Source organism: Anomaloglossus baeobatrachus, chromosome 9 (assembly GCF_048569485.1).
Source record: "Anomaloglossus baeobatrachus isolate aAnoBae1 chromosome 9, aAnoBae1.hap1, whole genome shotgun sequence".
NCBI lineage: Eukaryota > Metazoa > Chordata > Amphibia > Anura > Aromobatidae > Anomaloglossus > Anomaloglossus baeobatrachus.
The window spans coordinates 64,818,078-65,099,464 of record NC_134361.1 but is presented as its reverse complement, the minus strand read 5'-3'; the positions used below and the strand labels follow the sequence as shown (position 1 = coordinate 65,099,464).

The following is a 281,387-nucleotide window of genomic DNA, read 5'->3' as shown; positions in this document are numbered from 1 at the left end:
AACAGATGCATAAATCTTACAAACCAACAAGTTATGTTGCTCAGTTAAATTTTAATACATTTTCAACATAAAAGTTGTGGGTCAATTATTATTCAACCCCTAGGTTTAATATTTTGTGGAATAACCCTTGTTTGCAATTACAGCTAATAATTGTCTTTTATAAGACCTGATCAGGCCGGCACAGGTCTCTGGAGTTATCTTGGCCCACTCCTCCATGCAGATCTTCTCCAAGTTATCTAGGTTCTTGGGTGTCTCATGTGGACTTTAATCTTGAGCTTCTTCCACAAGTTTTCAATTGGGGTTAAGGTCAGGAGACTGACTAGGCCACTGCAACACCTTGATTTTTTCCCTCTTGAACCAGGCCTTGGTTTTCTTGGCTGTGTGCTTTGGGTCGTTGTCTTGTTGGAAGATGAAATGACGACCCATCTTAAGATCCTTGATGGAGGAGCGGAGGTTCTTGGCCAAAATCTCCAGGTAGGCCGTGCTATCAATCTTCCATGGATGCGGACCAGATGGCCAGGCCCCTTGGCTGAGAAACAGCCCCACAGCATGATGCCGCCACCACCATGCTTGACTGTAGGGATGGTATTCTTGGGGGTCGTATGCAGTGCCATCCAGTCCTCCAAACGTCACGTGTGTGGTTGGCACCAAAGATCTCGATCTTGGTCTCATCAGACCAGAGAACCTTGAACCAATCTGTCTCAGAGTCCTCCAAGTGATCATGAGCAAACTGTAGAGAGCCTTGACATGACGCTTTGAAAGTAAAGGTACCTTACGGGCTCGTCTGGAACGGAGGCCATTGCGGTGGAGTACGTTACTTATGTTATTGACTGAAACCAATGTCCCCACTGCCATGAGATCTTCCCGGAGCTCCTTCCTTGTTGTCCTTGGGGTTAGCCTTGACTCTTCGGACAAGCCTGGCCTCGGCATGGGAGGAAACTTTCAAAGGCTGTCCAGGCCGTGGAAGGCTAACAGTAGTTCCATAAGCCTTCTACTTCTGGATGATGCTCCCAACAGTGGAGACAGGTAGGCCCAACTCCTTGGAAAGGGTTTTGTACCCCTTGCCAGCCTTGTGACCCTCCACGGTCTTGTCTCTGATGGCCTTGGAATGCTCCTTTGTCTTTCCCATGTTGACCAAGTACGAGTGCTGTTCACAAGTTTGGGGAGGGTCTTAGTCAGAAAAGGCTGGAAAAAGAGATAATTAATCCAAACATGTGAAGCTCATTGTTCTTTGTGCCTGAAATACTTCTTAATACTTTAGGGGAACCAAACAGAATTCTGGTGGTTTGAGGGGGTTGAATAATAAATGACCCTCTGAATAAACTTTTCACAATTTAAAAAAAAAAAATAAAAAAAGAAATAACATTCTTTTTTGCTGCAGTGCATTTCACACTTCCAGGCTGATCTACAGTCCAAATGTCACATTGCCAAGTTAATTCCGAATGTGTAAACCAGCTAAATCTGCAGGGGTTGAATACTACTTGTAGGCACTGTATGTGTGTGTATGTGTGTACTATTTTTATAGGTAATCCTCCTTACTTTGCTTATCCAGGAACAATGTATATTGCTGACCTATGAAAAACAATTGAATCAATTTATCAATTTTTTATTTTATTTTTCAGATTGTTAAAATGGTAAAAAATACTAAAGGAAACCCAATCACATTATCTGTGGGAGATGGAGCGAATGATGTCAGCATGATCCTGGAAGCACACGTCGGGATCGGTACGCCATAACTGTATCTATAGCTGCCAGTTGTGAGCTGTAAAATAAAAATAAATTATAAAAGATATATATCCTCCCAAAAATGTGGACGAAAATGAGGGGTGTGTCTTTAAATCCGACTGTAGCTTACCGGAGGTGAATTGGCGGGGAGCTGTCTGTGCATGCGGGGAGCCTTTCTGTTCTGGGCGGCCTCTGTGTGGGTGGGTGGGCGGGCGGGGGTCTGCTGGCTGCCACTCTTTGCGGCCGGGTGGCTTTGTAGATTGTGGTGGCTGTGTGGCGGTTGTCCTAGTCTGTCCGTGGTCCCTGGCTTTAAATGATGGCACCAGAGTCACCGCGTGCATAAGTGGAGCTCTTGGATGAGAGCTCCATCTGCGCACGTGTCGCTCCGGGCACCATTTCTTTGAAGCCCGGACTGCAGACAGACTAGGACACTCGCCGCATCGGCCCTGCTCCACCACACAACCACCGCAGCTTCCGCTGCCACCTAGCTGACCCGCTGCCTGCTGTGAACCCTGCTCCACCACCACTGCCGCCCCCCTCCGGTAAGAAAGAAACCAGCGAAGTATAAGGCGGACCCCCTTTTTTATCTCTAAAATTTGGGGTGTGTCTTATAAAGCGAAAAGTGTGTGTGTGTGTGTTGTTTGTGTGTGTGTGTGTGTGTATATGTGGGGGGATAAAAATTTAACATGTGAACAGAGCCTGTAATCCTTAGTTTCCGGAAAAGTCATGGGGTGCAGCAGTCTCCCCCACACACACTGAGTGAGGTAGAGGATCTACAGAGAGCCCTATCTGTAAGGGATCAGTTCTGCTGCTGTAAGGCAATATTTCAAGTCAGATTTCAAGGCAGAAAATGTACATTGTGGTGGTGTAGCAGCCTATTATTGCAGATTTACAGAGCGGCAGCCGTTCTGATTAAAGAATAGAAGCCATCCTCACTCCAGGAATCCTCTTGGTGCTCCAGCAATCTCCACCAGACTACAAGAGAGGATGGACTTTTTACAAGGAGGATCCGGGACACGCCGGTTGGAGCAATGCAGCTTCTCAATGCGTTTCTAGGCTTTCCAGCCTCTTCTATTTTCCTGAGGAAGAGCTTGAAATGCGTTGAAACCGATGTGTCGTGGATCCTGCTTATAGAATTCAGATCTAGCGCGTTGTCTCCTTCCGTTGTGTAAGGGTCTGTGATTACGCACATTCTATTTTGCTAATTAGTTGGACAATTTTTATTTTTTTTTTTCCCCTCTAAACCCTATTAACGTTTAATTAAATCATCATTTTTCTCCAGGTATTAAAGGAAAAGAAGGTCGCCAAGCAGCGAGAAACAGCGACTACGCTGTGCCAAAATTCAAGCACTTGAAAAAGCTTCTTTTAGCTCACGGCCATTTGTACTACGTCAGGATAGCGCACCTTGTACAGTATTTCTTTTATAAGGTAAGCGCTTCGTTATACCATGACCCAAGGAAAACCAAAGCTTCTCAATCCCGGAGAAGCGTAGATCGTCCACGGTGCAGGATTCTTCCACAGGAAATCAATTTTAATCACGCATGCTTCATTAGGTCGGTCATTGGTAATGAGCAAAGTAAGTTTTCCAGAAAGTTGCTGGAGTTTGCTGAATCTGCATTTGTCTGGTAGTGTCTGTACCCTCATCAGTCTTGGATAGCTGCAACATCTCATCTGTGCTCCTGAAGAGATGGTGCATTCCCCAAGTGACCACAATAAGGAGGATTCCTGTGTCTTACAGACAAGAAGCAGATTTTTAAAGACAACCAAGCACCAGGATTATCCTATATAAACTAAAGCCAGTGCTATGCGGGTGCCATCATGCTGATTCTATACATACCTTTAGTTGTGAGATCGGATGTATACTTTTTGAAATGCATGCAAGTTTATGAAATATACTTTTAGTTGATTGATTGCCGCTACAGAATATCTAATAAGTGGGTCGGGTTTTGTTAACCCTTTCCCCCGTCCCTCCTCTCCCCCTCCCTCGTCCTTCCTCCTCCTCCCCCCCCCCATCCTTCCTCCTCCCCCCCCCCCTCGTCCTTCCTCCCCCTCCTACCTCCTCCTCCTACCTCCTCCTTCCTCCTCCTCCTCCTTCCTCCTCCTCCTCCTTCCTCCTTCCTCCTTCCTCCTCCTTCCTCCTCCTTCTTCCTCCTCCTTCCTCCTCCTCCTCCTCCTCCTCCTCCTCCTCCTCCTCCTCCTCCTCCTTCCTCCTCCTTCCTCCTTCCTCCTCCTCCTCCTTCCTCCTCCTCCTCCTTCCTCCTCCTCCTCCTTCCTCTTCCTCCTTCCTCCTTCCTCCTTCCTCCTCCTCCTTCCTCCTCCTCCTTCCTCCTCCCCCCCTCCTCCTTCCTCCTCCTCCCCCCCCCTCGTCCTTCCTCCTCCTCCCCCCCCTCGTCCTTCCTCCTCCTCCCCTCGTCCTTCCTCCTCCTCCCCCCCTCCTCATCCTTCCTCCTCCTCCCCCCCTCGTCCTTCCTCCTCCTCCCCCCCCTCGTCCTTCCTCCTCCTCCCCCCTTGTCCTTCCTCCTCCTCCCCCCCTCGTCCTTCCTCCTCCTCCCCCCTTGTCCTTCCTCCTCCTCCCCCTCGTCCTTCCTCCTCCTCCCCCCCCCTCGTCCTTCCTCGTCCTCCCCCTCGTCCTTCCTCCTCCTCTTCCCCCTCGTCGTCCTTCCTCCTCCCCCCCTTCGTCCTTCTCCTCCTCTTCCCCCTCGTCGTCCCCCCCCCCCCCCCCTTGTCGTCCTTCCTCCTCCTCCCCTCCCTCGTCGTCCTTCCTCCTCCTCCCCTCGCTCGTCGTCCTTCCTCCTCCCCTCCCTCGTCGTCCTTCCTCCTCCTCCCCCCCCCCCCTCGTCGTCCTTTCTCCTCCCACCCCCGTCCTTCCTCTCCCAGTGATAAGTCATGGGGAGGAAGGACAGACAGGGGTGGGAATAACTAGCAAAACCCGCCCACTTATTAGATATTCTGCAGCTTCTATCAATCATGTAACACTGTTTCACAAACTTTACTTGCCTGTATTTCAGAAAGTGTACATCTGATATCACAACTAAAGGTATGTATAGAATCAGCATGATAGCACCAGTATAGCACTGGCTTTAGTTTATATAGGAAAATCCTGATGGTTGATCCTCTTTAAGCAGTCATTCCTATAGACTAGCACCAGTCCTATAAAATAATTCCTGCTTTTTACTCCTCTCTTTGCAGAACCTGTGTTTCATCCTGCCACAGTTTTTATACCAGTTCTTTTGTGGGTTTTCACAACAGGTAAGCACTAATATTATATAGAAGAATCTCTGTTAAGATGACCGGTCACAGAGACTAAAGTGCCGAGATTTCGCTCCATTGTATTCTCTCTGTCTCCTTGAGAATTCTGATTTTAATTTTTCTTAATCCGGCCTATGATGCCATAGGATATTTTTCATTTAGTGCTAAATGTTATGCTTTTTACTAAGGGAGTGTTACTCATTAATTATGCAGAGGAGCCTAAAGGCACACCCCTGAGGAATCTTCTAGGCACCACCCACTTGCTACAGACCATAAAAATTAGCTGTATATAAAAAAAAGCCCATATAATATATTTAATATATTTATTCATTTATATAGCTCTATTAATTCCACAGCGCTTTTACATACATCAGCAATACTGTCCCCATTGGGGCTCACAATCTAAGGTCCCTATCAGTATATTTTTGAATTGTAAATGAATATCTAGGGAACTGTATGGCAGATACAAAACTAAAGAAAACAATACTTGAGGGAGGAGAGAGAATAAAATAAGAGCAAAGTTTGGTCACTTGTGACCCGGTGACAGGTCCTTTTTAACACCCCAAAAAATTCTGAGTTACACCCACTTGGTAAAGACCATAAAAAGTAACACTGAATTAAAGGCCCATATTTCAGGAACTATATGGCGACTTAAAAAAAAACAAAGTGTAATACTCAATAAAAGCAGGACCTGGCAAGTTTTGAGCTGGTGACGGGTCCGCTTTAAGAAGAGTGTAAGAACCAACGAAGACGCAGCGTGGCAGCCGGGTGTGGTGATGGTGACAGGGCGTGCCGGGAGAGATTTGTATAGGTTGGGATTTGCTTTGATTTGTGCGTTGTCTGCAGCATTCATGTACTTATCCGAGGATTGTAAGACCTCACCTTAGATGTTTACAGCTACGAGGCAAGGAGGAATAAATGTGGAGTGGACGTTCCGGCTCTCTCATTTCCAATAAAATGGCACAGGAAAATAAGTTGTGTCTAGAAACCTTTTCTCCGAGAACACTAAAGTACAAGCTCCTCAAGTCGTAAAACAGCCTTTTCTCATGTGGCATCATACCTCCCTGTAATACATGCTTGTTGTCAGCTCTATGTATCCAGAATGCTGCTGCCTACACCATTTCTAGTGTAATTAGCACAGCTTCATTCCTGTAGCGATTTCCCTTCTACAGCTCATAAAGGATCGTGTGTTTTTCTGATCTAAAACCTTACAGTGCATATACACTGCAAGGTTATCGTGCACAAGAGTTTCATGATAATCTTTCTTTGTAAACAGGCTGCCGGTCACCAGATAAATAAGCAAAACGTATTCATCGGATGAAATGATCTTTTGTGCACAGCGAGAGATTGTTCTCGACAGTGCACTGTCCTGTGTGAGATGAACTCACGCTGTCGAGAACAATCTCTTACAGATCACTCAGTGCGCATCGTTTACTTTGGTCTGCCTTTGTAGGTATTTAAATACCCACTAATTGGGAAACATTTGCCAATCGGCGTAAAAATCTAATAATAATTTCAATATTTTCCCCACATGCTCCTCCTGATCTGCTGTATACAATCTCTCCCCCCCCCCTCTCCCTTTAAATATTGGGGGACTAGTGACAAAATGAAGAAAAACCTAAAAACTGTATTACTACTAATTCTAGCAGTGATCGGACAAGGACTCATTCTGTTTTCCAACATTTGCCATTGAGGGCCTGTTGGGCTACACTTCTACACAAAGGGTCATTTACCGAAATCAGTGGGTTTGGGTGTCTTCAGTATAAAATGTATGGCAGTCTCCATTACATTCTGGCTTAAGCCTGCTTTACACGTTGCAATTTCGCATATGATATCGTATGCGATCGTAACCGCCCCCATCGTATGTGTGGCACATTCAATTTGTTGAACGTGCCGCACATTCGAGTAACCCCCGTCACACGTACTTACCTTCCATACGACCTCGCTGTGGGCGGCGAACGTCCACTTCCTGGAGTGGGAGGGACGTTCGACGTCACATCGACGTCACGCGGCAGCCGGCCAATAAAAGCGGAGGGGCGGAGCTGAGCGGGACGTAGACATCCCGCGCACCTCCTTCCTTCCGCATTGTGGGCCGGGAGTCGCAGGACGCAGGTAAGATCTGTTCATCGTTCCCGGGGTGTCACACGCTGCAATGTGCGCTACCCCGGGTACGATGAACAATCTGCTGTGCAATTCTAGAGAAAGGTACGATGTGCGTGCGATGAACGTTTTACCGTTCAATCGCAATCGCACGTACCTGTCACACACTGCAATGTACCTTACGATGCCGGATGTGTGTCACAATGTGTCGGCGGGGTCACGTCGTAAGTAAGATACATTGCAGCGTGTAAAGCGGGCTTTAGGCCGCTTTACATGCAGCGGCATCGCTAACGAGATGTCGTTGGGGTCATGGAATTCGTGATGCACATCCGGTCTCGTTAGCGACGTCGTTGCGTGTGAAACGCACGAACGACTGTTAACGATCAAAATTACTCACTTGATCGTTGACACGTCGTCCATTTCCCAAATATCGTTGCAGGACGCAGGTTGTTTGTTGTTCCTGAGGCAGCACACATCGCTACGTGTGACACCGCAGGAACGAGGAACATCCCCGTACCTGCGTCCTCCGGCAACGAGGTGGGCGTGTCTTTCCTTCAGCTGCTCTCCGCCCCTCCGCTTCTATTGGCCACCTGCCGTGTGACGTCGCTGTGACGCCGCACGAACCGCCCCCTTAGAAAGGAAGCGGTTCGCCGGTCACAGCGACGTCGTTAGGAAGGTAAGTATGTGTGACGGGGACTAACGATATTGTGCGCCACGGGCAGCGATTTGCCCGTGATGCACAAACGACGGGGGCGGGTACGCTCGCTAGCGAGATCGCAGCGTGTAAAGCGGCCTCTAGGCCGCTCACATCAGCGGCATTTTTCCGTAAAGCCGGATCCGTTACAAATGTGTTTCAGCTCCATTCATTTCTAATGGAATCTCAGCAAGATGCGGTCACATGCGGTTGCGTGCGTCATACACAACCGCATCTTGCTGCGATTCCATTGTAAATGAATGGAACTGAAACGCATTTACAACGGATCTGGCTTTGTGGCAAAATACCGCTGATGTGAGCGACACCTAATGCATCTTCCTGGAAGTTGCACATTTTGGTTCAAGAAGCTATTGGGAAATAATCGCACAATATATCACTGCTGGAAGCTTTACTTAGAATACGGAGGAACTAAAACAATGTTTTGTGTTTTCTTTGTTGCAGCCACTTTATGATGCTGCATATTTGACCATGTACAACATCTGCTTTACCTCTCTACCCATCCTGGCTTACAGTCTGTTAGAACAACACATCGGCGTTGAAGCGCTAATAGCAAATCCTAAGTTATATATGTAAGTATAACCCATCACCTGGATAACTCTCACCAATGTTCACACTGAGCATAATGCTCCTAACACTACATTAATATGGTTGATTTGGAGCATTGTCTTAGAGAAATCATAGGGACCCCTGCCACCAGTACCCCCCTAAGACAGGGGTCTCAAACTCAGCCGGGTGTATGGGCCGCATATAGAAAAAAAAAATGAGGGGGGCCGCATTATTTGCAGGACAAAGTGAACATTTTTAATGAATCCATGTTTTTTTTTCTATACATCTTGGATCACTTTTGTAAACATTTTTCTCTTGTTTATTATAACAAACGTGCACTTTTTTTGTTAAGTTTATATACAGAAAAGCATTTTTAATGTAAATAAAAAAAGTCATGCTTTAGGATTTTTTTTTTTTTACATTTTATCACCTTCTTGTAATTGTTTTACAATTAGCAGCATCATATAGTAATCTTAGCCAAAATCTTGTAGTAATGTGCCCATCCGTGTGCCCTGTAGTAAGGTGCTCATCCTTGTGGTATTGTGCCCAGTAGTATAGTGCCCATCCTTGTGCCCTGTAGTATTGTGCCCATTAATATTGTTCCAATCCTTGTAGTATTGTGCTCTGTAGTATTCTGCCAATTCCCGTAGTATTGTGGCCATCCCTGTAGTATTGTGGCCATCCCTGTAGTATTGTGGCCATCCCTGTAGTATTCAGCCCATCCCTGTAGTATTGTGGCCATCCCTGTAGTATTGTGGCCATCCCTGTAGTATTGTGGCCATCCCTGTAGTATTGTGGCCATCCCTGTAGTATTTTGCCCATCCCTGTAGTATTGTGGCCATCCCTGTAGTATTGTGGCCATCCCTGTAGTATTGTGGCCATCCCTGTAGTATTGTGGCCATCCCTGTAGTATTGTGGCCATCCCTGTAGTATTGTGGCCATCCCTGTAGTATTGTGGCCATCCCTGTAGTATTGGGGCCATCCCTGTAGTATTGTGGCCATCCCTGTAGTATTGTGGCCATCCCTGTAGTATTGTGGCCATCCCTGTAGTATTGTGGCCATCCCTGTAGTATTGTGGCCATCCCTGTAGTATTGTGGCCATCCCTGTAGTATTGTGGCCATCCCTGTAGTATTGTGGCCATCCCTGTAGTATTGTGGCCATCCCTGTAGTATTGTGGCCATCCCTGTAGTATTGTGGCCATCCCTGTAGTATTGTGGCCATCCCTGTAGTATTGTGGCCATCCCTGTAGTATTGTGGCCATCCCTGTAGTATTGTGGCCATCCCTGTAGTATTGTGGCCATCCCTGTAGTATTGTGGCCATCCCTGTAGTATTGTGGCCATCCCTGTAGTATTGTGGCCATCCCTGTAGTATTGTGGCCATCCCTGTAGTATTGTGGCCATCCCTGTAGTATTGTGGCCATCCCTGTAGTATTGTGGCCATCCCTGTAGTATTGTGGCCATCCCTGTAGTATTGTGGCCATCCCTGTAGTATTGTGGCCATCCCTGTAGTATTGTGGCCATCCCTGTAGTATTGTGGCCATCCCTGTAGTATTGTGGCCATCCCTGTAGTATTGTGGCCATCCCTGTAGTATTGTGGCCATCCCTGTAGTATTGTGGCCATCCCTGTAGTATTTTGCCCATCCCTGTAGTATTTTGCCCATCCCTGTAGTATTTTGCCCATCCCTGTAGTATTTTGCCCATCCCTGTAGTATTTTGCCCATCCCTGTAGTATTCTGCCCACCCTTGTAGTATTGTGGCCATCCCTGTAGTATTCTGCCCACCCTTGTAGTATTCAGCCCACCCTTGTAGTATTGTGGCCATCCCTGTAGTATTGTGGCCATCCCTGTAGTATTCTGCCCATCCTTTAGTAATACGCAAACAAAAAAAAAAAATCTCCTCACCTTTCCTCCGTTCCCTGTGTGCCCACGATCAGTACTTGCAGAGTTTTGGATGCAGCATGCTTCAGCTGCGTCCAAAACCCTGCTATGTACGGTAAAAGCACAGTGGGCATGGGATTTCTAAAAACCCCATGCCCACTGTGCGTGTACGGCCCGCAGTGAAAACGGAACTGCGGTGTGGCTTCCAGAGGCCGCAGCATGTGAATTTATGCTGCGGCATCTGAAGCGTCCTCCCTAGGCAGAGCACAGCGAGGAGACCGCAGCGGCCCGAACCCGTGATCGCAGGCACGGGTAGCTGCGGTCTCCTAAGGAGTAGACTTGCGGCCCCGCCGATCAGGATGCGCTGTGTCCAGCACGCAGCAGGTCCTGATCTTGAGCACATACCTTACCTGCTTGTCGCGGCCCGTGACGATCGCGGCTCTGTGCTGAGGGTCGGCGCCGGCAAGAACTTCACTGCATTTGAATCCATTTGCGGTGCAGCGCAGAGGAGCTGTGCCTGGACCAATGGCTGCTGCCTGCCAATCAGATGCAAGGAAGTGACGTCGCTGTATAACGTCACCTCCTTGCATCTGATTGGCAGGCAGCAGCAGCAACTGGGATAGAACTGACAGCTCCTTGCGCGGCACCACAGATGGATTCAAATGCAGTAAAGTTCCTGCCGGCGCCGACCCTCAGCATAGAGACGCGATTTGTCACTGGGTCTGCGGGCCGCAACAAACAGCCTCAGGGGCCGCATGCGGGCCGCGTGTTTGAGACCCCTGCCCTAAGATCACATTTTATCTTCCGTCCATCTTCTGCGGAGTAGACCTTTCCGAGAGGCTGCAGAGAAAATAGGACTTTACATGAAACCTGTAGAAGTGAATGTCGGTAAAATGTAGATTATCATCAGTCATCAAGAGTTTAGTTTTTTGTTTTTGATTTGTTTTTTTTTATTGCAAGTAAGGCCGCTTTCACTGGTCTCGATGGGGCATCCGTCCAAACCACCCCTTCCCCCTCGCAAAACGGGTTTTGGGCGCATGTGCCGACGGGGCCATTGGCTATAATGGAGCAGACTGAGTCAGCGTGTGCTCTGTCTTGCACCATTTTCGGGTATATATGTTTTCTGCAGGCGGACACCCGAACGTAGTCTACTACATCTAGGTGTCCATCTTTAGAAAACGTATATGCCCGAAATTGGTGCATGACAGAGCACACGCTACCGGAGTCTGCTCCATTATAGTCAATGGCCCAGTTGGCGCATGCGTCCAAAACCTGTTTTGCGAGGGAGAGGGGGGTTTGGACGGATGCCCCGACAGGACCAGTGAACGTAGATAGAAACGCAATGTGAAAGGGGCCTAACATAAAATAGAATAGTAAAGTGCTTGCTTGAGGCTTTGTGAACACAGAGTCTTTTTGAAGAGTTTTCAGAACAGAAACTGAGCAGAACCTCCAAGTTTCTGGGGGGGGAGAGGGGATGTGAAGAGCTTCCACTGAGTTTCAACTCCAAAATCTACTTTTCACACATTCTTAGACTATGTTCACGCGAGACTTTTTGTTGAGTTTTTGAAGCAGAAACTTTAACTTTTGAGATTTAGAGAGTTTCCGATCAGATCCTGCTTCAAACATTGGTTGTAAAATGTCACATGTTCATAGTACGGAGAAGAATAGAACAATCTTCTGTAGTATGGGCGCGTCTGTGCCTTTCTAGGCTCTTATAGCCGTCCTATGTGTAACGCTGATTTTGTATCCTTTGCAGGAGAATATCTGATAACGCAATGCTGCAGTGGTTGCCTTTCCTGTACTGGACCGCATTGGGAGCCTTTGAAGGACTAGTATTTTTCTTCGGGGTTTATTTCTTGTTCCAGAATCCCTCATTGGAAGGCAATGGTCAGGTATAGCACATTTCAGCTACAATATGTGCATAATGCAGATAATCATGAACAGGCATCAATTTTTATTTTTTTTTTTTTATTTATATTTTTTTTTAAATATTTTTTTAAATATTTTTTTTAATTCTTTATGAAAAAATCTTGCAATTATTCACACTGTCCACTGGGTCTGTTTTAGACTCCAACTTTTTGTCCTTTTAATAAAAACTTCACAGAATATTCCTTTTCATTATATTTCTGCCTATAATGACCGATAGAATAAAAAAATATATATACCTTAAGAACAAAGGGATTGAAACTGCACAACTTCAATGATAAAAACTGATTTTTTTTATTTTCATGGCAAAGTTAAAAATACAAATTAATTTACTAATCAATTTCACAGCGTGCCTATCTATCCAAACAAGGACGCCAAACTACCGATGACAATTTGTTAAATTACCCCTAAATACTGTTAGTAATATATGTAAGTGACTTAACTAGATGCAAAATTATAAATAATTTTAAAAAACTTCAATAAAGTCAATAAATATAAAATAACTAGTATCATTATCCATTTTATAAAGTCACTATATATTACCCTCTCAAAATCACTAACAATAACCAGTGTGTGATTGTGTTGTATTCAAAAATGTTTTTAAATAATATACTATACTAAATTACTTCATATTAATATACATATTATATGGGAATAAATAACACTGGAATAAATTATTGCACTTTTTACATATTTTATTTAGGGGCTAGATGACACGGGAATCAATATTGCACTTCTTACACATGTATGAGGTATCTCCATAAATATCTAAGAACCTGTGTTCCAATTAATCTACCAGATAGAAAATACATATTAACTTCTCTATACCTGTAAAAACCGGTGTTTGTGTGCCTCTCACTCTGACGCGCGTTTTGTACGTCACTTCATCAGGGAGCGGTATAATGACTGATAATGCGCAGCTGATAACACAGGCTTCATCATTCATAATATGCGATGTCACAGATGACCCCTCTCCTCCTTCACAATGACCATTACACAGGTTCATTAGATGCTTGAATATAAAAGATAGAGTTGGGGGATGACCATTGTGTCTGTGTACATGTGTTGTTTCCTAAAACAATAAAGAGACGAAGTCTTTAAAAAAAAAAAAAAAACAGTGGACAGGGTGTAAAATTCTTCAGATTGTATAAAAAATAAAATTCTATGTTAATGAAAAAAAAAATAGCAAAAAAATGGCAAAAATATTAAAAGAAAAATACATTTAACCAAAAAAACTTGATTATATCCTGGGTGGGGCGACCATGGGTTGGGCCTTTCTCCGCACAGCCTAAAAATGCTCAATTGGCTTGAGATCTGGAATTTTAAGGGTCATGTCATCACTTTGAAGTCTTTATTTTTCTCAGGTCATTAGTGACAAATCTTTGCCATGTGGTCGAGACAGTATCTTGATGGATTCGACACATTTGCTGACACTATACTAGAGCTTTACCATACTTTTATTACAAACCATGAACTGTGGTCTATGTAAAGCTGTTTTTTTGGGTCTTACCTTAACTTTTTTTTCTCTAAATAATGACTTGTGATATTGTGATCTTTCAGGTATTTGGAAACTGGTCTTTTGGGACAATTGTGTTCACTACATTAGTGTTTACAGTCACATTAAAGGTAAGGACGTGGTGTGGTGGGGTGTTGTTGTGGGCAGATGGTGCATGTCGTGGTATAGAAGTGATTTGCAGGCTTCCGTTTCTCTTTATCACAGAGAACACAAATGTTGGGGTTTAAGTGCATGAAAGCAGTAACTTGCCTTCCTATTACTTTATATACTACTAGAAGGTGGCCCGATTCTACGCATCGGGTATTCTAGAATTTACGTATTGTGTAGTTTATGTATGATTTTTGTTTTATATATATATATATGTAGATGTTGTTGTGTGTAGTTACCAAGTGTTTGTGTAGGGGCTGTACATGTTCTGGGTGTTGTCTGGGTGTGATGGGGGGTGAGAGCAGTGTTGTTTGTGTGTTGCGTTGTTTGTGGAGCGCTGTGTGTGTAGCGTTGTGTGTGTGTGTTGCGCGGTTTGTTTGTGTGTGGTGTGTTTTGGGGGGAGGTATGTTTTGTGCAATGTGTGTGTTGTGCGGTATGTGCGTATATTTGTGTGTGCAGCGTTGTCTGTGTGTGGGTGTCTGTGTAGGGCAGTTGTTTGTGGTTCCCAGTGTGTGTGTGTGTGGTGTGTTGTGCAGTGCGCGCGCGCGCGTGTGTGTGTGTGTGTGTTGGGGGGAGGTGTGCACTTCCCATCGTGCTCCATCCCCCATGCAGCGCACTCCCCATCGTGCTCCATCCCCCATGCAGCGCACTCCCTATCATGCTCCATCTCCCATCCTGCGCACTCCCAAACGTGCTCCATCCGCCATGCTGCGCACTCCGAAACGTGCTCCATCCGCCATGCTGCGCACTCCCAAACGTGCTCCATCCGCCATGCTGCGCATTCCCAAACGCGCGCCATCCGCCATGCTGCGCACTCCCCATCGTGCTCCATCCCCCATGCTGCGCACTCCCAAACGTGCTCCATCCGCCATGCTGCGCACTCCCCATCGTGCTCCATCTCCCATGCTGCGCACTCCCAAACGTGCTCCATCCGCCATGCTGCGCACTCCCCATCGTGCTCCATCCCCCATGCAGCGCACTCCCCATCGTGCTCCATCCCCTATGCTGCGCACCCCCCATCGTGCTCCATCTCCTATGCTGCGCACTCCCAAACGTGCTCCATCCGCTATGCTGCGCACTCCCAAACGTGGTCCATCCGCCATGCTGCGCACTCCCAAACGTGCTCCATCCGCCATACTCCGCACTCCCCATCGTGCTGAATCCCCCATGCTGCGCACTCCCAAACGTGCTCCATCCCCCATGCTGCGCACTCCCAAACGTGCTCCATCCGCCATGCTGCGCACTCCCAAACGTGCTCCATCCGCCATGCTGCGCACTCCCAAACGTGCTCCATCCGCCATGCTGCGCACTCCCAAACGTGCTCCATCCGCCATGCTGCGCACTCCCAAACGTGCTCCATCCGCCATGCTGCGCACTCCCAAACGTGCTCCATCCGCCATGCTGCGCACTCCCAAACGTGCTCCATCCGCCATGCTGCGCACTCCCAAACGTGCTCCATCCGCCATGCTGCGCACTCCCAAACGTGCTCCATCCGCCATGCTGCGCACTTCCAAACGTGCTCCATCCGCCATGCTGTGCACTCCTAAACGTGCTCCATCTGCCATGCTGCGCCAGCATCAGCCTCTCTACCCGCAGCATCAGCCTCTCTGCCCGCAGCATCAGCCTCTCTGTCCCCAGCATCAGCCTCTCTGTCCCCAGCATCAGCCTCTCTGTCCCCAGCATCAGCCTCTCTGTCCCCAGCATCAGCCTCTCTGTCCCCAGCATCAGCCTCTCTGTCCCCAGCATCAGCCTCTCTGTCCCCAGCATCAGCCTCTCTGTCACCAGCATCAGCCTCTCTGTCCCCAGCATCAGCCTCTCTGTCCCCAGCATCAGCCTCTCTGTCCCCAGCATCAGCCTCTCTGTCCCCAGCATCAGCCTCTCTGTCCCCAGCATCAGCCTCTCTGTCCCCAGCATCAGCCTCTCTGTCCCCAGCATCAGCCTCTCTGTCCCCAGCATCAGCCTCTCTGTCCCCAGCATCAGCCTCTCTGTCCCCAGCATCAGCCTCTCTGTCCCCAGCATCAGCCTCTCTGTCCCCAGCATCAGCCTCTCTGTCCCCAGCATCAGCCTCTCTGTCCCCAGCATCAGCCTCTCTGTCCCCAGCATCAGCCTCTCTGTCCCCAGCATCAGCCTCTCTGTCCCCAGCATCAGCCTCTCTGTCCCCAGCATCAGCCTCTCTGTCCCCAGCATCAGCCTCTCTGTCCCCAGCATCAGCCTCTCTGTCCCCAGCATCAGCCTCTCTGTCCCCAGCATCAGCCTCTCTGTCCCCAGCATCAGCCTCTCTGTCCCCAGCATCAGCCTCTCTGTCCCCAGCATCAGCCTCTCTGTCCCCAGCATCAGCCTCTCTGTCCCCAGCATCAGCCTCTCTGTCCCCAGCATCAGCCTCTCTGTCCCCAGCATCAGCCTCTCTGTCCCCAGCATCAGCCTCTCTGTCCCCAGCATCAGCCTCTCTGTCCCCAGCATCAGCCTCTCTGTCCCCAGCATCAGCCTCTCTGTCCCCAGCATCAGCCTCTCTGTCCCCAGCATCAGCCTCTCTGTCCCCAGCATCAGCCTCTCTGTCCCCAGCATCAGCCTCTCTGTCCCCAGCATCAGCCTCTCTGTCCCCAGCATCAGCCTCTCTGTCCCCAGCATCAGCCTCTCTTCTCCCAGCATCAGCCTCTCTTCTCCCAGCATCAGCCTCTCTCATCCCAGCATCAGCCTCTCTCATCCCAGCATCAGCCTCTCTGTCCCCAGCATCAGCCTCTCTGTCCCCAGCATCAGCCTCTCTGTCCCCAGCATCAGCCTCTCTGTCCCCAGCATCAGCCTCTCTGTCCCCAGCATCAGCCTCTCTGTCCCCAGGATCAGCCTCTCTCCTCCCAGCCTCCGTCCAGCCTTCCCCAAGATCAGCCTCTCTGCTCCCAGCCTCCTCCAGCATCAGCCTCCCTCTCCCAGCCTTCCCCAGGATCAGCCTCTCTCCTCCCAGCCTCCGTCCAGCCTTCCCCAAGATCAGCCTCTCTGCTCCCAGCCTCCTCCAGCATCAGCCCCCCTCTCCCAGCCTTCCCCAGGATCAGCCTCTCTCCTCCCAGCCTCCGTCCAGCCTTCCCCAAGATCAGCCTCTCTGCTCCCAGCCTCCTCCAGCACGCCGTGCTCCTCTGGCGACACTCACACACACGATCGCATCCACTCACACACACCCGATCCCGACACTCACACACCCGATCCCGACACTCACACACACGATCGCATCCACTCACACACACGATCGCATCCACTCACACACACGATCGCATCCACTCACACACACGATCGCATCCACTCACACACACGATCGCATCCACTCACACACACCTGATCCCGACACTCACACACACCCGATCGCATACACTCACACACACAGACACTGACGATATCGCACATACGCGCTCACAGTCACAACATCCGGAGATACCACATGCCTCTGGCCATGTGATCCTCCGTCAGGTCCTGGAAGGTCACAACAGCACAGTATCGAGGCCGAGAAGCAAGGGATATCGCCGGATGCTGTGAGTGTGTGGATGCGATGTGAGGTGTGTGTGAGGTGTGTGTGAGGTGTGTGTGAGGTGTGTGTGAGGTGTGTGTGAGGTGTGTGTGAGGTGTGTGTGAGGTGTGTGTGAGGTGTGTGTGAGGTGTGTGTGAGGTGTGTGTGAGGTGTGTGTGAGGTGTGTGTGAGGTGTGTGTGAGGTGTGTGTGAGGTGTGTGTGAGGTGTGTGTGAGGTGTGTGTGAGGTGTGTGTGAGGTGTGTGTGAGGTGTGTGTGAGGTGTGTGTGAGGTGTGTGTGAGGTGTGTGTGAGGTGTGTGTGAGGTGTGTGTGAGGTGTGTGTGAGGTGTGTGTGAGGTGTGTGTGAGGGTGAGTGTGAGGGTGAGTGTGAGGGTGAGTGTGAGGGTGAGTGTGAGTGTGAGTGTGAGGGTGAGGGTGAGGGTGAGTGTGAGGGTGAGTGTGAGGGTGAGTGTGAGGGTGAGTGTGAGGGTGAGTGTGAGGGTGAGTGTGAGGGTGAGTGTGAGGGTGAGTGTGAGGGTGAGTGTGAGGGTGAGTGTGAGGGTGAGTGTGAGGGTGAGTGTGAGGGTGAGTGTGAGGGTGAGTGTGAGGGTGAGTGTGAGGGTGAGTGTGAGCTGATGTGTGTGTATCTTCCGCCGCTACAGGACCTCGATGCGCTTGTAACTATGCCAACGTATCCCGTCCCCCGCTCGCACGGGAGCCCACACCACTCCCGTGCGAGCGGGGGATGGGGGATGGGGGGGGGGAGTACAGTACTCACCCCCCTTAACAGCCGTGTCAGTTCGGGGAATGCGCGGAGAGGGGGGGGGGGGGGGAGTACAGTACTCACCTCCGTGACAGTGACAGCCCTGTCAGTTCGGGGAATGCGCGGGGGGAGGTGGGCGGGGCCAGAGCTAACGTGCGTTGCGTGAGGGGGGCGGGGCGTGGCCGAATTGCCAATGCCTGCAGGGTGCCGGGGCGAGAGCCCAATCTGTGGGGGGGGCGGAGGCTGGGCGAGCGGCTGGCCAATCCATGTGGGGGCGCAGCCTGGGCGAGCGGCCAATCGGTGTGGGGGGGCGGGGCCATGGCGAGCCCAGCGGCCAATCAGCTTTGTGTCACCGTAAGGACACTGTCACCGGAAGGACACAATTTTGAAGCATGACAGACAGACAGACAGACAGAATAAGGCAATTATATATATAGATTTAAAATATTTCAAACCATTTTTTACTGATCTATGATTTTTAAGTGTCCTATACCCTTTACAGCTCGCATTAGATACTCGATACTGGACATGGATGAATCATTTGGTCATATGGGGCTCTTTGGCTTTTTACGTTATCTTCTCAATATTTTGGGGAGGAATCATTTGGTAAGTTTCTCACAAAAACGTTTGTTTATTAAAAAAAAATTAAATACAAGTAGAAATTGGTAAAATTATTGTCAGATACATATACCACTGTCAGAAGCACTTGCGTATTTGTAGGTATACACTTGACATGTCCAGCCTGATGGTGTAACTCCACAGGCACTATAGTATTGCCGTTATAACCCCACAGGCACTATTGTATTGCCGGTGTCACCCCACAGGCACTATTGTATTGCCGGTTTCACCCCACAGGCACTATTGTATTGCCGGTGTCACCCCACAGGCACTATTGTATTGCCGGTGTAACCCCACAGGCACAACTGTATTGCCGGTGTAATCCCATAGGCACTATTGTATTGCTGGTGTAAGCCCACAGGCACAATTGTATTGCCGGTGTAATCCCATAGGCACTATTGTATTTCTGGTGTAAGCCCACAGGCACTATTGCATTGCCGCTGTAAGCCCACGGGCACTATTGTATTGCTGCTGTAAGCCCACGGGCACTATTGTATTGCTGCTGTAAGCCCACGGGCACTATTGTATTGCTGCTGTAAGCCCACGGGCACTATTGTATTGCTGGTGCATCCCCACAGGCACTAGTGTATTGCCGCCGTACCCCCCCCCACCCCTCGGCACAATAGTATTGCAGCTGGGTTCAGTCTGAATTAGATGAGATGCCCCTGTAGGATAACCACTGCCCCTTTTTCTTGTTCAGGCTCATGGATGCATTATAGAACACCCCCTATATAGTTAAGCACAGAGCGGCTGCAGTTGGCAGCTTCTGTTGTATTGGTCTTGGTTTCAGTATGTGTCACATTTTGCCTAGTACTTTTAAAGGGTTTTTCTCATCACAAATCAATAAAATTGCAAAGTGCTTGTAAGAACAAATAACTTTACAAATTATTTGTTTTTCTAAGTCCTCTCCATTCTGCTTCCTCGAGTGGCCAGCCTTTTAAGCCAGGAGCACAGCGCTTACAAGCTTTTTCCGATAGCGCTTGTAAGTGCTGCTCTGAAGCATGCCAGGTCCGGCAAGCTGCAGTACTGTGCTCCTTCAATGCTGCAGAGACAAAGTTGTATCATTTAGAAGCACAATATGGACCTTCTGTGAAACCATACCGCTAAATCAGGCAAAAAACTAGGAGGCTCGGGAGCGGGGTGCTCCTGAAGATCAATGAAGAGAAAACTCCTTTAATTCGGCAACTTGTATAACAACTTTAAAGAAACCTTATCCAAATCCGATTTGTGCCCGGGGTTGGAGCATTCATGTATTTGCCGCTTGTCCCGATTCCTCCATAATCTCGCAGGCTGATTGTGAACGTTCTTGCTATCTCCTAATCTGCTCGTGCATTAATCTCCACTGTCGGGATCTCTTCTAGGCCGTTCCTCAGACAGCAGCGAATGTACTTTGTGTTTTCTCACATGCTGACATCGGTGTCGGTCTGGCTGGCCATAATCCTGCTGATTTTTATAAGCCTTTATCCAGAAATATTGCTGATCACTCTACGAAATGTTAGGCGTGCGGGCCAAAAGGTAAGAGAAGCCGAATCTCTGGTAGATTTTGTTGAACACTCACGTGGGTGGAAAAAGCCAAATTAAGGTCTATAAAATTGTCATCTGATGGGAATATTCTAACTTTTGGTCACAAATACAGACTTTTTGCAGTTTTGTTAGAAATTTTGACTTTTTTTTTTTTTTTTGCCTTTCTGTTGGGAAATGTCACAAATATTTGCCAATCAATAATGGCCGATCTGATAGCGGCTTTTTATCAGATTGACGTTGACCCCTGACTGCTTCAGTTCTTTGATCTATTATTTGACCTCAGTTTCACCAGCTCACAAGGAAAGCTCCTCACCTGTGGTCCAAACCCATGGGCTGGATATACTGCGTATTGTACAATATGGTTCTACTGTAGGTGGCGGACAGAGACTCAGAAGTACACGGTGATGGGATGGGATATTATATACATTCTCCTTGAACGTCCGTTGCAGCTAGATGTTGGGGAATTTTACGAATGATTATGTTGTTACACCGGGTCTACGGAGAGACATAAAGGGAGTCAATTATCATATCTGACCTCAACATTGCAAGCAGAACTTAAGATACTAAGGAAAGACGTGGAAACATACCCATGTCTACCACAACTAATAGTGAGTTGATACACACGGCACTTCTAGGGTGGTCCTCAATTAAGGTTCAAAACCATCTCAAGTAGATGTAGAAACTTGGCACTCCAGATCGATGTGAGTAGTGGTTTTTATTGTGAAGAACTTGTAGGGCCAGCACAAGCAGTGCCACATAGACAGCGGTGGACACCACGTCATACCCAGTTACGCTGCTTGCCACGCTACTATACTGTCTGAGGACCCTCTGCATGTATACTGATGAAGGTCTTTTGACCAAAACGTCTGTGCTTGTGCTGGTCCTACAAGTTCTTCACAATAAACACGACCATTCACCTTGATCTTGAGTGCCAAGTTTCTACATCTACCATTACTAATAGCACATTCCTTTTATCTAACACACAAGGCAAATGGTTCCTTAAGTGGCGGCTGGCTGTTACTTCAACAGTGAAGTGTCCTTTGTTAGGCCTCCTTCACATGTCCGTATTCCCGGTATGAGTTCTCTGTTTTTTTGTTTTTTTTTTCATGGAAACCACATGTGCCCATTTTAACCTATGGTGATCTTCACATGTCCGTGTGAACCACACAGAGGTATGACCATCTTTATCCAGCAGCACGGATGACAAGGGGCAATACAAGTCTTTGGGTCCGTGAAAAACACGTACAGACCATGGATGGCTTCAATGTGCTCTACGTGTTTCACATTGCAGAGTTCTGAGAAGCTATTCTTTCTGTATCTATTCCCGGACGATACGGCTGGCACACAGATTGAGAATACTGATGGCACTAGTACTGGGGTTTTTTTCGTGTACATGTTTTATACGCACGTGTGAATGAGGCCTTACCAGACACACACCTTTTCGAATAGTCTCCAAATTAACATCTCCTGTGTCATCCAAAATGTTCTCCTGCAGACCTTGAATCTTTCTCAGAATAGAAGGGCTTATGAGGAGCCACGGTTCTTGGTGCAGGATGATTTATGAATTATGGAACACCCGGTAGACCTCCCCGGAGTCCTCCTGAGTTCTCCTGTATCATCCAAAATCTTCTGTAGACCTTGAACCTTCAGCATAATGGAAGGGCTTAGGCTAGGTTCACATTTCCGTCAATTTGTATCAGTCACAATCCGCAGCTCTGGTAAACAACTGAATCCGTTTGTCGGATTCCGTTGTTCCCATATACTTGTATGAGCGGCGGAGTGTGACTGATGAGTCGTTGCATCCTCCGCCCGACTGATCAGTCGTGGAACGACTGACCGTCGGGCGGCAGGAACGCAGCATGTAGCGTTTTTTGAGGAGCGGAATCCTTTTGATTTCGCTGCGCATGCTCTCTCTCGGCGGGTGAACGTTTAGCTGATCACCCGGCAGCCGCCTTCTGTGAGCGATCAGCTGATCACCCGGCAGCCGGCTAATGACAGCGATCAGCTGATCACGCGGTGGCCGCCTTCTGTGAGCGATCAGCTGATCACGCGGTGGCCGCCTTCTGTGAGCGATCAGCTGATCACCCGGTGGCCGCCTTCTGTGAGCGATCAGCTGATCACCCGGCGGCCGGCTAATGACAGCGATCAGCTGATCACGCGGTGGCCGCCTTCTGTGAGCGATCAGCTGATCACCCGGCAGCCGGCTAATGACAGCGATCAGCTGATCACGCGGTGGCCGCCTTCTGTGAGCGATCAGCTGATCACCCGGCGGCCGGCTAATGACAGCGATCAGCTGATCACCCGGTGGCTGGCTAAAGCGATCAGCTGATCACCCGGTGGCTGGCTAATGAGAGCGATCAGCTGATCACCCGGCGGCCGGCTAATGAGAGCGATCAGCTGATCACCCGGCGGCCGGCTAATGAGAGCGATCAGCTGATCACCCGGCGGCCGGCTAATGAGAGCGATCAGCTGATCACCCGGTGGCCGGCTAATGAGAGCGATCAGCTGATCACCCGGTGGCCGGCTAATGAGAGCGATCAGCTGATCACCCGGCGGCCGGCTAATGAGAGCGATCAGCTGATCACCCGGCGGCCGGCTAATGAGAGCGATCAGCTGATCACCCGGCGGCCGCCTAATGAGAGCGATCAGCTGATCACCCGGCGGCCGCCTAATGAGAGCGATCAGCTGATCACCCGGTGGCCGGCTAATGACTGCGATCAGCTGATCACCCGGTGGCCGGCTAATGACTGCGATCAGCTGATCACCTGGCGGCCGGCTAATGAGAGCGATCAGCTGATCACCCGGCGGCCGGCTAATGAGAGCGAGCAGCTGATCACCCGGCGGCCGGCTAATGAGAGCGATCAGCTGATCGCTTTCATTAGCCGGCTGCCGGGAGATCATCTGTTCGCTTTCATTAGCCGGCTGCCGGGAGATCATCTGTTCGCTCTCAAAAGCCGGAGGCCGGGTGATCATCTGTTCGCTCTCAAAAGCCGGTGGCCGGGTGATCAGCTGATCGCTCTCAAAAGCCGGCTGCCGGGTGATCAGCTGATCGCTCTCTCTGTCACTTGTTTTATAACGGATTCTGCTTTCTCTTCCAATACTTGTCATCCGTTGTACAAAGCCTCAGTCACAAGCCTTAAGTAACGCATGTGACTGAGGCAATACAACGGAAATGTGGACCTAGCCTTAGAAGGGTTGTCGTTCTTGACACAGGATGTTTCATGAATTCTGGAACACCCAGTGAACACCCCAGGAGTGCTTTGCTTAAGATGCTGCATTTAGTCAAGATAGCAGTTAAGGGAGAGGAGAAAAATGATTGATTTCCTTTCCCAGTGGTTCAGACCTCAGATCTAGCATTTATCAACGACTAGTGCATATTCCGTGCTGCCACCTACATGTTACGTGCTGGGCTGACTTTATAGTGGACCAGACTTTGCAATTAAAGGAATCCATAACTAACCAGCTTGACTAATATAATTTCTTCAGCACTGGTGTCCTGTCACTTTAAGCCACTATCTGTGCTCTAAAGGCATATGTGCTCTGTTCTGTGCTTTCCTTGCTTGTCCCCTCTGTGTGATTAATTTATTGATTGTTTTCCTCTCATCTTGTCTTCCTCTTACTGACCCTGCTTCTCTCCCTGTCCCCCCTGTCTCTGCTTTTGGACCAGGTAACAAAACACTTGCCTTCCTCAGGAACGTCCACTATCTTCATGCTTTCTCAAACCTCCAGTACTCACAGTTTCCCTTGGAGTGATTAAGGTGAATTTGCTTACTACTTTCATGTTTCCAAATTATTGACTAATCTTTTCTTTACAGAAGTTTGTGCTTAATTTCTTTAACTCAATAACACTTAGTTGCTCTTACGAGTAAAGCAACATATTTTGATTTATTTATTTTTTTAGGAACTGCATTTTTATTTTATAAGTGTTTTTACATATTACTTATATTTTTTTTTTTACTAAGCTTAAAACTTATGGAGGCCTTTAACATAAGAAAAAAACATTATTATTTTTATTGTTATATTATTATTTATTATTATTATTATTTATTATTATTAATAATATTATTATAATATTTTTTTATCATTATTTTATTACTATTATTATTTTTTATTAGTTTGTTATATTTATTATTATTATTATTTTAATTTTTTGTTAAATTAAGTTGCAGAAAGTTTTAGGATTAGTTTGTGACCTGCTCCTACCTTGAGACTTTTCTCACTCGGATGTGCACCTCCCAGTAATACATGCTGGACTTGAGCCCTGGGCATTCGGGATGCTGCTCACTTCACTAGCTCTTCTGGACTAACACAGCTTCATTCCTGTGCTGCTTCCTTTTTCTACAGCTCATTAGAGATTTTTTTTTTCTCCCTTTTGCTGGCAAACATTGATGCTGAGTGCAGGACAAGTAAAGGGGGGAAATGACAGTCTGATTCACAACCAGTGATGCCCAAGATCTCATGCAGATTGTTGTGTGTGCTTGCTCCCTAATTGCTCTCTGATACTGTGCATCCTGTGTGATCTGCCCACATGTAAGAATTGGGTACATTATTCCCTGTCCACACTGTGATACATAGTTTACGCCATCTTCTCCCTTCTGCTATCTGTAACATTGAAAGAAGGGAGCGAGAGAGCAGAAAGAATAGATACAGACAAGAGCAGTGGGCTGTCTGATCTATGTTTAAAAAAAAACTGACTGAACTCCTCGACCCGACGTGTGAACAGGCGCATAACTGAACATGACATAAAATACAAAAAGACAGTTTACACTCGGATAATGCTAAAGTATGGAAACCATGAATATGTGAACATGGACCTGCATTACTGCTAAGGAAAATCTGAGAAAAATGAATATATTGGTAAAAAGCGATTTGGTGTATGTCAGTTGTGCATAACACCAACAACTATTTTTCTGTTTATAGTTACGAGGTATACCTTTTATGTTCCTCCATTTCACAGTGTTGGTAAATTCAGTAGTTGTTTCTACAATGCGATGGCTAGAGCGTTCTCATTAGAGCCGGCCCGAACACATTATTTGTATACACATTCTTACATGTTTATGCTCATTATATTCGTTTAGCCTTTCAAATCATACTTAATATTAAATTAGTAGTGTACTGCCAGGCTGATAAAAATAAGGTTAAACCATGCTCCCTGTCACTCCTCCTCCCTATTGTTGATCACACGATTGTGTAGATGCTGGGGATCACATGGATGTCTTGTGCAGAATGCGCTTTCCTATGTACATATCTACCTGTATGATAGAATAAGTGCCTCTAATTTGGAAGCGCTGTTATTTTTTTACTGCTTACAGGGAACCTGTCATGTAAAATAAAAGTTAATCTGCAAGTTAATAGTGTTGTGATGCCTTGCAGCCACCACACTGAGGCACGGAGAGCCCCACTGCCACAAGGAAATGATTAATATTTCCACCGGCTGCTTTGGGCTTTCAGTTAAAGGAGCATGGTCGGCACAGTTTGAGTCTCTGCTCAGTGCATAGTGAGCGTCAGCTTTAACCACACCCCTGCACGGACTGAAAGCCTCCTCTGCATGGATGCACTCCATTGCACTGAACCGTTTTCATCTCCAACCCTTTTTCCCTGTGAGCGCAATGAGAGGGAAGGCAGAATAAGAACATGGAGAAGATGATGGTTACACAATTGCACTGTTTTTAATTAATTTATTGAATATTTTCCTTTATTTATGTTTAATTATGACTATTAAGCAATAGTTTAGTCTTTTATTACATTTGGTTTAGAGACAAGTTTAAGAGTGAATATCAATTCTTTCTTCATTCTGGCCCTAGGAGTTTAGTGAGCAGTTTTATTTATTGCCAGCATTCCCTGTATGAACAAACATACAGAGGTAGCTGTCAGTTACTGGTTAGGACCGCCCACTGGACTACTGAGCGTAGAATGAACAAGGATTTAACTGAATACAATTTTTAATTTAAAAAAAAAAGTTATGCTGAATCTTTTTTCTACACAACTATATCTCAATCTGTTCCTCGCCACATGGTCTATAACTGTTTAAAGCACCAATCTAGCATTAGATTATGCTATATAGAAGACCTATACAACTGACACAACATTTTAGGCACTGGAACTAACAAACCATTAGCCATGACATTGTTTTATGCCAGATTTTCTAATTTTTGCAAAAAATATTTACTCTTATTTTATTTTTTTTCACTTTTTATCTAATTCTGGTTATTGTGACAGTTTTTGTCTAGTGGAAAGCTTTTGCTCCAGATTGTTTATATATAAATGTCGTATGCTTTGGAGCGATTTTGAAGAATACATTTGATTGGATACCTCCATTTAAAGGGAACCTGTCACTAGATTTGGTGACAATAAGCTGCGGCCACTACTAGTGGGTTCTTATATATAGCATTCTAACATGCTGTATATAAGAGCCCAGGCCGCTGTATAGAACATAAAAAATACTTTATAATACTCACCTGGAAGGTCGCTCCGTTGAAGACTGGTCGAATCGGCGTCTCTGGGACCGGCGCCTCATCTTGATCTTCCTTCTTCTGAAGCCATCGTGCATGACGCGTCCTACATCATACACACTCGCCGGCATTAAGGTCCTGCGCAGGCGCATTGTGCTCTGCCCTACTCAGGGCAGATCAAAGTATTGTAGTGCGCCTGCGCGGGACCTCAATGCCGGCGAGTGTGTATGATGTAGGACGCGTCATGCACGCCGGCTTCAGAAGAAGGAAGACCAAGATGTCCGAAAGAGGAGGCACCAGTCCCGGAAAACGGAGACACCGATTCGACCAGTCTGCAACGGAGCGACATTCTAGGTGAGTATTATCAAGTGTTTTTTATGTTCTACACAGCGGCCTGGGCTCTTATATACAGCATGTTAGAATGCTGTATATAAGGGCTCAGTGGTGGTGGCCGCAGCTTATAGGCCCCAAATGTTTTAAGAAGTTCCCTTTTAAGAATTTCTTTTGATGGAGCTCTTTTAGTGTATAATTGTTTAATGAAACATAAGCATCATCCATAAAGCCATTAAAATATTATAATTTTACAGTCTATCCATCATGTTCATTCTTTATTTTTTATTTTGTTTGTATCATTGTTTTAGAGAAAAATGTGCACCAAAACAGTTGTTTCAGAGTCTACCCGATCGACTGTAAGACCTCTACTTTTACGAACGTTCTCAGATGAGTCTAATGTACTATAAGAGGTACAAACCACCATAATCCAAATTATATCATGAAACCAATCAGCCCTAATCTGCTTCTGGCTAACTGATTGATGCTTAATTTTGGGATTGTGGTACAGCTGCTGAATATTCACACAGAAGAATAAGATCAGTTCTGTTTGTTGGCATAATTGGAACAGATGGGCCCTTTTTATTGCTGTAAAAGCTTTCTCATTTTTTTTTTTTAGTCCCAAAATGTATTCAGATTTATGTAAAATGACATATAATACATTGGCAAACTGTCCAGATTCAGTTATTTGGCTCCCGTCGGTTTTCCACCTGAACCAGAATTGTCCAATCAATACCTAGAACCCTCCAGAATTTTAGTAAAAAAAATATTTAAAATTTGAATTTTAAAAACGGATTCCAATTATGTAAATAAACTGACATTTGACTTATTTTACTGTAGAAAAGCTAAATGAAAGCTATGATTATATCCTTATAAAAATATGGTGGCATATGGCTTATTTGTGATTTTATCAGTAAGCAAAGATATAATACCGCTTCTTGTTAATAGTGGCATCTGTTAATCATAAATAGCGTTATTTGCTCCTGGTCTAGTATCTTATCCAGTATCTTATGCCAGAGAAATACACATTTTTTTCTTATATGTAAATGAGCTGTTAAAGGGAACCTGTCACCGGATGTTTATAATACTCGCCTAACGGTCGGTGCGCAGCAGACTGGTCGGGTGGGCGTCTGTTCTCCAGGTCTGCGCCTCCTCTTTTGCCAAATTTGTCCTCCTTTTGAAACTAGTGTGGATGACGCGTTCTACATCATCTACACTAGCCGACATTGATATCCTGCGCAGGCGCACTATAATCCTTTGATCTGCCCTACTCAGAGCAGATCAAAGTGCGCCTGCGCGGGACACCCAACCGGCCAGTCTTCTCAGCACCGACAGTTAGCTGAGTATTATAAACATCTGGTGACAGGTTCCCTTTAAGATCTATGGGCCGGACATAGATCTCCCTGAGAATCTGCCACCGGAGCGGATTGTACATGAAAGGAGGTGTTACCAGTGTGAGACATGTAATGACTGACTGACAGTTATAATAAAAATGATTGAAAAAAATGTGGCCACAGCCAAGTAAATATGTAATATGAGTAGTTAGATGTTTTATGAGGGTACTAATCAAGGTACTTTGCAAAGAAGAATGAGTATGAGAAATGGTGCAAAGTTAACACAAGATGCACACCCAAATATATAAACTTATAATCACACCGCTCTACAGTGAGATCAGAGCTGTACAGCAGGAGTGAACTTTGTCTCATTACAAATATTTGCAGCAGCACTTGCCCTCTCATTGTCCTCTGCTTCAGAGCTGTGCCTGATTATAACCAGTACAGTTATTGCAGAGAAATCCACAAGTTTCTTTTGTAAATGAGCTGTTCCTGCCTATGGGCCAGACACTGATCTGTATGAGAATCTGCCTCAAGAGAGGGACGTTACCAGTGTGATGGCCGCTGCCTGCCCTCCTGATCTCACTGCAGAGCTGTGTGTGATTACAATGGACACATCAGCAGGTTCCTCTCAGCTTCAGCCTCCATCTCGCAGGCAGACAGGGTGGCAATATTATTGCAATAAGCAGAGCTGTGAGAGCTGCAGCAAATGTGTTTGTAAGAAGGCAAAGTTCAGTTCTACAGCTCGGGAGGGTTGATCCTGCTAACCTATTCTGAGGAGGGCAGACTTGGAATCTAAGTACCAGTTGTGACACCTGGTGCATGGAATGGGCAGAGGGTTTTTACCAGCTGCTGCGTGCAGGACCTGCATTCTGCTGCTTTTTAAAGGGAATCTGTCACCACTTTGACCCATTTAAACTGTTAATATTGGCATACAGTTAATAGAGTGCTGAAAATAATCAGACCTGTATGCCTCTTATCAGATGCCTTTTTGTAGAAAACATCTTTAATCGCTTTATGTAAATTTTAATTCTTCTAGGCTACGGGGCGGATGTTGCTCAGAAGATAGCGCTGCCTCCTTGCTTCATTAGCATTGGTTTCGCCTTCCACCAGCCTCACAGTATCCGTGTGATGTCTAGTTCTTGTCCTGAAATTCTGCGCATGCATACTTGAGCTTCTGAAGTTCCACTGTAGTGTTCTGGCTTCCTATGGGAAATGGCTTTATGTTTCTTCTGTGCAGGCACCGGAGAGTCACTGCTACATTCTCTCCAGTCATACAGTGCCTGCGCATTTCAGTTCCTGACTTGCAACTGTAGTGTTCTGTCCTCCTATGGGAAATGGCGCCGGAGAATCACTGCTACTTCCTCTCCAGTCATACGATGCCTGCGCATTTCATTTTCTGACTTGCAACTGTAGTGTTCTGTCCTCCTATGGGAAATGGCGCTGGAGAATCACTGCTACTTCCTCTCCAGTCATACGATGCCTGCGCATTTCATTTCCTGACTTGCAACTGTAGTGTCCTGCCCTCCTATGGGCATTGGCTTCATGTTTCTTTTGCACAGGCGCCGGAGAGTGACTGCTACTTCCACTCCAGTGATATGGCGCTTGCGCAAAAGAAACATTAATCCTCTGCCACATAGGAGGGCAGAACACTACAGTTCAACATTGGAAATGAAAGTTCTCAGGTGCGGGATTTAAGGACAAGAACTAGAGTCATAGGGATACTGTGACACTGATGGCAGGCAAAACTAATTCTAATGAAGCAAGGAGGCAGCGCGATCTTCCGGGCAGCATCCAACCCTTTACATGGAAGAACTAAGATGATTTTTCAACAAGAAGGCATCAGCCATGAGACATGCCGGTATGGGGTTTTATTTATCACTCTTATTACCCGAATGCCCATATTAATAGTTTAAACAGGTCAAAGTGGTAACAGATTCCCAAGACTAAAATAATAAAATAGATAACTGTGAGGCAAATCCCGGGATATGAAGATGAATTATGACTCCAGTAATAATCCCTCATCACTCCCTGGCAGTGCCCCCTCCCTTCTTGTTCTCAGTGTTCCACTTACACCTCCATGGCCATGTCCTGTGATATGGAGATGAGGTGGTGTGGGAACAATGGACACAGGATGACTCCCTGCCGTCACCCTGTAGTGGGAGCTGCTAGCTAGTTAGCAAGGCATGGAAATAGCCAGACAGAACGACTCCAGTAAAAAATGGTTCATATCTCGCAAGCCATATTTCCGATAAATATGGCAACCATAAAAATGGTGTCTCTGCATGCGGACGATGCCGGCACACCCTTTTTATGGGAGCAGGACATTGGGAAATGCCCCAGGCGTGATATCAGCCAATGGGGAACTGGCAGACAGGTCATGAGTCCCCTCGTTCTGTAGCTAAATTCATAACTGTCACAATGAGAGCATTGGCGTCCGCCTACGACGCTCCCAGGCAAAGTTATGGCCCATATTCCATGTTGGGATATTGTCCATAACTCAAGCCAGGGGTGGAGCAGTGCTCCCTGTGAGGTCACGAAGGTAGGAGGGGACCTGGACTTGCCCAGGTTGATAACCCTACTTCGGCCATTTTCCAGGGTTCTTTCGCTGGGGGTCACGTGCAGGAAACATCTGCGGGAGTTCCTAGAAACCTGGTCTACAGCGCCCCCCTGTGGCCAGACGCACAAGGTAACTGATTGAATTGCATACCTGTTGTAAACCATGCTTTATCTGTAACTGTACTCTGACATAACTGTATATTCTGTAGATTCCCTATTGTATATATTGTAGTTCTAGTGTGCTTTAGGCTGATTAAATTATATAATTAATCTTGGGCTGTTCTGTTATCTCGATCTTGAATCCCACGTCTGTGTGTTCGGCTAATAGTTACCGTGAAGCGGTTGGTGGCAGCGAGTTTGTGCCAAGGATTATTGTGGGGAGGCCAGTGAGATTCGGGGAGATTTTATATATTCCGCCCGCGGAGGTCGGGGGAATATATACCCTACTCTCACCGGGGACCCTTCAATAATCGGCATAAGTAGTATAGCGGCCTCCTTGCTTATCGTCGGGCAATTCCATAATTGGCCTGACTATAAGAGGGGCGCTAGAGAGCGCATCACGTGCTCTGTCTGTCGGTCGGGAGGTATAAAGGAGGGGTGACCCCCCACTTGTTACACCCCGATTGTGACGTACTGGTAGCCAGCGCGGGGGATTTCTGAGTGACCCCCCCGGTGGTTTGTGACATATTGGTGGCATAGCGGTGGGATCGAGATAATAGTGTGTGTGAGTGTGAGACCCATACTCCCAGACACTAAAGACTGCCTGCAGCAGCTGTGGCTGCTGGGGTCTTCAGACTAGCTCAACACTAGAGTGTCAGAGTGCAGATACTGTAAGGTGTGTGGAGGCATCAGGTGTCAGTTCTGTGTCAGTGACCAAAAGTCTGCAAGAATGGCTGATGGCACCAGGAGCAGAGCTATGCAACTGGCCAATGCTAAGGCAGGAGCCGAAGAGAGGGAGGACGGTGCTGTGGACAGCAATGAGGAGGTTGCCCACGAGTCCTCCAGGAGCTCGACGCCAGAAAACCGTTCTGCCGAGGACATTGCGCAACCTGGCACTGCTGGACAAGATGAGGAGGAGCTCACCCAAGGTTCCTCAACGAGCCAGATGCCAGCCCTCCGCTCTGAAAGGGACAGTGAATCGCCTAGCTCTGCAGCGTGCCGCAGATCACCACGTGCCATTCCACCGAGCCTGGGAGGCTCGGATAGCCTTCTTCAAATGGCTATGGCCCTTCTCCAGGCTGGAGACCAGAAGGGCTACAAGGAACTCCTGGCAGAGCGCAGGGCAGAGCGGCAGGCAGCGCGTGACGCTGAGGCTGCGGAGCGGCACGCAGAGCGTGAGGCTGCGGAGCGAGAGCGGCAGGCAGCGCGTGAAGAGCGAGAGCGACAGGCAGACCGTGACTACCAGCTGCAGCTAGCTCAGCTCCGGCCCTCATCAGCCACACGTGACCTTCGAGACACCAAACTTCCAAAGGTCCGTGTTGAGGACTTCCCAGTGCTGGAGAAGGATGGAGACTTGGACTCTTTCTTGACTGCTTTTGAACGGACTTGCCTGCAGCACCATCTGGACAAGGACCAGTGGGCCAAATACCTGACCCCCCGTTTAAGGGGTAAGGCCCTGGATATCCTTGGGGACTTGCCTGCTGAGGCAGATCAGGGCTACGACACCATCAAGCGGGCCCTGATCCAACAGTACAACCTCACTCCAGAGTCCTACCGCAAGAAGTTCCGGAGCCTACAGAAGGGACCAAAGGACTCCTGGGCTGACCACCGGCGGGCACTTGCCCGAGCTGCCGACCACTGGACCCAAGGCCTGCAGCTTTCCACCGGACCGGAGATCCTGGACTTGTTCATCACGGAGCAACTCTTGTGGAACTGCCCTGAGGATCTCCGCCAGTTCATCCGAGACCAGAAGCCAAAGGGGTCCACGGCTACAGCTGCCCTTGCCGATGACTACACCAACAACCGGGCCCCTGAGGCCAGGAGAGCGGCCACCAGCAGCACCTGGAGAGGGGGTAAGATGAATTCTGCGACTGCCCCACCTGCCCCTAGACTGCAGGGGGTGTCCCCCTCAACTCCCCTCTCCAGGCCCGTGGCGGAACCAAGACGGTGCCACCAGTGCAACCTACCTGGACACTTCAAGGCCATGTGCCCTCAGCGTCCCAAGGCCCCGGCTCCGTCCCCGTCCCAAGGGCCGCCCAAGGTGTATTGTGTGGGTGGGGGTGGTGGTAGGTCCCTGGACAGCTTCCAACCTGTCACCGTCGGCCGGTCTGTGACCATAGGACTGCGAGACAGCGCCTCGGAGGTGACTCTGGTGCGGCCTGAGATGGTGTCCCCCCAAGACTTGATCCCTGGAAAAACCCTCGCTGTCTCCGGGATTGGAGGCACTGACCCGGCGCTGCCTGTTGCTGACATTTATGTGGACTGGGGCGCAGGGCGAGGGGTGAGGGAGGTGGGGGTAACTGATCGGATCCCTGCAAACGTGCTACTTGGGACAGATTTGGGGCAGATAACCTCCCAGTTCGGGCCCCAACCAAGGGCTGAACCTTCAGCCAGTACTGACATGACTCCTGACAATGTTAATGTGTTATCTATGAATGATGTAAGGGAGGAGGGAGTGAACTCTGATATTTCTGCTTGCACAGACACCATAGACACACACGCAGCTGCAGCTGTGACAGGAGGGGAGGGGGTCAGAGAAAGGTGTGACAATGCCTCTACAAGTAACCAGCCTGTGAGCTGGGATCTGTTGCCCTCTGCAGGGATAAGCAGAGAGCAGGGTGCTGCAGGGGGAGGACCAGTGTGTGGGGTGGGGGCTACCACAGCAAATGTGGGGTCCCCAGAGATTTCACAGCGGGGTTCTGTTGCTGCAGGGGGGGAACAGGCAGGTGAGATTGGGGCCGGTCCAGGAGCGGAAGTGCTCCCAGGTAAGATCTCGGTGCATGGTTCCCCCACAACCGGGGTGTCAGGAAGCCAGGTAGGTCTGCCTGAACCGGCGACTTGGTCAGGAACGGAGGAGGAGCAGGCACGACCCACGGTCGCAGCGGCTGTGGCCGCTGTCACCCGCAGTGGGAGTGCTGGAAGCCAAGGGGCCTCCCGGAGGTCCGATAGCTCTTCCCCTTCTGACCAAGTGGCAGCCGAGTCAGGTGGAGGCCAGGACACAGGTCCCGGGGTACTGACCGAAGATGTGACAGTCTCGTCGATTCTGGCCACATCTAGTCAGGGGTTTCAGGCAGCGTTAGAAGCTGACGACAGCCTGAAAGCTCTTAAGGAGCAGGCGGCCCAGCCTCCCTCGGACTCGGACCCGGAGCGAGTGGTCTGGGACCAAGGACGGCTGTACCGGGCCACGGTCCAGCAGGGTTCACCGGAGGCGTGGCCCAGGGACCGACAGTTGGTGGTACCCTATCCGTTCCGGACGGAGTTGTTGCGGATCGCACATGAGATTCCGATGGCCGGACACCTAGGGATCGCTAAGACCAAGGCCAGGTTAAACCAGCATTTCTACTGGCCAAAAATGGGGGCCGATGTGGCTGCCTACTGCCGTTCGTGTGAAACCTGTCAGAGAGTGGGGAAGGCGGGGCCACGCCCCAAAGCCCCACTAGTATCTCTGCCAATCATCGATGAGCCTTTCAGGAGGGTGGCTGTGGATCTGGTCGGCCCGCTGGCCATCCCCAGCAGCTCCGGGAAACGCTTCATACTGACGGTAGTGGACTATGCCACCCGATACCCAGAAGCAGTGGCCTTGTCGTCCATTCGGGCTGACAAGGTGGCCACCGCATTGCTGGAGATTTTCTCCCGAGTGGGTTTTCCCCAGGAAATGCTCACTGACCGGGGGACCCAATTCATGTCCCAGCTGATGGAGGCCCTCTGTAAGCAAGTCCAGGTGCGACATCTGGTGGCCAGCCCGTACCATCCACAGACTAATGGCCTGTGCGAGCGGTTCAATGGCACCTTAAAGCAGATGCTTAAGATGTTGGTCGACTCCCATGGGCGTGACTGGGAGCGGTATCTCCCACACCTGTTATTTGCTTACCGGGAGGTTCCACAGGCCTCAACAGGATTCTCACCGTTTGAGCTCCTGTACGGGCGACGTGTGCGGGGCCCCCTGGCTCTGGTGAAAGAGGCTTGGGAAGGGGATTTGGCCACCCCTGGAGTGTCGGTTATCGAGTATGTCATGCGCTTCCGGGACAAAATGCAGGCCTTGACGCAACTGGTACACGACAATATGGCTCAAGCCCAGGCCGATCAGAAGCGTTGGTACGACCAGAACGCTTGTGAGAGGACCTACCAAGTGGGTCAAGAGGTGTGGGTACTGGTCCCCGTACCACAGGACAAGCTTCAGGCAGCCTGGGAAGGCCCATACCTCGTGTACCAGCAGCTCAACCCTGTGACGTACCTGGTCACCCTGGACCCTGCCCGTGGAAGGCGGAAGCCCTTCCATGTGAACATGATGAAGGCACATCATGAGCGGGAGGCATGTGCGCTCCCCGTGTGCAACCTGCCCGAGGAGGGAGAAGCGGAAACCCTCTTGGATATGCTAGCCCAGGTTAGGGCAGGCGGATCCATTGAGGATGTGGAGGTTGGCCACCAGCTCTTGGAGGACCAACGGTCCCAGCTGTGGGCCACCCTACACCCCTTCCGGGGGTTGTTTACCAACCAGCCCGGAAGGACTGACTTGGCTGTCCATCACGTGGACACTGGGGATCATCCCCCGATCCGGCGTTCAGCATATCGGGTCTCCCTGGAGGTGCAGCAACACATGCGCCAGGAGATTGACGAGATGCTGAAGCTGGGGGTGATCCAGGCATCCAACAGCGCTTGGGCCTCGCCTGTAGTCCTCGTCCCTAAGAAGGACCGAACCACTCGGTTCTGCGTGGACTACAGGGGGCTCAATGCGGTCACGGTCGCCGATGCGTACCCAATGCCACGCATCGATGACCTGCTCGATCAGTTGGCCGGGGCTCAGTACCTGACCATCATGGATCTGAGCCGGGGATATTGGCAGATCCCCCTGACTCGCAAGGCCAGGGAACGCTCTGCCTTTATTACCCCATTTGGACTGTACGAGTCCACGGTGATGCCATTCGGGATGAGGAATGCCCCTGCCACTTTCCAGCGGATGGTCAACACCCTGCTCAAGGGACTTGAAGGGTACGCGGCCGCGTACCTGGATGACATTGCCGTCTTCAGTCCCACCTGGGAGGACCACCTAGAGCATCTAGCACAGGTGCTCAGGCGGATCCACCGGGCAGGTTTGACCATCAAGCCGGGAAAGTGTCAGCTGGCCATGAGCGAGGTCCAGTACCTCGGTCACCGGGTAGGCGGGAGAACACTGAAGCCCGAGCCTGAGAAAGTGGAAGCCATCGCATCCTGGCCCACCCCCAGGACCAAGAAGCAGGTGATGTCCTTCTTGGGGACCGCTGGGTACTATAGGAGGTTTGTTCCATGCTATAGTAGCCTGGCAAAGCCCTTGACGGACCTCACCAAGAAGAAGCTGCCCTCTGCAGTCGATTGGACAATGGACTGCGAGACAGCCTTCCGGGCCCTAAAGGACGCCCTGTCCAGCCCGCCCGTGCTACAGGCAGCCGACTTCACGCGGCCGTTTGTAGTACAGACCGACGCCAGTGACTTCGGCCTCGGTGCGGTGCTCAGCCAGGTGGACTCTGCGAGCCAAGAGCACCCAGTCTTGTACCTGAGCAGGAAGCTGTTACCAAGGGAAGTTGCCTATTCCACGATGGAGAAGGAGTGCCTGGCCATAGTGTGGGCCCTGCAGCGTCTGCAACCCTATCTATACGGGCGCCACTTCATCGTGGAGACGGACCACAATCCCCTCAGCTGGTTGCACACCGTCTCTGGGACGAATGGGCGATTGTTGCGATGGAGCCTTGCGCTCCAGCAATACAACTTCACCATTCGCCACAAAAGGGGCCGTGACCACGGTAACGCAGACGGGCTGTCCCGACAAGGAGAGGTCGCGGACGGGCGCACGGGGGAACACCGGAGTGTGCTGCCCCCTAGCGCCCTCAAAAGGGGGGAGGTGTGAGGCAAATCCCGGGATATGAAGATGAATTATGACTCCAGTCATAATCCCTCATCACTCCCTGGCAGTGCCCCCTCCCTTCTTGTTCTCAGTGTTCCACTTACACCTCCATGGCCATGTCCTGTGATATGGAGATGAGGTGGTGTGGGAACAATGGACACAGGATGACTCCCTGCCGTCACCCTGTAGTGGGAGCTGCTAGCTAGTTAGCAAGGCATGGAAATAGCCAGACAGAACGACTCCAGTAAAAAATGGTTCATATCTCGCAAGCCATATTTCCGATAAATATGGCAACCATAAAAATGGTGTCTCTGCATGCGGACGATGCCGGCACACCCTTTTTATGGGAGCAGGACATTGGGAAATGCCCCAGGCGTGATATCAGCCAATGGGGAACTGGCAGACAGGTCATGAGTCCCCTCGTTCTGTAGCTAAATTCATAACTGTCACAATGAGAGCATTGGCGTCCGCCTACGACGCTCCCAGGCAAAGTTATGGCCCATATTCCATGTTGGGATATTGTCCATAACTCAAGCCAGGGGTGGAGCAGTGCTCCCTGTGAGGTCACGAAGGTAGGAGGGGACCTGGACTTGCCCAGGTTGATAACCCTACTTCGGCCATTTTCCAGGGTTCTTTCGCTGGGGGTCACGTGCAGGAAACATCTGCGGGAGTTCCTAGAAACCTGGTCTACAGCGCCCCCCTGTGGCCAGACGCACAAGGTAACTGATTGAATTGCATACCTGTTGTAAACCATGCTTTATCTGTAACTGTACTCTGACATAACTGTATATTCTGTAGATTCCCTATTGTATATAATGTAGTTCTAGTGTGCTTTAGGCTGATTAAATTATATAATTAATCTTGGGCTGTTCTGTTATCTCGATCTTGAATCCCACGTCTGTGTGTTCGGCTAATAGTTACCGTGAAGCGGTTGGTGGCAGCGAGTTTGTGCCAAGGATTATTGTGGGGAGGCCAGTGAGATTCGGGGAGATTTTATATATTCCGCCCGCGGAGGTCGGGGGAATATATACCCTACTCTCACCGGGGACCCTTCAATAATCGGCATAAGTAGTATAGCGGCCTCCTTGCTTATCGTCGGGCAATTCCATAATTGGCCTGACTATAAGAGGGGCGCTAGAGAGCGCATCACGTGCTCTGTCTGTCGGTCGGGAGGTATAAAGGAGGGGTGACCCCCCACTTGTTACACCCCGATTGTGACGTACTGGTAGCCAGCGCGGGGGATTTCTGAGTGACCCCCCCGGTGGTTTGTGACATAACCTATTAATATAGTCATATTAGCCCAGGAGTCTAGATCTTTCACTAGCAAATCATTGTGAGTTCTGGCCACCATGCTTCTAGTCCTGTATATTAGTCTATACAGCAACCGGGCTAATGGAAATATCAAAGTAAGTTATCTAGCTTACTAATTACAGGACATTGCTGGATTCACAGCCACACAGCTCAGAAATGCTTTATGATTAGTATTGAGCGGACCCTGATAGGCAAAATCCGGATCCACGCGGTTTGATCGCCAGATCCGAGTCCGACCCGGACGCGGGATTCCGGGTGCACGATCCGGATCAGTTTTTTTTTCGCGCTCTCTCGCGCGCTCTCTCTCGCGCGCGCTCTCTCTCGCTCCGGATTATTCACAGTCCGCTCAACTCTATTTATGATGCCTTCAGTGGTGGTGTTTGTGGTTTTGAGCAAGTGCTAAACAGAAAAAGAATAACACGAGCCATCAGCTTCTACTTATAGTGAAAATTAGTAATGGTGACTGCAGAGGGGGAAACTGGGGAAAAAGCATGACACAAGTCATATGAGAGACGCCATGAAGACTGAACGTGCGGGCCGAATACTTGCCAAATGGTGGAACCGCCGGGGATCAAACATTTATCACCTTTCCTGTAGTGAAGTGATAAACGTCTTTCGTGGAAAAACCCCTTTAAAAAAAAAAAATTCTAGTCTATTATTGTAAGAGTCAACATCAACGTAGTGTAGACTAGGATAGTAAAAAAGAACAACACCACAAACTTTCTCGTTGTAGAAAGGTCAAAGCTATGAGTAAGAGCAATAAAAGAAACATAACCAAATATAAAAGCAAACCAAACACCGAGGCCTATAAAGGTGCGTCCCACAATGAGAACGCCCAATATAATTCATATGGGCAGTGGGTTAGCAAGAAGAGGAGATGGATGAAAGAAACAAGGCTTGTTTGTATTCTAACTATGAGGACACATCTGTCTGTATACAAGATGTAGACACTAACAGTTGTTTGATGATCTGCAATATTGCTTTTTTTATGTTTTAGTTGCAGTTCAGTGATAAAAATAAGACTGCCTACGTGTGCATGGTTTTAAACGGCTAAATCTCTGCTGCATCAGTTTGTATAGAGGCGATTGTTACTTTATATTTTAGTATTTCATGGAAGCATCTATATAGCTAGCACTCGCCTAAGCAGATGAAGCTACAGATGGACTGTCCTCCAAACCGTGTGCACGCATCGCAATTGAGACATCTTAAAAGAGCAGTTTACAATAATCATCGCACTGTATACCAAAGACTGAGACATGTTTCACTTGGGGATCACTCAGTAGGATCAACCCTCAGTCTATATGGGCATGTAGGCCATAGGAAGCTGAACAAAATGATACCTTGATAACTGATCCGATATTTTATGCCAGAGATATCCACATTTTTCTTTTAGGTAAATGAGCTGCTAAGATCTATTGCCCGGACATAGATCTCCCCGGGAATCTTCCTCCAGAGCTGCTTAGCAATGAAAGGAGTTGTTACCAGTGAGAGACATGTAATGACTGACAGTTATACTCACACACAGCTCTACAGTGGGATCAGAGCTAAGAGTATTGCAGGAGTGAACTTTATCTCATTACAAACATTTGCAGCGGGACTTGTGCTCTTATAGTGCCTGATTATAACCAACACAGTACAGCAGAGTTGACCCTTGTCTCATTACAAACACAACAAGCACATTTGATGTCTTCTCACAGCGCTGTCATCTCTGTTTTACTGCCCTCCCCCCACAATGGCTGTCAGTGAGATGGAAGCTCAAGCAATGAGGAGACTGCAGGTGCAAATGTGTTTATAATGACAACTTCAGCTCTACTGTGTTTTGATCTCAGTGCAGAGCGGTGTGTCATTATGAGAGCAGATTGTCAGTCATTACATGTCTCACACTGGTCCCCTTTCATTTATAAAATAAGCTCTGCAGGCCGATTCTCAGGGAGATCAATAACCATCCAGAAGATCTTATCAACTCATTTACATATTAAAAAAAATGTGGATTTCTCTGGAATAAGACATCGATCGCAGATATCAAGGTATCATTTTATTCAGCTTCCTATGACCTACATGCCCATGTCGAAGTCCTAAATGGGCTGATTCTGCTGACAGATTCCCTTTTAACCCACAGAACTGTGCCTTCCTGAACAGATTATGAAGTTTACTGCTCATTTTCTAAATATTGTGACTTGATTGCACGTGATTGTAGCTTTAGACGCCCAAATTAGTGTCTGTCTCTTTAAGAATCTTAAAGGGAAACACTCATCAGAATATGACCAATTATTTAAATCCTGGTTTTGTTGTAAATTCAGTATTGGAGGGGGATGTTTTTATTATTTTTTTTATTTTATTTTTTCTTCATTTCACAAACTAAAAAATGGAAATTGTGCAAATTTCACGCTATATCTAATGAGCATGTGTAAATGTCATGCAGCGAGCGGGAGCAGCTTCAGCTGGGGCATAGATCCCTATTGTGATTGCTGGATCCGGTGTTTACCGGTCATTAAATGTTCATTTTCGGATGACTGTTTCCCTTCAACATTTTGGTTTGATCCTTTTACATGTTGATACCTGATTTGCCATTTTCTAAGGAAATAACCCTTGTAACCTGCCAGTCGTGCTATTCATTATTGTGTCCATGTCCCTTTAAAAGAGAAAGTATGTGTAGGATATATTCTATAGTAAACCAAACTTCACTTTATTCACCATTGATATCCGCTGTAGGAAAGACCATACAGAACAAGTCACAATAGTCGGGAACATACCAGTCATTTTCTCCGTGCCTGAAAGCTTTGCCCCTCTTTGACTTTAGTTTAGTATGTATGGAACTTTAAGTTGGCCGAACCTGGCCATATCGGTGTGAGGCGCCCCGTCTCCCCTGGCAGATCCAACCTGTATAAGTTTCAGCAGATGATCCTTTTTGTTTGGCATGGAGGAGTCTATCGGCGTCTCTCGGAGACCCCAGGATGGCTCATGCGAGCCTTTCTGTGTATAGGAGATCAGGACAGATGGCTCTCTGCCTAATGACTGTTCAACTCCCTACCATCCAATGTGTTTGGGGTCCTTCATGGAAACCTTTCTAAGACCTTGTGCGCACTAAACAGAATTTCCTGCAGTTTTGCTGCATGTTTCGCTGCAGAAAATGTTCATAACATCTCTGCAGTGATTCACCAGCAAATCCTATAGGAAAAAAAAAATGCTGTGCACACTAGGCGGATTTTGACAGCTGCATGTTTTGCTGCGGGATTCCCGCAGCAAAAGCAATTGCATGTCAATTCTTTTCCGCAGGTAGCTGCGGACTAGCTACTGGAGGAATGTCCAGTAATACCAGGCCTCTCCGCAGTTACCTGCACTGAACTCCAGAGCTGTCACCTGAGCTCCAGAGTGCAGCGTAAACTAAACTGCGAGCGCCAAGTGATTGATTCCCCGGCGATTTCAGTTTAGTTCAGGCCGGGCTGATCTCCGGAGCTCAGGTGACAGCTGTAGAGAGGCGGAGCTGCACTCCGGAGCTGTCACCTGAGCTCCGGAGATTAGCCCGGCCTGAACTAAACGGCAATCGCCGGGGAATCAGTCACTCGACGCTCGCAGTTCAGTCCAGGCTGCATTCAGGAGCTCTGAAGTTCAGTGCAGGTAACCACTGCCAGGCCTGGTATTACTGGAGATTCCTCCAGTAGCCAGTACGACGCTGGTTGCGACATTTCCGCAACAAATCCGCAGCAAAACGCAACATACCGCATGCGGATTTGGATGCGGATTTCCTTTTTCTAGTGCTCACAGGGCCTAAAGGGTTTCCTGCTGTAGTTTAAGAAAAAAAAAATGCTCTTTTCTCACCCTTCCCAGGTCCACCAATAAGTTTCCTCTGCTGCTCCTGGTGTGTTTTATTGTCTGCAGCACTAGCATCCCGTTGAGAGCGCTGCAGCAAATTGGTGAGCCTAGTGGCTTCTGCCATTTTCTTAAGCCGCTGGCCTCTTCCTGTTTTGCAGTCAGCATGTCGGCACTGCAAAAAAAAGGATACTAGAAGCAGTGGTGGAGACTGTGCTGGTCCTGGGGAGGTTGAGTAAAGTACAATTTTAGTTTGTTTGTTTTTTACAAACTACACCAGGAACAAGAGTTTTTTGTGAGTTGACCACACGCCCCATCCCGCCATCCGTATGGAAATGCCACTATAGCGTTGTCCATCTAGTGATAAGCAGTGGATCTGGGGGATGAGTTCTCACCCATCAGCTGTCTCCCAAATACCCGGAACAAAAGAACATTGTCTATACCTCATCCCATCTCCTTATGAATTGTAAACCATTGCATAAATACTAATTATTACGATTTGTATTTTTCAGAATTTACAGTTCCAGCTGCCTATGCTGATATCCTACAAAAATGTGGAGAACGGGTGCCTCTCTCGAATAAGGATGGAGGAGTACAAACTGAATCCTCTGCTGTCCTCTATTGACGTATATCAGTGATATACCTGGATACACTGTGCAAGGCCCCGATACCACTAATGACTAGGAGAGCTTCTCCTTTCTGATCTAAATATGTTACACATGAGATCAATACATGAAATCTTCTCAGCCAAGAACCCAAAAGGCCACGAAGAAGATGAGGACTCCACATTCTGATTCTCAAATATTCCCCTTGCTGCAATGACTTTGCAAGGGCTTGGATGTTCAGACGAAGCGTCCGGATGAATTACCTGCCTAAATCTCTTGGTGCATGTGCTCTATACAATACGGCCGCCTTTATGCAAAACATTGCACATCACTTGACATTTGAAGAAATGAATTGTGCATTTTTATATTCATGATAACATACATTTATACCTACCGTATACTGGCATATTATTGCACAGGGATCCTTCTCCATTCAGTTGTCCTTTTTATTTGTTTTTTTTTTCTCCATTCTTTATACAATTTATCATCTCTAATATTATTGTGTCGGGTTGTATTTACGGAAGATTAGGGAATTCCAAACCTGCCCCTTGAGCGTTAAACTAGGTGGATTGGCGTTACTGATGGCTTCCGGTTACATGAGCGACCGCTGACAAGGAGGCATCCTATACATGTACATCCATCTGTACCTAAATAGAAAAATAAACCATGCGGAAATCTGTTCCTCGCCTGTGCAGACATGAATGGGATTATTCCAGGGCAAGTAGACAGCTTCCAGTTAGCCATGAGGGTTGTTAACACTTCAAAGGGTTGTCCAGTAATGTGGCCGTACCCACCACGAATGGTCTGATCTCTGTGGCCGTACCCACCCCGAGTGGTCTGATCTCTGTGGCCATGCACACCGCGAATGATCTGATCTCTGTGGCCGTACCCACTGCGAATGATCTGATCTCTGTGGCCGTACCCACTGCGAATGATCTAATCTCTGTGGCCGTACCCACTGCGAATGATCTAATCTCTGTGGCCATACCCACTGCGAATGATCTAATCTCTGTGGCCGTACCCACTGCGAATGATCTAATCTCTGTGGCCGTACCCACTGCGAATGATCTAATCTCTGTGGCCATACCCACTGCGAATGATCTAATCTCTGTGGCCGTACCCACTGCGAATGATCTAATCTCTGTGGCCATACCCACTGCGAATGATCTAATCTCTGTGGCCGTACCCACTGCGAATGATCTAATCTCTGTGGCCGTACCCACTGCGAATGATCTGATCTCTCCAGCCGTACCCAGCCCGAATGATCTGATCTCTCTGGTCGTACCCATCGCGAATGATCTGATCTTTGTAGCAAAGCACACCGCAGATGTTTTGACCTCTGTGGCCATGCTCACCGCAGATGATTTGACCTCTGTGGCTGTACCCACCGCAAATGGTTTGATCTCTGTGATTGTACCCTCTGCGGTGATCTGATCTTGGTGGCTGTACCCACTGTAGTGATCTGATCTCTGCGGCCATACCCACAGCGGATTATCTGGTCCCTGTAGCTGTACCCATTGCAGTGATCTGATCTTTTTGGCCATACCCACCACGAATGATCTGATCTCTGTGGCCATGCACACTGCAAATGGTTTGATCTTTGTGGCTGTACCCACAGCGGATGATCTGGTCTCTGTGGCTGTATTCTCTACCGATGATCTGGTCTCTTTGGCCGTACTCACCACAAATGATCTGATCTCTGTGGCCGTCCGCACCTTGACATACCTACATAGGATGTGCGAGACCCGCTATTTTGCTGCAGGCACATACCTGAAAATTGCATTACTTGTCAACCCCATAATTGTACATCTGCAAAAGACTTCACAAATATGCAGACACCTTGAAGTAGAACGTCTACAGGCGGAGACCGACTTAAATATTTGCTTGTCTTTCTATCATTTTCACATTTTAAGTCTTATCCCATATTTCACTCTTAACACTTTTTTTGTTTTTGGTTTTTTTTTTCCCCACAAATTTGTTCTCATTTCCATCCTCACAGTAACCAAAAGCAGCAGTCTGCTAAGTTTCTTCGCAATGCACTGTGGTTTGCTGCAGTTTATACCAGAGTTAAGAAATGTTTTCATGAAAAAAGTATAAACTATTTATTAAAAAAGGTATATTTTTATATGGGAAATATGTCAAAATAGAGCAGCAGTAAACAGTAGTATTTATTAGACTCAGTTGGCGGTAGATCTGAGTTCGGTAGTCGTATTACACCAGGTGATTACACAAGAAACGCACAATGACGGTGTCTACAGAGGAGCTGTACGTCTTTACACTTATGAGTGTAATAATTTACCCATTTAAACCATTCCAGATTTTAATACTACGTGTAATATATTTTCAGGATTATATTGTTTTGTTTTTATTAAATGTAGCTTTTACATTTGCACACATTTTTTTGTTTTTTCCCTTTTATACATTAGAATTTCCCGAGTAAGTGCGATCGTTCTATTGTGGTATCTGATGTAAGTCTGACGTTTAAGTAAAGTGAATGTATTTGTAAGGACCGTTATTGAGAGGACACAAAGGTCATTAGTCAGAATTGAAATGTGTATGAACTAATGTATATTGACTTTTTTTCATGATTTAAGGGGAATCTGTCAGCAGTTTTTTGCGATTTACTATCTGAGTAGCATAATGTAAGAGCAGAGTGCCTGATTACAGTAATATGCCAATTGCTGTATACAATCAGTGTTTTATCAGCAGGAGATTATCACTGCAAGACTTGATGTTGAGTGCCAGGCATTCCAGCTAATCTGTGTAACCTCGCCTCCACCGCTGATTGGCAGCTTTCTGGCAATGTTGACCGTAAGCTGCCAATAAGGGGTGTGGGCGGGATTATAGAGGTCAGCATTCTGTGCATTGTTAAATCTACAGCAGATAAAACAATGATTTTATCAATATTGCACCAAGCAGTCCAATAAGTGACACATGCCTAGAATCAGGGTCTCTTCTCTGACTCCATAGCAGAAATGTGCTGATAGATTAATTTAAATGATTTGCGAATGTCTTCTACCACAGTATTAGTCCATTATGTTTTGTAACTTTTTTACCTTTTAATCTGAGTTACCATAAATTTGAGAAAAGAAATGGTAGTAAACTGAAGACATGCGCAAGACAATTGATGGTGCAATCACTTGCTTTATATTGGAAGATGGGACTACTCCGAGCCAGAATATACGGGCAGATTTCGCCCACAGCTTTAGTGTCTACGTATGGCTCCAGTTACCAAAGAGTGATGTCTGCAGCCGTATTCACCCCTGCGAATATCCTTCTGACGAAGGTGGGGGGAAGGAGTACGCGGATCTCAGACTTTGCTGATAAAGGTGACATTTGCACAGACTCCACAACATATATTGACTTGCTGTGGATCTGTCACATGCCCTTGTTACTTTACACTGCAAACCGTTTTCAGAGTGTGTGTATATAAGGTTTGTTAAAATCTCCTTCACTATGCTGCTACTGTACAATTCTATTGTGGAAAATCCGCATTTAACAGTTCAGAATATACCCTCTGTGTTTTTCTGTGCATCCCGGATATTCACTATCCAATATGTGTCAGCACAGAATGACCAAACCAAGCACTGGCACTTGGTGCATCAGGGTGGGGCCAAACATAAGTGCACCTTCCCACCTGCTTGTTTTCCCTCCTTTCTCCAGGCTCCCCTCTTTGATTGACAGCTCTGGCTTCATAGTCAGAGACTGGAGGAGATAGAGGAAAAACAAGCAGGTGGGAAGGTGCATTTATGTTTGGCCCCGCCCTGATGCACCAAGCTCCTGTGCTTAGTTTGAACAGTCATTCTGCGTTGACAGTCCCTTTAAAAGGAATCTGTTAGCAGATTTTTTCTGCCTCATCTAAGAGCAGCATGATGTAGGCAAAGAGATCTTGAGTTTAATAATGTATCACTTAGATTAGTGGGTGCAGCCGTTCTAACACAGTGAAAGATTTTAGATTTTGTATGTATCAGAGCTCTGTGAGCTGTCCCCGCCTACACCAGGCTTTCCGTGTACATTTCCATAGACAGAAGCTGCTAATCACAGAAGGGGGACGGAGTCTGACTACAGCTCATTAGCTGCTGAGACCCACTAATGATAAAGATAAGAGGCTTCTACTAAGGGGTACTTCTCACATGGTGAGATCGCTGCGGAGTCGCAGGTTTTGTGACGCAGCAGTGACCTCATTAGCGATCTCGCTGTGTGTGAGACTAAGCAGCGACCTGGCCCCTGCTGTGAGATCACTGCTCGTTACACTCTGTTCTGGTTCACTTTTGGTCGTCGGGCTTCCGCCGGGCAGCACGCATCGGTGTGTTTGACACCTTACCCAACGACCTCGTTTGCAACTCACGTAGTCGTGCATCTTCGTTGTTTCTCCGCCCTCTCTGTTCCGATTGGTGATCGCTACTGCGTTCGGATTGGCCGCTTCCATCCTCTGTTCTGGCTTGTAGATCGCAGTACATTTCAGAGGGCTGAATTTGCTTGTCCCGGATCGTGTGTAGCAGCAGATCGTAATACAGTCCATTCTGCATCGGGACTGTAGGATGGACAAGGAGAGGGATGGAAGCGCTATTATGTTGCCTTCTCTAAAGGCAAGGCCGCCCAGTCACAACGCAGTTACGATCACCAATCGGAGCAGAGGGGGCGCGGAAAAGGCAATATAGATGCACGCCTATGTTACTAATCAAGATTTGAATCGTGCTGTGTGACATGGTCCCAGCGACCGCCGTATTGTTGCTGCATCGTTGGGAAGATCTGACTGTTTGACAGCTCACTAGCGACCCTCTAGCGACGTACCAGCGATCCTGACCAGGTCGTATCGTGGTCGAAATCGCTGGTACGTCTTTTAGTGAGACGGTACTCTAACATTGCAGGTAAACAAAAACAGAATGAGAGATAAGCGACACATGGCTGAATTCTGTTTCTAACTCTTGCAGCATGCTGTCTTCAGGTTACATTGCAGAAACCTGCTGATAGTCCCTTTTAAGGTGAAAGCCTGCACAGGAATGGGACACATGCACAACACCCTGTCAAATCTGTTAACTCTATCCCTTCCCACACACGCCCTTCTACCCTCTTGTTAAGTCCACTTCTAGATTTGCCATATATCCAGAGCTTTAGTCCGGCTTCACTGATTTAGTTTACAGCTTTTAATAAGTCAATAAATCAAACGGATCCTTTTAGTAAGTGACAGGCCATGTGTAATTAGCTTGGATGCTCAGAGTCTGGGCTCTTCACAGACTTGGACGTTTTACAGTGATTTGGATACACCCAGTGGGAGTGTAATTGAAAGCTTTGTGATGACGAGGCTGATTGTGGTCACTTACAAGGACTAGTTTGGACTTAAGACAGGAACTGAAAAATAACGCAGAAATCAAATGGTCTTGTGGTATAATTAAAGGACTTCCCACCACTAGGGTCTCTATTAAAGGGGTATGCCAATAGTCATGATTCCATCCCAATATGTAGTAGGTGTAACAATAATAATTTTAGAAAATACCTCCAGTTAGAAATGTAGTTCAGTTCTCTTGATGAAGCCATGTCTCTTACCTAATGTGCAGGGCATTGCAGTTTAGGTATCCATGGTTACATCCGTAGCCATAGTTACCTAAGCTGTAATGCCCTGCACATGAGGTGAGAGACATGGCTTCATGAGGAGAACTATGCTAAATTTCTAATTGGAGATATTTTCTAATATTATTATACCTACTACATATTGGGAAAGGATCGTTGAGACGGGAATAACCCTTTTAATGCGGGCGTCACACGGTACAATATATCGGGCGATATGTCGTCGGGGTCACGTCATGAGTGACGCACATCCGGCATCGTATGACATATCGTACCGTGTGACCCCTCCGAACGGCTGTGAACGAGCAAAAATACTCACCTTATCGTTGCTCGACACGTCGTTCGTTTTCAAAATGTCGGTACTCCTGTGCTCCGGTTGTTCATCGTTCCCGAGGCTGCACACACCGCTCTGTGTGACACCCTGGGAACGACGAACACCGTTTACCTGCGTCCCGCTGGCAATGCGGAAGGAAGTAGGTGGGCGGGATGTTACATCTCGCTCATCTCCGCCCCTCCGCTTCTATTGGCTGGCCGCTGTGTGACGTCGCTGTGACGCCGATCGTCCCTCCCCCTTCAGGAAGAGTATGTTCGTTGCCCACAGCGACGTCATCCGGGAGGTAAGTACGTGTGATGGGGTGTAAACGGCTTTGTGCACCTCGGGCAACGAATTGCCCGTGATGCACAAACGACGGGGGCGGGTGCGATCGCTCGTGTGATCGCACAATAGATCGTACCGTGTGACGCTGCCCTTACATTAGGAGATTTAGCAGATCCCCGAGAATACAACCACACCAACTGATCAACTACTCAAAGTGTTAAAATGTCTTCTGGAAAGTCGTAGCCACCTATGCCTAGGTCCACAAGATGGGTCACATAATCATGTACTTCCCTGAAGCCTTCATCCCTAAAAAACCGCAACAAGAGCCCACAATTTCATCATTGATAGGGGTCATACTGGCTCTGTGATGGGCGTTATGTGCTGCTGACAGTTTCCTATTAGAAGCGTACCTCACTGCTGTGCCACACATTAGTAGAAAGCTCCAAAGGTGGTCATGTCCTTTTGACTTTGGACCCTGTAAGTAAAAAACAAAACACTTAAGCGCAATCTCGTTGACTCCACTTGTGAAAACTATATATTATGGTATTGATCTCTTAATATTTTTAGATGTACATTTTCCAAAGGTCTTATCTATTGCAGTGATTCCTTTCACTAATGACCTACATATAGTAGTCTGGTTACGGTGAATTATTTTTTTTAAGCTTGCCCATATTTTCAGCAATTCCTGCCAAACCTGTTAGTGCCAAGTGGGAAAGGGGCTGCCTGTTTTTTTTCACTTGCTATGCCAGCCCCCTTTTCTGTCATTTAGCTGCTGAACAGAATTGGAGGGGGCTGGTTTAGCCATTGAAATGAGCAACAAACCTTCGTTCTAGGATTAATGATTAGGTGACAATGACAATAGAGGAAATGTTCCCCTGTTCTGAGCATAAAGCCAAAAATGTAGAGTTTGAATCTGGGACTGAAGCGGCTTAACATTGGGCAGCACAGTGACTGAGTGGTTGGCCCTGTGTGCCGCCTCAGTGGTTGGCCCTGTGCGCCGCCTCAGTGGTTGGCCCTGTGCGCCGCCTCAGTGGTTGGCCCTGTGCGCCGCCTCTGTGGTTGGCCCTGTGCGCCGCCTCTGTGGTTGGCCCTGTGCGCCGCCTCTGTGGATGGCCCTGTGCGCCGCCTCTGTGGATGGCCCTGTGCGCCGCCTCTGTGGTTGGCCCTGTGCGCCGCCTCTGTGGTTGGCCCTGTGCGCCGCCTCTGTGGTTGGCCCTGTGCGCCGCCTCTGTGGTTGGCCCTGTGCGCCGCCTCTGTGGTTGGCCCTGTGCGCCGCCTCTGTGGTTGGCCCTGTGCGCCGCCTCTGTGGATGGCCCTGTGGGCCGCCTCTGTGGATGGCCCTGTGGGCCGCCTCTGTGGTTGGCCCTGTGCGCCGCCTCTGTGGATGGCCCTGTGGGCCGCCTCTGTGGATGGCCCTGTGGGCCGCCTCTGTGGATGGCCCTGTGGGCCGCCTCTGTGGATGGCCCTGTGGGCCGCCTCTGTGGATGGCCCTGTGGGCCGCCTCTGTGGATGGCCCTGTGCGCCGCCTCTGTGGATGGCCCTGTGCGCCGCCTCTGTGGTTGGCCCTGTTGCTTTGCAGTCCTGGGGTTCTGGGTTCAAATCTCTCCAAAAGGTAACATCTGCAAGGAGTTTGCATGTTCTCCTCATGTTGCATGCGTTTCCTCCAGATACTCTGGTTTCCTCCCACACACCAAAGTTACTGATGGAGAATATAGATTGTGAGCTCCAATGGGGACAGTGATAATGATGTATCAAAAATGCTGTGGAAATTAGTGTCACTATATAATTGAAAGGAAATAATAGAAACATTAATAGTATGATTTACTACTTTAAACAGTTATTATTTTTTTTTTTAACTGGACAACCCCATTAAGACTTTCTGGTGTAAACTCACAACACGTCAAAACAAAATCATACATTAGTATTTTTTTTTTTATTTTTTTAACTGTTCTGTCAATCATGCTTCTGTCTGCTGGAAATAACCACAAGAGAAGGTTGGTCTGAAATTGTAAATAATTTACAATAATCGGAGACCTGTTGGTGACTGTATGTTTGCATGTAGTCGTGTGTTGTATGTATGTCTATGTCTTTTATACAAAAAGCATTTGCAACTCTGTTCTCCTCCATGAATGACTCTTATTAAAACCAAGTATGTAATCCGAGTTTTGATTCCATTTCTTTCCATATCTGGAGTCGCGCAGCAATGTTATACAGACGTTATCACCAAGCATGTAGTCTGTCCACTAACAGATTATTCTCTGGCCTGATCAATTTGCATGGGGGTCAGGATATAAACTATTTACCTTGGTCACATTTGATAACTAGATCTGAATTATTATTTTTTTCTACTGAGCTGTATGTATAAACCATTCGTGCCATAGTATGTGTGTTTTGTTTTTTTAAATTGACCAAAATAACATTGAACTCTGAGTAATACCGTACTAAATATAGAAAAATTGTCATTTATACAATAAAATCAAGCCTAAGGTTGTAATAGATTGGGGTGGTGGCGTACCTGCCATTCTGGGCACTGGCGGACGTAGAAAAGGTCCCCTGTGCAAAACCACTATATGGGCCCTTTGCAGTCTAATAACTCTTTAAAATGCACAATTCCACCAATTTTGGAAGTAGAAATGCCCCCCCCCCCACCTCTTACCCAGGCGGCTGCACCAATGATATGTCCGCACCTGAACATAAATCCATATAGAATCATATGCTACAGCAAACGTCTCGCATATATGTCTCAACACTGGTTGACCCAAGCCTCCAAACCACCACCAAGTCTAGTTTATCTTGTGCTCACACCCAGATAGTGACTTCCCCAATTTGTTTTATACGTCAATCATCAGTTCATACGTCAATCAGTGTAGATGTTGCTACTAGTGATGAGTGTGCCGTTACGCGATTGTTCGTTGGGGTTCTCTGTGCAGATAGCGTACGGAGTATGATGGAAGTCCATGGGAAACAAGCATTTTTAAACTCCGATACTCGATCGAGTAAGGAGCAGTGGCAAGCACGTTCGCTCATTGCTTAGTCCCTACGCTTTGATCATATACAACCTACATGGTGTCGCCACCTTTCAATTATTCCTGATTGTGGTTTCCCTGAAAATAAGGCCTAGCATCCAAATTTTTCCAGATTTTGGGACTAAAGCCCCCGTGACGCATAGCGGATGTCATTAACGAGATCGCTGAAATGTCACAGGTTTTGTGACGCAACAGCAACCTCACTATGTGTGACACACAGCAGCGACCACCCCCCCCCCCTGCTGCGATATCGCCGATCGTACCTGAACGTCCTGGTTAATTTTTGGTCGTTGGTGTCCCGCTAGGCAGCATGCATCGCTGTGTTTTTGCTTTGTACTTTCAACGCCCGTCAGAATAGCTGCTGTGTGACAGGATCCCAACAATCGCCGTATCGCGGCTGCGTCGTTACTTAGAGCTGCCTGTTTGACCGCTCACTAGCAACCATGTAGCGACGTACCAGCAATCCTGACCAGGTCGTATCGTTGTCTGGATCGCTGGAACGTCGCTACGTGAAACGGGGTCCTTAGCTTCAAATATAAGCCCTACTATAAAAATAAGCCCTAGTTACAGTTCAGCAGAGTTCATATTGTTTATAATTTATTCAAGGCTATATATCATTAGTGAAATAGTTGCTTTTTTGTCTCTCAGAGGGGCATTAGTTTGATAGGAACCCAACAAAAAGAGGTCTCCTTGCCGTTGACTGTTGGTCTCACATAAAACTGGCCATTTTTGTGTGCTAAGTATCTTAATTTTTACATGTTTTTCATAGCAGTAATGCATGTCTATATTCCCATATTCATTGTTCCACATGTCTTGGCACTCTTTTCTTATCTTAGCACAGTCACTATCTTAGTATTGGTCATCATATCTTAGCCGTACAGAGTGCAATGGTCTCCGATTTGTTACTTTTTGATTTTTGTTCATGAATACTGGTAGATTGTTGTACATCGAAAAAGGAAAGATCTCAAGAAATTCATGATGGCATTAAGCTTGGAGAGTTTTGATGATCCACAATGTGACGTGATTATATTTGAATAAATGTTGTATTTTTTTTAATTTATTTTTCTTGTTCAAGCATAAATGTAAATTTTTGTTTATGGGCAAAAAAAAGAGACTTAAGACACTTTCCCATTTTTTGGAGAAACCACAGGTGCCACTTAGTTCCAGTCACAAAGAATTCTGCCCTCATACAAATGTGCCAGTCAGAGCCCTTATAATATTATACACTTTACCTTTCACGGTCCTGCATTACACTCCATACAATAGATATACCAGTCTCTTCCATGTGTCCATCACTGGAGAATTGGGTCAGAATGGATAATGATGCATCATTCTAGGATTACGTCATGAATTTGAGGCGGTCTCAACAAATCTTTGTTATATGGTTGGGTGGGCATGAGCCACACACGAGGCCCACAATGTGCATTTGGCACCTGAGTCACCTTCCAACCAACCTGCTGTTGTATCTGACCTACAGAGTAGAGTTTCCTTTTACCAAGAAGCAGTTTCACTCCGACAACATAGGTGGGTTTTGCCTGGGAAATTAACAAATCTTTGTTTTTGGAGGGGATATGGATGCAACTAGCAGATAAAGCTCTAATAGATGAACTTCCCATTAAACAACCAAGGTGAGATCACTAAGGTATGGGGGTTTTTTTTTGGAGGTGATGATCCTCAAAGTCCACAAGAGTCTGGACAATATCTCAAAATGTGAGTGGGAAGATGCTATTACACAGGACCCTTTCTTTGTAAAGATGGTGCCGGATGCTGATGGTCTTTGAAACACTTTTTATAGAAGCATTTTCAGACCATTAGGTCCAATCGGTTCCTTATGAATAAAACAGCCGTAACCCCCATATTCTCTAAACGTTCTCTGTTGTGTTTCCCATACACTCCGTGATATTTCAGCTTTTTGTAAAAGTCCAAAATATGCCACTCACCCCTGCTTTAATAACAGGAGGCTTCGGACACAAGTTGCCCCCCCCCTGCACATAATTCTAGGATAAGCCATCACTTTCTGACCTAGGGGATCCATCAGCCAGAGGCCCAACACTCCCACCATTCCAATTCTAAAAAGAGTGGCTACAGCGTTGCGTTCCTTTCACTAGATTGCTGTTGTGTTGATCATAATATCGGGTGACTGGGGTACCAGCTATAGTATCCTAGAACAGCCGGTGTCCCTGAGGGTTACAGGGTGGGGAAACCTGAATCAGGTGGAACAGTGCATCATTTTCAGGATGGGTTGCAATTAGTTATAAGCGAGCACTACCGTACTTGGGTATTCGGCACTCGTAACCAGCAGTTAATGCTCGGATTAGTGAGACGAGTAACGAGTATAATGGAAGTCAATGGGAAACTAAAGCATTTTTCCGGGAAATCTTCATGCAAAATTCTAGGGTTCCCCATTGCCTTCCATTATGCTCATCTACTCGTTGCTCCCATCTAAGCATCCAACTGCTCGTTAAAAGTGCCGAGCACCCAAGCATGGTAGTGCTCGCTCATCACTAGTTACGAGTACCGGGCACCCGAGCATGGTAGTGCTCGCTCATCACTAGTTACGAGTACCGGGCACCCGAGCATGGCAGTGCTCACTCATCACTAGTTACGAGTACCGGGCACCCGAGCATGGCAGTGCTCGCTCATCACTAGTTACGAGTACCGGGCACCCGAGCATGGTAGTGCTCACTCATCACTAGTTATGAGTACCGAGCATGGTAGTGCTCGCTTATCACTAGTTATGAGTACCGAGCATGGTAGTGCTCGCTTATCACTAGTTACAAGTACCGAGCACCTGAACATGGTAGTGCTCACTCATCACTAGTTGCGATCCAAATAGTCAGACCCTCAGTGTCCTAAAGATAGGGGTATACCGTGCTTTATATGAAGACCATAACCCTTTAAAGCCTCCTAAACACAATTTAGATACTAAATTAAAATATGTGACTTGAGACTACCAATGTATTGGGATACATTCTGACATTCATTACCATGACCCCTTAATATCCGAATTCTTGCATCTTGACTTGTGTAACTGCACAACCGACTGTTTGTGGATTACTCAGATAACCAGTAGAAGGAGGTCTTCACTTTTCTTACTTTCCCTCACATATAAAAAAAAATTAAGTGTTGGAAACCCAGTTCCTTCCCCAGCATGTGACCATAGATGTCATGTATTAATCCCATCAATTACATTGCAAGAAATTTGCATGGGTGTTACTGTGTGAACATGCCCTAAATAAAAAAGAAATGACCAATGATCTTAGTTTCTAAAGGCTTATGAACATCTCCGTTTTCAAAAATTGCTTGTTTTTATATTAAAAGCTAAAAGCATTGGATGTAAATTTATGATTTTGTAATGCTTGGGGGTTAAACTTGTCATTTTCTTGCAAGCTATTTTATATTGATGTTTATTGCAATAAAAATGCAAAGTTCATATTTTCTGGCTTTCGTCTTGTTTTTTCTTCTAAAATTCCAGCTCTACTCACTTTGCGTCTCACCTCTTCTCTTTAGTCTTCCTTTCAGCAAACGTGTTTTGCTACGTGGGATGTACATTAGGTGGGAACACTGATGTTCCTGAGCGACAACATCTTGTCTTTTGGTCTTGGGAACTGGTGGAAAGGATTTTAACGAAATAAGTAGTCGGCGAGACATGAGAGAAAAAAAATCCAAAATTCAAAGAAAAAATTGCATCCTTATTCGTTGTGTTGGATCCTTTAAAGTGAATAGGAATGATAGTTCCATACTGGCTTGACAGAGGCTGAAAGAACCTACTTTTGGCCTTTGGTGAATGGTCGTCTATGGTGGTGTTGCTGTATAGATCGGGAAAAGCTCCTACATAGGACAAAGTTCCACTTGTGAGTGACTGACTCGTGCGAGTCTCGCATCGATATCATCCGCCACGGCCGCACACTCTTCGGACAGGAGCCTCTCAGCTGCATGGAAATACATGCAGCCGACCCGCTCTTGTCTGGAGAGTGTGCGGCCATGCCGGGTGATACCGATGTGAGACTCGCACGAGTCATACACAAGTTGAACCATACCCTTATACTGTAGAAGTGTGCAGATAGGCTACACTTGGCCTTATGGAGATAAAGAATCGTTCCTATTGGACACTAAAGCACACATCATAGTGATAGTTATTCTTTTCCGCAGATTTCCAGCTTTGCTGTGTAGACTGAGACAAAACAGCATAGTCATTTCTTTGTAAAAAAAAAAAAAAATAAAATCCTTGCTTTGCTGTTAATAAAACTAAAATTTATAACACATTCTATTTTAATCTGAATGTCCAACTTTGGAGTCATTAGTTTGTTACAAAGTTGTAGTGACATGCTGCAACGAAACATTTCTGAAAACTCATACGTTTATAGTCTCGTGTCTGCCCTAGTTTAAAAAAAAAAAAAAAAAATTGCTTGGAAGTATAGCCCATAAAAGTAATAGAAGCTAAAGGCCGCTTTACACGCTGCGATATCGGTACCGATATCGCTAGCGTGCATTCCCGCCCCATCGGTTGTGCGACACGGGCAAATCGCTGCCCGTGTCGCACAACATCGCCCAGACCGGTCACACATACCTTCCCTGCGACGTCGCTGTGACCGGCGATCCGCCTCCTTTCTAAGGGGGCGGTTCGTTCAGCGTGTCAGCAGCGTCACTGAATCGCCGCCCAATAGAAGCGGAGGGGCGGAGATGAGCGGGATGTAACATCCCGCCCACCTCCTTCCTTCCGCATTGTGGCAGGGAGGCAGGTAAGGAGAGCTTCCTCATTCCTGCGGTGTCACACGGAGCGATGTGTGCTGCCGCAGGAACGAGGAACAACTCAGTTACTGCTGCAATAACGATAATTGAGAATGGACCCCCATGTCACCGATGAGCGATTTTGCACGTTTTTGTGACGATGCAAAATCGCTCATTGGTGTCACACGCAACTGCATCGCTAATGCGGCCGGATGTGCGTCACAAATTCCGTGACCCCGACGAGTTCACATTAGCGATGTCGTAGCGTGTAAAGCCCGCTTTAGACCTCAATTCATCATTGCCTTTGTGTCTGTTGTTTTTTTTTTGTCTCTTTTTGTGTTTTGCACTTTTTTTTTTTTTCTTTCTTAGTTTCCACCTAATTCATTATTCTATTTGCCTCCTCTTTGCAGTTTTATATGTGCTTGCCTGTATTTTTTGTTTTCTGCTTTGTGGGAAGATTCTAGGAATTCCAGATGGTTTTCACTGATTCGCGAATTGCGCCTTTTTAAAAATTTGCAAAATTTGGCATAAATTTACTGTCCTATCCAGGTGTATTTACAAGAACATCATAAATTTAGGCATTTTTGCAAATTTTTAGTTTTTATTTTTGCACCAAATTGCAACTTTTAGTGTCTAAAGCAGTTTAAATTGGGAAGGTCATTTTTTTTTTTTGTGGACTTTATGCTAAATTCTCGAATCACGTGCACCATTTTGATGAATTTGACGCCAAAAAACGGCAACTTATACTCCAAGACAAAAGTTAAGTGACTTAATCCCCCCCCACAAATGATGAATCGGGGGGGTTTGATTTATACATTTAAATGGACCTACAGTTAGGTCCAGAAATATTTGGACAGTGACACAAGTTTTGTTATTTTAGCTGTTTACAAAAACATGTTCAGAAATACAATTTTATATATATAATATGGGCTGAAAGTGCACACTCCCAGCTGCAATATGAGAGTTTTCACATCCAAATCGGAGAAAGGGTTTAGGAATCATAGCTCTGTAATGCATAGCCTCCTTTTTTAAGGGACCAAAAGTAATTGGACAAGGGACTCTAAGGGCTGCAATAAACTCTGAAGGTCTCTCCCTCATTAACCTGTAATCAATGAAGTAGTTAAAAGGTCTGGGGTTGATTACAGGTGTGTGGTTTTGCATTTGGAAGCTGTTGCTGTGACCAGACAACATGCGGTCTAAGGAACTCTCAATTGAGGTGAAGCAGAACATCCTGAGGCTGAAAAAAATCCATCAGAGAGATAGCAGACATGCTTGGAGTAGCAAAATCAACAGTCTGGTACATTCTGAGAAAAAAGGAATTGACTGGTGAGCTTGGGAACTCAAAAAGGCCTGGGCGTCCACGGATGACAACAGTGGTGGATGATCGCCGCATACTTTCTTTGGTGAAGAAGAACCCGTTCACAACATCAACTGAAGTCCAGAACACTCTCAGTGAAGTAGGTGTATCTGTCTCTAAGTCAACAGTAAAGAGAAGACTCCATGAAAGTAAATACAAAGGGTTCACATCAAGATGCAAACCATTCATCAATTCCAAAAATAGACAGGCCAGAGTTAAATTTGCTGAAAAACACCTCATGAAGCCAGCTCAGTTCTGGAAAAGTATTCTATGGACAGATGAGACAAAGATCAACCTGTACCAGAATGATGGGAAGAAGAAAGTTTGCAGAAGAAAGTGAACGGCACATGATCCAAGGCACATCACATCCTCTGTAAAACATGGTGGAGGCAACGTGATGGCATGGGCATGCATGGCTTTCAATGGCACTGGGTCACTTGTGTTTATTGATGACATAACAGCAGACAAGAGTAGCCGGATGAATTCTGAAGTGTACCGGGATATACTTTCAGCCCAGATTCAGCCAAATGCCGCAAAGTTGATCGGACGGCGCTTCATAGTACAGATGGACAATGACCCCAAGCATACAGCCAAAGCTACCCAGGAGTTCATGAGTGCAAAAAAGTGGAACATTCTGCAATGGCCAAGTCAATCACCAGATCTTAACCCAATTGAGCATGCATTTCACTTGCTCAAATCCAGACTTAAGACGGAAAGACCCACAAACAAGCAAGACCTGAAGGCTGAGGCTGTAAAGGCCTGGCAAAGCATTAAGGAGGAGGAAACCCAGCGTTTGGTGATGTCCATGGGTTCCAGACTTAAGGCAGTGATTGCCTCCAAAGGATTCGCAACAAGATATTGAAAATAAAAATATTTTGTTTGGGTTTGGTTTATTTGTCCAATTACTTTTGACCTCCTAAAATGTGGAGTGTTTGTAAAGAAATGTGTACAATTCCTACAATTTCTATCAGATATTTTTGTTCAAACCTTCAAATTAAACGTTACAATCTGCACTTGAATTCTGTTGTAGAGGTTTCATTTCAAATCCAATGTGGTGGCATGCAGAGCCCAACTCGCGAAAATTGTGTCACTGTCCAAATATTTCTGGACCTAACTGTATGTCCACGCAATGAATAAATATTACTCCACACTAAATAAACAAAATATACCGTGCTATGGCTAAAATAAAACCAAATATATAGGAGAAAATAAATCAGAAAAACATTTGTCTTCTTTATGAAAAAAAACCCAAAAAACTTCAAGCCAGCTTCTTGCCAGATTTCATTTGTGACTCGCTCCAAACTACTCCAGGACTCATTTACTGTCTTTGAACTATCTCCAGAACTGGAGGAAAACCTACTTAAGTGATTATTGAATTAGATAAATGTTACACTTTCCGTGTCACATCGAATTAATTGAATCTATTCGCAGTACTGCTTAATTAAAGAGGCACGACTAAATGTTACGTTTGATGCATCATATAAACAGCTTACACTCACAAGACAAAATAAAAAGGGCTATTTTTGGTTTCCGTAAGGATCATGTGTAATAAGAGTTTAGACTGTGCAGTAATATTTCCTGTATCCGTTTAATATTTATCAGTGTTGTCAACTGTACAAAGAGCTCTGAAGAGATGTATACGAGGGGCGATCCAAAAGTAATGATAATCTGTTATTTCTATTGCACACAGAAATTAAAATAAAATGTTTTCTTCTCTCTTAGGTACCCACTAGTCCAGGAAAAAAAATCACTTAAATAGGCCACGATTCCCGGGAGCTACATTCATTTGAATATGAACTGCCGAGGAGAGAACATAAAGATGGAAAAAAACGACAAGCACGGAACTCCACTTTCTGCTTCTACGTTGTCTCTTTATCGTTTTCTCTCGTCTGTCTCGTCTCTTACTCTCTCTTGCTCTCACTCTCTCGTGTTCTCTCTCGTGTTCTCTCTCGTGTTCTCTCTCGTGTTCTCTCTCGTGTTCTCTCTCGTGTTCTCTCTGGTTCTCTTGTTCTCTCTTTCGTGTTCTCTCTCTCGTGGTCTCTCTCTCTCGTGTTCTCTCTGGTTCTCTCATGTTCTCTCTCTCTCGTGTTCTCTCTGGTTCTCTCTCTCTCGTGTTCTCTCTGATTCTTCTCTCTCGTGTTCTCTCTGGTTCTCTCTCTCGTGTTCTGTCTCTCGTGTTCTCTCTCGTGTTTTCTCTTGTTCTCTGTCGTATTCTCTCTGGTTCTCTCGTGTTCTCTCTCTCATGTGCTCTCTCGTATTCTCTCTGGTTCTCTCTTTCTCGTGTTCTCTCTCTCATGTTCTCTCTGGTTCTCTCTCTCTCGTGTTCTCTCTGGTTCTCTCTCTCTCTCGTGTTCTCTCTGGTTCTCTCTCTTGTGTTCTCTCTCTCGTGTTCTCTCTCGTGTTCTCTCTCTCGTGTTCTCTCTCTCGTGTTCTCTCTCTCGCGTTTCTCTCTCTCTCTTGTGTTCTCTCTCTCTCGTGTTCTCTCTCTCTCGTGTTCTCTCTGGTTCTCTCTCGTGTTCTCTCTGGTTCTCTCATGTTCTCTCTCTCTCGTGTTCTCTCTGGTTCTCTCTCGTGTTCTCTCTGGTTCTCTCTCTCTCGTGTTCTCTCTGATTCTTCTCTCTCGTGTTCTCTCTGGTTCTCTCTCTCGTGTTCTCTCTCTCTCGTGTTCTCTCTCTCGTGTTTTCTCTTGTTCTCTGTCGTATTCTCTCTGGTTCTCTCTCGTGTTCTCTCTCTAATGTTCTCTCTCTCTCTTATTCTCTCTGGTTCTCTCTCTCTCGTGTTCTCTCTTGTTCTCTCTCGTGTTCTCTCTGGTTCTCTCTCTTGTGTTCTCTCTCTCGTTTCCTCTTGTGTTCTCTCTCTCGTTTCCTCTCGTGTTCTCTCTCTCTCTCTCTCTCTCTCTCGTGTTCTCTCTTTCTCGTGTTCTCTCTCTCTCGTGTTCTCTCTCTCGTGTTCTCTCTGGTTCTCTCTCTCTCGTGTTCTCTCTGGTTCTCTCTCTCTCGTGTTCTCTCTTGTTCTCTCTCTCGTGTTCTCTCTTGTTCTCTCTCTCGTGTTCTCTCTTGTTCTCTCTCTCGTGTTCTCTCTGGTTCTCTCTCTTGTGTTCTCTCTCTCGTTTCCTCTTGTGTTCTCTCTCTCGTTTCCTCTCGTGTTCTCTCTCTCTCGTGTTCTCTCTCGTGTTCTCTCTCTCGTGTTCTCTCTCTCTCTCTCGTGTTCTCTCTCTCTCTCATGTTCTCTCTGATTCTTCTCTCTCGTGTTCTCTCTGGTTCTCTCTCTCTCGTATTCTCTCTGGTTCTCTCTCTCTCGTATTCTCTCTGGTTCTCTCTCTCTCGTATTCTCTCTTGTTCTCTCTCTCGTGTTCTCTCTGGTTCTCTCTTGTTCTCTCTCGTGTTCTCTCTGGTTCTCTCTCGTGTTCTCTCTGGTTCTCTCTTGTGTTCTCTCTGGTTCTCTCTTGTGTTCTCTCTCTCGTTTCCTCTCGTGTTCTCTCTGGTTCTCTCTGTCGTGTTCTCTCGCGTGTTCTCTCTCTCGTGTTCTCTCTCTCGTTCTCTCTTGTTCTCTCTCGTTTTCTCTAGTGCTCTCTCTCTCTCGTGTTCTCTCTGGTTCTCTCTCTCTCGTGTTCTCTCTCGCTCTCTCTTGTTCTCTCTCTCTCTCTTGTTCTCTCTCTCTCTTGTTCTCTCTCTCTTGTTCTCTCTCTCTTGTTCTCTCTCTCTCGTGTTCTCTCTCTCTCTCTCGTGTTCTCTCTCTCTCGTGTTCTCTCTCTCTCGTGTTCTCTCTCTCTCGTGTTCTCTCTCTCTCGTGTTCTCTCTCTCGTGTTCTCTCTCTCTCTCGTGTTCTCTCTCTCTCTCGTGTTCTCTCTCTCTCTCGTGTTCTCTCTCTCTCTCTCTCGTGTTCTCTCTCTCTCTCGTGTTCTCTCTCTCGTGTTCTCTCTCTCTCGTGTTCTCTCTCTCTCGTGTTCTCTCTCTCTCTCGTGTTCTCTCTCTCTCTCGTGTTCTCTCTCTCTCTCGTGTTCTCTCTGGTTCTCTCTCGTGTTCTCTCTCTCGTGTTCTCTCGTGTTCTCTCTCTCTCTCGTGTTCTCTCTGCTTCTCTCTCGTGTTCTCTCTCTCGTGTTCTCTCGTGTTCTCTCTCTCTCTCGTGTTCTCTCTCTCGTGTTCTCTCTGCTTCTCTCTCGTGTTCTCTCTCTCGTGTTCTCTCGTGTTCTCTCTCTCTCTCGTGTTCTCTCTCTCGTGTTCTCGCTGGTTCTCTCTCGTGTTCTCTCTCTCGTGTTCTCTCTGGTTCTCTCTCGTGTTCTCTCTCTCGTGTTCTCTCTGGTTCTCTCTCGTGTTCTCTCTCTCGTGTTCTCTCTCTCGTGTTCTCTCTCTCGTGTTCTCTCGTGTTCTCTCTCTCTCTCGTGTTCTCTCTGGTTCTCTCTCTCTCTCGTGTTCTCTCTCTCGTGTTCTCTCTGGTTCTCTCTCATGTTCTCTCTCGTGTTCTCTCGTGTTCTCTCTCTCTCGTGTTCTCTCTCTCGTGTTCTCTCTGGTTCTCTCTCGTGTTCTCTCTGGTTCTCTCTCTGGTTCTCTCTCTGGTTCTCTCTCTCGTGTTCTCTCTCTCGTGTTCTCTCTCTCGTGTTCTCTCTCTCGTGTTCTCTCTCTCGTGTTCTCCCTCTCGTGTTCTCTCTCTCGTGTTCTCCCTCTCGTGTTCTCTCTCTCTCGTGTTTTCTCTTGTTCTCTCTCTCGTGTTCTCTCTCTCTCTGTCGTGTTCTCTCTGGTTCTCTGTCGTGTTCTCTCTCTCGTATGTGCAATCCAATTTATACTGACAATCACAGCATGCTTCAAATGATTTCTTATGTCGAATAGGTATGAAAAACCATGCTACTCGGCACTGTCCCATAGACTACAGTTAGAGTTCTATTGGATGAAAACATCAGATATCACTTGTCCGAGTGATATGCTCCACTGAGGGCAACCTTATTTTGAGAGTCTTCAAATCCTAATTGAAGTAAGAGTATATGAATTACAGCTCTTTAATATTAAGCTACCTTTTTTTCAAAGGAGCACACCACATCCTCTGCAAGGCCGGTTTCAGACGTCTGTGTTTCAGGCACGAGTGACATACGTTTTTAACACTAATGCCACACGTACCCATGTCATTCTATGGTGTTACTCACACAGCCGCGTTTTCACGTGGACCGTGTGACCCCGCGTGGCCCTGCACGCACGCACGCACACACAAACATGTCCATTTTTTTCGCCAGTAGCACGGGTGTCACACGGATCGCATAGTGATGTAATCTGTGTGACATCAGTGTGACACGTATCGGAGAAAACACGTGTCTTTGAAAAAAAAAAATAAAAAATGATTTTCCATACTTATCTCCAGTGCTGCAGTCTTTGGTGCTGCTGTCACTTGCTTCCGACCCCGCTCATTAGACTCATTGCATATGCACTGCACTGAGGAGCTGGAAGCAGCAGCAGCGCCAGGACGTCAGCGCCAAGATAGGTGAGTATCCAGCAGTGTGTGTGTGTGCATCCAAGGAATTCTCATGACACCCTAATGACACCCCAGTGACACCTGCGCTACTGCGGGTGTAGCGGCTGTCAATTCACGGGTTCATCAGAGTTCATTTTGAACTCTGATTAACCCATGATGGTGATGTCACTGCTTCGCCCGCACACACACTGATAAGGGCACCCCTGCGGTGACCTGTGCTGACCGTATGAGGTCCAAGTCACTGCAGAGAAGCACTCACACTGATAAGGGTACCCCTGCGGTGACCTGTACTGACCTTTATGAGGTCCAAGTCACTGCAGGGAAGCATACACAGCAGTGTGTGTGTGTGTGTGCGTGTGCGCGCCTGCAGGGACTGCTCTCACAAATAATGGGGAACTTCAGTTCTCCATTGAATGTGCCAGCAGCATGGGATGGACCATGGGAGGGACCCCCCTAATTGGCTTACGGTGGACCAGGATTAGGACTTTGACAGGGACATAAATTAGAAAAGAGGGTGTCTTGTCTTTCTTTATTGAATAATTTTCTCTTTTTAGGTCTTTTCAGGTTCGCTTTTGGGGAACGTTGTGGGACCTCACCATGGATTACAGAGGACCTTTTCTATTCTTTTTTTATTTTTAAAAATCAAATAAATTGTTGAATGAGGGCTAGAGGTTTTTTTTTGTTCAAATAAACTTTTTTATTCTCTTTTCAACTACTGGATTAGTAATGGTGGTGTCTGCTAGATGCCACCCATTACTAATAACGGTGCTTGATGCCAGCTTTCTATATCTATACTTTGTCAGGCTTTGCCCATCTTTTACACATTAAAAAAAACATTCATTTCAGAATCATGCATTTTTTTACCGGTACCAGTCACATGCATGCAAACACGGACGTCCAGGCCTTAGAATTTTCCCAATTTTGACCAATGTTTGAAAATGACTCATTGGTCCCAAAAAATGTATGAAATCAATCCAGCATCTAAATTGTAGTTAAATGGCCTCATTTTTGAATATTTTTCACCATTCTGCTAAGTAAGCAAGCTGCCACGCCCCAGGGCCTGCAGGGGAGCTGATCGGACCCGGGCGTCCGGTTCTCAGAGTCTGTCAGTGGTGGCCAGTGCCCAGTTCCGTGACCCTAGGGGCAGCTTGTAAAGGCGTTATATTTACAGAGGATAGATAGTTTTTAATGTCCGTGACACCACTTGCGGTATGCGGCAATGTGTAGAAGCCGCCGCTGCACAATATCTCCCCACTGGGGCTGATGGTATAGGGCAGCCTGGATGTTATCACTCTCCACAAGTAGAGCGGTGCCCCATGGGAGGATGTTGGTGGTTGTAGTAGTATGTTAGTTCGTAATGCAGGAATGCAGCAGTAATGGAGACCACACAGGGACTGAAGGTTAACCAGTTCTTTACTCACACACGTAGTAAGATGCAGCCTGGGGCTGGTTGCAGGGGTCCCAGGTTCCCATTGCCCACTGCTGGTCCTGTGGCTCCTTTCGCTCTGTCTCTGGCACCTCGTAATTGGGGGTCCCCGTGGCGTTAAGCTGTTTGGGGTCTCTCTCTGATTCTCGCTCTCCTGCTCCTGCTGGCCCGTTTGACAGGTGGCATGAACCAATGCAGGGCCAGACCTTCGTGTCGCTCCCTGGTTCCCTCTCTGCTACTGTGTCCCAGACACTCTGGTGGTGATGAATCATGAAAGTTCCTGTCACCTGCAGACTTGCTAGATGGGCCTGAAACTTCCACATGGCCTTGGGCTCTGTACCCTGCCGTGCCTTGGTCCCTGGAGTTCCTGTTACTCGACTCCCTGGCGACCACTCCTTATGCGCCAACTAAGACCACCTCAGGCCCTTGCAGTGGACCTGAGCCTCCACACATACATCTGTTCTCCACTCCTCCTTTCTACTCAAAACTGTTATTTTTAACTGACTCTTTGACCACTCCCCTCCCTAGGCTTCCAACTACCGGATTGGGCAGGTCCCAGCCAATGGACAGCGACCCCTCTAAACCCGTTGCTAACCTGTTGCCTCGGCTGGGAAGTTGACAATTTGAATGTCTGTTGTCGGTTGCCAGCACCGGATTTTGGGATGGGATTTTGTTGTTTCTTAGCAACACCTGACACCTTAGGGTGCAGGGTGCTGCAAAAATATTCCAAGAAAGTGGTGTTATGGCACTTATTATGGTAAAAATATCCTACAGTGTTACATCACAAGCAGATAACTGGGCAGGTACGCTCTACAGCGTGCGGAGCCCACTAAATCTTCCAGATCTCATCCGGTAACACAGGGGGAGATGATTTTATTAGGCTTACATTTTTTATGGCAATGGTTTCTTGGGTTTGTCTTCTGTGCTATAGTCGGCTGGCTGTGAGTAAGCTGAAGAACAATTACCTCTGGGTGGAGGTGATGCATGATGGCAATCTTCAGGGATAAATCTGCTAAAAATACATAATATGGGCTTGTAGGACGAACGTAACGCTGGAAGGAGCATGAGGCGTTATAGTCTACAACTGTCAAAATCAAAGTGCTTACAGTGACTGAATCCAAATTACCTCCTTATTATGGACGTGCCGGTAGCACTTAGCTCCTTGTGTCAGGTTATTACAGAGGGAGACAGACATATTTTTAACACTTTAATGCAGACAATACAGTTAGATGTAATTGTGACAATGGGGCTTAGTATTAACCATGACAGTATCATGTACAAACTAGGGCCTCCCGTGCTTTCAATGACTTTGTGGTGTACCTTAAAGGGAACCGGTCAGGTCCCCTATGCCCTCCAACCCAGCAGCATTGATACCTGTGTGCCCAAATTCCCTGCCTAACCAGCCCGGTATAAACCTATTCACTAATATAAATGTTTAAGAAAACAACTTGTAAACCTCACTTTTCCTATTCTACTTAGGACTTTGACTAATCACAGTTTCCCCAAACTAGTTGGCCTTCTTTCCATATTATCATGCCCCTGTGCCTATGATAACACGATTTCCAAAAGCCAGTGTCACCACCATGACCTGGAAATCCCGTGCATGCGCGCAGCTCATTTCGGCCCTTCAGTATGCCTTTGTAGCTGGGTGAACGCTTCCCGGCTTTATTAGATGCACTGCTTTTGATCAGAAGTCCAGAAGACATGTACGTGAGCCGTCTTCAGAATTTCCGGTCATTCGCAGTGCCCCTATTGAAGCCGGGAAGCGTACACCCTGCTTGTAAGGTGCACTGAACAGGCATGCGCGAGGTTTCCAGGAGTTGGCGGCGACGCAGCTCCTGGAACTAATGATATAACGAATACAATTATAATAGTACAGTTATAATAGTACAAAAAATTGGCCAACTGCTCTGGGGAACTAACACCCTAGTGACTAGTCACAGGCCTAATTAGCATAGGGACAGTGAGGTCTATAAGTAGTTTTTTTTAAAGCATTCATATTAGTGAATAGTGTTACAGAAATGGATAGGGAGGAAATGTGGGCATACAGTTTATAATACCTCTGGGTTGGAGGGCAGTGGGGGCCTGACCCTTTAACCATTATGCATATTTTACACTTTTACAAAACTGAAATTTACACTTCAAATCACAAAGTCTTGAAGGGGATGGAGCAATAATAACCATTGTTCTTTTAGTTTTCAAACTCTTTCCTTCATTGTTCAAAAAAAGAGACAATTTTTGAGGGCAAGTTAAGGGATGACGTAAATATACATTGCAGAGAATAATCTAACAGACAGCATGGATTCATGAAAGATAAGTCATGTCTAACCAACCTGTTGGGATTCTATGAGGGGGTAAGTGCAAACCTGGATATTGGTAATGCAGCTGATGTGTATTATCTGGAGTTTGCAAAGGCATTCGATACTGTACCACATAATAAACTTACACTGAACTGTAGAAGCAGGGACTAGGTGAAACTATAAGCAGATGGGTCAAGATTCGGCTAAAACATAGGAAACAAAGAGTAGACATAAATGGTATGTCCTGTAATTGGGCTATAGTCAGCAGTGGGGTGCCGCAGGGATCTGTGCTGGGATCGATCCCCTTTAATCTCTACTATCAATCCCATCCACAAGGTCATTGATAAAGTGCCAGTCTCTGCTGACGACACCAAACTATGTAGGATATTAAAAACTGACTTTTCCAGTACAATATTACAAAACGATTAGATAAGATATGTGTGTGGACATACACTTAGCAAATTAGGTTTAACCTTGATAAATGTAAAATAATGGATCTAGGACGGAGTAATCCTATTGTTGCATATACATTTATGGAAGTAAACTGGGACTACAGAACAGGAGACGGACTTGGAGATTCTGGTTACAAGTAACTGAGTAGTAGCACTCAATGTCAGGCAGCAGCTGCTGAAGCAAACAAGATTTTAGGGTGTATAAAAAATAATAAAATCCTGTGATCCCAATGTAATATTACCCCTCTATAAATCATTTGTAAAACCACATCTAGGATATGGGAACCAGTTTTGGGCTCCACATTTCAAAAAGGATATTCAGAAGTTCAATGGAAGGCAATTAGATTATTAAAAGGAATAAAAGGCCTCCCATATGATGAGAGGATAGAAAACTTTGGCTTGTTTAGTTTAGAATAAAGACGTCTAAGAGGAGATCTCATTTATATGTATAAATACATGTGTGGTCAATATAAAGGACTGGCACATGACTTATTCCTTCCAAAGACAATACTAAGTACCGGGGGCACTCACTGCGAGTGGAAGAAAAGCGATTCCGGCAGCTAAATAGGAAAGGGTTCTTTACAGTTAGAGCAGTCAGACTGTGGAATGCCCTACCTAATAATGTCAGACAGCATTTAAAAAAGTGCTGGATGATTTCCTCAGTGCATACAACGTTGAGGGTTATAGCTGGTTTAGTGGAAAAAAATATATATAATTGGTTGAGGAAGGTTGAACTAGATGAACCTAGGTCTTTTTTCAGCGTATTTAACTATGTGTGTGCGCGCTCTTAGGGGTACTTTGCACGCTGCGACATCGCTAGCCGATGATAGCGATGCCGAGCGCGATAGTCCCCGCCCCCGTCGCAGATGCGATATCTTGTGATAGCTGCTGTAGCGAACATTATCGCTACGGCAGCCTCACACTCACTTACCTGCCCTGCAACGTCGCTCTGGACGGCGACCCGCCTCCTTCCTAAGGGGACGGGTCATGCGGCGTCACAGTGACGTTACACGGCAGGCGGCCAATAGAAGTGGAGGGGCGGAGATGAGCGGGATGTAAACATCCCGCCCACCTCCTTCCTTCCACATTGCAGGTGGAGGCAGGTAAGGAGATGTTCCTCGCTCCTGCGGCTTCACACACAGCGATGTGTGCTGCCGCAGGAACGAGGAACAACATCATATCCCCTATTGGTGATATTATGAAAATGGCCGACACTACACAGATCACCGATTTATGACGCTTTTGCGATCGTTTATCGGTGCATCTAGGCTTTACACGTTGCGACGTCGTTACTGGCGCCGGATGTGCGTCACTTTCGATTTGACCCCGACGACATTGCAGTAGCCTTGTCGCAACGTGCAAAGTACCCCTTAGACAGGGATAGTGCACTCATGCTGGTGGTTTATTTTATCTTTCGGTAGTCATTGCTATTAGGCTAGGTTCACATTTCCTTTGTTTTGCATTAGTCACATGCGTTGCTTGACGCTTGTGACTGATGCGTTGTACAACGGATGACAAGAATTGGAATTAGAAAGTGCATTCCGTTATACAACGTGAGAGAGAGAACGATCAGCTGATCGCTCTCATTAGCCGGCCGCCGGGAGATCAGCTGATCGCTCTCATTAGCCGGCCGCCGGGAGATCAGCTGATCGCTCTCATTAGCCGGCCGCCGGGAGATCAGCTGATCGCTCTCATTAGCCGGCCGCCGGGAGATCAGCTGATCGCTCTCAAAAGCCGGCGGCCGGGAGATTAGTGGATCGCTCACAGAAGTCGGCGGCCGGGAGATCAGTGGATCGCTCACAGAAGCCGGCCGCCGGGAGATCAGCTGATCGCTCACAGAAGCCGGGGGCGATCAGCTGATCGTTTGGCCGCCAAGAGAGAGCATGCGCCGCGAAATCATAAGGCTTCCGCTGCTCAAAAAACGTTACATGCTGCGTTCCTGCCACCCGACAGTTAGTCGTTCCATGACTGATCAGTCGGGCGGAGGATGCAACGCAGGGGCATCAGTCACAATCCGCCGCTTATATAAGTCTATGGGAAACAACGGAATACGCCAAACGAATTGCATTGTTTATCAGAGCGGCGGATTGTGACTGATGCAAAACAACGGAAATGTGAACCTAGCCTTAGGCAACTTAGAAAGAGGAGTCAATAAACTAAATATGTGGGTGCATTTGTGCACCATGGTGTTTAGCCACACCAAGGGTGCACTCGGCAGTCATATTGGCATATTACAATAAAGATTTTTTTCAGACAGTGGAGGAAAAGATTTGAAAACTAAAAAAAAATCTATTGCTGTTCCATCCCCTACAAAACTATGTGGTTAGTATAAAACGTAAATTTGGTGTAAACAGAATCCCTTTAAGGCCTGAAACACACTTCCGTTAAAAACACGCACATGCCGCGAGACACGTATTTACCCTGCGTGTTGCGTGTGGTAAGTACGTGTCTCGGATACGTGCGGTCCACGTGTGTTCTACGTGTGCTAGCCGCGATAGCACACGTAGAACTGGTAATTTGCATACTCACGTGGTCCGTGGTGCTGATCTTCGGCTCCAGCCCTGCCGTCTCCCCGCTGCTGCTGCTGCTGCCAGGCAGTGAAGTGAATATTAAATGAGCATAATGAGCGGCGGTCGGCAGCAAGTGGCAGCAGCGGCAGAGACAGGAGGGCTGGAGAGGGTGAGTAAATTTTTTTTTTTTCTCTGACACGTGTGTTTTCTCCGGCGCGTGTCACACGGGACAGCATCCACACTACATCAGTGTGGTACGGGTGCGGGCCGTGTGACACCCGTGCTGCCGGAGAAAACGTGGACATGTCAGCGTGTAGAAAAACGCACACACGTACAAACGCACACGGACACACGTTCCGTGTGGTTTTACGTGTGTGTGCCTGGTACAATAGGGTAGCATTGCTGAACGTGTCTCCGTGCCGCCGGTATGTGCAAAAAATGGCAAACACGTACCGGCGGCACGGATGTGTGTCGGAGGCCTAAAGAAGACTTTCCAGGGTCTCCAGAAAATGTAACTTACTCCTGCTTTCCATTACAAAGTCGAATAGTTAATAAATGAGAAGAGGAGAGGTCGTCGTCACTACTAGTGATTACAATCAAATTAATGGAGTAACATATGACAATAAATATCACTGATCCTGAACCAGTGAAAACATAGTCACACATGGTGCTAAACTGAAAACCGCCAATAGCAATAATAGGAACAGAGGAAAAATTATGGCGCTCACGCCTTGGCTAAAAAATTATTCCTTTATTACATAATGGGAAGAGGGTTTTTCAAGACTATTTTTTAGGGGGGGTTTTTATGGGTCTCAGAACTTATAGGTAGGTAGTGGTAGTTGTTATGTACCTGTCTGTTTTGTCCGCCATCGACCTCTGTCTGCACAGGGTGGTTGCAGATGGCTCCTGCCGGCAATTCTGAGCTTTCCTGTGATGTCACATCGACAAGGCAGCGGCTTCTCTGCAGCTCTGCTCTATTGATGGGGCGTGACTGCCAATGACCTGCTGATTGACAGCCAGCTCCCCGGAGTCCCCTACGGGGATCCAGCTATCAGTCAACATGATGTTGGCAGTCATGCCCCATTGACAGAGCAAACCGGAAGAGGAAGGGCTGCTCTGTTGACATGGGGTCAAATGAAGCAGCAGGAGTGCTCTGTGCCACTGGGGGGCAGAATAGGCAGGTAAGTTAGCAACTACCACCACCTACCTGTTAGTTCTTAGCCCCATTAGAAAAAAAATCAAATATCCTGGATACCCCTTTTAAAATTTACCAATTCTTTCAGGTAACTTTTCAAAATAGGCTGCCATGTGTGTATAAGTGAGGAATCTTCACTTTGTTGATTTTTTGGTCCTGAGGAAGAGGTTCCATACCTCGAAACGCGTAGATCTATGGAATAAAATAATTATTAATCAACAATTTTACATCCTTTTTGGTGACTGTGCGGCGTTAACCCCTTCTCCTTTCCTGCTTTGAAGACTCGTCCACGTGGGGCTGCAGCAGCCGCCATTATTTGCATGCTATCTCTGTTGGTTATGACCCTCACAACCACATAAGGTGAGTGTATATCACTACACGTTGCCCTTTTATATATCTGGTAAGACCCTATCAGCACTTTTTTCCTAGTGTGTATAAGTGAGGAATGACACTGTCTGGCCATCATATGACTTTTACTCAACATTTTTCACGTATTCCCCTCTGCAGGCTTTATCTCTAAAATTCAATTGTCTCTGAGCTAGTGGGTGGTGACTAGCTGCTATGATGTCTCCCTTACACAGCACACACAAGAGATGGCTTCCTCCTTTCTATGTAGCACGGACAGAAGCAGCAGCATGAAGGAGAACTTAATACAGCAGTAGTGACCAGTGTGAGTCCAGCAGTACCTGCAGCAGCTCAGGGACAGATCTATTTCTAGGTGTCAATGCCTTTCCTTGGGCCTGACTCCCCCCCCCACCCTCCCCGAGCCATGGAATATATTAAGTGTAACCTGATACCTCATTGTGCTCGCAGTCCTCCTTGCTTTGCTCATGATGGATTTGAGCTACTTTTCAGAGTGAATGGTGAGTACAGGAGACTGGGGAAAAGTAAGAAGTGGCTCATAAGTGGAGAAAGAAGCAGATTTCTCTGATAAGATGTAGTGTAAAGGTTCTTTTATTCATCTGCATTATTGATTTTATGCAGTTTGTGGAAGCTGAATGCTCCCTCTAGTGGTGACTGTTGAAAAATGCTATCACTGTGTGTTATGAGTGATGGACCCCTTCCCACCATTTGATTAAACTGATCTCCAGTGTTAATAGTCAAGGAAAGACTAATCAATTATAATAACAGAATTCCTTTAATCTGGCATCAATGTCACCTGGAAAGTTCTGGGTTATCAGATTTTCTGGATTATCAAATGATAGAAGAAAAACAGTTATTAGTGCATAAGTTACACATTTTGTATGCATTATTAATCACTCACATTTTTGCAAGATCTCTTCTTGCACTCATAATAAAACCGCCTGTGCAGGTCACGTCATGGACGCACAGCTAGAAGGAAGAAATATTCCTTTAATTTGCACCACCACGCTAGGTTTGGTTAATCAGCACCTTATCTTTTTTTTTTTTACTTCATGTCATGATAATTTAAACATTTCTGGATTATCAGATGCCAGATTAAAGAAATATAACTTTATCTTGGAATTTAATACATGATACTTTTTGGATTAATCAAGCGGGTATGGACAATATTATACAGATGACCATTTTTGTTTTCACAAGGACAGAGTAAAAATCTGAGTGCACAATGGTGTTCCGTATTTCGGAAGAGACTCTAAAGATGCGCAAAAAAAAACTGGATCATGTATAGATCACCTGTACATTCTTAGTATAAGCAGCTTATGTGTGAGGTACTATTATGTTGGTGGAGAGACAGAGAGAGGCAGACAGACAGGGAAAGAGGCAGACAAGAAAGGAGACAGAGAGAGGCAGACAGAGAAAGAGACAGAGAGGGAGACAGGGATAGAGGCAGACAAGGACAGAGAGCGACAGAGACAGAGAGAAACAGGGAAAGAGACAGAGAGAGGAGAAAGAGGCAGAGAGAGGCAAACAGGGAAAGAACCCGAGAGAGGCAGATAGGGATAGAGGCAGACAAGGACAGAGACAGAGAGAAACAGACAGGGAAGGAGACAGAGAGAGGCAGACAGGGAAAGAGACAGAGAAATAGACAAAGAGGCAGACAGGGAAAGAGACAGACAGACAAGGAGAGACAGACAGGGAAAGAGACAGAGAGACACAGACATGGAAAGAGAGACAGAAACAAACAGACAAAGAGAGAGACAGACAGAGGTTGGGAGAGAGACAGTTACTATCCTCCCGGGCAACGCATGGTACTACAGCTAGTTATATATAAATATGTGTGTATATATAATATATATATATATATATAATATATATATATATATATATATATATATATATATATATATATTAGTCTTAACATATAAAGCTGTATTCTGTATTGTAAATGTTAATTATTGCTGCTGTATAAGAACGGATGGCGATACAGATGAAAAATCTTTTTTTTTTCTGGATGATAACCAGATGTTTTTGGGTTTTTTTTTGCTTTTTTGCACGCTTGTGTGAACTTAACCATATTGTCACAATTAACCCCATGTGTTGGTTCATCTGAACTATTAGATGCTGATGGAAAAAAAAATAATATTGAATTCTTCTCCCTTTAAGAAAAGCTGTGCTGCTGAGCCCCGGTGTATACGTATAATATATACGTATAATGCAGGACGGCGGTGGAGCAGCGTCGCGCGGTGTCACATTCCTGACTTTATATGTAAGGCAGCCCTGTGGTGTGTGCATTATTCCTGTTTATAGTGCCAGGGGCCCAGCTGATTGGATGTGACGGGGAAGTTAGCAGCAATTATAGTAGGTTCTGGGCAGGAAAAAACTACAGGGAGGGAGGAGTGAACTTGAGCTCTGGCTGCACACAGCTATCATTAACACTGATGTGATCAACTTGCGTGGACTCAGCTGCTGCTGCTGTCACATTCTGTGCTGGGGGGTTTGGGGACCAGGCGGATGTGCAGGGGCTTCGAAGGCTGGGGGGTTTGTGGGGGGAGACGTCTGGTTGGCACTGTGGATTCCTTTTTTCTTTCTCAGGCACTGACAGATCTGCAGTCTCACTGCACCTTACTGGATGAGATGCTCTGGGAGCTGGATTGTTGGATGCCCATCACTGACGTGTGGCCCTCGCTGATGCTCAGGTGATTTTCATTTGGGACCAGGTACTACAAGTGGTCTCCCTGGAAAGTTGTACTGGGATTTCTACCCATCTGTTACTATAAATCCCAGTTGGCGCCCATCCATGAGACATTGCAGTATGATATGGGGGCCCATCTACGCTGACCCAGCCCAACCTGGGGCCACTCTTCTTCCTCATTGACCTAGGATCGACATGGCATCTGTGGATACTGTCAGGATATCAGAGGTGGAAATGGAGAAGTATTACAGTCTTCAGCAGGCGGCTTCTCTTCTGTACACATTGCTGGAAAGTAAGTACATCCCTGACCTCCTTCCTTAATCGTTTTATCCTCCTGCAGTCCGGATATGGCATATACCATCCTGTATCTGAGCTTCCACGGTATAACTGCAGTGCTGCACACGACTCCTCCCTATCGGCAATGAAAGTTGTATCACTGGCATGATGGCTCATTGATGGGACATGAGGAGAAGCCCATACTTAAAGGGGTATAGACTGGCTCGGACTGGCCCACAGGATGACAGGAGAATTCCCCGGGGGGCCCTTTTTGCAGTAATTGGTCACCCACCACCTTATGAGTAGTAGTTGGCACAATACACTTGATTCTCTGTGTACCGTCAATGGCAGCATCTCATCATTTATTTATAAAGTTGCCCGGTTTATTATATGCTAATTTTGTGAATGTGGATAATGTTATATATGTATGTAGTTGAACAGTGGGCTACAAACTCATTGTCACAGGTGGGCCCTTGTCACCTCAGTCCAACACTGAAAAGTTAAGAATTGCAAGATTGGTTGGGGCAAACCACCAGGTCCTACAACCTCTCTAGACCCATCTCCTCAACTAGGAGGAGTTTGAATAGTGGGAATGAAGTTTCCCTTCATTAAAACGCTTTAGAATTGTTGCACCTTTGGTTCCATATTCCGCAGCACTGTACAGAGATTGTCACCATTCACACCAGTCCCTGTCTCCAGTGGGACTCACAATCTGCTTTACCCAGCCTGCTCCATGAAAATGGCTTTAAAATCCCTTAGATGGTTTAGTACACATAAATCATCTACCGTACTTTAATGGTTTATTCCCATCCTGTCCGCTCAGGAGCACACAGCTCCCCTGCCTACAGACTTCCTGCTTGATTGAGAAGCATAATCTTTGCGCTGCTGGTTAGGACTGTGCGTTCCTGATGCTGCTACACTGCGTGCAGAATTATTAGGCAAGTTGTATTTTAGAGGATTTTTTTTATTATTGATCAACAACTATGTTCTCAATAAACCCAAAAGACTCATAAATATCAAAGCTTAATATTTTTGGAAGTTGGAGTGGTTTTTTTTTTAGATTTGGCTGTCTTAGGAGGATATCTGTTTGTACAGGTAACTATTACTGTGCAGAATTATTAGGCAATTTAATAAAAACCAAATATATTCCCATCTCACTTGTTTATTTTCACCAGGTAAACCAATATAACTGCACAAAATTTAAAAATAAACATTTCTGACATGCAAAAACAAACCCAAATTAGTGACCAATATAGCCACCTTTCTTTATGATGACACTCAACAGCCTACCATCCATAGATTCTATCAGTTGCTTGATCTGACACTGTTCCGAGAGGTGTTCTGTTTTCCTCCCTGTAGATCTTACATTTTATGAGCAACCACAGGTTCTCTATGGGGTTCAGATCAGGTGAACAAGGGGGCCATGTCATTATTTTTTCATCTTTTAGACTCTTACTGGCCAGCCACGCTGTGGAGTAGTTGGATGCCTGTGATGGAGCATTGTCCTGCATGAAAATCATGTTTTTCTTGAACGATACCGACTTCTCCCTGTACCAGTGCTTGAAGACGTTGTCTTCCAGAAACTGGCAGTAGGTCTGGGAGTTGAGCTTCACTCCATGCTCAACCCGAAAAGGTCCCACAAGTTCATCTTTGATAATACCAGCCCATACCAGTACCCCACCTCCACCTTGCTGGCGTCTGAGTCGGAGTGGAGCTCTTCCTCCCTTTACTGATCCAGCCTCTGGGCCATCCATCTGGCCCATCAAGAGTCACTCTCATTTCATCAGTCCATAAAACCTTTGAAAAATCAGTCTTAAGATATTTCTTGGCCCAGTCTTGACGTTTTATCTTATGTTTCTTGTTCAGAGGTGGTGGTTTTTCAGCCTTCCTTACCTTGGCCATGTCCCTGAGTATGGCACACCTTGTGCTTTTTGATACTCCAGTAACGTTGCAGCGCTGAAATATGGCCAAACTGGTGGCAAATGGCATCTTGGCAGCTTCACACTTGATTTTCCTCAATTCATGGGCAGTTATTTTGCACCTTTTTTGCCCAACACGCTTCTTTTGACCCTGTTGGCTATTTGCCATGAAATGCTTGATTGTTTAGTGATCACGCTTCAAATGTTTGGCAATTTCAAAACTGCTGCATCCCTCTGCAAGACATCTCACAATTTTGGACTTTTCAGAGCCCGTCAAATCTCTCTTCTGACTCATTTTGCCAAAGGAAAGGAGGTTGCCTAATAATTAAGCACCCCTTATATAGGGTGTTGATGTCATTACACCACACCCCTCCTCACTACAGAGAGGCACATCACCTGATTTACTTAATTGGTAGTTGGCTCCCAAGCCTATACAGCTTGGAGTAGGACAACATGTATAAAAAGTATAATGTGATCAAAATGCTCATATGCCTAATAATTCTGCACACAGTGTAAATGTGGCAGCTTTACCTTTGCAGCATCGGAAAAGCAGTAGCAGTGCAACCTGCTGTAAACGGGAGCTAATGGCGAGCTCCAGACAGCAATTTTACCATCAATTTGCAAATTTAGCCATCTAGGAAGACGGGAATATTAATTTAAGGTACCTACACTACCTTTTTTTTCCCATAACCTACATGTCATGCAGATCAATGGGGTTCCTGGCTTGAGACCCCCAGTGATTGTTAAAAAAACAACTTCCTGCAGGCAGAAGTGAGGCCTTTATGGAGAAGCTGACCACTTCTGCCTGCTGAGTTTTCTTTTCTTTTGGTGGGTTCAGAACAGGAGCTGGTGTATGGGCTGAATGGAGAGTCTATGACACATGGTGACATTTGTACTATTTCCATTAATATCAGCCGATCTAAGCAGAAATATCATTACACTCTTAAAGCCAGTAGAGCGCAACCATGATCTCTCCCCAAATACTTGGATGACTCCTACTGAGGGTCATGTGAAATCCTCTCTTTATTGAACATTTTGAAGACTTTAGTTTTATTGAATTTTGACTTGAGGGGGATCTGTTACATTCCTCCGCACGGTTTATCGCTCTCTATAATTCTATGTTCTGGAATGCAGATATTGCCTGATGGAAACAGAAATGTCTCGTAAGACGTGAATGTGAACATACAAAGCTCCTCCACCGCTTGGCTGGTAGTATTCCGGGCAGTCCTAATATATCACAAAACCTGATATAATAAGAAGGTTAATGAGACAAGCCTGCTACCAGATAACCATTAGTACAGAACCTCACTGGACCTTATTGGGTAACACCAGAATAAGGAATCTGAAAGTTCAAAGAATGACCTTACATTCATGTGAAGAAATGTTCCATTTATCATGAAATATACTATTTTGTGCTGATTGTGTGTTCTTTAATTTCCAATACACACATAGATCTAGAGATTTCATTGATTTGTAGTAGTCCCTGATCCAGTGGACTGGTGGCTGTCCTGCTATGGTCACCATAGACGAAACTGAAAATCCAAATTCCGAGCCTAGCCATTGGGAGAGTGATACCCGGCCCCGCTCCACCCATTGTTAGCGAAGAAGTCATAGAGATTTAGATCACACCATAATGGTGCCTCTTGTAAATGAAACAGCATTTCATCTGAATTTTTTGGCCATGCTATTCCACAATTCATTGACCGATGTCTAATAGGTTATGATCTGGAATATTACTGCACGGTTTAAAGAAAAACTTGAGAAGAAGGTGATTGTACTCATCATCCATCCATGTGGCATTATTGGGATCAGTCAGTGTCTCAGAGAGATCCTGGTATATAAAAGCAGTTTTCCCTTTTATTAAATCTAATGTGCTGCCCCCGCGTCAGCAGCCAGAACTGCTCTGATCCGGATCCGCGGCGGCTCGAGGGGTCTCCGGACCCGGGAGGGGTCGTGCGGCCACTCGAAATAAAAAGGGGGTATTTACAGGGGGTTGTGTGTTGAAAGTTCGTGACGCCACCCACGGTGTGTGGTAAGGTGGAGTACCACCACTGCCGTTGGGAGCACCCGGTGGCGATGGGATGGCAGCCAGGCGTTTAACTCCTCCGTGGTAGGGGGGAATGCCCCGGGGCTCGGTGAAGCTGACAAAGGGATACCGTTGGGGAGGTAAGGGTCACTGCGTACTCACTCAGTCCAATGACGCTGACACGACAACTTGTAAACCAAAGTTCTGAGCACCGCTGCAGCAGGGAGGGAGCACGCCTAGATCCCGTGCCCGTTGGTGTTGCTTGTTAGCCTGTGACCTTTGCCTTGGCACCTTTCTACTAATTGGCCCCTGTAGTATAGAACTAGTCGGATACTGCTCACCCGTATGGCTAACGGAGTGAGCTTGCTCTCAGGGTTTACGCTTGGGATTTTCTGAACTGTGTATTGGGAAAGTCCTATCCCCCTCGTTGCGCTAGTACCCTGATTTTGGAAAGGGTGGAGAATGAATCTTGAAGGCTTCGTCCTCATCGGGTGAATTACCAGGACGCTTGAAGCTACTTCCCGGCCTAGGGTCCACGTACCCTGTCGTGCCTTGACCCCTGCCCGGAAATGGCACAAGGCCGCCGGCTGCCCTCCTCGGCAGTTCCGTGCCCCTTGTCACGATCCCCTGCGGCCGGGGTTCCAGCTCCTACCAGGCCCAGACCAACGTCTGCCACCTAGTATTCTCAAGGAGCCCTGCTCCCAACCTCCTCCAACGCTACACCTCTCTCAACTGTTTGCTCCTGACAATCCTGAACCTCCCTAACCAACCCCCCAAGTGGGCAGCCCTATTCCCTTCAGGCTACCCATTGGTGTGTCTGGTGGGTGTGGTGCAGAGTATTTCTAGGATTTCGATTAGCTTGTTCTTAGCAACACCAAAGGCCAGGGACCCGTAACCAAGGAGGATGTGGATACTGTGCAGAAGGGCAGATTGCACAATACCATGTGATGACCTGATAGGCCAGGGCGTCACACTAATATACTGTATAAAGCGGAGAGTATGTATATATGTATATATGTGTGTATGTCCGCTAAAGGAATCCGCACCATCGCATTTACAATCACCAAATTTTGCACAGCCGCCTCATTTGACTCAGGGAACGTCATAGACTATTTTGAAGGGAAATTTTAACCCCGTGCTTTACAGTTATTCGCCAAAAAAAGCTTACTCACTGTTTGGATGTGTGAGGTAATATATTGGCTGTTTTGACAGTTAATCTGGATATTTATCAAGTGTCCTATAGCAACCAATCACAGCTCTCCTATTTTGCTACAGGTCAAAAGGAGCTCTGATTGGTTGCTGTAGACAATGAAGGATATTCTGAGTATAAGGCAGCTGATGTGTCAGTTAATATGATTTAGGTGGTGAGAGGGGGAGTGGGACACGGAAAGTGGGGGAGGGAGTGGGAGACAAAAAGTGGGAGAGCGGTAGACAGGGAGTGGAGGAGAGAGAGAGACTTAGTTACTATCTCGGGCAACGCTGGGTACTACAACTAGTATTATATAAAACATATAAATAATGTCACAACTTTATAACTGGTGCGTTCTAGGGTCTGTATTACAGTTCTGACCCTCTGGTGTTCGGTTGCACCATACTGAGATCAATATTGATCCCTCAGGTTCTGTAGAAAAAAAGGCGGACTTGGCTGTTGTGGTCGTACAATGGACCTGAAAATTTGGGCAAAATGTAACATTAATACTACATATTGTGATATATTGAATAGAAAATATAAAGGGACGTCAGTGTTTTCAATAGGGAGTAACTGCTGCTGTCACAATTAATATTAATGTGAGATATATAAACATAGGAAATTACACTGGTAGTCACTTTACCAATGACTGATCCAATAACAGACCCTGTTTACGCCAAAGGGATTCTCATTTTTAAGCCCCGCTTAAGTATTCTGAATATTCATAGAGGGCTATGGTTGGAGAGTGGTTGTGAAAACTTGCAAGTTCCCAATTTACTTGTAATTAAACTTGTCCCCATTGTCTGTATATAGTCACAATATTGATTTTTATTGCCAAATACCAAAAAAAAACAATTTCATTAATTTCAATAATAAATAATTCATTAATTTCATTCAAATATATATATATATATATATATATATATATATATATATATATATATATATATATATATATATATATATAAAAATTATGATTTAAACATACAGATACAGTATAAACATGTGGGTGAGACAGGTGCAAAGAAATCAACTAAACAATTAAACATAAGGTAAAAGATATAGTAGCATATAACGCTACAAAATATTGGAAAGTATAAAATATGGATCACGTAAAGAGAATAATCCAACAATCACCCTCCAGACCTGGTGCATTTAACATACTTTCTCACCTGAGGAACCAATTGGAACAACTATCATTGACAGCAGTGATGGCGACACAAACCCAGTGCTTACAAGCTCTATGGTGCTGAGCTTGTAAGCACTGCACTGAAGCCTGGTTAGCTTCAATCCCATTGTAAATTTGTTGCTGTTGCTCATATAGCAGCTTCAGGAGCACACATCTTGAGCCAGTAGCCCAACTATGCTGCTAGAATAAATTGTCACTCAAGCAATAGCACACACCCCTTAAGCAAGTAGGAAGCTGAGAGCTTGGGAGCAGTGCACTCCTGAAGAAAAAAGCGCTCATTGTTAGCTCTTCATCCCGGCTAGCTTCACTTCAATTGCATATCCGTTACTGTTGCTCAGCTTCAGGAGCACACATTTTGAGCCAGTAGCTAACCATGCTGGTAGCCTAAATTGTCATTCAAGCAAGAGCACACACCACTTAAGCAAGTAGGAAGCTGAGAGCTTGGAAGCAGTGAGCTCCTGAAGAAAAGAAAAAATAACCATTTGATCTAGAGGGTATAAAGACTTTTATATAATAGATAAAATAGAGACCAGCTACGTAGTCATCCACTGTGGTGGACCCGGCATGTCCATTAATTAAGGGGGCTTTACACGCAGCGATATCGCTGGTGAAAGCACCTGCCCCCCTCATTTGTGCGTCACGGGCAAATCGCTGCCCGTGGCGCACAAAATCGTTTGGAGCAGTCACACGGACTTACCTGCCTAGCGACGTCGCTGTTGCAGGCGAACCGCCTCTTTTTTAAGGGGGCGGTTTGTGCGATGTCACAGCGGCGTCACTAAGCGGCCGCCCAATAGAAGCGGAGGGGTGGAGATGAGCGGCCGTAACATCCCACCCACCTCCTTCCTCATTGCCGGGTGCCGCAGGTAAGTTGTAGTTCGTCCTTCTCGAGGTGTCACACATAGCGATTTGTACTGCCTCAGGAACGACGAACAACCTGCGTCCTCAACAATCAACGATTATTTTAAAATGAACGAAGTGTCAATGATCAACGATAAGATGAGTATTTTTGATCGTTAACGGCCGTTCGTTGGTGTCACACGCAACGACGTCGCTAACGATGCCGGATGTGCGTCACAGAATCCGTAACCCTGACGATATATCGTTAGATATGTCGTTGCGTGTAACGGGGCCTTTACAGTGATCGCTGACTTATATTAGTGGGCTCTGTGTAATTCTTCATTTCCAACATGGTGGCGCTATATGGGCAGTGGACGCTTGCTTTCAGATTCCCCCACGCATTACAATTAATCACTGTCGGGGGCTCCCTGTGAGCAGCTTATAGTCAGGGGGACATTTTTAATATAAATTGCATTGTCTAAGGCAGATCCTGAGAAAGACATGATCGGAATGTGGCCGCTTTCTTGATATTTCACCATTACCACCCCTGTAGGGGGTACATTTTTCAACAGTGATTTCTGTTCTCGGCTTTTCATCCTGATGTTTTCTTGAAAACACTTCGCCCTTTAAGTGATGAGCTGCCGTTTGCTTACAGGAAATACCCATCAATACTAATGCTATAGAGTGGATGGCTTCAGAGCCGTACTATGGGTTGACGGGTCATTAATCTGCTGGCACAGGATTTTGGCAGAAGAAAACCTAACGCTTATCCCTGGAGAAAGTCATCGATATTCATCAGATGAAATATTCGAGTCTTTGCCTTTAACTTTAAATTGAGTTTATCAGTTATTGATTGACAGGGACATATTGTCACGAACCACCGGGGGGGTCACTCAGAAATCCCCCGCGCTGGCTACCAGTACGTCACAATCGGGGGGTAACAAGTGGGGGTCACCCCTCCTTTATACCTCCCGACCGACAGACAGAGCACGTGACGCGCTCTCTAGCGCCCCTCTTATAGTCAGGCCAATTATGGAATTGCCCGACAATAAGCAAGGAGGCCGCTATACTACTTATGCCGATTATTGAAGGGTCCCCGGTGAGAGTAGGGTATATATTCCCCCGACCTCCGCGGGCGGAATATATAAAACCTCCCCGAATCTCACTGGCCTCCCCACAATAATCCTTGGCACAAACTCGCTGCCACCAACCGCTTCACGGTAACTATTAGCCGAACACACAGACGTGGGATTCAAGATCGAGATAACAGAACAGCCCAAGATTAATTATATAATTTAATCAGCCTAAAGCCACACTAGAAAATACAATATATACAATAGGAGATCTACAGAATATACATATGTCAGAGTACAGTTACAGATAAAGCATGGTTTACAAACAGGCATACACAGTTCCAGCAGTTACCTTGTGGGTCTGGCCACAGGGGGGCGCTGTAGACCAGGTTTCCAGGATCTTTCCCACAGATGTTTCCTACACGTGACCCCCGGCGAAAGAACACTGGAAAATGGCCAAAGTAGGGTTATCAACCTGGGCAAATCCAGGTCCCCTCCTACCTTAGTGACCTCACAAGGAGCACTGCTCCACCCCTGGCTGGAGTTATGGACAATATCCACAACATGGAATATGGGCCATAACTTTGCCTGGGAGCGTCGTAGGCGGACGCCAACGCTCTCATTGTGACAGTTATGAATTTAGCTACAGAACGAGAGGACTCATGACTTGTCTACTAGTTCCCCATTGGCTGATATCACGCCTGGGGTACTTCCCAATGTCCTACTCCCATAAAAAAGGTGTGCCAGCATCGTCCGCATGCAGAGACACCATTTTTATGGTTGCCATATTTATCGGAAATATGGCTTGCGAGATATGAACCATATTTTACTGGAGTCGTTCTGTCTGGATACTTCCAAGCTTGCTAATTAGATAGCAGCCCCTACCACAGGGTCACGGCAGGGAGTCATCCTGTGTCCATTGTTCCCACATCATCTAATCTCCATATCACAGGAGATGGCCATGGGATGTGTTGCTGGGATGTGACACCTTCCAAGATGTTGGACATTGAGAACAAGAAGGGAGGGGGCACGGCCATGGAGTGATGAGAGCGATTATGACTGGAAATCATAATTCCTCTTCATATCCCAGGATTTGCCTCACACCTCCCCCCTTTTGAGGGCGCTAGGGGGCAGCACACTCCGGTGTTCCCCCGTGCGCCCGTCCGCGACCTCTCCTTGTCGGGACAGCCCGTCTGCGTTACCGTGGTCCCGGCCCCTTTTGTGGCGAATCGTGAAGTTGTATTGCTGGAGCGCAAGGCTCCATCGCAACAATCGCCCATTCGTCCCAGAGACGGTGTGCAACCAGCTGAGGGGATTGTGGTCCGTCTCCACGATGAAGTGGCGCCCGTATAGATAGGGTTGCAGACGCTGCAGGGCCCACACTATGGCCAGGCACTCCTTTTCCATCGTGGAATAGGCCACTTCCCTTGGTAACAGCTTCCTGCTCAGGTACAAGACTGGGTGCTCTTGGCTCGCAGAGTCCACCTGGCTGAGCACCGCACCGAGGCCGAAGTCACTGGCGTCGGTCTGTACTACAAACGGCCGCGTGAAGTCGGCTGCCTGTAGCATGGGCGGGCTGGACAGGGCGTCCTTTAGGGCCCGGAAGGCTGTCTCGCAGTCCATTGTCCAATCGACTGCAGAGGGCAGCTTCTTCTTGGTGAGGTCCGTCAAGGGCTTTGCCAGGCTACTATAGCATGGAACAAACCTCCTATAGTACCCAGCGGTCCCCAAGAAGGACATCACCTGCTTCTTGGTCCTGGGGGTGGGCCAGGACGCGATGGCCTCCACTTTCTCAGGCTCGGGCTTCAGTGTTCTCCCGCCTACCCGGTGACCGAGGCACTGGACCTCGCTCATGGCCAGCTGACACTTTCCCGGCTTGATGGTCAAACCTGCCTGGTGGATCCGCCTGAGCACCTGTGCTAGATGCTCTAGGTGATCTTCCCAGGTGGGACTGAAGACGGCAATGTCATCCAGGTACGCGGCCGCGTACCCTTCAAGTCCCTTGAGCAGGGTGTTGACCATCCGCTGGAAAGTGGCAGGGGCATTCCTCATCCCGAATGGCATCACCGTGGACTCGTACAGTCCAAATGGGGTAATAAAGGCAGAGCGTTCCCTGGCCTTGCGAGTCAGGGGGATCTGCCAATGTCCCCGGCTCAGATCCATGATGGTCAGGTACTGAGCCCCGGCCAACTGATCGAGCAGGTCATCGATGCGTGGCATTGGGTACGCATCGGCGACCGTGACAGCATTGAGCCCCCTGTAGTCCACGCAGAACCGAGTGGTTCGGTCCTTCTTAGGGACGAGGACTACAGGCGAGGCCCAAGCGCTGTTGGATGCCTGGATCACCCCCAGCTTCAGCATCTCGTCAATCTCCTGGCGCATGTGTTGCTGCACCTCCAGGGAGACCCGATATGCTGAACGCCGGATCGGGGGATGATCCCCAGTGTCCACGTGATGGACAGCCCAGTCAGTCCTTCCGGGCTGGTTGGTAAACAACCCCCGGAAGGGGTGTAGGGTGGCCCACAGCTGGGACCGTTGGTCCTCCAAGAGCTGGTGGCCAACCTCCACATCCTCAATGGATCCGCCTGCCCTAACCTGGGCTAGCATATCCAAGAGGGTTTCCGCTTCTCCCTCCTCGGGCAGGTTGCACACGGGGAGCGCACATGCCTCCCGCTCATGATGTGCCTTCATCATGTTCACATGGAAGGGCTTCCGCCTTCCACGGGCAGGGTCCAGGGTGACCAGGTACGTCACAGGGTTGAGCTGCTGGTACACGAGGTATGGGCCTTCCCAGGCTGCCTGAAGCTTGTCCTGTGGTACGGGGACCAGTACCCACACCTTTTGACCCACTTGGTAGGTCCTCTCACAAGCGTTCTGGTCGTACCAACGCTTCTGATCGGCCTGGGCTTGAGCCATATTGTCGTGTACCAGTTGCGTCACGGCCTGCATTTTGTCCCGGAAGCGCATGACATACTCGATAACCGACACTCCAGGGGTGGCCAAATCCCCTTCCCAAGCCTCTTTCACCAGAGCCAGGGGGCCCCGCACACGTCGCCCGTACAGGAGCTCAAACGGTGAGAATCCTGTTGAGGCCTGTGGAACCTCCCGGTAAGCAAATAACAGGTGTGGGAGATACCACTCCCAGTCACGCCCGTGGGAGTCGACCAACATCTTAAGCATCTGCTTTAGGGTGCCATTGAACCGCTCGCACAGGCCATTAGTCTGTGGATGGTACGGGCTGGCCACCAGATGTCGCACCTGGACTTGCTTACAGAGGGCCTCCATGAGCTGGGACATGAATTGGGTCCCCCGGTCAGTGAGCATTTCCTGGGGAAAACCCACTCGGGAGAAAATCTCCAGCAAGGCGGTGGCCACCTTGTCAGCCCGAATGGACGACAAGGCCACTGCTTCTGGGTACCGGGTGGCATAGTCCACTACCGTTAGTATGAAGCGTTTCCCGGAGCTACTGGGGATGGCCAGTGGGCCGACCAGATCCACAGCCACCCTCCTGAAAGGCTCATCGATGATGGGCAGAGATACCAGTGGGGCTTTGGGGTGTGGTCCCGCCTTCCCCACTCTCTGACAGGTTTCACACGAACGGCAGTAGGCAGCCACATCGGCCCCCATTTTTGGCCAGTAGAAATGCTGGTTTAACCTGGCCTTGGTCTTAGCGATCCCTAGGTGTCCGGCCATCGGAATCTCATGTGCGATCCGCAACAACTCCGTCCGGAACGGATAGGGTACCACTAACTGTCGGTCCCTGGGCCACGCCTCTGGTGAACCCTGCTGGACCGTGACCCGGTACAGCCGTCCTTGGTCCCAGACCACTCGCTCCGGGACCGAGTCCGAGGGAGGCTGTGCCGCCTGCTCCTTTAGAGCTTTCAGGCTGTCGTCAGCTTCTAACGCTGCCTGAAACCCCTGACTAGATGTGGCCAGAATCAACGAGACTGTCACATCTTCGGTCAGTACCCCGGGACCTGTGTCCTGGCCTCCACCTGACTCGGCTGCCACTTGGTCAGAAGGGGAAGAGCTATCGGACCTGCTGGAGGCCCCTTGGCTTCCAGCACTCCCACTGCGGGTGACAGCGGCCACAGCCGCTGCGACCGTGGGTCGTGCCTGCTCCTCCTCCGTTCCTGACCAAGTCGCCGGTTCAGGCAGACCTACCTGGCTTCCTGACACCCCGGTTGTGGGGGAACCATGTACCGAGATCTTACCTGGGAGCACTTCCGCTCCGGGACCGGCCCCAATCTCACCTGCCTGTTCCCCTCCTGCAGCAACAGAACCCCGCTGTGAAATCTCTGGGGACCCCACATTTGCTGTGGTAGCCCCCACCCCACACACTGGTCCTCCCCCTGCAGCACCCTGCTCTCTGCTTATCCCTGCAGAGGGCAACAGATCCCAGCTCACTGGCTGATCACTTGTAGAGGCATTGTCACACCTTTCTCTGACCCCCTCCCCTCCTGTCACAGCTGCAGCTGTGTGTGTGTCTATGCAAGCCGAAAAATCAGAGTTCACTCCCCCCTCTCTCACATCATTCATAGATAACACATTAACATTGTCCGGAGGCACGTCAGTACTGGCTGAAGGTTCAGCCCTTGGGGGGGGCCCAAACTGGGAGGTTATCTGCCCCAAATCTGTCCCAAGTAGCACGTTTGCGGGGATCCGATCAGTTACCCCCACCTCTCTCACCCCTCGCCCTGCGCCCCAGTCCACATAAATGCCAGCAACAGGCAGCGCCGGGTCAATGCCTCCAATCCCGGAGACAGCGAGGGTTTTTCCAGGTATCAAGTCTTGGGGGGACACCATCTCAGGCCGCACCAGAGTCACCTCCGAGGCGCTGTCTCGCAGTCCTATGGTCACAGACCGGCCGACGGTGACAGGTTGGAAGCTGTCCAGGGACCTACCACCACCCCCACCCACACAATACACCTTGGGCGGCCCTTGGGACGGGGACGGAGCCGGGGCCTTGGGACGCTGAGGGCACATGGCCTTGAAGTGTCCAGGTAGGTTGCACTGATGGCACCGTCTTGGTTCTGCCACGGGCCTGGAGAGGGGAGTTGAGGGGGTCACCCCCTGCAGTCTAGGGGCAGGTGGGGCAGTCGCAGAATTCATCTTACCCCCTCTCCAGGTGCTGCTGGTGGCTGCTCTCCTGGCCTCAGGAGCCCGATTGTTGGTGTAGTCATCGGCCAGGGCAGCTGTAGCCGTGGACCCCTTTGGCTTCTGGTCTCGGATGAACTGGCGGAGATCCTCAGGGCAGTTCCACAAGAGTTGCTCTGTGATGACCAAGTCTAGGATCTCTGGTCCGGTGGTAAGCTGCAGGCCTTGGGTCCAGTGGTCGGCAGCTCGGGCAAGTGCCCGCCGGTGGTCAGCCCAGGAGTCCTTTGGTCCCTTCTGCAGGGTCCGGAACTTCTTGCGGTAGGACTCCGGAGTGAGGTTGTACTGTTGGATCAGGGCCCGCTTGATGGTGTCGTAGCCCTGATCTGCCTCAGTAGGCAAGTCCCCAAGGATTTCCAGGGCCTTACCCCTTAAACGGGGGGTCAGGTATTTGGCCCACTGGTCCTTGTCCAGATGGTGCTGCAGGCAAGTCCGTTCAAAAGCAGTCAGGAAAGAGTCCAAGTCTCCATCCTTCTCCAGCACTGGGAAGTCCTCAACACGGACCTTTGGAAGTTTGGTGTCTTGAAGGTCACGTGTGGCTGATGAGGGCTGGAGCTTGGCTAGATGCAGCTGGTGGTCACGGTCTGCCTGTCGCTCTCGCTCTCGCTCTTCACGCGCTGCCTGCCGCTCTGCCCTGCGCTCTGCCAGGAGTTCCTTGTAGCCCTCCCGGTCTCCAGCCTGGAGTAGGGCCATAGCCATTTGAAGAAGGCTATCCGAGCCTCCCAGGCTCGGTGGAATGGCACGTGGTGATCTGCGGCCCGTTGCGGAGCCTGGTGATTCACTGTCCATTTCAGAGCGGAGGACTGGCATCTGGCTCGTTGAGGACCCTTGGGTGAGCTGCTCCTCATCTTGTCCATAATTGCCAGGTTGTGCGCTGTCCTCTGCAGAACGGTTCTCTGGCGTCGGGCTCCTGGAGGACTCGTGGTCAACCTCCTCATTGCTGTCCACAGCACCGTCCTCCCTCTCTTCGGCTCCTGCCTTAGCATTGGCCAGTTGCATAGCTCTGCTCCTGGTGCCATCAGCCATATTTGCAGACTTTGGTCACTGACACAGAACTGCCACCTGATGCCTCCACACACCTTACAGTATCTGCACTCTGACACTCTAGTGTTGGTCTGGTCTGAAGACCCCAGCGGCCACAGCTGCTGCAGGCAGTCTTTAGTGTCTGGGAGTATGGGTCTCACACTCACACACACTATTATCTCGATCCCACCGCTATGCCACCAATATGTCACGAACCACCGGGGGGGTCACTCAGAAATCCCCCGCGCTGGCTACCAGTACGTCACAATCGGGGGGTAACAAGTGGGGGTCACCCCTCCTTTATACCTCCCGACCGACAGACAGAGCACGTGACGCGCTCTCTAGCGCCCCTCTTATAGTCAGGCCAATTATGGAATTGCCCGACAATAAGCAAGGAGGCCGCTATACTACTTATGCCGATTATTGAAGGGTCCCCGGTGAGAGTAGGGTATATATTCCCCCGACCTCCGCGGGCGGAATATATAAAACCTCCCCGAATCTCACTGGCCTCCCCACAATAATCCTTGGCACAAACTCGCTGCCACCAACCGCTTCACGGTAACTATTAGCCGAACACACAGACGTGGGATTCAAGATCGAGATAACAGAACAGCCCAAGATTAATTATATAATTTAATCAGCCTAAAGCCACACTAGAAAATACAATATATACAATAGGAGATCTACAGAATATACATATGTCAGAGTACAGTTACAGATAAAGCATGGTTTACAAACAGGCATACACAGTTCCAGCAGTTACCTTGTGGGTCTGGCCACAGGGGGGCGCTGTAGACCAGGTTTCCAGGATCTTTCCCACAGATGTTTCCTACACGTGACCCCCGGCGAAAGAACACTGGAAAATGGCCAAAGTAGGGTTATCAACCTGGGCAAATCCAGGTCCCCTCCTACCTTAGTGACCTCACAAGGAGCACTGCTCCACCCCTGGCTGGAGTTATGGACAATATCCACAACATGGAATATGGGCCATAACTTTGCCTGGGAGCGTCGTAGGCGGACGCCAACGCTCTCATTGTGACAGTTATGAATTTAGCTACAGAACGAGAGGACTCATGACTTGTCTACTAGTTCCCCATTGGCTGATATCACGCCTGGGGTACTTCCCAATGTCCTACTCCCATAAAAAAGGTGTGCCAGCATCGTCCGCATGCAGAGACACCATTTTTATGGTTGCCATATTTATCGGAAATATGGCTTGCGAGATATGAACCATATTTTACTGGAGTCGTTCTGTCTGGATACTTCCAAGCTTGCTAATTAGATAGCAGCCCCTACCACAGGGTCACGGCAGGGAGTCATCCTGTGTCCATTGTTCCCACATCATCTAATCTCCATATCACAGGAGATGGCCATGGGATGTGTTGCTGGGATGTGACACCTTCCAAGATGTTGGACATTGAGAACAAGAAGGGAGGGGGCACGGCCATGGAGTGATGAGAGCGATTATGACTGGAAATCATAATTCCTCTTCATATCCCAGGATTTGCCTCACACATATTATAACTTTTCGGCATAATCTGACGATGGTCCGTCCTGTGACCTGCACCTCTCATCTTCTTTTCACAGTTTGTGATGTTAATAGGCTTTATATAGCGATTACATTGTATAGTGATCGGTCACGCTAACAATCCAATTTCCAAGCACTTGGAACTGGGACACTGTGACTGCCGAATTCACAAAAAATCTTATTATTGAGATCTATGACCTAAAATAGTGATGATCCAGACTTCCATCTATTACAATAAAGAGGATTTGGTGTCCTTACTTTTCAGCTAAAAAGAGAGCTCATGAGTCCAAGTGTATTTAGTCTCCAGCCTTAAAGAGGACATGTCATGTAAAAAAACGCTATTACCTGCAGATTTGGGGTTAAACTTCAGGAGAAAAGCGTTCTCACGCCATAGCTGGAAGAAAATTTATATTTATTCCTCACAACAGTCTTGGCTTTCAGTCATAGGTACGCGGCTGGCGTGGCTTCAGTCACTGCTCACTGCATTGTGAGCGACAGCTGTAGCCACTCCTCGAGATTGACTGACAGCCAGCTCTGCAGTGCATCAGTACAGAGGTGGCTGTCAGTCAGTGCTGGGCGTGGTTACATATGCCACTCACTGTACACTTGCTACTCACCTGTCCCAGGTCCGGGGCCTGCTCCCTTCACCTAAACACTCTTGTTCTCCACATTGGGCTTTGCAAGTAGCCCAGCGTGCTGTCATGTCATCTCCTATTTAAACCAATATAGAGCCTACCAAGACACACATCTCTGGTGTGGTATTAAGTCTTAGTTTAGCTGTGAATCTCGACCTGCTCAGTACCTGTTTGCAGTTTCCAGTTTCTCAGCTACCTGTCTATGGTCTCCAGGATGTATTTTGTCTGCCTGAAGTCTCCAGTATCTCAGCTACCTGTCTGCGGTCTACACAACGTGTCCTGCCTATGGTTTCCAGTATCTCCGCTACCAGTCTGCAGTGTTTAGGATGTCTTCTTCCTGCCTGCAGTTTCTAGTATCTCAGCTACCTGTCTGCAGTCTCCAGGATGCTTCCTGCCTATGGTTTCCAGTACTTCAGCTACCTGTCTGCAGTCTATAGGATGTCTTCTACCTGCCTGCATTTTCCAGTATCTCATCTATCTCTCTGCAGTCTCCAAGATATATTCTGTCTGCCTGCAGTCTCCAGTATCTCAGCTACCTGTCTGCAGTCTCCAGGACATTTCCTGCCTATGGTTTCCAGGATCTCTGCTACCAGTCTGCAGTCTTTAGGATGTCTTCTGCCTGCCTGCAGTTTCCAGTATCTCAGCTACCTGTCTGCAGTCTCCAGGACACTTCCTGCCTATGGTTTCCAGGATCTCTGCTACCAGTCTGCAGTCTTTAGGATGTCTTCTGCCTGCCTATGGTTTCCAGGATCTCAGCTACCTGTCTGCAGTCTCCAGGATGCTTCCTGCCTATGGTTTCCAGTACTTCAGCTACCTTTCTGCAGTCTATAGGATGTCTTCTGCCTGCCTGCATTTTCCAGTATCTCATCTATCTCTCTGCAGTCTCCAAGATATATTCTGCCTGCCTGCAGTTTCCAGTATCTCAGCTATCTGTCTGCAGTCTCTAGGACTCTAGGACGCTTCCTGCCTATGGTTTCCAGGATCCCAGCTACCTGTCCACAGTCTCCAGGACCTCATCTGCCTGCCTGCAGTTTCCAGTATCTCAACTACCTGTGGTCACCAAGGCATCTGTTGTGTTGATGGACTCTCTTTAAATTGGGTTAATGGCCAGGGTTATATCCAAAATAATTGCAGAGAACATTATATGTATATAACAGTAAGCTTTTCCATAAATTAGATGTTAATTGGCATAGAAAAGAATTAGAAAACCATGACCTCACAGATGAGGCACAGGCAATTAAAGGACTTCTGACTCACATCTATACTTGACATGAACTGGCATGTAATGTTGTGATCATTCATTTTCACCAAGCTACCTAACATGTATGATTTAAGCCAGGGCTAAAAATATTAGGTGTTCTGGTGCAGTGATGACAGCACCAATTTCAGCACTTATGCTCAATAACACAGTAATAAAACGGTAGTTTTTGTCTTGACTTGATTAGTAAATTGTGGCATTTACTGTATTTTTCGAACTATGAAAAACAATTTTTTTCCCCAAAATTTGGGAGGAAAGTGGGTGGTGCGTCTTATAGTCCAGATATATTTGACTTGCTTTGGGAGGGCGGTGGTGGTGGAATGGGTCACAGGGTCACCATTGCAGGAAGCCAGCGACTAGGGCGATCCGCGTGTTTGCTATTAAAAAAGATGAATACACCTCTAGCTAGGCACTGAAGCCGGTGCTGAGAGGGGGCGAGATTATGGATATGGGGAGCAGTGAATATTCATTTTCTTTAATAGCGGAGACGCGGATCACCCCAGCTGCCAGCTGACTGCAGTGACTAGGGTGATCTTGTGTCTACTATTAACAAAATGAATATTCACTGCTCCCCACACCCATAACCCTGAGCGTGGGCAGCAGTGAATATTCATTTTCGGATTCTCCAGCAGCTGATATTGGCGAGTATCTGGGGGTGCACGGCAGTGATGTCATGCACTGGGCGTTGCCTAAACACCAAAGTCAGCTGCTGGCATCAGAAAAGAACGCCGCGCATCGGGGGAGTGAATAGAGCATGAGTAGAATATTTTTTTTTTAATTTTTTTATATATATGTGCACCATAACAGGAGGCATATGTACAAGAATGGGCCCATGATGGGGGACATATATCCCAGGATTTGGGACATAGTGCATAATGACCACATCTTGTGAACTTGATCACAAAAGGGACATAGTTGTTTCTAATTTGCAACAATTGATGTTAGGGGGCATCCCTGGGGTCCTGGATGTTCTGTTAAAAGTCAAGATTTCGACACTGAAGGATTATAGCATTTTTTTTTCTACATGGCATTAAGAAATGAAGCCTCATTACAAATAGTTTAGTATTGCAGTAGCGCAACCATGTGTGATCTCATCATGTAGTCATCTTGATATCTGTCGCTTGCTTCTTACCAAAGGGCAGTTATAACTGCAGTTATATCACAGTACACATGGTCTATATTCCTGTATGTGTGTGTATGTGTGTGTGTGTATATATATATATATATATATATATATATATATATATATATATATATATATATATATATATATACACACACACAACAAGTTTGGGTCTGTAGACAATCTCATTGGGCGTAGGCCCGAGTTACTTTTTCACAGCTATAATTATAATGTTGACAGAGCATAAAAACTAGATTGTAATTTACTTTTAGGAGCTAAATAGTTGGATTTTTGCATGGCATGGGTAGGAGTATATGTGTCTTTAGTTGATTCCCAGTTTGCTCACATTATGCTGTGATTTACATTGTTAAAATGACCATTTATAGTCTTTGTTTTAGGCCCCTTTCTGTACCAATTCATTTTCTAAAGTCAATTTGTCTTCACATTTTTTAATACCAGCTGCATGTATTACTAAATTGGACCTGATGAGACTGATGTGCTTACTTTGAAAATCCATGTCACAATGACTGACTGAGACTTTATGTAAATGTAACTTACTCTTTGGCCATCTTGCCTGATTGACAGATTCTCAGTGTCCCTCCTTCCTGCTGAGATCTCACACTACTCAGTACAAACTGCAGCTGTGAGACAGGCTGGTTAGACAGAGAGTGTATAAACCTGGAATCATTAGCTAGACTTATTAATTGGCCATTTTAATATAATCAGAATTCTACAGCCATTGTGTCATGAATTTGGATGGAAGTACTCCTGTCTCTTCAGGTATAAAAGATCTATTTAATAATGTATACAGTTTGTATGGTGAAATTTGGAGAAACATTTCTTTAATATATTTTTAGTAGTAGTAGTAGCTGCAGGCATGCAGTAAGAATTAAAAAAAGTCAATCTTTGTCTATGAAGGGGATCTGGAGCTGTGTATTAGATCAGGACTCCCCCTTCTATGAATATATAACAAATTGGTTTTCTGGGATTTTCCAAAATTGAGGTTTAAGGGAATGTTAAAAAAAATAAAGAAAGAGCAAACACTCCTTGAACCCACCACAGCTCCAACTAGGGCCGGATCCAGGTTTTTGTCAGCCTAGGGTGAAAGAGTCACATTGGACCCCATGCACACACAGACACGCACATACACATACAGGCATACGTACATATACATATTTGAAGACAAATTCACAAAAATACATATAAACAGACATTTATATAGTCATATACACTGACATACATAGAAACACATCGTACATGCACACACAAACACGTTAGGTACTATTAATATAGGGAAGCCGGCAGCAGCCTCACCTCCCCGGTTGTCTCCTGTCCAGCTCCTACAGGGCACGTGGTTGTGCAGGGCGTGCTGCGTGATTCTGTCACTTTAACAGACATGGCAGCACAGTGTGGCCATGTTTGCTAGCAGTGACACTGCCAGGCCGGCACTGCGCTTTTAATTCTGTTTGTGTGCTGGCTCGGAAGCATCACTCCTAGCAGACATGGCCGCTCAGTGCACACTGAGACTGCTGTATATACATCACAGAAAACATGGGTGCTACAGTATATACATCAAAGGAGGGGTTGGGGGCAAATGCATCACAAAGGAAGCTGAGGAGCATAGACATCCCTGGGGGGGATAGACATCCCTGGGTGGGACAGACATCCCTGGGGGACATAGATGTGGCGCCCCTGAGGCTTCAGTCGCAACAGGGTATTGCACCTCACTTAAGGTGCGGTACTCATCCCAGGTATTGAGGAGGTCGGTGCTGGTTCCACATCCAAACATTCCATAAACACACAGCAGGTTGCCCTCCCCACTGGGAACCGGGCTAAGGGCGGGACTTAAGGTTGCCACTAAACACTGGCACTTCCACCCACTAGTGACAGGAACTCGGGGATGGGAGGAGCATCCACTAGGGTAGAAGGAGGAGGATACATTTACCCAGAGAGTCATGCCCTGACACAGGTTGGGGAAGGAAGCAAGGAGAGCTTACCGGTGGAAGCTGTGGGACACAGGAGTAAATACGGTCGCTGAGGGGAGAGCTTAGTTAATCCTTCAGGACCGGCACAGTTCAGGGTACGGAGCCCTAGGGTGGCGTATATTTCAAGTTACGCCACCAGAATCCCACGGACAGGGGGATTTTATGTCCCTCTGGCCACCACAAGATCCCGGAGCACAGTAGCAATATAGAGCCCGGAGTCGTGATCACGGTCAGGCCCCAAATGGACTCGCGCTGCCTGCAAACAGCACGGCAACTTTAACATCGAACAGGGGTCCCCAAGCACTTCAGGTCACTGGGATCCACACAAAAAATAGCGCAAGAAGGAAGGGCCCACAATTCACAACACCAGCGGTGACCTCCGGCTGGGGCCCATTATGGCAGAGACCGGCACTCCAAGGGTGACAACTGGACTGTAAGTAAAAGGCCATGTACCGCAACCACTGAGTCAGCCCTTCATTGCCGTCACCCCGCTCACCGGCGCCAACGGACACTACCGCCCCCATCATCCTCCCTGGGGCCTAGTTCTACCTGTAGGGAGCTGAACCATCTCGGCTACGACACCATCTGCCCCAGAGGACAGCACTCGCAGCGGCGGCTAATCCCTAATTGCATACCACAGGTGGCATTACGAGACAACTACTCCCAACATCCCCACCATCATCCCCATCCATTCATCCCTTTTATTGACACCTATGGGGTCACGAAACCAGGCAGGGCCACCCGTGACATCCCCTGACTAACCGGCCTGGTGATGAGTATTGCCGAAACCCCTTGGGGCCCGTCATAGACATTACTTGGGGCACTAAGGCAGGTGCCCACCATGCCTACCCCTCATCCCGGCCTTATATATACATTTACCTTTAAAAGCTAAGTACTTACTGTATGTATGCCCATTAAAGGAACTACTTGGACAACCCCCTTTCATTCCCTATGTACACTCACATAAAAAAGCTTATACTCACCTCTGGTGCCAGCGCGGTTTCAGTGATGTCGGAACTCTTGTTCCCGTGGCTCACGTGACATTGTTATGACACACAAGCCCCATGACCAATCAGCGCCGGCTTCCTTCTACTCGTCTTCGGATGGTTAGGTAATTAACAGGAAGTAAGCACTGTGGATGTCACTAATTTCCTAACCATCCAAAAGCAGAGAGAAGAAAGCCGGCGCTGATTGGTTGCGGGGCTCGTGTGTCATAACAATGTCACGTGGGCCATGGGGAACAAGAGCTCCGTCACCACTAAAAAGGTGTCGGCACTGGAGGGGAATATAGTTTTTTTTTATTTTTATTGGGGATGAGAGGGGATTGTCCAAGTCGTAGACAACCCCTTTAATAACTATAATGCAGAGTTCTCCTATGCACTATATGAGCTTTCTATGCTGAAACTAATGTAATTGTTAGTCACATTTCTTCTTACACAGCGTTAACCTATTACAAAGTAAGCGTGACTAATGGGCTTCTTACTGTGTTCAAGAAAGGTCATGTTCAGCAGTCGGTGACACTTTTCTCTACCACAATATAACTTAAGTATGTTTTTACATTTTTCATACTAAAATATAACCTTAAGTAATTTACCAATATATTTAAGATTGAATAACAATGAACTTCAGCAGCTACCACAAGGTATATTACATGTATATGGGCAGAATTATTGGGAAACCCCTTTAAATCATTGATATCAGGTATTCTATTATTCCCTGTTACAGTAGGACATTTCATTACAGAAAGCACACAGCTGTTTTATTCGACCATCAGGTCAAGGGGAGAGGCGTGAGGGAGGTGGGTACACACAATCCATCGGACGACGGCCGTTTCGCGTCTTTACAACCGACGCTTCGAAAGTGTCGGTTGTAAACATGCGAAACGGCCGTCGTCCGATAGATTGTGTGTACCCACCTCCCCCACGTCTCTCCCCCTGACCTGATGGTCGAATAAAACAGCTTTTTTTTACTGCATACTTGGTGAGTGTCTTCCGCATCTTCTTTATGGACTGTGTGGATCATTCCACTCTTACACACACATCGAGTCACAGTTTCATTCCGCTCTTACTAACTCTGCGTGAGTGATACTACTTCCGACCAGCCGGGGAAGTAACCACTGTGGAACGCAGGAGAACCTGATAGCGACGCAGGTGGCCGGTTTCTGGTAAGTGCAATTCTCCTGGGGTGTCTGCCTTCTTTTGGGGGTAAACTTAGCCGTGTTTCTCCAAAATTAAGCCCTAGTGCATTTTTCGGGGCAAAAAATAATATAAAACACTGTCTTATTTTTGGGTAAACACAGTAGATGGAAAAAAAATTGTAGAAAACCTTCCCAGAAGAGTGGAAGCTATTAAAGGTGGAAAGGGGGAATCAACTCCTTATTAATGCCTATAGACTTACAATAGGATGTCATAAGAGCTCGTATAGGTGCATTGAGTAGTTGTCTCTATACTTTTGCCCATATAATATTTTGAAAACTACAATATAAAATGTATACAGGCAGCTGAGAACTTTACCCTGATTCCTGACACTTGTTTCTCATCTCCTATGATTGAGTCACCTTGTATATATTAATTAATCATTGTCTTCATATAATTGGTTGTCTGTTTACAAACTAATTATTTTTGTGCGCGAGTCTATCAGCTTCATGATATCATCAGACTTTCCATTTATCATTGTTTATGTGGACTCTTTCACAATATGTTTTGTCTTCTGTGTACAACGTTTTCATGGAAATATTCACATTCAGATCCACAAAGGTTCACTGACCATGAACCAAAAATAAAAGTTCCTGACACTGCCCCGGCATTCAAAGGCTTTTATATACTGTTCTTTATAACTGTAGAGGTGGATATGTGTCAAGCTAGGTATGGGGAAATTCCAAGCGATTGGTGAAAAGGGAGGCAAGGGAAGAGGGAAACCTCCTCTTGCTCCCCTGACCACCCCTAGGTAGCTTGCGCACCTATGCACCGAGCGAGATACCTGGCCTGGCTGACCCTGAACTGGGCCCTAGGTAAGGACCGGAAGGGATGAGCGCTTAGTCAACCTCATTAATTTCTAAAGAACACACAGGGAACACACACAGGTGAAAGCAAACAAACCTATCTTCAAGATGACTTTGGGAGAGATACAGCAACAAACAACAATGTTTCTCCAGATGATTACAAGCCAACTGCTTGCACTCAAGACCATATCGAAATATAATTTTATCACCAGCAAATACCAAGGGGAAATGCAGGTATTTAAGGACACAAGGGGTAGTGATGAGGATCAGCTGAGGGATGATTATATCCACAGGGTCCTAAAAGGAAAAGGATAACCCAAAATAGAGAAGATACATAGGTCTCTATTTACACTACAGAAGGAAAAATAGAATGTCAGGGAGCAGTTTATGTAGCCATACGTACCGACCTTCTACAACTGGACACCATAGGTACTGTCTGTCAACCGTGACACACCTGTGATAATATTGTTCCCTAACATACTTTTTTTTAGGCATTTTGCCTTTAAAAGGAATCTATCACCTCCAAATATGCAATTTACTGGCAGATATGAACTTATATTTTCCCTGTAGCCACTCTCTTCCTATCAACGGGGCAGTGCAGGGAGCAGTTATATTCACCGCTCACTATACTGTGATCGTACTGTAATCACTCCCCGCACAGTGACTGAAAGCTTGTTCTGCGCGCACACACTGCAGAGCAGGCTGTCAATCAAAGTGCTGGGGGAGGGAGCTGTGACTGTAATAGCTCCATGCACCAACTTCTATGACGGGAAGCAAGAGGCTGCAAGGAAGCTATAACTGAAATGTCTCCCTGTGGGTGCACCGCCAATCACGATTTCAATGACATTTACCTGCAGATTATCTTTATACAGTATGTGCTGGTAAATAGTTTTAGGTGGTGACAAATTCCCTTTTAAGAACCAGGTTCAGAAGCTTTGCATTAACCTTTTTTTTGGATATTTTAATTGTTCCTGAACTTTGGTAAGGCCATAGCATTTTTATATGATTATGGTTTCTGTAGTTTAGGTAGATTATAGAGATTGTAATGCACTTTGCTGCCCCATGCATAATCCAGCATTTTTGGAAAGATGACTGTACATCTTCAAAAGTTCAAATTTAAGAATACCCAAACAAATTTAAGGTGAGGGGGCTCTTATAACAAAAATGAAAGTTGGCTCTTTAGACCTTTTACCACCTCATTCTTTCAATGATCTTTGGCTTCTCCCGCCTTTGTTTGCTAACATTGTAGAACCTGCACATGTTCTGAACTCCCGTTAAAATAAAGGATGTAGACAACCTGGTTTTCTTGACCAAAGGCTCTTCGAGGATCTCATACCAGCTGCATGGTCACCCTCTATTCCTCTTTATGAATGACAGACTTTGAGAAGACTTTTCTTGACTTTTTCCGATAGATACAACTTTCCCACCAAGGTGGAACACAGTCTTTAACACAGTAACTAACTTCCATAGTCAGCCAACACCTCCTCACGGTATAGATCAGCAGTCTGCCGAGGTTCAAAGGATGCGTCACCAAACTTAAGATGACTGCACCTTAAACTAGCTGCAGAGCTATACACTATCCTGGCTTCTTTAGGCATCTAGTGCTGCACACAGATGTCTCCTGGCAATCTGTACTGATGAAGGTCCGGTTGTGATCAAAACGTTTATTTTGGATTGCAAATACATTTCTAATAAATATTGAAAATTAACTTCATACCTTCGGAGTGCCAAGTGTAACGGCAGTCCGGGACCACAGACACAAAATGGTTAACCCGAACCGACTAGGGCAAGCCGCCCACTAAGCAAGATCCCGAGGTACCCTGAAACCCTTTAACCCCTATACAGGGATCTGGATTTACTGGAAGGTCCAGGAGTTTGCTGCTTATGGAAAGGTTGCAGTCCAGAGACTGGGATAATCGCCAGGCAGTGTCAAAACCAGGAAGTCAGCAAGGTACAAAAATCGGGAGGCATGAGGAATGTGCAGAAAACAGGCCGAGGTGAAAACCAAGATGTCATGTGAGGTACAGAATCAGCAGTCAGCAGGAATATCAGGAAAACAGGCCGAGGTGAAAACCAAGATGTCAGGTGAGGTACAGAATCAACAATCAGGAGGAACGTCAGGAAAACAGGCCAAGGTCAAAACCAAGATGTCAGGCGAGGTACAGAATTGGCAGGCAAGAGGAACGTCAGGAAAACAGGCCGAGGTCAAAACCAAGATGTTAGGTGAGGCAGAGAATCAGCAGGCAGGAGGAACGTCAGGAAAACAGGCCGAGGTCAAACAGGGGACAAAATAGCAAGGTGTACACAGTAGCAGCAAAAGTTGTAGCTCTAGCAAACACAGGGCTATATCCGGCAAAGAACAGCAGACCACTGAAGATATAAATAGGGTATAGTGCCTTCCAATTGCCTGGAGTAGAAGTTGATAACTTCAGCAGGAAGGCACACACCCCTACAGTCAGACAGTGGTACTGCAAGTCCCAGCCAGACCAGCCTGGTGCATGGACGGCGACTGCGCCCACCAGAGCTACTGGTACTGACTATTCCCCTATCACCAGCACCACCTGAAGTGGGAATACACCAACGTCTGGTGACCGGTGCAGAAGTCGCGGGAGCAGACTCTGCTGGAGATGTGACACCAAGTATTTCTGAACTTTACATTACGGGTTTCGACCCGACTTGTGCACCACCTACTGTACAAGTGCCACAGTTACTTTTTATTGACCATCGATGGGATGCGTCTATCTACCACCTCACACAAGTGATCCATGTGATCCTGACACCAATACTAAAGTTCTCCTAAAAGACAGGGCAAGTTCTCAGATGAGAAAATAAAAGTCCCAAGCTCCCGATTAGATATAAGTATTGTTCTCAGAACACCAGAACAATGGGACTCTCTCATCAATATTTTATTTTGCCTTTTGTGTTCTTGTAAAACTCATTAAAGTTAATGTCTGTAATAATTTAAGAGGAGATATGAACTAACAACTGGATAGGCGGGTATGTGGAGGACAAATATTGTGGTTGGGGTCTTTGAGTGTCTTTTGAAAAGCTTATGGAAACATCTGTCAGCCATGGTCGGACAAAAGACAACACCTGGTTCTTTGTCAGGCGTCAAGTGATTAAACCCAGAGCCCTCCCCATCTATCCTAGAAGCTTAATGGCTGTGGAAACTATTTCCACTGGAAATCAACACTTGTCATTGCATTTTCGATGGCCATAAAAAAAAAGCAGTAACCCCGGCTTCGTATAATCCTTCATGCAGATCTCACTGAACGGCATGGAAGCTGTTCCCTTATATAAGCAGTTTTGGTCCCTGGTGCTATTTTAGGATATTTTATTTATAAGCAGACATCTCAATATTTTCCAGGCAGCTACTATTGTGTTAGGTATTTTTAGATGTTATATATGGTTTTTAGGTTGGCAATATAAATAGGATATAACTCTCTAATTCTCACCTATATATTAGCTCCTTTGTTGCTTGGACTTACTGATTTAAACACTGTAGAATATGTTGGCACTATGTTAGCCAGCATAATAAATAAATTAAAGCCTCTGTCATGTTGTTGTTTATAGTGATGTAAGATGGTTTAGTAAATCTAGAGGGGAATAATGCACTCTAGATCCTCAAGAACCTAATCTAGTGGTCGATTACTGCAGGAACTGGCATCAAGGTCAAGACTGGTGTTCTCATGTGCGATTGCTTCAAACTCAGCAATATTTGTTGGTGACTTTACTTCAAGGAAACTGTCACGGGGTATGTAATGACGGGACAGTTGACCCTGGGTTTACGCTTAAACTTGAGTGCCTGCTCTGTTCCTTATCTCAGTGGTAGGTTTGATGGTAACCAGGTCCAAGCCCCCAGCATGACCCTAACTCCTGTCTGAGCCCTCATCTTACTCCATGTCTTCCACACCTTCGGGGTGGGCCAGAAAACACAAAGACAAAATGACACAGACAAGGGAGAACGGAAACTTGTATACACAGTATTCAAAACACACAGGAGAGACAATATGTGTACTGGGGAACAACAAAAAAGGGAGGAGAAATAACGCACAACAGGGGAACCCTCACATAACTCAGAAGCACAACATGGATAGCCATAATCAGGAAAATCACCAAGACCGGGATCGCTGAAGCTATCATAGGCACAAAAGGGAAGCCATGCATTAAATAAAGAGGAGACAGCTGTACAAGGCAATTAGCAACCTGAGCTCCTAGTTCCTGCTCACCAGTCTGCAAGAATTAACTCCTGCAGAGCTAAAGACCAGTGAACCTGAATCAGACGATGCCCGGCTCTGGCTGAACAATCCAGAAGTCTCAGGTTGCTTGTTAGACTGTGTGGTGTGAACACAATCTGACAACGCCATGCCAGCAGGTTTGTTCAAAGCCGAACATCGCATGGCACAAACCTGACAGCTGACACATGTTGCACAGACCACAGCAGCATGCAGCAGCCAAGAAGCATCGTGAACTGGCATTTTGGTCTACTTACTTGAGCCAAATGGTCCCTTTCCTGCTTTTAAATCTATGTTTTCTCTAAGGCGTTGGATTAAATCCGAGTTAAGCCTGCTTTACACGTTACAATTACACATGCGATCTCGTATGCGATCGCACATGCCCCCATCGTATGTGCGGCACGTTCAATTTGTTGCCCGTGTCGCACAAACGATTAAATCCCGTCACACGTACTTACTTTCCATATGACCTCGATGTGGGCGGCGAACATCCACTTCCTGTAGTGGGAGGGACGTTCGGCGTCACAGCGATGTCACACGGCAGCCGGCCAATAGAAGCGGAGGGGCGGAGATGAGCGGGACGTAGCATCCCACCCACCTCCTTCCTTCCGCATTGCAGGCGGGATGCAGGTAAGATGTTTTCATCGTTCCCGGGGTGTCACACACTGCGATGTGTGCTGCCTCAGGAACATTGAACAACTGGACATTCAATTTTTAGTAATTGAACGATGTGTATGCGATCAACGGTTTTTCGTTCAATCGCAATCGCACGTAGGTTTCACACACTACAATATCACTAACGATGCCGGATGTGCATCACTTAGGACGTGACCCCGCCGACACATCGTTAGATATATTGTAGCGTGTAAAGCCAGCTTAAGACATATTGGGTTCATACTAAGCAAAGAAAGGTGGCTGGTACTACTTATTGGTGCCAGTCGGTATATTTCAATTCCAGGGAATACTGTAAGCCACAACGACTTGTGAGTGTCATGGTGGTGCTCTGTAACAAAACGAAACAGTCCATAGGAGTCCAGGTATAGAAAAGAAGTTATGTCACTCACCAAATAATGAAAACTTCTTATCTTGTTGACATAAGCAAGATAAAAACAAGGAGGACATGCAACACTCAGTCTTATGGTTGTTTCGCATCTTCAGATACTTTGTCAAGGGGAAACCACCTAGCTGAAATGACATAGATGGACTCTGCTTTATGGTTTGGGCACAATGAATCTTCAGTAACGTTCCCTTTAAGCTAGAAATTGGCATAAATTATAGTGGAAATCTCAACCAGCTCGTCCTAAACCCAAAAATTGTTAATGGTTGTTTATAGATGTTGTTCCTCGTTCCTGCGGCAGCACACATCGCTGTGTGTGACACCGCAGGAGCGAGGAACCTCACCTTACCTGCGCCCCACTCGCAATGAGGAAGGAAGGAGGTGGGCGGGATGTTCGTCCCGCTCATTGCCGCCCCTCTGCTTTGATTGGCCGGCCGCTTAGTGACGTTGCGGTGACGTCGCCGTGACGTCGAATGCACCTCCCCCTTGAGGGAGGGATTGTTTGGCAGTCACAGCGATGCCGCTGACCAGGTAAGTGCGTGTGACGCTGCTGTAGCGATAATGTTCGCTGCGGCAGTGGTCACACGATATCGCTTGCACGATGGGGGCGGGTGCTTTTGCGTACGATATCGCCAGCAATTGCTAGAAATTTCGTAGCGTGTAAAGCCCGCTTTAGTAGGAGCACATTTCAGGTTGTGATGTATGGGCTGTGCAAGATATGGCAAATCTAATAGGAGAAGTGCACCAAATAATACACATTTTATGTGAACAGCTTCTGTGTATCGGGAACCTGACAGGTCCCCCGTCCCCTTCAAATCACCAGAATTGGTATATTCCTTTATAAATAATCTGCTTACCAAGCCCTTTATACTGAATGACTCATTGACAGATCTTTTTTTAAAAAAGGATTTTTAACTTTTTTTTTTAATATCCACACATCATTGCGCCTCTGAGGCTGGGTCTATGCTTCCCGGCTTCAGAGGAGTGTAAGGAGATGGACTTATTGATGCTTATTCCCCCTGAAGACAGCAATCGCATTATTGTCAAGTAATATAATGTGAATTATGTTCTGTCATTGTGGAAGTAGTGTGTCATGTGACTTGTGATATGTAGCGGTGCTTTATGTGCTGTGCTGACAGAAGGATCAGAGAAGGTTAAGTTTTGGGACTAGGCCATGGTGGGAGTGGCTATAATGCAGGGAAAGTGAATAGCCTTGTGCGGTTAATCAGATAGGGCCCAGTGTGTGACTAGAGCAAAACTAAGGTCTGGTTAGCCACATGATGTCGGTGTCCCTGCAGCTAGAGAAGACTGTAGCCCGGGATAGTGCGAGAAAGAGGTGACCAGACCATGAAGTGATCCAACACAGTCAGGTTAGCGGATTGACCATGAGAACGAGTGACGGAGTGAGACGGATCCTCAAATAGTGAACTTGGCACTCATATGCAGATTAATGATATTTCAAAATTCAAAGCTAAAAAAGCAATAACTTTTTGGTCTTTTAGACCTTCATCAGTGTGCGCTGTGCTTTATCTTATCAAGCTTCAGGATGGACGAGTGATATTATTGCAGACTGGTATCTACCAATGGAAAAGCTTCCTTTGTGGGTGTGATAACATGACTTACAAAAGCCAGAGTCATCGCCAATGTTATTAAAAGCTTGCGCATGCGTGTGGCTTTGTTGCCTCACATCATTGAGTTTTTGAAGTCGGGTGTATGCATCCTGGCTTCAGAGAGGCTCACTGCGCATGTCCAGAAGTCTTCAGAAGCTCAATGATGTGAGACAAAAGCATGCACATGCGCGAACTTTGTATAGCTCTGGTGAAGATGCCGGCTCTTGTAACTCATGTTATCACGCCCATAGGGGAGTGGTAACATGCTAGGTAGGCTGACTAGTCTGGGGTAACAACGCCCCACCCCATCAACTAGTCAAGGGGCTATTTGCATATCATATAAGGACTTAAGAAATACATTTTCTAAAGATCTGCTTATGTGCGCAATGTAGCAAAGGGACTGTAGCGGGCAGGGGACGGATCACAACCGGGGGGCCGCTCGAGGAACTCGGATCTGGGCAGTGGCTGTGGCTCGAGTGGCAGCCGGATCCGGGGCTCGCACATCTGTCCGTCGCCCACGAGTGAAAAGGGGATATTTACAGGGGAGATTATCTGACGCCACCCGTGGGTTGCGGTGATGGATGATGACACCGCCGCTGCCTAGATATGGGGGTGCCCGGGGCTGATGGAGCATGGCAGAAAGGTGGGATCCTTCCACAGGCAAGGGAGGTGTAGTCTCTGGGCCCAGGGCAATGTGAGGGCCGTCCGTCGCCCACGAGTGAAAAGGGGTTATTTACAGGGGATTTAGTCTTTGTCAGTGACGCCACCCGTGGGCTGCAGTGAGGGATGGTGACACCGCCGCTGCCTGGTGATGGGGCACCCGGGGCTGATGGAGCGGGGCAGCAAGGTGGGATCCCCTCCACGGGTAAGGGAGGTGTAGTCTCGGGGCCCAGGGCAATGTGAGGGGTTGCAGGGAGCAGTCTTTAGGAGGCAGGAAGTAGAGCACTTACAGTTAGTAGTCGTGGTGCTGGATGAGGCTGTATTGATGTGGAGGGTCAGTAAACCCAGATGGAAGAAATACTCATAGTCCAGTACTTAACCAGAAATTGCCTGTGTCCGTAGGCCTTTGGTGCGGGGGTGTTCGGATCCCACACCCGGTACAAGAAGCAGGGCCCTCTCTCTCCTGCACTCCAGCTGACAGTCACCTTTTCCTCCTCGGTTTCGGATGGAGGAAGTCCTTTCTCTGCACAAGTCCGGGTTCCCATGCACACTACCGGTGGGCCACTACCCTGCCCCGGTCCACCACGGGTTCCCATGAGCCTACTCTCCACTTCAGCTCCTAGAGCTCGGCTTTCACCTTTCTTCACTTCCCCAGCAGCCCAGGAGCTACAACCCCTATTTGCTCTCCTCTCACTCCCTTCACTGACTGACTCTCAACTCCTCCCCTCCTGCTCTTTTCAGTTGCTACACTGGGGGGAGGGTTTGGCTGCCTCACTGCACCGATGTGGGATTAGGTGGTACCAAGGAGGATTAACTCTGTGACTACCTGGTGTGCCAGGGCGTCACATTCCCCCTTGGTAAAACACAGCCCGTCCGCAGGCTGTCCGGACACTGACTGTTTATTTTACAGAAAACTAACGGGAAAAATGTGAAAGTTTAAAACATAAAACATCTCATCCCCCTAAGGGGAGGCACATCACTTTAAATGTTACAAAACTGTCCTTCCCGCCAGTCCATAAAACAACATTTTTACAACTGCTGCTGCTCCCAATACAGGGCACGGGTTCCATGCTCCGCCTCCTGCTCAGGAGCCAGGCCCACTCGGATGCCCTCAGCGCCGGCTACAACCGGCCTTGCTAGCTGCCGAGAGCGCCGACGCTCAGTGGCCTGCTCCTCCTCCTGTCGGCGGGTGCACTCCCGCTGTTCCACAGCCGGGACGGGGCATTTGGGAGCGGCTGGCGCTGCAGCAGGGGGAGATTTCAGGACAGGTGCTGCCGTCGTTGTGGCCGGGTGGACTGCCGGAGCCGACGTCATCTCTGTTGCGGCTGGGCGGACTGCCGGAGCCGACGTCATCTCTGTTGCGGCCGGGCGGAATGCCGGGGCAGACGTCATCTCTGTTGTGGCCGGGCGGACTACCGGCGCCAGGATGATGTCATCGGGTTGCAGCCTGATGTGACATCTTGCCGCTCTTGTGTCCAGGAACAGAATTTTGCAGAGTCCTGGCGTCCCTGCACTTTACAGTTCTGGTTACATGCTGCAGCTTGTCCGCCCGCCCCCCCCCCCTTGGTCTTTTGCGAGCACTCCCTCATGCGGCTGGCTAGTTTCGTTTTCAGCCTCAGGGTGTTGCTTCCTTCCAGCCGTGTTCCCAGGGGGCAGGGCTTCAACTTCGCGCCGTCTTCAGAGAAGAAGATGGTGCCGTTGTTTTGGCGCCAAAAATGGGCAAGATGGCGGCAGGTCAAAATTTTCAAACAGTTCACGGATTTCAGAACAAGGCTCACGGCATCTACTGATGGGGTAAGAATCCTGTTTGTGACGCCAAATTGTTGCGGGCAGGAAACAGATCACAACCGGGGGGCTGCTCGAGTGACGCTGGGGTCCGGTATCGTGTCTGGGGCTCGAGTGGCAGCCGGATCCGGGGCTCGAGCAGCCGTCCGTTGCCCACGAGTGAAAAGGGGTTATTTACATGGGATTTAATCTTTGTCAGTGACGCCACCCGTGGGTTGTGGTGAGGGATGGTGACACCGCCGCTGCCTGGTGATGGGGCGCCCGGGGCTGATGAAGCGGGACAGCAAGGTGGGATCCCCTCCACGGGTAAGGGAGGTGTAGTCTCGGGGCCCAGGGCAATGTGAGAGGTTGCAGGGAGCAGTCTTCTCTCACTCCCTTCTCTGACTGACTCTCAACTCCTCCCCTCCTGCTCTTTTCAGTTGCTACACTGGGGGGAGGGTGCGGCTGCCTCACTACACCGATGTGGGATCAGGTGGTACCAAGGAGAACTAACTCTTTCTGTGACTGGACTGTTGGGAAGGGAATTTAGATACAGGTACACACAGCTACTGGTGATTGTGGGGGCATGGGAAACCTTACACTGGAATATGCTTTAATGTCACAGAGTGAGTTGCAAGAAGAACATCATGGAGCCTTATTCAGAATAGCTAAGGTGAGGATGGAACGTTACCTTACCAGGGCCTCATATCTACATATCTACATTCCTGCTGCTGATCATGCACTGCACTGTGTTACCAGACTTTAATTTCCCCCCCACACAGGGGACGGGAAGGTTTACATTTAGTAATTAGTGATCAGAGGATAGCGACATGGAATCTAGAATAGAATTATTTGTTTTACCAAAGATATTTTTCTAGTATGGATTTAGCTTTCTGATTAGTTGAAGCCCATGGGTCATTTGATTATTATGGAGATCATTGCTTTTTTACAGTTATAATAAACGAGCTGTAGTACCCAGCATTGCCTGGGATAATAACTGTCTCTGTCTCTAACTCTCTGTCTGTCTCCCTCTCTCTGTCTGTCTCTCTATTTCTATCTCTGTCTCTCTGTCTGTCTCTTTCCCTGTCTGTCTCTTTCCCTGTCTGTCTGTCTCTTTCCCTTTCTGTATGTCTGTCTTTTTATGGGTCTGCCGCTATCCCTGTCTGTCTTTGTCTCTTTCCCTGTCTTTGTCTCTTTCCCTGTCTGTCTTTGTCTCATTCCCTGTCTGTCTTTGTCTCATTCCCAGTCTGTTTCTGTCTCTGTCTTTCTGTCTGTTTCCCTGTCTTTGTCTGTCTGTCTCTTTCCCTGTCTGCCTCTGCCTCTATGTCTCTTTCCCTTTCTGTCTTTTTGTGTCTTTCCCTGTCTGCCTCTTTTCCTGTCTGCCTATTTTTCTGACTCTCTTTCTTTGTCTGTCTGTTTCTTTCCCTGTCTGCTTCTGTCAGTCTTGGTGTCTTTCCCTGTCTATCTCTGTCTGTCTGTCTCTTTACCTGTCTGTCTCTGTTATTCACTCTCCCTGTCTGTCTCATTCCTGTCTGCCTCTGTCTGTCTCTTTCCATATCTGGCTCTGTCATTTTCCCAGTCTGCCTCTTTCTCTGTCTGTTTCTTTCCCTGTCTGCCTCTGTCTCTCTTTCCCGTTCTGTCTTTCTCTGTCTGTCTTTCTCTGTCTGTCTCTTTCTTACCCTCCACAGAAATCATATTACCTCACACATAAGATTCTTATCATAAGAATGTCCTTTGTTGCCTATAGCAACCAATCACAGCTCCTATTAATGACCTGTAAGTCCTAGCTCTATTGACTTTAATGTAAGCAGGTTTTTTGTCGAATAACAGTAAAGTGCGGGGGGGGAGGGGTAAATTTTCCCCTCAAAACATAGTCTATGATGTTCCCTAAGTCAAATGAAGCATCTGTGGAAAATGCTGTGCTTGTAAATGCCGCAGTGCGGATTCCTTTAGTGGACATACACACACACATACATACACATACACTCAGCTTTAATATTAGATTTATGTCACATAACTAAAGAATGGCTGGCCTTAGCCTTACCTGGACAAAACCCGTTCCCACCTCCCTTTTTCTGTACCTCTAGTTTTTCACCATCCTTTTCAATAATGATATACATTGTAGGTTTATTTTGAATAAATTGGCCGCAGCAGCCTTTATTAAATAAAAGTATCATCATATCTAGAACATAAAGAAAGGGTCTATGGAAGCCCAACCAATAAATCTTAGCGCCATTAGCTGTTCCTTTCTGCCCCACCTGCTTTCCACTTGCTGAAACCTCGGCTCTATAGGAACCCACTGAGTTTTTCCTTTCACTTATAAAAGGAAGGGGGGTAGGAGATTGACCACACCAAAACAGGTACCCTACTCTCTCTTTTCCATACCACCTATTGGCTTTCCAAAGACCCTGCCATGACATGAGGATAAAAACCAAGCCGCCATTAATACAAAAATACAAATGTAACTTTTTGTTTTTTACCAATTGTAGCCTCTTTAAGGGAAGGGCAGGTGGGACCGTGATCCACTAGCGAACTGATGCCCTCATGCTCGTGCTCCGCTATATACCCCTATTCCCTAACCAATCAGGTAAGACCAAGCCATTAGCCATTAAGGCACTCCCTTGACACCACCCCTACAGTTTGTAAGGGATCCCACCACCCAACCCACAAAACTCCATTTTAGGTTCAATTTCCCAACATCCCCAACTAACCATCATGATAACCAGGGCCTGGCAGGCATCTTAGTTATGCGGCCCTCCGTTTTAGCCATCTGAGGTTGCAGTTCGCAACCTTCTTTCCATAAAAATGTGAAATTATTGCAAGTTCTTTGTTCAAAATGTCTTACATCAGTTTAGGGATGCCTTTTGTTTGTGTAATAAAGTAAGCAGAGAAGAATTATTTAACTATATAGGCACCATCCACAAGATGAACAGATAAGGAGAGCAGGAGGGATAAGGGAACCCGTTGATGAGAGCTCAAGTGACCAAAGATGGTCCCCTATAGCCTTAAAATGGGTAATTATGGTTAAGAGTTTTCTTTTGGAAGGTGTTTATTTGGTTGTTGTATCAGTATTTTATTTATTTTTGTTTTTTTCTATGAATAACATGTCAATTTGTGCCTTATAAAAGATTAGGAAATTTCAATCTGGGAAAATCCCTAATACATTCAAGGTGGAAACCAAAAAGAAACTGCCTATATACAGTCATGGCCAAAAGTTTTGAGAATGCTACAAATATTAATTTTTACAAAGTCTGCTTAAGTTTTTCTAATGGCAATTTGCATATACTCCAGAATGTCATAAAGAGTGATCAGCTTAACAGCAATTACTTGCAAAGTCAATATTGGCTAAGAAAATGAACTTTAACCCCCAAAACACATTTCAGCATCATTGCATTCCTGCCTTAAATGGAGCAGCTAACATTGTTTTATTGATTGTTCCATTAACACAGGTGTGGGTGTTGATGAGGACAGGGCTGGCGATCAATCAGTCATGATTAAGTAAGAATGACACCACTGGACACTTTAAAAGAAGGCTGGTGCTTGGTATCATTGTTTCTGTTCAGTTAACCATGGTTATCTCTAAAGAAACACGTGCAGCCATCATTGCTCTGCACAAAAATGGCCTAACAGGGAAGAGCATCGCTGTGTATGAAGCCGCAGGAGCGAGGAACATCACCTTACCTGCCGCCGGCGGCTCTACGGAAGGAAGGAGGTGGGCGGGATGTTTACATCCTGCTCATCTCCGCCGCTATTGGCCGCCTGCCGTGTGACGTCGCTATGACGCCGCACGACCCGCCCCCTTAGGAAGGAGGTGGGTCGCCGGCCAGAGCGACAGTCGCAGGGAAGGTAAGTGCATGTGAAGCTGGCGTAGCGATAATTATCGCTACGCCAGCTATCACAAGATATCGTACCTGCGACAGGGGCGGGGAGTATCGCGTGCGACATCGCAGCATCGACTTGCGATGTCGCAACGTGCAAAGCCCGCCTAACTGAACTGTCAATATAACCTTTTGGTACTCATAATATGATTGCAATTATATTTCTGTATGTGATGTAAACATCAGACAAACACAATTAAAAACCAGAGGGCAACAGATCATGTGAAAATATAATTTTGGTGTCATTCTCAAAACTTTTGGCCATGACTGTACACTTTTTGTTAATACTATACTCATCAGCATGGCCAAAAAAGTACATCTGGAGCCTCACTAACATTGTTCATATAGTGCATTTATCACCTGCAGGCTGGATTAACACATACACATCAAGAAGGGGTGATCTGTAACAATACTATTTATCAGCATGCGTTGTCAGAAGAGCATACTGTGTGTGTGTGTGTGTGTGTATGACAGTACAGCCCCGCTAAAGTACCCGGCGGGCGGGAGGCACTAAAAGCCTAATAACTGTTTGATAATGTAGAACTTGGCACTCTTTTTAGAAAATGCGCTTGACAAAATGATGTATTGTTAGTTATATTCCCACAAGCAATGCATGATGTTTCGGTCACATTGACCTTCATCATATGTGCAATTGTTAAGAGAATGGGAATATCACATTGTGTAAGATCTGCCAGGGTTGTTATACAATGTGATGTGGCCACCAGTGATTCAAAGTCACATGCTAATAAAGTTCTGGTGGACCAAGCTTCCCTAGACAGTTACTAGGGGACCAGCCCAGGCGGCATGTGCCCCTCCGCCCCCTGCCAGTCAGAGACCACAACAGTCATATCCTTGCTAAAGGAGAACGCATTAAACAACTCAAGTCTATATAGGTTCTCCTCTCAAGGTTTTCTCTTTAATCTCCATAGACTCTCCTCTCAGGGGTTTCTTTACAGTCTCCTTTTTCAGGGGTCTCTTCCCTATACTCTTTCCTCAGAGGGCTCATTCATTCTCTATAGGCTTTCCTCTCATGGATCTCTACAATCTCCATAGACTCTCCTCTCAGAGATCTCTCTCAAGTTACTATAGTCTGTCATTCTCTAAAGTCCCTGTTAACTCTCCTCTAAGGAATCTTTATCCAATCTCTATAGACTCTTTTTCTCAGGACTCTCCACCCTCTATAGACTTTCCTTCCAGAGTTTTAAGTCTAGTGTCTTTAGACTCTTCTCTCCAGTCTATATATACTCTCTTATCATGGATATCTCTCTAGTCTATAAAGACTCTCCTCTCAGGGGTCTCTCTCCAGTCTCCATACATTCTACTATCAGGAGTCTCTCTCCAGTCTCTATATACACTCTTCTCATGGATATCTCTCTAGTCTATAAAGACTCTCCTCTCAGGGGTCTCTCTCCAGTCTCCATACATTCTACTATCAGGAGTCTCTCTCCAGTCTCTATATACTCTCTTATCATGGATATCTCTCTAGTCTATAAAGACTCTCCTCTCAGGGGTCTCTCTCCAGTCTCCATACATTCTACTATCAGGAGTCTCTCTCCAGTCTCTATATACTCTCTTATCATGGATATCTCTCTAGTCTATAAAGACTCTCCTCTCAGGGGTCTCTCTCCAGTCTCCATACATTCTACTATCAGGAGTCTCTCTCCAGTCTCTATATACACTCTTCTCATGGATATCTCTCTGGTATATAAAGACTCTCCTCTCAGGAGTCTCTCTCCAGTCTCTATATACTCTCTTCTCATGGATATCTCTCTGGTATATAAAGACTCTCCTTTCAGGGGTCTCTCTCCAGTCTCCATACATTCTACTATCAGGAGTCTCTCTCCAGTCTCTATATACTCTCTTCTCATGGATATCGCTCTAGTCTATAAAGACTCTCCTCTCAGGGGTCTCTTTCCAGATTCCTTACATTCTACTATCAGGGGTCTCTCGCCAGTCTCTTTAGACTCTCCTCTCAGTGGTCTTTCTATAGTCTCCATGGATTCTTCTTTCAGGGATCTCTTTCCAGTCTCAGACTCTAGACTCTCCTCTCAGGTGTCTCTTTCCAGTCTCCATGGATTCTACGTTCAGGGGTCTCTCTACAGTCTCTTTAGACTTTCCTCCTATTGGTCTATTTCCAGTCTCAATACACTCTCCTTTCAGAGGTCTTTCTCCAGTCTCTATAGTCTCTCTTCTCAGGGATGTTATTGTAGTGTTTCCTTTACAGTTATCTCAGCACCAGAGCTGTTCCCTGTCTTTTCTGACTGTTCACCCAGTAGCTGCACCCCCTGCATTCTAGATGTTTTAGATGTTTCCTTAGTGACCTCTGTATACTGTCTGTGCATGCTCAATACGATCTGTCACATGCACATCCAGCAACACATTCCCTATACATACAGTGAGGAAAATAAGTATTTGATCCTCTGACGATTTTGAAAGTTTTCCCACCTACAAAGACTTGAGAGGTCTGTCATTTTTATCATAGGTACACTTCAACTGTGACAGAATAAAAAAAATCCAGAAAATCACATTGTATGATACTTAAATAATTAATTTGCTTTTCATTGCATGAAATAAGTATTTTGTACCATAGGAAAACAGAACTTAATATTTGGTACAGAAACCTTTGTTTGCAATTACAAAGGTCACACATTTCCTGTAGTTCTTCACAAGGTATGCACACACTGCAGAAGGGATTTTGGTGACTCCTCCATACACATCTTCTCCAGATCTTTCAGGTTTCAGGGCTGTCACTGGGCAACAGTGAGTTTCAGATCCCTCCAAAGATTTTCTATCGGATTCACATCTGGACCTTGAAATGCTTCTTACGAAGACACTTGCTTTGGCTGTGTGTTTCGAGTCAGTGTCATGCTGGAAGACCCAGCCAAGACCCATCTTCAATGCTCTTACTGAGGGAAGGAGGTTTTTGGCAAAAAGCTTGTGATACATGACCCCATCCATCCTCCCTTCTATACAGTGCAGTCGTCCTGTCCCATTTGCAGAAAAGCACCCTCAAGTATGATGTTTCAACCCCCCCCCGTTCACAATAGAGTGTTCTTGAGTTTGTACTCATCCTTCTTCCTCCAAACACGGTGAGTGGAGTTGATACAAAAAAATTCTAATTTGGTTTCATCTGACCACGTGACATTCTCCCATGCCTCCTCTGGATCATCTAGATGGTCATTGGCAAACTTGAAAAAAGGCCTGGACATGTGCTGGCAAGAGCAGGAGGACCCTGCATGCCCTGCAATATTTTAATCCATGACGGCATAGCTTGTTACTAATGGTAATTTTTGAGACTGTGATCCCAGCTCTCTTCAGGTCATTAACCAAGTCCTCCCATGTAGTTTTGGGCTGCTTCCTGACCTTTATAAGAACCATCCTTACCCCACAAGGTGAGATCTTGCAAGGAACCTCAGACCGAGTAAGATTGACAATCATATTGTGTTTCTTCCATTTGCTAATAATTGCACCAACAGTTGTTGCCTTCTCATCAAACTGCTTGCCTATTGTCCTATGTCCCATCCCAGCCTTGTACACCTCAACAATTTTGTCCCCGGTGTCCTTAGACAGTTATTTCGTCTGCGCCATGGTGGAGAGGTTGGAAAGTGATCGATTGTGTGAACAGATGTCTTTTATACAGGTAACAAGTTCAAACAGGTGCACTTAATTCCGGTTAATGAGTGCAGTGTAGGAGAGCTTCTTAACCCCTTCAGCCCCCAGCCTGTTTTCACCTTAAAGACCCGGCCATTTTTTGCAATTTTGACCAGTGTCACTTTGACAGGTTATAACTCTGGAACACTTCAACGGATCCTGGCGATTCTGAGATTGTTTTTTCGTGACATATTGTACTTCATGTCAGTGGTAAATTTAGGCAGATATGTTTTGCGTTTATTTGTGAAAATTTCGGAAATTTGGCGAAAATTTTGAAAATTTTGCAATTTTCAAAATTTGAAATTTTATGCCCATAAATCTGAGAGATATGTCACACAAAAAAGTTACTAAATAACATTTCCCACATGTCTACTTTACACCAGCGCAATTTTTGAAAAAAAAAAATTCCGTTAGGAAGTTAGAAGGGTTCAAAGTTCATCACCAATTTCTCATTTTTCCAACAAAATTTACAAAAAAAAATTTTTTAGGTACCACATCACATTTGGAGTGATTTGAGAAACCTAGGCGACAGAAAATACCCAAAAGTGACCCAATTCTAAAATCTGCACCCCTCACTCTGCTCAAAACCACATCCAAGAAGTTTATTAACCCTTTAGGAGCTTCACAGCAACCAAAGCAATGTAGACGAAAAAATGAAAATTTTACTTTTTTAACACAAAAATGTTACTTTAGCCATAAAAATTAGTATTTTCACAAGGGTATCAGGAAAAATGCATCATAAAATGTATCGTGCATTTTCTCCTGAGTACGCAGATACCCCATATGTGGTGGAAATCAAATGTTTGGGCACACAGCAGGACTCGGAAGGCAAGGAGCGCCATTTGAATTTTTGAGTGCAAAATTAGCTGCACTCATTAGCGGACGCCATGTCGGGTTTGAAGACTCCCCGAGGTGCCTAAACAATGGAGCTCCCCCATATGTGACCCCATTTTGGAAACTAGAGCCCTCAAATATTTTTTCTAGATGTTTTATGTGCACTTTGAACCCCTGGGGGCTTCACAGAAGTTTATAACGTTGAGCCGTGAAAAGAAAAAAAATTTTTTTTACCACAAAACTGTTGCTTCAACCAGGTAGCTTTTTTTATCACAAGGGTATCAGGAAAAAATGCACCATAAAATGTATTGTGCATTTTCTCCTGAGTACGCAGATACCCCATATGTGGTGGAAATCAAATGTTTGGGCACATGGCAGGACTCGGAAGGCAAGGAGCGCCATTTCACAGCAAAATTGGTTGGAATTATTAGCGGACGCTATGTTGCGTTTGGAGACCCCCTGAAGTGCCTAAACAATGGAGCTCCCCCACAATTGACCCCATTTTGGAAACTAGACCCCTCATGGAATTTATCTAGCTGTTTAGGGAGCACTTTGAACCCCATGGAGGCTTCACAAACGTTTGTAATGTTGAGCCGTGAAAATATTTTATTTTTTTTACCACAAAATTGTTTTTTCAAACAGGTAGCTTTTTTTCCACAAGGGTATCAGGAAAAAAATGCACCATAAAATGTATTGTGCAATTTCTCCTGAGTACGACGATACCTCATATGTGGTGGAAATCAATTGTTTGGGCGTACGGCGGAACTCAGAAGAGAAGGAGCGCCATTTCACAGTAAAATTGATTGGAATTATTAGCAGACGCCATGTTTCATTTGGAGACCCCCTGAGGTGCCTAAACAATGGAGCTCCCCCACATGTGATCCCATTTTGGAAACTAGACACCCCCCCCCCATACAAAAAAAATTAGTTTGGCGAAATAAAAAATACAGACATCAGTAGAAAAAAAAAAAAAAATGAGCGCCTGCCAAGACCAGTGCCAAACGTGAGAGCAATGCACGAGTCTCGCATCGCATCATCCACTGCAGTCTGGAAGCGAGCAACTGCGCTGGATAATGCGATGCGAGAGGGCGGGGCGGCAGATGAGAAAGGGCGCAGCGGATGGAAGATGGGAAATGGCGCAGCGGATGGAGGAGCGGCAGAGGATGGGGGGGGGTGAGATGGGGATACCTACCTTACAGGATGGATCTAGGCAGCAGGATCACAGCAGACAGAAGAGGCAGCAGATGAAGGAGGCAACAGATCGAGGAGGGTGAGAGGGGGCAGTAGATGGAAAATGGGAGAGAGCAGGCAGCAGATCGGGGAGGGGGGCAGAGTCTGATGGGAGAGAGAGATGGCACATGTAGGGGAAGGGAGGGGGGCTTGCAGCACATGTAGGGGGAGGGAGGGGGGCTTGCAGCACATGTAGGGGAAGGGAGGGGGGCTTGCAGCACATGTAGGGGAAGGGAGGGGGGCTTGCAGCACATGTAGGGGGAGGGAGGGGGGCTTGCAGCACATGTAGGGGAAGGGAGGGGGGCTTGCAGCACATGTAGGGGGAGGGAGGGGGGCTTGCAGCACATGTAGGGGGAGGGAGGGGGGCTTGCAGCACATGTAGGGGGAGGGAGGGGGGCTTGCAGCACATGTAGGGGGAGGGGGGCTTGCAGCACATGTAGGGGGAGGGAGGGGGGCTTGCAGCACATGTAGGGGGAGGGAGGGGGGCTTGCAGCACATGTAGGGGGAGGGTGGCTGGCTTGCAGCACATGTAGGGGGAGGGTGGCTTGCAGCACATGTAGGGGGAGGGTGGCTTGCAGCACATGTGCTGCAAGCCAGCCACCCTTCCCCCACATGTGCTGCAAGCCAGCCAGCCACCCTCCCCCCACATGTGCTGCAAGCCAGCCAGCCACCCTCCCCCCACATGTGCTGCAAGCCAGCCACCCTCCCCCCACATGTGCTGCAAGCCAGCCACCCTCCCCCCACATGTGCTGCAAGCCAGCCACCCTCCCCCCACATGTGCTGCAAGCCAGCCACCCTCCCCCCACATGTGCTGCAAGCCAGCCACCCTCCCCCCACGTGGGGGGAGGGTGGCTTGCAGCACATGGAGGGATAGGTGGTGTGGCGATGGAGAAGGGGCAGCCGATGAAGGAGGCGGCGGCCGCCGCCGATCGGGGGCAGCAGCGGCTGAAAAAGGTGGGTGCGACGGCGGCGGGGACAGTGGCGAGCATGGCGGCGGGGACGGCGGTGGATCGGGAGCGGCGGCGGGGACGGCGGTGGATCGGGAGCATGGCGGCGGGGACGGCGGTGGATCGGGAGCGGCGGCGGAGACAGCGGTGCAGCGGGAGCATGGCGGCGGGGACGGCGGTGGATCGGGAGCGGCGGTGGAGACAGCGGTGCAGCGGGAGCATGGCGGCGGGGACGGCGGTGCAGCGGGAGCATGGCGACGGGGACGGCGGTGCAGCGGGAGCATGGCGGCGGGGACGGCGGTGCAGCGGGAGCATGGCGGCGGGTACGGCGGTGGATCGGGAGCGGCGGCGGAGACAGCGGTGCAGCGGGAGCATGGCGGCGGGGACGGCGGTGCAGCGGGAGCATGGCGGCGGGGACGGCGGTGCAGCGGGAGCATGACGGCGGTGGATCGGGAGCGGCGGCGGAGACAGCGGTGCAGCGGGAGCATGGCGGCGGGGACGGCGGTGGATCGGGAGCGGCGGCGGGGCGATCGGGGACAGGGGCGGGCGGCGGGGCGATCGGGGACAGGGGCGGGCGGCGGGGACAACAACTTACCGCTCTCCTCGGCTTCCAGGGACGGTCACAGGCCGCAGATCCACATTGATTGGAGAGAGCGGTCACAAGACCGGTCTCTCCAATCAGAGCTGGGGGCGGGTGAAGCATCGATCACCCAGCTCCAGCCAATGGCCAGTGCTACAGCAGCACTGATCAGGGCTGAATTTCAATGTTCCAGCCATTTTCAATGGCTGGAACATTACAGTGGCTGTAATTGGCTGAGCGGCGTTCGTCAGCCAATCACAGCCTCTGTAGGTTTGGGGAGGAGGCACCACCCCTCCTGAGGTCAGGCAGAGGTCCCCTCCTTCCCGAATCCACCGTTTAAGTAAATAAATTTCACTCCCCGGGGCTCCGGGACCGCGATTTCGCCAGGACGTACTGAGTACGTCATGGGTCCTTTAGCACCATGTCACCATGATGTACTCAGTACGTCCAAGGTCGTTAAGGGGTTAAAGAAGAAATAACAGGACTGTGAGAGCCAGAATTCTTGCTGGTTGGTCAATGATTAAATACTTATTTCATGCAATAAAATGAAAACTAATGATTAAAAACTAATATAATGGGATTTTCAGGATTTTTTTTTATTCTGTCTCTCACAGTTGAACTGTACCTATGATAAAAATTACAGACATCTCCATTAGAGTTGATCGAATCCGCCAAAATCCGGGAGCGGAGGATCACAGCGGATTGAAAAAAAAATCTGGATCCGCTCCAGATTCTGGTGCCCATATAAGTCTATGGGGACCAGAATCCGGAGATTAAAAATGGTGGTGGAAGGGATAGGGGGTAGGAGCGCACGCGGTGTACTCACCCAAGGCTGTGTAATGGCAGCAAACTCCTTCCGGGTCACGCTTTTCCCTTCCGGAGCCGACAATTCAATATTTATTGTTTTGCCCGCCCACCGGCGCGTGTAGTTGGTTGCAGTTAGAGACGCCCCCACCCTGAGTGGCAGCATGTCAGCTGACTGCAACCAATCACCGGTGGCAGGATGGCCGGTGAGCGGGGAAATCAGTGCAAGTGTCTGCAGGTCAGTATGGTGAATGGGCATTTATTTCAGAAACACATGCACGCTCCTGTCAGAAGTGTGTGTGGCTGTGCCGATCATGCACTTTCAGACCCCCCAAATTTTCATCCCCAGCCATGATAAAGCCGGCTGGGGGCTGGTATTTCAGCCCGCAGCTGCGCGGATCCGGACTTTTACAGTTCGGATCAGCCCTACTCTCCATTCTTTGTAGGTGGGAATACTTGCAATATCAGCAGTGTATCAAATACTTACTTTCCCCACTGACCATGCAACTTGTCACATATAGTACAACATAACACAAGATTCACATATGTTTGGGAAGAAAAGCAGATAGGCTACACACTACTTTGAGACATGAGAACTAGAAGCTCTGCTCTAATATTATAGCTGTCATATAAGCTCCTGCTATATGGCAATTGAAAAATACTTGATTTCAGTCTGGACATAAAGTAAAGTAGGTTTGGACCAGGGTTGGAATGCTCATCCGTACAATTTAATTGTTATGTTGGTCTGTGTTCACACTGGGCTGCTGTTGTCTTCCTTCTCAGCAGCTGGCTCCACCCCTGAGGAGCACACAGTGCACAAATTGCCCTATACAGTCTCCAATAGTCACTATAGAAGGCTTTATACTGTAATAAATGACCTGTTAAATAAAATGAATTGATTTCTGTATTTTTTGGGGTTTTTTTTCCCCCAGAGTGTTTCTTTTATTAGCAGAAATGTGATGTTTTATTAACATTGATCTATGGGTCAAGAAGCTGAGTGACCTCTGTACAGAAATTTGTAATATTAGACGGACAGAATATAATCAGAAGAGCTCTGCAAGTTGTAGTTAAATATACAGTATTTGTATAATTGTTAATTTTATGGAAACATCAATAACAATGTTTATGAAATATGCATTATATACAGTATATCACCCACCATTTGTGTAGGAAGGAATGATATTAATAGACTGCGCAAAGCTAATTTTATTACAAGGGCACAGTGTCAGCCAAAGATCGTGCAGTAATGACAAATTTATAGGCATTTTATTTGTCATACTAATCTAATGATGCCAGTCAGAGGAGAGACCAGAAATGTCGCAACAATAACTGGAAAATTGTCAACTAGGATCACTTAATAGCAAGACCTGAAAGGAGCTTAATACCAGCTGTATTTTGGTTGTTGTTGAAAAATATTTTTTTTTACTCTGCATTTGAGTAGCCATATTTTTTTTTAGGAGATTTTGTTTAACGCCAGGCAACTTTATTTTTTTATATATATTTTATATTTTTTTTAATATAAACAAAATGTCATTTCCTTTGTTAATTTTTTCACACATTTCCTTTTTCCGCTGAATGACTTTTTAATAATTCTCTAGGTTATTAGGAACCTGTGGATACCTAATAAGTATTTTTTTTTTATGTAATGTTTGCTCAAAAAAATGTATTTTGTAATTAATTTTCAATTTTTTAAATATTTTTGTGGTTGGGGGTGTTTTTTTGTTTATTATTTTTTTTTCTATAGTTTGAGATAGGCAAGTCATCTGGTGTCATACTGAAGTAAAAAACTCCCTAAATACTCAACATATGCACGTGGCCTAACACTGAGGTAACAAAATCTCCAAATACTCAGCGTATTCACGTGGCCTAACAAATACTGAGGTAAAAACCTCTATATATTGAACGTATGAACGTGGCCTAACAAATACTGAGGTAAAAATTCTCTAAATACTCAATGTATCCATGTGGCCTAACAAATACTGAGGTAAAAAGCTCTCTATATACTGAACATATGCACGTGGCCTAACAAATACTGAGGTAAAAACCTCTATATATTGAACGTATGAACATGGCCTAACAAATACTGAGGTAAAAATCTCTATATATTGAACGTATGAACGTGGCCTAACAAATACTGAGGTAAAAATTCTCTAAATACTCAATGTATCCATGTGGCCTAACAAATACTGAGGTAAAAAGCTCTCTATATACTGAACATATGCACGTGGCCTAACAAATACTGAGGTAAAAACCTCTATATATTGAACGTATGAACATGGCCTAACAAATACTGAGGTAAAAATCTCTATATATTGAACGTATGAATGTGGCCTAACAAATACTGAGGTAAAAAACTCTCTAAATACTCAACATATGCACTTGGCCTTATAAATACTGAGGTAAAAACTCTAAAAACTCAACGTATGCATGTGGCCTAACAAATACTGAAGTGAAAAAACTCAAAATACTCAACGTATGCACATTGCCTAACAAATACTGAGGTAAAAAAAACTTTCTAAATACTCAATGTGTACTCGTGGCCTAACAAATAGTGAGGTAAAAACTCTCCAAATTCTCAATATGTGCACTTGACCTAACAAATAATGAGGTAAAAAAACCTCTACAAATACTCAACGTATGCATGTGACCTAACAAAGGCCTCGGTTCCACTTGCACATAGCTTGTGAGAGCATTGGAATCGATATGCTAATGACCCTTGGCTCCCACTCTGCTGTGAGTGTGAGCCGAGGGTCATGCGACTGTGGTATGATCTTGCGATCATTAGTGATGAGCGAGTACTAAAAAGCTCGGGTGCTCGAGGCTCGGGCCGAGCATCCCAAGATACTCGTGTACTCGGCCCGAGCACCGAGCCCAATGTTATCCTATGGGAGACCCGAGTATTTTTGTGAAATGACCACCGGCAGCATGTAGAAACCATAAAACTGTAAATTAAAAAAAAAAACGTGCGTGTGTGTGTAAGCGTGCATATATATATACACGCGGAGTGGAGTGCGGGAGGGGCCGTAGCCGAGCGGGGAAGTGTCGGGCTAAAGGCACGGTCATGCTGTGAGGGCCGGCCAATCACTGCAATTCCACAAGTAACAGGGCTGTGGCATTGCGGTCTGCCAGCCAATCCCTGCATGAGGGCTGGCTCTCAAAAGAGCGCCAACATGAAGACCACGAGTACAGCACGAGTATCGCGAAATTACTCGGTACCCGCCGAGTAGCCCGAGTACAGTGATACTCGTGCGAGTACCGAGTAGTGACAAGCATACTCGCTCAACACTAGCGATCATATCACAGCTGCGGACAAAAGTGGGGGGGACTTTTTCCCTCTCCTGCGCTGCTTGCCTGGCTGTATATTGTACTGTACTCGGATGACATAAGGCCAAATACTGAGGTGTGCACGTGGCCTTACAAATACTGAAGTAAAACACTTACCAAATACTCAGCGTGTGCACATGGCCTGACAAATACTGAGGTATAAAACTCTCTAAATACTCAACATATGCACGGGGCCTTACAAATACTGAGGTAAAAAAGTTACCAAATACTCAACGTGTGCACGTGGTCTAAGTAAGACAAAGAGAAGACAGACATGTTTATATAGTTGCTGCAGACTTGGTGTCGCGGGCGGGGAGGAGGGTGTCAGCACACTACGCTCACCCCTTCTGCTCGGGTCCGGCGGTTGCTGCTCAGTGGTGGCTCGAGCTGTGGGCCGGATCCCGGGGGTTTCTCGAGCGGCACTCCTCGCCCGTGAGTGAAAGGGGGTTGTTGGGTGTGGGGATAGTTTATTGTCCGTGACGCCACCCACGGTTGTGGTGATTTCACCACCACTGCTCAATATGGGGATCCTGGGGATGGTGATGCGGAGCAGCCAGGTGTTGTGTTGCCCCTCCGTGGGTAGGGGTTGGTGATCCCGGGGCCCGGTGATGGCTTGGGAGGTGCAGGGCCTGGTGGGCGCAGGGACGCGGGGGCAGCGCTGTGCCTTGCGGCACTGTGGTACTCACTCAGCCTGAGACGTTGACACAGTTTTTACGGTAAACCTTTGTTTACTTGTTGGTTGCGATGGGTCCCCACCGGTAACCCGCTCCCCGGCTTCAAGCTGGACCGGGGGAGCTCTACTCTTTGCCCGCAGGCGCTGGCCCTGAGAAACTGGTGCCTTGGCGGTGGCGGTGTCTCTCCTACTCTGGTTGGGCTGTTGCCTTCAATCGGGACTTGGTTGTTGGGGGATCTACGTCCCCTTCACTGACGGATTTGGCAAATTCTGGCGACTCCTAGCCTTGCCGGGGTCCGAGAGGCCCCTGCCCTGGTGCTGACTGTCCTTCGGAACATTGCTCCAGACCGCCGGGCCACTACCCGTCCACGGTCCTTCCAGGAACTTCAAAACGGTCCCCCTCCAGACAGTCACCGCCGTTGCTGACCTTGCTGACCTGTCCTGCACACAGCTGGACTACTTCAGGCTTTTTCTCTGTCACCACTCTTGCTTTCCTCCTTTACCACTTTACTTCCTTCTACTTTCACTTCCTTAACTCATCTTAGCTGTTTACTCCTTCACTCCCCTAGCTTATCTGCCTGGTTTCTCCCGCCTCCAGAGCTGTGAACTCCTCGGTGGGCGGAGCCAACCGCCTGGCCCACCCCCTGGTGTGAATCATCAGCCTCTGGAGGAAGGCAACAAGGATTTTTGGTTAGCTTTGGTGTTCCTAACTGGGATGTAGGGTGTGGTGGTGTGTGACCTGTGTCCCCTGGCTTGCCCAGGGTGACACATTGGCACCAGCTCTATCTATCATCACAAGACAACGGGTAATCATGTGTTAAATGAACATTAATATCTAGTACAATCTACAAAGGGATGGTACATGGCACAGAGATTTTCTCCTTTAGGTGTTCTTTAACTTTCAAGAACTACCTTCAGGTTGTGTTTTTATATTGCTTTTTTTTTTTGCTGCATTTGCAATATTTCCAAAATCTTGGTAAAAACGTTGCATTTTTTTTCTGGGAATATGACAAAATGTAGCCACAACATGTGAACGCATCTTTACGCTTAATTTCCTTGTGTTTTTCTTTTAAAGCAACAGTCTCTGTTTTTGGGATAAACCCCATTGTCCTTCTTTACAGATTGTGTCTCTCTTATTCACTTTTAACCTGATGTTGACCACATAACCTAAATTTTATATGTATGGCTCGGGCTCAGGAGCTGCGCCCACACCATAATAGGCAGTTGCCCATGTTGTTACACAGCCAGCCCCTGAGTGTAAAAGCATTGGCCAGAGAGAGTCCTCCTGCTGGTGTGTAATTAGTTATATGCTGCTGTCAGTCATTGACAGCAGTATTTAAAGGGGTATTCCCATCTCCAAGAACCTATCTCAATATGTAGTTGGTGTAATAATAAGAATATTAGCAAATACCTCCAATTAGAAATGTAGTCTAGTTTTCCTGAAATAGCCATGTCACCTCATTGGCAGGCATGGTAGTAGTTTAAGTATCCACCACTAGTAACTATCTGTTCCTATATGCATGGCCATAATCTTGGATACCTGAGCTACTGTAATGCCCTTCACATGCGGTAAGTGACCACAGCTTTTCAGGAGAACTATACTACATTTCTAATTGGAGGTATTTGCTAATATAATTATTATTACTCCTACTACATACTGGGATAGGGTCTTGGAGATGGGAATACCCCTTTAAATTGTGTGATCGCCTCAGCCCTCAGTGAGGCAATCATGGGGAACTGATGGGTTGTCATTTGAGTCGCACGCCTCCTGAATTCTCTCTTCCTTCACTCCATCTTGATCCTGCTGTGAAGCTCAGCCGAAGGCTGAATTTCATAGGAGAACTGCAATTTCACTATATACTGTAATACCACATTATTGCAAGTTGAAGTCTCCTAAGGAAATTAAAAAATAAAGTAAATAAATAAAAAAAAGTTTTAAAATATGAAATAATATACGTTTATATTACCTTTTCTATCTGACATAAAGAAATAATAAAAAAAAACATTTCTAATTGATTTGTCCATAAAAGTCCAATATATCAAGATCTAAACTTCTTTTAACCATATATTAAATTGCGAAAAGGTTAAAAAGAGTCAAAATGCAAAACCAACTTGCAATTAAAAGAAATTAAAATGTTGCATGTGCACCAAAATAGTATAAAACATTATAATTTTAATTGGCAATAAACAACACTTCACACAGCATCATTGATGGAAAAATAAAAAATTACTGGTCTGAGAAAATGGAATCACAATCCAATTTTTTTTTACAAACTTCTGAATGTTTTTTGACTACTGAAATATAAAAAAAAAATATATATTTTATATTGCCGTACTCCTACTCATCTGAAGAATCATATACTCCAGTCATTTCTACCGTATAAAGAATTCCATAAAAAAACAACTAAAAACGATAAGCGGAATTGGGTTTTTTTTTCCATAATTTTTCCAAACTTTCTCCCCCATTTTTCAGTGCAATGCACAATAAATTAAATAGCATAATTCAAAACAAAACTTCAGCCCATTGTCGATGAACAAATAAAAATGTGATGGCTTTTGGATAAAGGGGAGAAGAAAATGAAGTTGCAAAAATTGATAATTTCCCAGTCGCAAAGGGGATAAGAAATAGAAACTCATTAATAAACTTTTAACATAAACAATTTACATACACTTTACTAGCCATCAGGAGACATTGAATTCTCTGTAGCTTACAACAAGATAACAGGAGACGGTAGAGCAATAAAACGTACTGATCCTGTTAGAGCTGCTGAAGCCCTATTTAAAGATAACATTAGTATTGTACTAGAAAATCACCTGACAGATTCCCTTTAAGATGCGCCAAATTCATAAAGTGACATGTGTATCCTGATGAATTGAACACATTGAACTCCAGCCATCTTTTCACTAAGACAAATAAATAAAATTCCAGTCTTTTTTATGCCAATTTTTCAAAAATTTACATAAGTTAAGACATGTTCATTCGACTTCCTACAAAATTACCATGTACTGTAAAACGTTGACTACTTTACATCATCATTTTATATATCATTTTTACTGTCTAAAAGAGGTTTTACATTTTTTGCATAAAAAAGAGGGTTATCACCCCTACTTTAGCGCTATAGTAGATTCTGTGCACGTGGACATGATTTAGTGATTTAGAATATTTTGCTTTTGATATAGTTTTACTTCCCATGCAAGGTTTTGTGGTCTCCACCATTGGCAAACACTAACTGCAGTGCACACCCGGGCTGCTTCACATGACTGGTAGTTATAGCTTTGATTTGCAGTGTAAACATGTACATAGGTGGGGATACAAGGTGTAATTATAATGCTGTCTGCAGTGTGAGTCTTCAATGTTGTGGGTATAATATTAATATTATTGCTGAATGTGTGGATATGCAATATTCTTTCTGGTCCTGGGCATCTTTACACTTTCTAGTGTGATTATTTCTATGACTTAAGTGGTTAAGGTGTGTTCTGGCCATCATATTCAAGGCAAAAAAAATGTATATGCCATCATCTCCTTTTCAATGTAATACATTTATGGTTTGGTCACTGCTTCATGTTAGATCAGTAGAGTTGAGCAAGTAGCTAACTATTCATGCTCGCTCGCTATACTCAGAATGAATACTGTCTACTACTCACGTACTCATTCCGAATAGCTTGTGCAATGCAAGTCAATGGGGAAAACTCGCAATGTAACGAGTAACCCAAATGCCGTACTATTTGTGAGAGTTGCGAATAGTACGGCATTTGGGTTACTCATTACTTTGCCAGTTTTTCTTGGTACTTCCTTGTACCTTGTGAGACACAAGATGACAGTCACATAAATGGTCATCCAAAGCCGACAGCCATTAAATGTGTTTGACCAGCTTTACACCATTTGATCTCATGATCAGATTGGTTACCTATTTTTGAATGGAGCCATGTGTTCATCAACATAGTCATAGAATAAGCACACAAATTTCCTAAAATACTCTTTATTACCTCTAAGCTTCTAATTATCATCATGTTCTTACTCCCATCATGAGTTGGTCCATTTCAAAAGTAATCAAGTCCCCCTTAATACCAACACACGTGTAGCCAGATCACTGCCTCCGACAAATTCATCACACTCATCTTCTGCTGCAGTCATCATTTTCATGACTGAATTGTGTCTATTCTTACTGACTTCTTGACTATTTTACATACAGGTGTAAGGTTTCGTTTAGATGTCTATTCGTGATGTATATGTGCCATCTGTGATTTTCAGGGATATAAGACTTGATATTATAGTCTATGATACTGTTCACAAGTTCATGTTTTTTGGGAGCTGTACATCATGAAGACATGTCCAATATCACCCATACAAGTTTATGGCCTGCATTCATAAAACCTTTCATATAAAAAAGAAATAGCATAAAAGATCTTAAACGTTGTACACTTTTGGCTAAACCTGGAGTTGCAACAAAATTTTGTGACTGTTGGTGTTTTCTCCCAACTTTAGTAAAATATGTAATATTGAGGTGGGATGAGGACGTGGTGTGGCATGACACCACAAATAGTCTGACTCCATAATGACCTGTGGTGTTGGCTACATCAGAAATCTATTTCCACCAGTCCATGAATGGTGGCATGGAGCAAGGAGGTGAACGCCACTTATCAGATGCTCTAGATTCATGACGTGGTGTCCACTTCTTCATGAATCAGAAGTGTCGTTCTTTACCATGCCTCCTCATCAAGACTGGTGATGAAACAACCGGTCTTGATGAATTGGGGTCCATGGGCCTGTGAAAATCATGTCATCCGTTGTCATTTGTTGCTGTCTATTTTTATCATTGGGTGAAAGCTCACCAATGAAATTTCCGAATAAGGGCTAAGGCCAGTATCAAACTTGTGAGTGCCTTGTGTGTAACTCGCGCGAGTCTCTCATTGCATCACCCGTCATGGCCGCACACTCTCCGGAAAGGAGAGTCTCAACTGCATAGAGATACATGCAACCGACCTACTCCTGTCGGGAGAGTGTGCAGCCGTGCCGGGTGATTCAATGAGAGCCTCGCACGAGTTACACACAAGACACTCGCAAGTATGACTCAGGCCTAACTCACATAATCAGGAGTAAACGGGTGACTGCCATCTACAAGTTCAACAAACACGTCTTCCGTAATTGAATGAAATGTAGACTACGCCACTTAAGATAAGTTGAGATCTTTACAACTTGACTCAGTCCTTATTGTCATTGAGCTAAACCCTTCCAATCAGTCATATGACACACATGTATATTGTGTCGTGCCTTGAAGTCTAAACATAACTCGAATCTTTCAAAGAACGTGACCTACTATCCCTTATGTGTTCAAGTAGAGCTTTCCCTTCCAAATATTCCTTCGTCTAGAATTAATTTTCTGTTTGACCTTGTTCCTTACTGCACCTCAATCGCACGTCTTGATGGAGTCAAGGATCAAAATTCCCAATACAAGTTTATTTGTCTGCAAAAACTACGGACAGCACCCAGATAACATCTGTGTGCAATCCATGTGCTGTTTGTGATGGGTACAAGATTTGTTGTTTTTTTTTATATTTTTTAGCATATGAGAAAATCACTGATGAAATACTGATGGTAAAATCCAATTTACCGACCAAATACTGATGAAAATCAAATCCAAAACACTGATGCAAATTGGTCCTTTTTTGCATAAAAGACAAATCACTGATATCTGATTGAGGCCTTACAGTTTTCCTGTCTTTACTAAATTCTTGTTTCCGCAGGGAATCAGTAAAATGTAAGTTTGTTCATGTTTCCTGGGAACTGAACCAAAAAGTCCCAGCTGATGTAACTTTACGTAGACTTGGAACCTTGGCCAACAAAATGTCTAAAAATGTGAATTTGACAGTAATAGCAGACTGGTCATAGGATGAATAATGCTGTACTTAGATGGATCTACAAATTAGTTTTATGTGGAAAGAATTTCAATAATTCTTAGTGACAAAAGTCAGAAAAATTATTTCTAACCCTTTTTTTCTTACATTTATATCCTTTGTGGAATGTAGCAAGATTTAACCCCTGATGCAGACATGAACTCTTTATAATATCATAGTGTAAGATCTTCACACCCGCTGCCTTTCCTTCTATGTGACAGAAACTTACTTCTGTAGGTTTTCATTCAGTCTTGGATACCGAATGTTACGGCTGATCCACCAAGCCCAAGGTACGGGTGAGCACATGGGCCATTGGCATCAGTGCCCAAGGCAGGTGAGGCACATGGGAAACCTGTTGTAGAAGCTCTGGAGACCAAAGGCAAACAGGAGACCAGGAAGCAGGTAGTAGAAGAACTGCAGACCGCAGGCAGTCAGGAGACAAGAAAGAAGATAGTGGAAACACTGGAGACCACAGGCAAGCAGTAGACAAGGAAGCAGGTAGTAGAAGAACTGCAGACCGCAGGCAGTCAGGAGACAAGAAAGAAAATAGTGGAAACACTGGAGACCACAGGCAAACAGTAGACAAGGAAGCAGGTAGTAGAAGAACTGGAGACCACAGGCAGACAGAAGTTAAGAAAGAAGATAGTAGAAACACTGGAGACCACAGGCAAACAGGAGACCAAGAAGATGGTAGTTGAAGAACTGAAGACCGCAGACAGGAGACAAGGAAAAATATAGTGGAAACACTGGAGACCACAGGCAAACAGGAGACCATGAAGCAGGGAGTAGAAGAACTGGAGACCGCAGGCAAACAGGAGACAAGGAAGAAGATAGTAGAAACACTACAGACCACAGGCAGACAGGAGACCAGGAAGCAGGTAGTAGAAGAACTGGAGACCGCAAGCAGACATGAGACAAGGAAGAAGATAGTAGAAACACTGGAGACCACAGGTAGACAGGAGACCAGTAATCAGGTAGTAGAAGAACTGGAGACCGCAGGCAGACAGGAGTTAAGCTAGACAAGGAAGAAGATAGTGGAAACACTGGAAACCACAGGCAAACAGGAGACCAAGAAGCAAGTAGTAGACGAACTGGAGACCACAGACAGATAGAAGTTAAGAAAGAAGATAGTAGAAACACTGGTGGGAAAACAGCGCAATACGTTTTTTATTTTCCTGCAGCGCTATCATTGAAAATTATCATTCCAAATTCTCTCTTAAATCAGTGATCTATCCATATAAGGCTAAGTTCACATTTCCACTAAAATGTATCAGTCTTAATCCGCTGCTATGGTAAACAACGCTATCCGTTTAGCAGATTCCGTTGTGTCCCATAGACTTGCATTAGTGGCGGATTGCGACTGATGACCCTGCGTTGCGTCCGCTGCTTCGCGGTCCGTCGTCTTTTGACTGACCGCTGGGCGGGGAGCAACGCAGAATGTAACGTTTTTCTGGCCGTCAAAATTGACGCACCACGCAGGAATCCGCCGCAGTCCGTCACGCTTGTATGTCTATGGTGCTGGATTCCGTCGTAATCCGTCTTACAACGGAATCCAGCGCTGGATTCCGTCATGCTTTACTGAGCATGCCCAGTATGTTTGGCACACCCACTGGGCTGTCCCAAACACAAACGGATCATGACTTATCCATCAAAAAACGGACGCATAGCGGATGCAACGGACGCAACAGATCAGTTTTTTCACAGGATTCCTGTGAAAGGAATCCTGTGAAAAACACATCCGTTGCATCAGTTGACAACTTAGAAACGACTGATCCGTTGCTGACTGACCTGACGGATTTAAAACAACGGAAGTGTGAACCTAGCCTAATGCACTTACATGCTGATTTCTTAGAGGTAGAAGGATTTTGTAGCTGCACCCTGCTTTGGCCATTAGGTGAAGGTCCTATGCATTTAGTAAAACTTTTTGAAAACTTTTGTTTTAAATAATCCTAAATTACAGCCCATATTCACTATAGATAAGAATCAGAATTCAGTAACATTTTCATGAAGCCTGCTCTATATTAATGAAACAGAAATTAAAGTCCTAGCGTTCACATAGTTTGACCTGATCTGTTAAACGACTGTATTAATGTGTCTTTTACAGAATCGGCAGCTCCCATCTGTGCAAAGGACATCGCTGATCAGTTGATGAAAGAATTTGCCTTTCTCTCAGGTAAGCGGAGCGCTCGTCTCTGTCCCGCTGAGTTATCTGGTAATTAAATCCTCAGTATGAACTTGCGGACTGTTTGGCAAAGTGATACCCTGCGTATTATCCTGTAGTCTGCAATGCCACGCAGGTGTACTTAATAAAACATTATGGGGATTTAGAACATATAAGGTTTCTGTGAAGAGATAATGAAGTCACAGACTATTTATGACTTCAGCAGTGATAAAAAATATTATTTTATATAAGTGTAGAAAGAGTAAAAATTCAGCAAGAGAACAGCGTATCTCTAGTCCCTAGTCACATGGACATCATGGTCTCCCATTGTACTGGTTCTGTAAAGCAAAGATTGGATCTGTTCAAATGTTGTAAAATGTGATTGACAATTAACACTCGATGGTGTTGGGGCGAGCAGTAGCAGGAGTGGACCCACTGAACCACAGGGGGACCTGGGCTTACCCTGACGTCACAGTGGCTTTAGTAAGGGACCACCGAGATGGATGCCAGGTACCACTCCCAGGGCAGTGTCCGGGAGTGTGGCAGCTGACCCTCAGGGCACTGATTGCAGGGACGGACACAGGTGCAGGAGCGTACAGTCTCTAGTGCAGCCAGGATAGCTGAGGTTGACAGGACAGCTGGAGCAGACTGGTATGGTGGGCACGACAAGAGGCAGACAGGTATGGGACTGTGGACATAGGTAGGTAACGGGACAGGAGCATAGGACCAGACAACTAGCTAGCGGATGGATAATACTGACTAAAGGCATTGTGCAGGCACCTTCCCTAGTAGGAGAATGCCTTAAATACTTTGTGCCTCTCAGCCATAGGCTGAGAGGCACTTCTGGGAAATGGCATACCGGCCCTTTAATGGTAGGGCAGGTGTGCGCTCCCTAAACTCATTCCCAGGGGACCTGTGTAGCATGCTCAGGCCGCAAAAGGAGTAGGCAGAGAAGCACATGGATGACCATGGGAGTGCGGGGGAGGATGCAGTCCGGATACTATGGTGAGCGAGTCAGCGTCCCTTCTTGGGAGAGGCAGGGTAGTGCAGGGACGTCGGTGCTACAAGAACTCCCATCCAAATAATGAAAGCTGAGAATGAGGGCCATTTCTTCATTTCCTATAGCATGTAGTGTTGCCCCATTCTTCAATTACTAGCATTGGAATCCTCATCTGCTAGACATTTATATACCAGATGGGACAACCTCTTTAATCTTTAATTTTTTTAAATTCTTTATTTTGAAGCCAAACTCGTAACAAGACAAAGTATCTCCTGCCCCACACGGAGCACCAGATAATATTACAGATATAACAATAATAAGTGTTCAAACAGTCAGCCCACATGAACTACCTCTTTAACCTTAAATGTGATTCTATGCAGGACTCCCGGAAAGATTAATGGGGTTAAAGTACCCATTTACAGTCAGTATGTACTCAGCGGTTACTGCAGCCGAATCAGCTGCTCCCCTAGGACTGAAAGCCTGAGGCTGCAGGGAGAAATAAAGTTAATTTTCTCCCATAAGCTGGGTTCTCAGTGCGGCAACCAATCAGCTTCTGAATGCTATTAAACTGCAGATTTAACCCATATCTGCAGGTGGGTAGCGTTTTTTAGATGACAAATTCCCTTTCATGCACGTAAAAATTAGTCAGCCAGCTTGCAGTCCAGCTGGGCGTTTCTTCAGTCTTCTCGGGTGACGTGCGTTTTCACTCTTGGTACTGGTCTAGTAGTCTCTGGCGCTGCTGAGCTGTGATTGTCAGTGTCAGGGAGGAGTGAAAGCAAAAGCATTCAGAGAAAATTCTGGAGAAAAGCCTAGTTGGACTGCAAACAGAGATTTCACATATTGTGCTCCAGAGGAAATACATGTGAATATCTCTGCAATGGAATGATGCAGTGCAAAATGGAAAAACAAATCAGGGAAGCCTAGGGCTTTTTACAATGTATTCAACTCAATTTTATTGAACAAGTGATAGATCTATTTAAAGCACAATATCATTGCTATCAGACAGCGTTGCCGAGTAAAATATGTCTGCATTGATAGAGCCTGTCTCTGATTCCTTCTGTCCATTATTGAAAAAGCACAAATTGGCTGACTGGTTCCCTATGAAGGGCGCTTGTTGTTTTAGATAACTTTTTAGAATAAGCATTAGTGTGTGCGCATGAGGAATAACAATATTTCTGGCCATTACATGACTTGCATCCGTTATTTTCCACCAATATTCCCCTCTGTAGGCTGTCTCTAATTTTCAGATCTCACTGAGATAATGAGTAGAAACTAGCTGCATTGATGTCACCTATACACATAACAGAGAGAAAGAAATAGAAGCAAGGAGAGGGAGAGGGGGGGAGAGGGAGAAACACAGAGGAGAGGGGGAAAGAATCAGGGGAGAAAGAGGGAGAGATACAGAGTAAGAGAGGGAGAGGTTAGAATGAGAGAGGAGAGGGGGAAAGAGAGAGGGAGAGGGTGAGAGACAATGTAAGAGATGGAGAAACAAAGAGGGGAGAGAGAGGGGGAAGAGAGAGGGAGAAGTGGAGAGACAAAGTAAGAGAGGGAGAAAGGGAGAAACCGAGAGAGAGGAGAGGGGGAATGGGACAAAGAGGGGGAAAGAGAGAGGGAGGGAAAAAGAGAGAGGGGGGGAGACAGGGTAAGAGAGGGAGAACCAGGGAGAGAGCAGAGAGAAAAGGGAAAGAGAGAGTGGGAAAGAGAGGGAGAGAGAGAAAGAGAGAGGGAGAGACAGCGGGAGAGAGGGAGAAACAGAGAGGAGAGGAGGAAAGAGCAAAGAGGGGGGAAGAGAGAGAGGTGGAGGAGACAGTGTAAAAGAGGTAGAAAGAGAGAGGGGGAAGAGAGAGAGTGGGAAAGAGAGAAGGGGAGAGAGAGAAAGACAAGGGGAAATACAGAGGGAAAGAGAGAGACGGAGAGCGAAAGAGGAAGCGTGGGAGAGAGGCAGAGAGAGAAATAGAGAGAGGGAGACAGAGACTGAGAGAGCTAAAGAGAGACACACAGAGAGAGAGAGAGAGAGAGACACACACAGAGAGAAAGACAGAAAGACACAGAGAGGGGAGAGACAGACAGACAGAGGGAGCTACACAGAAAGAGACAAGGAGAGAGAGACAAAGAGTAGAGTGACCCAGAGAGTAAGACAGAGAGAGAGATAGAGAGAGGAAAGAAGGGGAAGAGAGAGAGAGAGGGAGAAAGAGAGAGAGAAAGAGAGACAGAGAGAGAAAGAGAGAGAAGAAAGAGAGACAGAGAAAGAGAGAGAGAGGGAGAAAGAGAGAGAAGAAAGAGAGACAGAGAAAGAGAGAGAGAAGAAAGAGAGAGAAGAAAGAGAGACAGAGAAAGAGAAAGAAAACGAAAGGGGGAGAGAGACAGAGAGAGAGCGATAAAGAGTGATAGAATGGGAGACAGACAGAGAGAGACAGAAAGAGTTCTATTCTTTCTCTGAATCACAGAAACAGAAGCAGCAGCGGTGTGGAGAACATCATATAGTTGTGCTGAGCAGTGCCGCTATCATTCCAGCACTAATGGAAAGAGAAGACATTTGCAAGAGAGTCTTCTGCAAGATCTTGGTCTCTGCCTGTACCTCTCTGAGCTCCTTCTCTCTCTATACAATATAATAGGAGATTTTCCTTCTGAGATTTCTGTGAGTTCAGGAACTTCTTGACTTGACCAATATAGATTTGAGCTGTTTTTCAGAGTGGATGATGAGTTCAGAAGGCAGGTTTGAGGAAAAGTTACTCATGAGTAGAGAAGAAAGTATATTTCTCCCTTTAAGGCTTATTCCAATCTTCATACCAGGATATTGTTAGTAAGTGCTGATAAGTTCAAGCAATTTACAATTTACTGCTTATTAAAATTGTAATTAGATCTTGAGATATTAACACTTTTTTTCCTTTGTTTACAGCTTGTTGCCATGGAGACCGACCACTGCTGTTAGATTGTACAACCTGCACAGCGCTTATTAACACTTTTCTGTTGAGCTTGTAAGCACTGCTTTCAAACTGGACAAGATCACACCCGAATCCCGGCCTGATTCAGCACAGTGCTTACAAGCGGGACAGATATGGTGGTCAATCTCCTCGACAACAAGCTGTAAACAAAAGAAAAGTATTATTATCTCTAGAGAATATTTAAATTTTAATAAACAGTAAATTGAAAAGTGGATGTTTTTACTAACCATGTCTGACAATAGCCATCTCTGAAGAAGGGAATAACCCTTTAATGTACGATGCCTAGAAAAAGTATTTAAGTTTATGTTACACCCACAAACTTAAATTTACAGTGGTACCTTGGATTACGAGCATAACTGGTTCCTGAAGTGTGCTCTTAAACCAAGTTACTCTTATATCAAAGCAAATTTTCCCATAGGAAATAACTGAAATGCAGACAATTCATTCCACAACCCAAAAATATTTACTCTATTTCTACAAACTTATTACAGTAATACAAAATAATGTACTGTAAAAACATATAAAGCAAATTACGCTTACAGTAGAATTGTTGGTGTGCGGGAGGTAACTATAGAGAGAAAAAATGATGTATAAATATGACAACCTTTATTCTAGTACAATACACAAAAACACACCCCAAATCTATTCTCCCAAAAATAAGGGCAGAACTAAGCCAAATGTTGGGTATGAACACTGGGGTCAGAGCGTGGTGAAAGGACAGAACCGGAAGTGTGCACGGTGAGTATTTGCTCTTATTGCAAATCATTGCTCTTAAACCAAGTTACAAAGTTTTAAAAAGCTTTGCTTGTCTTGCAAAACGCTCTCAAACCAAGTTACTCTTAATCCAAGGTCCCACTGTATTTTATCGTCATCTTATGTGCTATACCAACATAAAGTATCAACTATTTGCAAAGTGTAGATGATATGATTCATGGTTTTCTAAATATTTTGAAAATAAATTAAAAATTGTGCCGTGCATTTTTATTCAGCTCCCTTGAATCAACACTTTGTAGGACCACCTATCACTGCAGTTACTGCTGCAGTCTGTTGGGGACGTTTTGCACATCTAGAGGTTGAAATTGTTGCCCCTTCTTCTGTGCACACTAGCTCTAGCTCAGTGAGATTGGATGGAGACATCTGTGAACAGCAATTCTCAATGGGATTTAGCTCTGGACTGTGCCTGGACCATTCACATACATGAATATGCTTTAATCTAAATCATCCATTGTAGCTCTGGCAGGATGTTTAGGGTCGTTGTCCTGTTGGAAGGTGAAACTACGCCCCAGTCTCAGGTCTTTTGCAGCCTCTAACAGGTTTTCCTGCAGGATTGACCGGCATTTAGATCCATTCATCTCCTCATCTACTCTGACCAGCTTTCTTGTCAAAGCTGAAGAAAAGCCTCCCCATAGCATGATGCTGCCTCCTCCATGTTTGACAGTGGGTATGGTGTTTTCAGGGTGATGTGCAATGTTAGTTTTCCACCACCTAACATTTTATATTTAGCCCATAAAGTTCTACTTTGGTTTCATCTGACCAGAGCACCATCTTCCACATGCTATCTGTGTCCTCTATAAGACTTTTTGCAATCTACAAGTGGGACTTCTTATGGCTTGCTTTCAAAAATGGCTTTATTTTTGCCACTCTTCTATAAAGGCCAGTTTTGTGGTGTATAGGACTAATAGTTGTCCTGGAACAGATTCTCCCATCTGAGTTGCTGATCTCTACAGCTCCTCCAGAGTGACCATGGGTCTCTTGGCTGCTTCTCTAATTAGTGCTCTCCTTGCTTGGCATATCAGTTTAGGTGAGTGGCCATATCTTGGAAGGTTTACAATTGTGCCATATTGCTTCCATTTTTGAATGATTGATTGAAAAGTGCTACATGACAAGTTCAGAACTTGGGTTATGGTTTTATAACCAAACCCTGCTTTACTCTTCTCCACAACTTTATCCCTGACCTGTCTAGTGTGTTCCTTGGTGTTTATAATCCTTAATGTTCTCAAACAAACAGCCTTCACAGAACAGCTGTAGTTACACTGAGAATAAATTACACACAGGTGGAGTCAATTTACTAATTAGGTAACTTCCGGAGGCAATTAGTCTCTCAGGATTTTATTTATGGGTATCAGACTACAGGGGGCTGAATACAAATACATGTCACAATTTTCAGATTTATATTTTTAAATTATTCAGAAAACCACGTATCATTTTCTTTACACTTCACATACTTGTTTTAGTATATAACATAAAATCCCAATAAAAATACATTTAAATATGTGGGTGTAATGTGAAAAAATGTGGAAAAGTTCACAGGGTATAAGTACTCTTTCAAGGCAGTATATATGACAAAGTTTCTTATATTTGCTTTTTCTGTTGATTTATGCAAATTTTATTGAAATGAGTGTGACCACTGATAAAATATTTAAGCAGAGTGTCGCTCTCTGTTTTGGACTTTATCTGGTTTTGTTTTCGAGCAGAATTGATATGTACAGAGAACTTCAGTACCAATCATAGGCAAAGGTGGTGCTATTTGTAGGCTCACAAAAAAGATATCTGAAGGTGGCGCTGTAGCACCCCAATAATTCTGAATAAACTTTACAACAAGTTATACGTATCTGTATCTTATCAGCTTTGCTGATGTATGTGTGATATGTCACCTTCTGCAGGTGGTCGGGGGAAGGATAACGGCTGGATCATCACACTTCCTGAGAACGCCACATTCCATGAGGTTCCGGAGGACGTACTGAAGACCGTGCTGACATACCTAACCTCTGTTCCAGGGTACGCCTTGTAGACACTGATCTGACATAAGCCACTTTGTAAACACAACTTTTTAGCTTTCAGGGGGTTTTAGGTTGCATTGAAAGGTCAAATAGTGAAATCACATTAATCATACTTCATAAGTAAATGTTTAGACGCCGCGGTCTGCTATATGTAGACCTTGAAAATGTCTCCTCGTTTACACAAGAGAAGGAATAATTTGATATTTACCTGCACTTACAGGACAACTCCACCTTTAATTCACACTAGCTACATAGCCATCAAAAGAAAAATCCAACGATGCTGTAAAATATCTCTCTTTATTTAACTATTTGTGTATTTTATTATGACTTTATTTTCATGTGAATTATGACCTGTGGTCAAACTTAGGAAATCTCTACCCATTAAAGGTAATCTGTCAGCAGGTTTTCGCTGTGTAATCTGAAAACAGCATGCTGCAGGGGTTAACACACATATATCAACTATGCGTCTCTTATCGCACTGTGTGCTATTGTTTACCTGCAATGTTTGTTTTAGCTTCAGGAGATTATCATTGCTGTACTAGGTCAGCAAATCATATGCCCCATGCTGTGATTAGCAGCTCACTGTCAACAGACCTTGTATAGAGAAAGGAAACCGGAGAACCCGGTGGAAGCCCACGCAAACACGGGGAGAACATACAAAAACTCCTTGCAGATGGTGTCCTTGGTGGGATTTGAACCCAGGAACCCAGCGCTGCAAGACTGCAGTGCTAACCACTGAGCCACCATGTCGCCAATGTGAACATCTCTGTGTTGGAGCGACACAAAACAAAGTGGAAAAAAGTGGCAGAATCAGGGGTCAGGGAATTTGCAAGGCATTTAATTCAAGTTTTGAGCAAGTGACAAGTTCTCTTTACTCAGTTTTTCTGTTGCTCCAAATATCCTGTAGAGTAAATTGAATTTTATTATTACATGTACTCAGGGGGTCTGTGTGCTAGTCATGTACATATCTGTTGTGGAAATCTGGCATCAACCCAACTAAGGCCTAACATGATATGGTTTATAATCTGTACTCTAGCCACTAGTAGGACAGAATACCCCCAAAAGTAGACACCCCCTAAAAGAATCGCACTTACCGGACCCCAAACAATTAGCGTTGGCAAGTGAATGGGCTCTCACATACAGATCTGCATTGCTGTCAGATCCCCCTGCGTTCTACAGCTCTTGGCTCCCCCTGGTGACTGGGAGCAGTATCACTTGCGCAGAGTGATACTGATAACTGATCTGTTTGTGAGAGCCGCTGTGCAATGCAGCAGGAATGGCGAGGGACCTGACAGTGACACAGATCTCTGCGTGAGAGCCCATCCACCATCAACACTTGCCAACTGTAATTATTTGGGGTCTGATGAGTGTGCTTTTGTTTGGGGAGAGGGGGGTTTGCTTATTTTTGGGGGTATCTGCTTTCTTTGATGAAGAGTCCTGCTGTATTCTTTAACTATTTCAGCTGCTTGGACACTTCCTTATGGAACATCAACTAGGGCTTATATTTGGAGTAGGGTTTATATTTTAAGCGTACTAAGAAAAGCCCCAAAAATCCTACTAAGGCTTATTTTCGGGGTAGGTCTTATTTTTGGGGAAATAGGGTATTCCACTGGTCGATTGTCACTTCCTGACATTTAACGAAATGAGTTGAATTGGTAGATCGTAATTATTATAAATTCTTATAAAAGGGGAAGTCGCGACTGAATATTCGATTAATGATTCCCTGGAAAGAGTTTTGGATTTTAAAATGCAAATATAGTAAAATAGAAGCCTTTTGGAAAGACAAACGCTGTATTTGTAGCTGTTACCTCGCTTTATACACTGTGAAATATGTGTAATCTCATTATATCTGTTTAAAGGGGTTTTCTAAAAATTTTCCCTAGAGCATAGAATGTCATAAAATAAAAAATATAAAATATTTACTAAGTACGAAAACTGCCCGAAAAATGATAGCATTACAATTAATAGTAATGCTGGGCTTAAGCTCCATCTAGTGGCCATTGGTGGTATTGTTATATATTAGTAATGATTGATAATTATTTATTACTATGTTTTATTAAATAAATATTTGCATTTATTTAGACATTGCTACAGTTTGGTAAAGGCGTGAGATTAATGCTTGGTTCAGCGTATGCACAATTAAAGGGGTCGTATGACATTAGAAGGACAGATGTGATATTTTCCATATCACCTGTCTTATGGTGTATTCGAACCACAGCCATTGATTGTCTACATAGAAGCTGCTCAGCCTTTTTAGAGCAGCTGATTGCACGTCCATGCACACAGAACCGAGCATAGAATACCATTGTACTCGGCAGCACATGTACTGTTTACCAATTACAATGTAATGGTAAGGGAGTAAAAACCTTCCAAGTGTGGAGAAATAGGCAAAAAAAAAAGTAAAATCCTGCTGTTGTTTTTTTTTTTTTTTTTTGTAGTATGATTCTCCAGGTTAGTATGATTACATAGATACCAAACATGGAAAGTTTTTGTTTTATTTAAGCCATGAAAAAAATTGAGAGATTTCTTTTTAAAAAATTCTCGCTTGTGTCACGATATTCCAAGAGCCATAACATTTCCAATTTTTGGGATATAGAGCTGAATGTGGGCTTGCTTTTTGCGCCCTCAGCTGTTGTTTTTATTACTTTGGGGTATACACTAGGTTTTGATTGCCTTTTTTAAATATTTTTGTTCTGTTCTTGCAGCGGCCAAAAAACTGCCATGCTGATGTCTAATTTTTTTGTCGTTAAATTGTTTACCAATCGTATTAATTTGTTGTATATTCTGATAGATTGGATTTATGTGAATAAAATAATGCAATGATACCAAATTTGTGCATTTTTTTATGTGCTAAAAGGAGGTGATTTGAATGTGTATATATATATATATATATATATATATATATATATATATATATATAAATACTAGAAGGTGGCCCGATTCTACGCATCGGGTATTCTAGAATTTACGTATTGTGTAGTTAATGTATGATTTTTGTTATATATATATATATATATATATAAATATATATATATATATAGATGTTGTTGTGTGTAGTTACCAAGTGTTTGTGTAGGGCGCTGTACATGTTCTGGGTGTTGTCTGGGTGTGGCGGGGGGTGAGAGCGGTGTTGTTTGTGTGTTGCGTTGTTTGTGGAGCGCTGTGTGTCTGTAGCGTTGTGTGTGTGTTGCGCGGTTTGTGTGGGTGTGGTGTGTTTTGGGGGAGGTATGTTTTGTGCAATGTGTGTGTTGTGTGGTATGTGCGTATATTTATGTATGCCGCGGTGTTTGTGTGTTGGGTGTTGTGTGTGTGCAGCGTTGTCTGTGTGTGTGGGTGTCTGTGTAGGGCGGTGTTTGTGGTTCCCAGTGTGTGTGTGGTGTGTTGTGTGTGTGTGTGTGTGTTGGGGGGAGGTGTGCACCTCCCATCGTGCTCCATCCCCCATGCTGCGCACCCCCCATCGTGCTCCATCTGCCATGCTGCGCACCCCCCATCGTGCTCCATCCCCCATGCTGCGCACCCCCCATTGTGCTCCATCCGCCATGCTGCGCACCCCCCATCGTGCTCCATCTGCCATGCTGCGCACTCCCAAACGTGCTCCATCCACCATGCTGCGCACTCCCAAACGTGCTCCATCCGCCATGCTGCGCACTCCCAAACGTGCTCCATCCGCCATGCTGCGCACTCCCAAACGTGCTCCATCCGCCATGCTGCGCACTCCCAAACATGCTCCATCCGCCATGCTGCGCACGCCCAAATGTGGTCCATCCGCCATGCTGCGCAGTCCCAAACGTGCTCCATCCGCCATGCTGCGCACTCCCAAACGTGCTCCATCCCCCATGCTGCGAACCCCCCATCGTGCTCCATCCCCCATGCTGCACCAGCATCAGCCTCTCTACCCGCAGCATCAGCCTCTCTCCTCCCAGCATCAGCCTCTCTGTCCCCAGCATCAGCCTCTCTCCTCCCAGCCTCAGCCTCCCCCAGCATCAGCCTCTCTTCTCTCAGCCTCCCCCCTCCCAGCCTCCCTCCTCCCAGCCTCCCCCAGCATCAGCCTCTCTCCTCCCAGCCTCCCCCTCCCAGCCTCCCCCAGCATCAGCCTCTCTCCTTCCAGCCTCCCCCAGCATCAGCCTCCCCCAGCATCAGCCTCTCTCCTCCCAGCCTCCCTCCTCCCAGCCTTCCCCAGGATCAGCCTCTCTCCTCCCAGCCTCCCTCTTCCCAGCCTTCCCCAGCATCAGCCTCCACCTCCCAGCCTCCCTCAGCATCAGCCTCCCCCAGCATCAGCCTCTCTCCTTCCAGCCTCCCCCAGCATCAGCCTCCCCCAGCATCAGCCTCTCTCCTTCCAGCATCAGCCTCCCCCAGCATCAGCCTCTCTCCTCCCAGCCTCCCCCAGCATCAGCCTCCCCCTCCCAGCCTCCCCCAGCATCAGCCTCCCCCAGCATCAGCCTCTCTCCTTCCAGCCTCCCCCAGCATCAGCCTCCCCCAGCATCAGCCTCCGCCTCCCAGCCTCCCCCAGCATCAGCCTCCGCCTCCCAGCCTCCCCCAGCATCGGCCTCTCTCCTCCCAGCCTCCCCCAGCATCAGCCTCTCTCCTCCCAGCCTCCTCCAGCATCAGCCTCTCTCCTCCCAGCCTTCCCTAGCATCAGCTCCCCCCTCCCAGCCTTCCCTAGCATCAGCCTCCCCCTCCCAGCCTCCCCCAGCATCAGCCTCCCCCAGCATCAACCTCTCTCCTTCCAGCCTCCCCCAGCATCAGCCTCCCCCAGCATCAGCCTCCCCCAGCATCAGCCTCTCTCCTCCCAGCCTCCCCCAGCATCAGCCTCCCCCTCCCAGCCTCCCCCAGCATCAGCCTCCCCCAGCATCAGCCTCTCTCCTTCCAGCCTCCCCCAGCATCAGCCTCCCCCAGCATCAGCCTCTCTCATCCCAGCCACCCCCAGTATCAGCCTCCCCCAGCATCAGCCTCTCTCCTCCCAGCCTCCCCCAGCATCAGCCTCTCTCCTCCCAGCCTCCCCCAGTATCAGCCTCCCCCAGCGTCAGCCTACACCCTCCCAGCCTCCCCCAACATCAGCCTCCCCCAGCATCAGCCTCCCCCTCCCAGCCTTCCCCAGGATCAGCCTCTCTCCTCCCAGCCTCCTCCAGCACGCCGTGCTCCTCTGCCGACACTCACAGATCCGATCGCATACACTCACACACACACACCCGATCGCATACACTCTCACCCACCCGATCGCATACTCACACACACCCGATCGCATACACTCACACACACCCGATCGCATACACTCACACACACCCGATCGCATACACTCACACACACCCGATCGCATACACTCACACACACCCGATCGCATACACTCACACACACCCGATCGCATACACTCACACACATCCGATCGCATACACTCATACACACACACACACACACACACTGACGATATTGCACATACGCGCTCACACTCACAACATCCGGAGATACCACATGCTTCTGGCCATGTGATCCTCCGGCAGGTCCCGAAGCTCACAGCACAGTATCGCCGCCGAGAAGCTAGCGATATCTCCGGATGCTGTGAGTGTGTGGATGCGATCTGATGTGTGTGTGAGGTGTGTGTGAGAGTGAGTGTGATCTGATGTGTGTGTGTGTGTGTGTGTGTGTGTCTGTTGTTATGTGTGTGCGTGTGGATTTTCCGCCGCTGCAGGACCTTGATGCGCTGGTAACTATGCTACCATGGTTACCAGCGCATCCCGTCCCCCACTTGCACGGGAGCCCACACCAGCATACGGCGGCAAACCCCAGCAATGCGAGGGTTTGTGTCGGCTGGGTTGGCGGCGTACGCTGATGTGGGCTCCCGGGGGTACAGTACTCACCTGGGAGTCGTGTCTCCGTGTCAGTTCGGGGAATGCGTGTGGGGGGCGGGGCGTGGCCGAGTTGCCAATACGTGCAGGGTGCCGGGGCGAGAGGCCAATCCGTGTGGGGGGCGGAGCCTGTGCGAGCGGCCGGCCAATCCGTGTGGGGGGGAGCCAGGGCGAGCGACCAATCCGTGCGGGGGGCGGGGCCATGGCGAGGCCAGCGGCCAATCTGCTTTGTGTCACCGTAAGGACACAATTTTGGAGCAAGACAGACAGACAGACAGACATAATAAGGCAATTATATATATATATATATATATATATATATATATATATATATATATATACAGTACAGACCAAATGTTTGGACACACCTTCTCATCTCTAGAACAACTGTTAAGAGGAGTCTTTGTGCAGCAGCCTTCATGGTAAAATAGCTGCTAGGAAACCACTGCTAAGGACAGAGAACAAGCAGAAGAGACTAGTTTGGGCTAAAGAACACAAGGAATGGACATTAGACCACTGGAAATCTGTGCTTTGGTCTGATGAGTCCAAATTTCAGATCTTTGGATCCAACCACCGTGTCTTTATAGAAAAGGTGAACGCATGGACTCTACATGGCTGAAGCATGGAGGAGGAGGTGTGACGGTGTGGGGGTGCTTTGCTGGTGACACTGTTGGGGATTTATTCAAAATTGAAGGCATACAGAACCAGCATGGCTACCACAGCATCTTGCAGTGGCGTACTATTCCATCCGGTTTGCGTTTATTTGGACCATCATTTATTTTTCAACAGGACAATGACCCCAAACACACCTCCAGGCTGTGTAAGGGCTATTTGACTAAGAAGGAGAGTGATGGGGTGCTACGCCAGATGACCTGGTCTCCACAGTCACCAGGCCTGAACCCAATCGAGATGGTTTGGGGTGAGCTGGACCACAGAGTGAAGGCAAAAGGGCCAACAAGTGCTAAGCATCTCTGGGAACTCCTTCAAGACTATTGGAAAACCATTTCCGGTGACCACCTCATGAAGCTCATCAAGAGAATGCCAAGAGTGTGCAAAGCAGTAATCAAAGCAAAAGGCGGCTACTTTGAAGAACCTAGAATATAAGACATATTTTCAGATGTTTCACACTTTTTTGTTAAGCATTTCATTCCACATGTTTTAATTCATAGTTTTGATGCCTTCAATGTGAATCTAATTTTTAGAGTCCTGAAAATAAAGAAAACTCTTTGAATGAGAAGGTGTGTCCAAACTTTTAGTCTCTACTGTATTTATACAGAATATATATATATATATATATATATATATATATATATAGTATATAGTTCTGCACCACCCTACATCTCCTCCCTCATCTCTGTCTATCACCCCACCCGTGCCCTCCGCTCTGCTAATGACCTAAAACTGGCATCCTCAACAATTGGAACCTCCCACTCCCGTCTTCAAGATTTCTCACGAGCTGCGCCTATGCTCTGGAACACACTACCAAGAGCAATCCGATTATTCCCAACATCCAAACCTTTAAGCGGGCCCTAAAATCTCATTTCTTTAGACTAGCCTATCATCTCACTGCCCTGATCTAATCTAGTCCCTTTCTGCCCTTCATAACAAAAAATTTACTTCCAATTCTTGTCCCCTGTACCTATATAAATTCTGGCCAATGACAGGTTCATGCAGCTGGTTTTGAATCCCCTATTAAATCGATGGCTGGACCATACAGTTAGGTCCAGAAATATTTGGACAGTGACACAAGTTTCGCGAGTTGGGCTCTGCATGCCACCACATTGGATTTGAAATGAAACCTCTACAACAGAATTCAAGTGCAGATTGTAACGTTTAATTTGAAGGTTTGAACAAAAATATCTGATAGAAATTGTAGGAATTGTACACATTTCTTTACAAACACTCCACATTTTAGGAGGTCAAAAGTAATTGGACAAATAAACCAAACCCAAACAAAATATTTTTATTTTCAATATTTTGTTGCGAATCCTTTGGAGGCAATCACTGCCTTAAGTCTGGAACCCATGGACATCACCAAACGCTGGGTTTCCTCCTTCTTAATGCTTTGCCAGGCCTTTACAGCCGCAGCCTTCAGGTCTTGCTTGTTTGTGGGTCTTTCCGTCTTAAGTCTGGATTTGAGCAAGTGAAATGCATGCTCAATTGGGTTAAGATCTGGTGATTGACTTGGCCATTGCAGAATGTTCCACTTTTTTGCACTCATGAACTCCTGGGTAGCTTTGGCTGTATGCTTGGGGTCATTGTCCATCTGTACTATGAAGTGCCGTCCGATCAACTTTGCGGCATTTGGCTGAATCTGGGCTGAAAGTATATCCCGGTACAGTTCAGAATTCATCCGGCTACTCTTGTCTGCTGTTATGTCATCAATAAACACAAGTGACCCAGTGCCATTGAAAGCCATGCATGCCCATGCCATCACGTTGCCTCCACCATGTTTTACAGAGGATGTGGTGTGCCTTGGATCATGTGCCGTTCCCTTTCTTCTCCAAACTTTTTTCTTCCCATCATTCTGGTACAGGTTGATCTTGGTCTCATCTGTCCATAGAATACTTTTCCAGAACTGAGCTGGCTTCATGAGGTGTTTTTCAGCAAATTTAACTCTGGCCTGTCTATTTTTGGAATTGATGAATGGTTTGCATCTAGATGTGAACCCTTTGTATTTACTTTCATGGAGTCTTCTCTTTACTGTTGACTTAGAGACAGATACACCTACTTCACTGAGAGTGTTCTTGACTTCAGTTGATGTAGTGAACGGGTTCTTCTTCACCAAAGAAAGTATGCGGCGATCATCCACCACTGTTGTCATCCGTGGACGCCCAGGCCTTTTTGAGTTCCCAAGCTCACCAGTCAATTCCTTTTTTCTCAGAATGTACCGGACTGTTGATTTTGCTACTCCAAGCATGTCTGCTATCTCTCTGATGGATTTTTTCTTTTTTTCAGCCTCAGGATGTTCTGCTTCACCTCAATTGAGAGTTTCTTAGACCGCATGTTGTCTGGTCACAGCAACAGCTTCCAAATGCAAAACCACACACCTGTAATCAACCCCAGACCTTTTAACTACTTCATTGATTACAGGTTAACGAGGGAGACGCCTTCAGAGTTAATTGCAGCCCTTAGTGTCCCTTGTCCAATTACTTTTGGTCCCTTTAAAAAGAGGAGGCTATGCATTACAGAGCTATGATTCCTAAACCCTTTCTCCGATTTGGATGTGAAAACTCTCATATTGCAGCTGGGAGTGTGCACTTTCAGCCCATATTATATATATAATTGTATTTCTGAACATGTTTTTGTAAACCGCTAAAATAACAAAACTTGTGTCACTGTCCAAATATTTCTGGACCTAACTGTATATGACAAGCTTTTCTCCCCCTCATTCACCTTTTGTGTCTCCCCTATTTCCTCATAGACTGTAAGCTTACGAGCAGGGCCCTCACTCCTCCTGGTATCTTAATTTTGTTATTTTGTATTGTCTCAAATGGCTTGTACATGCCCCCTCTGAATTGTAAAGCGCTGCGGAATATGTTGGCGCTATAGAAATAAAACTTTATTATTATTGTATAATTATAATTTTATATATATATATATATATATAATTTTATATATAATATCATATTTGTTAATATATTATATATTTATCTATAAATTTATATACAATATATAATTTTTAAACATTTTTTTTCTACTTTGTACTTTAATGTCTCCTTGGGCAATTTGAACCTGCAATGGTCAGATCATAGTGTTGAGTGGACGTGGATCGGCAAAATCCGGATCCGTGCGGTTTGAGCGGCAGATCCGAGTCCGACCTGGATGCGGGATTCCGGGTGCACGATCCGGATCCGTTTTTGTTTTTGTTTTTTTGGGTTTTTTTTTCTCTCTCTCTCTCTGTCTCGCCGGATTCCAGATCGGATCCGAACTTCTTTGTCAACCCGCTGGATTATTGACAGTCCGCTCAACTCTATCTGATCACTTGTTCTATATATTGCAGTACTACTGTATATAGAAGAAATCACAGTTTCCTATGAATGCCGGCCATGGGCTGACTTTCATAGGAGTACTAAGATGACAGATACAGGCCATTAGCTGATATCTGGCAGTCATCACAAATCATCAGCATCCCCAATCACATCATGGGAGCATCAACGAGAGGTCAGAACAGCGCACCCCCCTGCCAACACTGACAGCGTCATTTAACAGGTTAACAGCTATGGGAGGCACACTGCTCCACCCGTGGCTGTGAGAGGCAGATGTCAGCTGATTAAATCAGCCTACATGTGCTGGGAAAGATGTGGGCTCAGCGTACGAGCCTGCATCAAAGGCAGCGACAAGACAGACAACGTACATATCATGTCATTCATCGTTAAGGGGTTAAGTAATTTTCAGACAACTTTCTTGGGGTCAGTGTCCATTTATAAGACTCATTTGTGCCAAAACTTAAATCTTCTTTCCTACAATGGCATAACTATAGTTGGTGCAGGGGTTACAGTCGCACCTAGGCCCTTGAGGCTGTAACTCGTAAAGATCTGTGATAATTAGGGCCTTGTTGGAAGTTTTACATAGGGGCCAACAAGCACCAAGTTACACCATTGACTTCCTGGCTGATGAGTTGTTACATTAATATCTTCACATAATTTCCCCTCCTAATATTATCTTCCATTTTGTGAAGTGAACCAGTCCCTCTTACAAAAGCACCCCCTCCTTTTGTCCCTGGGTGAGCACACATTCCACACCACCACACCTTCATTGCGGACCATGTGTGCAGCTCTGTTTGTTTCTCTGGGACTGGTGGTACTCTCTAGGCATTGACCATGTGGCTTAATTCTGCATATTCTTATCTCGCTAACTCCCTGCTCTTATCAATGGGTGGGGTCCACACTTATCCCTTAGCACTCTGCTTCCAGTGCCAGTTATAAGTTTGACTTACCCTGGTTCACTTCTTTTACTCTTTTACTGGTTAACTACTTTGTTTCCCATTGCTGACCTTAGCTTATGTTTTGACCATTCTTCTGCTTGATGACTTCCTGCTGTCTATCCTCTGCCATCCCCGCTGCACTGGCCAGCAGCATGTAACGTAGCAGTGAGGGGCAGTCATGGGGAGGGTTGCAGTCCCCAACCCACCCCAGCACGCTACAGACATGGGGGGCAGAGTTGTGTATGAAGTGAGTGTGGAGGTGTTACCTGTTCAAAGCTGCTCATTTGGGTTTTCCTCTGGCTTCTCTAGACCCCGTTCACTCAGACTGGCATCACACGCTGCACTATCAGTAACGAATCCACTACCGGTTGAAACTGTAACAACTTTACTGTACATTCGTTTCCAACACAGCTTCCACTTCATCAGGGCAGTTTTTACACCAAGATCTGTCACTGGCATTGCCGGCTTTATGGACACTCTATCTTCTTCTTTACTAACATTCCGGCTTCGTACAAACAAAAGGTCTTCTAGACCCCTTATTCTTGCTGTGCCAGGGATCCCGTCAGTCAACACTGGCCCTGTCTGCTGTCCACATTCCCAATGGCTGCTGGCCTAGGAAAGAGGTGCACTTCTCTTTTTCCTCTGGTTTTTACCTTCTGTAACCACTTTGCTTCAGTCCACGTGATTCCTTCTCTCTTGTCTCCTTTCTCTACCTGGGTCCTCCATACCGCACTACACCACTCTGCTACATCTGACTCTGTTGGTTTCTCCGTTCTGTCACTATTGCCTAACTGCCTGTACTGACTATCCTCCCCTTTTAACCCACGCCATCATGTCACTCCCTCTCATTCCTCTACCCTGTGGGACCAGGGACTTAGTGACACCTATTGGTGGCCGGTCAAATTACACAGGAAAATTTGTACATCTAGATACAGCACTTTAAAACATCTACACTTGATTATAACACTCTTCAGGGGAGGAAGGGCGCATGACACCCTCTTACAAGCACTCCATGGACTTTACTGAGGGGTGCCCGGTGCAGGTGCAGATCCCTGATTAGGGATTAAAGGGTGAAGGCAGAGACCTGCTCGCATGAAGTTTGTCTGTGGAAGCCATTATAAGGGTCTCCAGCCTTCCACTGACAGTGCGACGCTACAGCCATAACATTGTTTTCTAGTAATCACCATTCAACTTTAGACCAATTTGAATTTTGACATACTGAATTGATCTGTATGTGAATGTTTTGGGATAATTTGCTTCGGTCATGTACAAAGTAATCAATCTAAACAACTTGATAATTCCAGAGTTTGTTGATCTAGAATCTGCAGAGGGGGAAGAAATAAGTTTTAAGGACTTTATCCTAAAGGCGGCGTTACACGCTACGATATATCTAACGATATGTTGTCGGGGTCACGGAATTCGTGACGCACATCCAGCATCGTTAGAGATGTCATAGCATGTGCACGTCCGAATGACTGTTAATGAGCAAAAATACTCACCTTATCGTTGCTCGTTGACACGTAGTTCATTTTCATAATGTTGTTCCTCCTTCTATGCGCCGGTTTTTCGTCGTTCCCTTGGCAGCACACATCGCTACGTGTGACACACCGGGAACGACGAACACAGCTTACCTGCGTCCCGCCAGTAATGAGGAAGGAAGGAGGTGGGCGGGATGTTATGGCCGCTCATCTCCGCCCCTCCACTTCTATTGGGCGGCCACTGTGTGACGTCCCTGTGACGCCGAACGTCCCTGCCCCTTCAGGAAGAGGATGTTCGCCGCCCACAGTGACGTCGTTAGGGAGGTAAGTTCGTGTGACGGGGGTTAATGACATTGTGCGCCACGGGCAATGAATTGCCCGTGACGCACAAACGACGGGGGCGGGTGCGATCGCATGATATATCGCTTCGTGTGGCGGGGCCTTAAGTGTTTGTAAATAGGGATGAGCGAATGTATTCGCCACTATTCGGTATCCGACGGATAACAGGCTATTCGCGTCATTCGGTATCCGACGAATAAAACCACATCCGTTCCGATACTTTCATTTTCATTTCTGACTTCCTGGCGCAGAGAGGGAGAGAGAGACTATTCGTTGAATATTCGGAAAGTCGGATATTTTGGTATTCGATCATCCCTGTTGTAAACTGATGATTGTTTCCTTTTGTTGTGCTTTGATTTCCTCTACTTATGTAGGTAGTTTCAGAGGTATAGGTCCTGAATGCAGTACACATTCAATATATTGAAAATGATTATACTAATATTGTTTTTTTTTCCTTTATTTCTTTTAGTAAAGAAGAAGATGACATTAAATTCATTGTTATATTGGACAGAAGATTGGATACATGGACGTCTGTAAAATTAACCCTCCAGAAATTATCAGTAAGTCACAGCCATAATATTGACTTCCAAAGAGATATAATGTGGGAAGACTTATCAAAAGTTTTCAATTAGAGCAAAATGTTATCCATTTTAGTTATAAAAGCTGTTAAGTTTATTTTATGCTACATTAAAATTGCTCTAATTTGTAAAGTATGAACAAATCAACACAAAAGGGAGAAGATGGATCCAAAATTGTTCATTACTTTTGCTTTTATTGCACCACCATATACCACAGCACTGTAGTCATCATTGTGCCCATTGGGGATCACAATCTACATTCCCTATCACTATGTTTTTGGAGTGGGGAAAGAAACCCACACAAACACAGGGAGAACATACAAACTCCTCACAGATATTATTCTTGGTAAGATATAAACCCAGGAACACAGCACTGCAAAGCAACAGTGCTAACCACTGAGCCAAGGTATTGCCCAATGAGCAAGCCTGGGACCCATTTCACGTAGGTTGTGAGTGTCGGTCACTGTATTTTGGCAACCCGTTATTTGTGGTAACTACATTCGGATTCTGCTTACAAGGGTTGTCCACTACTAAGACAATCCATTTTGATTCCACATGTTTCCCCCAGGTAAAATAATAAAGCCTGTACTCACCTCCTGTACCAGTGCCGTTCCAGCGGTGTCGCAGTTCACGTTCCAGGGCTCACATGGGGTTGTGACATCACACGAGTTCTGTGTCCAATCAGCGTCGGCTTCCTTCTCCAAACCTTCAGACCAAACGAACAATCAACAGGAAGTGACTACATCCGCAGCACTCACTTCCTGTTCACTAACTCATTTTGTCCGAAGGCGGTGCTGATTGAACTCAGGGCTTGTGTGATGTTACAACCTCACTTGAGCCCTGGCACTGTGTTCCCGGACACCGCTGGAAGGACACCAGTATGGGAGGTGAGTATAGGCTTTATTATTTTACCTGGAGGAAACATGTGGAGTCAGAAGGGGTTGTCCTGGTAGTGAACAACCCCTTTAAAACATGATTACCCCCTGAAAGCTTTGCATTTAGCAGAAAACTTAATCTGTGAAATGGAATCTTATCAGAACAAACCCTTTAATATATGGTTACATTTTTCACATCTTGCTACAGCCACAGTGCATCTGTGACTTTTTAGCGTGGGATGCTAGATTGATGGATTTATACACATTTTTGACTCTGTATATCTATACAGTCTCTAAATTTTTGTCTCCTTCAAAAACAATATTGCAATTACATACTACCAGAATAGCTTGTTGCTCCAGTGCAGTGTTAATTTATAATTCATGCAGTAAGACTTGGTGCAGTATTATTCATTAAGTACTTGAATGTAATCATTGTGGCTCGTAGTCATTGTAGAAGAATACGTAGCTGTACAGCTTTTGGCCATTTCGGGTAAAAATTATGCCTTTACTAAATTTACTTTATATGGTCAGATTCCTATAGGAGAGCATTATGTGACCACAGGCTCTTTTTGCCTAAATTGAGCATTGAGAGCTGTGTTCTTAATGTGCTGAATAAACTAATAAAATAAAAGCATATGTGATGCCCTGGACATGCCAGGTAGTCACAGTTAGGCCCCCGCACAACACCTATCCCCTAAAAAGGAGTCATCAGCCAACCACAAAAACCCTAGTCACCTCCCTCAGGGCTTGATGGACACACCAGGGGGGCGGAGCCAGGCGGTTGGCACGCCCACCAAGGACTTCAGAGGGCCTGAGGCAGGAAAAACACAGTTGAGTTGTAGTGAGTTCAGTCTGAGTGTTGAGGAGAGAGGAGGTGAGGCCTGTGAGACAGACCGGTAACAGACTAACAGGTGTGAGGGTCGTAGCCTGAACACCTTGGCTAGGAGGCAAGCAGTGGCCTCAGCCTGCAGGAGCCGGGAAGACGGCTCGGTGGAACCGTGGTGGACCGGAACAGGGTAGTGGCCCGCTGGTACCGACCCGGGGAACCGACTTGGAAACCGGAGCACACAGGGGGGTACTCAGACCCTGAAAAGAGGTCCAGAATCCACTGGACTGGGTTAATTAACTGATTGTGGTCTGGACTATAGGTCCTGTCCCACCCAAGTCCCTACTGAAGACAACAGCCCACCGAGGGGGATAGAAAGCCACTGCACAGGCAGAGAGATCCCACGGGCCAGCGTCTGCGGGCAAACGGGCTCTCCTGACATACACAAAGCCAGGGAGCGTACTCCCGTCACTGAAGCACTGGCAGTCTACATCTACACAACACGGTACAGGAAAAAGGCAGAGACCACCATCCGGGTGGGGGACCCGACTGCAGCCGGCTGCGGGCACCGACAACCATCAACTTGGTTTACCAGTGACTTGTGTGTGTCAATGACAGTGAGTACAACAGTGCCCTCCAGCTGCACACATCGCCCTGCACCGCCCAGCTATCCCCAACTGGTCCCGGGGCCATCATCCCTGACCACGGAGGGGTTAACATCTGGCTGCACTACCATCTCCCCCCGGGTGCCCAGTAATCACAGCGGTGGTGTCCAACGTCACCACGTCCCGTGGGTGGCGTCACGAACTCAAGCGCGGCTCCGGCCGTGCACCTACCTAACCCCCACCCAAAGCGCCAACATCCCCTTTCAGAGCGAAGTGACCCCGGGTCCGGAGGTGCTCGAGCCACCCACCAACGAGCCCGGATCCGAGCGGCTCGGCTGCGGCTGAGCGCGGGGCGGTACACATACTTATCTCCCACTCTGCTCCTCCACTCCCTGATCCCGCTATTCCATGTCAGGTGACCACTGCAGGCGATCTGTGGCCACTGGTTGGCTGCAGCCTTCATAGTTTCGTCATAGTTGATGGAGCTGAGAAGGCTGCAGCCCAGAGCTCAGGTGACACAGAAAATGTCGTGTGAATAGGAGCTAAACACATCCAGACAATAATGATCTACAGTGAACAAATGAAGCTCCATCATTTTTTTTTTGGGGGGGGGGGGGTTGTTTTTACTGCATTCATTATATAGCAAAAAAAAAGACTTATGAACATGATTTTCCAGGTCAATGTGATTACGGCAATACCTATTTTTCAAAGATTTTAGTTTGTGTTTTTTTGAGACCTATATCATTTTTTATTTTTACCTCTAGAAAGCTGCATGAGGGCTTCTTTTTTTCATGTACTGATTAAGTCATAAAAATTTGGGGTGCATATAAAATTTTAATTGCTTTTTATTGTATTTTTTTATGCAGGTCAGGTGCTAAAAAAACATAATTCTATTGTTTTGATTTTTTTTTCTGTTTACCATATTGGTTAATTAATTTTATGTTTTAAAAATTTGATAGACTGGATTTTTAATCCCTTCACCCCCAGGCGATTTTCCATTTTTCCGGGTTTTTTTGCTCCCCTTCTTCCGAGAGCTGTAACATTTATATTTTTCTGTCAGTCTTGCCAACTAAGGGCTTTTTTTTTGCGGGACGAGTTCTGCTTTTTAATGAAACCATAAATTTTACTATGTAGTGTACTGGAGAATGGCAAAAAAATTCCAAGTGCAAAAAAATTGCAAAAATAGTGCGATTGCATGATGTTTTTTGTGATAGTTTATTCACTGTGTTCACTATATCGTAACACTGAAGTGTCGGTGTGAGGCCTCAGGTCGGTACGAGTTTGTAGAGACCAAACATGTATAGGTTTACTTTTATCTAAGGAGTTAAAAAAAATTGTGAAGTTTGTCCAAAAAAAAGAAATGTGCTCCATTTTCCGTGATCCGTAGCGTTCTCATTTTTTGAGATCTATGGCTCAATGGTGGCTTATTTTTTTCATCTTGAACTGACGGTTTTAACAGTATCATTTCTGCGCAGAAGCGCCATTTTGATCACCTGTTATTGCATATTGCGCAAAAGTCATGGCAACCAAAAAATGTAATTTTTGTGTTTGGAATTTTTTTGCCAGTACGTCATTTACAGATTTGATTTTATATTTTGATAGATCGGGCATTTCTGAACATGGTGATACCAAATATGTGTATATTTTTAATTTTGTTAACACTTTAATTTTCAATGGGTCAAATAGGGGGTGATTTGAACTTCTAGGTTTTTTCAATTTTGTAAAACATTTTTTTTAACTTTTTTTTAATTTTATTTTGCTAGTCCCCCTAGGGGACTATAACGATCAGCAGTCTGATCATTCATTCTTTCTTGTAGATCAGAACAGCATTCCACAAAAGCTGATCTCCTCTCACACACGGCCTTCTGCAGGCTGTAAGAGAAATTGACTCATAATAGCTGCAGGAGTCATCACGTGACCCTGTGCTACCATGGCAACCATCGGATCCACATGATCACATCACGTGACTTCCGATGTAGCCGGTTAACTGAATGCTTACCTGGCCCGCTGTTACATCACGCTGTGACATTTTTAAAGCGTGTTGTAAGGGGTTAACAGGCACGAGTGAGTAGCGAATCCACTCATGCCTGATAGCCGCACATGTCAGCTGTTCAAATCAAACTATGAAATACTTAAATTGTTAGATGGCACAATACTTTATTTACATAGCTATGGAGCACATCATCTGACCATTTATGGATTGCTACATGTGCATAGGATCAGAACTAATATCATTACAGAAAACAGCACCAGTACCATCATCAGTACAGGAATAGTTATATAGTTACTTAGGTTGAAAAAAGACCTAGGCCCATCTAGTTCAACCTTCCTCCACCAGGAATATAAAACCAAAATCATCTTCAGTACATGAGTACATCACCAGAACTACCATCAGTACAGGAATACAGCACCAGAATCACAATCACTAAAGGAATACATCATCGGAACCACCATAGTACAGGAATACATCACTAGAACCATCATCACTACAGGAATACATCACCAGAACCACCATCACTACAGTAATACATCACCAGAACCACCATCACTACAGGAATACATCACCAGAACCACCATCAGTACATGAATACATCACCAGAACCACCATGAACACCACAGTAGCATGCAGTACCCATAGCTGTTGGTCACCTGCATTATAGTGACATATTCCATCAGTTGCATTTCACAAGATAGTGTTGGAGTGTGCTGCAACCACCTGATCACCAGCATATCTCTCTACTCTTACAGCACTCTTTAAGGCCAGGAACTCTTTGTACAAATCTCTCCATGCTTGTGGCCTAGTTCTTTGCTTTCCTGTGTAATGGAAACTATTTCTCATATGTGCATTCAACCACACACTGCCAAACTTCCTGCCAGCAGCCCTTTATATACCGTATACTTCCCTGGTCCATGGTATTACAGAGCCATCTAGTGGCAGCAGTGAATAGTACACACATACATTTGTGCATTAGTTTATATACATACAAAATGTATGTAAATAATAACAGCTAAAGATGAATAGGAACCTACAACCGTTATTTTACATTTGGAGGAGAATAACATTTAAACTTTTAAATAGATTGAAGAAGAGCAACTACTGTATGCACGTATGTTAATTAGCATCTTCACTAGTGATGAGCGAGCGTACCTGGCACTGCTCATTTTGCAGTTGAGCACCCTAATGATATAAGCAATGCCGAGTTTCGCATGGTGCTCCAGTGCTTGGGCTACAGTGAAGCAGCATCTTCAAAGGTTGGAGCCACAGCACTGAAGCCAGGGATTACCCATCTGAGTGCAGGGACTTGAGTCTTTAAGAGCTGAAGAACTCCTGGATTAGTTCTCTCTCTCTCTCTCTCTGTATATATATATATATATATATATATATATATATATATATATATATATATATATATATATATATATATATATATATCTATCTATCTTTCTCTCTCTTACATCTGACTGTCTCTCCTCTGTCTCTGTCTCTCCTCTGTTACATGTGATCATCTCACTCAAATGTAGCAGAGCTGAGAAGGTCAGATGCAGCAAAGTAGAGACGATCAGAGATACTACATCAGATGTCTCATCTCTGACCATCACTGCTCTGCTACATCTGACCGTCTCTACCTTACTACATCTGACCATCTCAGCTTTGCTACATCTGACCATCTTAGCTCTGTTTCATCTGACCATCTCAGCTCTGTTACATTTGAAATGGTCAAAGGTAGCAGAGCAGAGACAGATGTCTTTGACCATCTTTTCTCTGCTGCATCTGACTATCTCAGCACTGCTAGGTCTGAGTTAGCTGGGTAGATGTAGAAGAAAAGATATGACTCGCCCGCCCCAGGGCCCTAGGTGACTCTGTGTCGGGCCGGACTAGTCCGGGGTAGTCAGCGGTGGCGGGGCCCAACTCCGTGACCCTGGCGGAGTCAATTAAAATATGGCGGTATGGGGGAGATGGTAATAAAATTTGTATAAGATTCGTGACGCCACCTGTGGATTGCAGCTTTGGAGCCGCGGCTGCTGGACGGGACCTCCGGTGCTGGTCTTATGGCAGCTGAGGTGTTTCTTGCTCCCCACAGGTGGAGCGGGTACCCCGGGGCAACCATTTGGTAAAGTCTAGGGTGGATGTTTATGAGGTGCAGGACAAAGCAGATGACACGGGGCTTGCAGTTAAGATGGTTTTACTCACTGTTGGTTCCAACACTGCAGCTGATCAGTTACCCGTGGTGTGCCAGGATTCACTGTCGTGGGCCCCCGCCGATCCCGAATAGTTCAAGGGTCAATACCGGTACACCCCTCAATGTGCCCTTCCCTGGCCGTCTCACTAGCACCGACCTTCACTAGACTATCCTGCGCCTCCGCCACCGAGCCTGTCCAAAGGGCGGCTGACCTCGGTCCTCTTATTGCTCCCCCTTGCAGGTGATGGGTGGCAGGTTGTGGCCTCGGGTGCCTGAAGTAACCTCCCAGGCTGTCGGATTGCTAAAGGAAATGTTTTTCTTCTTTAGCCTGGGGTCCGTCTCCGTTATTGCGACCAGATCCCTCCACCCCGGTGTTCTTGGTGAATAAGTCCACGGAGGCCTCCCGTACATCTGTGGCACTCTGGAATCCCTTCAGTCGGTGTCACCTGGGCCTAGCAAGACCCCAGGATCTTCACCTAAAACCTTCTTTTGGCTACACTCCTCTCTCTGACTAGATCTTCCTGTCAACTGTGACTTCTGACAGACTGCCTCACACTCCCTGAACTCCCCCTAACTGGTCCCAAACAGTTCTCCTTAACCATTTCTTTTCAAAACCTAGCTCCGCCCACTTTTTCCACTGACCCACTGACTCCTCCTACATTCCCCCCCTGCCAGGCTCCACTCCTTCAGGTCGGTGAATGGGACTTAAGGCTCCATAACCAGGTATACTGGCCGCTGCTTCCTAGCATTAATGGAGTACCTGCCTTAAACCCTGACCCAGTGTGTGTCCTAACAATTGGTGTGTGCAGGTTTTGTCTGTGAACCGGTAGCTGACTCCCTTCTTACCCAGGATGGGATACCACACCTCTGGCTGCGGTTCAGTACCTCTGTGGCAACGAAAGCCCCAGGTGCGCCATATTCCCCCACAGCGAATCCCAGCACGTCTGCGGCCTGAAACAAAAATGCAGTGGCATTAACTGCAAAATTTTTAAATGCTATAACAGGTTAACAATTAACTTTTCATCCCTTTATGGGAGGCACTTTCTTGAACGTTGAAAAACATTTGAACAATTTTATTACTAGAGCATGTAAAACTTTATACATATTCTGGAGTCTTTGGTGCACTTTTGCCTTTAAGTGCAAACATTTTCTAGCAGTACATTCCCACCTTAATTCTGGTAGATAGCACAAATGGTGCAACTATATACGAGGTGGAGTCCTGGCCACACACAGTCCTATGGCCCACATGTCCATCAACTTTTTATCATTCTAAAAGAAAAACAAATTAGCAGCAATATATTTCAAAACTTTTTACATTAAAGTTCCGACCACCCAGAGTTCAGTGGACCAGTTGTCCATTTTTATCAACATAAACAGGGGAAAGATTCAGGGTGCCATCTTCAAAAAGAACAAGGGGCTAAGAAAAAGTCAGGTTGACGTCTTCGAAAAGAACACAGGGACAATATAGAGGCTATTTACATGTTGGGATCCCAGTATTTTACAGGTTGGGATCCTGTTCTGGCACAGCTCCAGATACCAGGTATGCTGTAGACAGCAGTGTCTGAGTTCCCTGGTTTTGAGAGATTTTTGCTGCGGGGCTGCTGCTGGAAGACTCCTCTGTTGGCACTGTATCCTCCCGGTGTATCTGTACATCCAGGGCGTACCACCCACGTGTACCCATTTGCCGTGTGTATTTCACTTTATCACCCTGGTATACATTAAATAAACTGCACAGTCTTTCCCTAAAGTGACTCAGGGTATGCGACTCCCCTGAGTTTTGCGGTAACCAGTCCGCTCCCGGGAGGTATGGCATTGTGAGCGGCATAACGGACGCTGCGGTTGGGGCTGTAGCAGCAGCCTCATCTCCACCTGGGCTGGACATCTTCTTCCCCCCTTAGTGCATCTTACCAGGCTCCGCGTTTCTCTTCCGGGTCTCTTTTCCGGGAAGCGCAGGCTTAACTAACCGTCGCGCTGATGGCGGGCTTTCTTCGCGCTCTTTTTCTGGCACACCCCCTTTCTTCTTGCGCCCGGAAGTTTTAACAGTAAAATACAGTCTATTAAATACAGTTCTGAGGCACACAGTACCTGGTGGGACCGGGCACGACGATCCTGTTCGTGACGCCAAAGTGACACGCCCACCCCAGGGCCGGGGGCACTCAGATCCAGGCCGGGATATCAGCGGTGGCGGGGGTCCAGTTCCGTTATTGCGACCAGATCCCTCCACCCCGGTGTTCTTGGTGGAACAAGTCCACGGAGGCCTCCCACACATCCGTGGCACTCTGGTATCCCTTCAGTCGGTGTCACCTGGGCCTAGCAAGACCCCAGGATCTTCACCTAAAACCTTCTTTTGGCTACACTCCTCTCTCTGACTAGATCTTCCTGTCAACTGTGACTTCTAGATTACAACATTGCACTCTCAAAAAAGGAAAAAACAAGGTTTATTCTTTGCAATTCTTGTATTTTTATTAATATAGAAATGTGACAGGGGGACGTTTCGGCCCAATAAGGCCTTTCTCACGCCTAGTCACTTCAAGTAGAAGATTTGGCTTATATGGAACAGATTCTGTTAGATGCAGGGATAAGTAGAATAGAGGAGGTCCACCAAAATGTAGCAGAGTTGAGTTCACTGTACAAAATTTCTGTTCTGTTGCTTATATAGGGTTTATGTATCCCAGGAGCTTTAAAGGGGCATAGTATGTGCGGTGCCTGTGGCTTGTATATCTGCTATTATACTGCTATGGTGGACTGTGTCCTCTTGTTGCCTCCTTCCCAGGCGTGAGAAAGGCCTTATTGGGCCGAAACGTCCCCCTGTCACATTTCTATATTAATAAAAATACAAGAATTGCAAAGAATAAACCTTGTTTTTTCCTTTTTTGAGAGTGCAATGTTGTAATCTAGACTATATTACTGGACTTTGGTCCTCACATTTGCACCTCAACCGTCTTGACGGGCCGTGTGCACACCATAGCCTCTCTAAACTGTGACTTCTGACAGACTGCCTCACACTCCCTGAACTCCCCTTAACTGGTCCCAACCAGATCTCCTCAACTGTTTTCTTTTTAAAAGCTAGCTCCACCCACTTTTTCTACTGACCCACTGACTCCTCCTACATTCCCCCCTGCCAGGCTGCACCCCTTGAGGCCAGTGAATGGGACTTAAGGCCCCATAACCAGGTATACTGGTTGCTGCTTCCCAGCATTAATGGAGTACCTGCCTTAAACCCTGACCCAGTGTGTGACCTAACAATTGGTGTGTGCAGGTTTTGTCTGTGAACCGGTAGTTGACCCCCTTCTTACCCAGGATGGGATACCACACCTCTGGCTGAGGTGCAGTACCTCTGTGGTGACGAAAGCCTCAGGTGCGCCACAGATACAGATGTAGCGTTTCTGACCATCTCAGCTCTGCTACATCTGAGTGAGACATCAGATGTAGCAGAGCAGAGACAGATGTAGCATCACTGATCATCTCTGCTATGCTACATCTGACCATCTCAACACAGCCACATCTGAGTGAGACACTCTGATGTTTCAGAGCAAAGACTAATGGAGCATCTCTGACTGTCTCTGCTTTGCTACATCTTACCGTCTCACTCAGATGTAGCAGAGCTGAAATGATCAGATGTAGCAGAGAAAAGACAGTCAGAAACTGTACATCTGTCTCTGCCCTGCTACATTTGTCTCACTCAGATGTAGCAGTGCTGAGACAGTCAGATTTAGTAAAGCAGAGACAGATCAATCTAGCATTTCTGATTGACTCTGATCTGCTACTACTGGCTGTCTCTGCTTTACTAAATCTGACCTCAGATCTGCTACATCTGAGTGAAACAGTCAGATGCAACAGAGCAGAGACAATTATAGCATCCCTGACCACTTCAGCTGCTACATCTGAGTGAGATGGTCAGATATAGCAGAGCACAGACAGATGTAGCATCTCTGACCATCTCTGCTCTTCTACATCTAACTATCTATGTTCTGCTACATCTAAGTGAGACGGTCAGATGCAGCAGAGCAGAGACAGATGAGGGTAATGGTAATATGATGCTGGGTCTATACAATGCAATCTCTTTATTATATGGCAGTATTATGCCGGGTCTATACAATGCAATGTAATGTGGTTACTATAGGGTGGTATTATGTTGGGTCTATACAATACAATCTCTTAACTATATGGTGGTATTATGCTAGGTCTATACAATGCAATCACATTACTATATGGCAGTATTATGTTGGGTTTATACAATGCAATCTCTTTATTATATGATGGGTCTATTCAATGTAACGTAATGTGGTTACTATATGGTGGCATTATGCCGAGTCTATACAATGCACTTGCGTTACTATATGGCTATTATGCTGGGTCTATACATTGCAATCTCATTACTACAGTTAGGTCCAGAAATATTTGGACAGTGACACAAGTTTTGTTATTTTAGCTGTTTACAAAAACATGTTCAGAAATACAATTATATATATAATATGGGCTGAAAGTGCACACTCCCAGCTGCAATATGAGAGTTTTCACATCCAAATCGGAGAAAGGGTTTAGGAATCATAGCTCTGTAATGCATAGCCTCCTCTTTTTCAAGGGACCAAAAGTAATTGGACAAGGGACTCTAAGGGCTGCAATTAACTCTGAAGGCGTCTCCCTCGTTAACCTGTAATCAATGAAGTAGTTAAAAGGTCTGGGGTTGATTACAGGTGTGTGGTTTTGCATTTGGAAGCTGTTGCTGTGACCAGACAACATGCGGTCTAAGGAACTCTCAATTGAGGTGAAGCAGAACATCCTGAGGCTGAAAAAAAAGAAAAAATCCATCAGAGAGATAGCAGACATGCTTGGAGTAGCAAAATCAACAGTCGGGTACATTCTGAGAAAAAAAGAATTGACTGGTGAGCTTGGGAACTCAAAAAGGCCTGGGCGTCCACGGATGACAACAGTGGTGGATGATCGCCGCATACTTTCTTTGGTGAAGAAAAACCCGTTCACAACATCAACTGAAGTCCAGAACACTCTCAGTGAAGTAGGTGTATCTGTCTCTAAGTCAACAGTAAAGAGAAGACTCCATGAAAGTAAATACAAAGGGTTCACATCTAGATGCAAACCATTCATCAATTCCAAAAATAGACAGGCCAGAGTTAAATTTGCTGAAAAACACCTCATGAAGCCAGCTCAGTTCTGGAAAAGTATTCTATGGACAGATGAGACCAAGATCAACCTGTACCAGAATGATGGGAAGAAAAAAGTTTGGAGAAGAAAGGGAACGGCACATGATCCAAGGCACACCACATCCTCTGTAAAACATGGTGGAGGCAACGTGATGGCATGGGCATGCATGGCTTTCAATGGCACTGGGTCACTTGTGTTTATTGATGACATAACAGCAGACAAGAGTAGCCGGATGAATTCTGAAGTGTACCGGGATATACTTTCAGCCCAGATTCAGCCAAATGCCGCAAAGTTGATCGGACGGCGCTTCATAGTACTGATGGACAATGACCCCAAGCATACAGCCAAAGCTACCCAGGAGTTCATGAGTGCAAAAAAGTGGAACATTCTGCAATGGCCAAGTCAATCACCAGATCTTAACCCAATTGAGCATGCATTTCACTTGCTCAAATCCAGACTTAAGACGGAAAGACCCACAAACAAGCAAGACCTGAAGGCTGCGGCTTTAAAGGCCTGGTAAAGCATTAAGAAGGAGGAAACCCAGCGTTTGGTGATGTCCATGGGTTCCAGACTTAAGGCAGTGATTGCCACCAAAGGATTCGCAACAAAATATTGAAAATAAAAATATTTTGTTTGGGTTTGGTTTATTTGTCCAATTACTTTTGACCTCCTAAAATGTGGAGTGTTTGTAAAGAAATGTGTACAATTCCTACAATTTCTATCAGATATTTTTGTTCAAACCTTCAAATTAAACGTTACAATCTGCACTTGAATTCTGTTGTAGATGTTTCATTTCAAATCCAATGTGGTGGCATGCAGTGCCCAACTCGCGAAAATTGTGTCACTGTCCAAATATTTCTGGACCTAACTGTATATGGCGGTATTAGGCTAGGTCTATACAATGGAGAGAGTAAAGTGGGGGTCTCCCAGCAGCACAGAGTGTTTCAGGGAGAAGCATGTACTGATCTTAGGGTAGGTTACAGACTGAGAGTTTCATAGTGGAAGAAGAAGGGTCTCCCAGCAGACAGTATTTCAGCAGAGAATCACAGTTTTATAGGAGGTCAGAAACACAGAGTATTTCAGGAACGCAGTAAGCTGATGTTGTGGATGGTTACAGATGGAGCGTTACTCTGTAAATGATGCCGGGCCCCCTGGCAGCATAGAGGATTTCAGGATAGGAATGGCAAGATGTTGTAGTAGATCGCAAGCTAGAAAATGCAGGTTCCACCCACAGCACAGAGTATTTCAGGGGTATGAGAAACTTGTGGCTGGTCACAGACTGAGAGTTACACGGTGGAAAGAGAATTGTTCTCCAGTAGCACAGAGTATTTCAGGAAATTAATGTTGAGATATTGTAGTAGGTCACAAGCTGGAAAGTGTTGGTTCCACCTCCAGCACAAAGTATTAAAAAAAATGAATGTTGAGATATTGTAGCTGGTCACAAGTTGGAAAGTGCTGTTTCTACCTGCAGCACAGAGTATTTCAGGAAATGAATGTCGAAATATTGTAGTAAGTCACAAGCTGGAATGTGCTGGTTCTCACCACAGCAGAGTATTTCAGGAAATGAATGTTGAGATATTGTAGTAGGTCACAAGCTGGTAAGTGCTGATTCCACCTCCAGCACAGAGTATTTCAGGAAAGGAATGTTGAGATATTGTAGTAAGTCACAAGCTGGAAAGTGCTGGTTCCACCTCCAGCACAGAGTATTTCAGGGGTATGATAATGTTGTGGCTGGTCACAGACCGACATTTACACGGAGGAAGGAGAATTGTGTTCCTGCAGCACAGAGTATTTCAGGAAATTAATGTTGAGATTTCGCTCTCTCCCCCTTTCCCCCCGGGCATCCTCTATCGTCTTCAATTAGATTTCTACATTGACTTCCATTATGTTTGTTACTTGAGATGAGCACCCGAGCATTAGAAATTACTTGACTCGAGTAACGAGTACCTGAGCATTTTAATGCTCACACATCACTAATCTTCACCTAAATCAGAAGTTAGTGCCCGGAAGGTTATAAAAGGCCAAATAAAGGCCTGTGAGATGGGACCATATGGCCTAAGATATCAGTGTTGTGTCTGCAGAACATGAATTTATCAGAAGGACGTTTGCACAGGTTCGGTCTCATTGCTTGTAACCTTGAGCTGTGACAGAGCAGTGATTGAATTCAGGACAGGTTCCTGCAGCCACTGAACATTCACATTGTACTGTCATGTGCCCATTATATTTCCTACTGGGACATCCAATACTATTTCCAATTATACCAGCGCTTTATTGTATTTTGTCTGTGGTAATATGGGCGATGTTTAATATAAGTGATAAAGTAATAAGAATCTGTATAAGGCACAGATGAAGCATTCCTTAACCTTACAGACATATTATAACAGCATGCAGCATCATGGAGCAGAATAGTGTACTTCGTCACCCAACTTAAAGGGGTTGTCCAGTACCATTATATTGATGGCCCATTCCTAGGATAGTTAATCAGTGTCAGATCGGTGGGATTTTAACACCTGAATCCCCCATCGATCTGCTGTGACTGGTGCTGGACGGACGGGACCTGTTGACTTGTGGAACAGCACAGCTCCACCAACTATACAGTGGCCACAGCGGGTACTACAGATCCACCCCTGTCCAGGCAAATATGGCATCACCACAAAGCTGATATTGATGACCTTTCCTAACCTAGGAGTCCTAAGTATAGGCATCAGCATAACAACCCTTTATCATGTTCAGTGGCTTTTAGGGTGTTAAGCCTGCTTTACACGTTGCAATTAGTTGTACAATCGCATTTGCGATGTGACACGCCCAGGTTGCATATGGGATCTTATGAGATTGCACGTAGGTCGTTCATTTGCTGTCACACGTGCGTTAGTGGTCTATGTTAAATTGATCAATTTTGTGTGCGATCCTTTAGATCATGTGTTCTGTGACGTATGCATTGGGCACCCTTTTTTTATTTATTTATTGACTTGCCAAGCGTGTGTAATGTGTAGGGATGTGTTTTTACTATGTCATCTGCCGTTCAGCTCTGCTACATGGCCGCTAACAGAAGACACAGACAGCCATGCAGCAGAGCTTAATGGCAGATGACAGCAGACACAGACAGAGCCGCACTGTCAGAATGAACTCGGGTGAACTTCCCCCGACTTCATGGTCATGCTGCGGCTCTGTCTATGTCGCGTCCTGATTAGCGGTCACCAGTGAAGGACTCACCGGTGACCGCTAAACTCCTGAGTAACTGAATTGAGCAGCCCTCTCTCATACTCACCGATCCCCGATCTCCGGTGCGGCGCTGCACGGCGTTCACACTGCTCCGGCGGCTTTTACTATTTTGAAAAAGCCGGCCGCCCATTAAACAATCTCGTATTCCCTGCTTTCCCCGCCCACCGGCGCCTATGATTGGTTACAGTGAGACACGCCCCCACGCTGAGTGACAGGTGTCACACTGCACCCAATCACAGCAGCCGGTGGGCGTGTCTATACTGTGCAGTGAAATAAATAATTAAATAATTAAAAAAAACGGCGTGCGGTCCCCCCCAATTTTAATACCAGCCAGATAAAGCCATACAGCTGAAGGCTGGTATTCTCAGGATGGGGAGCTCCACGTTATGGGGAGCCCCCCACCCTAACAATATCAGCCAACAGCCGCCCAGAATTGCCGCATACATTATATGCGACAGTTCTGGGACTGTACCCGGCTCTTCCCGATTTGCCCTGGTGCGTTGGCAAATCGGGGTAATAAGGAGTTATTGGCAGCCCATAGCTGCCAATAAATCCTAGATTAATCATGTCAGGCGTCTATGAGACACCTTCCATGATTAATCTGTAAATTACAGTAAATAAACACACACACCCGAAAAAATCCTTTATTAGAAATAAAAAACACAAACATATACCCTGGTTCACCACTTTAATCAGCCTCAAAAAGCCCTCCATGTCCGGCGTAATCCAGGATGCTCCAGCGTCGCTTCCAGCGCTGCTGCATGGAGGTGACCGGAGCTGCAGCAGACACCGCCGCTCCGGTCACCTCCACACAGCAACTGAAGACAGCCGCGCGATCGGCTGAGCTGTCACTGAGGTTACCCGCTGTCACTGGATCCAGCGGTGGATGCAGCGGTGGCCGTGAGTAACCTCAGTGACAGCTCAGCTGATCGCGCTACTCACCGCCGCTCCTCTCACCTCCACGCAGCAACTGAGATGAGTAGCGCGATCAGCTGAGCTGTCACTGAGGTTACTCACGGCCACCGCTGCATCCACCGCTGGATCCAGTGACAGCGGGTAACCTCAGTGACAGCTCAGCCGATCGCGCGGCTGTCTTCAGTTGCTGTGTGGAGGTGACCGGAGCGGCGGTGTCTGCTGCAGCTCCGGTCACCTCCATGCAGCAGCGCTGGAAGCGACGCTGGAGCATCCTGGATTACGCCGGACATGGAGGGCTTTTTGGGGCTGATTAAAGTGGTTAACCAGGGTATATGTTTGTGTTTTTTATTTCTAATAAAGGATTTTTTCGGGTGTGTGTGTTTATTTACTGTAATTTACAGATTAATCATGGAAGGTGTCTCATAGACGCCTGACATGATTAATCTAGGATTTATTGGCAGCTATGGGCTGCCAATAACTCCTTATTACCCCGATTTGCCAACGCACCAGGGCAAATCGGGAAGAGCCGGGTACAGTCCCAGAACTGTTGCATATAATGTATGCGGCAATTCTGGGCGGCTGTTGGCTGATATTGTTAGGGTGGGGGGCTCCCCATAACGTGGAGCTCCCCATCCTGAGAATACCAGCCTTCAGCCGTATGGCTTTATCTGGCTGGTATTAAAATTGGGGGGGACCGCACGCCGTTTTTTTTAATTATTTAATTATTTATTTCACTACACAGTATAGACATGCCCACCGGCTGCTGTGATTGGGTGCAGTGTGACACCTGTCACTCAGCGTGGGGGCGTGTCTCACTGTAACCAATCATAGGCGCCGGTGGGCGGGGATAGCAGGGAATACGAGATTGTTTAATGGGCGGCCGGCTTTTTCAAAACAGTTATAGCCGCCGGAGCAGTGTGAACGCCGTGCAGCGCCGGGGATCGGGGATCGGTGAGTATATGAGAGAGGGGGATAGACTGACATAGACAGAGAGAGAGGGACAGAGATAGTGACCGACTGACAGAGATTAGTGAATGACAGACATTGTGAGGCGCTTCAGAACGCAGCTTTTCAGCTGTGCTCTGAAGCGGACCTTTTTTAAGCTGCGGTGCAGAGCGCACACCTGCGCACATAGCCTCAGACATCAAAATCGTATGAGGGATGTCACACGTTTCAATTGACTAGGTTCGTGCAACAAAACGCTCAATTCTAGAGAATGATACGATGTGTTTGCGATCAACGGTTTTGCGTTCAATCCTGATCGCACGTAGATGTAAAACGCAGATACCTCACAAACGATGCCGGATGTGCGTCACTTACAACTTGACCCCAACGACGGATTGTGAGATATATTGCAGCGTGTGTAGCGGGCTTTAAAGGGAACCAATCACCAGAATTTTCATATGTAACCTAAAGCCAGTGCTGTACTGGCACTATCAGGCTGATTCTATACATGCCTTTGGTGGTGAGCTCGGATGTATAGGTTTTGAAATGCAAGAAAATAAAGTTTATAAAATCATCAGCTTCTTGAGTGACAGCAGCTGAGGAGCAGATAATATCTGGGGGGGTATTCATAGTTATCCCCCACCTGTTAGAAGTAGCATAAGTATTATACCATCAATTTAAATTTTGATTTGCAGGACCTTTGCTGAGGTCATACCCATGTGACCAGAAGGGGTGGGGCCTCAGCCAACAAAGCTGATACCAGGAAGCAACATTTTTCTGTTGGCTGAGGCCCCGCCCCTTCTGGTCACATGGGTATGACCTCATAGGTCCTTCTAATGAAAAGTTAAATCGATTGTATAATGCTTATGCTCATTTTAACAGGGGGAGGGAATAACTATGAATACCCCCCAGATATTATCTGATCCTCAGCTGCTGTCACTCAAGAAGCTGCTGATTTTATAAACTTTACTTTCTTGGATTTCAAAACCTAAACATCCGAGCTGACCACTATAGGTATGTATAGAATCAGCCTGATAGTGCCAGTATAGCACTGGCTTTAGGTTATATACAAAAATCCTCATGATTAGTTCCCTTTAACCCCTATGTACTAAGCATACAGAGGCGTAAACACTAACTCTGTTTTAACTACTGATGAGTTTTATTGTCCAGAGACAGAAATAAATGTCTGAAGAAAATTATTTAAAGGGATTGTCCACTATTCTGCCAATTCCCTCTCAATCCGAATATTTCCTCCATTTAAAAAAACCTCACTTATACTGACGTCCGGTGCCTGCACTGTTCCAGCGGTGTCATCACTGTCTATCCTGGGATCATGTAACGGTCTTACATCACATGATCTCGGTGGCCAATCATAAGCCTGACTTTTGACGTATCACATACATGCAGAGGAGGAAAGGAGAGGGCAGCAGCGCTCACTTCCTCCGGATGTAAGCAATTTATCTGAAGGCGGGGCGAGTGAAACTGCCACTGACTGGCTGCGGGGATTGTGTTACAGGACACTGGTATACGGTCCCAGAAGAGACAGTGCCGGCATGTCTAGGACAACGCCGGCACCGGAGGGAAGTATGTGTTATTATATTAAATAGGAGGAACATATGGATTCAGAAGGGGTTGTCCAATTAGTAGACAACTCCTTCAACAAGTTTACACTTAAGGGTGCTTTACAGGCTGCGACATCGCTAGCGATTGCTAGTGATGTCGCGAGCAAAAGCACCCGCCCCCGTCGTTCGTGCGACATGTGGCGATCGCTGCCGTAGCGAACAATATCACTACGGCAGCATCACACGCACATACCTGCTCAGCGACGTCACTGTGGCCGCCGAACAATCCCTCCTTCAAGGGGGAGGTGCGTTCGGCGTCACAGCAACATCACAAAATGGCCGTCCAATAGAAGAGGAGGGGCGGAGTTGAACGGGCGGAACATGTCGCTCACCTCCTTCCTTCCTCATTGCTGGTGGACTCAGGTAGGATGATGTTCGTCGTTCCTGCGGTGTCACACATAACGATGTGTGGTGCCGCAGGAACAACGAACAACCTGTGGAATGAAACACCAGCGACATTATGATTAGGAGCGACGTGTCAACGATCAACGATTTTTGCCGTTTTTGCGATTGTTGATCGTCGCTCCTTGCTGTCACACGCTGCGATGTCGCTAACGGCGCCGGATGTGCGTCACAAACACCGAGACCCCGACGATATATCGTTAGCGATGTCGCAGCGTGTAAAGCACCCTTTGGTACAGTTCTGCGCTGTCAATATAGAGCTCTGTGATAAAAAAAAATGCTTTGGGCCTGATTCATTATTGCATTTACGCCTTTGTTGGTTAGTTTTAGTGTTCTTCGCTGTTTTGTATGTGTTTGTTTTATATGTTTGTAATTGTGGGCAATGTTTGAGGATTCCAGATGTTTTTGGCTGATTCATCAATTACGACTTTTGCAAAGTCTTCCCTTAAAGCCTGCTTTACACGTTGCAATTTCGCATACGATATCGTATGCGATTTGCAACGCCCCCATCGTATGTGTGGCACGTTCAATTTGTTGAATGTGCTGCACATACGAGTAACTCCCTGTCACACGTACTTACCTTCCATACGACCTCGCTGTGGGCGGCGAACGTCCACTTCCTGGAGTGGGAGGGACGTTCGGCGTCACATCGACGTCACGCGGCAGCCGGCCAATAGAAGCGGAGGGGCGGAGCTGAGCGGGACGTAAACATCCCGCCCACCTCCTTCCTTCCGCATTGTGGGCCGGATGCTGCAGGACGTAGGTAAGATCTGTTCATCGTTCCCGGGGCGTCACACACTGCGATGTGTGCTACCCCGGGTACGATGAACAATCTGACGTGCAATTCTAGAGAAATTACGATGTGTATGTGATGAACGTTTTAACGTTCAATCGCAATCACACGAACCTGTCACACACTGCAATGTGACTTACGATGCTGGATGTTCGTCACTTACGACGTGACCCCGCCGACACATCGTAAGATACATTGCAGCGTGTAAAGCAGGCTTTAGATTGCTTTTATATACACCTCCAATCTTGGCGCCATTGAGCAATAGTGTGCCTTTTTGCACTGAAAGGTTGCAAAACCGATTATTGTTGTCGTCAAAGTGCATTTTTTTTTTTAAAATCTTGCACAGAATTTATGAGCTTCTTGCGCCGTTTTGAAGAATTTGATGCAAAAAAATGGTCAAAGTATATCACAAGACAAAGTTAAAGAAAAGTGACTTAAAAAAATGCAAAGGATGAATTGAGCTCCATGAATAGTTCAGATGCAGATGGAGTGAACTTGACTGCAACCTCCCCAGTGAAGCCATTTCAGCAGATCCCTTCTATCCCAGTGTGATCCACTGGGTCGGACTTTCATGCATTTTGGATTGGATCCCTTAAAAAAACGACGCTTCATCTATTTCTCATCCCCCTGTGATCCACTCCTGGTTTTGTCTCCTCTTCTTGCTAGGACTGATTTTTCTTGCTGACTGCACAGTCATAGTGGAATCGCCTCTGTATGTCCCATCTGGCATTTTAGAGGTTAACCCCCCCTTGCCATCCCGTCACATGCAGGGGACAGGTGTGCTGGCTTGTCTGCGGGGCTGGGGGCGCAGTCGGTGAGAGCCAGTAAATGAGTGTCTGCTGGAGATTAACATGAATGCTGGCGAATCAATGCAGGGCTCTGAGCAGTTCTGTAGTACAGTAGTTCCTGGGTTTTCGCAGTGCTGTGCTAATGGAAACGTCTGCAGCCGCAGCAGCATGGCCTCAGCTCATCAGCAGCAGTCACTTAGCCATCTCTAAACACTCACCAGCAGCCAGATCATATATCACCAATGCTGCCCTGATAATAGCACAAGGAGAATAATTATCGGAAGACATGGCCGAAGGAAACCCCCCGAGAGGAATGATGAGGTTCCGACGGAATGCGGTAAGGACTGCAGTGTGTGCAGCACATCCCGGCTTCAGAGGCTCCGGTACTGCAGCAAGGGTCTGGGCTGCAGAGGAACACATCACATCCAGAATGCAGACACATAGCCAAGTTTCATCGGTCATTACACATCTAGACCCCTGCAGGTCACCGCCGGCTGCATTAACTTGCAGCAGGATGCAGTCCTGCAGCCGTGTCCAGCTCTATTAATACTTGGCCTAGATCCATGATCTTGTATTTGTAAATAGAACCTCTGTAGTTATTCACGTACCGATGTCGCCATTCTTAAAAAAAACAAAATCGGTGTCTTGCATTCTGAAGCTCGGATACAATCTTATCAGGACGTAACTAATAAGATCCACAAAATTCAACTTCACAAACTTTCTTTATTCCTAAAATTCATATGAACAGCCTATGCCATATCTCCAATTATTACTCCTAATAGGAATAAGATGTGGCCTAAGCTGTTCATATGAATTTTAAAAAAGTTTGTGAAGTTGGATTTTGTGAACTTTTTTTCTTAACTTTATCTTTTTTCTGTCTTAGTTTAATTAACTTTTAAATACAACATAAACCAGGCTTGGAATGGCCCACCGGAGGACTGGAGAATTCCCCGGGGGGCCCCTTTGTAGAAATTGGGCACTCACCACGTTATATGAGTAGTAGTTAGCACAATACACTTGATTCACTGTGCACTGACAACATGTATATATATATATATATATATATATATATATATATATATATATACATATATACAGTGGAAACTCGGATTACGAGTATAATTGGTTTCGGGAGTGTGCTCTTAAACCAAGTTACTCTTATATCAAAGCAATTTTTTCCACAGGAAATAATTGAAACGCAGACAATTCGTTGCACAACTCATTCATATTTACTGTATTTATACAAACTTATTACAGTAATACAAAATAATGTGCTGTATTCATATAAAATTATTACAGTACACAATACTGTACAGTAAAATACATGTAAAACAAATTAAACTGCATATTAGCTTACAATAGCGTTGGTGTGCGAGAGGTACAGTATAAGCAATGTGCTGTACTGGTTATCAATAAGAAAGTACAATACTGTATGCACAAATGCAAATTGATAGAAACGCTATATAGTATATACTATACTGTGCAATGGTATACAGCAAACAGTACAAATGGACATAAAGTTACCTCCAGAGCGGATCAGAACATGGTGAAAGGACGGAACCGGAAGTGTACATGGTGAAAATTTGCTCTTATTGCAAAGCATTGCTCTTAAACCAAGTTACAAATTTGTAAAAAGCTTTCCTTGTCTTGCAAAACGCTCTCAAACCAAGTTACTCTTAATCCAAGGTTCCACTATATATATATATATATATATATATATATGTATATAATATATATATATATATATATATATGATCCCGTGGGTCGCCAAACTCAATGTTACTGGTGGGCCCTTTTCACCCCAGGAGTCCAGTTAGACTTTTTTGCATCATTTTATGTAAGACTTTCTGCAATTAGTTTGTTATTTACGGTATATAACATGCCGCCAAATAGCTTTGTTTTGCTTTTTTTTGCCCATGTATCAAATGCAATATATGTATAGCAGAGCTGAGTTTATCATGTGTTACTGATAAGTGTCTAATCTCCTAAATAATACCACAAAGTATTGTCTTTAGCTTCCATAGCACTAAAGTGGCCACAGAAGAAGAGTTAAACTATACATTCAGCTCTGCTACATTTCTATATCTGCTTTACTTTAGGATTTGATGTTCATCTTTAAAATAAAAATGAAGCCCTGTAATAACTGATATTGAAACTCATGTTTATCTTTCTAATATTTAAGTAGTAAAAATAAACAAATCAGATTGGCTGAGTGTATTCTGGGCCCAGTAGTTCTATTGTTGGTATAAAGTCAGCCACCATAACTATTCTATTTAGTTTTGAAAGTTTATTTCCATTGTTCTATAACTTTATTGACCAGAATTCAATGCCGTTCTGCTCCTCTTCTCGGTGACATCTCTGCTCTGCAGACTCTCTGGGTCACACTGCGCTCTGCTCCTCTTCTCGGTGACATCTCCGCTCTGCAGACTCTCTGGGTCACACTACACTCTGCTCCTCTTCTCGGTGACATCTCCGCTCTGCAGACTCTTTGGGTCACACTGCACTCTGCTCCTCTTCTCGGTGACATATCCGCTCTGCAGACTCTTTGGGTCACACTGCGTTCTGCTCCTCTTCTCGGTGACATCTCCGCTCTGCAGACTCTTTGGGTCACACTGCGTTCTGCTCCTCTTCTCGGTGACATCTCTGCTCTGCAGACTCTTTGGGTCACACTGCGTTCTGCTCCTCTTCTCGGTGACATCTCTGCTCTGCAGACTCTGGATCACAATGCGTTCTGCTCCTCTTTTCAGTGACATCTCTGCTCTGCAGACTCTCTGGGTCACACTACACTCTGCTCCTCTTTTCGGTGACATCTCCGCTCTGCAGACTCTTTGGGTCACACTACACTCTGCTCCTCTTCTCAGTGACATCTCCGCTCTGCAGACTCTTTGGGTCACACTGCACTCTGCTCCTCTTCTCGGTGACATCTCCGCTTTGCAGACTCTTTGGGTCACACTGCGTTCTGCTCCTCTTCTCGGTGACATCTCTGCTCTGCAGACTCTCTGGGTCACACTGCGCTCTGCTCCTCTTCTCGGTGACATCTCTGCTCTGCAGACTCACTGGGTCACACTGCGCTCTGCTCCTCTGCTCGGTGACATCTCTGCTCTGCAGACTCTCTGGGTCACACTGCACTCTGCTCTTCTTTTCAGTGACATCTCTGCTCTGCAGACTCTCTAGGTTACACTGCACTTTGCACCTCTTCTCGGTGACATCTCTGCTCTGCAGACTCTCTGGGTCACACTGCACTCTGCTCCTCTTCTTGGTGACATCTCTGCTCTGCAGACTCTCTGGGTCACACTGCACTCTGCTCCTCTTCTCAGTGACATCTCTGCTCTGCCGACTCTTTGGGTCACACTGCACTTTGCACCTCTTCTCGGTGACATCTCTGCTCTGCAGACTCTCTGGGTCATACTGCACTCTGCTCCTCTTCTCAGTGACATCTCTGCTCTGCAGACTCTCTGGGTCACACTGCGCTCTGCTCCTCTTCTCGGTGACATCTCTGCTCTGCAGACTCTCTGGGTCACACTGCACTCTGCTCCTCTTCTTGGTGACATCTCTGCTCTGCAGACTCTCTGGGTCACACTGCACTCTGCTCCTCTTCTCAGTGACATCTCTGCTCTGCCGACTCTTTGGGTCACACTGCACTTTGCACCTCTTCTCGGTGACATCTCTGCTCTGCAGACTCTCTGGGTCATACTGCACTCTGCTCCTCTTCTCAGTGACATCTCTGCTCTGCAGACTCTCTGGGTCACACTGCGCTCTGCTCCTCTTCTCGGTGACATCTCTGCTCTGCAGACTCTCTGGGTCACACTGCACTCTGCTCCTCTTCTCGGTGACATCTCTGCTCTGCAGACTCTCTGGGTCACACTGCGCTCTGCTCCTCTTCTCGGTGACATCTCCGCTCTGCAGACTCTCTGGGTCACACTACACTCTGCTCCTCTTCTCGGTGACATCTCCGCTCTGCAGACTCTTTGGGTCACACTGCACTCTGCTCCTCTTCTCGGTGACATATCCGCTCTGCAGACTCTTTGGGTCACACTGCGTTCTGCTCCTCTTCTCGGTGACATCTCCGCTCTGCAGACTCTTTGGGTCACACTGCGTTCTGCTCCTCATCTCGGTGACATCTCTGCTCTGCAGACTCTTTGGGTCACACTGCGTTCTGCTCCTCTTCTCGGTGACATCTCTGCTCTGCAGACTCTGGATCACAATGCGTTCTGCTCCTCTTTTCAGTGACATCTCTGCTCTGCAGACTCTCTGGGTCACACTACACTCTGCTCCTCTTTTCGGTGACATCTCCGCTCTGCAGACTCTTTGGGTCACACTACACTCTGCTCCTCTTCTCGGTGACATCTCCGCTTTGCAGACTCTTTGGGTCACACTGCGTTCTGCTCCTCTTCTCGGTGACATCTCTGCTCTGCAGACTCTCTGGGTCACACTGCGCTCTGCTCCTCTGCTCGGTGACATCTCTGCTCTGTAGACTCTCTGGGTCACACTGCACTCTGCTCTTCTTTTCAGTGACATCTCTGCTCTGCAGACTCTCTAGGTTACACTGCACTTTGCACCTCTTCTCGGTGACATCTCTGCTCTGCAGACTCTCTGGGTCACACTGCACTCTGCTCCTCTTCTTGGTGACATCTCTGCTCTGCAGACTCTCTGGGTCACACTGCACTCTGCTCCTCTTCTCAGTGACATCTCTGCTCTGCCGACTCTTTGGGTCACACTGCACTTTGCACCTCTTCTCGGTGACATCTCTGCTCTGCAGACTCTCTGGGTCATACTGCACTCTGCTCCTCTTCTCAGTGACATCTCTGCTCTGCAGACTCTCTGGGTCACACTGCACTCTGCTCCTCTTCTCGGTGACATCTCCGCTTTGCAGACTCTTTGGGTCACACTGCGTTCTGCTCCTCTTCTCGGTGACATATCTGCTCTGCAGACTCTCTGGGTCACACTGCGTTCTGTTCCTCTTCTCGGTGACATCTCTGCTCTGCAGACTCTCTGGGTCACACTGCGCTCTGCTCCTCATCTCGGTGACATCTCTGCTCTGCAGACTCTCTGGGTCACACTGCGCTCTGCTCCTCTTGTCGGTGACATCTCTGCTCTGCAGACTCTCTGGGTCACACTGCGCTCTGCTCCTCATCTCGGTGACATCTCTGCTCTGCAGACTCTCTGGGTCACACTGCGCTCTGCTCCTCTTGTCGGTGACATCTCTGCTCTGCAGACTCTCTGGGTCACACTGCGCTCTGCTCCTCATCTCGGTGACATCTCTGCTCTGCAGACTCTCTGGGTCACACTGCACTCTGCTCCTCTTCTCGGTGACATCTCTGCTCTGCAGACTCTCTGGGTCACACTGCACTCTGCTCCTCTTCTCGGTGACATCTCCTCTCTGCGGACTCGCTGGACTCTCTGGGTCACACTGCTCTCTGCTCCTCTTCTCAGTGACATCTCCGCTCTGCGGACTCTCCGGATCACACTACTCTCTGCGTGCCCCAAAAGTGACAATTAGGGTTCGCACACACTGTCGTATAAAAAATCAGTCCCGTTCTCATCCAGAAAAGTGGGATGAGCAAAATCCGTTTGTAATGCTGTGAATTCCGCATGTAATGCGAGTGTGCGTTTTTTTTTCCTCACCTACCATCCTGCAGTGAGGCTGTCTCTTTCATCTTTTTACCATTTTTGGTAGGTTATATTCTGTAAGTCAGCAGGAAGGCCTGAGGGTTTGCTTGTATGGTTGTAGTCTTTAACCTTGGAGACACATAGGTCTGTCCAGGAGCTGTATACCCCCAGGAGCTGTATACCCCCCAAAAGCAGAAACATTTGTAGACTATTTTTAATTTTCTTTTGCTATAAAACCATAAATGATAAGCATTAGAACGGTGAAATGTTTTGACTTGAAGGCTCCAGAACATGGCATAACATGTCGTAGGAGATTAACCCTTGCGGTATAGCGTCCATGGCACACAGCACGTCTTGTAGACCACTCTTATAACATCAGACTAATTCCTGATAGTTGCCGTCGCTGCTGTCCATGGTACTGAAATGATATATGACCATATTATGTGTGCCGGAGCTACTGACTGCTCCACATAAGTCTTCGCACAAGGTCATTCATTACTTTGCAGGAAGTCTTTATGGTTTCTGATTATATTTGTGTCCCGAAATCTTGGTCACCTGATCAAAATGTCTTATAAGACGTCAAGTAACAACTTCACTGAATATTAGATATCAGAGTGACCTTGGGGTGTCCATGTGACGTCTTACATTGTGATATATGAGCTCCTACCTGTCCATATTCCATCTCTCTGACTACATGTACTTATAATGTCATCAAAATATAGTAGAGGGGGGAACAAAAGAAGATTTAGCAATTATCAAGTAATGATCACACTTCTAATTATAGTTTACACCCTATAATAATGTATAGACAGGAGTGAGAGGTGCAAGTGAACCTTTCAACCTTTTTTCTTGATATCACAAAATGTGATACTCTTCAGTGTAGGAGGAGAAAAAGGGGTTAAACCCGCGCAATCCGCCAAATAAGATGTAGAGATGTTGATAGTTTAATCACTCTTTTATTCCATAGGTCTACGCGTTTCAAGGTGCAGGGACCTCTTCCTCAGGACCAGAAAATCATTGAGAATCCGGCCACTATCGAGTGCACAACACTTCTCTATTTCTCTCTCTGTTTCTTTCTCTCACTCTTTTTCTCTCACTCTTTTTCTCTCTCTCTATTCCTCTTTCACTCTCTCTGTTTCTTGCTCTGTTTCTCTCTCCATCTTGTTCTCTTTCTCTTTCTTTCTCGCTCTCTTTATCTCTTTCTCACTCTTTATCTCGATCTGTTTCTTTCTTGCTCTCTTTAGCTCTCTGTTTCCCACTCTTTCTCTCTCTGTCTCTTTCTTGTTCTCTCTCTCTCTCTCACTGTTTTTGTCACTTTTTTTTATCTATCTCTTTCTTTCTTGCTCTCGCTTTCTCGTTCTCTTTATCTCTCTTTCTCACTTTCTTTATCTCTATCTGTTTCTTTCTTGCTCTTTTTCACTCTCTTTAGCTCTCTGTTTCTCAGTCTTTCTCTTTTTCTCGCTCTCTTTATCTTTCTCACTTTTTTTATCTCTCTTTCTTGCTCTCTTTCTCGCTCTCTCTCTTTCTCGCTTCCTTTAGCTCTCTTTCTCACTCTCTCTCTCTCTCTATAGGTCTTTCTCGGTTTCTCACTATCTTTATCTCTCTCTCTTTTTCTCGCTCTCCTTATCTCTCTTTCTTGCTCTTTCTCACTTTTTTTTATCTATCTCTTTCTCTTTCTTGCTCTCTTTAGCTCTCTCTTTCTCGCTCTCTTTATCTCTTTCTTGCTTTCTTTAGCTCTCTTTCTCACTCTTTATCTCTCTCTTTATCTGTCTCTTTCTCTGTTTCTCGCTCTCTTTATCTCTCTCTTTCTCACTTTCTTTTTCTCTCTTTCTCGCTCTCTTTATCTCTTTCTCACTCTTTATATCTCTCTTTATCTGTCTCTTTCTCTGTTTCTCGCTCTCTTTATCTCTTTCTCACTTTCTTTTTCTCTCTTTCTCGCTCTCTTTCTCACTTTCTTTATCTCTCTTTCATTCTCTCTTTTTCGTTCTCTCTTGCTTTCTCTTTCTTGCTCCCTCTATGTCTTTCTCTCTTTTCTCTCCTTTCTTTCTCTTTTCCAGTACTGAGATTGACACTAATTTAATTTTTGAGTGAAATTCTGATAAAGCCGAGGAATTTAAATTTTCACAGATCGGCTTATCTCTGGTCAGCGATGTATTTTGTTGTTCACTGTCACATTTCAGGATCCATAACTTTTATTTTATTACTGATTGATTTAGCTTTATGAGTTTTTTGTGTGTTGAGATATATTTTTAAATGGTCCCATCTTCCGGTATATAGCTTTTAAATAAATTGTATTCATTCTTAATGTGGAAAATGAAAATAATACAAATTTTTCTTAATTTTTTTTTTCATTTTTTTCTGCTGTCTACCATTCAGTAATAATAATTTTATTCCACTCATCTGTTGGGAATATGGTAATACCAAGTATGATTTGTTTTTTTTAATTTGGGGATTTCTGAATGTTCAAATCATGTTTTATAGAAAAAGAAAAGTAACTTTTAAGGATATCTGTAGAGTTATGATTTTATTTTTGGACAATGTTGATATCCTAAAGTTTGCTTTTTTGTTTGTTTTTCATTACCTACAATAAAATTCTTCAATCATCCATTCCATCAGTTTTTTTTTCTCCACTGTTCACCATGTGATAAAAAGTTAACTTTATTTCTTATTCACAATGTTACTAAATGTGTTTTACATATTATTTACCAAATAACTATAATAATAATAATATTTATTCATTTATATAGTGCTATTAATTCCACAGTGCTTTACATACATTGGCAACACTGTGCCCATTGGGGCTCAGAAAGTAGGTTCCCTATCTGTATGTCTTTGGAGTGTAGGAGGAAACCAGAGAACCCGGAGGAAACCCACGCAAACACGGGGTGAACATACATACTCCTTGCAGATGGTGTCCTTGATGGGATTTGAACCCAGGACCCCAGCGCTGCAAGACTGAGCCACCATACAGTGCTAACCACTGAGCCACCATACAGTGCTAACCACTGAGCCCCTTTTTAGAAGGGTTGCTCTTTTCTTTAAAAACTGAAAGAGATTATCAACTACTTTTAGACTGATGGTGTAACCTTAGGATAGGTCATAAATGTCTCATTGATCAGCTGAGTTCTGGCACCCGCCACCTCCCTAATTAGCTGGTCTCGGTGCCTGCGGAGGCAGCATGCAGCTGGAAATGCTCAGTTCCTGAGCTGCCCCATCTTATAGCAGTCACGGCCGGGTACTGCATATCCGATCCTACTGATTTGAATAGGAGGCGGATGTGCAGTACCCGGCCGCGGCCACTTTTAGAAGACGGGGCAGCTCCGGAACTGAGCATTTCCGGCTGACTGCTGCTGCCGCCGGGATGAACAACAACTGATCGGTGGAGGTGCTAGGTGTTGGGCCCCTGCCGATCAGACATTGATGACTTTTCCTAAGTATAGTAACAAAAGAGTCAGTTGCACTCTGTAGTGCTAAAATATGTGGAACAATGTATATAGGAATATAGACAAGCATTACTGCTATGAAAAACATGTACAAATTGAGATACTTAGCACAAAAAATGGCCACTTTTATGTGAGCCCAACAGCCAATGGCTAGGAGACCTCTTTTTGTTGGGTCCTTAGCAAACTAATGCCTCTCTTTGTGTTAAAAAACCACCTACATTTTATGGGTGGACAGGAAACTGCAAATGGAGAATTAAAATCACTAAGGCTGAAGAGCAGGAGTGCTCAATCAGAAGGCATGACCCTATAATCTAAGAAAAAGACTGATGGCACGTCCTACCTTTCTAGGTATAAGCAATCAATGTCCAAAGTAGTGGACAATCTCTTTAATTGCCCATTTTTGTCCTCTTAGGAGACTTGATTGTCTATGGCTGACTCTGTTTCTCCATAGAACTTTATGAGCACCAGCTGTGATCTCCTCTCTCAGTAATGGGAAAGTCTGTTTTTACCGAAGACAGATTTTTATCCATGAATTGAGAATGAAAGATCAGACCAGACAGCGAAGAAAGCAGATTTCACTGAAAATATATAATACAAAGTTTCACATTTTAATGTACAAATAATTAAAAAAATGACAATAATTTTTAAGCAGCCGCATTGTAGACGTACAAGCTGCTGAACACATCGGCAGATTAATATTAGACTTTGCACTGGAACATACTAGGGGTTTGCTGCTCATTGCATAATATAGTGTATTCTTTTATACTGTATGGACTGAACACAGCAGACTGGTTTAGATGAGAGAATGTGTATTCAAAGGGTTAATTACATTTACCCAAAAATCTAGAATGCAGAATACAGCATATTCATGTATATGTTGATATCGTTGGTGTCCGCTCATTTCAGGTCCATGTGTGATTGTCACCCCTGTGCGCAGCATATCCAGGCTGTACAGATACTGTATATATATAGTGTTGTCATCTTGTATCTTTTGCTTGTCTTTAGCACTCATTCCCTGGGAACCTCCATCTGGTTTTGGTCTTGCGACCTACAGGATTTTTTCAGCGGACCTTCACGGATATTGGATTTCGCTTCAGCCAGGAGGACTTTATTCTGAAGCTTCCGGTAATGTTTCACAGCACCACAAAAATCGTATGATTTGCTCATAGGTTCATCAGTACAAGATGTGTTTCTAGAGTTTTCTCAGATTTTGTTAAACTTAGGAAAAGTTTATGGACATGTGAGACTTTCCAATGTCAGTACAGTCTGGGAAAGGACATCTGGTGTCATCACTATGGCCAACTATGAGTAGGTAGTGATATAATTGGCCTTTACTAGCTTCTAACGGCATATCATTCCTGACATCTGCATTAAATGGAGGGTGGGACTGTTGGCGTCACCCATGGGCTATGTAAATGGTTGAAATTGTATTCCATGGGTAACAAATGTCACCTTACAGTATCCCCCATTGCCTACGCTTATTGTATACAAACTAAATGTAAATTTGAGAAGCGAATGAGACCTTACAGAGATCTTAAGGTACCGTCACACTAAGCGACGCTCCAGCGATCCCACCAGCAACCTGACCTGGCAGGGATCGCTGGAGCGTCGCTACACGGGTTGCTGGTGAGCTGTCACACAGGCAGATCTCACCAGCAACCAGCAACCAGTAACCAGCCCCCAGCCAGCAGCGACACGTGGAAGCGATGCTGTGCTTGGTAACTAAGGTAAATATCGGGTAACCATCCCGATATTTACCATGGTTACCAGCGCACAGCACTTAGCGCTGGCTCCCTGCACTTCTAGCCAGAGTACACATCGGGTTAATTACCCGATGTGTACTGTGGCTACGTGTGCAGGGAGCAGGGAGCTGGCACTGACAGCGTGAGAGCGGCGGACGCTGGTAACGAAGGTAAATATCGGGTAACCAAGGTAAGGGCTTCTTGGTTACCCGATATTTACATTGGTTACCAGCGTCCGCAGAAGCCGGCTCCCTGCTCACTGCACATTTAGTTGTTGCTCTGTCGCTGTCACACACAGCGATATGTGCTTCACAGCGGGACAGCAACAACTAAAAAATGGTCCAGGACATTCAGCAACAACCAACGACCTCACAGCAGGGGCCAGGTTGTTGCTGGATGTCACACACAGCAACATCACTAGCAACATCGCTGCTACGTCACAAAAGTCGTGCCTCAGCAGCGATGTTGCTAGCGATGTTGCTTAGTGAGACGTGGCCTTTAGACCTTTTCTGTTTTTGTTGTGGCAGTGTCACTCTAGATACAGGGAAGTAGCAAGCTAACGGCGAAAGGGAAGGGAAACCCTGTGTCTGGGGAAGGGGGAAATGATGACCCCTGACCAAACCTACTGCTGGTCCCTGGGGTCCCTCGCCACCCTAAATAGGTTCCGCACTTATGCACCAAGCCGGATACCTGACCCTAGGTATCCCTAGTGCTGAACCCTAAATAGGGAACAGCTGGGATGAGCTCTTTGTCAATCCCACTAAACACTAAAGGAAGACACAAGAAGGACACACAAGGGGAAACTGCATGAAATACTTATCCACAGATGACTCAGGTAGAAGTTCAGCAAAGTATCAGCAATGATAGTGTGGCACCCCTGAGGCTTTAGGCGCCACAGGGTACTGCACCTCAACCGAGTTGTGGTACTCATCTTGAATATGGAGGAGGTCGTCACCAGTAACTACCACCAAAACACTCACACCCACACACCAACAGATAACACGAGAGCTCTTAAACTGGGACCGGGCTAGTGCAGGTGCTGTGGTGGCCATCATGAGGTATGGGACCTCTTGCCCACTAGTTCATGAATCCGGGAGGCGGGGCTTCCACAGGGGAAGTTAGGAGCCATCTCACATACAAGTGAGTCAAAAGTTAGCTCCAGGCGGAGCAAGCGTCAGGATGGACTCGAGGGACAAAACAAGCAAAGACATGGATAGTTCAGGGCCTGTGGTCAGGAGCTGTGAGCTCTACCCGGGTTCTTAGGAAAGAAGGGGGATCCCAGGGTTCGCAGGGAGTGTGGAAGGCACCTGTGACCCGTTCCACGGCCCAGGAGCTGGGGTGGAGGGAAACCAACAAACGGAGATGTACAGAAGGAAACACCGGCCTCGACCTCCGAAGTATCCGGGATCGGCTGAAGCCCATCACAGTGGGACACTGCACACCAAGGGCAGAGTGATTTCACTGAGTAAAAATAACTTGAACTGCGCCCTCTGTGTCATCCCATCATTGCCGGCGCCCTCACCATCGCGCCTCCGGGCCATAGGCGAGTACTACTACCGCCATCGTCCTCCCTGGGGACTAGCTCTACCTGTGGAGAGCTGAAACACCTGAGCTGCGTCACCATCCACCCCAAAAGAGGAAAGCAACCGCAGCGGCGGCTCATATCAGCCGCACACCACAGGTGGCGTCACGAACAACTACCCCTATCATCCAGAACCCCAGCCTTTTATTGACACCGCCAGGGTCATGAAACCAGGAAAGGCCACCGCGGCGACCCAGGAGAAGAACCGCAGCCCGGTGACAGGTAACCTCTGACCTCGTGGGCGTGTCAATAAGCACAAATGAGTACAAGCCACCGGCTTTCATCCAGAGCTTGTGAACGAACTGAAAAATATCACCAGCACTAGCCCAGGGAAGATGGGAGTATTTAAACGCAAAGGGAATACTGATAATCAGCAGCTGGATGGAAAGAGGGCTCCACTGGGTCCTAAAGGGGAAGAGATGAAAACCCAGCAGGAAAGCTACCTAGTACAATGAATACTAATAGCAGGAACAATGGAAAGTCAGGGAGCATTTTGCGCAGCCAAACGCTATGACCTTCTACTCCCAGAAACCACATGACTGTCTGTCACCCGTGACACACTCGTGACAGGCAGCCATTTATTTTAAAAACTAAGATCAAGGAGTGCAGCCACATTGCTTGTTATTTTTGAAAGAGCTTCTCAGCATTTCACAGTAAAATTGTCACTTATACCTATTGTTATTGATTAAAGAGGTTATCCAGGCTTATAATATTAATGAGCTATCCCTGAGTAGGTCATATCAGATCATAGGGGTCCAACATCCAACACACCCAGCTGATATTAACTTTGTTGGCAGCCAGATGTGAATACTGGAAATCTGTCAGCAGGTTTTTGATATTTGAGAGCCTGAATCCAGGGATATGTCACTTATTAGGCTGTGTGTTGTAGTTTCACTACAATCAGTATTTTATCAGAAAGAGATTAGCATTGCAGGATTAGGTACAGAGCAGTCCAGCTGATTTGTGTAACCCCGCACTCACCACTGATTAGCAGCTTTCTAACAATTTATACTGTAGACAGGGAGCTGCCAGACAGGGGTGTGGGCGAGGGTATACACAGTCCAAAAGGTTTATCTCGGATACATCTATTACATCAGAAAAAACAGGTATTATATGAAACTACACCAAGAAGCGATACATCCCTGGAATCGGGCTTTCTTGCACTGTGTTATGCTGCTCTCAGCTCTCAGATTATATAGCAAAAACCTGGTGACAGATTCCCTCTAACAGAGCGTATCAGCACAGTTTTGTTCAGTGTGTAGCAGCTGTTGCCATGTACTGCAGAGCAGCCCCTATATACTAGAATAAGAGCTCATCTCATTACAATGTAGTAGCTGCTATATACTGAACGGACCCATTCTGTTCATGTCTTTCAAAATAATAGATTACCATCATCTGCTGTGGAACATAATTTAAAGCACCACTTCAGTGTTTTTGGGGTTTTTTTTAGCATGGGAATGTCGCTTTAAATCTAAGTCCCCCTGCCCCTGTCATAAACTCACCTTCTGGCTGCTTCACCTGTTACCAACATCGCTCCAGTCCCACTGTGATATCTTGTGACTAATTTCTGACTGGCCGGAAGTCTGAAGTTATGTCACAAGCTCTCAATACAAGTCTATGAGAGCCAGAACAAGGCTCTCATAGACTTGTATTGAGTTGTGATCTCCGGCACGCTCCATGAAACACTGGAACTGTCGGCAGATCACAAATACCCGGAGACCGACAGGAGCAGTGCTAGAAAACCATGAGGACAGCAGAAAGTGAGTATAATACAGGCGTTACATTTAAAGCACCACTCCAGCAGTGTAATAAAAAAAAAAAAAACATTGAGTGGTGCTTTAAAGGGATCACCAATATGACTACACTTCCTATTGTCCGTTTTGAAATAAAAATGTCTGCCACTTTAAAACAGAATAATACAAATATATCTGCGAGATAAAAAATGAATGACTTAACTGTGTTTTATCATTTTATTCTAATTCCGAGAGCGTGTTCAGCGTCCTGGTGTGTTGAGTGATAGTAAATGTGCGTGTGATATTGTATTGAATTCTGGCCAGGATTGTATCCGGTAACGTGCCGCTTTATGTCTCCAGGTGGTTATGCTCAGTTCTGCATCAGATTTACTTAAGTATATAGATGAAAAGCAGCTGACAGCGGAATTCGGAGGCACACTTGAATATCGCCACCGAGACTGGGTCGTCTTCAGAACAGTATGTTGTATTTTTTTTTACACTTAAAAGAAAAAAAAAACACATCACATATAGTCCGCGGTTATCCAACCAATTATTCCCAGGGGTGCACCCCCAAAAGTAATATGCTACATGTATGGTGGATCTGCCCAAATGTATCACGCTACTAAGAGGGCTTTCACATATCCGGTTTTTGCCGTCAGGCACAATCCGGCGAATACCAGATAAAACAGATCCGGCGCCGGATGCGTATTTTTCCTCATTGAATTGTATTAATAATATAATATATAATAATATTTATTCATTTATATAGCGCTATTAATTCCACAGCGCTTTACGTACATTAGCAACACTGTCCCCATTTTGGCTCACAATCTAAGGTCCCTATCAGTATATTTTTGAATTGTGGGAGGAAACCGGAGAACTCGGAGGAAACCCACGCAAACACGGGGAGGACATACAAACTCCTTGCAGATGGTGTCCTTGGTGGGATTTGAACCAAGGACCCCAGCGCTGCAAGACTGCAGTGCTAACCACTGAGCCACCGTATTAGCGCTGAAATGTGCCTGATGCCCTTGTGTTGCATCCGGCGTACGCTGGATCCGGTGAAATTTCTGAGTCCAGCTACCGGAAAGGACTCCTCATGGAACGTTTTTTGGCAGTGGCAGAAAACGGACCGCTCCGGCGTCTTGTACAATGAAGGCGTATGGGTGCCGGATCCATCGTAATGCAGCATACAACACATTACAGTGACGGATACGTCCAAAAGCTGAAGGAACTGATGGAAAAAACTGATGCAACTGATCTGTTTTTCCGCCTCATCCGTTGCATCAATTTTTACACCGGATTGTGCCTGACGGCAAAAAACGGATGTGTGAAAGCAGCCTAACATATATAACCAGTACTTTCTTCTGAACCTTCCTTAGTAGATATCCTTGGGGATACTGTAATCATCCATGCTCAGTTGGTATCAATACAGAATCTTCCCTTTTCTCTTTTTAGCGGTGAAGCAAATTATAGTGTTAGGCGAGCTCTGTAGGTGGTCACCAGGCAGCTCTAAAAGGGGCTTTGCTGTACATAAACCAGCTATAAAGTCCCAGTTTCACCCTTTAATCTCTTATAGGGATGTTGAGCTACACAGGGGCCCTGGGTTGAGTCCCCGGAGTAGCTGTTGGCCAGTGGTACAGGCTGACAGAAAGAATAGTGTGGTAGCCTAGTCAAAATTAGGAGGTACTTGTAGGGACAAAAGGCAGGATAATCGTATATGAGCCGCAGTCGAAATAAAAAATATCCACTAGAAATTCAAGAGCAAGACATACAGAAGTTCACATAATTTCACACAAATCCCCAAAAATGGGAGGGAGAAAATTGTTGACACCTTTCCAAAAATTTGGGTAAACAACTTTGTTTCAAGCATGTGATGATCCTTCAAATTCACTTCTGGCAAGTAACAGGTGTGGGCAATATGAAAATCACACCTGAAACCAGATAAAAAGGGGAGAAGTCGACTCAATCTTTGTATTATGTGTCTGTGTGTGCCATACTAAGCATGGAGAAGAGAACAGTCTGAGAACCTGAGAACCAAAATTGTTGAAAAATATCAACAATCTCAAGGTTATAAGTCCATCTTCAGAGATATTGATGTTCTTTTGTCCACATTGCGCAACATAATCAAGATGTTTACAACCCATGGCACTGTAGCTAATCTTGCTGGATGTGGAGGGTAGAGAAAAATTGATGAAAGTTTGCAACACAGGATTGTCCGGATGGTGGATAAGCAGCACCAGTCACGTTCCTGAAAAATTCAAGCTGTCCTGCAGGCTCAGGTGCATCATTGTCAGCACAAATTAGCCTCGACATTTGAACAAAATTATACGCTATTGCAGGAGACCCCGGAGGACCCTACTGCTGACACAGGGACATAAAAAAGCTAGACTGCAGTTTGCCAAAATGTAAGTGAGTATGCCAAAATCCTTCTGGGAAAGTGTCTTGTGGACAAATAAGATCAAGATAGAGCTTTTTTTGTAAAGCACATCATTCTACTGTTTACCAAAATGAAATGAGGCCTACAGAGAAAAGAACACAGTACCTACAGTCAAATACAGTCAAACGTGGTGGAGGTTCAAAGATGTTTTGTGGTCATTTTGCTGACTCTGCCACTAGGGGCCTTGACTGTGTACAAGGTATCATGAAATCGGAATGTTACCAGAGGATTTTGGGTCGTAATGTAGTGCTCAGTATCAGAAAGTTGGGTTTGCGTCCTTGGTGATGGGTCTTCCAGTAGGACAATGACCCCAAACATACTTCAAGAAACCTCCAGAAATGTATGGAAACAAAGCGCCGGAGAGTTCTGAAGTGGCCACAAAGAGTCCAGATCTAAATCCCTTTAAACATCTGTGGAGACTTCTTAAAATTGCTGTTTGGAGAAGAAGACACCTTCAAAGATGAGAGACCTGGAGCAGTTTGCAAAAGAAGAGTCCAAAATCCCAGTTGAGAGATGTAAGAAGCTTGTTGATGGTTATAGGAAGCAATTGATTGCAGTTATGTATTCCAAAGGATGTGCAACCAAATATTAAGTTGAGGGGGCCAACAATTTTGTCTGACCCAAGTTGGAGCGACATGGGGCTGAAGCCATGCCATCCAGACATATATGAATAATACAGTATATTAGTATGCTCAGTGATATAACATTTCTTATACAATAGAACACATTCATCCGTGTTTTCACGACAACATAACATTGATTTTGTTTTGTCATAGTTGGAAAAGTTGACTATTGTAAAACCTTTGTGTAATATTTGATCTGTTCTCATTTTTTTCCCATGTTCCCACCACCAGGCCATTGAGGGTTTTGCCTTGACAGTGAAAGAAATTGCACAGATGCTGCAGGCCTTCGGTACTGAATTGGCTGAGACAGAATTACCGAGCGATGTGTATTCTATTGAGCATATTCTAGCAAACCGCACTGAAAAATACTGCCAGCTGAAGGTAGGACTAATTGGATTTTATGAAGACAGATTGCTGCAACACTTGAAGGAGCAGCACTTTTACTTTTACCACTTATGGAATGATGGAAAGTACGAAAACGAAGGGTCAAGTAACAATAACGTCCAATTTTACCTTTCTAGTGTTTTCTTATGGTTGTTAGCACATCTACTTATGGACCATGGATAACATTCTAGATTGTTGTTTCTGGATATCTGCTCATTTTATTTTGACCTAAGCTAAGATGTCTGCTGTTTATATGTTGCATGTATGACTTAAAATGAAATGTTAGATTTCAAAAGCAATTCAATTACTACTGAGTTTCCCCAAAAGTAAGACCCTGTCTTAGGCCCGTTTCACACGTCAGTGAAAAACACAGACGTTCCTCACTGACGTGTAAAACACGCACATGTCCCTCCGTGTTCCGTGATTCACGGCACACGTGGGTTGTCCATGTGCAATCCGTGATTGCATATGGACATTACTCACCTGCCTTCACTGCTGCTGTCCATGGTGCTGATCTCCTCGGGTCTCCAGCGTCTGCCCACCGCTCTCAGCACCTACTTCCTGGTCGGGTGTTCCTGCTCTCATGAATATTCATGAGCCAGGCAGAAACTGCCGAGAGCGGAGGCTCCAGAGCGAATCGCAGGCAAGGTAAGTTGAAAAAATTTAATATTTAATATGTCCGTGATTTTCTGGTACGTGTTTCACTGATCACACACGGATCACACCATAGTGTGGTCCGTGGGTCATCAGTGATGCCAGTAAAAAACTAACTTGTCTCCTTGCAGAATCACGGCCACGGGTGTACGCTGCTCGGAGACACGTTCAGTGAAAAATCACTGATGTGTGAGCAGACCCATTGATTATAATGGGTCTGCGTATGTCAGTGATTCTGGTACGTTTTAAAAAAAGCATAAACGTACTAGAATCAGTGACATGTGAAAGGGGCCATATATTGCTTTTTGCCCTGAAAAATGCCCTAATGCTTATTTTCAGGGTAGGGCTAATTTTGGGGGAAACATGGCTTGGGGGGTACTGTAAGTTTACCCCCTAAAAAAGGCAGACCCTCCCTTCCCCCAGGAGAATCATACTTACTAGAGCCAGGACATCTACGTCGCTCCCAGGTCCTCAATGCGCACTCCCTTAAGGTTTTTGTCTTCTCCACTGCTTCCAGCCTGCTGGCACTCACACCCATCACACACACATCAGACACACATCTGGTGATACTGCACTGCTTCCTGCAGACATGGAGATCTGGGACGCTGTGAACGTAAGGATCTATGGTGGAGCATATCATCGATGTGTTCCACCACAGGTCCTCGATGTGTTCCACCGGAGGTCCTTACTCTACACATCATCCCAGGTCACCGAAGCAGTATGGTATCACCGGATATGTGTATGTGCTTTCCACCGTAGGTCCTTGATGCATGCCACTGCAGGTTCTTATGTTCCACAGAGTCCTAGTCTGGTGAGTATGATTGCGGGGTCTTCTGTCTTCTCTCTTTTGGGGGTGGCTACTTTCTTTAATGAAGTGTCTTGCTGTATTCTTTAACTTTTTTAGTTGCATGGACACTTCAATATTGAACAGTAACTAAGGCTTATTTTCGGGGTAGGGCTTATATTTAAGCATTACTCTGCAAGAGCAGAAAATTCCTGCTAAGGCTTATTTTCAGGGAAACACGGTATAATGTGGCTTCTGTAGTTACCGGGAATCTGATCATGTGACATAATTTGTAGCCAATAATCAGCATCTATTTTCACCTATGTACCGCCGCCTGTTGATTTTCACTTTTTACTTTAAACCCTCATTCAGACGTCCGTGCTCCATATGTGTTTTTCCAGTGTAGAATATGAGAGCATCTACCGTTATAATCTATGGAGCTGGTCACATGTCCATGGTTGTTTATTGGACCTTGTATCTGCAAAAATATAATGGAAACATGTCTGTTTTTGATAAAAAAAATTGCCTAAATAAGTCTACTGGTCAGTGAAAATCACAGACAACAGACTGCAATAGATGAGAGCATTGCAATTTTTTTTTTTGCATATAAGAAAATCATTGATGAAACACTGACGGTAAAAAGTGATGCATTGACCAAATACTAATGAAAATCTGATCCAACACACTGTATACAAATAAAATACAGCAGCACTCTGTAAGTACTTAGGTGTATGCAGACATTGAATATATGATATTTGGACCAAATTTGGACGCCTGGTAGCACTCCCAGGGCAGTGACCGGGATTGTGGCAGCTAATCGCGAGGTGATGGATTCAGGTATAGATTGATACAGGCAGGGTGACTGAAACAGGCTGGACAGGTGGGTATGAACAGGAATGGTGGGTACGGCAGGGATAGACAGGTATGAGAAGGCAAATACAGGTGACGGACACAGAAAACGGGACCTGACAACTAGCTAGCAGACTGAAACATTGACTAACTGAAGGTGTTGCGTAGGCACCTCCCTTAATGGGAGGATGCCTTAAACACACTGTGTCTCTCAGCTGTAAGCTGAGAGGCATTTCCTGGAAATAGCATGCCAGCCCTTTAAAAGGAGGGATGGCATGTGCGTCTTAGGTGCTATCCCAGAAACACTATGCGGCATGTACAGAGCCTAGAATGGGAAGGAGTCAGCAGCACATGACCTGGCCGCAGTGGTGAGTAAGTCAGCGTCTCTGCAGAGGTACTGGTGCTACAATGAGGATCCATAGCTGCTCAGCACATACAGAGTAGCCTCATCTGTGTCCTTAAAACTGTGTCCCTAGTGTGTTGTGTGTGAATAGAAGCATCTCTGTGTGTTGGAGGTGCCAGAGGTTACTAAAGAGGATGTCTCAAAATCAATAATGATAAAAAAAATGCAAAGGTCTTGTAAAGACAAGCACCTATACAATTATGATCTTCTTAAAAATCCTCTCCACTGAAAAGAACGGAGGCATTTTTAATTTTATTGTTTAGAACTCATCCAGGTCACTGTCCAGCGCTGAAGTCTAGCAGCGTGGCCAAGCATGTGCAGCGCTTACCAGCTTTTTTAGAGAGAGAACTGCTCTCAATCTGGCTGGACTGCTGGAGCACATGATCTGGACAGATTTAGAGGCCCTGTGCTCCTCCGATGTTGCAGAATTGGCGGAGTACACAGTTCAGACCAGCACAATGACCATACAGTTTGGTCCAAACGTCCAGTTTTCAGGAGCGTCAAAACTGGCAAACAGGAAGCCAGGAGGCAGAGGAGCGGTGTGCTCCTGAAGACGACACATGAAAAAAACCTTACAAACACCAGCCTGACAATAAGATTGCACTTTCATCATACCCTTTCATACAGTCATGGCATCTTAAAAGAGCAGTGTTTTTTTAACGTTACTAAAGTAGGTGTCACCTAAACATGTAGACAATGTCTTACTAATGTTCAGTTACTAACCATCCAATTAATATATTTAATGATTTAATTTAGCACATTTCATTATCAAATTCCCATGTAACACAGAGTACAATCAATGTAGCACTTGTATTTGCAGAAGGACATTACCTCAGTAACAAGAGAAGGGGGTTTACTGCTCAACACTTTTGAAAGACCAAGCACAAGTTTAGTTACGGAGGAGGAAACCTGTGAGAAAAATGGAGACTGGGAAACTGTGAACAGGTAGATAATATACTGTTTGTAGTGGCATGTATGATTTTTTTATTGAAGCACTATACCTTGTCCATGTTTTCTCCCTGTTAAAGTCTTTGTCTGTAGTTGGGCTGTATTTCAACATGTCTATTAGACCTTAATCTCTATTTTTTATAATGTTAAAGGAGCTGTTCACTACTTTTACATTGATGGCCCATCCTTTTAAGGGTGCTTTACACGCTGCGACATCGCTAACGATATATTGTCTGGTGTCACGTCGTTAGTGACGCACATCAGCACCGTTAGCGACATCGGAGCCTGTGACATCAAGGAGTGACGATCAAAGATTGCAAAAACGTGAAAAATCGTTGCTCGTTGACACGTCGCTCCTTTTCCAAATATCGTTGCTGCTGCAGGTACGATGTTGTTCGTCGTTCCTGCGGCAGCACACATCGCTGTGTGTGACACCGCAGGAACGACGAACATGTCCTTACCTGCATCCACCGGCAATGAGGAAGGAAGGAGGTGGGCGGAATGTTATGGCTGCTCATCTCCGTCCCTCTGCTTCTATTGGACGGCTGCTGTGTGACTTCGCTGTGACGCCACACAAACCGCCCCCTTAGAAAGGAGGCGGAGCGACGACTAGAGTGACGTTGCAGGGAAGGTAAGTCTATGTGACGGGTGTAAGCGATGTTGTGCGCCACGGGCAGCGATTTGACGGTGACGCACAACCGACGGGGGCAGGTACGCTCGCTAGCGATATCGGTACCGATATCGCAGCGTGTAAAGTACCCTTTAGGATAGGACAGCAATGTCTGACCGGCTAGGGTCCAACACCCTGCACCCCATCGATCAGCTGTTCTCTGTCCCGGCAGCAGGCAGCCGGTAATGCTCAGTTCCGGAGCTCCTCTGTCTTCTGATAGCGGCTACAGCCGGGTACTGCACATCCACCTTCCCTTCAAATCAATAAGAGGCGGATGTGCTGTACCCAAAGACCACAGATCTTTGAAGGTAAAATCTAAACATTATATTTATTAAAAGGTGGGCATTCTGTGCAAATATTGGGTTTGTAAACTGTGTGATTTGGGTAAGGTCTTGTGGTAATATCCAGTAAGCTGCTCTGTGACAAGTCTCTGTTTTACAGGTTGCTGGCACAATTACATGAAATGGAAGGCGCTTTCGATGGTTTTTGGGAAAAACACCAGCTAAAAATGGAGCAATACTTAGAACTGCTCAAATTTGAACAGCATTTCCAAGAGGTATGGAATAAGTGTACATAACATAGTATTGTACTGATCAACAAAATGTCATATACTGTTTAATATTGGAAATAGATTTTACTCCACTTTAAAGGCATTATCCTGGACTTTTATTATTTTTTTTACATATGGGACTAATAACTTACAGGCAAGTAGTTGCTAACTGTCTGCCCTTTGTGCCCGGTGACGATCTCTCCCAGCTCGGGGCAGTCACATACTACTCCATCCAGCGATTCCACTGCTTCCAGTGATGTTTCGCCCACAGAGCAGCATCTTCTCTTCTGCTTTGCTCTGTTGATGGGGCATCTCTGCCTATTTCATGCTGATTGACAGCTCTCTCCTCACTGTCTAACTGTGTCTGCAATGATGCCCTGACAACAGCGCAGAGCAGAAGAGAAGATGTTGCTCTGTTGACCAAAGGTGAAATGAAGCAGCGTGATCGCTGGCTGAGCCGGCAAAGATTGTCCCTGTGCAGAACAGGCAGGTATTTAATAACTACCTATCTGTTAATTCTTAACCCCATACCCAAAAATACTAAAAGTCCCAGATAACCACTTTTACCTAACTTTGAAATCCAACCCGTTTAAGTTTAATACATCTCAGACTCCATTGTATACTCAGCGCTCCTTACTTAGTTTATTATTTTCTCGCTGGAGGTTATTATATAGTACATTATGGAACAAATGATTACCATATTTTATTTTATTAACCTAGAATCCACCAACTACAGATCATTACAATTACAGAGTCAACATCCATAATCAAAAATACATAATACTAAGAAAAAATGCTTTATACTGTATTTATTCACATACACACTAGTGCATAAATATAATAACTACAATAAAGATGAACAATAGACAACCAAAAGCCCTAATATAAGCCCCATCCTGCACATACTGTATACCGCAAATAATCCATAATGGTATCCACTAGGTAAAAGTATTACATCAGTCAGAATAGGATAAGCAGTATTACAATACAAAAAACCCTCAAATAGTCAGTACAAACCTCTAATCCCATATAGTGCTTAGTGTTTCCCTGTAGACATGGCGAGACCATGTCTGTCTCTCTTGGTGGAGAGACGGACGGAGACGGGCAAAGAGACAGAAAGAGAGAGACAGAAAATGAGAGACATAAAGAGAAAGGAGACAGAGAGAGAAAGAGAGAGAGAGAGCGAGGCAGAGACACAGACAGAGAAACAGAGAAATAGAGAGAGACAGAGAGATAGAGACAGAAAGAGAGACAGATAGAAAGAGAGAAACAGAGAGAGAGAGAGAGAGAGAGACAGAGACAGACAGAAAAATTGAGAAAGACAGAAACAGAGACAGAGAGATAGAGAATGACAGAGACAGAAAGAGAAAAACAGCAAGGGAGAAACAGACCCAGATGGAGAGAGAGAAACAGAGAGACAAACAGAGAGAGAGAGAGAAACAGGCAGACAGGGAGAGAGACAGACAGACACAGGGAGAGAGAAACAGAGTAAGAGAGAGAGACAGAGAGAGAAACAGAGTAAGAGAGAGAGACATAGAGAGAGAGAGACATAGAGAGAGAGACATAGAGAGAGAAACAGAGGCAGAAAGAGAAACAGATAGAAAGAGAGAGACATAAGCAGAGAGACAGAGCGAGGGAGACGACAGAGAGATAGAGAGAGAAACAGAGAGAGAGAGACAGACAGAGCGACAGACAGACAGGAGAGAGACAGAGAGAGACTTAAGGCTACTTTACACACTGCGATATCGGTCCCGATATCGCTAGTGTGGGTACCCGCCCCCATCTGTTGCGCGACACGGGCAAATCGCTGCCCGTGTCGCACAACAGCCGTCACACATACATACCTGTCCGGCGACGTCGCTGTGACCGGCGAACCGCCTCCTTTCTAAGGGGGCGGTCCGTGCGGCGTCACAGCGACGTCACTGAACCGCCGCCCAATAGCAGCGGAGGGGCGGAGCTGAGCGGGACGTAACATCCCGCCCACCTCCTTCCTTTGTCATAGCGGCCGGGAGGCAGGTAAGGGGAGCTTCCTCGTTCCTGCGGCGTCACACGCAGCGATGTGTGCTGCCGCAGGAACGAGGAACAACCTCGTTACTGCTGCAGTAATGAGATTTGAGAATGGACCCCCATGTCGCCGATTAGCGATTTTGCACGTTTTTGCAACGATGCAAAATCGCTTATCGGTGTCACACGCAACGGCATCGCTAATGCGGCCGGATGTGCGTCACGAATTCCGTGACCCCAACGACTCCGCATTAGCGATGTCGCAGCGTGTAAAGCCCGCTTTAGGGGTACTTTGCATGTTGCGACATCGCTACTGCGATATCGTCGGAGTCAAATCGAAAGTGACGCACATTCGGCGCCGGTAACGACGTCGCAACGTGTAAAGCCTAGATGCGCCGATAAACGATCGCAAAAGCATTGTAAATCGGTGATCTGTGTAGCGTCGGACATTTCCATAATGTCGCACCAATAGGAGATACGATGTTGTTCCTCGCTCCTGCGGCAGCACACATCGCTGTGTGTGAAGCCGCAGGAGCGAGGAACATCTCCTTACCTGCCTCCACCGGCTATGCGGAAGGAAGGAGATGGGCGGGATGTTTACGTCCCACTCATCTTCGCCCCTCCGCTTCTATTGGCCGCCTACCGTGTGACGTCGCTGTGACGCCGCATGACCCGCCCCCTTAGGAAGGAGGCAGGTCGCTGGCCAGAGCGATGTCGCAGGGCAGGTAAGTGCGTGTAAAGCTGCCGTAGCGATAATGTTCGCTATGGCAGCTATCACAAGATATCGCATCTGCGACGGGGGCGGGTGCTATCGCGCTCGGCATCGCTATCATTGGCTAGCGATGTCGCAGCGTGCAAAGTACCCCTTAGTTTCTATCCCGGGCAATGCCGGGTACTACAGCTAGTATATATATATGAATTAATAACGTTTATTTTCTAGTGTGATTGTGCTTGATAATTATTGGGGCACACTCTCATACTCACTGGATAGGGAATGTCACAAGTAGCTGACAAAAGACTAATACTAATAATAGGAACATATTATGAAAATGATACTGTAATGTAACACATAAGAGGAGCATACAAGACATATTATGATCCTATATTCATATACTGTATGAAATATGCACCTAAATACTAGGTTATTATTTATTATAGCTGAAGAATGCTACTGACTTTCTGATGGCACAACAAACCGGCGTTCCTGATACAGGGGAAAATATATCGGAGGTGAAGCAGAGAATAGTGGAGTTGGGTAACATTGAGGAGAGGTCCAAGGTAAGGCCGCTCATCTCTCTGCCATGTCTTCTGTATAGCTTTTCGGAATGATCCTCTATATCATACTTATGCCTTAATTCAGCTGGGACCAAAGTTCAGTCCCCAGTCCTCACCCTGTATATAAATACCTGGCCCAGTCAACGTGGTTTGTTACCTCCCCCTATAGCGCCCCCTACCTGTGGAACACGCCCCGGTTGCTCCCCTGCTTATAATCAACAGATTTTGAAAATAGACAGAAATTATAAAGTTTCATTACAGTTAATAATTTTTATATAAGATTGATTAATACTTTGAAGGTAACCCATTACTGTCTTACAGGAATTAATGGGAAGGTCACAGATGGTGATTTTACATGGACACCAGCTTGCAGCAAATCATCATTATGCACTAAACCTAATCTGCCAGCAATGCAACGAGCTAAGACATGCATCCGACATCTTATCTGAGGAGATAAGAAGAAAGCTTGCTCGTCTCTCCACTACACAGGAACTGCATGTTCGATTACAGCAGGTAACAATGAATCTTCCAGTATTTCAATGTCGGGTATAGTAATGTTAGAAGTACTTAGAATCACATGTAGAAAGTACTGGATTATAGAAATAATCACCTGTGGATTTACTCACCTATAGAGATAATCTCTATTGGATTTACTCACCTTAAAGCTGGGGTCACACTAAACGACAGCGACAACGACGTCGCTGTTACGTCACCATTTTCTGTGACGTAGCAGCGACCTTGTAAGTCGCTGTTATGATCGCTGCTTAGCTGTCAAACACAGCAGCCGAAGCAGCGATCATAACGACCCGCGTCGCTCTTCTGCAACATGTGCAGAGAGCAGGGAGCCGCGCACACTGAGCGCTGGCTCCTTGCTCTCCTAGCTACAGTACACATCAGGTTAATTAACCCGATGTGTACTGCAGCTACATGTCACAGTGCAGAGAGCAGGGAGCCGCGCACACTGCTTAGCGCTGGCTCCTTGCTCTCCTAGCTACAGTACACATCGGGTTAATTACACGATGTGTACTGCAGCTACATGTGCAGAGAGCAGGAGCCGGCAGCACAGGCAGCGTGAGAGCGGCGGAGGCTGGTAACGAAGGTAAATATCGGGTAACCACCTTGGTTACCCGATGTTTACCTTGGTTACAGCTTACCGCAGCTGCCAGATGCCAGCTCCTGCTCCCTGCTCGCTTCATTTCGTCGCTCTTTCGCTGTCACACACAGCGATCTGTGCGTCACAGCGGGAGAGCGACGACCAAAAAATGAAGCTGGACATTCAGCAACGAGCGGCGACCTCACAGCAGGGGCCAGCTCATTGCTGGATGTCACACACAGCGACAGCGACGGGACGTCGCTGCAACGTCACAGAAAATGGTGACGTAGCAGCGACGTCGTTGTCGTTGTCGCTGTGTGTGACACCACCTTTAGAGATAATCTCCTGTGGATTTACTCACCTATGGAGATAATCTCCTGTGGATTTACTCACCTATAGAGATACTCTCTAATGCATTTACTCACCTATAGAGATAACCTCCTGTAGATTTACTCCCCTATGGAGATAATCTCCTGTGGATTTAGGGGTACTTCTCACATAGCGAGATCGCTGCTGAGTCACAGGTTTTGTGACGTACCAGTGACCTCATCAGCGATTTCGCTGTGTGTGACACTAAGCAGCGACCTGGCCCCTGCTGTGACATCACTGATCGTTACACACTGTTCTGGTTCATTTTTTGCTTGTTGGTCTCCCACTGTGCAGCACACATCAGCGTGTTTGACTGCGGGAGACTAACGAGCACCGACTCTGTGTAAGCGGTGTACGCTGGTAACCAGGGTAAATATCGGGTAACCAAGCAAAGCGCTTTGCTTAGTTATCCGATATTTACCCTGGTTACCAGCGTTCACCACTTAGCGCTGGCTCCCTGCACACGTAACCAGGGTAAATATCGAGTAACTAAGCAAAGCACTTTGCTTAGTAACCCAATGTGTACCCTGGCTACGTGTGCAGGGAGCCAGCGCTAAGCGGTGTACGCTGGTAACCAAGGTAAATATTGGGTAACCAAGCAAAGTGCTTTGCTTAGTTACCCGATATTTACCCTGGTTACCAAGCACAGAGAGATCTGCCTGATTGACAGCTCACCAGCGACCATGTAGCGACGCACCAGCGATCCTGACCAGAACGTATCGTGGTACGTCGTTTAGTGAGACGGTACCCTTACTTACCTATGGAGATAATCTCCTGTGGATTTATTTATTTTACACAGTATTACAACACAGTGATGGGTAGGAAGGGCTTTTTAGGCCACACATCACCCTGTACATATGGGACCTGACAGTTTCCCTTTAAGCAATTAATAAAACTCCAGTGTTTTTGAGTCAAAAACACCTAAATAATGCTCAAAATAACACCCATACATTTCTGCAGCCTTCTCCTTGACTCCTAATGTAAGGTATGGAGCGGGTTTCACAACGGAACATGCCTAAAGAGTAGTCAGGTCATTCCTTTTAAATGCTGTTTTGGGAAACCTAAGGCTAAAATAAAACAATAAGAAGCCTGAATTCATGAACAGCAATGTGACTTTTGAATAGAAATAAATAAGAATATTTCTGGTATTTTTTTAGCGATTTTTCAAGCATTTTTAGCACTCTAAAAAAGCCTGAAAATTACTGCATGTACATGTCGCGGGCGAGGAGGAGGGTGTCAGCACACTACGCTCACCCCTTCTGCTCGGGTCCGGCGGCCGCTGCTCAGTGGTGGCTCGAGCTGTAGGCCGGATCCCGGGGGTTTCTCGAGCGGCACTCCTCGCCCGTGAGTGAAAGGGGTTTGTTGGGTGTGGGGATTGTTTATAGTCCGTGACGCCACCCACGGTTGTGGTGATTTCACCACCGCTGCTCAATACGGGGATCCCGGGGATGGTGATGCGGAGCAGCCAGGTGTTGTGTTGCCCCTCCGTGGGTAGGGGTTGGTTATCCCGGGGCCCGGTGATGGCTTGGGAGGTGCAGGGCCTGGTGGGCGCAGGGACGCGGGGGCAGCGCTGTGCCTTGCGGCACTGTGGACTCACTCAGCCTGAGACGTTGACACAGTTTTTACGGTAAACCGGACGGCTGCACTTGCTCTCCCGGTAGATGACGGTGATGTCCCTTTTCCTAGCACCTTGGTGTACTTGTTGGTTGCGATGGGTCCCCACCGGTAACCCGCTCCCCGGCTTCAAGCTGGACCGGGGGAGCTCTACTCTTTGCCCGCAGGCGCTGGCCCTAAGAAACTTGTGCCTTGGCGGTGGCGGTGTCTCTTTTACACTGGCTGGACTGTTGCCTTCAATCGGGACTTGGTTGTTGGGGGATCTACGTCCCCTTCACTGACGGATTCGGCAAATTGTGGCGACTCCAAGCCTTGCCGGGGTCCAAGAGGCCCCTGCCCTGGAGCTGACTGTCCTTCGGAACACTGCTCCAGACCACCGGGCACACAGCCTACGGGGTCCTTCCAGGAACTTCCAAACGGTCCCCCTTCAGACAGTCACCGCCGTTGCTGACCTTGCTGACCTGCCCTGCACACAGCTGGACTCTTCAGGCTTTGCACACTCTTTCTGTCCTGTCACCACTCTTGCTTTCCTCCTTTACTACTTTTCTTTCCTTCACTTTCACTTAGTTGTTTGCTCAAGCCCTGCCTGGGCTAATCTCTGCTGTTTACTCTTTCATGTCCCTCACTGGACTGCCTGGTACTTCCTGCCTCCAGAGCTGTGATCTCCTCGGTGGGCGGAGCCAACCGCCTGGCCCACCCCCTGGTGTGAATCATCAGCCTCTGGAGGAAGGCAACAGGATTTTTGGTTAGCTTAGATGTTTCTACCTGGGATGTAGGGTGTGGTGGTGTGTGACCTGTGTCCCCTGGCTTGCCCAGGGCGACACATACACACCTTACATCTGAAATTTGCAGTGGGGAGAAAACCTCTAACCTCAAGAGGAAAGTGCAGCACAGAACTCCTGGCTTTAGAGAAGGTCTCGGCTCATCTTTTAATATGTCTATATAAAATGCCAGAAGGTAATTTTAGGTGGAATTTTTTTCGTTTAATTATGGTAAATTCTCATAGTAAAAATTTACTATCGTATTGAGTAACAATTGAAATAAAAAGTTAGGTTGTAGAAATATTTTATTCATGAAGGGGGTTGTTTCATAAATCAAGTACATTTTAGTCAATAGATCTTGGAATAATAATAATTTTGACAATTGGGTACGATAAACAAAAAATGTTCCTGTGCTGAGATAATCTTATATATGTGTCCCTGCTGTGTACTGTGTAATGGCCGTGTCTGACCATACAGGGATATGGTCTGATCACACCACAGCTCCTGGGCAGGAGAGGAATCAAAATAGTATAAAGACAATACAGCACAGGATCACAGCTGATTGTTTTGTGAGGTAAAATATGTTTTTAAATAGGCAGAGAAATGTTCTACCTCACAGAAATCAGCCTCTGCAATCCTGTACTGTCCTGTCTGTATACTCTAGAGTCCACACCTTGCCCAGGATATGTAATATGATCTGACAATGTTACTGTATGGGGTTTTTAAACTGGCAGATGTTTTACCTCCCAGAAATTAGCATCTGCAATCCCATGTTCTGTCTGCATACTCTTTTTAGACTCCACACCTTGCCCAGGAGATGTGATATGATCAGAACATGTTCCTGTATAGGGTTTTTAAATAGGCAGGGAAATGTTTTACCTCACAGAAATCAGCATCTACGATCCCATGCTGTCCTGACTGTATACTCTTTGAGTCCTCCCATGAGCATAAGCTGTGTCATGTGGTATGATCTGATCATGTCCCTGTATGGTCAGACACCCCCATTACACAGTACATAGCAGGAACACATATATAAGACCAAAGGAACATTTTTTTTTAACACATGCAATTGTGGAAATTAATATTATTCCAAGATCTATCAATTAAAACATGCATTGTTTGTGGGATAACCCCTTTAGGCCCTGTGCGCACTGGAAAACGGAATTTTCTTAAGAAAATTCCGCAGGGTCTGAAAGATTACCTCACCCAAGGTAAAAAACCGCGGCAAACCGCACCCGAAAACTGCATGTGGTTTGCCGCGGTTTGCTGCGGTTTTACCGCGGTATTGCCGCGGTTTTTTTTCCCGCGGTTTTGCCGCGGGTTGGTACATGTGTTTTAATGCATTCAATGCAATAAAGCACATTGAAAAAAAAAGTAATTTCCTTCTTACATAGATAGAGGGATAGATAGAGAGAGAGAGATATAGATAGAGGACAGATCAATCAACAATCGACACACTGCATTTCTCCCGAGCTGTAGTGTGTTCACATTACCAGCCGTGAGAAATGACCTGTAATTTCTTCTGCAGGTTCGTTACGAGGCTGCATTCAGTACAGTGTCAGTCGCTGCTGGATGCAAGCGCTGCGAGACCTCGGTGGATTATGCCGGAGCTGTGTGTTTGGGGGGGTTAATAAAGGGGTGAAAGAGGGGGCTTTTTTGTGTTTTATTTAAAATAAAGGATCTTTCAGTGTGTGTCTTTATTCACTTTACTTACAGGTTAATCATGAAAGCTGTCTCATAGACGCTGCCATGATTAAAGCCTGGACTTAGTGGCGGCGATGCGCTGCCATTAACTCATTATTACCCTGATTGCCACCGCATCACGGCAACAGGAAGAGTCGGGGACACTCCGGGACTGTTGCATAATGGATGCGACAGTCCCGGGGCAGCTGCGGGCTGATATTCTCGGCTGTGGGAGGGGGGGCATTAACCATGGCTCTCGCCCTCCCCAGCCTGAGAGTACCAGGCCGCCGCTGTGTGCTTACCTCGGCTGCACAGTAAAAATACGGCTGAGCACACGTGATTTTTTTTTTCATATGTCCGTTTGATTTCTATGTGTATTCTATATCTCTGTGTGTGAGTTTGATGTGTGTATGTTTACTATATGTCTGTGTCTGTGAGCTGTGTGTGTTTACTCTCTGCTCCGCTTCCTCTTCCTGTCATAATGACATCACTTTCATGCAAACCGCAGGCAGTGATGAACATTATGTCCCGAAACCGCGAAATACCGCAGGGAATAAAGCAGGAAAACGCAATGAACCGCACAGAATTTGCTGCCTGCGTTATTCCCTGCGGGATTTCATGATTACATTGCGGTCAATGGAGTGAAATGCCGCAGCGACGTGCGGAAAAGAAGTGACATGCAATTGTTTTTGCAGCAAAACATGCAGCTGTCAAAATCCACATAGTGCGCACAGCATTTTTTTTTTCCCATAGGATTTGCTGGTGAATCACTGCAGAGATGTTATGAACATAACATGCAGCGAAACATGCAGCAAATCCGCAGGAAATCCGCGGTAAAAAACGGCAAGTGCGCACAGGGCCTTAGTGATTATTAGACTCACTTAGTTGGTTGTGACCTTGATGGATTAAGCAAGGAATGCAAACAACTTTAGCATTATTAGTTCTCTTTTTCTATTAGCTGGTATGATGGACAGATTTTTTGTCCACCGGTTTTCTACATACAGTATATGTTGTGCTAAGGGCTCACGCCGGTTATGTTGCGCCTGTATTGTGTCTCCCGTGACGGTGTGTGCGCTCTCTTCAGTAATACTGTATGTTTCTGATTTCATACCGGGGCCTACAACATATTGTTCTGTTGGGTTAAGTATAAATCTGAAAAAAATAAGTGTACCAATGGAGCGCATGTGAGTGTAGATGTTTACTGCTGGTTCTTGGTTCTAGAGGAGAATAGCACAATACATATGAAATATAGACCTCCATGATAAAGAAGCGCCATGTACAAGCCTTGTGCTAGAGTAGATAGGCCTTACACGTAGTCTGAGGTCTCCTTGGTTGGCACTAGTTTTATACTTACTAAATGTTCAGGATGAAGTTTTTAATATCTGTTACTAAAAGTTTCTTCAAGGATTTTACCTTAAAAACTGATATATGTTGTTTTATTCCAGGCTCTTGAAAGCTGTGATAAAGGTGCATACTTTCTAGCTAACCAGCAAATGGACAAATGCCAGTCACGAGAGGGGGCTCAGAGGGCTCTTCACGATGTGGAGAAGTTTCTAGACAGCTCTGAGCTGGATTTAAGCTTTGATCCACAGTCCTTACAATATGATTTTGAGTCCATTCTGACGGATGAGTTGAAGGTAGCTGTTTTCATTTGTTATATATTCTATGGTGTGTGATTATGTCTATGTAGGCCTAAGCAGACTTTATATACATTGAAGTGAACATATTTTTGGCAGTCTTGGCTTGTGACCTACAACTTATAATGGCATAAGTAGGTTGTTCCATCAGGGCAATTTCCATTCTTATGCCTTGTTAGAGCATATGGATGTCAAACAGGGGGTCCCTTGTCTTCTGAACCTCCCTATGAGCCAAAGTGTAGAGCCACCAACATGCAACCGATGTGTGACCATCCAGATATAGTACTACGGCACATACAGTATATTAAAGGGGTTATTCAGTTCTTTAACCCCTTCACAACATCCACTGTCCAAGTACGGCGCAAATCGGAAGTGGTTGTATGGGACGGGCTCATGGGATGAGCCCACCTCTTACCCGGCAGGTTATGGCTGTGTATTACTGTCAGGGCCTGCCTCCAACAATCACGGGTGGAGTGGAGCCCTGCCTGCAATTTTTAACCTGTTGACTCCCGCTGTAAGGGGTACTTTGCACGTTGCGACATCTCTATTGCGATGTTGTCGGGGGTCAAATCGAAAGTGACGCACATCCGGCGCCAGTAACGACGTCGCAACGTTTAAAGCCGGGATGCACCGATAAGCGATTGCAAAAGCGTCGTAAATCGGTGATCTGTGTAGTGTCGGTCATTTTCATAATTTCGCTGCAGCTACAGGTACGATGTTGTTCCTCGTTCCTGCGGCAGCATACATCGCTGTGTATGAAGCCGCAGGAGCGAGGAACTTCTCCTTACCTGCCTCCACCGGCTATGAGGAAGGAAGGAGGTGGGCGGGATGTTTACGTCCCGCTCATCTCCGGCCCTCCGCTTCTATTGGCTGCCTTCCGTTTGACATCACTGTGATGCCGCACGACCCGCCCCCTTAGGAAGGAGGCGGGTCGCCGGCCAGAGCGACGTCGCAGGGCAGGTAAGTGCGTGTGAAGCTGCCATAGCGATAATGTTCGCTACGACAGCTATCACAAGTTACCGCATGTGCGACGGGGGCGGGTACTATCGCGCTCGGCATCGCCATCATCGGCTAGCGATGTCGCAGCGTGCAAAGTACCCCTTAAACTCTGACAATGGAATTTAACACACATCAGCCTGGAGATGCAGCATTCTAAGTTCTAAGTGCCCATCGATGCACCCTTGATGTGATCGAAGACCTCTGTGCTTGCTGTACTTGTGCTTCTTTGAAACCTGCCTATGGCCGGGCTTCAAAGGAGACCATGATTTTCACTATTTTCAGCAATGCTGTGGCATTATTGTATATGTCATAAGTGATCAGATGATCGCAGCTTCAAGTCCCCAAAGGGGACTACTAAGAACAGTAAAAAATTTTAAAAAAATATGAAAAGAGTTTAAATAGCAGAAAAGTTGAAATCACCCTCTTTTTGACCCATTAAAAATAATGAAAAAATAAAAAATACGCATATGGTATCGCCGCATTCAGAAGTCCAATCTATCAAAAGAACTCAACTGGTAAACACTGTTGAAAAAAAAAGCAACACCAAAATTAAGCAAAAAATGCTGTAACGAGCGATCAAAACGTCATATCTATCCCTATATGATATTAATAAAAACTGTGTCTGACCCTACAAAAAAATAAGTAATCACACAGCTCTGTCAACCAAAAAATGAACACATTATGGGTCTCAAAAAACGGTGACACAACCCAAATTTTTTTATGCTAACTTCAATTTCTTTTTCACCGCTAAAATAATGAAAACAGTGGACATGTTTGGTATCGCTGTAATTATACTGATAAAGCGAATCTTATTTCGAGATCATTTTTACCACAAAATGTTCACCTTAAAAAAATATCTACAGTAAAGTAAAATTAGATAGATAGAGATAGTAATGAGTGCTGGGAAACTAACATTACTGTGATAAAAGAATATATTAGCATTGCATATTGCTTAATAGTTAAATAGTTTAATAAGTAAAAGCCATTTTTGGATAAAATTTCCTAAACTGAAAAAAATATGCAGCTGTAGTTTCTTAATGAACACTCCTGAGATGGGAATTGATTTTGACCTACTTTCAGATTCATGTTTAACCTCTGCCAAAAAATAGTTCCGACATAATATATGTCTGAACCAGTTTCACAGCTAAAGGACAACATGAAAAGAGGGGAGTTTTTAAAAAAAAATTTGACTTAAAGAATAAATATTCTGCCTTCCGATAGAGAACAGTCTGATCCGGTCTGTGTCCACCTTCTGGAATTCCTTACACAATTTGACAGATCATTGTTATTTTTTAGAAAATTAGGACAGTATTTTCTCAGAATTTTTTGTCAATTTAGGAGCCTTCCTAAATGTTTGTATTTCTTTGATTTATTAGGCTCAAATCCAAGCCGTCCAAGCCAAGATTGAGAACGTCAGAGAACTGTTTGAAAATCGGCAAAGTTGTCTCAAGAAGTTGGCTGATAAGCAAGTGCGGCCGGTCCAGTTAGTCGCTCCTCGTCCTGAGAATCCCCCTAGAGCTAAATCGCCTCTTTTTTCTCCAAAGCATGGTAAATTGTTTACATAATGTCTGCACCTTGTACAGAATTAGATCCTGGATCTGCACGCTCTCAGGATGGTCCCCATATATCGTATCTGCACTATATTAACAGCAGATTTCTAGCTCCTTCCAGAGAGGCACAAACTCTAATCCCTCCCGAAAATGGTGCACTACAGATCACACAGTGACTTCCTTTTGCACCATTATAGTCAATGGCCTCGTTGCCGCATACGTCTGAAACCCGTTTTGCAGGGGGTTCAGCTGGAAGCACCAACAGAACCACTAAACAGAGAGCGGAACGCAGTGTGAAAGCGGCCCTAGGCTAAATACCTTTCTGTTTGTTGAGAATTAGACCCCGATTCATCAGAATTCCAACATAAATTGCTTTGAACTGTCTCCAAATGTTTGCAAAATTTGGAGTTACACAAAAAATTTGGTGACTGTTGTTGTTTTCATGCCAGTTTCTCTATGCTCCACCAAAATGGGCAGAGTTAGGGAGGGATAGGGGGGCGGCAATGGGGGCACAGATCGTCATGATGAGCTGGGGTATTATCTATGCAAGAAATCTCACTCCAGACTATGGCTTTATACATTTATACATAACTAGCTGTAGTACCTTGGCATTGCCCGGGATAGTAACTGTCTCTCTGTCTCTCTCCCAGTCTCTGTATGTGTGTCTCTGTCTGTCTGTCTCTCTGTCTGTCTCTTTGCTTGTCTGTCTGTATCTATGTCTTTCTCTCTCTGTTTCTATCTCTCTGTCTGTATTTGTATCAGTCCATCTGTCTCCATCTCTGTGTCTGTCTGTCTCTCGCTATCTCTGTCTCTATGTGTGTGTCTGTCTGTCTCTCTCTTTCCCCGTCTGTCTCTTTCCAGGTCTGTCTCTTTCCAGGTCTGTCTCTTTCCCCGTCTGAGGCTGTTATTTTTGCAAAAGGAGGATCTACAACATATTAATGTCACTTTTATGTTGAGGTGCCCATACTTTTGCACCGGTCAAATTTTGTTTAAATGCGGATTGCACATTTTCTGTTAGTACAATAAACCTCATTTCAATCCATAAATATTACTGAGTCCATCAGTTATTAGATATATGAAACTGAAATAGCTGTTGCAAAAACACAAATTGTTGTAAAGAAAAAAGGTTAACATTAATAGGGGTGCCCAAACTTTTTCATATGACTGTAAATCTTGAAATGAGATTGATTAGCCATTTCTTAGCTTAGTTGGCAATAATTGTAACCTTCTCACGATGTTATATTACATAACGTGTATGTAAAGATGACCACACTGTATGTACCTTCTGCTCGCTCCCACATTTCCATTCTTAATTTTTTTTTCTAATAACCGGACAATTGTAATAAAGTCTACTTTATTTTGAAATAAAGGTATGGATTTCAATTCAAGTCTGAAGTTTTCATTTGACATAACATTGCCTGGGAAAAGGACCACGAGAAAAATGCAAACTTCTCGCAAGGTAACAAAATGCACACGTCGAGAATCTATGTGAAATATGCAAATCCTCGAGAAAAACCTTAAATTGATTTGAAAAGTGCACAAACCTTTTATTATCCATGTGAAATGCAATGTTGTATTTAAATAAACACATCCATTGGGTTTTCTATTAATTAAATGTGTGTATATGTGCATGTAATGTAGTGTGAGTGTTAAAATGAACCGGTCAGCTACAATATGCACCCAGAACCACGAGCAGTTCTGGGTGCATATTGCTAATCCCTGCCTAAAATGGGCTTTACACGCTGCGATCTCGCTAGCGAGATCGCAAGCGATCGTACCCACCCCCGTCGGTTGTGCGACACGGGCAAATCGCTGCCCGTGCCGCACAACCTCGCTTACCCCCGTCACACGGACTTACCTGCCCTGCAACGTCGCTCTGGCTGGCAAACCACCTCCTTTCTAAGGGGGCGGTTTGTGCGGCGTCACGGTGACGTCACACGGCAGGAGTCCAATAGAAGCGGAGGGGCGGAGATGAGTGGGACGTAACATCCCACCCACCTCCTTCCTTCCTCATTGCCGGTGGAGGCAGGTAAGGAGATGTTAGTCGCTCCTGCAGTGTCACACACAGCGATGTGTGCTGCCGCAGGAACGAGGAGCAATATCGCTAATAAGCAGAAAACGATTTTTTGTTTCAGGACGACCTCTCCGCGGCAAATGATTTTGACCTCTTTTGCGATTGTTTAAGGTCGCTCGTAATTGTCACACACTGCGATATCGTTAATGACGCCGGATGTGCGTCACAAACACCGTGACCCCGACGATAATTCATTAACAATATTGTAGCATGTAAAGCCCGCTTAACTGTCCCTGTATCTAGTAGCATAGATAAAAAGATCAATCCCATATGATATGCTAATGAGGCCAGCGACTAGTCCCAAGGGCGTTACTTCTCTTGGCTAGTTGGCCCCCTTAGCATGTTAGTACGCCCCTGTGAGTGTGGCAGCATGCTAACGAATGCGCAGAATCAGAGGATGGTCGCGCATACCTCTCTGCTGCCATCGCGTCCGAGTCCTGGATATCGGCTCTGTGCGCATGATCCCAGACTTTCGGACATGCGCACTATGAAGCCGGGAATATGAGTCTTGGCTTCAAACCCATGTAGTGCATGTCGGATCATCCTCGGCCTGTTGTCTCTCCTTGCTCTGCTGTACACCCCGTCACAGTGCGCATGACCGAAAGTCATGCGCACTGAGCCAAAATCCAGGACTTAGACACAATGGCAACAGAGGTGAGCGCGACCATCCTCTGATGCTGTGCATTCATTAGCATGTCAGCACAACCACAGGGGTGTACTAACATGATAAGAGGGCCGACTATCTAAGGGAACTAACGCCCTTGTAATTAGTCGCTGGCCTCATTAGCATATGGTAAAACATCTTTAGAAATATTTTTTCTAAAGATCTCTTTATCTATGCTACTAGATACAGGGATAGTTAGGCAGGGATTAGCAATATACACCCAGAACTGCTCGTGGCTCTGAGCGCATATTGCACCTGACAGGTTCACTTTAATGTACTCATCTACTACCCCTTTCTCCAGTGTCCAGTGTCGTTCTGCTCCTCTTCTCAGTGACGTCACCGCTCCGCAGACTGTCCATGTCACACTGCGCTTTGCGTAACACAGAAGTTTTTTTATAATATAAATCTATGGAACGGCAGAACAAGGCTTGATAGACACACATCGACTGAGCCAGCTAGTCTGAAGAGTGGTGATGTCAATGAGAAGAGGAGCAGAATGGTGCTGGATACCAGAGAAAGCAGTGGTAGATGAGTATATTAATACACTCCCACTACATTAAGGCCCCTTTCATATGTGTGTATAAAACACATACGTGAAAAACCATTACTGGTGTCATCAGTGTTTTCAATCAGTGTGTCATCAATGTGCCATCCATGTATTATTCGTGTGTCATCCGTGTTTGGTTAAATAAATACAGATATTACAAAGCTTCTCCTACACTTTCAATGTTGAACACGTAGAGCACACAGACGATACACGGATGGCACATGTATTTTGTATGTGTTTTTCCTGCACCCATAGACCATTTTGGCCCTTGCCATCTGTGCTGCAAAAAAACCCCAGATATGTGAAGAATACCATAGGTCATAATGGGTACGTGTAGTATCCATGAAAAAAAACCCAGATGTCACATGCACAGGAAACACGGACATGTGGAGGAGGCCTTACATGCATATACACACATGTATTTAATAAAAAACTTAATGCGAGTGCTCCTTTAATCTTGATCTACTGGTTCACTTGACCACAGAGCAGGGCGGAGGGGAGGCACAGCATGGTTATGTATGAAGAAGTCATGGCTGTCACAAAAAAATAGCTGTTGGCTATACTTCTACAGCTGACAACAATCCTTCCCGACTGCCCCTGACACTGCTGAGTGCTCTTCTGTTCTATATGAGGACAACAGATCAAACCAAACTACTGCAAGATGTCTCTGCCAGTAGATCTACCTGGAGAATAAAATTATTGGGCGTTTGGGGTCATACTTCCAATTTGGTTGGCCAATCCCACCGAAATCGTCAGGTTCCACCCAAATTAATCTAATGTGCATAGTAGTCTTAAAGGAGTGTCCTCAAGCTTAAAAGTTATCCCCTAAGTATAAGGGATAACTTTCCAATTGCTGGGGGTCCAACCATCGTAACAATCAGAGCTTTACAGAGTCCAAGCTGAATGGAGCGGAGGTTGATTTTGCACACACTACCTTTTCATTCATTCTGATATGAGGCCAAAAATCAGTTGATGGTTGCGCTCAGCAATCTCTGGCACTCTCGTTCTTCAAAGACCCAGTTTTAGGAATTGGTGGGGGTCATGGTGGTCAAACCCCCCAGCCATTGAAAAGGTATTAGGGATAACTCCTAAACTTGAGAACAACCCTTTAAATTCAGGTATTACCACTACTTTGGGGTCCTGGACAAAGTTAACAAGGCATGTGACAAAAATTTGCAGCAAAATCTTCTTTTCAGCAGATTATATATATATATATATATATATATATATATATATATATATATATATATATATATATATATAATCTATCTGATTTCTTCTAGGTCATCTTAACTAATAATCAATAAAATATAGATCAATATTAAGAAGGTTTTGCCAATACTGCAAACTTTTTAGCTATCAATACATTTATTGGATTAGTTATCACTCATGGTATTATATATACCGGTACTTTCATTATTTGATTCTTACAGTATTTCTTCTGTAATATTTTCCCTAATGTTATGAACACTTTAGCAGAGAATACTGGAGTTGATAATAATGGGTTTTATTTAATGGAATAATTACTCTCCTATATACATTAAAGCGGGCTTTACACGCTACAACATCGCTAGCAATTGCTAGCGATATCGAGTGTGTAAGCACCCGCCCCCGTCGTGCATGCGATATCGTGTGTTCGCTGCCGTAGCAAACATTATTGCTACGGCAGCGTCACACGCACTTACCTGGTCGGTGGCGTCGCTGTGACCGCCGAACAATCCCTCCCTTATGGACGTTTGGCATCACAGCGACATCACCGCGACGTTACTAAGCGGCCGGCCAATCAAAGCGGAGGGGCGGAGATGAGCGGAACGTAACATCCCGCCCACCTCCTTCCTTCCGCATTGCGGCCGGCAGCAGGTAAGGAGACGTTCCTCCTGCGCAGGAGCGACGAACAACATCGATAATCAACCATTACCATTTTTTGGTTTTGGGACAACCTCTCCATGGTGAACGATTTTCACCATTTTTGAGGTCGCTTAAGAAGGCTGATAAGTGTCACACGCTGCGACATCGTTAATGACGCCGGATGTGCGTCACTAACAACGTGACCCCGACTATAAAACATTAACGATATAGTAGCGTGTAAAGCACCCTTTAGGCTTTAAAACTCTTCTCACAGATACATATCTTCAGATACACATAAACATTGTATAAATTGTTTTAGTTTTCTATTATTTTAATAATATTTCAAAGTTTCCGAGAGTCCAAATTGGAAAAACCCATCAGTGTCCTCTCAGTCTGTTTAGTGCGGATCAGATATTTCCAGCAGGATATTATAAAATGATTATTAAACTCCAGGGTATGTTCTAATTACATATAATTAATGGTTAACAACAGAATGTTTGCAGGTCTTAGAGCTGTACATATAAAATGTGCACACAAGTATAAAATGTATACCTTAAGAAATAAGGAACTGTACAAAAGCTTATAGTATTTGGGAAAAGAATTCTATCCATGATGGGTATAATTATGTAATGTTCTTAGGCTGTGTGCTGTTGTTTCAGTACAATAAGTGTTTTATCAGCAGGAAATTATCACTGCCTGGACTAGGTATCTCGTGACACCTAGTCCAACCCCGCCCCCAGCACTGATTAGCAGCTTACTTTAAATATACAATGTGTCATGATCCAGGCTGGCTTTTCCCTGCTGTGCTTACACCCAGCTTTGGCCTGGTTATGTGAGGGGTTAACGTTCCTTGCCTCATTCTGGATCACAGGATGCTATATCTTGCCTCTTTACCTATGGGTCAGTGCCAGTAATATTTCTGTCTTGTAGCTTGTATACTGGCTTTGGTGACTTTTCCCGATCTGTCCTGCCTCCCTGCTACTGTGTCCTGACTCCTGACTTATTTCTTCCCCTGTTCTTTTGCCTGTCCCAGTCCCTGACTTCCCACTCCTGTCTGCTGTTTGTGTTTCCCTATGTATGCATGTATGTATGATCTCTTGGCTTCCGACTCGGTTCTGTTTTCTGACTTGATTTTGATACTTCCTTTGCAGTGACTTGACTTTCCTGGCTAGACCCTGACTGTTTGACGACTCTATTGCCCCCTGGTGGTTTGCCTGTTAACTGCCTGCTGAAATTACTCTGCTGTACTTCAGCCTCCTTTCTGTTACAGTGTGACTTTGTCTCTCAATTAACTACTCTGCTGCCACCTAGTGGGGAATACACTGTACTACGTCTTACTACCCCTTTGTACAGACAGTGTGACACAATGTACACAGAAAGCTGAGTTATGGTGGGGTTAGCTTTCTGAACTCTGCTACACCTACCAGAAGGAAAAAATGCAAACACTTTTAAATCAGCTGTATGGTTGAAGGACCTCTCTTGCTGCAAAAATAGTAGAAGAAAATTCTTTTATTGGACAATGTGATTAGTTGCTTTTTTTTTTTTACTTGAAATTTCGTCAGTATGACGTAGACGTGCATTGTCCAATAAAAGATCCTTCTACTATTTGGGCAGCAAAAGATGTTCTTGCAGCCGCTCAGCCTATTTTAAAGTGTTTTGATTTTTTTCCTTCTGGGGAATTTTACCTGCAGGGTCTCCTTAGGTGGCAAGGCAGCAGCCACCATTGATACCACGCTATCCTCTAGATTAGCCTTACCATATCTTCATTTTACCTTTTAGGCTAAAGACACACATCCGGCTTTTCTCCCGTTTGTTGGATCCGGCGCGCTCCCGTACAGTGTATACAGTACAGTGACTGCGCTGCAACTTCCTGGTCACATGCTCCGGTCACATGACAGCATAAGACCGGAGCTTGTTGCGCAGCGACTGTACTGTATACACTGTATTGGAGCGCACCGGATCCGAAAAGCGGGAGAAAAGCCGGATGCGTGTCCTTAGCCTTATCCTTCTCTGATAGGGTCACCACCTTATTTTGTGCGCTTGGTCCCTCCACTTTTTATTACATCTAAAATCTCTGATTGTATCACAACTGCTGCACCCAGTAAACGAATAGATCACTGGATCAGGGTCTCCTTTCCTACTTTTAAGCTGCTCTCACTTGAGGTAGCAAAAACCTGCTGACAGATTCCCTATAAGGGCTCTTTTCCACCTGCGATTTTCATGTGCGAGTGCAATCTGATAAAACATCGGATTGCACTCGCACCAGTGTTAATCAATGTGTCCTCTTTCCTGTTATTTCACGACACAAATCGTGCTCTCGGTTCAGTCGCAGCATGCTGCGTTTTGCACCAAGACTCAGCTCACGCGCCCCCATACAAGCCTATGGGAGCATGTGAAACATCGTACTGCACTCGCATGTTGTGCTACTGCAGTGCTATATATGCAGAGACAGACAGCGGAGGAGATGGGAGAAAGTGCTCCCTCCATATTCTATGAGGCTCTGATACCATCACAAGATTGCAGCACAGTCGCATGACCCTCGGCTGACACCCGCAGCAGAGGGTCATTAGCATATCGCTTCCAGTGCTCTCGCATCGGAAGCGGTACGCAAGTGGAAAAGAGGCCTAATAGTGTGTTTGACCACACTGGATACATCACACTTTACATATGCACTGAATGATCTGTAAAAAAAATCGTTCAGTGTGAATAGCTACCATTGTTCCTGGTAATGGCTTATTTACTCTGTCGAGAATGATGAAGTTTTATGCAGCAGAAAGATAATTTCACTCAATGGTTGAGCGCTTTGCTCATTCCTCGTGTTATCGGTAGCTCGTTTAGACTTCAAGATTATCATGAAACTAGCGTGACAAGGAATCTGATGGCCTAAGTAGACCTTGAGGTCACGGTGCATATTTTACCTGTTTCATCCTACCCAAGACCCTTCTTCAGAGCTAGAGAAAAAAATATGTTTTTGCATCATATATCTACCATATATGCGCTCCTGTTTTTCCCTGGAGTGAATGAAACATCCCTACTCTATCGGACAACATCTGCTTTAGTAAGGAATCTGTTGGCTAGTGATATGTTCACCTTCTATCTATGGTGTTGTCATGTCCCCACCAGAGTCCGCTCCTGTGACTTCTGCTCCGATCACCAGGCGTCGCCGTGTTCCTGCCGTGGATGGTGCTGGTGATGGGAGAGGAGTCGTGCCCGTGGCCCTGCTGAGCGCAGGCTCCGCTCATCCACTAGGCTGGGTTTCCCTGGAACTTGCAGTACCACTGGCTGACTGTAGGTGGCATGTGTCTTCCAGCTGAAGTTGCCATCATTCACCTGCAGCCAATGGGAAGACACCACACCCTTCTTATTCCCCCTCCTGTCATCTGACCACTGCCAGAGATAGTTCTATTCCTGGTTCCTGTGTTATTTATATAGTGATTTCTGTGTGCTGATCTCTGCTTGTTTCCTGACTACCTCTCCTGCCTGCTGTTTATGTACCTCGCTGCTTGATCCGGATTTGACGACTGCTTGTTTTCTGATTACATCCTTGCCAGACGATTCTGTCCCTGTTCTGCAATTCTTGGTTTGACCCTGCCTGACGACTACTCTCTCAGACTGCAGTCTTCCACAGGTAGTGATCTCCAGGGCCCTGTGTAATTCCAAATCCCTGTATAGGGATTAAAGGGTTTCAGGGTTCTGGGGGTCCTGCTGGGTGAGTGGCTTCCCTCTAGCCTGTCCATTACAGCCCGTCTTGAGTCTGTGGATCCAGGCAGGCGTTACAGGTGTTCAGTAACTTACTTAGTGGTGTATTCATCGCCAGTCTTTGATGGCCCATTTGATATATGTTTTTTCTTTAATGATCTTTTACAACCTTAAGTCAAAGTAGTATCTGATCTTTTATGGTCCAGTTGGGAAACAATCCTAGCGTGCATTTAGACGACCGTATAAATCTGACCGATATTCTACCACAATGCTCGGACTATCCGCGACTCTCCCAACCCTAGTGTGAAAGCTTCATATACTTCTATACAACTGTCATTCTTGGGACGGGACTGCCACGGAAAGCCTGAGTACGGTCAACCAATCTCCGTCCAATTTACACGGTCATCTAAATCTACCCTTATAGAGAGTCTGTCAGTTACTTTAACCATGGAAAATTTCAGAAATTTCAGAATTACATCACATATTCAAGAACACATCAAACGAGAGCCAAAATCAAGCACTTGTGAAATGTAGTTTGCAAAGTCATGTAACTGTAGGTTTCATGTAAATTGATATAGTAAATATGAACAATGTTCTATTTTTTTGTGTGATTTTTTTTTTTCCTCTCATTTTAGATTGAAGTGATGCATGACTATCAAGAGAAGAGAAACTCATTGCAATTCTTTATCTCAGAAAGCGAGGACAGTTTGGATATACTGAAAGGGTAATTGTTCCTTTCTTTTTCTATAAAGAATTTGACAAAGTAACAATCAACAATCTTCAATCCGGTTTTACAAAAAAAAAATCTGATCAGTATTGAGTAAAAGTAAAGGCTGAGTAGAAGGACACAAAGTGAGGAAAAAGGAATTTGCTCATCATGTGGTCAACCTTGACCAAAATTAGGAATCTGTTGTTAGAGAGTATGAAGTTATAATTTGTTGGTTTCTAATCAAGAATTAGTTCTAGGGATTGACGATTCAATCATTGCCTACCGACCCTCTGAAATTTGTTTTTACAAGTGCAGATCCAGGTTCACATACAGTCATATGAAAAAGTTTGGGCACCCCTATTAATGTTAACCTTTTTTCTTTATAACAATTTGGGTTTTTGCAACAGCTATTTCAGTTTCATATATCTAATAACTGATGGACTGAGTAATATTTCTGGATTGAAATGAGGTTTATTGTACTAACAGAAAATGTGCAATCCGCATTTAAACAAAATTTGACCAATGCAAAAGTATGGGCACCCTTATCAATTTCTTGATTTGAACACTCCTACTTTTTACTGACTTACTAAACCACTAAATTGGTTTTGTAACCTCCTTGAGCTTTGAACTTCATAGGCAGGTGTATCCAATCATGAGAAAAGGTATTTAAGGTGGCCACTTGCAAGTAGTTCCCCTATTTGAATCTCCTATGAAGAGTGGCATCATGGGCTCTTCAAAACAACTGTCAAATGATCCGAAAACAAAGATTATTCAACATAGTTGTTCAGGCGAAGGATACAAAAAATTGTCTCAGAGATTTAAACTGTCAGTTTTCACTGTGAGGAACATAGTAAGGAAATAGAAGAACACAGGTACAGTTCTTGTTAAGCCCAGAAGTGGCAGACCAAGAAAAATATCAGAAAGGCAGAGAAGAAGAATGGTGAGAATAGTCAAGGACAATCCACAGACCACCTCCAAAGACCTGCAGCTTCATCTTGCTGCAGATGGTGTCAATGTGCATCGGTCAACAATACAGCGCACGTTGCACAAGGAGAAGCTGTATGGGAGAGTGATGCGAAAGAAGCCGTTTCTGCAAGCACGCCACAAACAGAGGCGCCTGAGATATGCAAAAGCACATTTGGACAAACCAGTTACATTTTGAAAGAAGGTCCTGTGGACTGATGAAACACAGATTGAGTTGTTTGGTCATACAAAAAGGCGTTATGCATGGAGGCAAAAAAACACGGCATTCCAAGAAAAGCACTTGTAATCCACAGTAAAATTTGGTGGAGGTTCCACCATGCTTTGGGGCTGTGTGGCCAATGCCGGCATCGGGAATCTTGTTAAAGTTGAGGGTCGCATGGATTCAACTCAGTATCAGCAGATTCTTGACAATAATGTGCAAGAATCAGTGACAAAGTTGAAGTTACGCAGGGGATGGATATTTCAGCAAGACAATGATCCAAAACACCGCTCCAAATCTACTCAGGCATTCATGCAGAGGAACAATTACAATGTTCTGGAATGGCCATCCCAGTCTCCAGACATGAATATCATTGAAAATCTGTGGGATGATTTGAAGCGTGCTGTCCATGCTCGGCGACCATCAAACTTAACTGAACTGGAATTGTTTTGTAAACAGGAATGGTCAAATATACTTTCATCCAGGATCCAGGAACTCATTAAAAGCTACAGGAAGCGACTAGAGGCTGTTATTTTTGCAAAAGGAGGATCTACAAAATATTAATGTCACTTTTATGTTGAGGTGCCCATACTTTTGCACCGGTCAAATTTTGTTTAAATGCGGATTGCCCATTTTCTGTTAGTACAATAAACCTCATTTCAATCCAGAAATATTACTCAGTCCATCAGTTATTAGATATATGAAACTGAAATAGCTGTTGCAAAAACCCAAATTGTTATAAAGAAAAAAGGTTAACATTAATAGGGGTGCCCAAACTTTTTCATATGACTGTATATATATATATATATATATATATATATATATATAAAAGAGCCGTTGTGATTACTCGTGGTTACTCGCTAATCCCTCCCCTCCATGTGACGTCATCACAGCCGAGCCGTACCACACAAACTCGTATGTACCGCCACCGCCTCCTCCTCTCCTGCCACGCCTCCTCTCCTGTGGATCCGCCCACCTGCTCCTGGCCGCATTCCCGAGCTTCACGCACCCGCTGCCTGCCGTGCACCCTCCGGGAAACCCACCAATATTCAAGGCTGCAGTGTAGTGTCACCGTGATTAACCCGTCATGATGATTAACCCTTACACCGCCAGCATGCTGGGAAAGCCTTTGGAGGGGAAGGACAGCTGTATACAATTGTGGGGAGGGGAGCTGTATACTCTTGGGGGGAGAGCTGTATACCTGGGAGGTGAGCTGTATACCCTTGTGGGGAAAGCTGTATAATCTTGGGGGGAGCTGTATACCCTTGGGCTGGAGGATCTGTATACCCTTGGAGGGAGGGGAGCTGTATACCCTTGAAGGGAGAGCTGTATACCCTTTGGAAGGAGGACAGCTGTATACGTTTGGGGGGAGCTATATACCAGGGAAGTGACCTGAATACCCTTGGGGGGAGGAGAGCTGTATACCCTTGAGAATGAGAGCTTTAAACTTGTGGGGGGAGCTATATACCAGGGAGGTGAGCGGTATACCCTTTCAGGGGAAGAAAGCTGTATATCCTTGGGGGGAGGACTGTATACCAGGGAGGTGAGCTTGATACCCTTGTTGGGGAAGAGAGCTGTATAACCTTGGGGGAGAGCTGTATACCCTTGGGGAGGAGAGTTGTATACCCTTGGGGGAGGGAACCTGTATACCCTTGGGGGAAAGCTGTATACCCTTTAGGGGAAGGACAGCTTTACACCCTTGGGGAGGGAACACAGCTGTATACCTTTGGGTGGAGCTGTATACCAGGGAAGTGAGCTGTATACCCTTGGGGGAGGAGAGCTGTATACCCTTGAGTCGAGTGTTAGCTGGCTGAGAACAGCTAGTGTATATATAAAAATATATATATATGGAAAGGTTATCACTACAAAACCAAGTAGAGAATTTGAAAGAATATGTAAAATGCAAAAATCTTCCTTCTTTTAAGTCTTAAAGAGGTTTTCCATTACTAATGTGACATCCTTTCTTTAATCCTAACTCTTCCTAACTAATACTTTCCTAATGTACTTGTTAACGAGGTTTTCCACTACTAATGTGATCCCTTTTCTTTTATCCTAACTCTTCCTAACTAAAACTTTCCTATTCTACTTCTTCTGTCCATTCTGCTCCTTCAAGCTGCAGACCAGAATTAGACTAACTGAGCATGGCTCATCACTGGTGGGGGCTGAGAGGACAGAGAATTGTTTTCTGAGTATGTGTGCTGAGACTGTTATCACTCACAGAGAAGCAGTCCACACCAGTGACATGCCCTGTCCAGTTGGTTCATTCTGGTCTGCAGTCGGAAGGATCAAATGTACAACAACAATAAAGGTATTTGCAAGCCTCTTAGAGATAAGCTTAGGGGAGCCGAGTAGATAGAAGAAGTATAATAGGAAAGTGTTAGTTAGGAAGAGTTAGGATAAAAGAAAAAAGATCACTTTGGTAGTGAAAAACCTCATTAATAATCAAAATATAATATGGGTCATTAGCTAAAGTAAAAAGAAAAAGAAGTGAGATCATATCCAATGTATTGGAATTAAATAAGTACTGTTTGAAATGCATCATTTGCTGTGGTCTCATAGAAATGTTGACTTTCCTGCCTTTGTTTTACACTTCCTTTTACTGGAAACGTTGTTTTTCCAAATGGCATAAAATGTAATAGATTTTACCTGATTTTGCTTTGTTTCAGACACGTCATCCATGAGCTAGTAGAAACTGAGAGGATTTATGTAGAAGAGCTTTACACTATTTTACTGGTATGTCACCGTTGGATTTGTGGTACTGTTTTAGGGGTGATGTAGTTGTCAGGGATTGGTATGAGGTACAATGGGGTTGATAAATGCTACTGTTATGAGGCTAATGTGGTTTACAGTTGTGTCGCTGTGATATCTGTAAAATGGACATTTTAAATGCCAGTAGTGCACACAGCGAAATGTATAGTCTCCTTACTGTCTCCAATTTGTAATGGTTGTTTCCGCAGTTCTGAAGGCCACATTGGGGTAAATAAGAAGTTTTAGTTTGGCTGGCACCATCTAGAGTCTTGGAAAATGTCACCTTGATGAATTACATTGTCATTTTGAATCAGTTTTTAACCCAGACACCAAATGAATGAATTAATTTCCTGAAATTTGCAAGCCCCCACAAATTAGAACACTGGAATTTGATTTCCAAGGGTCACAAAACCTTAAGACACCACCAGATTATAAGACTGACCCATTTTTTCCCCTTTTTTGCTCTCAATTTGGGGTGTGTCTTATAATCTGGTGCATTTTATAAACCGAAAAATACGGTATATTTTTGCACACTTCCTTATTGTAGTAGTTCCATATTAGAACGTTGACGCCACCAAGATACCGCAGTTGGTTACCATTCATTGTCTTTTAACCAGATAGGTTGATTTGACTGAGACATTTATAAGGTTGTGTTTACATGAAAGTTTTCAAAATTAGTTCACTAAACACCTATGAAACCTATGAAAAGAGTGTTATGCATATGTTTTAAGGTCAATTGGAGGTTTTTCAGTTTTTGGATCGTGGCAGATTTATTCTCTGCAATTTGGATTTTTCTTTTAATTCGGTAAAACTGGTGAAATTGAATTTCAAACAGTCGCCCAACTTGACTCTTAACTTTTTTCCAAATAAAGCGTCTTAAAGTTGGCAAGGAGAACCTAGGTAGTAGATTATAGGAACTTACGGTACTTTTTTTGTTATATTAAAATTATCTGTTTCTTCCTCAAGGGCTATAGATCTGAGATGGAAAACCCAGAAATGTTCCATTTTTTGCCATTAACCTTAAGGAACACAAAGAATATTCTGTTTGGAAATATGCCAGAGATATATGATTTCCATAACAAGTAAGATTGTTTGGATCATTATGTACTTAACAATACGCTCTTCATGGCTGTACATATATTATGTACATAGAAAAAGTCTTAGGGGCACTTTGCACACTACGACATCGCAATCCGAGCACGATAGTCCCCGCCCCCATCGCAGCTGCGATGTCTTGTGATAGCTGCCGTAACGAACATTATCGCTACAGCAGCTTCACATGCACTCACCTGCCCTGCGATGTCGATCTGGCCGGCGACCCGCCTCCTTATTAAGAGGGCGGGTCGTGCGGCATCATAGCGACGTCACACGGCAGGTGGCCAATAGAAGCGGAGGGGCGGAGATGAGCAGGACGTAAACATCTTGCCCACCTCTGTCCTTCCGCATAGTCGGCGTGAGCCGCAGTGACGCAGGTAGGAGATGTTCCTCGCTCCTGCGGCTTCACACACAGCGATGTGTGCTGCTGCTGGAGCGAGGAACAACATCGTACCATCGCAGCAGGATAATTATGGAATTCCCCGACACTACACCGATGATACGTTTACGGCGATTTTGCGCTCGTTAATCGTATCATCTAGGATTTACACACTACGATGTCGAGAGCGACGCCGGAAGTGAATCACTTTCGACATGACCCCACCGACATCGCACCTGCGATGTCGTAGTGTGCAAAGTGCCCCTAAGATCTTTGAGTTCACCCAATTAAAAATGGACAGGAGAAACAGGAAGCTTGACCACAAAGGCACTCACTCCACAAGGTATATAAAGGGTTAAAAAACAATTTTATTTGTGTACAAAATATTAAAACCAACAATAACGAACATGATAAAGTGCACAAAGTGTGATAAAGCACCAAAGACAACAAGCAATACCCAGTTGGTCTTCCTATAAAATTATTTATAATGAATTTTCCATAAGGTTCACAGGGATTGGATCTATATAAAAATTTGAATATCAGGCCGTTTACTTCATATCAAAAAACACTGGAATTCAAACATTACAGTACAGACTTAATAACCTAATCATCAGAGGATAATATAGTACACTGATACTAGTACCTATAAGTCCTTGACTGGACCCCAGTTTGGGGCAGCAAAAAAAAAAAAATCCTGACCCAGTAGTCAAAAGATCCAGATCCACTGATCTAACTATACACAATCCCTGTAATGATAAATACTTAGCTTATAATAAGGAAGACCTGGCCCAACGCGTGTCGCTTAGAGCAGCTTTATCAGGGGCAAGGAGTGTCCAATTAAAAATGGGACAGGAGCAGAAACAAAAGTGTTGAGTTTATGTTTTTCTTCAGAATAGATAGTTCATCAAAATTTCCTAATTTAATATACATTTTTTTCTGTTTGACTTTAAACAGAGTATTTCTCCTCAACCTTGAAAGCTGCATAGGAGCACCGGAAAGAGTTGGTTATTGTTTTTTGGAAAGGGTAAGTAAATATTTTATTAAGAGAAGATTATAAGTACCGTATATCAAGGTTTGTTAACTTACTTTCGGCTCTTCTAACAAATAAACTACAATGAGTTTATGTATCTCAGCTACATCTTAGGCCTCCTTCACACGTCAGTGATTATTGTAGGTATGACGTCTGTTTTCATACGTATCGGAGACATGGACATGCGCAGACCCACTAAAATCAATGGTTCTGTGAACATATCAGTGTTTTCACAAGGAATGTGTGTCCCTATGGAGCACACGGGTGTCCGTGTGTTCCACTCGGAGAAAAGTCTGTTTTTCTCCGGCAGCACTGATGTCACACAGATCACACACTGATGTCATCCGTGTGACACATACCAGAGAAAATACGTCTTTGAAATAAAATTATGTTCTATACTCACCTGTATCCAGTGATGCTGTTTTTGGTGCTGCTGTCACTTGCTTCCAGGCCCACTCATTATACTCATGAATATTCACTGCTCCACAGACCCAGAAGCATCAGTACCGGAGACATCAGCACCAGGGACAGGTGAGTAAAAAGTTCCTGCTCTCCGTGTGCTATCACGGATCGCACATGGTGAACACTAGTGTGCCAAAATCATGGCACATGGATGGCCATATTCACCTACAGCAGAGCCATGCAAAATTCACTGCACTGCGGACCCAGAAGCATCAGCACCGGAGACATCAGCACCATGGACAGGTGAGTAAAAAGTTCCTGCTCTCCGTGTACTATCATGGATAGCACATGGTGAACACTAGTGTACCAAAATCACAGCACACAGATGGCCATATTCACCTTCATCACATCTGTGCAAAATTCATTGCACCGTGGACCCGGAAACATCAGCACCGGAGACATCAGCACCAGGGACAGGTGAGTAAAAAGTTCCTTCTCTCCATGTGCTATCATGGATAGCACATGGTGAACACTAGTGTGGCAAAATCACAGCACACAGATGGCCATATGCACCTTCAACACATCCGTGCAAAATATCAATGTTTTGCATGGACGTGTCTTTTTCTCACTCACTTTCTCATTTATCCTTTCTTTGTGAAAGTGGATATCCTACAAAAATCTTTTTTTAGCCATTTTAGAGGCACACTATAATAATTTTATGAAGGCACTTGTGTGAACATTACCTATGTCTCTATAAAGGATAACATTATATCAGTCATACTTCTGGGAATACTTTTTTTTTCTAGCTCAGTTTAAACATTGGAACAATTGGAGAGTGAAGAGTTAGGGTAAAGCAACCTGTGAAGTAGCTAACAAAGTCACAAAAGTAGTTCATATTCACAAAGAACGTTTTTCAGCTTTTTCTTTTTTATAAAGCCAAGAGTTACTCGAAAATTAAAATAAAAAAAGGAAAAGAGCTGAACTAAAATTCTTTGTAACCATTTCTTATTTTAGAAAAATGCTCTGAGTGGAGAAATGTAATATTGATAGTCCTATGAATATTTTAATATGGACACAAGATAGATAAAAAAGTAAAAATCATACTAAAACATACCAACAATGTCCCCTAGGAATGTTAGGTATAAATTTCTAAATCTCTTACCGTAATAGCGCTCCTTCTGGAGGTATTATATTACATGTTGTTAATACTAGATACGGTATAAGCAAATCTGCCTAAATGTATTCAAGTTTCTTATGGACATTTGATTTGCGTCAAATTTATGAGATGCCAATAGAATGCACTGATTGTCAATAAATCACATTTATTACACTCAAAGGTTCTCTCCAGTCCCCAAAACATAACACTATACAATGAAGAACACTTTTGGGTGTGTCTTAGTTAATTTGAGCTGCTATTCACACAAATCACCTTGGATTTTACTGTCACATACTTTTTTTAATTAAATCTTCTGTTTGAATAATTGTTTTTCTTATTTTCACATTGTCCATGTATTTTCCACAACATATGTGCTGCTACATAATTTATAGACATACAAAGGTATTAATTTGTTGCTTTTCACTGAAGTTGCAAAACTTCAGTGGAATTGTTACAGACTAGGCTCACGTAAACACTAGAGATGATCATACCTTTGGAATTCCGGTTCACCAGGTATATTTGAACCTTAAAGTTTGTTTTTTGACCTCATCTTGATCCGAACCTCAATGGAAGTCAGTAATAGGGCAGTTGTGGCTCCACCCACATGCTGCCAGCCATAAGCAGAACACTTCCGGGGGAGGGAGGGCAGGGTTTTTCCAAATGTTTTTGTTTGTGTGAGCATACTACATCAGTTCACGCTGATTTTACCCCAAGTGCGAGTCATTCAAACACTGTCAGCAGCTCGCACAGGGCTGAGTATCACTCATCCTCAAGCACAGCACTGCTCACTTGAGGGGTTTGCTTTCGTAACTCACTCAAACTTCTAACCCAAACTTTTTTTGGAAGTCAGTTTCCGAACCAGACCCCCGACATCGAACGTCAGGTTTGCTCATCTGTACTAAACATGTCTGGACACTGCCTGCTTCTCTTAGTCACTGAACATTGAAAGAATTAGGAAGAGCAGCTAGTCTGCATGTGACTATAAGTGTGCAAATCGCATATGAATGATTGGTCACATGACGACTACGCAAACTGCCTTGTGTGGGTTGCGACAAACAGAATTCTTGTCTTGGGTGCTGGAAAACCTTGATACACTTCTGCCTTACCCCTCACATATCCCACTGGTGCAGCTCCACTGGCTCCCTTCACCTTCTATCTTCTCTCAAGTCTTCACTCGTCGGGGTCTCTGGTGGCACTCACTAGGCCTCACATGATATCATGAATTGAATCACCCTATGATGTCATAACATGTGGGAAGATGCATGCCATGATGTCGATTGAGGTGTTGTCCGCACCAGGGGCACAGAAAAAGAGAAGTCCAGGGCCGGAGAGAGGCTGCCGCAGCTCTACAGGAATAGGGCGTGCGACTAATATTTATTAACGCCCATCCCAACCTTTGAACATTTTTTGCTGGATTTGAGCAAATCAAATTCCAAAAATGTTTTGTTACTGTCCAATCCAATTTTTTTGTGAACTTTAAAACAAATTAAATTAGCTTTGGCTATATTTGTTCATTTCCAGTAAACACCATTCCTATAGTCAAGCCAAAAAGAAGCAAAAGCCACCTTCACAATAGTAGTGATTTTATGTTGTCTTTGTGCGAATGCTATAAAATTATGGATAATCAAAATATATTTCTAATACGAATAACACTTCTTTCATACAGAGAGAAGATTTCCAGATGTATGAAAAGTATTGTCAGAATAAGCCGCGATCAGACTCTCTCTGGCGGCAGTTTTCAGACACCGCTTTCTTTCAGGTATCTACGGCGGTATTTTTGTTCAGATCTCTTTTCACATAATGAAGGTCAGGTACACGCGTCATTATTATGCATGTTATCAATTTACAAATTTTATTTATGACAGTTTCATATATACAGGGTTAACAATCCAGAACGACTAATTTATCACTAAAAATTATTATATAACTAAAAATGAAACTTAATTATTGCATACTTTTGTTTTGTTAAATCTTGTTTCTCCTTATACTGTAACATGGGAGTACACAGAAAACATGGGGCTCCATAGCAAAAGTCCTAAATGCCACCAGCTTCGGCAAAGTAGGCAGGGGCACAGCACATAGGCGCAATCACAGATGGTCATACGTCACACTTTTGAAAGACAAATTAATAATCACAAAAAAAATCAGAAAAGACTCATGCATATTGATACACAAATTATCAAAACATATCAACTTACCCCAATCGGCATCCAATTAATAATATAATGTATGGGGACAAATAATACTGGGCAAATCGCTACATAGTGTCAGAACACAAAAAAAGGGTGAAAAATGATCAACCAGCCTAAATACTGCAAAATATAATTTATTGACAAATATAAAGGTTACAAGAATTTGGTGGAGGTGCACAAAAGAAGCAGAGTTACAATTAAAACCAAAAATCTGTGCCTAGCTTATCCACGTAGATATAGCTGTATAACAATAACACAATTGCAATCCTGCAAAGCCTGCTCTCCGAAGTACGTTTCAGTAAATTAATTACCTTCGTCAGGGTGACTTTTTAAAGACATTCAAAGGGACATCTATTGCGGCACAAACACAGAAGTTGTACACCTACTGAAGTGCCATAGACTTCTCACTCACTATGGTACCCGTTTTATGGCCCACATGCTGTATGTTGCACCCAAAAGTTTTTACCGGACACAGTATGAACCCTTACAGTGAATTTCTCACACATTGTCTTCACAGTACATTCAAAGTATGATGGCCTCACAGTGCCCTCAGCAAAGTATAATACTGCCATAAGCCAGAAACTGTATGATGCTGCCATAGTGCCCCGAACTGTATGATACTGCCATAGTGCCCAAAACTGTATGATGCTGCTATAGTGCCTCAACACAGTATCCATACGTTCACAGTGCCACCTACACATTGTGACTCTGCCATGGTGCACGCAACAAAGTATGACGGCCCCACGCATAATATAATGTTCCCACATCTTTACACATTATTTCTAAAGTCCCATACTTTGTGCAATGCCCACAAAGTCTCCAACCGCCACGCAGTACATTTGTCCTCGCACCCTTTTAAACATATTTGCTCCCACAGCTTCCTCCACACAGTAAGATGGCTCAACAGTTTCCTCGCACAGTACTGACTGACTGACAAAATGTGAAAAGTAAAGCTACTCACCTAGCTCCGTTCCCACGATGCTCTTCTCTGGTATGGAGGAACCACACAGCAGGCGCAATCTAATGACATCATCATCACACATGCTGCATTGAGACTCCGATTTGTAGACTGAATAGTGGAACAGGGAGCTGTCGGCCCCTTGCTTTACCACTGAATTCATCTGTTTCTGTGTCTTGTATCTTGAGGATGCAGGTACTAATGAAATTGTGATGCTGGATGGGGCCAGTGCTGCTCGGCACTCTGCTCTCCTAACTCACGGACTCCATAGAGGCCAATTGGTCTGCTGCTTTTAGTGATACTGCACTGCTTTATACAGTTGTTAATAAATTAACTTTTGTAATTAATTGACTATTGACTCCTTTATTGATACAGGAATGCCAGAAGAAACTGGAGCACAAGCTTGCACTGGACTCTTATCTTTTGAAACCAATACAACGTCTTACCAAATACCAGCTGTTATTGAAGGTGATGGTCAGGGATATCTTCAAGAACAAAAATAAAAAAATATTTATTCAGAACGGTCAGAATTAAATAGTTGAGGTTGAAATGATTGTCACAAGCACAGTAGAGTACTGTAGAGAATGTATGGTAAAAAAAAAAATGACAATAGCAATGGACTAAGTAGCGTAAGAGAAACAAATAAATATACTACAGCTAAGTATATGGATGTTCTTGTAGATACGAAAGCCCCACCATAGCCATTGACAGTATGCATCTACGCATTAGTACTATCAAACACAGGCCACGATTGACCATATTAGTAGTGAGGAAGAAGGGGACATTATGGAATACATGGCACATCACTTATCTCAGTCACAGCAGGAAGATGTTACCACTGATAGTGACACCATCAGTTTGATTGTGTTTTGAACAGAACAGTTTGTCTGACCACAAATAGTTACATAGTTACATAGTTACTAAGGTTGAAAAAAGACCTAGGTCCATCTAGTTCAACCTTCTTCCACCAGTTCTACATTTGGTCACAAAGTCTTTTATAACCAACAATGTTGTGTGTACTGAGGAAATCATCCAGCCCTTTTTTGAAAGCTGTTATAGTATCTGCCATTACTACCTCTTGTGGTCGGCATTCCACAGTCTGACTGCTCTAACTGTAAAGAACCCTTTCCTATTTAGCTGTCGGAATCGCTTTTCTTCCACTCGCAGTGAATGTCCCCTGGTCCTTAGTATTGTCTTCGGAAGAAATAAGTCATGTGCCAGTCCTTTATATTGACCACACATGTATTTATACATATAAATGAGATCTCCTCTGAGACGTCTTTTTTCTAAGCTAAACATATCTAACTTTCTTTGTCGCTCCATTGGGAGACCCAGACAATTGGGTGTATAGCTACTGCCTCCGGAGGCCACACAAAGTATTACACTTTAAAAAGTGTAACCCCTCCCCTCTGCTATACACCCTCCCGTGCATCACGGGCCCATCAGTTTTTATGCTTTGTGTTGAAGGAGGCACACATGCACGCAAGCTCCACAATTTAGTTGGCAGCAGCTGCTGACTATATCGGATGGAAGAAAAGAGGGCCCATAACAGGGCCCCCGGCATGCTCCCTTCTCACCCCACTCTGGTCGGCGGTGCTGTTAAGGTTGAGGTACCCATTGCGAGTACACAGGCAGGAGCCACATGCTGTTTTCCTTCCCCATCCCTTAGGGGCTCTGGGTGAAGTGGGATCCTAAACGGTCACCAGGCACTGGGATCGTGCTCCCTCCGCAGCCCCTGGGGGAATCTGCTGGACAGGAGCCCGGGTATCGTCAGGGACAGGCCCTGCTACACTGAGATACTCTGTGTCCCCTTGGAGACGGCGCATAGAGCGCCTGTCTGTTGGACGCTGCAGCAGCTGCTGGTTCTGTTTGTGCGCCGGGACTACCGCGCTGACCACGCTTGTTTGCCGGCCGCGCTTATAACTTGAGTCCCCGGCTTTTGCGGCCTAGTACCGCATATTCCCGCCCCCGGGCCTGCCAGTCAGGGGTAAGGGCGGGACGCTGCACTGAACGTCAGCGCTGAGGGCTGGAGCATACTTAGTATCCTCCTCCCCCCTCACTGAGCACCGTGGGGCACCAGATTCCCGCACTTTTAAGGCACGCCCACGGCTCCCTCCTCCTCTCAGAACGCTGGCAGCCATTTCTATCAGCACTTCTGACGCCGGAGAACTTCAGAGACGAGCTCCACAGCTCTGGGAGCCCAGGCAGGGAATCTGGTGGTCACACAAACGCTGAGGGCGGTCGGTAAGCCGCACCTGTTACTAGGTGCTGGCCCCCCTGGGTGCCGAAGTGTATATTTATATGCTTATATTGCAGACATTTACTCTGTACGGCTGCACTATTGCTTGGCTATATACCCTCTCTGATTGCTCTAAGAGGAGTAAACAGCATGTCGTCCGCAAAAAGCAAGGGTGCCAGGGCACAGGCTTACTTTGCAACCTGTACCTCATGTGCGGCTATGCTACCTGCAGGTTCCACCTACCCTCATTGTGTGCAATGCTCGGCCCCTGTGACACTCACTCAGCCGGAGCCGCCGCCACTGGTGGGACCCTCGGCCCAGGTGGAACCACCTGCTGCCACTGTCCAGGTGACAGGGACAGAGTTTGCTGTATTCGCTGACAAACTTTCTGAGTCTATGGATAAATGGTCTGCTAAGATACTAGAAGCTTTGCAGTCCAGACCTGTAACACAGGCCCCGGGCACGGTTGAACCTTTTCACTCAGACCCCCCTCGGTCGGAGCAGCGAAGTGCTTCTGGGGCGACTCATAGGTCCCACGGTGAGGACTCTGACACGGACCGCAGTCCCAGACCGCCTAAGCGGGCTCGCCGGGAGCTTCCCTCGACTTCATCACAGTGTTCAGGGTCTCAGCATGAGGACTCTCTGGAGGATGAAGCGGAGGTGGCAGATCAGGGCTCTGATTCTGACGCCGCTCTCAACCTTGATACACCTGAAGGGGACGCCATAGTAAACGACCTTATAGCATCCATCAATCAGGTGTTGGATCTTTCTCCTCCAACTCCTCAGATTGAGGAGTCAGCTTCTCAGCGGGAGAAATTCCATTTTAGGTTTCCCAAACGTACACGGAGTGCGTTTCTTGATCACTCCGAATTCAGAGATACAGTCCAGAAACACCGAGCTTTTCCAGATAAGCGCTTTACTAAGCGCCTCAATGACACACGTTATCCCTTCCCCCCTGACGTAGTCAAGGGTTGGGCTCAGTGTCCCAAGGTGGATCCTCCAGTCTCTAGACTGGCGGCTAGATCTGTAGTTGCAGTGGCAGACGGTGCATCACTCAAGGATGCCACTGACAGGCAGATAGAGCTCCTGATGAAATCCATCTATGAAGCTATCGGCGCGTCCTTTGCTCCGGCATTCGCAGCCATATGGGCACTCCAAGCTATCTCAGCTTGTCAGTCTGAGATTAATGCAGTCACACGTGCCTCTACTCCGCAGGTTGTGTCCTTAACCTCTCAGGCGATGGCGTTTGCGTCCTACGCCATGAATGCTGTCCTGGACTCTGCGAGCCGTACATCGGTAGCATCCGCCAATGCGGTGGCAGTTCGCAGGGCCATGTGGCTACGTGAATGGAAGGCAGACTCTGCTTCCAAGAAGTTCTTAACCGGTTTGCCATTTTCTGGCGACCGCCTGTTTGGCGAGCGATTGGATGAAATCATTAAACAATCCAAGGGAAAGGACTCATCCTTACCCCAGTCCAAACCAAAAAGACCTCCACAATGGAAGGTACAATCGAGGTTTCGGTCCTTTCGGCCCTCAGCCAAGTCTCAATTCTCCTCGTCCAACAGGTCACAGAAGGGTCAGAGGAACTCTGATTCATGGTGGTCTAAGTCACGTCCTAAAAAGACCGCCGGAGGAACCGCTCCCAAAGCGGCCTCCTCATGACTTTCGGCCTCCCCAAACCGCATCCTCGGTCGGTGGCAGGCTCTCCCGCTTTTGCGACACCTGGTTGCCACATGTCCAAGACCGATGGGTGAGAGACATTCTGTCTCACGGTTACAGGATAGAGTTCCGCTCTCGTCCTCCGACTCGTTTCTTCAGAACATCTCCGCCCCCCGAGCGAGCCGATCCTCTTCTTCAGGCGGTGAGCACTCTGAAGGCAGAAGGAGTGGTGATCCCTGTTCCCCTTCAGCAATGGGGTCACGGTTTTTACTCCAACTTGTTTGTGGTGCCAAAAAAGGACGGATCTTTCCGTCCCGTTCTGGACCTCAAACTACTCAACAAACACGTGAAAACCAGGCGGTTCCGGATGGAATCTCTCCGCTCCGTCATCGCCTCGATGTCCCAAGGAGACTTCCTAGCATCAATCGACATCAGGGATGCTTATCTCCACGTGCCGATTGCACCAGAGCATCAGCGCTTCCTGCGTTTCGCCATCGGGGACGAACACCTTCAGTTCGTGGCGCTGCCTTTCGGCCTGGCGACAGCCCCTCGGGTCTTCACCAAGGTCATGGCAACAGTGGTAGCAGTCCTACACTCTCAGGGACACTCGGTGATCCCTTACTTAGACGATCTCCTTGTCAAGGCCCCCTCTCGGGTGGCATGCCAACACAGCCTGAACATTGCTCTGGAGACTCTCCAGAGATTCGGGTGGATCATCAATTTCCCAAAGTCAAAATTGACACCGACCCAATCGCTGACATATCTCGGGATGGAGTTTCATACTCTCTCAGCGATAGTGAAACTTCCGCTGGACAAACAGCGTTCACTACGGACAGGGGTGCAATCTCTCCTGCGAGCCCAGTCGCACCCCTTGAGGCGCCTCATGCACTTCCTAGGGAAGATGGTGGCAGCAATGGAGGCAGTTCCATTTGCGCAGTTTCATCTGCGTCCACTTCAATGGGACATTCTCCACAAATGGGACAGGAAGTCGACGTCCCTCGACAAGAACGTCTCCCTTTCTCGGGCAGCCAAGGCATCCCTTCAGTGGTGGCTTCTTCCCACTTCTTTGTCGAAGGGGAAATCATTCCTTCCCCCATCCTGGGCTGTGGTCACGACGGACGCGAGTCTGTCAGGGTGGGGGGCGGTCTTTCTCCACCACAGAGCTCAGGGTACCTGGACTCAGCCAGAGTCCTCCCTTCAGATCAATGTTCTGGAGATAAGGGCAGTGTATCTAGCCCTAAAGGCGTTCCAGCCGTGGCTGGAAGGCAGGCAGATCCGAATTCAGTCGGACAACGCCACGGCGGTGGCATACATCAACCACCAAGGCGGCACATGCAGTCGGCAAGCCTTCCAGGAAGTTCGCCGGATTCTGCTGTGGGTGGAAGCCACAGCCTCCACCATCTCCGCAGTTCACATCCCGGGCGTAGAAAACTGGGAAGCAGACTTTCTCAGTCGCCAGGGCATGGACGCAGGGGAATGGTCTCTTCACCCGGACGTGTTTCAAGAGATCTGTTGCCGCTGGGGGAAGCCGGACGTCGACCTAACGGCGTCCCGGCACAACAACAAGGTCCCGGCATTCATGGCACGGTCTCAAGATCACAAAGCTCTGGCGGCAGACGCGTTAGTTCAGGATTGGTCGCAGTTTCGGCTGCCTTATGTATTTCCTCCTCTGGCACTACTGCCCAGAGTATTACGCAAGATCAGATCCGACTGCCGCAGCGCCATCCTCATCGCCCCAGACTGGCCGAGGAGGTCGTGGTACCCGGATCTGTGGCATCTCACGGTGGGTCAACCGTGGGCACTACCAGACCGTCCAGACTTACTGTCTCAAGGGCCATTTTTCCATCTGAATTCTGCGGCCCTCAACCTGACTGTGTAGCTATTGAGTCCTGGATCCTAGCGTCTTCAGGGTTATCTCAAGAGGTCATTGCCACTATGAGACAGGCCAGGAAACCAACGTCCGCCAAGATCTATCACAGGACGTGGAGGATCTTCTTATCCTGGTGCTCTGATCAGGGTTTTACTCCCTGGCCATTTGCCTTACCCACTTTTCTATCCTTCCTTCAATCCGGAATGGAAAAGGGTTTGTCTCTCAGCTCTATTAAGGGACAAGTCTCGGCGCTCTCTGTGTTTTTTCAAAAGCGTCTAGCCAGGCTTCCGCAGGTCCGCACGTTCCTGCAGGGAGTTTGTCACATAGTCCCTCCTTACAAGCGTCCGCTAGAACCCTGGGATCTGAACAGGGTGCTAACGGCTCTTCAGAAACCACCTTTCGAGCCAATGAGAGATATTTCTCTTTCACGCCTTTCACAGAAGGTGGTCTTCCTAGTGGCAGTCACATCACTTCGGAGAGTGTCTGAGCTATCTGCACTGTCATGCAAAGCCCCCTTCCTGGTGTTTCACCAGGACAAGGTGGTTCTCCGTCCGGTTCCGGAATTTCTCCCTAAGGTGGTATCCCCTTTTCATCTCAATCAGGATATCTCCTTACCTTCTTTTTGCCCTCATCCAGTTCACCAATGTGAAAAGGATTTGCACTTGTTAGACCTCGTGAGAGCACTCAGGCTCTACATTTCACGCACGGCGCCCCTGCGCCGTTCTGATGCGCTCTTTGTCCTTGTCGCTGGCCAGCGTAAGGGGTCACAGGCTTCCAAGTCAACCTTGGCTAGGTGGATCAAGGAAACGATTCTTGAAGCCTACCGTTCCTCTGGGCTTCCGATTCCTTCAGGGCTGAAAGCCCATTCTACCAGAGCTGTAGGTGCGTCCTGGGCATTGCGGCACCAGGCTATGGCTCAGCAGGTGTGTCAGGCGGCTACCTGGTCGAGTCTGCACACTTTTACAAAACACTATCAGGTGCATGCCTATACTTCGGCAGATGCCAGCCTAGGTAGGCGAGTCCTTCAGGCGGCAGTTGCACACCTGTAGGAAGGGGCCGTTTTTCGGCTCTTTTTATCGAGGTATTCTTTTACCCACCCAGGGATTGCTTTTGGACATCCCAATTGTCTGGGTCTCCCAATGGAGCGACAAAGAAGAAGGGAATTTTGTTTACTTACCGTAAATTCCTTTTCTTCTAGCTCCTATTGGGAGACCCAGCTCCCGCCCCTGTTCCCTTCGGGCTGTTGTTTTTTTGTGTACACATGTTGTTCATGTTCAATTGTTCTTTGGTTCATGGTTTCAGTTCTCCGAACATCCTTCGGATTGAATTTACCTTAGACCAATTTATAAGTTTTCCTCCTTCCTGCTTTGGCACCAAAACTGATGGGCCCGTGATGCACGGGAGGGTGTATAGCAGAGGGGAGGGGTTACACTTTTTAAAGTGTAATACTTTGTGTGGCCTCCGGAGGCAGTAGCTATACACCCAATTGTCTGGGTCTCCCAATAGGAGCTAGAAGAAAAGGAATTTACGGTAAGTAAACAAAATTCCCTTCTTTTTCAACCTGTCATCAGATGGGAGGCCTCCATTCCTTGTAGTAGTCTAGTTGCCTGCCTTTGAACTGGCTCTAACTTTTGAATGTCCTTTTTAAAATGTGGAGCCCAAAACTGAATCCCATATTCCAGATGTGGCCTTACAAGTGATTTATAGAGGGGTAACAATACGTTGGGATCACGGGATCTAATCTCTCTTTTTATACACCCTAGAATCTTGTTTGCTTTTGCAGCTGCTGCTTGACATTGAGTGCTGCTGCTCAGCTTATTTGTAATGAGAATACCCAAGTCCTTCTTCTGTTCTGTAGTCCCGAGTTTACTTCCATTTAATGTATACGTAGTTATAGGATTACTCCGACCTAGGTGCATTACTTTACATTTTTCAACATTAAATCTCATTTGCCAAGTATCTGCCCATTCTGACAACTTATCCAGATCTTTTTGTAATATTATACTATCAAGGTCAGTTTTTAATATCCTACATAGTTTGGTGTCATCAGCAAAGACTGACACTTTACTATCAATCCCATCCACAAGGTCATTAATAAAGAGATTAAAAAGAATTGGTCCTAGCACAGATCCCTGTGGCACCCCACTGCTTACTATGGCCCATTTAGAGAATGTTCCATTTATGACTACTCTTTGTTTTCTATCTTTTAGCCAATTCCTTACCCAGTTGCATATAGTTTCCCCTAGTCCTTGCTTCTGTAGCTTTAGTATAAGGCTATTATGTGGTACAGTATCAAATGCCTTTGCAAAGTCCAAATAAATCACATCAGCTGCATTACCAATATCCAGGTTTGCACTTACCCCCTCATAGAACCCCAACAGGTTGGTTAGACACGATTTATCTTTCATGAATCCATGCTGTCTGTCAGTTATTATATTATTTTCTGCAACATATTTTTGCATGTCATCCCTTAAAATGCCCTCAAAAACTTTGCATACTACTGATGTCAGGCTTACTGGACAGTAGTTGCCTGGATCTACCCTCTTACCATTCTTAAATATCGGTACAACATCAGCAATCCTCCAATCCGGAGGCACCAACCCTTTTACAAGCAAGTCTAAAAAGATGAGATACCCTGGGGATTTGTCAATGTTTAATTTACTCAGACTTAGGCGTACTTCTTCTTGTGTTAAATTAATTATATCGGGTGGTGAACTTTGATTTTTCACTTGTTGAATGATCCCTGGTACAGTCAGTTCCTTGGTGAACACAGATGAGAAATGCCTATTTACTATCTCAGTCTTTTGTTTGTCCTCTATAACTAACTTGTTATTATATTTTAAGGGGCCGATACTATCCTTTGTTTTCCTTTTGGCATTAATGTATTTATAAAAGATTTTGGGATTTATTTTAATGTCATTGGCGATTTTTGTTTCAGTAGCTAGTTTTGCTTGTTTGATTTCTTTTTTGCATTGCCTATTGATATCTTTATACTCCTGAAATGCTATTTCTGTATTCTCAGCCTTCAAGATTTTTAACGCCCTTTGTTTTTGTTTTATTATACTTTGTACAGTCTTATTTATCCATAGTGATTTCTTTTTATTCCGGGACGTTTTATTACCAGAGGGTATACGTTTTTTACAGGACTTTAGCAGTATATCCTTAAACTTTCCCCATTTATATTCGGTATCCCCAGTTACCATGACTTTGTCCCAATCTACACATTTAAGCTCTTCCCTTAATTTGTTGAAATCAGCTTTCCTAAAATTCCAGGTTTTAGCATTTCCCCTTTGAAATGTTCTATTGAATATTATGTTGAAGCTTACCATATTATGAACGCTGGTGCCCAAGTGCTCCCGGACCTGTAGATCTGAAATTGTATCCGGTCTATTTGACAGGACCAAATCTAGCAAATTATCTCCCCTCGTCGGTTCATCTACCATCTGAGAGAGGAAATGGTCTTGAATGGTAGATAAGAATTTACAGCTTTTAGCAGAACCAGAAGATTCTATGTCCCACTGAATGTCTGGATAGTTGAAATCCCCCATAATAAGAACCCGATTATTATTATTAGCTGCCTTTTCAATTTGTTCCAGCATTTCACCCTCTATTTGTTCAAGTATGTTAGGAGGCTTATAGCAAACTCCAATTAGCATTTTTCCATTATTCCCCTCACCATGTACATTTACCCATACTGACTCTACATTGTTGAGCGTTAATTTTTAACCATTTTTCACATTTTACAAAACATGAAAAGTTTGTTAGAGTGTGGTGTTATTAACCCCTTCATGACCATGGACGGATATATCCGTCATGGAGCGTGTCCCGTTAAGCCCCGCCCCCTGCCGCGGGCAGGCGGTGTTGATCGAAACATATCAGCTGTTTTCAACAGCTGACATGTGTGCCTGCATGTTACGAGTGGAATCGCATTCCATTCGTAACATTAACCCCTTACATCTCGCTGCCAAAGTCTGGCAGCGAGATCTATATGCTCGCGGCCATGATTTTTACTTACCGCCGCCCCACCGGACGTCACGTGAGTGATCACGTGACTTTTGGATGGTTGCCATCGTAGCACAGGGTCATGTGATGACGCCTGCAGCTATGAAGTTTCACTTTCGTTTTCCCTTGGCTGGGAGCAGAGAGATACAGGAAGTGACTGAATCTGCTGGTTACAGATGTATAGCTGTGATCAGCAGCTAGATAAGAGTGATCGGATTGCTGATCGCTATAGCCCCCTAGGGGGACTAGTAGAATAAAAAAAAAAAAAAGTTTTTTAAAAAAAAAAAACCTAAAAGTTCAAATCAACCCCCTTTCCCCCATTGAAAATTAAAGGGTTAAAAAATAAATAAATAGACACATACTTGGTATCGCCGCGTTCAGAAATGCCCGGTATATCAAAATATAAAATCAATTAATCTGATTGGTAAATGGCGTAATGGCAAAAAAATTCCAAACGGCAAAATTACGTTTTTTGGTTGCCGCAAGTTTTACGCAAAATGCAATAACAGGCGATCAAAACGTAGCATCTGCGCAAAAATGGTACCATTAGAAATGACAGCTCGAGACGCAAACAATAAGCCATCACTGAGCCATAGATCCCAAAAAATGAGAACTCTACGGTTTTTGGAAAATGGCGCAAAACGTGCGCCACTTTTATTGGACAAGCTTATGATTTTTTTTAACCCCCTAGATACAAGTAAACCTATACATGTTTGGTGTCTACAAACTCGCACTGACCTCAGGCATCATACCCACACCTCAGTTTTACCATATAGTGAACACCGTGAATAAAACATCCCAAAAACTATTGTGCCATCACACTTTTTTTGCAGTTTTTCCACACTTGGAATTTTTTTGCTGTTTTCCAGTACACCATATGGAAAATTTATGGTTTCATTTAAAAGTACAACCTGTACCACAAAAAAGAAGCCCTCATATGGCAAGATTGACAGAAAAATAAAAAAGTTATGGCTCTCGGAAGAAGGGGAGCAAAAACGCAAAAACGGAAAGTGCCCCGGGGCTGAAGGGGTTAATAAGGTGTTTGTTTACTACTGTGTTATTTTTTGTATTTATTGTGTTTGCATTATATAGACGGAAAGAGGTTGGCTACAATCTTAGGAGAACTTAGAGAGTTCTACATATTTTTTCAGGGCAAGTAGTGTATCTGTCATCATGGCAAATTGATACATTTTTGGGGCGAGAAAAATTGGCTGAATCTGATGAATTTAAATTTAAAAATATTCAATCATCTGTAGTTTATATACATTTTTAACTGTAGTAAATATTGCCAGCTTATGCTTTTGGATCTGACAAAGATATATAGGAAACTGATTCTTAAAGACTTGGGTATTACACGTCAGACTTGATTCCGGGTGTGTTGGAGTGAGATGCACCTTTACAGGGAACCAATCAGCAGGATTTTTATATATCAAGTAAAGCCAGTGCTATACTGGCACTAGGATGCTGAATGTAACCATACCTTTTGTTCAGAGATTGGATGTTTTATTTCAGAAATATGTGAAAGTAAAGTTATAGAAATGCACTGCTATTTGATTGACAGGTGCAACAGGAAGGGAATATGTGGGTCAGGTCTTGCTATCTATTCCCTGCCTTTGTCTGTCTGCCTGCGCCAGAATTAATGTCTATGATTGTGACAGGGGGAGGAAGGCTATGCAGGCAGACAGGGGTGAGAATAGATAGCAAGACCTGACCCACATATTCCCTTCCTGTTGCACCTGTCAATCAAATAGCAGTGCATTGCTGGAACTTTCCTTGCACATATTTCTGAAATAAAACCTCCAATCTCAATAGAAAAGCTATGCTTACATTCAGCATCCTAGCGCTAGTATAGCCCTGGCTTTACTTTTATAGCTGAAAATCCTGCTGGTTTGTTCCCTTTAAAAGAAATGAACCTCCTAATGGATTTGGCACATATATTCAGCTGCTGTGCGTAAGAGAAACAAGTCAGTGACTGGAGTAGATTTCTGTAATTTATAGCACTTATTTCAAAAGAGTCCCATACACCACTAGTGAATCTCTATACTTGCTTTGTTCAACTTTCCCCCAAACCAATACCTTATATTTCAGTCTTAAAGAAAAATATTGCAATGTTTTAACCACATATGGCTTTTATCAAGCAAAATAAGAGAAAAGGTAAAATATGGCCAGAAATTACATCATAGATGAAGATGAATGTGGCGGTGTTGTGCCCCCTTCTGGAGGCGTTTTGGCCACTTTTCAGAAAGTAGGCATTTCTGACTGGGTCTGGACTTGCCTTAAAAAGTTGGCAAATTTTAGTGCAGCCTTGAGATGCTCAAAAATTTTGCACCTTTTCAAACAATTTATCGCCAGAAATCTGTAGAAGACCGTTTGGTGAATAGGGGAAATATTGTGCAATATGCTTTTTGTTCTGCAATGGAAAACACATGCATATGTTACATATACTGTTGTTGCATATATGTGAAATTACAAATCTTTGCAGCACAAGTGCATACCAATATAATCCCCAAATATAATGAAAGTCTAATATCTTCACAACTCGTCTATTACAGTACTTATTAGTCGGAGGACTTTTGAGCACTATTGGTACTTTGTTATAGCTACCTTTCTAATACTTATAGATACACATCTGTCCAGGGTAGAGATGACCGGACTCGTGGAAATTTGGTTCGGTGGCTTCGGCTGGACTTTAGATAAAGTTCTGATCTGGACCCGGACTTGACCTGAACCCCATTGGAAGTCACTGGGCAGTTTGAGTCTCTGGCCACATGCAGCCAGCCATAAACAGACCACTTCAGATCACTTGGGTGGCGATTTTTCTTTTTTTTTTTGGTACACACTACTTCCGGCAATGCTGTTGTTACACCCAGTGTGAGCCATTCAAAGACTGCAAGTGGCTCGCACTGGGCTGAGCACTGGGCACCTCGATGCTCGCTCGAGTGGTCATCATAGATAAAGCACCCGAACTCCAAACTCGAACAGTGATTTTTTTTTGGAATGTCTGTGCTGTGTACGAACTCCAAACTTTACTGTTTGGGTCCACTTATCTCTGGTCCAGGCAGAAGAAGTGCCAGCTTTGTCTCAAGCACCATGTATGAAATTTGTGGGTGCAATGTAACTTAAGGCCGCTTTATCGTACGTTCGCATGAGCGATCGCACTCGCCCCCATCGTTTGTGCGTTACGGGCAATTTGTTGCCAGTGTCGCACAAAATCGGTCACCCCCATCACACGCACTTACCTCCCGAACGACCTCACTGCAGGCAGCGAACATCCTCTTCCTGAAGGGGGAGGGATGTCACACAGCGGCCGGCCAATAGAAGCAGAGGGGCGGAGATGAGCGGGACATAACATCCCGCCTTCCTCCTTCCTTCCGCATTGCCGGCGGGACGCAGGTAAGCTGTGTTCATCGTTCCTGAGGCAGCACACATCGCTCCGTGTGCCCCCCCGATAAACAATCGGCGCGCAGAAGGATGATCGATTTTTTGAAAATGAGCGACGTGTCAACGAGCAACGATAAGGTGAGTATTTTTGCTCGTTCACAGTCGCTCGTAGCTGTCAAACGCTACGATATATCAGACGATGCCGGATGTGCGTCACTAACGACGTGACCCCGACGACATATCCCCCGATATAGCGTAGCATGTAACGGGCCCTTAACTTATAGGTAGACTGGTTTGTACCTTCCTTCATTAGGTATTATATCAAATCATCTGAGAAAGTAGATTTATGGGATTACTTCATGTTATAATATTTCTCAAAAGTGTGAAATTTATGCTCAATGTTCTGTTCAAACATTATATTTTTATACATTTATTAACGTATTGAATTCAACAAACATGGTAAATCTGAGATAAGATCACCTAGTGGGAAACATTAAAAATAGAGTTTCTTAGTAACGAAAGATAATTTATGATATTGTGCTCTAAAATCTGCTCTCTCTCTAAATACATACAATATGACTGCTTCCACTGATGCTTTACTGACAATATTGTATATTGATAGGAATTACTGAAGTATAGTATTAATTCAGAAGGTTTCCAAGAATTACAAGAAGCTCTGGTTTCTATGCTGGACCTACTAAAATCAGTCAACGACTCCATGCATCAGATAGCGATAACCGGGTACAATGTAAGTATGGATGCTTTGTGATAAAAGCTGTAGGTTTAGGGGTCTAGAGAAGGAAAAACTAAAAATGTGTACTATACTCAGCCTCACAACAAGCATGCAGTGGATGGTGACTTAGTGGTTAATAGTGCTGCCTTGCAGGTCTGAGGTCCTGTGCTCAAGTCCATCTGAAGGGTTCTTTTTTGGTTCTCTGGTTGTGCCCTTAAAAAACAAACATAAATTTGCTTACTATAAATTCTGACCTAGTGTGTCTACAACCAATTTATGAGAATTTACATTGTGGGTCCTCTTGGCTTATGCCATATTGTCACCCCCTACACTCACCCTGGCTAGTGAGCAGACCAACGAGAGCACTAGTCTTTCCTCAGCAATAAAAAAAACACAAGGATAGGCGAACAGATAGGATAAATTGAAACAAGAAGGAAAAACAATCTAAGCAGCTATTATGCAGCTAACACCACAGCTGCAAATGACTCGAGACAAAAGCTTCTTTCAGAGCCCGACCCCTTCCAAAGTGGACCGCATGGAAGTGAGGTTTCATATTCTATCACCGGCATCAGATGATAAGACATTCGACTTTATATGGCAAAGGGAAGTGGTAGCAAAATAGCTGAACCTCAGATAAAAGCTACCAACAGCAGCCAGACAAGGAAAGGTGCTTAATCCTTACAGCACTGCAAGCAATTAGATGTCAGTCAAGTGCCAGTAGTGGATCTACAAGCAATAAGGCGCTGTGACCTTCTGATTGCAGACTCGCCCAAGAACAGTGGGCAGTACACAGCCTTCTTCTACAAGGGGCCTCCGGACCCTCAGGACTGGGTTCAACTAAATGAGATGCATGGAAGGTATCAACTTACTGGCGATCACTTCCGATACTGGTATCCACATCCTTTCATCAGGACCATACCCCCTCCAGTGCACCAAATATTGAAGAGAGTGCCAAAAACTGATTATTATTATTATTATTATATGTTGAAGAATTAGCCACCAACTACCCTGCTCCATACCTCTTATGACAGTGTCTCATAGGAGAGAAAAGTTTATTACAAATGTTTGTTTAATTAAGAAATCTATATTTATGCAGAATTCTTGAGAAAAAGTAATTTAGTGCTAGTCCTTATCCCTTTCTATGTTAATGGTTCTATTTACCATATGTGTAATCTAATCTCTGCCGGCGCGGATCGCTGCTGCCGGCCATTCATCAGCTTCCGCTGACATCACGTCAACAGAGCAGTGGCTTCTTTTCCGCTCTGCTCTATTGATGGGGAGTGACTGTGACAGCAGATGTCATGCTTGACAACCGCCTCCCCATTGCCTAAATGTGGGAAGCTGGCTATCAACTAGCGTAACGCCGGCAGCCACACCCCATCCACAAAGCAGTCTGGAAGAAAAAGAGCTGCTCTGTTCACATGGAGTAAAGAAAAGAAAAAGAGGCGAACAACGTCCAATTTCATCAAGGAAATAATTTATTCAGTAATATTATATATATCAAAAATGAATTTCAAACGGAACAGTGAATGGATATACATGGTATAGAAGAAATAGCGGTGAATAATAAATGTGAATATGTCCAACTGAACACTGCACGTAGGACCCAACACTAGGTAAGGTGCATGAATCTGCATACAGAAAAAGGGCCAAAGCAGAATTACATCCACAATGTATGGAAATACTGGCCCAATGGTATCACAGTCTCAAGAAATGCTTTTAAGCTCACCTCCAATATATTAATAGTGGCAAAAGAAGGGGAAGGGATATATGGGTACATAGGAGGTTCCTGCAGCTGCAAATATAACAATGCACTCTCCCAAGGCTAATCTGTAGAAGTCTGTTGAAAATTCAATATGTCACTGCAGCTGAGCTGCATCGATAAATAATCCCCAATATAAATCATCAGGCTAAAAATCGCTGAATAGAATCTCCACTATATAAAGGGGTATCACAATCAATGCAACAATTAAAGCCACAGCTATATGACAGTCTCAGAAACCTCATATGTAACCCACCTATAATATACAACTGATCACTTTAAGTCATATTAATATAGGAAAAATCCCATGGCCACCAATATGGGGTATATATATCACACAATTAATATAATTTAGATAAGTAAATCAGACATAATAGTCAGCTACCCCCACTTGGTGTAAGCCAAAAAGGGAAAGCTACCAAGTGTAAATCCCAACCACAATAGCTAAGTGGTATTAGTAGATAATCCCTTCTTTTGCCACTATTAATATATTGGAGGTGAGCTTAAAAGCATTTCTTGAGACTGTGATACCATTGGGCCAGTATTTCCATACATTGTGGATGGAATGTACATATTCACATTTATTATTCACCGCTATTTCTTCTATACCATGTATATCCATTCACTGTTCCGTTTGAAATTCATTTTTGATATATATAATATTACTGAATAAATTATTTCCTTGATGAAATTGGACGTTGTTCGCCTCTTTTTCTTTTCTTTACTACTTGCCTTAGCGAATGTCCTTATAAATTAATATATCCATGAATGTCTTGACGAGATATTTATTAATATGAATATTTCACACTTTTCATTGCTGTTCACATGGAGCAGCTAAATTGCTGGCAGGTTGCCTTTGTTGGCAACTACCTGTCTGTTCGTTTTTGGGACATAGATAAAACAAAAGTCCCAGACTACTCTTTAATGTTTACACCAAAACTTAAAAAAAAAATTGGCCTTTTTTTTTGTCCTCATCCGCAGCATAAAAATAGAGTTTAAAAAATGTTCCTCTTCATCCGCAGTGGACAACAAGTAACAAGGAAGGGAAAAAACAGCTTTTTAGAGCAAATTTTCAACATTAAAATAACATAATTTTTTAATACATGTGATTTACAGTTTACTCTTTATCACATTACTTATACCCTTGCCATAATTTTGAGTGACCATTGAAAATATTAAAATAAAGCGATTGTGTAGATATTTATTTACATTTTATTTTTTATTAAAATCCTTGTTTTTGTCACTCAGGGAGATATAAATGATCTGGGCCGGATATTAATGCAAGGTTCTTTTAGCGTGTGGATTACTCATAAGAAGGGACCTACAAAGATGAAGGAACTTGCCCGCTTTAAACCCATGCAGAGACATCTCTTCCTCTATGAAAGAGCAATAGTTTTCTGCAAAAGGAGAGAGGAGCATGGAGACGGACATGACAAAACCCCATCATACAGTTTCAAGCACTTTCTGAAGGTTAGTGTATTTCTGACAAGCTATGTATCATGCTGTATGTTTAGGAGGACGTCATGACACAAACTACAGATGTCTTCTTCTCGTCTCCTTTTAGATGAATGCTGTTGGAATCACAGAAAATGTTAAGGGGGATAATCGCAAGTTTGAAATCTGGTACAGCGGCCGAGAAGAGGTTTATGTTGTACAGGTTAGTTTTTCGTATTAAAGGAATATAAAAAAAAACCTTTCTTAAATAGTTTACCCCCTATGTAAAGTTAAAAAACAAACTTTACACTCCCCTCCCACACTGGTACTGTTCCAGTGATGTCAGCACCGGGTCTCCCAGGGCTCACGTAACATTGTTATGCCACATGAGCACTGCAGCCAATCAGTGACCAGACCAATAATGGGGCTACAGGTGTCACTCTTTGTACGGACATCTGTGGGTTTGACTATGGAAGTGTGAGCAAACTGCCAATTAGTAACCGCTGATTGATTGGTGTGGTCTAGCGGCATAGCAATGTCATGTGATCCCTGGGAGACCCAGAGTAGACAGCGCTGGAGTGACACCGGTGTGAAGGGCGAATATATAGTTTTTTATTTTACATTAGGGAATACAGTATTTAAGAAAGGGTTGTCTATTACGAAGGATCTATTGTGTAACCTGCAAAGGTACCACCACTAGGCAGAACTCCATTACGGTACAGGAAGGGAGGGCAGAAACAAGGGAACCACTTTATTAACAAACAGGTAATACATGTGTAAATCAATGGTGAATTATAGTTTGGCAACAGTATAGTTAGCAAACACTACAGATTCTAGCTAAACCTGTGTCGCCCCAATTATTACCAGTTTCAATACAATAGTAAACTAAACTTTACAGGGAAAATTTACTTACGGCACTAACAACCCAACTGGCCCCTGATACATGGTCCGTGTGGTTACCACGCCCTGACTACTGAGGCCGTCGCTAAATCCTATCGGGTGTGCATACCGGTAAAGGACCCATATTAAGTAATGGCGAGGGGGAACAAGTCCACTCCTGGGAGCTCAATGCGGCGATGCTCAGATGACCCGTCGGTGCACACTTTCCTTCCAGGACAGGCAAAAACTTCCCTTCTTCCACAAACACAAGTTCTGTTTTTACTCTTCCCGATTGCTTCCCGATCTCAGTCTGCGCACGCACCACTATCACTGCCATTTTCTTGAATTCTATCTCGTTAACTGAACCCGCAGCCCGCCGCAACACCTCTGAGCCCGCAGTACCGCCGACTCTCCTGAGCTCCAACACCCCCGAGCTCGAAGTATTGTCCACCTTCCACCTTCCATCCTGTGACTCTCCTGTGTCACAGACACCTCCATCCTCTGAGCCCGCAGCATGGCCGACCCAGTCTCCTGAGCCTTTCTACTGCCTCTGCCACGCTGTCCTGGTGAGCTAATATAAGAAACACTAGGATTATAAGACGGACCCCATTTTAATATTAAAATTTATTTTTTTCGATTTTCCTTCTCTAAATTTGAGGTGCGTCTTATCCTAGGCTTATACTGGAGTCAGTAAGTTTTCCCAGTTTTTTTGTGGTAAACTTGCCTCGACTTATATTCGGGTCGGCTTATACTCGACTATATATGGTATTTTAATAACCATTCCAGGTCTTCTATCTATCAGTTTTACTAATAGATTTTCTTTTCCTGGTACTGTATAAACCCCATATGTCCTCTCAGAGTTTTCACCAAACCTTCCTCAAAACAGAATTTGAAAATAAAGATTAATGTAGACATTGAAGACCCCTCAGGCATCAAAGCTCTCCATAATTCCTGTTAAGATGAGAAATATGTCAGGAGGCGTTCCACATGGTCAGGTTAATGAGGCCAGCACCATGCTGATCTGAATTGGCATACTGCTGGGTTTACATATGATGATGATAGATTATCTCGAGAATTTCCAGAATGGTCCATTAGGGAGAAAGAGTGAACTCCACTATAACTATAACTACTTCCTTCAGAAGAAATTTACTTCTGCCCGCTAATGATTCCTTTGGCTATTTTGCATCTTCTCATTAGGTCATAATATGTCAAATATATAATTGGTTCTGAGGTTAAAACAAATGGCTAAGACAATTATCCTCTATAACTGCTGTCTTCCCAGACTGAAGACAGGCTCATATACCATACACTGAGCCCATCCTTTGTCTTGGAGAAGAGCAGTGCTTGGCTTCTTTGTTGCATCATTTCAAGTAAAAAATTTTTGGGAATGACTCTAAAGGGTGCTTTACACGCTGCGACATCGCTACCGATATATCGTCAGGGTCACGTCGTTAGTGACGCACATCCGGTGCCGGTAGCGACATCGCAGCGAGTGACACCAAGGAGCAACGATCAACGATCGCAAAATCGTCCAAAAACGGTGATCGTTGACACGTTGCTCCTTTCCTTAATATCGTTGCTGCTGTAGGTACGATGTTGTTTGTCGCTCCTGTGGCACCACACATCGCTGTGTGTGACACAGCAGGAACGACGAACATCTCCTTACCTGCGTCCACCGGCAATGAGGAAGGAAGGAGGTGGGCGGGATGTTACATCCCGCTCATCTCCGCCCCTCCGCTTCTATTGGCCGGCCGCTTAGTGACGTCGCTGTGACAATGAACGCACCTCCCGCTTGAAGGAGGGATTGTTCGGCGGTCACAGCGACGTCGCTGCACAGGTATGTGCGTGTGACGCTGCCGTAGCAATAATGTTCTCTACGGCAGCGATCACCAAATGTCGCACGTACGACGGGGGCAGGTGCTATCGCGCTCTACATCGCTAGCTATCGCTAGCGATGTTGCAGCGTATAAAGCACCCTTAACTCTTGAAATGAACTATCCACTGGATAAGGTCGTAACTAGTGATGAGTGAGCTCTGGCACGCTTGTGTGCTCGGTACTCATAGCTAGTGATGAGTGAGCACTACCATGTTCGGGTGCTCGGTACTCGTAACTAGTGATGAACGAGCACTACCATGTTCCGGTGCTCGGTACTCGAAACTTGTGATGAGCGGGCACTACCATGCTCGGGTGCCCTGTACTCGTAACTAGTGATAAGCGAGCACTACCATGCTCAGGTGCTCAGTACTCGTAACTAGTGATGAGCGGGCACTACCATGCCCTGGTGCTCTGTACTTGTAACTAGTGATGAGCGAGCACTACCATGCTCTAGTGCTCTGCACTTGTAACTAGTGATGAGCGAGCACTACCATGCTCTAGTGCTCTGCACTTGTAACTAATGATGAGCAGGCACTACCATGCCCTGGTGCTCTGTACTTGTAACTAGTGATGAGCGGGCACTACCATGCCCTGGTGCTCTGTACTTGTAACTAGTGATGAGCGAGCACTACCATGCTCTAGTGCTCTGCACTTGTAACTAGTGATGAGCGAGCACTACCATGCTCTAGTGCTCTGCACTTGTAACTAGTGATGAGCGAGCACTACCATGCTCTAGTGCTCTGCACTTGTAACTAGTGATGAGCGAGCACTACCATGCTCTAGTGCTCTGCACTTGTAACTAATGATGAGCAGGCACTACCATGCCCTGGTGCTCTGTACTTGTAACTAGTGATGAGCGGGCACTACCATGCCCTGGTGCTCTGTACTTGTAACTAGTGATGAGCGAGCACTACCATGCTCTAGTGCTCTGCACTTGTAACTAGTGATGAGCGAGCACTACCATGCTCTAGTGCTCTGCACTTGTAACTAGTGATGAGCAGGCACTACCATGCTCGGGTGCTCTGCACTTATAACTAGTGATGAGCAGACACTACCATGCTCTAGTGCTCTGCACTTGTAACTAGTGATGAGCGAGCACTACCATGCTCAGGTACACTGTACTCGTAACTAGTGATGAGTGGGCACTACCATGCTCGGGTGCTCTGCACTTGTAACTAGTGATGAGCGGACACTACCATGCTCTAGTGCTCTGCACTTGTAACTAGTGATGAGCGAGCACTACCATGCTTGGGTGCTCAGTACTCGTAACTAGTGATGACCGAGCACTACCATACTCGGGTGCTCAGCACTCATAATGAGCAGTTGGGTGCTCGGATGGGCAAGAAACGAGTACAAAAATACTCAAGTTCCTCATTGACTTCTATTATATTTGGGTACTCAAGTCGCAGCCATCTGATCATCAACTACTGGTTACGAGTACCAAGCACCCGAGCATGGTAGTGCTCCCTCATCACTAGTCATAACGTCTTGATTGATGGTGGTCCGACTGCTGGGACCCTCACTGAATGGCAGAACAGGGAAATTGTACCCATCTTTACAATGGAGTGTCCTGCCCATGTCTGACCTGAGTACCATTCATTCCCTATTCTGCGCGGAACGCTTGTCTTTATTCCAGCAACCCTGTAGAGAATAAGTGGAGTGGCAGTCCAGTATCCAACCACTCTGCCGATCTGTGCTGGGTAGGCGATGGGACACCCACCCATCAGTAAGTTATCTGCTATCTTCCTAATAGGTGATGATTTGTTTTCACTGGACAATTCTTTTGAAACATTTGTCGCAACCACCCAGCTAACGGTTTTTAGTCCAGAGATGAACCATGTGGCCATATTAACAGCACCTTAAGGTGGTGTCACACACAGCGACGGCGACAACGACGTCGCTGCTACGTCACCATTTTCTGTGACGTAGCAGTGACGTCCCGTCACTGTCGCTGTGTGTGACATCCAGCAACGACCTGGCCCCTGCTGTGAGGTCGCCGCTCGTTGCTGAATGTCCTGCTTCATTTTTTGCTTGTTGCTCTCCCGCTGTGAAGCACACATCGCTGTGTGTGACAGCGAGAGAGCGACGAACTGAAGTGAGCAGGAAGCAGGAGCCGGCTTCTGGCAGCCTGCGGTAAGCTGTAACCACGGTAAACATCGGGTAACCAAGGGAAGCCCTTTCCTTGGTTACCCGATATTTACCTTTGTTACCAGCGTCCGCCGCTCTCACGCTGCCTGTGCTCCCTGCACGCCAGAGTACACATTGGGTAAATAAGCAAGGGTTTGCTTATTAACCCGATGTGTACTCTGGCGTGCAGGGAGCCAGGGCTAAGCGGTGTGCGCTGGTAACCAATGTAAATATCGGGTAACTAAGCCCTTGGTTACCCGATATTTACCTTAGTTACCTTAGTTACCAAGTGCAGCATCGCTTCCACGCTTCGCTGCTGGCTGTGGGCTGGTCACTGGTGAGATCTGCCTGTTTGACAGCTCACCAGCAACCATGTAACGACGCAGAAACGATCCTCATAAGGTCAGGTCGCCCGTCGTGATCGCTGCTGCGTTGCTATGTGTGAACCCAGCATTAGGCATATAGGAGTCTGAAAAGTGTTACTAAGTTACTTTTTGATTGAAAACCCCCCCGGCTTATGTAGCCTGACAATGTGTTATGTTCAGGAGGAGGTGTTACCGGTAGATTGAAACTTGTTCAATTCAGAAAGACTTTACATGGCTTACGAAACATTCAGAAAGAAACTATATGAGTGAAATGCACGAAAGCTGATTTACATAACACGGGTCTTCATAAAAGCCAAATCTCTGTGTTTCAGGCGCAGACCTCCGATCAGAAGGCGGCATGGCTGAGCGAAATCCGGAAGATTTTGACCAGACAGCGAGAACTTATAAAAGGTGTTGATATACTTTATGTCTCTACTTATTCTATACATATAGTATACTGCTGAGCTATTTATTAGATATACTGTTCATTTCTGGTTACAGTAGAAAAACTGAAGCAAAATTCCTTTTCAGACCAGGTTGTTCTATCACCACAAATGAGTGAGGGGTAAGTGACCATTTACTCAGAATTCGGTCCTTTCTTCATATAAAATGCTAATTATACAAGAAATAAAATCCATATCATCAGAACAGTAAAGCATTCCACCAGTTTTTGCTTTGATATGCCCTCATTATATGATAGCAGAGGTCTGTCTGCCAGGACTGAGGATCCGGAAAATAAAGGGGCCCAATTATTAATTTATCGTCCCATTCATAGCAGTGCTCCGGGCACCGCTGTGTATGGAAATGCAGCACAGTGGTCTTTCATTCTCAGGATCAGCGGCATTTCTGGCAGCTGAACTTCCATTGATCATAAAGTGGTGGCAAAAAAAATAAGAACGTCAATTTTATTGTTTTTCCACTTTTGTTTTTTCAAGAGCCAAAACTTTTTTTTAACTGTTCCTGTCCATATTGTCATATGAGGGCTTCATCTTTGTGGAACGAGTTGTAGTTTTGAATTATGTTAGTGTATCATGTGCTGAAAAACAGGAATACAAATCTGAGTAGGAGGAAATTATCAAAATAAAAAGCAATTCTGTCATGGTTTTTTTATTTTTGTTTTATTTTTTCACTGTGTCCATTCTGAAGTATAAATGACCTGAAAACATAATTCTTCTGTTCAGTACAATTATTCTATTATTATTATTATTATACAAAATTCTAAAATTTGTAAAAAAAAACAAAAAAAAAAAAAAGTTTGTGTTTAGTTTGTGTCACTATTTTCTGTGAGGGCTTGTTTTTTGCACGTTGATCTGTAATTTCTAATTAATAATTTTGTAGTCTAAACGACATATGGACTACTCTTTTTGGGGGATCTGCAGTGATTAAGAAAACTGAAAATCTGCCATTTTATTTTTTCCCGCTGTTTGACAAATGTTTTAAATAATTTTGTATTTTTTAATAGACTGGAATTTAATGGACGTGGCGATACCAAATATGTACAGTATGTATTATTATTATAATTATTATTATTAATATTTATTTTATTTTACAACTGGGAAAATGGGAGTGATTTAAACTTTTCTATATTTTTCAAATTATTCTTTAACATTTTTTAATCCTCGTATGTAGCCTTAATTTGCGATTATTTGATCACCTACTTTATTAAAAGCGTTTTCCCATGAATAAAGTTTTAATCATTAGATCTTGGAATAATAATAATTTCATGTGTATAAAAAATGTTTTCTGTGCTGAGATAATCTTAGGGTATGTGCGCACGTTGCGTACTAGCCCAGCACCGTAAAAGGTGCGCTTCACTGCGCAGCTGAAAAGCTGCGTTCTGAAGCGCATGGTGCCGGCGAGAACGTGCGCTCTGCCTGCAGCTCCTGCCATAGACAGAGCAGGGGCTGCCGGGAAAGCGCACGGAAGAAGTGACATGTCACTTCTTTTTGCGCAGCGCTTCGGCAGTAGCCGAAGCGCTGCGCTCTAAAACGCCACGTGCGCACGGCCCCTGCACAATCTCCATAGATTGTGCAGGGGACGCAGGACGCATGCAGTTACGCTGCGCTACAAAGCGCAGCGTAACTGCATGAATTTACGCAACGTGCGCACATAGCCTTATACTGTATGCCCCTGCTGTGTAATGTGTAATGGCAGTGTCTGACCGTACAGGGACAGGGTCTGATCCTACCACAGCTCCTGGGCAGGGGAGGAAGTAAAAAAAGTATACAACAGACATTACATCATAGGATCACAAATAATTCATACTTTGAGGTAAAACCTTTTTTAAAAATAGACCGTTCTGTGAAAAATGTGCGTTCTGGATGCTTTTCCCACTCTGTCTATGGCAAAGCAAGCATCCAGAACGCATGAATTCTCTCCAGGAATGTGCGCACGTTGCGTTCTGCCGAATGCGTCTCAGAACACAGCTTTTTCAGCTGCGTTCTGAGACGCACAGGCAGTGACTTACACGCTGCGGAATTGAACGCAAAGTGCGCACATAGCCTTAAGTCAACACATTCCCTGGGCTCCCCTCCCATACTAATACTATTACTACTACGATTACCACTAAATATTATCAGGTCAATAATTCTATGGATCTATGGTAGTCTTATGGCTTTTCTTCTTTTCTTTTAAAGAAAATTACAGAGGGCTTCCGTGAGTTCAGAAGAGAATGACTCGGAAAATTCCAGTCCTATGTTAGAAAGCTTAAACGTCTCCCCTCATCATAAACCGCACAAAGGTACGGAAAACATAAGACATTATATTTACAGAAGTAAATTTAGTTTCTTTTCTCCATTGTTGATGATCAAACAATACAAATGTTTTTGCCGTACCGTATATAAAAAGGCAGCTGTAGAGCAAATAAACCTTGTCTTTGACGCTTTGGGTTTAAACTACGTTCCCACAATGGGCTTTAGTGAGTTTTTGATGTGAAATTTCTTCACCATTTTTGCACCTATTACAATTAGGTCACTTGTGGTTTTTCATTGCCTCTTTGCGTGCGTTTTTTAACTTGTGTTTTTTATCGTGTTTTTGACTCTGCGTTTTTGTTCTTTTCTTGGTATGTCAAGTTTTAAATACAGCTGCTTTATTTTTGATGATTCCTGGTATTTGGTATTTATTGATATACTGTGCGGATCTATTGATATACTCTAGGTGTGGTTTACATGCATTTTTTATGTTTTCGCAGCGGAAGCACTGTAAAATCACACTGCAGATTTTCCACATCTAATGCAAGTCTATAAAGAAAATTTGCCATAGAACACAGCAATTTTTGCGTAGCAAAAATTTCCAGCATGAAAAACTCACCAAAAGCTGATAGTAAGAACGTAGCCTTAAGGCCGCTTTACACGCTGCAACATCACTAGCATTTGCTGGGGATGTCGAGCGCAATAGCACCCGCCCCCGTCGTATGGCCGATATGTGGTGATCGCTGCTGTAGCGAACATTATCGTCACGCGCACATACCTGCTCTGCGACGTCGCTGTGACCGCCGAACCGCCTCCTTTCTAAGGGGGCGGTTTGTTCAGCGTCACAGCGACATCACAACAGCGTCACTGAACCGCCCAATAGAAAACCGCCCAATAGAAGCGGAGGGGCAAAGATGAGCGGGACGTAACATCCCGCCCACCTCCTTCCTTCCTCATTGCAGGTGGCCGCAGGTAAGGTTGGGTTCCTTGCTCCTGCGGTGTCACACATAGCGATGTGTGCTGCCGCAGGAACAACGAACAACATTGTACCTGCAGCAGTAACGATAAATGGGAATATTAAAATATTAATGTCACTTTTATGTTGAGGTGCCCATACTTTTGCACCGGTCAAATTTTGTTTTAATGCGGATTTCACATTTTCTGTTAGTACAATAAACCTCATTTCAATCCAGAAATATTACTCAGTCCATCAGTTATTAGATATATGAGACTGAAATAACCCAATTGTTATAAAGAAAAAAGGTTAACATTAATAGGGGTGCCCAAACTTTTTCATATGACTGTAGTTACTATTCGTCCATCACTAATAATAATTCTAAGCTCAAAATTAAATCGTCTATAGTTTTTTAATTGATTTGCATGTATACGTTGATACAGGCTGGCATGGGATGTCCCAGTCCTTAGAAATCTGTGAAGGTCTCGATGGATGGTCCAGTCATCACTATACATGTCCTTGTTCGGACACAGAGGAGGAGGACACGGTGCAGTTGGTTGGTATTTCCTCTTATTATTTGTGTATTGGAAGCTTGTGGGAAATTAAGCCCATGTTGGCGTTTGTCATGCAGTAAACATTTTGCGCTCCCATGCAGTGATTAATGAATAGTCGGTGGATAGTGATTTGGTCCCATATTTGTCTGAACCCCAAGCAGTAGAACAGCCCATACTGCACTAGATGGGATTTACATAGTTACATAGTTACTTAGGTTGAAAAAAGACCTAGGTCCATCTAGTTCACCCTTCCTCCACCCGTTCTACATTTGGTCACTAAAGCGGGCTTTACACGCTGCGATATCGGTCCCGATATCGCTAGTGTGGGTACCCGCCCCCATCTGTTGTGCGACACGGGCCAATCGCTGCCCGTGCCGCACAACATCGCCCAGACCCGTCACACATACCTGCCCGGCGACGTCGCTGTGACCGGCGAACCGCCTCCTTTCTAAGGGGGCGATCCATGCGGCGTCACAGCGACGTCACTGAGCGGCCGCCCAATAGCAGCGGAGGGGCGGAGCTGAGCGGGACGTAACATCCCGCCCACCTCCTTCCTTCCGCATAGCGGCCGGGAGGCAGGTAAGGAGAGCTTCCTCGTTCCTGCGGTGTCACAAGGAACGATGTGTGCTGCCACAGGAACGAGGAACAACCTCGTTACTGCTGCAGTAACGATTTTTGAGAATGGACCCCCGTGTCGCCGATGAGCGATTTTGCACATTTTTGCAACGATGCAAAATCGCTCATCGGTGTGACACGCAACGGCATTGCTAAAGCGGCCGGATGTGCGTCACCAATTCCGTGACCCCAACGAGTTCGCATTAGCGATGTCGTAGCGTGTAAAGCCCCCTTTAGTCATTTATAACTCACAATGTTGTGTGTACTAAGGAAATCATCCAGCCATTTTTTAAAAGCTGTTATAGTATCTGCCATTACTACCTCTTGTGGTCGGTATTCCACAGTCTGACCGCTCCAACTGTAAAGAACCCTTTCCTATTTAGCTGCCGGAATCGCTTTTCTTCCACTCGCAGTGAGTGCCCCCTGGTCCTTAGTATTGTCTTTGCCTTTGATATGTTTTCTTACCTCTGACTCCATCCATATTGCTTGTAAATGGCGGTCTCCGCTGTATGATATAATTGAATTATGTGCTGTATCGCAGTCTCCTGGAAAATACAAGGCACTGGCTGACTGCAAGAAGAGAGGATCTGACGATGTACTGGTGAAAAATGGAGATGTTATCCAACTATTACAGGAAGACGCTGAGGGACAGTGGTACGATCCCTATTCTTCGTAAACAACATAAACTTTAATTTAAAGGGAATATGGCACTAGGTTTCAGTCACCTAATCTGAGAGCAGCATAATCTAGAGACAGAGACCCTGATTCCAATAATGTGTCACTTACTGGGCTGCCTGCTGTACGTTTGGTAAAATCACTGTTTTATCAGCACTTAACCCTGCTGCCAGGTAGTCAGGAATATTCATGAGCTCTATAACCCCGCCCCCACCACTGATTGGCAGCTTTCTGTGTACACCGTATAAGTTTAAGACAGCTGCCAATCAGTAGTGTGGGCGGGGTTATATAGTGTGGTGGGCAGGTTAGAGAGAGCTCACCCTTAAAAGCTTAGGAGAACTGCTAAATCTGAGGCAGATAAAAAAGGGATTTTATAAACAGCAAGCAGTCCAGTAAGTGATACATTATGCTGCTCTCAGATGGGGGAGCAAAAACCAAGTGACAGAGTCCCTTTAAGCCTAGACTTGATAAGTCATCACATGTACAGTATCTCACAAAAGTGAGTACACCCCTTAAATTTTTATAAATATTTTATTATATCTTTTCATTGGACAACACTGCAGATCTGACACTTTGATACAATGTACAGTCAGTGTGTAGCTTGTATAACAAAGAAAATGGAGTATAATTATGTATGATTATTATTTTGAAGCATTTTTTGCAAAATAAACAACTTTTCTTGTTGCAAAACCATTTAAAGCCAAAAGCTTAAAAGAAAATGTAAGAACTGGAACACTGCTATGTGCCCACGCTTTTACTGAAGCTCGGTGTTGGGCTGCTGTCTTTTGGAGCTATTCACGGGATTTCCCATTGATCTGCAGGATATGGAATGAAATTATATATATATATATATATATATATATATATATATATATATATATACTGTGTATATATATATATATATATATATATATATATATATATATATATACACACATATATATATATATATATATACACATACACATATACACCATATATATATATATATATATACACATACACATATACACCATATATATATATATATATATATATATATATATATATATAGTATATACATATATATATATATAGTATATACATATAATACTGTATATATATTGCATATACGTTTTGTATGCAAAAATTGTGACTTATCATATATATTTATATATATATATATATATATATATGTATATATGTATATATATATATATATATATATATATATATATATATATATATATATATGTATATACATACACAATGGGATTTGTCACAATATTTGCATTTTTTTTTAAACAATTTTGTCATTTCTATATTTTGAGATTTTAAATGGTACAAAGTGACCGGCCTGATTGCTAGAAATGAGAAATGAGACATGTTGCATTGTGCTTCTTTCATCTACAGGCTGGTGAAGAATCTGAACCGAAAAAAAGAAGGATGGATTCATGGAAACAACTTACAATTCATCATTGGTGAATGTAGGATGCGGGCATCCAAAATAACAGGTAACACACATAGTAATGCTGCAAGAAATCAGTTCAGTAAGGCCTAAGCCACACGGCGAGAAAATCGGTGCGAGCGGAGTGCGATAAAACATTGCATTCCACTCGGACTAATATTATCCTGTGTGCCAGCACACGAGCGATTATTTTCTCAGCCCTAATCGGACCAAGAAAAAAATCGCAGCATGCTGAGATTGTAATGCAAGACTCATTTCTCTCGCACCCATTCAAGTGTATGGGGCGAGAGAAAAATTGCACTGCACTCGTGGTACATCGGTGTACCGCGCGGGCAGAGGGAGAATCGCAATAGCCGGCTACGGAGGAGAGAGGGAGAGAAATCCCCTCCGCAACGCTGGCCCGCCCCTCCACAGCACCGGCCCGCCCCCCACAGCTGAGGCCCGCTCACATGGTCGGACCTCAGACGCAGGGATACTAGCATGACAGGAATGAAGAAAGAAAAATTCAGCTCACCCGTATATGTATCCGCTCAGTTCAGATGGAATGCAGGATGTCCACCGGACAGGTAGGTCCGTAGAGGCAATAGCGAGGAGTAAGGACGGGACCAATTCCAGGATAGAAAAAATATAAATCCAACGAAAAATATATAAAAGTGTAGAAACTTTATGCAACGATTAAAAATCCAAGAAAAACATCATCGATTCCATGAAAACATCATTGCTTGACGCGTTTCGGACAGTTGGAATGTAGATAAGTCCTTAATCATAAGCATAAAAATACACAGTGGAACCAAACATATAAAGCTTACCATGGAGAATGAAGGACGGACAAAAGGCGGGTGTAGTCCTAGGAAAATGCAAATGAGAACAGGGGAAAGAGAAAATAATGAAATTTAACCCTTGCATAGAAGGTAAATACCTGTTTGGATGTGGAAGGAAAGTAAAGGGAAAAAAACAAAACAAAAAAAAAACCCAACAACACACATGATCCATTGAGTGGTGTATCACACCGCATTTCTTATAAGAAAAATATATGACAAAAAAGGGGGGGGGGGAAGCAATGAACTAATAAATACACAACACTGCTATATGTATGGGATGATATATAAGAAAATATAAAATATTTTTATCTTTTTGGTTGAAATATTTATTTATTATTTATAGTTTTGTATTTTATGTGATTTTAATTTTAATTTGATTTATTATCACTCCATAATCAGAGATAAAATGTATATGATGAATGAATTATGCATTATTTGTTATATGTAATATTTGTAGGTAATTCTGAAAATACCTATATGGAAAAAATTTCAACAAAAAATAAAAATCAAAATATATTTGCGATGTGGTATGTAGACAAATCAGTGGAACACGAGTGATACAAAAATATATTTTCATTGTTGATCCCTTCATGTTCGTTCTATAATACGTAACGAAGGTCAGAACGATAATTTAGTCCCATTGGGAATCTACTGTCCATCTTAAGGATCCATTTTGCTTCGGTTTGGAGCAAAAGTCGGAACCAATCTCCACCACGTATAGGTTTACATACATATTCAATTCCTGTAATGCTTAGAGTAGAAAAATCCCCTTGATACATGTCCAAAAAATGTTTTGTTAAACCGGAAACGGAGCGTTTGTTTTTACTTGTACCAGTAGTGGGATCAAGATATGATGCTACATTAGTATGCTCGGAGATTCTTCTCTTGAGGGGTCTCGAAGTACAACCAATGTAATCTTTAGTACAAGTGTTACAGGTAGCCTTGTAAATAACATGTGCTGTGGAGCAATTGATAAAAGTTGAAATTTTATGGGTTTTGTTAGCACCGTAGGTAATTATTTGGGTCTTCTTCATATGCTTGCAAAGGCCACAGCGTGGAATGCCGCATTTGTATGAGCCCTTAGTAATTAACCAAGTGCCGGAATCAGTATCTGAGGAAGGAGATATTAAATTTCCAATCGTTCGGGCCTTTTTACCAACCACATTTACTCCTTTGGATAGTATGTTGGCCAGATCAGAGTCCTGATATAGGAGAGGAAGATATTGAAGGAAAATTTCTTTAATTTTAGGGAAGTCTCTGCTGTAAGGAGTTGAAAAAGTGATGCGATTAGAAAAAGTTCTTGATGATGTTTTTGATTGGTCCCTATCCTGTAGCAGATTATCACGAGATCTTTGGTCAGCAAGATTGTTAGCTCTATTAAGAATTTTATTAGTGTAGCCCCTATTCCTTAGGCGGATTTTCATGTTCTCGACTTCAGCTTTGTAGGTCAAATCAGTGGAGCAAAGGCGACGTGCCCTCAGGAATTCGCCCAAGGGAAGATTTGAAATAGTATGGGCCACATGACAGCTATGGGCATGTAGGGTGGTGTTCCCACTAATAGGTTTGCGATATAGTTTGGTATGAGTCAAACCTGAGTGTGGATCCCCAGACAGCCATATGTCACGAAAAGGAGCTGAGTTCTGAAATCCCTCCACAGTAAACTTGAATTCATGGTATTATTGTTAATATAATAACGAAAATCTTGAAGGAGTTGTTTTTGTGGAGTATTTTCATCGAGCTGCCAGATCATCTATGTATCTGGCATACCAGATTATATGACTCAGGAAGGGGTTCTCAAGAACATGTATACGAGATTCCTCCCAAGTGACCAAATAGAGGTTGGCAAGAGCACAAGAAAAGCTAGCCCCCATGGGGCAGCCCTTTATTTGTATGGAAAACTGTTGGTCAAATCGAAAGAAGTTGTGCTTCAATAGGAAATCACATACTGTAAGAATGTACTCCTTTGTGACCTCTTCCAAAATTGATTGTTTAGTCAGATGGTAAGAGAGGGAATTAAGAGCATCCACATGAGGTATACATGAATACAAAAAAAAAAAAGGGGGAATGGATGGGATGAGCTCTTTGTCAACCCCACTAAACAGTATAGAAGACACATGGGAGACACACAAGGGGAAAGATAGGACTCAGATAGAAGTTCAACATAGCTTTCAGCCACAATAACAGAGTGGAATACAAGCCACCTGCTTGCAACCTCAGCGTGAAAGAACTGAAAATATCACCAGCACAGTCCATAGCAAGGAAGCGATATTTAAACACCAAAGAAAAGCTAATCAACAGCTGGGTGGAGACGAGCTCCTACTGGGTCCAAAAGGGAGAGAGATGAATCCAGCGGGAAAGCTACCTATACCATTGAATACTGACAGCAGGAACAATGGAAAGTCAGGGAGCATTCTCTGCAGCAAAACGCTGTGACCTTCTATGGCCAGAAACCACATGACCCCTGTCACCCGTGACACACCCATGACAGTAAGGTATGAAGGAGCTGCAAATTGTCCAGGAACCTAAGAAACCGTGGGAGAAAAAATCTGTGCCATGCACCACTCCTTCAGAAATTGCACTGGACGTGATACACTATCCGCTTGGCCAGAATTGTTTCCACATTTCTACGAGTAAAACTTGTCATAGAGATTTTAATGAGTGGAAATACACAAAGTTTCATATTACTACATAGAAGTCAGCAATCGATGTCTTAAACTTTACATCAGCACAATTAGTAAATTCAGTTAGGTCCAGAAATATTTGGACAGTGACACAAGTTTTGTTATTTTAGCTGTTTACAAAAACATGTTCAGAAATACAATTATATATATAATATGGGCTGAAAGTGCACACTCCCAGCTGCAATATGAGAGTTTTCACATCCAAATCGGAGAAAGGGTTTAGGAATCATAGCTCTGTAATGCATAGCCTCCTCTTTTTCAAGGGACCAAAAGTAATTGGACAAGGGACTCTAAGGGCTGCAATTAACTCTGAAGGCGTCTCCCTCGTAGTTAAAAGGTCTGGGGTTGATTACAGGTGTGTGGTTTTGCATTTGGAAGCTGTTGCTGTGACCAGACAACATGCGGTCTAAGGAACTCTCAATTGAGGTGAAGCAGAACATCCTGAGGCTGAAAAAAAAGAAAAAATCCATCAGAGAGATAGCAGACATGCTTGGAGTAGCAAAATCAACAGTCGGGTACATTCTGAGAAAAAAGGAATTGACTGGTGAGCTTGGGAACTCAAAAAGGCCTGGGCGTCCACAGATGACAACAGTGGTGGATGATCGCCGCATACTTTCTTTGGTGAAGAAGAACCCGTTCACAACATCAACTGAAGTCCAGAACACTCTCAGTGAAGTAGGTGTATCTGTCTCTAAGTCAACAGTAAAGAGAAGACTCCATGAAAGTAAATACAAAGGGTTCACATCTAGATGCAAACCATTCATCAATTCCAAAAATAGACAGGCCAGAGTTAAATTTGCTGAAAAACACCTCATGAAGCCAGCTCAGTTCTGGAAAAGTATTCTATGGACAGATGAGACAAAGATCAACCTGTACCAGAATGATGGGAAGAAAAAAGTTTGGAGAAGAAAGGGAACGGCACATGATCCAAGGCACACCACATCCTCTGTAAAACATGGTGGAGGCAACGTGATGGCATGGGCATGCATGGCTTTCAATGGCACTGGGTCACTTGTGTTTATTGATGACATAACAGCAGACAAGAGTAGCCGGATGAATTCTGAAGTGTACTGGGATATACTTTCAGCCCAGATTCAGCCAAATGCCGCAAAGTTGATCGGACGGCGCTTCATAGTACAGATGGACAATGACACCAAGCATACAGCCAAAGCTACTCAGCAGTTCATGAGTGCAAAAAAGTGGAACATTCTGCAATGGCCAAGTCAATCACCAGATCTTAACCCAATTGAGCATGCATTTCACTTGCTCAAATCCAGACTTAAGACGGAAAGACCCACAAACAAGCAAGACCTGAAGGCTGCGGCTGTAAAGGCCTGGCAAAGCATTAAGAAGGAGGAAACCCAGCGTTTGGTGATGTCCATGGGTTCCAGACTTAAGGCAGTGATTGCCTCCAAAGGATTCACAACAAAATATTGAAAATAAAAATATTTTGTTTGGGTTTGGTTTATTTGTCCAATTACTTTTGACCTCCTAAAATGTGGAGTGTTTGTAAAGAAATGTGTACAATTCCTACAATTTCTATCAGATATTTTTGTTCAAACCTTCAAATTAAACGTTACAATCTGCACTTGAATTCTGTTGTAGAGGTTTCATTTCAAATCCAATGTGGTGGCATGCAGAGCCCAACTCGCGAAAATTGTGTCACTGTCCAAAGATTTCTGGACCTAACTGTATATAGAATACAATACTGTATATATAGAACTGTCAAAAAACCCAAAGAGCACACATCCAAATATAAAACTTACAATGACACATTACCCATGATTGAGGGTTCACTCACATTTGTGTATAAAAAAATTGGTCCGATTTTCATCCAGAAAGTTGGCCGAGTGAAATCTGTTTGGCATTCCACATGTCATGCGAGTGTGTGATTTTTTTTTTTTTTCTCGCCTAGCATCTGTATGATGTGTTTTTTTCTCATCCACTGTTATTCTACAATCATTTACAGGACCATTTACTGTGTCCTATGCTACAGAATGGTGATGTATCTGTAACACCCCAGAGTCGAGGGGGTTTTCATCTGACACGTCGCCGGATCGGGGGTGCAGATCCTCTGCGTTGTCTCGGGCTGGCCTGCTCCGGTTTCGTGACCCCGAGACGTACAGGAGGGAGGGAAGATGGTGGACGGGAGGAAGGACTGAGGATGGGGGGTGGTAGTGACGGTGAGGAAAGTCTTTTTAGATCGTGATGCCACCTGTGGTCCGCGGCCAGACATGGGCCGCCGCAGCGGGTGCTGCACTCTGTGGCTGATGGTGAAGATCGCAGCCGGGATGGTGTCGCTCCCCACAGGCGGAGCGGGATTAGCCTGGGGAGGATGATGGAAAATGGATGGGGGTGGGGGTAGTCCCCGTTGGCGCCGCAGTGCTGGCCAACGGCATCGGCAAGTGAGAGGCAGGGGCTGCGATTCCAAGTCTTTTATTCACAGGTAGTTCAGGCGCTGCCCCAGAGTACCGATCTTTGCCACGATGTGCTCCAGCCGATCCCAGATAGTCGTCTGTCACCGCCGTTGCCCGTGAAAGTCTTTCTATTGACATGTCCCTTGGTTACTATCTGGAACCCGGGCCGAGCCTCCAGCTCCAAGCCACGGGTCCCACGAAGAGCGAGAAACACTAAACACCTGCTGTCTGTGCGTCATGTTATCCCAAGCTGTGCCTGGGAAAGTCTGCCCTAGTGAGATGTTTGCGCCTACTTCTACCCCATGTGGTGCCCACCCCCAGAGGTTGTCCTAGCGACTGGGGAAGTCCCATGCTTCGATGGCTGGCTCCCCTGTCTGCCCTAGTCCTCCTCCTATGGGAAAGCACCTTACTGTTGTATATATGTGTTTTTGTGAAGGCATCGGCAGTTAACACCCTCCTGACCAGGGATAGATATTACCCCTTAAAAGTGGTGTAATACCCTGTGGCGCCTGAAGCCCAGGAGCACCACATATCCATAAAAAATGGATAATCCGTGTGACATCCGTTTTCTTCTCGCACCCATAGACTTGCATTGGAGTTTTACATCACCATACGAAGCATGCTGAGATTTTTCCACAGGCCAAATCCAGCCGAGGAATAAATATGGCCTAATTGTTTAACATTGGTGCAAGTATAATCTGATTTTTGAGATTGGATTGCACTTTTTGTATTTATACACAGATGTGAGTGAGCCCTGATATTGATGTTCCTAGGGAGCTAACATGTTATCGGGGAAGCAAAGTATTGGTTATGGATCCTGTTTGTTCATATTTAAAAGATTGATAGAAAAATATCACCACTTTCTATCCAGCCAAGGATCATATTATTGCAGCTTTCATGGTAGTCAGCCGTCTGTGTGTGGTGCGGTCTGCCATCTGCTGGTGAAAGGTGAACATTACATGGAAGACTTTTTCCAAGCAAAGGACTGACAGCTGCACATACAGACAGGAGAGGAAGGTGAAGAACTTTATAGTGATTAGTTTTCCCAGCACACATGCCAGTAGAAAGTTTTTGTTTGTTTTTTTCGGGCCGTGGATACCGTACAGGTTACAGAGCAGTGGCGCGTCTCCATAGAGGGAATATTATGTATTAATTTCAGGTGCCATTTAATAGATTTAAAATCATGTGCACTTGTTGCTTTTTTTGTTTCTTTTTTTTCATGCGTTTTTTTCTTGCAATCAATATTGCAAAGAAAAATGCATCCCAGTAAAGTCTATGAGAATCCTGACTTGCTGTGCACATGTTGCTTCTTTGCTCCTTGCAGATTTTGTTGCAAAAAAAAAGGAACAGCATGTCAACTGTTTCTGCATTTTTTCCTGCGATTATATAATCCACTACAGTGCTTTATCACTACAGTGGATTATATTTCAGTGTTGCACTCACAGCACTGACACCTTGTCTATCACACCATGCATCCGGCATGGTCTGTGAGGCGACCTGTAGCTCAGTAACCCAGGGTCATCATGGTGATGACTCAGGGTTGCCATGGCAGTGATTGGGTCCCTGTGATCGCGTTACAGGAACTTGATCGCCAGGGAGAGGTAAGCGATCCCTCTCCTTGCCTCCTGAATGCTGCGATCACATTGATTTCAGCGTTCATGGGGTTAAACTGCCGGGAGCGACGCGGGCACCACTTTGGGAAGTGAGAGCAGAGTCCTGGTTGTAACATCAGCCAGAACCTGTCTGCAAGCGCCTGAACCCCCGCGATTGCCATGACTAAAAAAAAAAATGCATGTGAAAAAACACGCAAAAGTGATAAAAAAATACATGTTTTTTCAGCAGCGTTTTTTCTGCCAAAACATGCGCAGAATGTGCAGAAAATAAGCACACAAAAAGCAACACGTGCGCATAGCCAAAAAGTCCAGCTTCTAATGTGTTGGTGCCGGACACCACAAACATTTCTAAACTTCTGAGAGTTTCCAAGTTCCATCTGCTTCTCTTTTCTGGCACAAGTCACCCCGTGCATAGACATAGACCACGCAGTGAGGACTTGTGCTGTGAAAGATCGGTTGCGGTCTTAAACATTTTGGGACAAGATGTCAGATACTGGCAGCCAAAAGGCATCCAGTACTGCCACCTGTTGGAATATCTCATGTGTAAGCTCCAGTTGTCTATCGCCTCTGTAAGAGAAGTTAAAGGGATATTATCAAGTCTCTTGACCAGTACAAAGCTTTGCATACGCCTTATTTATGGGTTGCTTAGGTAGGCGGGTGCTCTTCCATGAGTGACAGTTCTGGTCAGAAGCTTCGTACTGTCAGTGTTTGCTGTGAGTCTACACCATTTTCTTCTCCAGATAGCAAGGCACTTGAATGGGCAAACAGCTCAGGAAAGTAAAGTGGGTTTTACATGCTACAATATATCTTACGATGTGTCGGCGGGGTCACGTCGTAAGTGACGCACATCCGGCATCGTAAGGTACATTGTAGTGTGTGACAGCTACGTGCGATTGCGATTGAACGTTAAAACGTTCATCGCATATGTAAGGGGTGGACGGACCCCTAGTGTGGAGAAGCGGTTTTTCCCCCCTGAAGACGCCACAGTAGTATGGTGGCAAATTGTAAATGTTGATGGTAAAATGTTACCTGTCATAAACTGTTTCCCCACTAGGTGCCAGTGTAGAGCAGTGGTTCCCCTGGTAACAGTGGCAGGGAAGGAAGGGGCAGCCTAGGTGGGGAAGGAAGGGTTCTGAATGCAGAGTCCAGTGTGCAGTGAGATGTGAGAGGCGAGCAAGCTCGGTCTGAGGTGACGGGGCAGAGTGTGGGAGTGAGTACTCTTGGCTAGAAAGCAGAGGAAACCCATGAGAAACGGTGGAAGAGTTGGGACTAGTCCGGAGCCGGTGGTGTGTACTAGAGTGGAGTGCAGCCATCAGGGGGATAACAAGTGGCCCCTGCAGGCGAAGGTTAGTGCCCTGACAAAGAAGTGGAGAGGTGAGAACTTATCCAGAGCCGGTAGTGTGTGCCGGATCTGCCCTACAGTAAATCCGGGTTAGAGCGCAGCTACTAGGGGGTTAACGTATGTCCCCTGCAGGCAAAGGAAAGTGCCCGCAGAGAAAAAGGAAACCGTTTTTGTAGAAAAGGACCTGTAACTTGTAACGTACTAAAGTAAACCTGCTGCAAACAAAAAGATGGAAGCTTTGTTTAATAAATCGGTGTTTGGTTTATCTGCTGCCTGCAATTGTCTCTTTCCTGAAAGTGAAGAAGGCGCTGGAGAGCACAGAAAGAACGCTGTCATAAATGGGCCCCATGCATCCACACTCTGCCCCAACAACACACCTGTTTTGCAAGTAACGGCCGGGCCGGGGTTCAGCCTGCGGCCCACAAGGCGAGGGGACCCGACTACACCCCCTGAGGCGCCCCCTGCCCCCGTTGCATTTTGGCGTAGTCGGCAGGATCAAGCCCGCAGAAGAGAAACCCTGAGCAGAGACCAAGTGGTGCCTGATGTACTGAACAGGCCACAAGATGGCGGCAAGATGGTGGCCGTCCTCATGGATTTAGTGAAGGCGCGAAAAGTGGGCGCCAAACGAAAAGCGCTGGGCTGGCCTGTAAGGAAGAAGCCCGGAGTGCACCGCCCAAAGAGGGGAGGTGCTTGCCCCGAGATACTGCAGAGGTCTAGAGACGTGGGCGGCGCCGCAAGAAAGAAGAGGCGTCGCAAACGCTGTGCCGACCTGGTGGGTGAGGCTGGGGGCGGAGTATGGGCAGAAGCGGGAAAAGAAGAACCGCCTCCACCTTCCCCGGCGCGATTGCAACCCCGGCAGTGGAAGAAGAAGCAAACTCCAATACCTGGACCAAGCAGAATGGAGAACAGAGCGTGGCGCGCTCAGCATAAGCAAGCGCTCGCTGAAGCCTGTGGGCTGAAGAGTACCCCGACGGTCGCGCCAAAAGCGGCCGCCGAACCTACGGCTGGAGACAAGCCAAGAGAAGCATCGGCATTACTGGTGATACATCAGAGTATGGTGTCGCACCCGGTAGTTGTTGTCGGCAGCCCACTGCGGTCCCATCCAGCTACCCCCTCACCCCCGCAGGAGGCTGAAGGGCCTGAACCGGAGAAGGAAGTACCGGAGCCACCGGGTTATGAGCCGTTTCGTAGGCTACCCCGCTTACCTGGACAGTCCCTCTCCGACCATGTGAGGGCCCAGCGGGCTGAATGGCTGCGTGCATACCACCCAGCGTGAGGGTTAATCATCCGGAAGTAAAAGATCTGTTTGTTGTCGAAAGCCGGTACTGTTGGAAGCCGGTGAGTGTTTATGGTTAAAGCTACGTTAAAAGAACTGAACCCGGGAATAGAAGAATGCAGGGACTATGCATGGACTTCTCCCGCGACTGTTAAGTAAAGAACCCTTTTGTTTCTGTTGGTCGCGGCTCATCTAAGACCGGGAGCGCTTGAGGAGAGCCTCCGGGCAGAAGATCAGCCAAGACCGGGAGCTCCCCTAGAGGCACTCCGGGCACCGGACTTGTGTGCCAATCTGGTGTGCTTCGATACGTTAGTTTTAAAATGTTTTTTTTTTTTATTAATAAGAAAGAAAAAGAATACTGCTGAAGAAACGTGTGTGTGTTTTCCATATGCGTTGTCTTGCAGGTGCGGAACCTCGCCAGGAGGCTGAGGTTAAAGAGGGGAGGAATGTAAGGGGTGGACGGACCCCTAGTGTGGAGAAGCGGTTTTTCCCCCCTGAAGACGCCACAGTAGTATGGTGGCAAATTGTAAATGTTGATGGTAAAATGTTACCTGTCATAAACTGTTTCCCCACTAGGTGCCAGTGTAGAGCAGTGGTTCCCCTGGTAACAGTGGCAGGGAAGGAAGGGGCAGGGCAGCCTAGGTGGGGAAGGAAGGGTTCTGAATGCAGAGTCCAGTGTGCAGTGAGATTTGAGAGGCGAGCAAGCTCGGTCTGAGGTGACGGGGCAGAGTGTAAGAGTGAGTACTCTTGGCTAGAAAGCAGAGGAAACCCATGAGAAACGGTGGAAGAGTTGGGACTAGTCCGGAGCCGGTGGTGTGTACTAGAGTGGAGTGCAGCTATCAGGGGGATAACAAGTGGCCCCTGCAGGCGAAGGTTAGTGCCCTGACAAAGAAGTGGAGAGGTGAGAACTTATCCAGAGCCGGTAGTGTGTGCTGGATCTGCCCTACAGTAAATCCGGGTTAGAGCGCAGCTACTAGGGGGGTTAACGTATGTCCCCTGCAGGCAAAGGAAAGTGCCCGTAGAGAAAAAGGAAACCGTTTTTGTAGAAAAGGACCTGTAACTTGTAACGTACTAAAGTAAACCTGCTGCAAACAAAAAGATGGAAGCTTTGTTTAATAAATCGGTGTTTGGTTTATCTGCTGCCTGCAATTGTCTCTTTCCTGAAAGTGAAGAAGGAGCTGGAGAGCACAGAAAGAACGCTGTCATGAATGGGCCCCATGCATCCACACTCTGCCTCAACAACACACCTGTTTTGCAAGTAACGGCCGGGCCGGGGTTCAGCCTGCGGCCCACAAGGCGAGGGGACCCGACTACACCCCCTGAGGCGCCCCCTGCCCCCGTTACACATACACGTCGTTCAATTCCTAAAAATTGAACGTGAGGTTGTTCAATGTTCCCGAGGCAGCACACATCGCAGTGTGTGACACTCCGGGAACGATGAACAGATCTTACCTGCGTCCCGCCGGCAATGCTGAAGGAAGGAGGTGGGCGGGATGTTTACGTCCCGCTCATCTCCGCCCCTCTGCTTCTATTGGCCGGCTGCCACGTGACGTCGATGTGACGCTGAACGTCCCTCCCACTCCAGGAAGTGGACGTTTGCCACCCACATCGAGGTCGTATGGAAGGGTAAGTACGTGTGATGGCAAATAATCGTTTGTGCGACACGTTCAACAAATTGAACGTGTCGCACATACGATGGGGGCGGATACAATCGCATACGATATCGTATGCTTAATCGTAACGTGTAAAGCAGGCATAAGAGCCATGATTTGGAGAACTGCTCTGGAATATACCAATGCTGGGGTGAAAGGTTTTGATTCCAAAGGACTGATAAATCACTTTGGTCAGGAGCTGAAAGGGAGGAAGAGGGTGGTGAGAAGCTAACTGCTGTATAGATATCAATAGGTTGGACAGAGTGGACTGTGATATCAGGAGTTAACTCCTCTCCCAGAATGCAACTACTGCATACACCTAGACCACATGCACATGTTCAGTATTTCGTGAGGTTTTGTTACCTTAGTATTTGTAAGGGTATGTGCGCACGTTGCTTTTTACCTGCTTTTTACCTGCTTTTTTGCTGCTTTTTCTTCTGCGCTGTTTAATGCCAAAATGGATGTGTTCTTCTATTCAAGCAAAGTCTATGGGAATTTGGGTTTCTTGTTCACACTATGTTGTTCAAAATGCTGCCTTTTTGTGGCAGAACTTTGGTCAAAATCTCAGCTTTGCAGTGCAAAACCCAAATGGCAAAAACAATTGACATGTTGCTTCTTTGAAAAGCTGAGTTTTTGACCAAAGTTCTGCCTCAAAAAGGCAGCATTTTGAACAACATAGTGTGAACAAGAAACCCAAATTCCCATAGACTTTGCTTGAATAGAAGAACACATCCATTTTGGCATTAAACAGCGCAGAAGAAAAAGCAGCAAAAAAGCAGGTAAAAAGCAACGTGCGCACATACCCTAAGACAAAATCGGGAGTGTCACAATCAGAGGAAAAGTATAATAGAAACACAGGCACCACTTCTGCATTATTCACCCACTCTTGGTTTTGAGTTACAAGTATTGAGGTAAAAAACTCACCAAATACAGAACGCATGCACATGGCCTTAACCATTCTCTGGTGGCCAAGCTCCTTGGAAACAAGCTGAATACTATGTAAGATAAAAATCTGTTGCAAAATTGATCATTTTTATTGTCTAACTAAAGCAATTTAATGACATGAGAATCTCCCTTTAATAAGGAGCATCTCTTAGTGTATGTGTGTAAATTTGCATCATGACATGTATATATATCACAGTGTGTACACATATGACAGTTGGTGTATGTGTATATGAATTACAGTGTGTATATTTATCACAATGTGTATATGTGAATATGTATGTATCCCAGGGTATATATGTGTATATATATCAGAGTGTGTATATATGTATATGTCAGTGTGTATATGTATTACAATGTGTATATGTGTATGTATCACAGTGTGTATACTGTATGTGTATATGTATGTATGTATTACAGTGTATATGTATTACAATCTGCATACATGTATAATTATCACAATGTGTATATGTGGCACCCCTGAGGCTTCAGTCGCCACAGGGTACTGCACCTCAACCGAGGTGTAGTATTCATCTCGGGTATGGAGGAGGTCGGCGCCAGTGGACGCAACAATCCACACGACACTCAAGTCAGCAGCCCTTCCACTGGGACTGGGTTAGGGTTGGATGCTAGGGGTAGCCATCATGAGGTATGGGACCTCCTGCCAACTAGTCCAGCTAACCCGGGAGGCGGGGCATCATCAGGGGAAGTCAGGCGCACACAAACAAACTGTAGACCATCAGGAACACGCAGAGAGAGGACGCAGAGTATCAAGGGACCCGTGGTCTGGAGCTGAGCGGCTCGAGCCGGGTTCTTAGGAAAAAGGGGAATCCCAGGATTCGCAGGTAGTGCGTCAGTCACCCGTGACCCATTCCACTGACCAAACGTTGGGGTGGAGGGACCACAAGCAGGAAGGACATACAAAAAAGTCCATCGGACTTGACCTCCAAACTATCCGGGATCGGCTGGAGCCCACAACAGTGGAGCTCCGCACACCAAGGGCGGTGATACCTCAGTGAGTAAAGAACTTTGACTGCAACCCCTGTGTCGCCCCGTCATTGCCTGTGCCTCCGCCCTCGTACCCCTGCACCATAGAGTACCACTACTCCCAACATCCCTCGGGCCTGAGCTCTGCCTGTTGGAGAGCTGTACCAACCAAGCTGCGTCACCATCTGCCCCAGAGGATACTTCAGCAGCGGCTGCTCCTATATTGTCCGCATACCACAGGTGGCGTCACGAATACAGACTCTACTCCCCTGTAAATATTCCTTCCCCCCCATCTTTATTGACACCACCGGGGTCACGAAACCGGGCCTAGCCGCTGTGACATCCCTCTCCTACACCGGCCCGGTGACGAGTAACCCCCAAGACCCTGTGGGCGCGTCATATACTGTACATGTATGTGTCAGTGTGTCTATGTGTATGTATCACACTATGTGTATTTATCACAGTGTGTATATATGTGTATGTGTCACAGTGATAGGGTTTGCCATACCATTGGGGCAACCTGTGCAGCTGCACATGGGCAGACGTGATATGGGCGCCACTACCACCTCCAAAGCAGCAAGTAGCTTGTGTTACAGACACATTTTAGGACTGGAAAAAGCCCATACATTGGTCCTACAGAGGGGTCCTCTTCTGTCTTTGTATGGCCCCGTACAATGTGTATATTTGTCTGGACTTCCATCCGTACTCCCTCCCAAAACGGGATTTGGACTAATGCGCTGACTGGGCCCCTGAGTTTAATAGTGCAGACATAGTCACCTTGTGCCCTGCCGTGCACCATTTTCAGAAGTTTACGGTTACTGGAGGTGGACACCCATATGTAATCTACTATGCCTGGTGTCTGTCTCCAATAAGCATATACTCTCCCAAAAAAAATAGTGCACAACTCCATTTTTTGGCGGGAGTATACGCTTATTGGATACGGACACCCAGATGTAGTAGGCTGTCTCTGTGTGTCCGCCTCCAGTACCTGTCAGTGCATATGTCCAAATCCCGTTTTACGGGAGGTTCAGACGGTAGCCCCGACACGACCACTGAACGAGGAAAGGAATGCAGTGTGAATGTCCCCTCAGCCAATAGGAGAGGATCCAGCCTAGAGTAATCGCATTAAGATAAACTGTAGTGAATAAACCTGACGGGATAGAAGAAAACTAACCGCAGTTGTGATATCAGCTTGTCTATTTTAGTCAAAATCAGCAGAAAAATTCAACTTAACAAAAATTATGTGCAAAATTGCTTCCCAGTGTTATGCACTTGTCCCAACTAAGTTGTACTCACTTTGCAAATATGGCCAGAGGCGGGTGGGACTGGCATAAAAATGCCAAAATCGCATAATAATTGATCATTCGGTCCATATATAATGGAGATGATCACTTGCACTGGGCCGATCAGTGGCTCAAGTGATGAAGACTAAACTGATGAACTAGACCTGTCCTCACAATTCTCTTCTGTTCCTTTTTTTCCAGACGCTGCCCTGTGTAGCACAAGGAAGTTAAGTTCACCCTGAAGCCCCCCGTGAATACGACGGCAACACAGATCCCCGGATGTTGCTGGAGCACTGTTGTCAGACGCACTGTTACATGTTAATGTCACATCCACTCTTATCCTGCAACATCGTCTGTGACCATCCTCTACAGCTCAGACACCTTTTTCACGTGGACAAAGGACACTTTTAAGGACCTCATTTTGTAAGAAGGTTGTTGTACATTGGAAAACTCCATTTTTACCATGCTCCTTAGTATCATCATGACCTTATTTTTCATCTTGGCTAATGAAATGTTTTTAACTTAATGTAAATATGGAAACGCTGACATTTGTAGAAAATCCATTCCAAGCTCTAACATGTTTTACCGTTTTCGAGTAAAACGTCTGCACTTTATTCACCTCGGCTATACGTATCTTGATGAGGCTTCTCATGGAGACAGTAGCTTGAAGTTGGCCTACTTTTTATGAACTGGACTGGTTGATCTTGAACATTCGACATTGTTGCCACTACCTGCTTTATGGTGTAATGTGACAAACTGCAATAAAAAATCTTGTTCTTCCCTAACATAAAACAAGTAGAACATGAATCACTTGGGCTTCTATACCTTTATACAGAGAAGTAAAAGAATGTTGTATTGGTCTTACTGTTAACAACACCATCTGCTAAACAAAGGAGAAGGTATAGCTCATTCTCAGAGAGAAAATCAAGTAATATTCTTACAATGCTGAAAACAATTGAGGCATATACGTTCATCTTTCTTAGGGATGCTGAACCTCTTCTTGTGTTTTTATTGAGGACTAGCTGTAGTACCCAGCATTGCCCGGGATAATACCTGTCTCTGTCTCTCTCCCACTTTCTCTGTCTCCCAGCCTCTGTCTGTCTCTCTCTCTAGCTCACTGTCTGTCTGTCTCTTTCCCTATCTGTCTCTCTCTCTCTCTCTCTCTATCTCTCTGCCTGTCTGTTTCTCAATCTCTTTGTCTCTTTTTCTGTCTGTCGTTTTCCCTATTTTTCTCTTTCCCTGTCTGTCTCTCTCCCTGTCTGTTTCTGTCTGTCTTTTTCCCTCTCTGTCTGTCTCTCTCTGTGTGTCTCTTTCGCTGTCTGTCTCTTTCCCTTTCTGTCTTTTTCACTGTCTGTCTGTCTCTGTGTGTCTCTTTCCAACTGTCTCTTTCCCTGTCTGTGTCTTTCACTGTCTGTTTCTTTCCCTGTCTGTCTCTTTCACTGTCTGTCTGTCTCTTTCCCTGTCTGTCTGTCTGTTTCTTTGTCTGTATGTCTCTTTGTCTGTATCTTTCCCTGACTGCCTCTTTCCCTGTCTACCTCTTTCCAAGTCTATCTGTTCCTTTCCCTGTCTGTCTCTTTCCCTGTCTGTCTCTGTTTGCCTCTTTCCCTGTCTGTCTTTCTCTTTGCCTGTCTGCCTCTTTGCCTGTCTGCCTCTTTGCCTGTCTGACTCTTTGCCTGTCTGCCTCTTTGCCTGTCTGTCTGTTCCTTTCCCTCTCTCTTTCCCTTTCTGCCTGTCTCTCTCCCTGTCTGTCTCTTGCTCTGTCTGTCTCTTACTATCTGTCTCTCCACAGAAATCATATTACCTCACACATAAGCTTCTTATACTATGAGTGTCCTTTGTTGCCTATAGCAACCAAATCACCGCTCCTATTACTGACCTGTGGCTCTCAGCTCCATTGACTTTAAAGTAAGCAGTTTTTTGGTGAATAACTGTAAAGTGTGGGGTTTAATTTTCCCTTCCAAACATAGTCTAGGACGTTCCATGAGTCAAATGAAACATCTGTGCAAAATTTTGTGATAGTAAATGTGACAATGTGCATTACTGTAGCGGACACACCCACACACACACACACACACACACACACACGCACGCATACACTCAGCTTTACATATTAGATGGCTAGCACATAGTAGCAAGGCTAGTCACAAACAAACCTCCCTCATCCTTCTTTCTCCACATCATCTGTTGGAGGAGGTCACCATACACATACTATAATCATCAGACGGATTCATCTGACTTTACTTTAGTAAATGGGAACCATTAGAGTCGGCGAACATGACGTCTTTTTGACACTGGTGTACCCTCATGATATCGAAGCAGGAGATGATTCAGGAAAATTCCGATGCTGCTTTTCCTGAAGCGCCTTTTTTATATTTTTTCTTTGCAGCCCCTTTTTGTTTTATGTACAAGACAGCAGAGGCTTCCAAGCTCATACTGCCTGAAGAATGGTCAAGTGTCGTCTTTTAAATGCTTCATGGCTTTCAAAGAATGAAGCTGTTAAAAAAAGGGAAGAAAAGATGGAACAAATGCACCTCGTAGGATATGTACCAACAATGCCTTTTACAGGGCAGTTCCATTTGGAACCTACCTAAAGATCATTACTAAATGCCAAAAAGAATGAACACATGCACAGCAATGTCAAAACAATTTGCTGTGCATATATTACTTTTTTCCACTTTTTTTTTACTGCTTTAAGGCGGCGTCACACGCGCCGATATATCGTGCGATCGCATGAGCGATTGCACCCGCCCCCGTCTTTTGTGCGTCACGGGCATTTAGTTGCCCGTGGCGCACAAAATGGTTAACCCCCGTCACACATACATACCTCCCTAACTACGTCACAGTGGGCGGCGAACATCCTCTTCCTAAAGGGGGAGGGACGTTCGGCCTCACAGCGACGTCACACAGCGGCCGCCCAATAGAAGCGGAGGGGCGGAGATGGGCGGGACGTAACATCCCGCCCACCTCCTTCCGTCTACATTGCCGGCGGCCGCAGGTAAGCTGTGTTCATCGTTCCCGAGGTGTCACACGTAGCGATGTGTGCTGCCTCGGGAACGATGAACAATATGCGTCCTCTACAATCAACGATATTTTAAAAAGGAACGACGTGTCAACGATGGACAATTAGGTGAGTATTTTCCATCATTAATGGTCGTTCCTTGCTGTCACACGCAACGAAGTCGCTAACGATGCCGGATGTCCGTCACAGAATCCGTGACCCCGGCGATATGTCGTTAGATCTGTCCTTGTGTGTGACGGGGCCTTTAGGCTTCAAATGCTGTCGCAGCTGAAAAATGACCTGAACCTTTATCAGGCGGCTTCTACTTGGAAGCAGTCACCATCTGATATATGAAACATAAAGAAAATGGTGGTAAGACAGCTGCCAAAATGATGCATAAGACAAAAAATAAGAAACTGAAAGTAAAACATCACCAGCATTTTCCTGAAGCATCTTATGCTTGAAAAAATCATGTGTGTACAACGTTGTCCAAAAGATGTGTGCACATACCCTTAGTTCAGTATTTTATATTGTGTTTGTGACTGGCCTTGCTACTATGTTAGGCCCGTTTCACACGTCAGTGAAAAACACTGAAGTTTTTCACTGGCGTGTAAAACACGCACATGTCCCTCCGTGTGCCGTGAATCACGGCACACGTGGGTTGTCTAAGTGCAATTCGGGCTCCGTTCTCCGTGGCCCGTGATTGCACTTAGAGATTAACTCACCTGCGCCCGCTCCCGCTCTCCATGGTGCTGAACGTTCCCGCGGTGCAGCATCCGGCCGGCGCTGACCCCCGCAGCAGCTGCTTCCGGGTCGGCTGTGTCGTGCATCATGAATATGCGCGACAGTAATGAGCCGGCTCAGAAGCAGCAGGGAGAACAGGCTGCAGAGAGCGCGGCTGAAGCCGGGTGAGTTAAAATGTTTATTATTTTAAATGCACGTTTTTTCTGGCACGTGTTTCACAGACCACACCACTGCGTGGTCCGTGGAACATCAGTGATGCCAGAAAAAAATGGACATGTCTCCGTGCGGCAATCACGGACACGCGGGTACGCCGCACGGAGACACGTGCAGTGAAAAATCACTGATGTGTGAGCAGACCCATTGATTATAATGGGTCTGCGTATGTCAGTGATTCTGGTATGTTTAAAAAAAACACAAACGTACCAGAATCACTGACGTGTGAAAGGGGCCTTAGGAGTACTATATGTTGGATATCCTCCAGAAAAAAAAAACCATAAGAGCTTCTGACTCGCCCACCCCAGGGCTGTGGGACACCCGGTGCCGGGCCGGACTAGTCCGGGGGTAGTCAGTGGTGGCAGGGCCCGACTCCGTGGCCCTGGTGGGTGTCAGTTAAATATGGCTGGTGACTTGGGGTTTGTGTTCGTGACGCCACCTGTGGTATGCGGCTATTTAAGCCGCCGCTGCTGTATGAGGCCTCCGGGGTGATAGAATGGCAGCAATGATGGTACTGCTCCCCACAGGTGGAGCGGTGCCCCGGGGCACTGTTGGTGCTCGTGAGAGTCTATGGTGTAGTGGCAGTCTATGCAGATGAAATAACAGAGGCAACACCAAGGGTGCAGTTTCAAGTTGTTTACTCACACATCCTGGTAGATGCACACTGGTGCCTCTGGACTGCTGGAACCCACTGTCAGGGACCTCCGCCGTTTCTGGGTAATTTCTGGGATGAAAGCCGGTACCCTTCTCTCTAAGGTGTCTCTGTCTTCAGCTGTCTCCTTAAGCCTAGCTCTTTTAGGATGAACCTGCTCGGCCTCCACAACAGCCTCCAGGCTGGGGGGTCACCTGTCGGATGATTATCCCCTTTTTAGAGGTTCTGCTATGGGCTGTGGCCCGGGGAGTTTACAACTTTCCCTGAGCCTCGGTTGTTACTGTTTGGAGATGATTTTGCACTCCTCCGGTTTCTAGGGACCGTCCCCTGTTGCAGCTTGATCCCTCCACCGATGTTCCTGTGGAACAGGCCACCACAGCTCAAAGCTATCCGTGGCCCTGGAATCCCTTCTTTTCTCTGCGTGGTGTCACCTGGACCCTCTGAGTCCCAGGTTCTTCACCAGGAAGCGTCACTTTCTTTTCTTAGCTCCTGCCTGACTAGAGCTGTCTTTCCTTCTTCTCCTTCTAGTCTGCCTCACGCAGACCTCCTCCTCCTCCTTCCCTCTCTCTTCAACTTCACTCACTATCTGACTAAACTTGACCTTCCTTTCACTGTCTGCTCTCTGATGGCTCCTCCCACCTCCCCAGTTGCTCTGATCGACCCTATAGGAGCAGGGATGGGTCTTACGGCCCCTCCCAGCATGCAGCATGGGAGGGTAGCTGCCACTGTCCCTGGTCCCAGTGTGTTCCTAACAATGGGTGTAGTGTAATTTGCCAGGGGACCGGCGTTCACTCCTTTCCTTACCCAGAATGGACATCACACCGCTGGATGGGGTGCACTGTCCTGTGGCGACGGAAGCCTCAGGGGCGCCACACTTCAGCACCCCTAGGAAAAATGAACAAAAATGCCCCAATGTTAGCAGAGCACAGAGTTAATATCGAGAGCAATACAAAAGCCATGAAGTGGTTTAATTAATGAGCTGGTCATTCTTAAGGTGGTTTACGATTGAAGCCAACATTATTTTATGTGTGAAAAGGAGAAAAAATGCAACAGATGTCATAAAAGACGCAGCAGACAACATAAAAGACACAGCAGACAACTTAAAAGATGCTGCAGACGTCATAAAAGATGCTGCAGATGTCATAAAAGACACTGCAGACATAATAGAAGAAGCCGCAGACGTCATAAAAGAAGCTATAGACAACATAAAAGATGCTGCAGACGTCATAAAAGAAGCTGCAGACATCATAAAAGATGCTGCAAACAGCATAAAAAAAACCTACAGACATCATAAACGACACTACAGATGTCATAAAAAGATGCTGGAGATGTCATAAAAGATGCTGCAGACATCATAAAAGAAGCTGCAGATGTCATAAAAGTCACTGCAGACGTCATAAAAGAAGCTGCAGATGTCATAAAAGATGCTGCAGACGTCATCAAAGACGCTTCAGGAAAAACACCACTGGGGTTTTCCTGAAATGTATTCTGCTTCAAAAATGATGCAGTTACACCAGTGTCTAGGTCTAGGAGATGCTATGTGCACATACCTTAAAGGTTACCAAACATGAGTAAAGTCCGATAAATGCACCTGAGAAGTATGTTCTGTGTATGGAGGCTTAAGGGTGCTTTACACACTGAGACATCGCTAACAATATATCGTCGGGGTCACGTCGTTAGTGACGCACATCCGGCGCCGTTAGCGACATTGCAGCGTGTGACACCAAGGAGCGACGATCAATGATCACAAAAACGTCAAAAATCTTTGATCGTTGACACGTCGCTCCTTTTCATAATATCGCTGGTGGTGCATACTGCTGGTTTTTCGTCGTTCCGGCGGCAGCATACATCGCTGTGTGACACCGCAGGAACGACGAACATCTCCTTACCTGCGTCCACCGGCAATGAGGAAGGAAGGAGGTGGGTGGGATGTTCCGGCCGCTCATCTCCGCCCCTCCTCTGCTATTGGGCAGGCCGCTTAGTGACGTCGCTATGATACCAAACGCAACTCCCCCTTGAAGGAGGGATTGTTTGGCAGTCACAGCGACGTTGCTGAAAAGGTATGTGCGTGTGACGCTGGCGTAGCGATAATGTTCGCTACGGCAGCGATCACCAAATGTCGCACGAACGACGGGGGCAGGTGCTATCGCTAGCAATGTCGCAGCGTGTAAAGCACCCTTTACTCTAATAGGCGATGTGGGCAAAGAAGGATCAGGAAGGGTGAATTACAAAACTTGAGCCTTTCTTTTTTGCTCAGGTAGATGAATCAGTTTGTGGCAGCCACTACCCTCTCCCCTTTAAAACACATGCACACTTGGCCAAGCATGGTGTGGGTCGGGCAATATAGTTGTCTGTTTAGTCTGCAGTCATTATATGGGCACAGTTCTTTTAGAGCCCAGAGGTTATGGGCAGCAAGCAAGGTGTAATCGAAGGTTTAATATAGTAGATGTCAATCAAGCATATATATCCCCCTTGCAGTGGAGAAATACCATCTTACTCCTTTGATAATCTACTGAAGATTTAGGATCGATATGTTGTGTCACACAATGAATTATTGATTACAACTCAACACATTGGTAATTACATGTCACCTTTGCAAAGATTGCCATTAGAAGGGCTAATTAATGTTTGTTCCTTTCTAGAATTATATATGGCCACCTAGAGCGTTGGAGCTCAGCTCTGGATGTACAGTATGTCACAAAAGTGAGTACACCCCTCACATTTTTATAAGAATTTTATTATATCTTTGCATGGGACAACACGAAGATCTGACCCATTGATACAATGTACAGTAGTCAGTGTACAGCTTGTATAACAGTGTAAATGTGGTGCCCTCTAAATAACTCAACACACAGCCATTAATGTCTAAACTGCTGGCAACAAAAGTGAGTACACCTTTAAGTGAAAATAGCCAAATTGTGCCCAAAGTATCAATATTTTGTGTGGCCACCATTGTTTTCAAGCACTGCCTTAACTCTCTTGCCTGAACTCTCTTCACTAGAGCTTCACAGGAGCCGCTGGATCCTCTTCCATCCTCCATGATGACATCACGGAGCTGGTGGATGTTAGAGACCTTGTGCGCATCCACCTTCCATTTTAGGAGGCCCCACAGATGCTCAATAGGGTTTAAGTCTAGAGACATGCTTGGCCAGTCCAGCACCTTTACCCTCAGTTTCCTTAGGAAGGTAGTGGTCGTCTTGGAGGTGTGTTTAGCGTCATTATCATGTTGGAATTCTGCCCGGTGGCCCAGTTTCCGAAGGAAGGGAATCCTGCCCTGATTCTGTATGTCACAGTGCATGTTGGTATTCATGGTTCCCTCAATGAACTGTAGTTGCCCAAAGCCGGCAGCACTTATGCAACCCCAATTTTCGACACTCATGCTTGACACCTGGTTGCCATCACACACTTGACACCGTCTGAACCAAATAAGTTTATCTTGGTATCATCAGACGACCACAGGACATGATTCCAGTAATCCATCTCCTTAGTCTGCTTGTCTTCAGCAAACTGTTTGCAGGATTTCTTGTGCATCATCTTTAGATGAGGCTTCCTGCTGGGACGAGAGCTATGCAGACCAATTTTATGCAGTGTGTGTTATATCGTCTGAGCACTGACAGGCAGATCCCCACCCTTGTAACCTCTGTAGCAATGCTGGCAGGACTCATATGTCTATTTTGAACAGATGACTTCTGGATAGGATGCTGAGCATGTGCACTCATCTTCTTTGGTCTACCATGACGAAGCCTGTTCTGAGTGGAACCGGTCTTGTTAAACTGTTGTCTGATCTTAGCCACTGTGCTGCAGCTCAGTTTCGGGGTGTTGCCAATCTTCTTATAGCCTCAGCCATCTTTATGTAGAGCAACAATTGTTCTTTTAAGATCCTCAGCGAATTCTTGTCCATGAGGAGCCATGTTAAAGTTCCAATGACCAGTATAAGAGTGTGTGTGTGAGCGAGAACACCCAATTTACCAGAACTGCTCCCCATTCACACTGGATACCTTGTAACAGTAATGAGTCGCATGACACCGAGTAGGGAAAATAGCAAACTGGGCACTATTTGGCCATTTTCCCTAATGAGTGTACTCACTTTTGTTGTCAGCGATTTAGACATCAATGTCTATGTGTTGAGTTATTTAGAGGACACCAAATTTACACTATTATACAAGCTGCACACTGACAATGTACATTGTATCACAGGGTCAGATCTGCAGTGCTGTCCCATGAAAAGATATAATAAAATATTTACAAAAATGTAAATTTTGTGACATACTGTATCTTGACTTATTTCTTATTTTGATCATTTTTGAAATCTTGAGAAAAAAAATCGAATTGGATCAGCAGCAGGTACTTTAATAGA

General features: G+C 45.6%; 2 protein-coding genes across 4 annotated transcripts in view; both read left to right on the top strand.

Annotated features, from left to right (window-relative positions):
* Positions 1-48,154, top strand: part of LOC142251825 (phospholipid-transporting ATPase IG-like) — a 223,007-nt gene extending 174,853 nt beyond the window's left edge. The window contains exons 20-29 of the mRNA XM_075324873.1: positions 1,553-1,559; positions 1,623-1,725; positions 3,008-3,153; positions 4,915-4,974; positions 8,231-8,358; positions 11,970-12,105; positions 13,700-13,765; positions 18,561-18,664; positions 20,038-20,191; positions 42,546-48,154. Of these exons, the coding sequence (XP_075180988.1) occupies positions 1,553-1,559; positions 1,623-1,725; positions 3,008-3,153; positions 4,915-4,974; positions 8,231-8,358; positions 11,970-12,105; positions 13,700-13,765; positions 18,561-18,664; positions 20,038-20,191; positions 42,546-42,671 (1,030 nt within the window). The 3' untranslated portion in view covers positions 42,672-48,154. The remainder of the gene's footprint in view (positions 1-1,552; positions 1,560-1,622; positions 1,726-3,007; positions 3,154-4,914; positions 4,975-8,230; positions 8,359-11,969; positions 12,106-13,699; positions 13,766-18,560; positions 18,665-20,037; positions 20,192-42,545) is intronic.
* Positions 48,155-74,167: 26,013 nt separating this feature from the next.
* On the top strand, positions 74,168-273,203 carry MCF2 (MCF.2 cell line derived transforming sequence). Of its 3 annotated transcripts, none has more exons than XM_075323774.1 (31): positions 74,168-74,608; positions 131,779-131,847; positions 138,444-138,558; positions 151,617-151,707; positions 182,121-182,240; positions 186,533-186,649; positions 189,467-189,616; positions 193,130-193,254; positions 194,369-194,483; positions 197,640-197,759; positions 198,078-198,269; positions 204,722-204,913; positions 207,289-207,460; positions 208,833-208,921; positions 216,930-217,018; positions 220,853-220,919; positions 221,901-222,016; positions 223,363-223,432; positions 226,663-226,755; positions 228,522-228,614; positions 241,920-242,045; positions 245,041-245,262; positions 245,357-245,449; positions 250,806-250,884; positions 251,005-251,038; positions 251,936-251,974; positions 253,110-253,213; positions 254,562-254,674; positions 255,829-255,941; positions 257,355-257,455; positions 272,625-273,203. In XM_075323774.1, exons 1-31 carry the CDS (start codon positions 74,512-74,514, stop codon positions 272,663-272,665), a joined length of 3,357 nt encoding a protein of 1,118 aa, XP_075179889.1. In that variant the 5' UTR covers positions 74,168-74,511; the 3' UTR covers positions 272,666-273,203. The 3 variants fall into 3 exon arrangements, with proteins under 3 accessions (XP_075179889.1, XP_075179888.1, XP_075179890.1); XM_075323773.1 differs by having other exon boundaries at positions 250,975-251,038; XM_075323775.1 differs by lacking the exons at positions 74,168-74,608; positions 131,779-131,847; positions 138,444-138,558; positions 151,617-151,707 and adding an exon at positions 171,956-172,399 and having other exon boundaries at positions 250,975-251,038.
* Positions 273,204-281,387: the final 8,184 nt, after the last annotated feature.

What these genes read in the sequence shown, in the direction of transcription:
- MCF2 (XM_075323773.1), top strand. Translation starts at nt 74,512, where the DNA reads ATGGCATCTGTGGATACTGTCAGGATATCAGAGGTGGAAATGGAGAAG. An exon ending in TAACCCTCCAGAAATTATCA is followed by an intron (nt 151,708 to 182,120) that starts GTAAGTCACAGC and finishes GCTTGTCTTTAG; the next exon opens with CACTCATTCCCTGGGAACCT. An exon ending in AAGAGGTTTATGTTGTACAG is followed by an intron (nt 245,450 to 250,805) that starts GTTAGTTTTTCG and finishes TCTGTGTTTCAG; the next exon opens with GCGCAGACCTCCGATCAGAA.